This window comes from Peromyscus californicus, unplaced genomic scaffold, assembly GCF_007827085.1.
Source record: "Peromyscus californicus insignis strain IS unplaced genomic scaffold, ASM782708v3 Scaffold_20__1_contigs__length_68692818, whole genome shotgun sequence".
NCBI lineage: Eukaryota > Metazoa > Chordata > Mammalia > Rodentia > Cricetidae > Peromyscus > Peromyscus californicus.
This window is the reverse complement of record NW_026294503.1, coordinates 45,569,048-45,823,618: the sequence shown is the minus strand read 5'-3', so window position 1 is coordinate 45,823,618 and position 254,571 is coordinate 45,569,048. Positions and strand designations below refer to the sequence as shown.

The 254,571-nt window shown below is 42.1% G+C and overlaps 1 protein-coding gene across 1 annotated transcript; it reads right to left on the bottom strand.

Annotated features, from left to right (window-relative positions):
• Positions 1 to 18,808: 18,808 nt before the first annotated feature.
• Tnrc6b (trinucleotide repeat containing adaptor 6B) lies at positions 18,809 to 251,627 on the bottom strand. Its single transcript, XM_052748388.1, is given in 27 exon segments — positions 18,809 to 19,689; positions 21,537 to 21,676; positions 24,443 to 24,513; positions 24,956 to 25,180; positions 28,205 to 28,300; positions 28,535 to 28,681; positions 30,059 to 30,235; positions 34,110 to 34,247; positions 39,717 to 39,921; positions 40,051 to 40,146; positions 40,385 to 40,516; positions 49,368 to 49,493; positions 53,834 to 54,004; positions 55,102 to 55,238; positions 56,645 to 56,690; positions 57,466 to 57,540; positions 59,648 to 59,823; positions 63,386 to 63,544; positions 65,661 to 65,976; positions 65,978 to 68,001; positions 70,267 to 70,611; positions 78,871 to 78,892; positions 87,546 to 87,633; positions 169,158 to 169,225; positions 192,241 to 192,329; positions 204,625 to 204,699; positions 251,032 to 251,627. Coding segments are annotated over 25 exon segments (5,613 nt in total). The 5' UTR covers positions 192,286 to 192,329; positions 204,625 to 204,699; positions 251,032 to 251,627; the 3' UTR covers positions 18,809 to 19,301.
• Positions 251,628 to 254,571: the final 2,944 nt, after the last annotated feature.

Genomic DNA, 254,571 nt, shown 5'->3' with positions numbered 1-254,571 from the left:
TTCAATTAGAGGCGTGCGCCACTACCGCCTGCCAATTGGCAGCAATCTTGACAGAGCGGTGGTTCTCAACTTTCCCAATGCTGTGACCATTTAATACAGTCCCTCATGTTGTGGTGACCCCCAACCCTAAAACCCACAGATTGAGAACCACTGTGATGGAGACAGAGATCCCATCTGTCTGCTTTGGTCACCTCTACTCAGCACCACAGCTAGCATAGAGTACATACTCATTAAATAATTGAACAAATACCCACCCAGAGAAGCATAGTTCAGCAACAGAGATAGGCATGGTACATAAGATCTGAACACTGCTCCCTCTGTCCAAGCCTGCCTCACAGCTACCTCCTCTAGGCAGCTTTCCATGGTTCCTTTAGCGTCTCCTTCTAATTGATTTCTCCCAGAATACCTCGTCCACCAAACAAAACTGTCAGACACCTGGTCCCAAGGTCCTTGAGCAGCAGAAGGCTGGATTGGGGTTCCTGGGACAGCGCACTCTGGATTGGTTCAGGGGTATAGTTGCTTTCATATACTGTAGTGGTTCACTGTTCTCTTTCTGCAGAGATCCCTTGTGAAGTCAACTATTCTCCTGCCTCTGCTTCACTTAGCCTCCTGTTACTTTTCCTCATCTAACTATAGTTTTAGCCTACAGTTTTCTACTTGGTCTTACTTCCTTCTCTGACTTGACTTTTGAGACAGAGTGTCGCTTTGTAGCCTTAACTGGCCTGGGACTCACCATGTAGATCAGGCTGACCTTGAATGAATTGTAGCGATCCACCTGCTTCTGACTTCTGAGTACCCAATTAAAGGCATGGGTCACCAAGCCAGGCGATAGTGGAGCACGCCTTTAATCCCAGCACTCGGGAGGCAGAGCCAGGCGGATCTCTGTGAGTTTACAGAGCAAGATCCAGGACAGGCACCAAAACTACACAGACAAAACCCAGTCTTGAAAAAACCAAAAAAAAAAAAAAAAAAAAAAAAAAAAAAAAAAAAAAAAAAAGGCACGGGTCACCATGACCAGCTGTTTGGGTTTTGTTTTTTAATGCATGGAATTATTCTGTTAAACATCACCAGGTGCCTCAGGGGCAGTTGAGTGTGGAGTCCCCTGCTTTTTGACTATCTCCTCACTAACCATTCCCAGCATTCCCATAGTTTTTGGTCCTGTCCTTTGGGCGAGTTTTGGCACTTAGGATTCTTGCCTGAAAATATGGCTGATGCTCCCCGGGCACAGTGAGGAGAGAAGCCAAGTGACGGTGGCTCTCTGCCTGGGACAACGGGCTCAACCAATTGGTCCTTCTCTTCTGCTTTCCTAGCACTGCACTGTAACTTCTGTCCCTTCCTCTTCCTACCCCGCCCCTCCCGCCACCGCCGCCGCCCCTTCCTTCTCGCCTCTTTCGCCTCTTTTGTTTGTTTTTTTTGAGACACAGTTTCTCTGTTGTAGCCCTGGCTGTCCTGGAACTCTCTAGACCAGGCTGGCCTGGAACTCACAGAGATCCTCCTGCCTCTGCCACACGAGTGCTGGGATTAAAGGCGTGAGCCACCACCGCCCACACTCTCATTTTTTTTTGTTATCTTTCTGAAAAGGCTACGTTCTATGATATATGTTTGTCTGTATTTGCACAAAGCATAATAAGGTGTGGAGGGGGTGCAGGGACTGGAATAGACAGGGCTAGGTCTGTAAAAAATCTCCAACGCACATCTGTTATGTTCTTTTGATTTTTGTGCCCAGTGGTTTTCCTTTCTCTTTTTTCCTTTTTCCTGTACTCATTCGCCCCTCCAGGCTGGCACAACTGTTCAGCACCTTCTCTCCTTCCTGCACCTCTCTTCCCTTCCCTCAGTCTACCACTCACACACTACATCAGGAACAGTGTGATAGGGGCTGCCCAAGACTCAAGCCACGCTTCCTCCCTACTTCCATTAAAAGGCTTACCTTTGAGTCCTCGAGACCTCCAAAGTGCTGTGTGGGATTGGTGCCTAGATATGTCCATTTGGCTGTCACTGTTACCTGGAGCAGCATCTCTCAGTTTTGACTTTTTATTTTTATTTTGTGTGTATGGGTCTTACATGCCTGCATGTATGTCTGTGCACCACATGTATGCAGTACTCAAGGGAGCCAGAAGAGGGTGTGAGCCACCAGCAGGTGCTGGGGATAGAACCCAGGCCCTCTGGAAGAGCAGCCAATGTTCTTAATTGTTGAGCCATCTCTTCAGGCCAGCACATGCTCCCCGAGGGCCCCCCCCCCCGCCCCCACTTCCTGTGGCCTAATTCAAAGAACAAGTCTTCAAAAAAAAAAATTTTTTTTTTTCGAGACAGGGTTTCTCTGTGTAGCTTTGTGCCTTTCCTGGAACTGGCTTGGTAGCCCAGGCTGGCCTCGAACTCACAGAGATCCGCCTGGCTCTGCCTCCCGAGTGCTGGGATTAAAGGCGTGCGCCACCACCGCCCAGCTAGTCTTCAAAATTTTTAAAATTAGATTTATTCATTTTATGTGTGTTTTACTTGCATGTATGTATGTGCATCACCTGCATGCCTGATGCCTACAGAGGTCAGAAGAGGGCATTGTAGCCCCTGGAACTGGAGTTAGGGATGGTTGTGAACCACCATGTGGGTGCTGGAAATTGAACCTAGGACCTCTGCAAAAGCAGCCAGTGCTCCTAATCCTGAGCCATCTCTCTGATCCCTTTTTATTCCTGTGTTTTCATTGAGACTTTTTTTTTTTTTTTTTTTGGTTTTTCGAGACAGGGTTTCTCTGTGTAGCTTTGCGCCTTTCCTGGAACTCACTTGGTAGCCCAGGCTGGCCTCAAACTCACAGAGACTTTTTTTTTTTTTTTTTTTTTTGAGACAGGGTTTTTCTGTGTAGCTTTGCTCCTTTCCTGGAACTCACTCTGTAGACCAGGCTAGCCTCGAACTCACAGAGATCCACCAGACTCTCCCTCCTGAGTGCTGCGATTAAAGGCGTGCACCACCACTGCCCGGCGAGACAGGGTCTCTTGTAGCCTAGTCTGGCCTCAAACACCTTACTTTTATCCTCCTGTCTCCACGTCCCCAGTGCTACGATCACAAGGGTGAATCGTTACCATTGCTACCTTTGTGCATGCTAAGTGCCTACATCTCCAGTTTTGTTTACAACTGTCTCCTTCCCGGACACTAGACCTCAACCTAGGTTCTGGATGTGCTAGGCAGGAGCCTAACCCCTGCTCTGCACCTCTAGCTTGTATTTTTCCCATTTAAGGTCCTTGTTTTTTTAGCCTGGTTCTCACAAAACAAGCCAACAAAAAAAATAAATAAATAAAAACCTTGGGCCAGAGAGATGGCTCAGTGGCTGAAGGGGCTTCCTGATAACTTGAGTTCGATTTCCAGAGCCTATGTGGTGGAGAGAACAGAGTTCTGAAAATCATCCTTGGATACCCCCAACCCAAATACATTAAAAATGTCAATAAATTTTTTTTGTATGTTTGAGATAGGTTCTTACCCTGTAGTCCAGGCTGGCCTGGAGTCTGAGGGAATCCTGCCTTTCAGCCTCAGCCATCTCTTTTTAGTGTGGTGGGATTACAAGTGTGGCTCACTAATGTTTTTTTTTACTATAACATCCTATTACCCACGAGGATCGTCCATCTTCCATACACGAAGTGGAGGCCGTGCAACTCAACAGTGAGATGTAATTAGGCTGGAGTGTGGATAACACAAACAATATTAGGTCCAGCCTGTATTGCTTGCTCCCAGGGTCTGCGGAAGAGTCTAACAACCAGCTGAGGATTCTAACCTGAGGGATAGTCAATGAATCTAAGCACACTGAGTTCTTTAGTCCATTTACTTTATTCTTCTACGGTGACTCCATCTACACAGTTTCTTTGCTGCTCTCTTACTTAGCTCCTCTTGGTCCCTCCTGCTCTCGGTCCCTCCTGCTCTCGGTCCCTCCTGCTGTCAGTCCCTCCTGCTGTTCTCTCATCGTTCTACCTAGTTCTTTCCATCTCCGTCCTCATCTTTGTTCTTTTCCATCAATCCTATCCAAGTGCTCTCAGAGAACCAGTATATATACCCACACAGTAATTCTTTGGTAAAGCAATACGAGGCTTGAAGTTTTCAGGGTCGCAGAGAGAGGCGATAAGGACCCACACATAAAGCAATTAATTGTCAGCTTCCGACTACAACCCAAAAGGGGAGTGACTAAAGGGGAGTTCTCTGGTAGGGTCAACTAAAGGCTAAGACCAATTAGGGAATTTATGTGCTCCAACTATAATCTAGAAATGGCTAGGTAGACTGTTAGGGGTCAGTAAGTCACCAGAAAGTAAACTGTCTTTGGCGCCGCTTTTCCCGCTATTCCCGGCTGCAGCTGCTTTCTGATAGGGAGGGGGATGTATGTTAGGTGGCTAAGCAACCTATGTCAGAGCTTGTAGTATTCGGTTAGTAAAAGCACTTTCACTCGGAGTAATTGCTGAGGAGAAAATCTAGGAATAGCACCTGGCTGAGGAGGAATAAAAACTTAATTTGCACAAGAAAGAAGCTTGGTACCCATCACCTGCCTGGCCTTGTAGGCAATCTCCTGGGGTCAGTGGGAAGTAACTGCCTTAACTCAGTATCTAGCAAATGGCTAAAACTTCATCCCAGGAATGTGAGCAGTAAATCTCTTAAATTAGGGTCTTATGTAAATAACCTGGGGTGAAGGTAAGGGGTTGAGGATCTAATTGTTAGTAGTTCTTTTCTCTATCTGTGAGTGAGATGAACTAATGTTTATCTATGTGCAGTTTTGTCCTTGGAAAAATGTATCTTTGCTGAAATACTTTTGTCTGGAGAATGGCTCTGGCCAAATATATGTTAATGAAAGATAAACACAGCTGGGGACAGTTGTCCAATTACCCCAAATGTATAGGGAAAGTTGTGCCCAAGATTGAGATGCAATCGTGAGAGTACATGTACACATAAGATGGAGATGCACAGTAAATGGGGAGAATCATAGCTGGTATTGCACAAGAAATTTACAAGAGACAGCCAGTTCATTCAAAAGGCAGTAATCCCATAACGCTTTGTGTGATGGTCTCCTCTAACAGAACCCTTAGTTCTGATAGGTTGACCTTCTGAACTCTAGTTGTCACTGCTGTATACTCTCATGGACTTTCACTACCAGTGGCTCTCAATATGTGGAGAGGACAGGTAGTGAGTCTGGGGCCAGGGCTACAGGTACATGGAAGCCATGTGAAAACCTTGTTAGAAATAAGGAGTGCTGAGGTGTTATTCTAATGGGATGTCACTAAAGGTTGGAACATGACTGTACCAGATTTGTACTGTGAAACATATCCTATTACGTATAAACTAGAAGGGGGACAGGTGATTGGACATGAGAAATCAGTTGGGCTAATGCAGTGGTAAAACCAGGTTTGGTGGTTTATCCCTGTAATCCCTGCCCTTGAGAGGCTGAGACAGGAGGACTGGTGTGTTTGCGGCTAGCCTGGGCTACATAAGGCATTTTAGGCTAGCCTGGCTGCAGAGTAAGGCCTTGTCTTAAAAAAGGAAAAAACAAAAACAAAAACAAAAACAAAAACAAAAACAAAACAAAGAGAGGGAGATACTCTTGTTGTGTTGCCCAAGCTAGTGTCCATCTCCTGGGCTCAAGAAATTCTCCTGCCTCAAAATCCTGAGTAGATGGGATTTAGCAAAGATCAATAATTGGGAAGGCACTGGCAAAATGAGCAGATCAGAGAAACGCAGGCAGCTGAGCAGTGTCCAGGTCTTGTGGCAGGGAGTTAAGTGTACATTTACAGCTTCCATATTTGCCCCCCTTTTGCACCAGAAAATGCTTGAAGTGTCAGGAACAGAGGAGCAGTGGAGCGCACAGACATTAAACATTACAGAATGTAACTTCTGCAAAGCACACCATCAAAGAACAGGAACCAGATGGGAGGACAGGAAGTCATGGCATGTTCAAAGTGCACATCTGGGATCCTGAGAGCAAGTTTCCAGAGTATAGCTGGGAGGCAGGAGGAAGGAGTGGAGGGGCCCTGACATGGATTTTCTTTGTGGACATGGAAGAAAAGAGGGTGTTTGAGCCAGAGTCTCACATAGCCTAGGCTGGCTCAAACTTGCTATCTAGTCAAGAAAGACTGGGAACAACTCATCCTTCTGTCTCCACTTCCTGAGGGCAGGGATTACAATCTGCACATCCACCCTGCTGGTTGAAATTTAAAGCCTTTGGTAATGAAGGTTTTCATAGGTTTGTTTTTTTTTTTGATCTCTATTTGTCAGATGTAGGCTTGGCATAGGCAGGCCCTCCAGATGTGTAGTTCATCCTGAATCCCCCAGTGTTTTTTTGCATTTTCTTCTGTTCTGAAAGTAGGGATTCAAGTCAAGATCTAAGGCACTCTATTACTGAGCTACATCCACAGTCCACCTCCCCACCCCCGCCCTCCTTTGGTTTCACTGAAGTTCCAGGCTGGCTTTGAACTTTCAGCACTGCTTGAGATTAAGGTGTGAGCTACAATACCTGGCCAATGTTTACAATCTTTATGAAGAACAAACTGGATGGTAGGTAAGAGGATTCCAGGTGTTTCTCAGCCCAGGTATTTCCAAGCAGCTTTTTTGTGGTGCTGGGTTTTGAACTCTGCCTTGTCCATGCCAAGCACATACTTTACCACTGAGTGGATCCCACCCCACTCAGGTGCTTGCATGACTTGACCCCCATCTGAGTTGCTAGTATGATTTTACGTAGCAGAGGTGAGCGTTCATTAAACGGGTGCACGTATGTGGCCTGCTCGGAACAGTGCACAACTTGATTGGGCTACATGCAATGTCCACCCATGGTCAGCTAACTGGACTAGGTCAAGCATGGCTTTTCTCAAGAGTTTGCTGCTGTCTGTGAAAGAGTTTAGTCTCTTTTCTAGCTGTTAACAGCAGCAGAGGGGCATCTTCTCTCCTTTCTACCCCAGTGTTCGGGCAAACATAAACAAGAACCAAACAAGATACCAGGCAATAGCAAAAGATGACCCTCAGTGCTCCACGGCAGGTGACAGCTCTGGAACAGGCAGCAAGTGGCAGAAATGGACTGACTGGCCTAGTGTGGAAGAAGGATCAAATTCAAATGTAGAATGTCTGACATGCTTTTGTGTGGACTAGAGGGGATGGGAGAGGAAAAATGGGAGAAAAAAAAAAAAAGGAATACAGAAGAAGCCAGCAGATTAAACAAACTGTCAGAATAAAGCCAGAAACCACAACAGTAAATGCTTAGCAGCCAAACACATTTATTAGTCTTTTTTCTTTTTTTTTTTTTTCCAGGAACTCAAAAATATTTTGTAGTTATAATGTAAGCAACTGAGTTGCACATAATACAATCATATCTTTCCAAAATAAAATAAAATAAAAACTAAACAAAAATAAAATAAGCTGTTTAAAAGCCCAAAAAAACCCTTCAGAAAACTTTTATATATGCGTTACATCATCTCTCAGTTTTAATGAAATGACTACGACTTTATTCCTTATTACTCAACCTGTCACAATCCGATAAAACACCACCCTTCAGTTTTGTTTGTTTATATATATATATATTTGTTTTTGTATATATATATATATTTTGAAATCCAGCATGAGAAATACAGTACCTGCTATGGCAAAAAATACACATAAAATGCAACTTTTCAGCTTATTTGTACATTAGTAGAGTTTAACATTTTGTTTTTTTTTTATTTTTTTTAAGTGAACCAGTGATTTTAAGTACCACTATACTAAAAAAGTAAAATAAAATATAGAAAGGGGGCCGGCCTGCCGTGCAAGTGAACCACCAAAGTGCCTAGTTTCTGTGTCCACGTTAAACCAGTAAGATGAGCAACTTTACCATATGGGAGTCTGACTGAACCTCTATGTTAAAAAAAGACAATGCCACATCCTTTTCTCCCCTCAAATATCCTTAAAACTTGTCATCTGCATTTTCTATTGTCCATCAGAAGAGAGAAAAGAAAGTCACCAAAATAATATCGTAAAAGCGATTTCAAGTATAAGAAAACAAAACACTTATAGGTAACTTGCAGAGAGCATCAACGTGTGCAGCGATTTAGTCCTTTTGACAGGTTGTTTCTGCTGAGTGTTTCAGATGAGAGGATTTTCGCGGTACCTTCCGTTTGTGTGCAAAGTTGGAAAGCTGCCTCTTAAAGCTCCAGCCTCCTGGTGCCTTTCTCTGAACCTTTTTGATTAAAGGGCAAAGAGAACCGCTGAGAGCAGAGAGGAGGGAGTGAACTGGGGGTCACAATGAGTTAAATAGGATCTCTCTCCTCCTCTGCCACATCCCCAGGTCCTCTCACCTCTGGTTCACCCTCAGTGACCTCTTACTGAAGGGTCTCCCACTCACTGTTTCCTGATTTGGTAGAATGAATTTCACTATGTAAACATAGCCCCTAGGATTACAGAACCCAAAGCAGCATGTGTATCTCCATCGAAAGGGAGAAAGATAAAACAGTCCTCTCCTCAGGTTGCTTTTTGTTGTTGGTTTTGGTTGTGCAGAGCAGGGTTGGGGCTGGGGTGGATGCAGAATGAGAAGTTGTAAGCAGATGGTGGGGAGTCAGGGAGTGGGCATGGTTGAGCGGGTAGATCTGCTTTATTTTCCCTCCCAGAAGAGTTTATTTTTTAAAACCTGTTAAAAATGTTCCTGCACCTTAAGTCGTGCTGAAATTAAGGCCAAGGGTGCAGAATCTTGTGCACATGTCTGTGAGCACACTAGAGGTGCGTGCACCATTTTGATGTCTTGTGTTGAGACCACTGCATACACTTTGGTCACTGGTGCGTGCAAAGGGTGTGGTAAGGGGACGTCCCAGGAAAGAAGTGCAGACATCAGCGAAGCCCTTTGGGAACATCAGAGAGAAAAACAAGGGCAGGCAGAACCCAGCAATGAGAGGAAGCGCACTGATAGGCAAGGGTCTCCAGACAAACTACAGAAGTAAAATCCAAGTGGACAGTGCCAGTCAGAAAATGGGCGGGGGATGCCCATGTACTTTCATCAAGATTCTTCCCTCAAAGGAAGTCGTCATTGAAAAAGACCAGGGAGAGCACTTAAAAAGCTTGACAGATACAGGTTTGAGTTCAAGTGGGCTAAAAGAGGGAGTCTTCTAACCTTGTCTCACGGGAGCCCAAGTCTAGGAGGGTAGCAGCCCTCACAAGCAGCATGTGTCAACACGTTTCCTCTAAGAATGTCAGCTTTAAGGGCATGGAGGAAGATCTGAGGATACACAGGGCTTTCAGCGTTGTCTGCATGACTCCTCAGCTGAGTTCCCTTCTAAGTAAGAAATACATTTCCAGAGCACTGCTGAAAGAGCCACAGGACAGACTGTAATGCCAAGGACTAAACTCCACCGGGGAACTAAAGAACCACACTAAAGGGAAAGAAGTGTGTGCATGTGAACAACAACAACAACAAAAAAGGGCAGAGAACTCAAGGTCTTGGGTATGAAACCTTCTGAAGCCCCTGGAGGGGATGAACATACAAAGAGAGAAATTCAGACATTCCCTACCCTGGGACCTTGGCGCTGGAATAGATGGCACCTAGTTAGAGCATGCATAACTCGTGGTCTGCTGTTCTGTGCTGTGGGGAGAGGACCACCAGGAGAAAACAGCCATACCACAAACCCAAAGCTACCCCACTGACCTGTTTTGTTTTTTCTTCTTCAACAAGAAAAGAATCCAGATCTGAAACTTCTGATGGCTTAAAATGCAAATATCATATTTCAGGGTTATTTTCACAGCAAAGAAAATGTTTCAAAGACTTATCCGGTTATTTACACATCCTTATTTTATAAAGAATAGCTCACTGATGTCAAGAAAGGAGAGAGGAGTGAAGGGTTTACATTGCTGGGGAAATATACCTTGAGGTATCATTTTGTGTCAGACACTTGAAACATCAGGATTTTCTTGTTGTTTTGCTTTTGTTTAAAGGCAATCGAGCAGATTTGGAACCCTGATAAGATCATGCCTGCGCAGCCTTGCACAGACACAAAGAGACTGTGATCAAGTCTGTCACTCATTACAGTACTGTGAACATAACAAAGATTGCTGTGTGGAAAACACTGGATACAGGCTGAACGGCTCTCGCTTCTGATACTGTGTGTTGTAATAATGCCTAGACCAGGGCAATGCAGGTGCCATGATTTATCACAGTCCGAAGTCCACAAAAGAATTGTTAGAACAAAGAAGAGGAGGTACAAAGGCCTTCCAGTGCCCGACACCTCACTGCACCACCACCAGTACAGGTGAGGGAAGCAGAGATCAGGGATAGAGGACAGGGAAGGGAAGCCTTGTTTTGCCTGTCAATCAACAGCAGGTAACAGCCCTCTTTCTCAGCTCATAATTAGGAATGGTTCCCTTCACAATGATTGACAACAAAGACATGTAAAAGAGAAGAGGAGTTTCCAAAATGATGTAAAGATGAACTCTCAGGTCAGCAGAGTGCGGCATGGTTTCCTGAGCTTGAAAGGGTTCTGAGTTCAGAGAATACTGGAGCCTGTAAGCTTCCATGGCTGCCCTGGGTTAACACTGCATGGCCACTATCAAGAATCCTGCACCATAATGGTGGACAGGCATGGCAGACCCCCAGAATTTGCTTCACAATCAGCCCTGCCAGAGGGCGGGGCCTGGGAGGTCCCTTTTGCCCTCACTATGCTGACCCGGCCAGCCTCTCCTCTTCTCTTCTCAGACGTGAGGATACCATGGACACAGAAACTGGAAAACATAAAGATGCAAATCCACTTCTTTCCCCTCTTCCCTGCCTTCCCCCTTTTCAGAAAATGCATAGTTACATATTCAGGTTACAAAATGGAGCAAGGATGACCACATCTGGACCTTTTTTGTTGTTGTTGAAACAAACAAATAAAATAAAAAAACCCACCCACACACACACACACACAAACCCAAACAAACAAAAAAACCTGATTCCAACAACCTCTTGTTAAATTCACATTTGCATAATAATACATCCCAAGGCAACCAGGAGTGAGTGAAGCCTCCCTTTGTCTTCCTGAATGAAGCTGAAGGAACCTAGAAGAGTGCTTTCCTTGGTGGGGGCGCTCTGAGGATGGTGGACAGGGCCCTTGGCATCCACTGGATCTTTCTTTAGAAGATAGGGAGAGGCGGAGTCGTTGAAAACATGAAACATATGGATCTCTAGGTTTAACTACAACAATTCTCAAGAACTACAATATGATTTCAGAGTTTTTTCTTTTTTAAACACTGGTCTCAATTCTTTCAAAACTTTTCTCTTTGCGTGCAATAAATACCCTGTTCACATAAATAGCAACATTGCTGTGACTTGCATTTGAGAAAACCATGGCCTCCTAAGGCAGAGAGGGTGAAATATGCACCTTCTACAACACAAAACCAGAAATGCCGCCTTCTTCTTCTTCTTTTTTTTTTTTTTGGTTTTTTGAGACAGGATTTCTCTGTGTAGTTTTGGTGCCTTTCCTGGAACTCACTCTGTAGACCAGGCTGGCCTCGAACTCACAGAGAACCGCCTGGCTCTGCCTCCCAAGTGCTGGGATTAAAGGCTTGAGCCACCATCGCCTGGCCAGAAATGCCTTCTTTACATGCGTGAATGGGTCACCAAAATCACTGCATCCTGATTGCTCCAGTGCTTACAGAAACACACACACACAAACACCCCCCCCCCCCCGCGCCCCCAAAACTAGGGAATGCAGATGTAGACAGCTGACCTGCACTGGACTAACCTGGGCCTTGCTCATAACCTCTCAGCCCAAGATGCACAACCACACTATGCAAAATGGGCACTCATGAAAATCCAACAGCTGTCCCTGGGCTGCCAGGAGACTCTCTGACAGACCACAGTTGGTCTCTGGATTGACAAAGGCACATTCAGAAGTACTACACTTGAGAGATTCCTTGGAAAGAATTAAAGGGGGTAGTGTTTTAAACACAATTATTATAACTTAACCCCAAACTTCTGGCAAAAAGAAGTTTCAAGCTAAAACTATCACTTGGTGAGTGACCATTTTACCTTTACAAGGTATGTGAGCTCTTGAAGGATTCCCAAGGGTTTGTTTTGTTTTGCATAAAGAGCCCCTTTTGTTTTTGGCATACACATTCAGCATCTACTACCCTTTCCTGCCTTAAGGCCAGTCATGAAAGTAAGGCTACTCCACCTGCCTCCAGTCCCTTTACAACCCCCAGGAGTGGGGTACCCTTTCAGTGGCCCAAGAAGAACTGAATGACCCACCAGAAGGTCCAAGAAGCCAGGGAGAAGAGAGAGAAATGTAGGATGGAAGGATTTCCCTTTTTGAAGTCATCCCAATTTGATACTGGTTGGACACGGGTCAATTGTAATTGGGGTTTATTTCCACAGCACTGACTACTCATAGTGTGAAAACTAAGCTGAGGCACGTAGCGCTCCAGGAAAACACTATTTCTTTTTTATTTAAAATAGAACACTTCTTATCTAGGAAAGTGTACCCAGCCTGTCCTCTCCCCTGGAAAGGTAAATCTGTCACCATGAGGAACAATGCTCAGCTCTGCAGAGCCTCTGGTCCTTTTCGAGGCAAGGGCCATTTTTGCTGAAAACAAATCCATGCACACCTGACCAGAAAGAGCTATTTAAATTTGAAAAGGCAAACAGCAGTTTCTGTCTCTTTGCTACTATCTTAAAAAACATTCAATTGATCGAAATACTTTCCGACTGTTCAGGACCCAGTCAGGATGACCACACACTGGGGCAGAATGGATGCTGAGCTGGCAGGAGCTAGCTCTCCTCTGACTGGTATCTCTCTTTCACGATCCTGTACCTTGCTCATGTCCTCCTTTGGCAGTGTGGACTGGGGGAGATGTTGTCGGCAGTTTAGTGAGGACTGGTATTTAGTTTTTGCTTTATAAGACAGAGTCTCTCTGAAATTTGCTACATAGACCAAGCTGGCCTTGAACTCACAGAGATCCACTTGCCTCTGCCTCTCAAGTGCTAAGATTAAACATGTGTGCCACCAAGCCCAGACCACCATTCAGTTTTTTTAACTATATTTTTAGATTCTTGGAGTTGATAACTTCAAATATAAAGAATGTGGTATGGCTACCCCCTTTGTCAAATTTAAGATTGAGAATAAAAACACTATTGTTGACGAGTGGAAGCATCTCTGATGACAGACAGCACAGCTTTGGCACTGGCATTATTACAGGGAGTACACAAACTCTGGGGACATTCTGTTTTTGCACAGACTGATGATGTCTTCAGTAGCCCTGTCCTTGTAGATGAAGAGCAAAGGGGCTCTGCATGGCTATCGGAATCTAAAGACGGAGTCACTTGCACACAGGCTAGAATAACCCTAGTTGCACTCACAGAAGACAGTCGTGACATTAAGAAGTGTATGTCGTTAATGCACTGACATGGACTGTGACAAAGCTTGGCAAAAACACTGGAGAATAAAATTTCTTAACAAACAAACAAAATAACAATCCAAAACCAACCACAGCTAAGAATGTGTCTCTGCTCCTAGTTGAAGACCTTATATATACTTAGAGTAAAAAAAAAAAGTTAATCCAAAACAACAAATGGCAGGGCTATATATGCTGAATTTTAACTCATGGGACCTTCTCTACACAAAGACTCAATTGTGCCTCAATCTTAGAGATGGCTATCGTAGCCAGGACTTCTGAAAATGTCCTATGGACACTGGACAGGAAAGTAGGCTTGGCGTACACATTTTGCTCAACACAGAGACACTACAAGTCAAAATGGCAGAGTATGAGAAAATAATTTAAAAAGCACACAGCATCTGAGGTCGAAGTAGAATCTGGCTATCAACCCTACCAAAACCACATCCCTTCTAAGGAAAGGATGACAGTGATAGTGTAGGGCTGGAGGAATTGTGTGGCTGAGGCATAGAACGTGCTTGCCTAGCATAGGCAAAGTCCGGGCTTTTATCCCCAGCACCACCAACTGCAAGAAGGGAGCGAAGTATTTGCAGTAAGTTAATGTTCAGCTTCTGGTTGGTACACTAGTAAAGCCCTTTCAAATTCTTAGCAGGGATTCTTCTCCCTTTCTTTCTCCCCCTCGAGTCTTATCTTCCACATCATACTTAATTTTGAACAAGCTACACTCACAACCAAAGCAGGAAAATTCTTAGAACACAAGCCACTGCGATAGCAACCCCTGTTGGCTGTGACTACTGAATGGCAATACGCAGGCGACGCTTCACCAAGGACACTTAGGGGAGAACACAGTCTGGAGTCTGCTGTTTTAGGACCAGCACTGCTGTACTGCTAAGGTCATTCCTATTAATGCTGGAAATGGAAAGTAAGTTTAAGGATTAAGGGCTGAGAGCAAGAGATGCTACATGGACTATTCTTTTTTTTTTTTTTTTTTTTTAAGACAGGGTGTCAGAGACCTGAGTGTTTCTTAACCCTTAAACGGGGTCATGGCACTGGGTCTCATCGGCAGCAGAGGTTCTCCCAGGGATGGAAGACAACTCTTTCCCCCACTTGTGCTTTTCTTTTGGCTACTCATATGGTAGACAGAAACAAGTTTGTGATGCTCATGAGACATATATACCTCTACCTACCACTAATCAAGAATTCAAAAAAAAAAAAAAAAAAAAAGCCGGCCGGTGGATTTCTGTGAGTTTGAGGCCAGCCTGGTCTACAGAGCAAGATCCAGGACAGCCAGAGCTACACAGAGAACCCCTGTCTCAAACAACAACAAAGAGTTGTTTAAAACAAAACAAAACAAAAACCACAAAAAATCACCTACTATAAAACAGAAGCTTACACTTACATGCTTATAATATGCACAAAACAAAACTATATAGTGGTGACTAGCAAGCCTCTGTATATATGCCAGAACGTGCTGTAAGGGTATGCTCACTGAATTTTTCCATGTATAATGAAAATGTCTTGGTAGACAGGGTTCTTGCTAAAGAATACCATGGGAAGGGAAGGGCTTTCCACCTTTCAGACACCCTCACCACAGCCTCTTCTCAGGTCATTGCCAATCACTAACAAGAGCTTCCAGAAAGATGACAGATGGAAGAAGGGCATGGGCAGGGAGAAGACAGGAAAACACAAGTTGAGAAGCAGGAGCCTTCTTCCACTGGCCCGGCATAAAAAGACTTTCCCCATCACTGTAACTGTCATCCTTCTACACACGGAAAAGTCAGCACCTATGGAGGGCACACAACAGACGAAAGAACTTGGCATCCCACATTTTCAGACAAAAAAACATAACTCAACTTCCTCAATTTTTGTTTATTTTGATTTAGCCCACTGCCTTTGGGGCCTGTCCAGAACCACTCCCATTTCCTTTCCAGGCAAGCGTCTTACTAAGTGTGGAGTGACTGGAGCACGTGCACATACACACTCATCTCCTGCTGAGGATGTCTGGGTGTATGTACGAAGGCACTAAAGCGGTTAGAGAATGCAGGCGGCAACCCCACCCACTCACTCGACCTGTGGAGCTGGAGTCTCTTTCCCACTGGGGAGCCTCAAGTTTGAAAGAAGCTGTGGCCATGACCTCTGGCCCCAGGAGGGAATACAAAAGGAGAATTCAATATCACCAAAATCGAAAGGAAACACTCCACATCTCCACCACCTGGGATGGGGATAGTAAGCAGCAGATCTTCAAAACAGCATTTAAAACAAGCACAACAGTAGCTGGGAGCTAAAACAAAGTAAAACCACTTGTTCCTTATTAGATTCTTCTGTTTTCTCCTGTAACAGATGGAGGTGAAACAGACATTCTTCACAAACAGAACAGTCCATAGGTAATTTTCCTTTAGTAATGCTTATATTTAAGATTTGTTTAAAATATTTCCTAACTCTTTACATAGATTCTCAGCAATCCAACAACCGCACTACTTTACAGTTTAGAGCCAATTCTTTTTTCTTTAAGCTGATGTTTCTTTCTTTTTTCCTTTCTTTTCTTGCTGGGGTTGGAGACAGGGAGAAGGGCTGCACTGGAGAACATGAACCTGACTGTGGAGATGTCAGTCCAGCCTTATACAGAAGAACAGTATGGCCGCAATCCTACTCATGTACAGACACGCCCCCATTCAGTTAGACACAATCTCAAGTGAGGCTGTGACGGCGCTCACAAAACCTGATCCTTCTCCCACAGTCGTTAAGATAATGAATTTACCTGTTGCTGCTAAATTGGTAATTTTTAAAAAATATTTCTATGTATCTTAAAATGTGTGATTCCCCTGTATGATAATAACATTTGGAGACTTCTTTTTTTTTTTTACATTTTTGTAAGTAAAAATCATTTAAACTTTTTGAAGTTTCAGGAACTTGTAAAAGTTTACTAACGGGAAAGAAACGGCTGTCTAGCTAGGATAAGATACGGTTAAATAAACCATCTTCAAAAAACTGGCTGCCTACCCTAGAATTCCTGAGAATGCTTGCAAATTTTAAAGCAGGAAAATAAATGTTAAAAACAAAAACACTGTTAAATGCTCCCAGAGTTAGTCTTCATCTAAAATATATATTTATATGTGTGTGTATATATATGTATATATGTATATATACATATATATACACACACTTTTTGGTCTTTTTTTTTTAAGTTTTTAGTTTTTTTTCCCTTTAAGCTTATGATGGAAGAACATTTTAGCTTCTCGTGTTTATTTTTACATATTTCAAATCCCTCATTATGTCTTGTAAACAAGAGGGGCTCTAGCACCCGGCTTTCACCGTAGTATCGTAAGGAACTCAACTAAGCCATAGTGCAGGTCAAGGACCCAACAGGCAGAAAGAGGAGGAGGGGGAAGAGGAGGAGAGGGCAGGCAGGGCCATGAACCAAGAGCGGCAGTGGACAGTCCCCATAGGCCCCTGGGAGTCTGGGGATGCTAAGATTTAGCCTTCAGTTTGCAGATATCTGAATATAAGCTGAGCTTCACTTGGACATCTCCACCCATGACAGAGCTCTGCTCCAACACTGAGAGTCAGTGGGGCTGGAAGGAGACATTTTGTAGGGGCAGAGGTGGGAGGGGGATGGTGATGATGGAAACCAGAGAGCAGGAGGAAGGCAGAGTCCATGTGAACAAGGTGCTGCAAGAACAAACCAGACTGCAAACTCGTTTGCCCGCCCACCTGCCAAGGGCTTCCAGACGGGCAAGCACAAGTGCTCACAGGGACGAAGCCTGTCAATCTCTTCTGAAGCCAGATTTATATTCAACAGGGGAAGCCAAGAAGACCACAGAATTTCCCACTCATTGTCTCACAAAGCCACTTACATGCAATTTTGGTTTTATGTTTGTTTGTTTTTGTTGTTTTTCATTTTCCTATCCACACCCCCCTACCCACCTACACAAAGACACAAGCTGAAAGTCCAGTACATTAGGCATTGTTGTATCCTTCACTGAAGATGCTAAAGAAAGAAAAACTCCCTTGTCCTCAATAGCAGCAAGTCACAGAGGACAGCAGAGGTCTGCTCCCACCAGGGGTTGGAATGGGCAGGTAATTGCTGGTACAGAATGTCGGCACTTCATGTTGAACAAACAGTACGATGCAGACTGGGATATCCACACAAGTGCTAGCATGTTACCCGCACACATCCCCCCTCCCCCCTCCCCCCCCTCCCCCCACCATCTATTTTGTATGTAAGGATTCCCCTTCAGGTTATCTTCCACTCTCTTCACAATAAGCAGTTTGATATATTTTGATTCCAACATAGTACATACATGTTGTTGATTAACTGTGGATTAAACATTGCCTCCTGTTCGGCCCAGAGAACTACTACATTGATGCTTTTTTAAAAAAGTCTTTAAATACCAAAATTTAAAAAAAAAAAAAAAACCAAAAAACAACCAACATTACAAGAAAAAAAAAAAAGAGGTCAAAACCAAAACAAGGTGCAATACTTAAGTCTTTGCTAAGTTATTTCTGCCTAAGCAAAACCACATACACAGGAAACACAACACAGAGAAACAAAGGGAGAAGGCTGAAGTACGCACTGGTTTAAGAACATTCGTTAAGTAAACGTTTCTGTCAGTGATGGCCTGGTGCTGTAACACGCCCCGGCCTGGCACAGGTAACGCTCGGCGAGAGAGGAGCAGGGGAGGAACTGCGAGGCTTCCAGGAGGCTGCTCACAACTTGCTGTTTCCCTCAAATGATATTGAGAACCAATAGGAATATAGATTTGCATTACCTGATTCCGTTTAAAAAAAATTCTCACACCTGATCACATAGGAAAGTGGGAACACAGTTTTTCTGCTTTTAAAACATCACGTGATTTAAAAATTACTGAATCTTCTGTTCCCATTCAAAGTAGCAAAAAGGCCTGCTTGGGACTTAAACTCCCATGTGCTCAGTGGCCGCTCATTTCACAGCACAGAGGTGAGCAACAGGTGCTCGAGAGGTACCTCCCCCAACTGCTGGACTTGGCAGCGCTTTGCTCTGCTGCTGGGTCAGGAGAAGGTTGGGGACCTCACGTTCTGGCTACTGCTCTCATCACTGAAAAGCACCCTTCGCCTCAACGTAGCCCGAAGAAGTAGCTTGAGTTGCAGCAGCTCCCTGTGCTCCTGTGTCCTCGTAGTTAAAAAAAATAAAAAGCAGATGGCCGGCCAGCCAGCCTGCGGACTGTCAGCAACGCAGCTTTCTGAGAAATCAGGGTGGGTGAGATGAGGGGCAGGACGCAGGCACACACACAGAGACGGAGAGGAGGATGCACACAAATGCACATGAACACACGTGCACACACATACCAGAACGAGCATGCCTGGGCAGTTACATGTGCCAGAACACACTGGTGTTTATCAACCAGCCAATCACAAAATTTTTCCTTTTTTTTTTTTTTTTAGGTTTTTTTGTTTTTGTTTTTAAAGTGAGGCTCCGTCAAGTCTTCCCTCCCCCCTCCCCCAACAATTCTTTTGAATTTCCCTCCCACCCAAACATGGTAGACCTAAGGACGGAAACACACCCAGTGCAAACAAAGTTAAAAAGCTATTTTTTTTCAGTATATATGTTTCTTAGCAACAACTTCCATATAACATGAAAAAAGTGAAAAACTAGAAACTAATTTTTTTAATTTTTTTTGTGTTTAAATTTAAATGGTATGTGTACTTGCTTCACATTGTCTTTCTAGGTTGGCGTTCATGATTCAAGTATTTCAAGAGTGATATGTTCTCTTTTTGGATTCATATTCCAAACGAAAAAACTGAAGTTTTAAGGGAGGCAACTATGTGCTCAGACAGTCTGTCAATGACCCACCTTTTTTCTCTCTCCGTTTTCTTTTTTCCTTTTAAAAATGTATTTATTGCAAGTTGAAAAAAAAAACGAAAAGGTCAAGTTAGTGCTGCTGCTGTTCCAAAAAAAGGTCACGAGGTCAGAGTTGAAAGTTCTAAGTTCAGATTGAATCCGACCCTCCTCCCAGAAGGTCACCAGGTAGTAAAGGAGCAGGGCTGCCCATCCTATGGGGATCTTCCACCGTCGGGACTCCCCACAAGCTAGAAGAATAGTTTGGGGGGCCCCACAAGGAAGTGCCAGCAAGGTCGGCCCCACCGCTGCTGCCAGCACTGCTGCTCCACTGCCCGAGCCCGGTGGACCCACCAAAAAGGTTCAGCGCAGGGCCAACGGGGTCTGCCTGGTTCTGGCTGGTCTCCAGTGACTGCCATCCTGTGGCAGGTGCGCTTGGGGTTGCTGCAGGTGTAGGGGGCTGAGCTTGAGCCAGAAAGCGGCTGACTTCATCCTCAGTGGCAAACTCGGCCAAGATGGTAGTGTTTCCCAACACACACCTGGAGAAAGGAGGAAGGGAGCAGTGTGACCTACGAGATCACAAGCACACGAGGGGTCACTGCTGTCAGCCCTCTGCCACTGTGTGGTCTACATACTTGCTTATTGATTGATTGAGATGGGGGGTCTCACACGGCCCAGGCTGGCCTTCTGCCTCTACCTCCGAGTGCTGAGATTACAGGGGTTTGGTTTATGCAGTATTGGAGACTGAACCTAGGGGTTTACACATGCTAAACAAGAACAACTGAGCTACATCTCCAGTCCACCTGTGTGTGTGTGTGTGTGTGTGTGTGTGTGTGTGTGTGTGTGTGTGAGAGAGAGTGTGAGAGAGAGACAGAGACAGAGGGACACAGAGAGAGAGAGAGACAGAGATAAGAGACACAGAGAAAATATAGAACACAGAGGATATTTTGGGCAACGGCACTACTCTGAGTGATACAATGTTATGATGTTGGATATATCAGCATGTATTTGTTCAAACCAACCACCAACAGTGACCCAGAAAGTAAACTTAACCCTAATGCAAACTTTGGTGGATTGAGTACCAATGAATGTTCATAAACTGCAACAAATGGGCCATTCTAATGAGTGGTGTTGATAATGGGGAGAGGTAACACTGAGGGAGCGGTCACGATTATTATGGGAAGTTGCTGTTCCATCCTCTCAGTTTTGCTGTGAATCTAAAGTATTTTCAAAAAATTTCAAGTCTTACAAAAGCAAGAAAAGCGCCAGTTATTTATTTATTTATTTATTTTTTAGCTCCACGTGAGGTAAGTAGAGAACGACAGCCATTAACACCAGGCCAGCCAGTGCCAACAGCAGAGCACCGTTACATCTTCGAGGATAAACTGGCTGCTGGGGCCTGGTTGTCATTTGTCTGTGCTCTCTGGATTTTTGTCATGGTGTCTGTGGCTCAAGGGAGTCAACACTTTCCTGTCCACCAGGGAAAGAGAACGGTCTGACCCTGATCAACTTCTGTCCACTTCATGCAAAAACCCTGCTACATACAATTCCTTCTTAGGGCTGGGTGTGGTGGCGCACACCTTTAACCCCAGCACTTGGGAGCCAGAGGCAGGCGAATCTCTATGAGTCTAAGGCCAGTCTGGTTTCCACAGTGAGGTTAAGAATAGGCAGGGCTACACAGAGAAATCCTGTCTCAAGAAGTCAAACACGACCAGGTAGTTCAAGTATTGATGGCACATGCCTCTAATCCCAGCACTCGGAGGCAGAGGCAGGTGGATCTCTGAGTTCAAGGCCAGCTTGGTCTACAAAGCAAGTTCCAGTATAGTCAGGGATACACAGAGAAAACCTGTCTTGAAAAACCAAAAAGTACCAAATAGACAAAATTTCTTTTTTTTGTTTTTCAAGACAGGGTTTCTCTGTGTAGCTTTGCGCCTTTCCTGGAACTCACTTGGTAGTCCAGGCTGGCCAGAACTCACAGAGATCCACCTGGCTCTGCCTCCCGAGTGCTGGGATTAAAGGCATGCGCCACCACCGCCCGGCTAGACAAAATTTCTTAATTACATGCTACAACAGTAAGCAGCTAGATTCTAGCATGAAAAATTAGAGCATTTGGAATGTTTTGCATGTTTACAAACACTGGCTTTGTTTGTGGTGTAATTACTCACTGTACAAATTATTTACATTGAAATTCTGATTATGAACCTGTGACATACACTAAACAATGCAAACAAAGTCAGGTAGAAAGACTGCCCCTCGGCATCTGCAGGTGTACACACGACCGAGATTCTTGGGTGCATGCTTATGTCACTGTTTTGTTAAGCAGGGCCAGAACACTCCTGTGTGCATCACGTGTGCTGTCTGGATGTCTGCAGGGTGCGGTACTCACATGTGCAGTGCAGTCTGGGCCTTGGCTGCCTCTTGTTTGGTGCTGTACCGGATCAGGGCAGTGCCCTGGGTTAGATTCAGATGGAATGTCAGCAGTGGGCCATGCTGCATGCAGATCGTTCTCAAGGTTGACCCATCAATCTAAGAGGTAACAACACGCATGAGCTAAGATGTAGAGGAGGCATGGGAAAGGTAAATTCTAAAACATTTAAAGAAAGACACTGAGACCCATTATTCTTATTTTGTAAATAAGATGTTTCTGTATAAAAATAAAAATGTAAGAGCCGTAAAACCTAAGCCTGTCTTTTCTGTTTGTTTGTTTGTTTATTTGTTTTTCGAGACAGGATTTCTCTGTGTAGCTTTGGAGCCTGTCCTGTAGACCAGGCTGACCTCGAACTCACAGAGATCCGTCTGCCTCTGCTAGAATTAAAGGCATGTGTCACCACTGCCCAGCATTAAGCCTGCTTTTTAAAGAGATCAACAAACAAGTATGTGCTTATTTGTAGAGCTCAAAAGGGCAGAAATAAGAATTAAAGTTATCATGCAAAATTATCAACATCATTACTAACATTTTATTTTTTCTGCCTCTCCAATAAATAATCTCACAGAGACAGACAGGTAATACAAGACAAGCACTGACAGTTAAAACTGGCCCAGTCCAAAAACAATTCACTCCAACTCTCTCACATTCCTCTGACACATAAAGAGGGGACTACTTCCACCTCCTTTCTAAGTCCATTTGACCAGAGGCTGTAGGGATTATGGGTAATTTCCCCAACTAAGGAGTTATATGAACAGAGCTATTAACTCTATGGATTAATTTTGCAACAAGAGCTTAAATATATTTAATTAAGCCTCAATTCCAATATTTCACTTCACTTCATTAGAAAAGGAATGTTACAATTGGGAATGCTTTAAAAAGCTGTGTAATGTGGTAGAAAAACAGCCTAACATACATAAGGCCCTAGGTTCCATTTTTAGCACCAGTGGTAAGCCTGAAGAATAAAACTCAGCAATTCATGTTAGCTCCTCACAGAAAACAATTTTGAGTATGTCAGTATATGGCACAAACTGCTTTTCAGGAGACAGATGTCCTTTAAACACATTTTTGGTGATGAAAAGTCAACTTCCCCATGCATCAACTTTGCTCTACTAACAATTTAAACTAGGAGTGACATTAGTCTATTTACTAGGCAGCTCTAATATTTAAAGAAATCAATTCTTTCTGATATAAACATAGCCAATATCACATTGTTTTATATACAATGGAAATGATGTATACTTACTATTTCTTAGTGGATAGAAGGAGTGAATGATGAGCTAGCATGCCCAAGCTCTTTTCAAAACTGAGTACCTCTTATTGCCTCTCTCATCCTATCCATATTATAACCACCACAAAGTGTGACAACTCTTATAAACTCTTTTTTTGTTTGTTTTTTGTTTTCCAAGACAGGGTTTCTCTGTGTAGCCCTGGTTGTCCTAAAACTCACTCTGTAGATCAGGCTGTCCTTGAACTCACAGAGATCCGCCTGCCTCTGCCTCCCAAGTGTTAGGATTAAAGGCATGTGCCACCACTGCCAGGCATAAACTCTTAAAAAAAAAAGTAAGGCATACATAGTTTGAGCATCATGTTTGATTTTTCATATTGGGGCTGTAGTTAGAGTACCTGCTCTCTGTGTGTGAGGTCCCGGATTTGATCCTCAGTATTAGTATCCCCCTATTCCTCCCTACCAACATTCTTTATAGTTTAGTCAACTATTAGATAAGGGAATAAACTGAGACTTTTATTTATTTATTTTTGATAGACTAGGTAGCCCTGGTTGACCTAGAATTCCCTATGTAGACCGGGGGGCCTCAAACTCAAGAGATCTGCCTGCCTCTGTCTCCTAGATGGCATGTACCACTATGCTTGGCCTTAAATTGTGACTCCTGAGTTGATTAGACATCATGGTAAAGAATGCCTTTCTCAAATGTAACTAGAAATAGGAGTCTTGTGATTTACTTGCCACAAATAGGTTCACTGGGCAAATAAGTTTACAGTGAAATGTATTTCCCCATAGAGAATCCTAATAGACATTAGCATGTTAAAGGGTCTAAAAAATCTCAGTGGAACTTTATCAACTGAGCCATTTTCCAAGCCCCTTCTGGTAACATGCTTTTATATGTGGTTACAACACATCATCTCATTTGATTCCAGATTCTTTTTGTTTTGTTTTTTCTTTCCGAGACAGGGTTTCTCTGTGTAGCTTTGGAGCCTGTCCTGGCACTCACTATGTAGCCCAGGCTGGCCTCGCACTCACAGAGATCCACCTGCCTCTGCCTCCGAGTGCTGGTATTAAGGGAGTGCACCACCTGGCTGGTTCTAGATTCTAACTGGCTTATCTACACACGTTTCCTTACCAGTAGGTCATGCAACCTCACTCTCACTGCTTTATAGTCTGCTCATTTCTAGCACATGAGGGTGAGGCCTAGTAGCCAGCATCCCATCCTATCAATAGGACCTCTGCAGTGGCCATGGAATAAATGTGCTTTCTTTATAGGCTAGAAGAGAGCATCACTCCAATATCTGGAGTTACAGGCACTTGATGTGGGTGCTGGGAACCAAACTTGGGTGCTCTGTATAAGCAGCAAGCTTTCTTAACTGCCGAGCCAGTTCTCTAGTCCCATAAAGGAGCTTTCATATCTGCCAACCTCCTCCACTGTTTCTTACCCTTTTTTTTTTGATATAACAGTCCCATGTACCCCTAGAACTTACTATGCAGACCAGGCTGGTCTTGAACTCACAGATATCTACCTGACTCTGCCACCCAAGTGCTAGGGACTAAAGGTGTATGCCACTATGCCCAGCTCCTCTCTCTGTAAATAAAATTAAGCCCTATCTAGAAAACCACAAGAAATTAAGGTTACCTGTGGAGTGAGATTGTGAAGAACCAGCCAGTAACTAGGACGGACAGAGCCACCATCACTCCAAGTAGAGGCTGCAAACAATAGAAAAAAGATAAAGAGTGAGAAAAACAAAACAAAAACCACCCAAACCACCAATATTCTCAGGGAACCATGAAGGGGGACATTTTCATGTAGATCATATGTCTTGTCTCTTCTCTTTCCTCCCCTCTCTTTCTCCCTCCCCACCCCTCTCCCTCTCTCTCCTAACCCTGACCTTTATGGTCTCTTGTAGTCCTTGACTCCAGTGAATTCATTTGCTTTTTGGTGAGATAGTATTCCCTCCCACTGTGCTCCCTCTACAGTTGCTCATTTGTATTTCATGTGCCCTGGAGAGGCCCTGGTCCCTTCATCTGTACCGAGTGCAACTTTTCAATCCAAAGATGCTTTTTCTTCTACCAGACAACTATGCTCTCCTCCATGTTCAGCCCTCCCCATGGTGTAAATAGCCATTTCTGCGTGGCAGATCCTTCTCACCCGAGGCAATTCGAGAGTCCTGTGTCCCCCACCCCCTGACTGATCTGGGTGCTGTGCTGCTCCAGGGAGATGCCGGTTTGGGGTTGGTCAGGCCAGGAGGTGGGCGGGGCAGCGGTGTAGTGTTCCTGGAGGAGATGTGGTTTTTCCACATCTTGTTGGAGAGATGAGTGGGGTTGTGTCCTATGGGATCTGGGGACCACGTGGATTTGTAATCAGGGAACTTTGCTGTGAGAAGAGAAAAGTCAGGAAGCAAACAGGTTAGATGGGCATCTAGAAATAGACACAGATTTCTTTTGGTTGTCTTTTTTTTTTTTTTTTTGGTGACACAAATTTTTATCTGCACACAAATACAGGTATATTTATATTCTATAACTATGGAACTCTTGTTTCAAAACATCGAAAAGTAGCAGGAAGCATACATTTTAAGAGCAGCAGTAAGAGTCGGGCAGTGGTGGTGCACACCTTTAATCTCAGCACTCGGGAGGCAGAGGCAGGGAGATCTCTGAGTTTGAAGCCAGCCTGGTCTACAGAGCGAGTTCCAGGACAGCCAGGGCTACACAAAGAGACCTTGTCTCAGGTAAAAAAAAAAGGGAGTGGAGTGGGAAAAACAGTATGAAAGCAATTGTTCTTTGCATGTGCTGAATATGAAATTTTAAAATGATTCTAAACTGACAAATTCTTAACAAGATAATGAATCTACTACTTTCTGGGGTAAACACAACTTGAAAGGGAAGACAAACTCATAGAGAAAGTATTCCTAAAGAGGTAAAGCTAACAGACAGTTAGACTAGTAACACAAACAGAACCGGAGTGCTCACTCAATGCTCACCAATACCATGAAAAATAAAACAAAACAAAACAAAGCCAGAAAATCATGCATTGCTTGTGCTTTGGTCCATGTTAGACACCAACACTGATTTTAAAAATAGTGAGTGAGGTTGGAGCAAAGGCTCAGTGGTTTGAATTACTTTTTGTTCTCGAAAAGAATCTGGGTTCACTTTCCATCATGGTGGCTCACAACCATTACAATTCCAGGAGATCCCACGCTCTCTTTTGACATCTGTGGGCACTAGGCACATACATGGTGCACATACATGCAGGCAAACACTCATATACATACAATAAAATAAATAAATCTAAAAGAAAGTTATCAAATAACCAGCACTGCTTACTATGCTTAAGGTACTGGACAGTACTGTGGGTAACACAATTATCTTGCAGAGCCTCTGGTTTAGACGGGAGACAGAACAACAGAACTGGTATCCTTGGCAACAGCACATATGTTCAATACACAGAAGACAAAAAGCATTAGGCTGCCAGCAGAGGCTCTGCAAAGATAGATCTGAAGGGTTTACAATCAAGGGATGGGCTCAGGAAAGCAGGAAAAGGAACATCTAGGTTCAGTGTAAGTCCTTTCCAGTTTTCACGGGGGCAGAGAGATAAGAGGCCACAGGCTCAGTGTGGCTAAGTAAGCTGCAGTAGAGTTTTCCTAAGACTCGGCACAAACTAGGGAGGGACTAGACTGGAGCAAGAGGGGTGGAGATGAGAGACAGGCTGGGGTCCAGGGGTCGAGGGAGAGGAAAGACAGTTCTCAGGACAGGTAAGCTCACTCAGGGAAGTCTGAGGTCAATGTCCAACTGCAAGAAGGTAATTCCTGAGATATGGGCTTTTATAGGAATGAGGGAACTAGATGAGTGCCAGAGAAGATAGCCATGGGGCCTGTGTGGCCAAGCTGCTGTGGAGAATGAGGCAGAGGACTGCTTCAGCCCAAGGAAACAGAGTCCAACCTAGGTAACCAAAATCTCACACAACTTTGTAGCCAGTGTGGCACATTCCTACAGTAAGAGCATGTGAGAGATGAAGGCAGGAGGAGTGAAGTGAATGTGAGGCTAGCCTGAGCTACACGAGACCCTGTAGCAAAAGAAAAACCAAAAACATTCTCTAATCAAATAAAATAGTTAGACAAAAGTTTAATTTATTTTGTGATCAGATTGGTGTACATGTACAGGTGAGAACGTGGTTGTAGGTGTGCACACCATGATGCATGTGTGGAGGTTCTCGTCAGGCTTGTGTAAGAAGTACTTTTACCCGCTGTGCCAGCTTGTGCAAGTTTTAAAAGTAAATGAAGTCCTGCCAAGTATAGTATGGGGAAGGTGTTAGGAACACAGACCACTGAGGTGCTTCTTTTCACATTTAGGCTCAGTTCTGAGATCTTGTCCTTGTCCCCTAGCACTGGGATTAGTTATATGCACCATACCTTTTTCTTTTGAAACAGGGTTTTACTATGTATGGCTGTCTTGGAACTTGCTAAGTAGACCAGGCTAGCCCCAAACTCATGGAGCTACCTACACCTGTCTCCTCCTCCTGAGTGCTGGGATTAAAGGTGTGCCGAATTGTGCCTGCTTTTTTTTTTTTTTTAATTTATGTGCATTATGTTCTGCCTGCACGTATGTCTGTGAAGGTGCCAGATCCCCTGGAACTGGAGCTACAGAGAGTTGTGAGATGTCATGTGGGTGTTGGGAATTGAACCCAGGTCCTCTGGAAGAGGAGTCAGTGTTCTCAACCAGTGAGCCATCTCTCCAGCCCTGCTTGATTTTTTTTTTTTTTTAAATGTGGGTGCAGGGGACTGAACTCAAGCTTCCATACTTGTACAATCAGCGTTTTACCCATTGAACCATCTCTCAAGATGCTGTTAGCTTTTCTATTCCTCATGAAGTCTCAGTAAACAAATAAATGACAAAATCCAACCAGCCTCTCGCCCGCAAATAATGAGGAACTCAACAAGCATTACTGGCAAATTAATCAAGGTTCTCTTTTTGACTCTGGCTATCTATTTTTCATTATGTCTCTAAGTCAGATTTTGGGGAAGAGCAAGCTATCACTGGTTGCCTCAATGTTAATCTGGATTAAACTGGCTCTTCCTATGGCCTTTGATTTCTTGGCAGGCTGGTTAACAGAAGCATTTGGTCATCAGGTCATGAGCTCTGCCCTCTGAATACCTCCAGCTGTATGACATTCTATTCCCATTGGCTTCAACTGATGTAACCCTATATTAGACCGGCCCTATCTCTGTGAGACTAGGAGCTCCCTGAGTGGACAGTGAATGCAAAGGAAGGTTGTGCCCCCATCTGTGCTGACCTATGTATGCTCTTCACTCCCTTTACAAGCACTCCTTAGGAAGTAAATGCCCGAGATAAAGAGGAACCGCACAGTCAACTGCTGAGCAAGAGGGGAAAAGCCACCGAGTACCTGAAGTGCTATGAACGTTGGTAAAGGAGTTGTCAGAGGCACTGTAGGGCCAGGCACCAGGTGAAGGCAGCGAGGTGTTGAGGGAAGAATTAGACCCTTGAAGTGACAAATGAAGAAGAAAATATTGGAGACAAATGTCAGTATACAGGGAAACCTTATAGCATTTTATTTAAACTTAAATAGAAGGGAAAACAAAATGCAACCAACATAAAGATGTAAGACACAATTTTCTGTTGAAATGATCAGGTACTACAAGAAGAAACAAGGCCATGGGTTGACAACGATGAAAATGCTGGTGGGAATCCATACAGCAGTGCAGCACTCACTTACCTGGGGTGTTATCCCGCAGCAGTTGGTGGTCAGTATCTACAATGGGAGATGTGGCTGTACCCCCCAGCACACTTCCTGGGGTCACGTAGGGGTCAGATTCAGGGTCAATATTTTGGATACCTTTCCATGGCACTCCTGGTTGGAATTCTGAGACATGAAGAGATTGTTAAAAAAAAAAAAAAAAAAGTTTAACTTAAACATTTCCTATTTTATTTATTATTATTATTATTATTATTATTATTATTATTATTATTATTATTATTATTTCGAGAAAAGGTCTTACTATGTAACTCTGGCTGTCCTGGAACTCACTCTGTAGACCAGGCTGTCCTGGAACTCACAGAGATCCACCTGCCCCTGCCTTCCAAGTGCTGTGATTCAAGTATAGGGCATTATACCCAGCTTTTATTTATTATTATTATTATTATTATTATGCTAAAATAACTATTTAGTAGAAAAAACATGATCCTGTGAAAAGCCTAAACAATGAATCTATGTACATCAGATTTTCATCATGAAGTAAAAAATTTACCCTCAACAAATGCTCTTGCCAGTAGCAAGTCTTTTAGTATACTGTCTATCCATTCTGGGAGTGCACTGGATCATGCTCATAAAGGCCTGGCTCCATACATGATTCTCCAGCTACAAGAGCAAGGCAGGTCCTAAGGGAAAGTAGAAACCCATGCCTAAGGAAATGAGGCCAAGAACTGGGAGAAAACCTGAGCTTGAGAACAGTGACCTTTCACATTTTTCTTATTAGGTACTGGCCAAAATGCACATAATAAAATGAAATATAAGTGACCACTGCTTCACAGACTGTTCAGGGATAGTTGGGAATAATTTAACTGACGGTGAAAAAAACTAGACTATATATGAAAGCTTATCATGTTTTTATTGATCCATTGAAGCTGTTGTATTTAAAGCTACATGATAGCATTAAGAAATTGATATTTCCCTGTGTTGAGAAGAGCAATATGTATATGAACAAGAGGCATTATTTCACTTCACTATAATAAAATGTAATTACATACATTCATGTCTGAATTACATATGGACGGAAGGACAATTACTAATTTGTACTTTTGCTTTACTAAATTTTCTAGAATAAAAACAGTATAGAGAGACAAAAGGGAGGAGAGGGAGGAAGGAGGGGGCAAGAGAGAGATATGAAACTTACTGAACCGTGTCCCAAGGGCATATAAAGGACATTATCTGACTAATGAATATGTCAATAGATTCAACGCGCACTTTAAAAGAGCTCATGTTATAAGGCATCCTACACACAAGATAAGTGCCAAGTCCCAGCGGCAAGGCCACTTATTAGCCTCAGCTCCCATTTCTTGTAGATCTTTCATTTTCCCATGGCACAGATTTCAGGGTGTATGCCTTGCCTTTATCAGACAATAATTACTAATGCAGAAAAGGAAGCATGGGGCTTCCTCAGTAAAGCAAGCAGCACAGGCTTGTTCAGAACCTAAACTTAACAGAAGCACTATTCTAGACAAAACATTTTATGAACAATACCTGGAGGCCAACTGGCATTGCTGGATTTACTTCCGATTTTATTAGTCGGTGGAGATTTGGCAGGTAACCAGCTATCACCAGCAGGACCCGTATGGCCACCCAGCGTGTCACCTGGGATTATATCAAACTGGTTGTATGGTGACCCTCCTCGGGTCTTACCAGGGGCCACTATAGCGCCTGAGAAAAGAGAGAAATAATCAACTGTTTAAGAAAGAGCTCTAGCTAGGCGGTGGTGGTGCACACCTTTAATCCCAGCACTCGGGAGGCAGAGCCAGGTGGATCTCTGTGAGTTCGAGGCCAGCCTAGTCTACCGAGTGAGATTCAGAACACAGAGAAATCATCTCAGAAAAAAAAAAAAAAAAAGAAAAGAAAAAGAAAAAAGAAAGACAGAAAGAAAGAGCTCTAGGGAGCTGGAGAGATGGCTCAGAGATTAAGACCACTGGCTGTTCTTCAGAGGGCCCAGGTTTGATTCCCAGCACCTACAGTGCAGCTTAAAACTGTCTGTAACTCCACTTCCAGGCAATCCAATGCCTTCTTATGACATCTGTGGGGAACAGGCATGCACATGGTGCACATACATACAAGCAGACCAAACATACACACATAAAACAATAAAAAATTTTAAAAACATTAAAAAAAAAAAAAAAAAAAGAGATCTCTAAAGCTGAGTGGCGATGGTGGCGCACGCCTTTAAACCCAGCACTCGGGAGGCAGAGGCCAGCCTGGTCTACAAGAGTGACTTCCAGGACAGCCAGGGCTACACAGAAAAACCCTATCTCAAAGAAACCAAAAAGATTTTTAATGAACAGAACTTTCAACCTGGCCCTCCTCCCGCATTTTTTTTTTTTTTTTTTTTAAAAGGAACTCAAAGACAGGTACTTAGAGTGCACGGAATAAAGAACTTTGGGCTACCACTAATAGCACATGACCATAATGACTCATCTCAATTCCCGGAGTCTCTCCAGCTCTCACCTAAGCCCACAGGAGTGTTCTTATTCTAGAACAGTCCTTTCAATCTGAAAACCCCATGGTGTTACGAAGTCAGTGAATCATACACACTATGAAGCACAGTATCTACATGGGCGTGACACTAATCCCTCAAAAGTAAGGAATAGGAAACACTCTGAACAAACATAGCACCTTGGAGAATTTTACATGATCTGTCTATTGATGCTTTCTATCCCTGCTCTTAAGGGTTGGTTAAGCTTAGGTAATCTGGAATCTGCAATATGCAGAGTCCACTGGAGAAAAAGCCATCTGCAATTGCTTTAAATTTCAAGGCAATGAGGTGGAATTCCCGCCAGCAATGACCTCTACATTTCTTTCTTTCTTTTTTTTTTTTTTTTTTCGAGACAGGGTTTCTCTGTGTAGCTTTGCGCCTTTCCTGGAACTCACTTGGTAGCCCAGGCTGGCCTCGAACTCACAGAGATCCGCCTGGCTCTGCCTCCCGAGTACTGGGATTAAAGGCGTGCGCCACCACTGCCCGGCGACCTCTACATTTCTGAGCCCAGGGCCGCCTCACATACAGAGAACAGCAAATCTTTTGTCACTGTATTCCCAAGGGTATTCTTGTGGCTTTGTTAGTGCTCCCTTTAAGCATTTTTATACAGGAAAAGTGGAAAGCTTAAAATTCCCTAAGTTAACAACAATAACAATAAATTTTTCCTTTAACTAAAAATTCAGGAGCCTATAGTAGACTATTTCCTTATTTCCCAAATGAAGTTCTCATAGAGTCTGTCACTCATTTGACATAGTCTTAGAGTGGGGATCATGAACACATAAAAACATTTGCAGGATAATGTATTAAAATGCTTGTATAAATATTGAATAAAGCAATCTGTTTGGTTTGGACTAAAAGGAATATTAGAAAAATTGTCTCCACTCTCTGCTAAGAGGACATTTACTTTTCTGAGGACAGTGACAGAAATCTGGTTCAGAGGCACAGTGCAGTGAGGTAGTGGAAAATGAAAAGCTCAGTTATCTTGAGGATTGCTAAGGAAATGGGGAAAACACCATATTCTCTGATGAGGAGAGAGGACACTGTATGTCTGAGATATCTTCTCACATGCCATTTTGTATTTATTATCCAGACCTGGTAAATCACTAGCCAAAGGGAGCTGTGAAAGTGCCCAGAGCTATGGATGACACAGGACTAGGGTTACTCAGTCCATAAAACTGATTTCATAATTTCAATAAATTATTCTTGATTTTGATCATGTTTAGAAGGGTAGGCAGAGAGCTCTGGGTGGCTCCTTCCCCAGTCTCTGGATGGGATTACTAAAGAGGTTTTATAATGGGCTTATTAAGGAGGGTTTATAATGGAAACCTGGAAGGCTGCAGGCCGAATGAACTGGCTGGGCTAAGCCTGCCAGGGCTCTGCTGCAAGAACAACCAGACACTTGTTTACATTGACTCTCATGGGGACAACTCTGAGTCCAAGTGAAATATTGACAAAGGAAACAAACAATGCACTGAAGGCTGACAGAAGGTCCAGACCTCTTATCTTTCTTCTAGGGAAATGGAGAAACCCTTAAAAGAAAATTATGGACAGGCAAGGCTAATCCTCACTCAAAATACAACTCCAATGCTGTCCAGGCAGGACACTAATTCACAAAGAACAAGGGGCCCAGGAAAAACCCCACTTCTTATGAATTCTCTTCTGCTAGGTATCTTTTGGAGATTAGGGACATTTCTTCTTTTTCTAAGACAGGGTTTTACTATGTATCCCAGTATAGGCTTCAACTATGTAGCTCAAGCTGGTCTTTAATTTGTATGCACAACTATACCCAGTTTAGGGCAGGAGTTTTTAAAAAATCTGATACCGATCTCCAATCTCTCAAAAAACACAGAGCATGAACTACAAATTCTTAGCAAGACCCTGTCTCAGAAAACAACCAAACCAAACCAAACCAAAACAACAAACCAAAACCTCAACAAGAGGATTCCGTTCTCTCAGCTACTTTAATAGGGTTTTAATCTTATGGGTGCCTAAGTTCATAACTATTATCTCAATCCCATGATAAGTGGGACATTATGCCATCAAAAGTAATTAGAACCTTTTAAATACCGTGTAATATGATTTGCAGACCTAATCTTTCTCTGATAGGTGATCATAAACTTTGGAAAAATATCAAGAGACTGATGAGCAAAAGCTAAAGTTCTGTGCTTCAAAAAGCTACAAAAGGGGGGCTTAGAGAGATGGCTCAGTAGTTAAGAGAACTGGCTGCTCTTCTATAGGGCATGGTTTGACTCCCAGCACCTTGTACGGTAGCTTACAGCCATGTCCCCCACCCCCATCCCAAGACAGGGTTTCTCTGTGTAGTTTTGGTGCCTGTCCTGGATATCGCTCTGTAGACCAGGCTGGCCTCGAACTCAGAGATCCGCCTGCCTCTGCCTCCGGGAGTGCTGGGATTAAAGGCATGTGCCACCACTGCCTGGAGGCTCACAACCATCTTAACTCCAGGCCCCAGCAATCTAAAACCCTCTCTTGGCCTCTGAGGGCACTGCATACATGTGGTGCACAGATATACATGCAGCCACAATATGCAGATACAACAGAGTTTAAAAAAACCACAAAGGAAGGCATGGTGGTATACACTGGTAACCTCAGTACATAGGAGACTAAGGCAGCAGGACTTTTTTGAGTTTAAGGCCAGAATGAGCTACAAGAAAAACCCGCAATTATTCATTTATTTAACTAAAGAATTTTTTTGAGACAAGGTCTTATGTAACTCCAGTCGGCCTGGTACTTGCTTGACTAGAACTCACCGAGATCCACCTGCTTCTGCCTCCTGAGTGGTAGGATTACATACCAAGCCTCCCTGAGATACTACCTTAAAGTGTGGTGGGACATGCCTTTAATGTCAGCATTGTGGAGGCTGAGGCAGGCGGATTTCTGGGAGTTTCAGGTCAGCCTGGGAAACAAAGAAAGACCCAGTCTTAAAAAGAAAACACAAATACACATACAAAGCCAACAAAACATGCAGGATATTTGTTCAAGGCCTGAGTAGGGATCAGAAGATCCTGCTGGTAACAGGGGCTGCTCTCTCACCGTTTTTGTGCATGGTGGCTTCTTGTGTGGCCACAGAAGGCAGCCCTTCCATCATGGAGGTCCACTGTTTGAAGCGAGACTCAGTCCCAGCCTCCTTGCCACCAACCATGCCATAGTCCATGCCACCAGAGCTGAAGCCTGGAAAGAGATCACAATTATGTCTGTATGTTTCTTAAATCAGAAACCCAGTACCCAAGGCCAGGGGTGGTGGCACACAATTTTAATCCAAGCACTTGGGAGGCAGAGGCAGGTGGATCTCTGAGTTCAAGGCTAGTGGGTCTACAAAGCGAGTTCTAGGACAGCCAGGACTGTTAGAGAAACCCTGTCTAGAAAACACCCCACCTCAGTCAATAGGCTTTGGGTTTCCAGCCAGGCTAGAGCTGGAAACCCAGGGCTTATTGTAGCGTCTGGCTTGGTTTTATGAATGCATAAACCAGGGGAGGGGGACCTGACACCTTCTTGTCCTTCACCTAAGATGTTGCTTATTTCTATAATAACCCTGTTTCTCCACACATTTATAATGTAGCCCAACTGCTTGCTTGGAGGGTGAGGGTGGTGAGTAGTGTTGAACTTTAAAAAAGATTTTATTTCTAACTATGTGTATCTGTGTGTGGGTATGAATGCCTTCGGGAGGCCAGAAAAAGGGTGTCAGAGCTGGAGCTCAAGTTACAGGCAGTTGTGGGTGCTGGGACCTGATCTAAGGTACTCTGCAAGAGCAATACACACTCTGAACCATCTTTCCAGCCTGGAGATTATAAAAACAAACCACCTTATCTTCTACAATGGAAATAAAACAGGACTGGAGAACAGGGGCACGGGCAGGAAGAGGGCTGTCTGTGAGTCCGTGGGGCCTAAGCATGTTGCTCCTTGCACACTGCACTTCTGCCTTTGAAAGGAAAGCACAAGGTGCTGCAGCTTCAGGCTGCTTTTGGCAAAGATGACGAGGAGGGGAGGAGGCTGTCCTCACACAATCATTTTCTCAGAAGTTGCTCTAAAACGTCTTTCAAACTCAGAAAATTCATGCTATTGAACTTAAGCTGTTGAGTTTTCTGTGATGTATCAGTGTAGAGAACAAAGAGTTATAAATCTTAGAAGAGGGAAGAACAGAGCAGATCCTACTGAAGCTTAACGAGGGCATTTGCTTCAGTGGAAATGTGGGGACTGAGTGCCAACACAGTGACATCACAGAGTCAATCTATAACCCAAAACTGTAAGAGGAAAATTAGAGAAGACTCGAATGTGGAAGACTGCATGGAGCCCATACACATGCTCAGGCACGCCTCTGACGGGTAAAGACTCTTCTTGCTGTCATATAGTACCTAGTATGGCCCCAGGATGTGGGCCATGCCCTGCTGGCTGCACTAAGGGACGCTCACTGGTGACCTCTATCTACTTGTGAACTCTCGTCATAAGCAGGTTGTCAGGCTTGGTGGCAGCACTTCTACTCAATGAGCTGTCTTGCTGGTCCATTATATATACTGGTATACTGTGTAGATATTATAAATAATGTTTAATATTAATAAAACATTAAATATTTAAATAAAATTAGATAAATCTAGCCAGGTGTTGTGGCTAGATTTAATCTGAGCACTTTGAAAGCAGAGGCAGGTGCATCTCTGTGAGTTCCAGGCCAGCCAGGGCTACACAGAGAAACCCTGCCCTGAAAAACCACAAAATAAAGGACTGAAGAGAGGGCTTAGCGGTTATACTAAAGATGAACCAGAGCTTGAGCATGCAAACCTTCTACCACTAAGCTACATCCTGGCCTGATGGATTCTTTACTCATGTATGTAAAAGCATCAGGATCACTGAGCTATACTGCTCTGGCTGTGGAAGTCAGTTTTCTTCCCAAGTAATGGCATGTACTTGGGTGAGTATGGACAAGTAGTGAGAACAAAGTACATTGAAACATAAAAAAGCCACCTTTGACTTCCAAATGCTTGTCCCTCAGACAGACTGGCTCTTACCTAGAGACCTATTATAGCTATTTTTTCCCCTGTGGTTCTGGGGATCCAACTCATGGCCTTGCACATTGTGAGACAGCATTCTACCACTGAGCTACATACTCAACACTATTGTCCTTTTTGACAAAGAAGTAAGAAGACAAGTTTAGCTTCACAGACTACTCTAGTCAGGACTTCAGCTAAGTTCTGCACTGTCCCATTCCACAGAGACTGGACAACAAATGATACAGCTAGCTCTCCCAGGACTGGACCATTATCTCTATTTTCTCAGGGTCCCCTAAAGATGCTGTTGCTCTCCCCGACAGCAGGAAGTAATTTTAAGAATATGACACTCACATTCCCAAGACGTGGAATGGGTAGTTTCTGGTCATTTTGGGGGTTATGGATGTTTATTATTATTTAGGGGGTTGGTTGCAAATTGTCACTGGTCATGGTAAGGGAGGAAACTAAGCGAGGGAGGTTGGATTCAAGGATCTCTTTCTGAAAAGAAAAATGGAGGATACAGGAATGATAGGATAAAAACAGATTACTAAATCTACTTTTAAACTTAAAAAAACTATTACTCTCAAATATTTTACATTGGTATGGATTTTTGTATATTGGTACAAATTTAAGGTTATTTTTTGGTTAGGAACATGCTGTATATATGTTTCTACTCTTATTTAAGGTACTGTACCTATGCAGCTCATTTAAAAATGTAATGTATAGTTCTAGTCCTTGAAAGCTACTGTTATAGACTCTTTAGGATAATTAAAAAAATGCAGGTTAGCAGTTAGTTATCTATAATAATCAAACTTGTAGTCATGTTACATATGTTTTCAAGGTTAAACATATCTAAGATAAATAGGTGTTCTTCAAACACTTCAGAGACCTACAAAATATGGCATTTAAGATATTTTAATAACATAAGGCTTTTCATGACAGTGAGATAGGTATGCTCCTGGTAGCACCAATCTACTTGAAAAAACAAAAACAAAAAAACAAAGAAGAATGATGGGCATCAAAGAATCTCCATAAGGAGTTTGCTTTCAATGTGGCAAAGCTGGTCACTGGGCAAGAAACTGACTTTGCCTCGACTGTTGACAGTATACTGTCCAAATTGAATAAGCAGGACACAAAAGAAGGTGACTACCAAACTTTGCCAAGACAAGGTAGAATAGTCCTTCAAAATTTCTGCTTCACTGAAAAGTCTGCCAGATATTCTAGGCCTGTAGGCCGAAGATGGATGCCCCAATGCTGTAGAGGAACCTTGGGTGACTACACATACAGGCAGCCAGTCGTCTCTGTCATTTCTATAGCTTCGGAAGTTGCTTGCTCTGCACTTCCTGTTTATTCAGGTAATAGTATATGCTTCTTGGGTCTCTGATGGGGTTGAAGAATAGACAGTTATAGTTTTTCTTGTTACCAAATTCACAAAAGAAACTTACATAAGAGATGTAAAGTTTAAAAGGTTGAGAAATATAAAAGCTTAAGTTGTTTATCTAAGAAGATGTTTTTTTTTTTTTTTTTTAAATTTATTTATTTATTATGTATGCAGAGTTCCGGCATGTATGCCTACACACCAGAAGAGGGCACCAGATCTCATCCTAGATGGTTGTGAGCCACCATGTGGTTGCTGGGAATTGAACTCAGGACCTCTGGAACAGCAGCCTGTGCTCTTAACCTTTGAGCCATCTCTCCAGCCCCTAAGAAGATGTTTTAAGGTCTAAAAAAATATTTTTAGGATGGTAATATAAGTTATGATAGAAAGTGGTATAGGTATAAACTTTAGACTAAGACAGGATAGATAATATAGTACTTTCTCTGAATTTGCCAAATACATATGGACTAGACATTGTGAATGTAATTCTTACCTGATAATTGTCCTTATTGTATATAGTTTTACTGTTAGAGTAAAAAAACTTTTCCTTTTTATTTAGACAATACCTGATAATTGTTCTTATTGTATATAGTTTTACTATGTTAGAGTTAAAACTTTTCCTTTTTATTTAGACAAAAAGGGGGAAATGCTGTGAGATAATCTTTTTTGTACACTATGACTTTGCCATGTGTCTTTGCCAAGGTACTTTCTGATTGGTTTAATAAAGAGCTGAATAGCCAACAGCTAGTCAAGAGAGGATAGGTGGGATTTCCAGGGAAACAGAGGAAGAGGAGAAATAATATAGGTGCATGGAGACACTAGTGAGACATGGAGCAAGTTGGACATATGGAATAGAGGAGAGGTAACTGAGCCACATAGTAAAATTGTAGATTAATAAAAGCAGATTAATTAAGTTATAAGAGCACCTCCACATCTACAGTAACCAGCCTCTTCCCTCAAGCTCACCTTTTACAAAAAACAAAGTCACCACTGTACTTTCCTAAGTCATTAAGAGAGGCTCCCTCGACTGGCCACATTGACCTTCCACAGCCCAGAGAAGACGGCAAGTGAAGGAGAGGGCCTGTCCTATGTCAAGTGGAAAAAAGGTTATTTTCCCTCCCAGCATGGAGAACAGAAGCCAGGCTTTATGCTTATTAAGTATTCGCTCCAGAGAGGCTATTCTGAGTATAAGTCAGTTCTCACATCACCTGTAAGAAGACAGCTGGCGAAAGCTGAGACTGCCAGGGTAAAAGACACTCACTCTAGTCTTTACTACTTCTTAGCTCTAGCTGGAATTTCTAGGTCAGGGCAGAAGCACCCATCTGTCCAATCAGGGGTTGGTCCAGGAACAGAGATTGCAGATCTCCTCACTCTTTTTTTTTCTTTTTTCGGACTGGTATCTTCTTTACCAACATAAATTCTAAATGCCATTACAGAAACAATTAAATAAACGAAAACTCAGCATCTTGCCATGTAGCTCAGGTTGGCCTTGAACTTGCAATACTTGTGGCTTAGTTCCCCAAGTGTTGAGATAACAGGCATGTGCCACTATACATAGCCACTAATTTAAAAAAAATTGCCTTAAAATTTTAGTTTACATTTTGAGAAGGCAGCTTTATCAGTGAAGTGAACCACTTAAACGTGTACATACTTTCATAGATAAAACCTCAGCCATGTGCAGCATTCAGAGGATATATAAATACTTAATTGGCTTGTATGTATATGTTTGTGCATTCCATGAATGATTATATGGATGTTCATGTGTATGCTAACAAGTGTGTATGTGGGGGTCAGGGGTCAACCTTTGGTATGTTCCTCAGGAGATACCCACCTTTTTTCAAATGACAGACAGGGTCTTTCCTGGGCTCAGAGTTCAGATTATGCTAAACTAGGTGACCAGTGAGTACCAAGAACTGTCTTCATTTCTCAGTGCTGGAATTACAGACATGTACCACATACCATTACCTACTGTAAAAACATAGAGGGGAGTTGGAGAGATAGCTTAGCAGTCAATAGTCCTGACTACTCTACCAGAGGACCAGAGTTTGATTCCCACCATCTGTAACTCAGTTCCAAGGGATCCAACACCCTTTCCTGTCTCCTGAGTGCTGAGGTTAAAGGTATGCACTGCCACCACCACCTGTCTTCAAAAAAAAAAGTTTTTGAAAGAAAATAAATAACATTAAAAGGAAAAAGCAAAGGAGGATAATGTAAAGCCAACCCCTACCACAGGATTGGCTAAGCAGATGTTATACTAAGTACTTGCCACAACACAGAACATACCAGAACCATATCCAGGGATTGGCCCTTTGGTCTGAAGGTCTGGGAGTCCCACATTCAGCGCGTTGGGTACCATGTTGTCCAAATGTGGCTTAGGCCCAACAGGATGAGATGGCGAATGCTTCATGCTAGGCTGCCGCTGTTGTTGTTGCTGTTGCTGCTGCTGTTGCTGCTGCTGTTGCTGCAGAGCACTCATCATCCTTGCCAGCTGCAGGTCAGCATCCATTAAGGAAAGACCCAAGAGAAATGGACAGATGATAAGCCAGTACCCCAAAACAGCCGTTAAGCCAAAGCCGTTCCTCACCCAGAGCACTAGGGCACCTCCCCACCCACACACCTGTTGTTCTTGCTGCTGGCGCACTGCTTGAGAAATCTTTCTCTGGTTCTGTAGCAACTGCTGCTGTTGCTGCTGCTGCAGGAGAAGCTGACATGCCTACAAAACAATGAGGGAACTGCAGCTTCCTGAGACGGACAGGAGAGTCTGCATGTAGAGCACCATAACCAAGTTCCTAGTCTATAGTTAGGGCCAAACTGATATATCAATTTTAAATCATAATTAATCATCTGTATAAAAGTTTGAACACAAAGTGACAAAGAGAAGGAAATGAATGCAAAGGAAGAAAGAGAAGCAAATAACCTTTTTAGCAACAGGAGCAAAACATGCTACTTACCAACTGAAACTGGGGAATCTGTGGAAGCTGGCTCAGCATGGCAATTTGTTGAGGAGATAACTGAGGCCCCACATTAAAGAGACCTGGATTCAGGCCACTGTTGGGGAACTGCTTGAGCATTGAGGCAGAAACCTAACCAGAAGACAGAGGGAAAATCCTTAGAATTTATCAAAATAATGCCCCCCCTTTTTTTGCTCCTGTGAAAGAGACTTGCTAGCTCTAAAGCGTGCACTGTCAGCTTCTTGAGAACTATCTGCAACAGTGCTCACAGTGGTTATCTATCTCTGGGCTAGGAAGCTCTTAAGACCCTTTTAATTCTCCCCTAAGACTTTCTAATTTCCTGCAGTAAAAAATGATGAAATTTTAAGTCAGGACAAAAATCTTTAAGAAAAAAATCTAATGACAATATGGCTTTTCTCTAATTGAAAAATTAGTATTGGAAACATGCCATACAGCGAAACACAATAAACTGCTTAGAGCTAATAAATGCTTACCAGAAGCTGTGAGTGGTGGCACATGCCTTTAAACCCAGCACTCTGGAGGCAGAGGCAGGCAGATCTCTGTGGCCTGGTCTACAGAGCAAGTTCCAGAACAGTCAGGGCTACTTCAGAGAAACCCTGTCTTAACAGCCCCCCAAACAAAACAAAACAAAACAAAACAAAAAAACTGCTTACCAGAAAGCACTTACTATACAAATAAGAATATGTATGTATGTATGTATGTATGTATGTATGTATGTATGTATGTATGTATTTTTGGCAGGGGAGACAGGGTCTTATTACTATGTTGCCTTGGCTGACCTCAACCTCATTGGGGTTTGCCCTCTCTACTTCCTGAATGCTGGGATTAAAGGTCTGTCTGCCTGTACTTTTATCTTGGTACCACTGTCAGTAGGGCCATAGAGAACAACCCTAAAGCCTCCACACAGATTAGGGGTTAAGAACTTACTTAGAGTTAATGGGGCAAGGCAGTATATGTCTTTTTGTCACAACTCCTTGAGAAGCAGATGTATCTCCTGAGCCCTGGAATTCTGGGCCACTCTGACAATGTATAGAGACCCCCATTAAAAATAATAAAAAAGCCAGGTGGTGGTGGTACATGCCTTTAATCCCAGCTCTTGGGAGGCAAAGGCAGGTAAATCTCAGTGAGTTCCAGGCTAGCCTGGTCTACAAAGTGAGTTCCAAGACAGCCAGGACTGTTCCACAGAGAAACCCTATCTCGAAAAACAAAAAACAAAACAAAGAAATAAATAAATAAAAATAAAAAAGCCAGACGGTGGTGGCACACACCTTTAATCCTAGCACTCAGGAGGCGGAGGCAGAGGCACGGGGATCTCTGAATTTGAGGCCAGCCTGGTGTACCGAGCTAATTCCAGGACAACCACAGCTACACAGAGAAATCTTGTCTCAAAAAACCAAAATAAATAAGTAAGTAAAAAATAAATAAAAAATAAAACTGATATTAGGGCTTGAGACAGACTGACTAGGCATGTACCCCAGTGTCTATTATTTCTAAGCTGTGTGACTCAGAACACGTACCTTATTTAACCTTTTTGAATTTTATTTGCCTATCCCCAAAACAGGAATAGAAAGTAATTAACCAACTAAACTAGCCAATAAAAACCTCAATGTTTTGTTTGAGACATCTGAGTTAATCTATCCCAAAGACTTAGAAATGTACTTCAGAAATATCCATTCTTATGTCACAGGATGGTTCTTCAGGAGACAAGACCAGAATTCCCCAGTCCCTCACCTTCAAGCTAACACACCTGTTTCTTTCACCTCTGTTTCTCAATGCAGAACCAACAACAGAAAGTAATTTTCTAGGTACAGTCTCGAGTAGGTGCAGCCAACCCTAAGCACTTTGCTTAAAGTCAGACATTTTCTTTTTTTTTTTTTTTCTTTTGAGACAGGGTTTCTCTGTGTAGGTTTGGTGCCTGTCCTGGAATGCTTTGTAGACCAGGCTGGTCTTGAACTCACAGAGATCTGCCTACCTCTGCCTCCCAAGTGCTGGTATTAAAGGTGCGCCACCACTGCCCAGCCAGACATTTTCTAACAAAGCCTCAGGTCTGTTTCTCTAGTGATCACATTTTAACTCTCTATTCAACCAAGAGCTCAGTACCAATCAGAACCAGCAGTATTTTACATGTTTTGCTTCCCTGAGTTCTCTTTACGTTTGCAGTGATGAAGAACGAACCCAAGGCCTGGATCAGTGACAGGCAAGTGCTCTATTACTGAGCCACAACCCTAGTTCCACCCACAATGTAATACTGAACCCATGCAAATGGGTCTCTAATTTTATTTATTACATTTATCTTCATGCAGATACTCTATAAATGCTTATTAAATGAACACATTGTCATTATTATTCTAACTTAAGAATCATTTACCAAGTTATTTTCAAATAATTTTTGTCTACTTATTGCCACTTTGCTGGCCCATGGGACCATGGAAGGAAATGCAGAACTTGCTAGGTAGCTCGGAGGATAATCTAGGAGGATGCAACTAAAACTTTGGCCCAGCCTGAAACTCATCAGCCAAACAAATGTCTTAACATTTAACTTTCTTTTTATAAATTCATTCTCTGCTCTAAGATTTAATTTGTTATAAGCCCCTGATTTTTAGTTGTCGTCCTACCCTGCCTTGGTAGTAAGGATGAAACACTCTATCACTGAACTCCAACTTCTCCTCCTTCTCATTCTTCCTTTTTTTTTTTTTTTTTTTTCTTGTTTTTAAAGCAAGGTCTCACTGCATAGTCCTGACTGGCCTGGAACGCTTTGTAGACCAGGATGGGCTGCGGTGATATATTGCGTTAACATTCAAACAACAATGGCTTTTTTTGTTTTTAAATAAAGAAGGCTCTTTGAGCTGAGCCTGGTAGTGCAGGCCTTTAATTCTAACATGTGGGAGACTACTTTTTATGTATGTGTGTGCACCTAAACACTTGTATGTGTACCATGTGCGTGCAGGAGCCCAAGGAGGTTTGAAGAAGGTGGCAGATCCTATGACCACCATGAGTGCAGTGCTGCTGAGCAATCTTTCCAGCCCCACCCCCACCCCCACCTTACTTAAGACAAAGCAATAGAAGCATTCCTTGGTCACCACCAGTAGGTGCTACACACTAGTATAAGAAAGAACTAAGTCATGGCTGAGTGGTCTACAAAGGAGTTCAGGATGGCCTGAGCTACACAGACTGAGCTACACAGAGAAACCCTGTCTCAAAAAAAAAAAAAAAAAAAAAAAAAAAAAAAAAAGGAAGGGGGAATTAAGTCACACACAGAAACAAATTCTAAAGGCCCTTCTCATGTCTGCCTTAGTCTGTGCTCTAATCTCCGCGTCTCTCTTCATTTCACCTCCCATCTGTACCCCATTCGCTGCTTTCCCATCAGGTATTCTGATCTTACCTTTCTTTAGCACCTCGATCGAAGTCAAAGGGCTCAGTCCTCTATTAATTTTTTTGTTTTGTTTTGAGACAGGATTTCTCCTCACAGCCCTGGCTGTCCTGGAACTCACCATGTAGACCAGGTTGGAGATCCGCCTGTCTCTGCCTCCTGAGTGATGGGATTAAAGGCATGGGCTACCACATCTGGCAGTCCTCTATTAATTTCAAGTCACCACCTCTGAACATCCTCAAGAATGAACAACTATTTTTTAAAAAAACACTTTGTAGTCTAGAAATATCTGGTCAAGTTCAGACTTGCTATATTTTTGGCCCATCAACTCATTTTTTCCATGATCTCAGTCCTATCTGTTTACCCAACCAACTCTACTGTGAGGTTGGTTGCTTCCTCTCCATCCTCTTAAGAGACACTGGTGATGCTGAGTGTTACCAACCAACTTAAAAATTTATTTGATCTCTCTTTGAACTGCTGAATTCATAGCACAGTATGAGCATACCACACCTGTGGGATTTGGCTCCCATCCCAGTATATGACAAGTATGTGGAACACACCTTTTACAATTTTCCTATATACTACATACAGTATATACTCTTTCATTTTCCCCAAGAGAGGGTTTGTGTAGCCCTGGCTATCCTGGAATTCAATCTGCAGACCAGGCTGGCCTCAGTGCTGGGATTAAAGCATGTGCCACCACCATCTGGCTTTGTATATTCTTTCCTATACACTATATGGTTTCATTGTCTAAAATAAGAAAAGGCAAAATTAATAACACACTAAAGATGGCCAGATATAGAAAAGCACACCAACATAAGACATTCTTATATCTACATTGCACCACTGCACATGCTCCTTAAATTGAAAGTTTTACTTTAAGAGTTATACTTAGGGTGGTGGTGGTGCACACCTTTAATCCTAGCACTCAGGAGGCGGATTTCTCTGAGTTCAAGGACAGCCTGGTCTACAGAGTGAGTTCTAGGACAGTCAGGGTTGTTATAGAGAAACTCTGTCTGGAAAAGCCAAAAAAAAAAAAAAAAAAAAAAAGTTATACTCTTTCTATTTACCCTTGCCTCTGCAGACACTGCAGATATAGTGTCTCCTTCCATGAATTACAAAAGGACCAGAAAGCATCACCACTATGCTCTTAGCAAATAGCTGTTCAAATCTAGAATACAGAGTAATTAAAGTGCAGGTTTGTTTATTCCCATTGAGGGGAGTTAATTATGCTGGCTTAAAAGCCTCGTCTCCAGCTGAGCTGGAGAAAGTGAAGACCTTGCTGCAATCAATATGGCTTTAACAAAACATTGCAGGTGCAAAATGGCGGAAATGTAAAGGCACAACAAAAGCCACCAGAATTACTTTCTGAATACCCCAATGATGGAGGGAAAGGCAACTGTAGAAACAAAGGCTGTAACAATCAATCCATCCATCCTTCCGTCCTTCCTTCCTTCCTTCCTCCCTCCCTCCCTCCCTCCCTCCCTCCCTCCCTCCCTCCCTCCCTTCTTTCCTGTTCTGGGAAGAGAACCTAGGGCCTCACACACTCTGAGTAAACTTTCTACCACTGAACAACATTTCCAGCCTTGTAAGTGTTAAATGTTAAGTCTCATTGTCTATGTTTAATTAAAAACAAAACAAACAAAAAATCCACCCACAAACAAACAAACAAATAACCTCAAAAACTACATTCTGAAGCCGAGCTGTGGTGGCGCATGCCTTTAATCCCAGCACTCAGGAGGCAGAGCCAGGTGGATCTCTGTGAGTTCGAGGCCAACCTGGTCTACAGAGTGAGATCCAGGACAGGCACCAACACTAAACAAAGAAACCCTGTCTCGAAAAAGCAAACAACAACAACAAAAAACAACTGCATTCTGGACAACTAAGTTTAGAAATAATGTAGACCCATGCCTGTGATCCTAGCACTAGAGAGGGTAAGGCAGGAGGATCATGAGTTCAAGACCAGACTGCACTACACAGAAAGTAACTAATATGGATGAAGGGTTTTTGTATAAAAATTTTTCTGAAGATTACTTATAATAGTAAAAAATCAGAAACAAATCAATATTCAATAAAAGGGGAAGAGTGTTAAGTAAATTAAGGTAAATGTATCTAATGAAACATTCATTAATAGTGATTAACATTGCCAAGGTGTGGTGGCACATGCCTTTAATTCCAGCACTGGGGAGGCAGAGGCAGGAGGATCTCTATGATTTTAAAGCCAGTCAGGGTTATAGTGAGACCCTGTCTCAAAAAACCAAAACCAAAACCAAACCCTAAAATAAAAGAACAACAACAACAACAAAACAAAAAACAAAAACAAAGAATGAGCTGGGCGTGGTGGTGCATATCTTTAATTCCAGCACTCTTTAATCCCAGCACTTGGGAGACAGAGGCAGGTGGATCTCTGTGAGTTTGCCAGGGCTGTAACACAGAGAAAACCTGTCTCAAAAAACCAACCAACCAACCAACCGACCGACCGACCGACCAACCGAAGAAAAAACAAAGAATGATCAATATGGGCTGAGGTATAGCTCAGTTGTATGTTATTTACTCAGCATGCCTTGGGTTCCATCCCAAGAACAGAAAGAGAGAGGGTGAGTGGGGAACCAACACGAAGATTATTTGGCAACAGGAGAAAACACTAAGACATCATGTTAACTACGGCAGGTTATAGCAGCAACCTGCAGTACAGGAGTACATATATGAACAGCATGCCTGCTCACGCACAAAGTCAATGGGCTACAACACAACTGTTGCAATTCCTGCCACTGTGAAGCTTGACTCAAGAAGCAGAGGCAAAAAGACAAGGACAGAGGAAACCTCTGGAGGGTAAGGAAACAAGAGTAGTCGGGAGGTACTGTAAAGGTTCAGAGCTGAGCTTGAGAAAGCATCTTGGATAAGGTGCTTTCAAGTAGAGAGGTAAGGAAGTGAAGACTGAGCTGACTGGCGACCTGAGACAAGAGTGTTCTAAAAGGGTGACTGGTGTTTTGGGGTCACTTGGCTGGAGAGACATGAGTAAACAATAGATATAGGTTGGGTGAGGTCACCAAGAACCTTAAAGATGGCAGTAAATACTGCGTTCTAGGTGAGTGAGCAAGCCAGGAGAGGATCTGCAGTCAAGGGACAGCATGATGTACCCTATGTTGTACATCAGGACCACACAGAGCTTTCTGTAATGCTGAAACAGACACAAGCTGGGGGCAGCTACTTAAACTTAATAATGATGAAGTAATAGTCACATTTCAAGTGCTCCCTTGCTAATAACTACCAGAGTGGACAATGTGACTGTAGAAGTGGACTAGTGTGACTCTGACTATAGACAGCAACAACTGAATGAAGCAGAATGGGACAGACAGGCAAGAAGGCCCTAGACTATCTATGATGGCATCCTGCTAGGGACTGCATTAGTAGAGATGATAAACAGTCAGAACCTGGATTAAGGTGGTTGTTTCTTTGTAAACATTTTGTGTGTGTGCTTGTGCATGTGCACATGCAGATGTGTGGCTCTGTGTTTTCATGAAGGTCAAAGAGGGCACTGGGATTCTTGTAGCTAGAGTTGTAGGACACCGAACTCCTTATGTAGTGCTAGCATCTGAACCTTGATCCTCAATGATATGCAAGAAGCCATCTCTAGATCAAAGTTTTTGGTTTGTTTAAATTTGAAACTGGGCTTCTCTGTGTAGCCCTGGCTTGTCCTGAAACTTTCTCTGTAGACCAGGATGTCCTCAAACTCAGAGATCCACTTGCCTCTGCTGCCCAAGTGCTGAGATTAAAGGTGTGCACCACCACTGCACAGCTTGGGTCAAGGTTTAAAGGGAGAATTTACCGAATGAAATGTGGACTGTGATGTGGGAAAGGATCATAGTTTAGCTTGTGGATCTTTGACATAAGCAACCTCAGGATAGGAGCACATCTAGCTGGAAGAGGGGATTTTTTTTTTTTTAAACACTACTTTGGGCATATCTAGCAGTTTGTGGAGCTGAAAAAAAATGTTGACAGCAGGCACAATTTTGGAACTCAGTATTAAGGTTGGTCACTGGAATAGATGAAGTCACCTAATGGTAGTTGTATGCTATGAGAAGCTTGAGAACCGAGCACCAGGACAGTATGATGATGCAGTGTTGGGAGGTGGGAGGGGACAGAGAACCATGGTTAAGGTGCTTGAGAGCAAGTGAGCTCTGTTTCAGGAGGAGGAAGGGATGGGCCACACAGAGATGGGTGGGTCTGGCCCCCACTGTCACTTTGCTTGTGCCCTTGTGCCAGCTCTGCTCCCCGCAGCTCCAGTAACTCCACCATGCAAACACAGCCTGTCATCTTACTGCCATCATCTCCCAGAACATGCACTTCCCTATCATCACTGGAAAACCTTAATGTTCCAGTGTCTACAACAGCCACCACACAAAAACTACCCAGCCAAGTAGAGGAGGGAAGAGAGGACAGGCAGACACGGACACATACACCTGGGGTTTGGTTCCCAGCACAAAGGTGGTGCTAACTGTCTGTAACTCAAGATCCAGAGGATCTAATGCCCTCTTCTGGCCTCCATGGACACTGCATGTGCACACACGCAAAAACCTGTGTATTTTGTTATTTTATTAACTTACATATAGTGTATACATATTAAAAGAAAAACAAAACAAGAAAACTACCTAGGTTTGAGCAGGCCCCAAATCCCAAGAATCCTATCTTAATAGAGTGAATGAGGGAGACCTTTAAGTAGCAGCCCAGATCATGGTTATAAACAAGTTGACAAAGATTGGCCTACAGGGCAAGATCCAAACTCCTAAGCAATGCATAGTTTTGCCACAGTCTGCCCCTAATTCCTTGTCTAATTTCTTCCCATCCCACTGAGGAATGCATGCACCTCTATCAACCTGTTCACACTAATCATTCACACAAACTCCCTTTCCTCAACACATTAACTGCCAGCTGTTACTGCACTGGCACAAGGCTTCCGTGGCTTGGAAGGTTTCGTTAATGTGGCTATACCTAAACTTTTGAATTTATTCTTCAAGGTTCAGTTTAAATGTCACTGCTAGTGATGCTAGTAACATTTAATCAGGTGAAGCATCACCCTGGTCCCCAAACTTTTCTGACCATCTATGACATTTATCATACTAACTGCTGACTCTGCACAGTCCCATCAGACTGGCCTCTTCACCAGCTCTAGGCTCTCTAAGTAGGAAGTCAGTATTTTAGCATACAGCTCCTTAGAGTTCTATAGAAAAATGAAAAATCTCATGATTCTGTTTATCTTCAGGCAAATCCCCGAGGGCAACCTGTTTCTGAACACTGTCACCTTAGAATTTATAAACAGTTTTCAATTAGGAACAAAAAGACAAAAACCAAACCAAACCAAACCAATACAGTATTGGCGATTAGTAGTTACAAAGTATCTACTTTGAATGTGTGATGCAATTTAAAAAGGGGGCTGACATTCTGTTCTAACAGTCTTGCACTTGGCGTCTGGATTTGCCCAATGTCCAGCTGTAACCACTCCTCCTTTCATGGGCATCAACCAGGCAGGAACAACGGGCCCCAACCGGAATGCTCTCTAACTCCCAAAGGTAGGAACACAGAACTTCTTACCTGGGGGGAGATAAACTGGGGAGGCACTTGCGCCCGGAGACCAGGAGAAGGACTCAGTGGCTGCACTGGAGTGTGCAGGCCTCTCGATTGTGCTGTGCTGTTTCCAAACAAACCGTGACTGCCGCCCTGCAGGGGGAACAGCATCCATCAGAACTTTTTGTCAATTCAAGAAAACAGTCAAGCAGCAGTTCTAGTAGTTCTAGTTTCTATTCCTAAGAAGAATCAAGATCCCTCGTCCATGGAATGACAGCATTCATTTTAGAACTTAGGGCTCTTCATGTTGGGATGTTGGGGGACAGTTACTCAAACTGAGTCACGGGCATATCATTTGCTACAGGTGATCAGATAAATTCTACAAACTGAAAGGGTTAAATTTAGTCACATTTAGAAGTAGCACTACATTCTTTGTGGCTGAAAGGAACAGGCTGTGCAAAACTTCAAGACTGCCTTTTTGAGACAGGGTCTCACTCTGTAGTCAGCCTAGGCTCAATGTTGAGGTGAGCATCCTAAGTGTTGGGATTACAGGTATGTGCCACCACAAAAATCTGGGTTTACCAAATTTAATTCTCAAACTTTAAAATCTGAGATCCATCTTAAAAGGCACCTGGGTAAAAATATAAACTATAATCAAACTATCAGTTGTAAAGTAGCACTCTGGTATCACTTCCTTCAATCAGTTGGCTTAACCAATCACAGCCATCACAGGGACCCCACTCTAGCTCTGAATACACTTCCATGTCCTGAATCTGTTGGCTTTCTTTGCTACATGCTAAATGCTCATCAATCTTACATTAAGATTAAGAAGAAAAAGATATATTAAATGTCATTCTAGGTCATGGAAATAAACATTACTCACCTGTAACTTCTCATTCAAAACGATAAATATCAGCCTAGTTTTTTTTAAAGAAGCACAGTTCCATGATTCCCCATGAACCACTTCACTGAGCCCCTCTCTAATCCTCCAGCCAGAACAGGGGAGCTGGGCTCCTGGGGCCCAGACCTTCTCATTTGTTTCTAGCTAAGGAAAGTCCTTAGGAAAGAAACTGCATTTGATGACTTGCCACTGTTTCCTCTGTCTGAGGATTGCCCCCCCCCCCCCCCCCCCCCCCCCCCCCCCAACAGTGTTTCACTAAGTAGCTCAGGCTGGCCTTGAAATGCTTCTGTCTCCAAAGTGCTACAATTGAGGCATGCACTGTCCCTCACACCTGGCTTCCTGAGATCCTCTACACCATGCACTCTTGGCCTGTCCAAGGCCTGAGTTAAAGGGCCCATTAAGGGTATCTTCCCCAAAGCCTCCTTCCTCATTACATGAACAAAGTAACTGAATTTCCCTCTGTGCTGAGAAAACACTGGAACTCTCCAATGATGTTCACTAAAACCACAATACTGTCATTTTCTTTTTTTTTTTTTTTCTGTACCAGTTTAATCCTTCCTTTTGGTATTCTCAGAACTTCATAAAGCCTTGGTCAACAGGATGCACACATCATTTGCAAATGTCCATGATCCACCAATCATTCATTTGAAAACACCCCACTGAACATCTTAGAAAAGACAGCTAATAACACATTTGTAAACTGAGGCCACTACTTTCAGTTTAACACAGGGTAAGACAATCGTAAAGAATTTAAATAGCACCATTAAGTTCCAGAACACTAAAGATACTGTGATGGCTTTAATGAGTCAAAATTAGATTAAGAGACTGCTACAGGCAAATAAATGAACTTAAAAAGCACTAAAACTAAAAATGATTACAAACATAAAGTAGAAATGGCATTTAAAATCTGTATATATCATAAAAGGTCAAAGATCTACCACAAATTTTATTTACCCAAGGGCGGTTTAACTCACATCACTGCACCCAGCTTAGAGTAATTTTATTTTTGTTTTGTTTTGTTTTTGGCTTTTTGAGACAGGGTTTCTTCATGTAGCCCTGGCTGTCCTGGAACTCATTCTGTATACTAGGCTGGCCTCAAAGTCATAGGTCCGCTTGCCTCTGCCTCTCAAGTGCTGGGATTAAAGGGGAGAGTCACCATGCTAGAGTCGTTTTAAATTTCAGTCTTTCCTTTTAGAAGAAGATTCTCAGCTTCCTGCCAAAATTGAAGGGTGTCTGAAGCCACACACAACATTCTGATGTTTTTGAAGTGGGTACAAGCAAGCCAATAGTAGTCTATAAACATGCTTTCCTGCTATCTTTTTTTAAAATCTTTCAATTTATTTTATTTATTATGTATACAGTGTTCTGCCTGCATGTTTGCTTGCAGGCCAGAAGAGGGCGCAAGATCTCAATGTAGATGGTGGTGAGCCACCATGTGGTTGCTGGGAATTGTACTCATGACCTCTTAACCACTATACCATCTCTCCAGTCCTCCTGCTATCTTAATATGGCACTTCAGCTCATTTTTTTTTGGCTCAGATTTGCTGATTTTCAGGGATTTGCTAAGGACAAACAAATGTGTGGCCTTCAAAAACATTACATCTAGGAATTAAGAAGACAGTTATTCAAAGGCTGTATACATGCAATGGTGGTTTATCTGACTACTGTTCCAGCTTTTCTGGTATATGTGGAAGTTCTAAGATGACCTATGTCTTTGTCCTCCTAATTATTGAGGTTATTTGCCTTAACCCAGGGTTTAATTCAGAAAGGTATATAAATTTAAAATAAATCTAGCAAACTGAGTGGAAATATTCTGTGATTTAGGCACATACTATTATTTATTATCATTAGAGACAGAATCTTACACTGTAGCCCAAGCTGGCTTCAAACTCCTGCCTCCTGGTCCTCCTGTCTTGGCCTCCCAAGTACTGGGATTAAAAATGTGCTACCATGACTGGCTGAAGTAAATTTAGTAAATTCCATATGACAGCGGTTTGAAACAGAACTACATTTGGGTAGGACATAGGCACCAACCTGATGGACTGATGGACTTTGCAGTAATCCACTCAAGATGAGGAATTACCTTTTTTAAAAGTTCAATGCTAAGCTGGTAGCTGTTCTATTAAACTTGACTTTACCTACTAATAGAATTAGGTATTTATGTGAGACTGGAACCACACTGTATTTTATATTTTCTACTATCTAAATGTAAAATAAGTATCCTCAAAATACTGTTTTTCTCTGTTCATGTAAGCAATATATAGCCATCCCCTTTAGGAAACTAAAAAACAAACAGACAGATAAAACACTGAAATTAGAGGAAGAAAACAGAAAAACAGTCTATGATTCCCTCTAATCCAGAGATAACTAATCTGAATATGTGGACACAGCACAGTCTACTTTATATCTGCACATGACAGGCTGTGCACAACTTGACTATGGTATGAGGTCCTGCTTTACCTTAGCCTTTAGTGTTCATGTAAAAGTCATGACACGAAAGAATGGATTGAACCACACATTGTATAATTCATGTCCTTGTGCTCATCTTGAGGTGAAAGGCACAGTGGCAAGTGTGGAGTCACAGAACTACAGTTAGGGAAACATTACTCTTAGGGATTCTTGCTGTTAACAGCATGGGGAGCCCCAGATTCCTGGTTTTCTCCATAAACCTACCACAGACCCTGGCAGCCTTGCTGAATCCCCTCAGGCCTATGAGAGTGAGTACGCATCATCACCTGATGGGCCCTGCCTGTTCTGATGCTACTGTGTGGCCCTTGCTTGGAGAACTAATTTTGACAACTGCCAATGCTTGAGCAATAGCCACTCTTCAACGCTTCACTATTAAGGTTCTCCTTCTCCATATAAGTACTGTGGTTTAATTCTAAAGACAATAGATAGCCAAATCCCCAGTTCCAAAAAGCTAGATTTTTTTAAGATCCTGTAACCCTCAAATATTTAATCTTACTAGTTTTGCTACTAATTTTTGTTTAGCAGATATACTAAAGAGACCCCAGGAATCCTACTTATTCTATATTCTAATGGCTTTTAAAATATTTATTTTTATTCAGGTATGTGAGTATTTTGCCTGCATGTATGTCATCTGTGCATCCTGTGTATGCCTGGTGACGGCAGAAGCTAGAAGAGGGTGTCTGATCCCCGGGGACAGGAGTTATAGGAGACTGTGAGCTGCCATATGGGTGCTGGGAACAAAACCCAGGTCCTCTACAAGAACAGCAAGTGCTCTTAACTGATGTGCCACCTCTCCAGCCAAATATATAATCTAATATTAAAAAGTGACAAATGTATCACTAGATTATATCAGGTACCTAGAGAATCTCATTCATAGTTTCCTAAATCAGTTATAACCAAAAATGAAAAGATAAAAAAAAGGATTTAAAGTAAAATTCATGTTGAGAAACATGAAGAGAGATGGGTTCTATGGGCTGAAAGATGTAAAACCTACGTTTAGTATCATTCTGTGCATTCAGTAATCAACAAGTTTCCCAAGACAGACAAATGATGCAATAAACTGAAGACCAGGGCCACGGTGAGGCCACAGCCAAGCAATTACAAATCTGAGAGGCCTCCTTACTTGTCTAGCAGCGAAGTTTTGGGGGTTGAGCCCTGTGCCGATTGCTCCAAGGCTGACGTTGGGTAGTGTGGAACCAGAGGGAGACAGCTTGTAGCTGGGAGAAGGGGAGAAGGGAGAGCAGGGAGCCTCATCCCCAAGGCACCCATCTTGATTGGAGAAAGGCAAAGTCAGCTGAAAGGTAGTAGGAGTTAGCCAATCACAATGAGTGTTGGTTAGTGAAGCAACAGAATGCAAGAAGGGAAAGAGAGACACACTAGGAATAAACAAAGTAAGAGTGGATTAGCAATAACCCAGGATGAAATTTGCCCAACAGACATCATCTGTCATCTTCCTCTGAGGAGACTTCCTCTTAAGTTAGTAACCCAGTTGGTCCACTGTACCAGGACAAGGGTTGCCAGACACTGTTTTTACAAGTCTAATACTGATTATTCTGGTGGTATGGCTCCTGAAGCAGAAGCTAGGCAATCCTCCTGTGAATATGGTGTCACCTAGACAGTCAACAATGCTATGGGCCCAGATCTCCATGTTTTGGTTTTAAATGTCTTATGGGGACCAGGAGCACTATAAAACAATATTCTGAATCAAGGAATAATTTCATTAGAAATGCTAAAAATCAGAACAAGTGAGTAAAACTTACTTGCTTCAATCAGGAGTGAGAATTTGAAGAATATACCATTTACCTAAATATAAGCCACTAGGGAAGTAGGAAAGATGGAGAGCCTTTCCCGCCCCAACTCCAAGCTCGCAGGAGACACGAGTTTGCACAAAGCTCAGATTTTGCCTGTAGCTGGCACAGCAGCAGGAACAAGAGTGCAGAGTAAGCTCATCTCTAAGTGCCCAGGACCCCCTCCAAACCTTCATGAGTATCTCAACACTCAGAGCTTCATCACAAACAGTGTGCAGAGTAAGCTCATCTCTAAGTGCCCAGGACCCCCTCCAAACCTTCATGAGTATCTCAACACTCAGAGCTTCATCACAGACAGTGTGCAGAGTAAGCTCATCTCTAAGTGCCCATGACCCCCTCCAAACCTTCATGAGTATCTATCTCAACACTCAGAGCTTCATCACAAACAGTAAGGACAGATGGCTCTCGTTCCTGCCCAATCATCTGTCGACACCATCTATTTTCATGTCTCCACATTAATGCAGGTGATACTCATGTTCTACCTGTTGAGTTCAGTAAGTTTATGCTTTCTCTAGAATTAGCTATTAGAAGACAAATAAGAACACAGTGATTCTCATCCACTTAAACAAAGCATGCAACTCACCTTCTCAAAGTAAGGCCCACTGTCTGCGGTTCCCAAGTCTTTGGAATTAGGTGGACGGAAGCCAGGTCGATCCTTCCTCATGATATCATTAAAATCCCCGAGATTCATTGTTCGCTTGTCCACATCAAATTTCTTATCTGAAAGAACATAAATAAAAACTTCAAGATTTAATATTGCCCTCAAGAGCCACATGAGACCTGGTCCACATACTCTCTGGGGTCCTGGCAACAAATCCTCTCTACTCTTTGGAATGAGACCAGCAGAGTTCTCACTGGTTCAGGGTTTGTTCTGTCCCTGGTGTACATATGGGCCCGCTTTTAGAAATTAAATATATACCTGCTACAGCTTGTCTACCATGGAAGACTGAAGGAGAGCCTTGAGGCAAAAACTGACTAAACAGTATTTAGATCACAATTGATATGCTGGATGAATACATCTTATTCATGAAGTCAAATGTTCTCAGTGAGAGAAGTTGCCTGTTTTCCTTATTAGCACCTGCTAGATACATGGCTGGAGTTTTAAAGTAGTTATGGGGAATAGAAAGATCATAGAGGCACACCTGTTGCCCTAAAATTCAAAGCTTAAGAATTTAACAGTCCATCCTGTCAAGAGTGCCTACTCAGCCAGGTCTGCATTACAATGGCTGTTTCCTCCTCTCTTTCTGAGCCCAACAAATCTTTGCTTGATAACAACAATGGGTCACAGCTCAAACACTGTTTACCACTGCTATCCAGGACTGTTTTCTCTTACACTCAGTTTGATTCTTTTTGTGTTCCCTGGGGTGAGCAAGAGCATTACTGAGAAAATCCCCACAGATGAAGGCTGTCCCTATCTGCTTTAGTCACAGTGGAGCAGTATGTCAATGATGAACCATCCTGGGGTAGTCAACTTAAGGGTCTAGTCTAGCAGTACCACAGACACATTAAAATAATCTGAATTTAGCTTTTAGTACTTAAAAAAAAACAAAAACAAAAACAAAACAAAAAAACCACCTGAGCCAGGCGGTGGTAGCCCACACACCTTTAATCCCAGCACTCAGGAGGCAAAGGCAGGTGGATCTCTATGAGTTCGAGGCCAGCCTGGTCTACAGAGCAAGTAACAGGACAGCCAGGGCTACACAGAGAAACCCTGTCTCAGAAAAAACAAAAAAATCAAAAAACCAAAAAACCAAAACAAATAAACAAAACCAAAGACAGAGGGGAAAAAGAAATCTGGATGCTGATAAGGCATGGTCCAGTCAAGCTTGTGTTTTTCATGCAACAACTGCCTCAGGCAGAGCAAGGCCGGCTCCTGAGGTAGACACGCCTTTTTCACAGTTAACCAGTTCACCCAGAACGCAACATTCCTTTACATTCTTTCCTGGCTCTCCAGTCATTTGAAATTTCAACCTCTATACTGTGTCTGGCATGAAATCTTATATAGAGCAAAATGTTCAGTAAATGTCTATCAATTTGACTGCCTCAACTCAAGCAGGGCAGGAGATCCCAAGGGCCTGTCATGTCCATGGATACACCCCAAATCCTATTTGTGGACTGATACACACCTACAGACAAATCCATTTTGCTGCTTGGGTTATCTTCTGTTTGACTCTGAACGAAACAAAGCAAACACAAGTGAGAAACAATTACACACATTTTTAATCATAGAAGAGGTGCCATTTTGCATGTGAAAGCCACATCTTACCACAAGCACCCCACAAGACCCTCTGCAGTGAACTTTAAACTGAAGTGAATACTGTAACATTTTTGCTATCACAATTTGATGGCCATCTATCATTCAATTCCACATGTAATCAACCGCAGTAGAGCTATGGACAGAGGACTAGTTCAACAGCTGCCTGGAGAAATAAAGTCATCCTTAAGTGCGCTGGACCGAATCCCACAAGTGGTAGCCAAATAATGACAACTTCTTCTTGTGACTTGTCAAGTCATCAAATCTTGAACTGTGCAGCCAAGCTAAATCGTTTGTCTTTTGGCAACCAGGACAGGGTGTCCCCACAGTGTTCCCAAGAGATAAGGAAATTAGAGATTCTGCATGAATTATTCTCTAGATAATGAATCCCATCATAGTTTTTCTGGTTGCTTTCTTTTTAAAAACAATGATGCAAACACTGGTACAAATGTCATTTAAGTGTCTCTTTTGTCCCCACCTTTCCAAGGAAAAGGACACAAAGACAATTCACTTTTAATGTTGGTGCATATCCCTTAATAAAATAGAAAATAATAATGCTTACCTCTAAGGGCCAAGAACATTGCTTCACCCATATTTAAATCTGTAATTTTGTACTGTACATGGCAGTAGTCCTTAAATTTGTACTAAGTCTGAAATTTGGGATAGTTTACACATGAGAAAAATAAAACTTACCAGCAATCCCATATTTGAAAACTGTTTGGCAAGAGGATTCATCCACGAATCATTGTTTCCTCCTTTTAGTGAGCACTACAGAAATGAAACATAGAATCTCAGTCACAGACCTTATCACAGCCTTCCAAGCCAAAGGTTAACCTTTCTGAACCTAATAGCTTGTCATTTTGATATTTCACCTGTTACTTTAATGGCTAATAAGCCCTAAGTCCAGCCATTTTACTTTTTAGTTCAGCTTTTACTCCTACTCATCACAGTGAACTGGGAAAGATTTACTTTTTACATGGAAAGAAGTCAGTATCAGGTTGTTTAAAACGTTAACTTCTCCATGCTACCTCAGCCACCTCTAGTAAGATGCTCTCCTGTGACCCCCGCAGGATTCTGTTAGGGAAAGAACTGCTACTGGTGAGTGTTGTTTGGAAAGGAGCCTGTTTCAGCTGGACACCACTCTCTGTGTGGGAACAATGTGGAATGCATCCAAGGAGCCTTCATCTGGTTCACAGCATAAGGGTCACTGGTTCTCAGTGGGAAAGAGGCCTGGACAAAGATACTATCCTTGAGCTCCAGGGACAATCGAAGGAGGGTAGGTCTGTGACTCTTAGGATGCTCTGGTTTCTCCATTTGCTCCATTCCCACTCCTGTGAAGGCAGGATTTGGGGGATGGGGTTGCTGGGATGGGGTTTGGGCTTTGTGTAGCTGTGCATTCTCTAGGTAAAAACTCCATGTGATATGTATGATATATCATAATTGTTATTATTGTTGCTATTTGAGATAGGATGTCCTCAAACTCACTATGTAACCTAAGATAACCCTAAACTCTTGATCCTCCAGAATCTGTCTTCAAGGGCTCTGATTATAGATGTGCACCACCTCATCTGGCTCAAGATATGTATTTTTAAAGTAATGGGATATTTATATTCAGTTAAGATATTTTTAAAAAATCCCCATGAAGGAAGCAGAGACAGGGAATTTACTAGTGTAGAGCCTTTAGCTTTAAGAAGAAAACAACTCTGTGTGAAAATACTTAATCCCACTGAACTGCATATTTAAAAATGGTTAAGGTGACAATTTTTACATTATGTGTATTTTAACACATTAAAAAAACCATCCTTAGTATTGAAGGTCAGAATCATTGTCATCAGATTTGAAACATTCAACTCCCAATTAAGTACATCTTGGTTACCACCTGAGTGGGAGGATTCAATTAGGATCTTTCACTCAATCTGGATCCACTGCTAATTTGCAAAAGGTCAAAAGACTGCTAAAGCAGACCAGACAACATGAGAGTCCAAAGATGCTGAGCAGTATAGTGCAATTTCTTTAGTGACTAGAGAAAGGAAAGTCAAGTCCTTAGGGAAGGGAAACCCAGGAAGAATCACCTCAAGCAATGACTCTAACAAAAACCAACTGCTCCATATTACAGAAGAAAGTTAGGGTATTGAAACCTACAGCTTCAGTTCAAGGGATGAAGGCTACCTGAAGGTCTCGTGAGATAGTATGGGAATCTGAAGCCCAGGAGGAGATCGGCTAGGAAGCATTTCACAGGGCAGCAGGGGTTTCAGGGTGAAATTGAGCACATGGGTGTTGGTTACTTATTTCTCCTGTGTCTCTGTCTCTGTCTCTATCTCTCTCTCTCTCTGGGGAAGGTGAGTTGGAAGGCACAGCCTGGCACAGGATGTGAGGAAAGCATTTAGTTATGGCAGTGCAAAAACTGGGGCTGGCTTTCATTTTACTGGAAGAAGGGTTCTGGACCTTGGGATGAATCAGGTAAAATTAAGACTCACTGATCACTACTGGAAAGCCAGTATTATCTTCCTTTGGTGTCTTTTCTACATTTTCATGGAGATTTACCCATAGGACTTCTTTGTCTTTAAATGCAAAAGCACAAAGCATTTTTAAAGCAGGCCTCAAGAACTTAAAATAAATTATAACGTGGAAATCAAAACTCAATTACCTCCACCTTACAAATTTTATTTTATCCACAGTGCCACTTCAAAATTTCAAAGTCATGGGACAGGAAGATGAGGGGGTACAAGGGAAGTAGTTATTAATTGATAAGGAAATACTTCCCCCTTTACTTAGAATCTCAATGACTCCAGCTGCCTCATTCCCTCCGTGAACAAACTCTCAGTTCTGTCTTCTAGGAATAAATAAGCAAGCTAAAGCATTTCTGAAGCACTACCTTCATCTGTTTCTTCCCTCCTTGTCCCCAGCTTGCTGAGTTGTGGGAGGAAGTGCTTCCCTGAGAGCCGGTGGTGTTCCAGACTCCTCCATCATCCTCCTCTTCCCAGCTAGGATGGCGAGTTCCTGTGACCGGCCCGTCACTCTCCCCCCAGCCGTCTTGCATAGATTTGGAATCTTTAAGGAAAGAGTGAATCAATTCTTTGCAGTAAGTCCATGAAACAAAATTAGAGACATTCCTTGCAAATGCAGCATTTTAGTATATTTGCAGTTTTGTCTGCTCTAGCTACATGGTAAGGCAAATGCATTATTCTTAAAGAGAACAGACAACAGACCTTAAAATCAAGATCTTTTGACTGCTTCCATGGTTCTTCCTGGAACCAAGGAGATTGTAATTTCAAAACTTAAAAGAATTCATCACTACTATAAGAAATTTCAGAACTGGGTGGTGGTGCATACTTGCAATTCCACCACTTGGAAGCTGAGGCAGGAGAATTACCAGGAGTTTGAGGCCAGCATGGACTACTACAGACACTATCCCAACAAACCAGCAAAAAGAGTGTGCTTGTGGGATAGTGAATATGAATACGAATGAATATGAATTTCACATTTCATTGAGAAGAAACTGGTTCTCTTAATGAGCAGGGCTGCTGAAGTAAAGTCTTTGTTTTATACTACCAAATGTAGGCATTTCAAATAGGTGTGGCCAAAAAACCAGCGGTCTACCTTGTTTGGGATGAGACTGAAGTAAGAATGGGAATAAAAAACACAAGGCCATGGAAACTTGAAGCTTATTAGGTCCATAAACATATCTAAAATGTATTAGCTGAGGAGGGTCCTAGACGTGGCTTCAGTAAGAAAAGATAAAATGTAGAGGACAGAATGGAAGAAGGAAAGAAAGATGGAACAGCCAGAGAGGAGGGAACTGGACACCAGTCTCCAGTCTGTTCTACTACCATACCCTTTAAACAAATATTGTTAATATGAACAGAACTGGGTTTGTCTTCTTCAAGTGAAGTGGGGGCTGGGAAAATGGATCTTCCCTGTACGACTTCCAGGGACAGCTGCTGTCCTTGAGACCAGGCCTATGAAAGCCAAATAAGTCTCCACTTGCAAAGCACAGGGCGGCTGCCTCTTCTAACTGTGGCATCCCACGCTATAGCAGGTCCAAGTGACGCCATAACTCTCCCATGGAGTTCATCCTAACCATGTGAAGGGACTTTCTGGTGGAAGAGCAATAGGAAGGACTGTTACTCAAAGTACTGACAGCCAGATGGTACAAGAGGTTACAATTTTATATAACCTGCATTATACTGTATAAGCTTAGGATTTATATCACCTACTGATAAGCAATAGGAATTTAAAACCAAATATACATAGCATACTGATCTCTTTATAAAAATGGGGTGAGAGAGATGGCACTGACTGCTATTTCAGATGATCCGGGTTCAATTCCTAGCACCCACACGGCAGTTCATAACTGTCTGTAACTCCAGTCCCAGGGAATCCAAAGCCTCTGAGGGCACTGAGGGCATGTGATGCACAGACATACATGCAGGCAAAATACTCTTAAACATAAAATAAATAATACTAAAAGTTTAAAAAAATGTGAAGCTAAGCAATTGATACTTCCTTTCAGAGAAGAACTGAACTTTCAACAAACGTTTTCCCAAAAAAAGAGATTAGGAGGTAAGGCTCACATCACACTTTTAATCCCAGCATTTGGGGGCTCTGAGTTCCAGGCCATGCTGAGCTACATAGTGAGACCTTGTACAAAAAAAACCAAAAACTTAAAAAAATAAAAAGTGGGGTCAGTGGGTAAAGACGCTTGCCACCAAGCCTGACGACCTGACTGGTTTCGTTCCCTGTAATCTGAATGTTTTAAAAGTGAGAATCAACTCCACAAAACTGTCCTCTGACCTCCAACTAACCTACACACACAAGCCCACACACTTGTACACACACACACACACACACACACACACACACACTTTTGTAAGAGTGGGTCTCAGGCTATAGCTCAGTGGTAGGGCACTTGCCTAGCTCTAGGCCCTGAATTAATACTCAACAGAAAAGCACCTGATTTTGTTGTTGTTTCGAGACAGGGTTTCTCTGTGTAGCCTTGGCTGTCCTGGAACTCACTTTGTAGACCAGGTTCACTTGGAACTCATAGAGATCCACTTGCCTCTGCCTCCCGAGTACTGGGATTAAAGGCATGCACCACCATCATCTGGCTAAGCATCTGATTTTTAATCATAAGACTTAGTATCAAATGTAAGGCATTTTTGGCTGTGGAAGAGCATACCTCACCAGTATCAGCTGAATGATTTACTCTTTCCTCTGAGCATTAGACATTCAAAGCATCCAGAGAAAGGACATGAGCTACAATTACAAATGACACTGACCAACAGAACATATTACAGAATATGGAAGGAAAAATGATGGATTTGTGGTAGAGGAGAGGTGATTCTGAAGCTGGTAAAGGCCATAAAAATCCTACAGTCCTGCTAAACAATCTGTGTCAGGCCTCATAAGCAATCTGGATCTACTTCAAGTTAACAAGATCCTATTTCCCATGATAACACAACTGACTTCACAATGGAAATCATGAGAATGAGATCTTCAGATTTTTCCAGAAGTCTATGAAGTGGAATGGATCAAGACTTTTAAAAGACAATAGAGCCCCATAGGCATGGTTGTGAACTCTAGATTAAATCTAATATATTCCTCACAGAGTTCTGAGTTTCATGGGATATACTTAATCTTTTTTCTTATCTAAAGTTTTGAGCATTCCTTAAAATTTCATTATTTAACCAAAAACCTTAACCCTTAAGTCTGCTAAACAGTAGAAAAGAGATGTTGCAACATGTTTATGAAAGTTACAGTCAAGCAGAAATGTGCACCTGATACTAAATTCTCATTTTAATCAAATAACAGTTTGCAGATTATAGTGACTACAAATTGCCAGTTACATCAAGTGTAGCTTATTCTTCATTTAAAAACTTGATGACATCTCTGTCAGATAAAAAAAACCCAAACAAACCAACCAACCAAAAAAACCAAACAAACAACCCCTCACCTAAAATTCTCTTATATGAGTAGATGACTGAGAAATCATGTCTTAATTATATGAAGGGAAAAAAAGGAGAAATCAAGTAGCTACAATGAACATATTTATATTTCTGGGTAAAAATGCACAATATTCAGACTACAGTTCTAGATACTAAATCTAGTTTGTTTCTTTTTCCTAACATTCACTTAGGGTTTGTGGGTCATGTGCACGTATGCTGTCAAAGAACAACTTGCTCAAGTTGGTTTCTTCTTCTACAATGTGAGTTTGGGCTTGAGGAGCCTGCATTTTTGTCTGTTTGTTGTTGCTGTTGTTATATTTTATTTTTTGAGACAAGGTCTCAGCATGAACCCTGGCTGTGCTGGGACTCACTATGTAGACCAGGCTGGCCTTGAATTCACTCACAGAAACCAACCTGCCTGCTTCTGCCTTCTGAGTGTGCCACCATGCCTGGACATTCATTTGCTTTTAAATCAACAATATAAATGACTTTTAGCTCACTGTAAACATCTGAACACATGCCAGCAACGTTCACTACCATTGCTGCTATTTAATGTTTCAGGTTATGAATTGCATCAACTCAGCATTTTAAATAAAACAGCCCTCACCAGAGTGCCTTGTTTCCTAGTTAACAAGAAACTCCTCAAATTCAAAACCAAGTCTACTTACTGGGCTTCATGGCATTGGGAGCGCTGGCAGGTGTGTTTCCCCAGCCTGTGGTCGATGCTCCTGCATCATCCATTTCACCCCACCCAGGACTGCTTTCATTTGGCTCACCCCAGGCTGAAGTCCCGTTGTCTGGAGCTGGTGGTGTGCTTTTGCTCCAGACTGTAAGAAAGAAATGTGTGTCTCTAAGGATCCAGTGAATACTTAACATCCAGTGGAGGTGAAGTGGGGAAAACACAGTTATATTATCTTGGCAGAAACAAACTCAACCTTCATGGAAGGCATCTGGCAAAGTCACTTTTCAAAGGCCCAATGTAGATAACTTCTGACCCAGTAACTCCACTGCCAGGAAACTGAACCCTAGATATACGTACTACAGTGATAAAATTCTGTGTACAACGATGCTGACTATATCGACTCTAGAAAAACTGGGAGCAATTTAAACATCAGAAGGACATAGGTTATATCAAGTGTGGGTAAAGTACAACTTAAATATCTACCAGAGGGGACAGGTTAGACAAATAGTGGGCCCATCAAGTGAAAACTACATGTGAAACAATTAGGAGAAAGAACTGTATGTGCTACAAAAAGCTTAAACATAGGACACAACTACAGGAATACTGCCTGCCTACCAGGGAAAGGCCCTGGGATCCAGTCTCAGGATTCCTGCCTCTTCCCCACAAAAAGTCCACAAAAAAGCAAGTTGAACACTGCAGAAATATAATCCCTTCCCTGTTAAAAAAAATTAAGGCTTAAGTATATTTGTGATAAGAGCAAGATTTATGAATGAAAACAAATTCTAAGAGATTTCAGTAAGAAACCCAAGAGGCTAAGATTCTCTCATTTACTATCTTTTACTTTTCTGTATAGTTTGAACAGGTTTTCTATGTGAACAGAAAAATTTAAACCATTAGCAAGTGTGATTCTAGATAAGATGTTAAAGAGTAATCTTTTTATTTCTGCCCTCATTTTTAAAAATTTTTTTATTAATTTTTTATGTGCATTGGTGTTTTGCCTACATGTATCTCTGTGTGAGGATGTCAGATCCCCTGGAACTGGAGTTAAAGACAGTTGTGAGTTACCATATTGGTACTGGGAATAGAAGCCGGATTCTTTGGAAGAGCAGCCAGTGCTCTTACTAGCTAAGCCATCTCTCCAAGATTCTTTTTTTTTTTAATTCTTAAAAAAAGAGCTAGTTAAAAACAGTCACTCTGAATGATAATTAGTGTTACTAATTACATTTACTTAAAAACTAGGTTTACTTTGAATACTGGGAAACTTAACGTTATGATTAATTTTTAACTAAAAACAAAAACAAACAACCCTGAAAGGTGGATTTTCTAAATTGGTGAATCTTTTACAGGGACATTCAGGCCAAACTGAGAATAGAATTAAGAGTTGTTGGAACAGTTTAGTATCTGAGATCATCTTTTAAGTATGCTCCTTTCTACAGCCAACCATTAAGTCACTTGGAAGGAAGTGGGAATGTAGCTTAGGGTACAGTGCTTGCTTAGCATGTACAAATCTCGGGGTTTAAGCCCCAGCACCAAAAAATTAATACATTTGGAGACCTCAACTGTTCAGATGCCAGCTGTGACACAGCACTGTGATAGCTTCTGGAAGAGCATCACAGGATACTCTCCTTTGCTGGGGGAAAGAAGCACAGAGGGGGGGTTCATAGGTAGAGTCAGGAAGTAAAGAGAGTAGGTTGCCGCTTTCTTCTTTAGTTCTTTATTTTTAAACTTAGAGTAGTTTTTTTTTCCAAAAGAAATAAGATGTTTGGTGGTGGTTGTTGTTTTTAAATCATGCAGACCAATATAACTTCAGAAAAATAATTATGGGGACCTAGCCAGGTGGTGGCGGTGGTGGCATATGCTTTAATTCAGCACTCGGGAGGCAGAGGCAGGCGGATCTGTGAGTTCAAGGCCAACCTGGTCTACAGAGTGAGTTCCAGGACAGCCAAGGCTACACAGAAACTCTGTCTTGAAAAACTAATAATAATAATAATAATAATGATAATGATAATGATAATGATAATGATAATGATAATAATAATAGGGACCCAGAGTGTCATTATCTTTTCCTTGTACCAAGAAAGACCACTGTAACATACTGGAGCAGATGTCATCTCTAGTGCCCTTCAGGAAGAGGTTCTTAGAGCAACGAAGCTGGAACTGGAGAAACAATCCCCAGAGTAAGTTCAACGATGCATCTTCACAGATACAGCTTGGACTAGGATTTCTTTTCTTAAACCTATGAGAAAAGAGCAGGTGCCTACCTGATGCTGACTTTCCGGTCATCGGGGTAGGCAGGTTTGGTTCACGAGGCGGTGGGCCCCCTTGGGAATTCTTATCCCATAGGTTCACATTCTTGTAGTTATAACTGTTAGGGTCTCCCCAAGCTGAAGTGCCATCATCGATGTCCATTTTTCGGCTAATTGACTGCGGGGATGGCTCCTCCCAACCACTGGGTTCATCATCCTTAGGGGCTGCAGGCTGGGGCCCACTGCTCCAGTTGGAATTGGAAGGTCGAACACTGCCTGGAGGTGGTGGGGGTGGGCCTCCCCATGAACCAGAAGCCTCTGGCTGTGGCGGGTGGCGGCTGCTGCTGCTGTTGGTGTTGTTTATTCCAGGAACTGGGCTGTCTCCCCGTCTCAGTCCAAGCAGGGGATCTTTTGCAATCTTCCCAGCCACCTTTTGAAGCTAGGTTTGCATTCCCACCGTTACCCCAAGTTCCAATTTCATTCTGCCCTCCTTCACCCCATCCAGATACAGGCTTATTTGCAGAACTTTCCCAATTGTTATTTTTCACTTGATCAACCTCCTCGCCCCAACCATTCTTCCCAGAAGTCCATCCTGGGTTGGGCTGGCGCCCACCTCCCCACCCCTGATCCTTGCAGGAACTCTCATTCCAAGAGGAAGGGGTCTTTTCATCTGCTCGTCCTCCTCCCCAGTTAGAAGAGTTGTTGTTCTTATAGTCATTCCAGCCTCCTGTGCTCTTGGGGTCCTTCCACTCGGTCGAGGCTGAGAGCTCCCCCCATCCAGACTTCATTTGATTGCTTTGGCTGGGTGCATCTCCCCAGCCCCCTGAGTTCTTGGTCTGTGTGGCAGCGCTCTCCCACCCCTCAGTTCCTTTGTCAGATTTCCCCTCAGGCCTTGGCACCTCTTCAATATCCCACACTGTGTCCTGCTTAATTTGAGTTTGACCCCAGCCAGTGTTTGAGAGCACCCTGGGATCCAAATCAGTTCGGCTCAAAAGAGTCTGCAAGACGGCCTGGCAATCAGGATGTGTGGGCCTGTACGACCGACGGCCAGAATTATGACTGTCGCTACTTCCTGCTTTGTGGTTGCTTCCAGTGCTTTGACCTCCAACTTCACTTCCTGCGGAGCTGGAAGACCGTCCCCAACAGGGAGCCTGGGCATTGCCGTGGTTTTCAGGGAGGGGGTGGCCCTTCTGATTGTCCCATGCTCCAGTGCTAGAATTTGGTTGGTTTGGACCACTCCATTCTCCAATTTTCAACTCATCAGACCCAGTCGGCTGTTTCCATTCTCCCTGAGAGACCCCAGATGTCATTTTGTTCCCTTCACCCCATTTGTTGTCATTAGAGTCCTGAGGGCCAAAGTTCCAGGACCCACCCGTAGACCTGTTATTGTTGTCCCAAGAGTCAGTTTTTGACCCAGTTGATTTTGGAACAGAAGCTCCTTTCCAGGAGTCCTCTCTGTCTTTTCCATTGTTCCCATTATTTCCAGAATTGCTTTGTCCAGAGACTGTGTCAGTTCCAGAAGGCCCCCTAGCTGCACCCCAAGACCCAACACTCCCAGTCTTTCGATCTCCAGTGCTTTGTGAAGGGGCATCAGTGCTCCTGGAGGTGTTCCCCAAGCCCATCCCAAAGGGCATTCCCTTATTTTCCATGGGGTTTGGTGAACTTAAGTTCAAGGAGTTAGTGTTTCCATTTTTTGGTCCATCAGTGTTATGAATTTGAGCCTGTTCTCTGCCAGAGACAACAAAATTAACACCCGCATTTTCCATCTTTGACTGCTGTTCCCTGGATGCCTGACCTACTGTGCTCACTTGTGCACCGGAATTGCTATTTTCTGTTTCCAACGCCCCTTTCCTAGAAGTTCCTTCTTGGACCAACGCCGGCCAGGCAGATGGGTTGCTATTTGGGTTAAAGTTGCTGAAGCCAGAGCCAGGTCCAATTCGATCTTGACCACTCACATTCCTCCAATTTCCTAGTCCATTGTTGCTGTCTGAAGTAGAGTTGGAAGATTGAACAGATTTAGCCTTAGGGTCAGACTTCCAGACCCCAAGATTACATTCGTTCCCGGAACTTGCAGACTGGCACTGGCTCCCTTTGCCTTTGTTACTAGTGGTGCTTCCTGGCAGAGTGCTCTTCTCAGAGCCAGGGTTCGAGGCACTGTTGTTATCGGTGGTATTTTCGGAAGAAGACTCAGTGTCTTTGCTGGCAATACAAGGCCACTCTTCCATGTCAGACCCGTCTACAATCACCTTGTCCCAGATGTGAATTGGGTTGGGGGAGGCGCCGTTGTTGGAGGAGGCTCCCGGGCCCCAAGTGGAATTTGCATAATTTGAAGCAGCAGCACCTCCAAGGGTTGACTCTGGGAAAGAGATCATCTGTCAGCCATAGCTGCATACATCATTATCAATACCTGAAGTTCTGACTACCCCAGGAGAGCTCACTGCATCTCTCCTAGACTGGCTTGTCTACCTGGTCGATCTTCCTGTGTGATTTAACACAGCATCTAGAGTCACCTCTTTATGTAGGTGTGTGTGCTTATGTGAGCATGCCATGGTGCCAGTGTGGAGGTCCGAGGATAAATTAGCTGGGATTGTTTTTCTCTTTCTACAATGTGGGTCCTAGGGACTGAACTCAGGTTATCAGGTCTTTATATGCTGAGCTATGAGAACATGCTGGAGTTTCCTCGTCATTGGCTACTGCTGTATGTACTAAGTCCATACCAGCTCTCAAAGTTACCTACTTGCTACTCCTGCTGACACAGAAGGACCTTCTTGTATCCTGAGAAAATACAACAGACCTTAAGCATGCTGTGTTTCTTCAATCTATTCTAACACTTGTGGCTGGAGTGGTTTTTCTAAAACACCCCTTTGGTTCTATCATTGCTCTCTGAGAGCTTTCAACAATTCCTTAATGCACAGAAAAGTAAAACCCCTTGGTGGGCCTTATGAAGATGCTCTAAGGCCGACCAGTCTTCCCAGTTGCATCCTTTACAACTTTCCACAAAGATGCCTACAGCCCATGAACATACCCTCTGACCCTGGCACCACTCTAGGCTGGGACCTACTGGTTTTTCCTCCCAAACCCACACAGTGAGATGTATTCATCTTTACGAACATACTTCAAGTGCCACTCCATCTATGGAGCCGCTTCCGAGCTTGTCATCTGAAAAATCATCTTTCTCCAGCAAGAGCCATTTTCCTCGGTGTGGTAACCCTGTTTACATCCTTCCTTTCCCACAATCGTCTTCTCATGAGAGCCTATCTTGCTAACGTGTGAATTCCACACAGCAGCCTGTGCATTCTGCTCTATAAGCCTCTGCTGAATGATGACTGTCCCTGAGCTAGTTGTTGAGATACAGGACTATGGATCAGCTAGGTTCAGACTCCCAAGTATATTAATCTGATAAATCAGCACTGCTCAGCACATAATTCAGTAGAAGTACCGTATCTAGTAGGGTGGGGGAAAATAACGTTTTAATAAATTTTTTCTCAACTAATTTCTACATTAACCAAGTAATTTTCAATTAATATGAATTAAAAAGAATATTACATAAAATATATTAGCTGGGTGGTTGTGATTTATGCCTTCGATCCCAGCACTTGGGAGGCAGAGGCAGGTGGATCTCTGAGTTTGAGGCTGGCCTGGTCTACAAAGTGAATTCCAGGACAGCCAGAGTTACAGAGAAAACTTGTCACAAATATACATATACATCTATACACATTAAAATGAGGAAGCACAGAATCTTAACACCTTCAGACTGTGCTTAATGATATTCAAAGTCTAGGTTTTTTTTTTCTTCAAAATTTGTTTTTAAAAGTGCCTCTGTTTACTTATTTGTATGTGTGCTATGATGCACATATGGAGGTCAGAGGACAACTGTGGGGAGTTTGTTCTTTCTTTCCACTATGTGGGTGGGACCTGAAGATGGAACTCAGGCCATCGAGCTTGGTGGCAACCATCTTTACCTGCTGAGCTCTCTCCCTCTAGCTCAAGCTCTAAATTTTAATATAACCTAAAAAGGCACATTCATTTTTTTTAAAAGGGACTGGAAACTCTTTGTTATTACTGATGTAATACTTATTTAAAAACTCTTGGTGGCACATGCTCTCATAAAGCTGAGGCAGGAGGGTCATGAGTCTGACACCAACCTGAGCTATATCAGAGATCCTGTTTCAAAAGACAGACTTCTAATGCAACTCTTCAGGGAAAGATCTCTCATGTCTATATTACAGTGTCTTAAAGCTCAAAATCCAGGGTTCTAAAACTAAACACTGATTTAAAAGAAAAAAAGAAAACAAAATAAAACCCTAGTTAAAAACTAGAGAATGATATTATCTGGTCATTCCGGAAGATTTAGAAAAAGCCCCATGTAAGTCTCACTTCCTGAACACAGCTGAGGGACTACAGAACCTAGGAGGTAAAGCATGGTATTGTTATCCTTTCATGCCAAAACACCACACAACCCAGCTTCAGAGAACTGCTTGTGCACATTTTATGCTGGGATCCTTTCCCCTCTTCTGTATAACCCTAACTCTCTAGACTAACAATGGTTTCTGTGGAACTGCTATCAGGAGGTCAACAAAGGAAGTGCTCTCTCTCCCCTGGAGCTGGCACTGTGTCTCACCTGGTGCAGTCCCACTCTCGCTCTGCAGCAGCGCTCCTGTCACTTGTGCGTTGTTGTTTGGGTTTGCTCCAGGTGCTGTGCAGGGAGGAGGCCCTGCCCCACCCCCGAGGAGCATGCAGGACGGTGGAGGGGGCTGCCCACGTTTTAGTAACACTTTGTGGTCCTGCTGGCAACGGAATCGCGGTGGCACCTCCCGAGGCATGTAGCGGGCGGCGCTTGGCGGTTGTCCGTTCGGCACTGCCACCCTTTTGGCATTGTTGCCACCATTGACTGGTGGCGATGGAGAGCTGCCAATTGGGCTGGCGGCCGTTGGTTGGCTTAAACTTGGTTTCGTCACTTCGGGCACTGAAAGAGAGGAGTTGGGAAAGTCTTTGAAATTAAATGTATTTTTCTAAAGTCTTTTTTTAAGAAAACTCACATGAGACCATTCTAGTAAGGCAAATCTTTCGCTCTGTTCTCAAGGGACAGCCCTTTCAAATTCCTGCCAGGATGGTCACTTTACTAAGGTAGGAGTGGTGGCAGCAGGTGACAGGAACAAAGAATCAAAAACAGCACATTCTATCAATTAAGTGGGGAATGAAGCAACCACCACTCACTTCACCAAATCCTGGGAGGCAGAAATGGTTGTGCCAGTCCTCAGTAGCCAAGGGACCTTCCCTTCCTCCAATTTCTTAAGGAAAAAAAAATATTATTTAATTTACTTATTCTCTATGTACACATGCTATGGTAAGCATGTGGAACCCAAAGGAAAACTTGAGGGAGATGGGTCTTTCTTTCTATCATGTGGGTCCTGGGGCTGGCGTGGCAGCAACTCCCAGAGCTACCTTATAGACAATCACCCCACTTCTTTGAAGACCTGAAGACCTCTGTGAACTTTTCTAACGGCCCTGGCTAGGCAAGTGGAGCACGCTTTACCCATGTTCCTCCAACATAGTGAATTACATTTGAAGTTGCTACTTATAGACTGCTCTCTCACTGGCCGTAAGTCTCTCAAGAACAGAATCCATCATTCATTTTCCTCCCTGTGAGACAGGTACCTACAGAGGACTACAGACCTAGAGAGTCTCAAAATTCCACCTGGCTTTGGTTCCTACAGGCACTTGGATTATTGGTGACTGTTTATGTAACAGAAACATTAGAAATCTTTTAGCTTTCATTTTAATTTGAGCTTTTTCGTTGATACAAACTGTCAAACAGCATAGAAATGTGCACAGCAACCATGAAATTACTACACCCTGCTGGACCTGCTGGCTCCTACCTCAACCTTGCCTACAGAGGTTCCGAGCTCTGCACCTCCTGTCTTTATCCTAGCAAAAGACCATAACTCTGTATTATTTCTTCTTCTTCTTCTTCTTTTTAAAAATACATATATATATATAAACTCAGTACTTATTCTTGAACAATAGTTTTAAATACTTTCCTGAAAAAGAGATCATCCTCTTCTCCCAAGAAAATCTGCCCAGCACACAGAGTCTGGCAGAGGTACAGAAATAACCTGAGGCCCAAATCCCTGCCAACCAGCTCTGGTAGCAGGACTGCTTTGACTGCTGAAATGATGCTGGGCCAGCATGTTGCCATTTAGCTGGCTCCTTTATGAGGAGAGAGATACATCATCAGAAAACAGGGGCCCAGACTAGCCACCACTGGACATTACTGAATACTGTGAATGACAGGAGAAAAGAATAGTTGGCTGAAGTAAGTTCTAGGCAACTCATATGTCTATTCTTAGCCAATCACAAGATAGTACTGGCCTCCCAGTAAAAAGGTGGTGGCTGTAATGTGATGAGCAGAATAAAAACTTAAACCAGTCATTGTCTAATATTAACATAGTGCCCTCTGCAGAACCTACAGCAAATGATGGACAAATAACTGTTAAATGAAATATTTGTTTCTGGAATATTCCACATGCCATATTAAGCTTCATTTCTCTTATGAGAATAAAGCTAGGTGGATTCTTCCCAGCTGGTTTGTGAGGCTGCTCTTCTACAAATAGGTCAGGATCTCTATTCTAGTTAACTAGGTTGCCCACATATCTTAACTCGTTAAACAAGACAATGACAGAGCGGCCTCAGGTGAGAAGGGTCTGACTAACATTACAGCATACACAGCTGCTTGAACCCAAAACCCTGGTACCATTGTACAACACCCTTGTGGCACTTCCCCCCAGTCATATCAAAGACAGGCCAGATGTGATAATGAGAACACAGCTCCATCACTTTTCCTCTGACCTGGTGCTGTCTCTGGAGCCCAGTTGCTGAAAATTCCAGGACTTAGAAAAGCTAACTATGCTGACGGGCATGGCCAGATTTTTCTTCCTTTTGCAAGACACAGTTTCTCTGTGTAACAGTCCTGGCTGTCCCGGAACTCACTTTGTAGACCAGTCTGACCTCGAACTCACAGAGATCAGCCTGCCTCTGCTTCCTGAGTGCTGAAATTAAAGGCATGTGCCACCACAGCTTGGCTGATTTTTTTTTATTATACTTCTTTATGAACTTTAAACAAACAAGGGACATCAAGATGGCTTAGTGGGTAGGGGTGCTTGCAACCAAGCCTAAAATGCCTGGAACCCAAATGCTGGAATGAAAGACATGACCCTGCAAATTGTCCTCTGACCGCACATACACACACAGTAAATAAATTAAGTGTGAAACATTTTAAAGGCAAGCAGAACCCTTGACATCTACTGGTGGAACTGTTAGACAGGAGCAGAAACATTTTTACAGATTCTCCAAGTTCAAAGCTAAGACATTAGAATTAGTGTGCCTCTGGAGTGTCAGGTATCAGACAGAGAGTACCAAGTCTGAGTGGTTGCCTGTCAGGTTTTTCTTCTCAATGTCAATGATTTGTAGGCTGAAGCATAAACAGTTCTAAAATGAGCTATTCTTGCCACTGAACCAGGTTTATTTGGTGCTGGGGTTCAAATGCCTCAAGGTCTCAGTTTCTTTGCCAGAGAAAGGCTTTAGGGGCTGAGGTGGCTACCTAGCTCTACTCTGGTTCAATTCCACCCAAACAACAACCAAACCAAAGTCTATGCTTCAAATAAACAGTCTCTGTCTCATAGGAAATAAAACACCATAGAATAGTGTGTTCTATTTTCTAATTTCTACTCATGTACTTTAACATCTATATACTCTATTGACTGAATCATCCCCTTCCTACTCGCTTAACTTACACCATTCTCTTATTTTGCAGTTTCAGCTTCTAATTGTCCTCATTTCTAAAAGCATCAGCAAGGTGCCATGTTTGAACTTGGCAAGCTTCTAATTGTATATTTGCAAAACAGATCCAACAAGTACACAGAACCAATACAAGCTACCACTTCCTTCATCTTAATGGGACCAAACACACACACAAACCTCATCTAGAAATGTTTGTAAAAGGTCGAGGGATGTAGTTCTGTGGTGAGCAAGAGACTCTAGATTGAATCTCCAGCAAAACAAAACCAAAATTAAAACTAAACTAACAAGAACAGTTAAAGCCATAGAAAATATACTATTTTAGGTTAACAATTTAAAATCTCAAAGACTGACCCATGCACAGGTGACTAACCCACCCCATGGGATTCTCAGTGACCTCCATCACTCTCTATGTCTTCACTTTCCACTCACACACACTGGCTTCTGCACCCAACATCTTCCTCCAGTCACCAGTCTCTTCACTGCCAGTCTAGAGGGCACTGGGCACTTGTCGTCATGCCTGCAGCTCCTGACTACTGGTGCTTTTGAATTTACTCTGGGTAGCTCTTCAATTCTTCCTCATTTTCCTGTGGAATCCTCCATACTGTGGAGCAAGGGTTAAACAGTAGATATTTAGCCTTAACAGGGCATGGGGTTTTCGCTTTAGCAACTCAAGTGTGTACTAGAAGAGAGGAGCAGCCATAGACTGTGGCTGTGCTTCAATAAGAAGACTTCATTCAAGGACAGAGAGCCAGGAACTGTATATTCTCACAGAAACTGTTCTTTGAAACAACCGAAGACTATAAAGAACTCTTTTTACTTATAGGCAGTATAAAAATAAGCAGCAGGTCAGATTTGGCTTGTAGGACACAGTAGCAGCCCCTTTTAATTATAATTTAATTATAATTCCAAAATGACAGCTAGTTTGGCCATTAGCTATGTGTGCATGTATAGACACACACTCACTCACTTTGAAATTTTGAAACAGGGCTTTATTCTGCAGCTCTATTCAGACCAGCCTCCAGTTCATGATGATCTTCCTGCCTCAGGCTCTCAAGTCTGGGTGGATAACAGGTACAAGTCACCACGCCAAGCACTGAGTTTACATCTATAAGGGTTTTTCTTTTTTTTTAAATTACACATATTTATTAGTGTGTGTGTGTATGGGGGGGCACATTCAGGTCACTGTGTGAGTGACCTGAGGACACTTGCAGTAAGTAGTCAATTGTCTCCATCTACCCATAACGAACAGGTCGGTACTTCTCACACTGAGCTGTTGGAGAACAAATTCTTCCACTGAGGCTTAATTATCACTGTGTAATTGTTTCCTAAACCATTATCTCCAACTTAGGTCTCTTTTATCCTCTCTGCTCCCCTCAAACTTGCTCCCCAGCCCTAAGCTCCATTATCTCCTAGCACAGTGATGTAGTCACCAAACTTGCGCTCCAGCTTAGAGGTGTTTTAAGACCCCATCTGTCCTCATCCAATACACACACCATTCCGTAGGAACCCAAAGCTGAACTCTACTTCATTCCTCTTTATCACCACTGCTTCATCCAGACACTGTCCATCCTCGTTCCCTCCCACATGAGAATTTGGCGCTCACTTATCCAAGTTCATGTTTTTTTTTTTTTAAAGTGTTACATTTATTTTACAATTTATTTATTTATTATGTATACAGCATGTATGACTACAGGCCAGAAGAGGGCACCAGATCTCATTACAGATGGTTGTGAGCCACCATGTGGTTGCTGGGAATTGAACTCAGGACCTCTGGAAGAGCAGTCAGTGCTCTTAACCTCTGAGCCATCTCTCCAGCCCGCGAGTTCATGTTTTTTTTTTTTTTAAATTTATGTATTTATTTATGTATTATGTATACAGTGTTCTGGCTGCATGTATACCTGCAGGCCAGAAGAGGCATCAGATCTCATTACAGATGGTTGTGAGCCACCATGTGGTTGCTGGGAATTGAACTCAGGACCTCTGGAAGAACAGGCAGTGTTCTTAACCTCTGAGCCATCTCTCCAGCCCCGAGTTCATGTTTTTTAACAGCTCATATTCACTCATCTTAGAAACAGCTAATTCCCCCCTATCTATCTATCTATCTATCTATCTATCTATCTATCTATCTATCTATCTATCTATCTATCTATCTATCTATCTGTGTGTGCATAATATCTATCTATCTATCTATCTATCTATCTATCTATCTATCTATCTATCTATCTATCTATCTATCTGTGTGTGCATAATATTTATGTGTGAGAGATAATGCAGGTGTGTAATGATACAAAACATATGTAGAGGTCAGAGGACAATTTCTGAGAGTTTGTTTTCTTCTTCCATCATGGACCTAGGGATTGAACCCTGATCATCAGGCTTGAATGGCAAACACTTTTACCCAATGATTCATCTCACTGGCCCTCGTTCTATTTCTAACCAAATGCTCCCACCTATTAGAACACATAAGTGCCTCTCCGGTGTGGGGGCCTTGCAGAGAGGCTATCTGAGCAATTGCCATACACTTACTATACTATGCTTCCTGGAATAAACTCAGAAGCCAGTGTAGTAATGACCCACAACCCCAGTTATCACTATGGGAAATACTTCCTTCAGATGTGTGCCAATGGGGGACGGGGCAAAATTATGATTTGACTCACCCTTGGTACTTCTGGGGTCAAAATAAGCTTTACTGGGTGGGGGGGGGGGGAGGAGGTATTTACTGTAGACATGTTCAATTCTAGCCACCAGAGCCCTACCTGAGGGTCCTCAGTTAGAAAGACATGGGAGCTAAACAACCCCACATATTGAAATCTGCCTGAAGTGATAAATCCCTTGGCCAATCTGACCCAAACTTTGCATGGTCCATGGAGGCTTTCTTCCACACTGATGTCTACAGACCTGCAATTCCCACTTTGAATACTTTCTAGCAGCTAAAGGTCATGCTAGTTTTTAGCAACCAGTCATTTCATTCCATACTGATAGCTCTCATTAAGGCAATCATCATCCTACAGGAGCACCCTTTAATAAGGCTACATTGTTATGGCCAAATTCTGCCATGATGTCGTTTGTGTAACTGGGCTTTTAACCCTAGCCTTACCCTTTTCCCTGTTAAATGTTACCTAGTTAAATCTGACCTAGTGCCTGATTTGAGAAACTGTTTTGCTTCTGTCTACTATCCACAAAAGAGAATCTAAATTTTTGCCTAAGTGCTTTTTCTTCTTTTTAGCTGAGTGGGCACAGCTAGCCCATGTCCTCAGAGAACGAAGTGAAATCTCTGTCCTACTCTCCTCTCTGGGATTCTCACCACACTGTCTTTAATGGTGGGAGATAAAGGAAGAACATACAGCCAACCCACTGGTTTTCTGAAATACAGAAAAGTCTTACTTCAGTCCTTGTACAACCCAAGCCTTGGCACCAACACAGTCTTTTCTTTTTTCTCTGCTGGGGAAAGAGTAGATTCAGAGTTAAGGGCAGATCGCTTAAGAAGATAGCCGTCATTGGGGAGAGGAACAGGAACCAGAAATGTCAGCTCAGGGAAAAGAATGAGGTGGAGAGTGCCCAACAAAGAAAGACTTGATCATAAAATGGAACAAACCTAGCAAAGCTGGTGAGTCTGATACACCTCAAATAGAAATAGAAATATATGTATGTACATATGTATATGCCTTTTTTAAACTTCCTGTCTTCTCCCTGGTTCTAACAATTAAATCCCTTGGATACCCAAGCTAGGCTCTCACCTCCCTTTAGGATTACCTGACTTGATTTTCTGACTGACGGAGTAAGAAGATTAACTAGACAGGGAAGTATGTTTCATCTACAGTTAGGTATGAAAAAAGACCCAAGTAGAAGGAAGTGCATAGGAAGAAAAGCTCCATCTTTAAGACTTTGGCAGAAGAGAGAACAATGTGTGTGTGAACAGACCTAGCACTGTTATTACCATTTGGAGAAAGAATGCCTAGTGGACTTTGTTTTCTATAGAATAGAAGCAGAAGCTGGCTTAAGTGGCCAGGCTTAGGAACCCAAGTTCTACCGTATTCTTTATGTTCTACCAACATAGCCTGGCTTGTGAAGAAAATACCAACTTTCTCACCTGATGTCCACTGTAAAGTCCTTTAATAGGCCAGCAGCACATGCCTGTAATCCCAGCACTCTGGAGGCAGAGGCAGGAGGATCATTGCAAGGTCAAGGCCAGCTTGGTCAACACCATGAGGTCCAGATTAGCTGTAGCTATATAGCGAGATTCTCACCTCTGATAAATATTTAGTTTCCCCAAGTCCATTCACAAAGTATACTTCTAAATAGACTTAGAAAAAAATGTATATTTGATCGATTTTTCTAGAAGAAAGCCTACTTGTATGTTGGGAACTAGCTGAACTGGATAAGGCGGAGAACACTATCCTTACCAATTAAGAATTTATTATTCATAATTATGTTTCCTAAGAAAGCTATCTTTAGGTAAAACATCTATGAAGACTGAACACCTTTATGGGTCTTCCATTATTGAATGACATGCTTTGGCCTGTTGGTCACCAAACTGACCAAATCAAACCAAACTGAATCCAAACTACTTCATCATTAAAAGGACTCTTATTAAATCCAAGTCTCCATTACCCTTATCTGATTATCTTTAAAATAACAATAATAAAAAAAAATCCAGGGCAATGGTTTTCACGTTCTGAGGCTTCAGGGACACTTCAAAGTACATCTACAAGGGCTCCAGCTTAGATATGCCTCGGTCTGGCCACAGTCTGGGTGCATCTATTGACAACCATGTAAACTATTCTAATGCACACCTATTCGAGACCCACATGCTTAAGTGCTCAAAAATAAGCATTATCTCTCCCAATCTTAAGGCCTGCCAATCCACAGTGACCATTATCAAACAGAACTATGTAATTTCAGAACCAGGAAAGCAGAAAGAACCACAGTAAAGGACAGTATTAGACTGAGAATGACCTAAGGGTTACTTGTTTCTGTTTGTGACACATCAGTTTTTTCAAGCAGTGTTAACTTATTCCAAATTTGGTATTTTAAAAATCACAGTCTAGGCTCTAGTTCAGAAGGCTGTTGAACATTCTAGATGTGACATTCCAGTTTTAGACTTGATGCAGTCCATGTATCAAGATGAGTACATCTGAAACTAGGAGCTGATAGCTTGTTACTGTTCTACTCAAAGTTCTGAAAGAGTTCAGTTCAAAATCATGATTCACACACTTTTAAAGCAAAGTATTTACTCTTTTGCTTCTTAAAAATGTAAGGCCAACTAGAAACACAATTCTAAATGCTTTTCATTTGTCACTCCTGCTCTTCAGTGGCTGCAAACAACCCACCTTAATTACTGTGCGCCCACTCTCTGTTGAGTGGATTGCAGGCTGAGTCAGCAGCACTATGAAATCTAAACACAAAAAGAGGATAAAAATCTTACCTTTGGTTTTTTGTTCCGTGATCTGCAAAATAAATAAGAGATATAAGTAAATAAAACTCATCTTTTAAATTCAGTACTGTATTATTGTAAGATCATTTTAATTCTATTAACTCAGGCAATTCAAGTTGTCAGGATACAGAGTACCCAGGCTTAGCTGAAATCCAAAACAGCTGTAAGTCAATTTGGACATCTTTCTACAAGTTATGTACCTATGTCTAGCCATAGTCACACAAATCAAACCAAAGATTAGGGGGAAATCTAAATTTAAAACAAACAAACAAAACAAAACAAAAACCAATAAACAAGTTTTTAAAAAACATTCTACTTGCTAAATGATGTAGTCCCTGTATTGGGAATAGTTAGACATTTTGATTGCTCTAATTTCAGAAAATCAAATAGCTGTGGCCAGAAACCAAATTCAACATTAACACAAAAAGATTCCTTCCTGAGTATGGTCTCAAAAAATTTGGAGCTCAAACTTAAAAAAGCATGAGGGGTTCATCCTGAAACCAGGAATCATGGTTGCAAAGGAAGATTTGAAAGTAAGTCTGTGTGATCTCAATTACCCATTTGCCTGGTGTGATACAGTCATTTCCTCTAGCAGAGTTTTGCTAAGGGTTATGTTCAATTGATATCTGATGTCATCATCAAAGTTATAAAGCAGAACATAAGACTGAACTGTGCAAATTTTGAACAAAATTTTATGAGTACTTTGTTAAAAGTACTTCAATTAATAAGTAAGATTCTATGAAAAGGCCTAAAATGATGGGGAGCTAAATATAGTAACGGGCTTGGGGGTGGTGGAAACTTTAGAAGACAGTTGGAAACTGCTTCTGATATTACTACAGGGCAGTGTAAGTGTGTGTGTGTGGGGGGGTATGCAATGACACAGGGACATTCATCATTTACTCCCAGTAATAAAAAAGCAAAACCACAAAAGAAAAACATCACAAAGCAAGTAAACCAGTGTTGTGGGATGATCTTTCTGTACACTGTGAATGTGTGCTGCTACCATTGGTTAATAAAGAAGCTGCTATGGCCTATGGCAAGGTAGAATAGAGTCAGGTGGGAAATCTAAGCAGAGAGACAATGGTCAAAAAATAATTACAGATACATAATAAAGACAAATTCAGATGGAAAAAACTCTAAATGGGTCACAATATGTTTCAAAAATGTACATAAATCTGGGAGAAAAAAGAAAAAGGTTATAGATAGTCATAAAAATAAAGTCTAAAAAATATATAAATATATTAAAAAATAAGCCATATAAAGATGAATAATGCACAAAGAATCTGTATTGTGTATATTATTATGTTTTCTTTGAAAGTTTTGACTGTTAATAAACTAACTGCAGAGAGACATTTGATTGTGGGGGCTACTAAGTTAAACCAACATATATACTTTAAAGGTATCTTGACTTCAAAATTTGGGTCTAAGGATATGTTGCTTTGGAAAAGAGGTTTTGCTTTTGTTTCCACAGGAAGCAAGAGGCTGTGGATTTGTTCCAGGTTAAGATGGATCAGATTTGATCAAGCGAGAACTCCTGAACCTTGACAGATGGTATCTATCAACAAAAGTTATAGCTGGTCTTTCCAGGACTTGACCATTATCTCAAATTTTCTCAGGATCCCAGGTTACCAGCACCCCCAATCAGCAAGAAGTAGTACAGAAAACTATTCCCAAACTCCCAAAATATTGTTTATGAATGTTTGTTTTCATTTAAAGGAGGTTGGTTATAAATGGTTAATGGTCATAGTCAATCTCTTTTTCTAAAGAAAAAAGGGGGATATGACATAGAAATGATGAAAAAATGGTAGACTATTAGGTCTACTTTAATCCAAAAACAACTGTTGGTCTCAAAATACTTTACATTGATGTGGACTTTGGTTTATTAAAACAGGTTTAGTGTCAATTTTGTTATACTATATGTATATTTCTGCTCTTGTTTGGGTATTATGTTTATACAGCTCACTTGAGATTGTAGTGTATAATTAAAAGCACAGATTAATAGTCATCTTTGATAATCAAACTTATAGTCATGTTAGTTATATTTTCTAGATATACAAAGATATAGTTCAGATAGAAAGGCAATCTTCAAACACTTCCAAGATCTACAGAACATGGCATTTAAAATGTTTTGAGAACTTAGACTTTTCTGGACAATGAGACACATATGCTCCTGGCAGCACCAATTACTTCAAATAGGATGATGGGCATCAAAGAAACTTGTTATGGAGTTTGCTTTCAATATGGCAAAGGCTAGCCATTTGGGCAAGAAATTGCTCTTGCCTGGACTGCTTGACAATATGTGGTATAAACTGGACATGAAGAACCCATAGGTAAGTGACCACTGAACTTTGCCAAAACAAGGCAAGATGGTCCTTCAGGTTCCTACTTCACAGAAGAAACTGCCAGACATTCTGCAGGACACAGAGGATAGTGACTGATGAACTTTGCCTAAACAGGCGAGACAGTTCTTCAAATTTCCTGCTTCACTGAAAAGTCTGCCAGATACTCTAGGCCTGTAGGCTGAAGATGGATACCCCAAAGTTACAAAAGAATTTTGGATGACTGTCTAGGAAGCCAGATTTCTCTTTTCATTTCTAGAGTTTTGGAAGTTGCTTGCAATGCACTTCCTGTTTACTCAGGTAATATTATATCCTTTGGGGGTCTTTGACGGAATTGAAAAGTAGATAGTTATAATTCTCTTTAGTTATGATAAAAGATAAATATAAAACTTTAGATTCACCAAGATAGACAATTACATGTTTTCTCTAATTTTGTCAAATACAAATAGACTAGACATAACTGTAATTCTTGCTTAATAACTTTTGTTATATGTAATTTTACTATATTAAAATGAAAACCTTCTTTTTTTTTTTTTTTTTTTTTTCCAGACAGGGTTTCTCTGTGTAGCTTTGCGCCTTTCCTGGAACTCACTTGGTAGCCCAGGCTGGCCTCGAACTCACAGAGATCCGCCTGACTCTGCCTCCCGAGTGCCGGGATAAAAGGTGTGCGCCACCACCGCCCGGCGAAAACCTCCATTTTTGATTAGACAGAAAAGGACAAGTGCTGCAGGATGGTCTTTCTGTACACTGTAAATATGTGTTGCTACCATATTTAATGGTAATAAAGAAGCTGTTATGGCCTATGGCAAGGCAAAATAGAGCCAGGTGGGGAATCCAAGGAGAGAGACAAGGAGATCAAAGGCAGGATCAGGGCAGAAGCTGTGAGCTACCACCAGGAGAAACAAGATATGAGAGAACACGTAATGCCATGAGGCCACATGGCAAAACATAGATTAATAGGAATGGGTTGAGTTAAGTTGTAAGATCTAGCTAGTTAGAGGCCTGAGCCATAGGCTATACACTTTGTAATTAATATTAGCCTCTGTGTGTTTACTTGAGATCAAGTGGCTGCGGGACCAGGCAGGACACAGAGAAACTTCTGTCTACAGCCATGGATATATTACACTAAGATCATATTTGACCCACTTTTCCAAACTGTCAATCTGCAAGTACTTTTACACTGACTATCTGACTTTGTATGAAGAGTTTATGAATGCTATGGCCCAAGGCTCAGGGACCACAGAGGAAGAGGGGACAGAAGAACAATAAGATGGGAGGACCAAAACAGTTCTGGCCCTGACAGAACCACTGCACTCATGGATTCACAGCGGTTAGAAAAGATCTACACAAAATCAACCCAGTTCACAATCCAGCACAAAGCGGGAAGAGTCTAAAGTCCCACCTCTAGCTGGGGACCTACTGACAGTTGATGGCTTCTGAGGCAGAGCAAGCTTTCTTTAAGGTATGGCTTTACTGGGCATAGTAGATGGCCCCAAACCCTTGACTATATGAGCAGCACAAATTACAATCAGTAGGCTATAAAAGAAAAATGAAGAAGACAGGATATTAGGAGTTGGTGGTAGGGTGGATCTGGGAGGAGTTGGGGGAAGAATGGGAGGAGTAAATATAGTCAAAATACATATTGTATATATGTATGAAATTCTCAAAAACAATAAAAACATATTAAACAAAAACATGGTGAGAGATAAACTCATATATAAAAGTATATTTTTATTTAGGCACTGTTTTATATATTTTCAATATATTATCCAAAATGTAATTAAATGAATGGTTAATTTAAAAATGAATGCTACAATCTTCTTTAAAAGAAATGTGTGACTGGTAATCATTCTGGATTATGACTATTCATGAAAACATGGTCATCTTTAGAGTGCATGTCCTGTAGCTAACTATCCCTCAAAACAGATCCTAGCACACTTAGACTCTGAATCTGACCTAAACAATCTATTCTTAAGACTCCCTAGAGTGCTTCTTACATTTTGCATTAAAGGACAGGCTAATTGCACTGTACTGAAATCTGTGGAAAAGTGTCTTTTATTTTTGGTTTTTTCAAGACAAGGTTTCTCTGTGTAGTTTTGGTGTCTGTCCTGGATCTTGCTTTGTAGACCAGGTTGGCCTCAAACTCACAGAGATCTTCCTGGCTCTGCCTCCCAAGCGCTGGGATTAAAGGTGTGCACCACCACCGCCTGGCGGTAAAGTGTCGTAAAACGAACCTGCTCCCCACTACTAATTGCTCAGGCTCAATTATATTGAAAAGCCCTTGTACATTTTTCAATAATCCATAATTATCCAAGAATGAATGGGTTTGATCCATATACCAATTCCTGATGGTAATTTAGGTTTTATACCACTGTAACTATTTCTTGGAATGCCACTTTGAAGATCAGTCGTATAGAAGTTAATACTTTCCCCAGTTGTAAGGAACAAATCTAAATCATGTTGAATTATGTCTTATAATGTGGGTGCTGTTACAACAGCCAATTCTTAGATGGTGAAAAGCTGGACAGTCAGAATCCACATCCTGCTAACATTACACAATGCTCCTTTCGCAGTGTCAGCCTAATGAATGAATGGAGTCCTTTTTTACACCTCTCTCGTGAATGAGAATTCAACATGGTTTACTCAGGGATGGCTCTGGAAAGAGCAAACAGCCATTGAACATGGTGGAAAGAGGTTCATGTTTAATTTCTGTGTGGAAGAAATTTAATTTTAGCCCTAAATGAAAGTCAATGCTTTAATAAAATGACACTGGCGTCATTCATTCTTTCTCTCCCTCCAGTGCTGAGGACTGAACCCAGAGCACTCTTCCACCAAGTCACACTGTCAGCCCACCACCACCCATTCTTGAGCACTCACTCAACAAACATTCTGAGCAGCTACTGGGTCTCAGATACATGGATGCTGTTGATAAAAATATGACTTCAGGAAGTTTATACCCAGTTTAAAGGGAAGACAGACACATGGATGCTGTTGATATACCCAATTTAAAGGGGAGACAGACACATGGATGCTGTTGATATACCCAGTTTAAAGGGGAGACAGACACAAAGAGTTGGTTACAAAACAATGTGGAAAACAAGAAGGATGTGGCTAACAAGTGCAGAACAGAACTGGCACATTCTCTAAATTCTCTCTACCAGAGCACATTTTATGCCTTCTAGCTGTCGTTACAATAATGTTGGGACCACTGAGACAGTCATATGGTAAGCTTTGTGCTCTTTCCTTAAAACTGTTAAATTGGAATTTAATTCTAAAATTATACAGTAGTTCACATAACAAAATGTTGTCAAAGACAAAGTGCCAGCTGGTGTCAGCCTAGACTCTGTTAGTCGATCTAGAATGTTTTTGAACAGAAAAAAAAAAAAAATTTTTTTTCCAGTCCTGGCTGACCTTGAACTTCCTTCCAAGCCTCTTGCCTAAACCCAAGAATTGGGATTATAGGCAAGCACCATCATGATCAACAAAATGGCTGAATTTTTACATTAGTCATAATTAATCCCTTGAAAACTTAAGGTTTTCGTTCTGTTTGTCATTATTTCCTTTTTTTAAATTTATTTATTTTTATTTTTATGTACATTGGTGTTCTGCCTGTAGGTATGTCTGTATGAGGGCATTGGATCCCCTGGAACTGGAGTTCCAGACAGTTGTGAGCTGCCATGTGGGTGCTGGGAATTGAACCCAGTTCCTCTGGAAGAGCAGCAGTGCTCCTAACCACTGAGCTATCTTTCCAGCCCGTCAGTATTTAATTGTTCAATGCAGATGCATGCACTTGGGGAAGATTATCTACCTGTATAAACTACATACTTTGCATAAATAATCCCAATTAACTTTCCAATGCAGTCAGATTCTCCTTTATTTCCTATTTGTAGAATACATAATAAAAGTCTACAGATGCATATTTGACTTATAAACATGAGATGTTAATATTTTCAATGCAACTAACAGTTGTCTATGTTAAGGATGAAGATGGAATACATACTGTCTGAAACAATCACTTTCTACTTGTCAACTAGTCAATAGCCCCTGCTCAGATTCTTGATGTCCAGCCTATTAACTCCATTCCCACTGTGAAAGCTGTGGACCAGTTTAGTAGATGAAATGTGCGAGTACCTGAAGGGGAAAAAGTTCTCTCTAAGTTCAACCTCTCATTATTCCACTTGTTTTTTGGTCATGGTGGTGGTGGTGGTGGTGGTGGTGGTGATGGTGTATCAGCAAGGCACAGGGCAGGAGCTCAAAGACCACAGAGCAACAGAATCAATATGCCAACACCAGTGCACCTGCACATCTCAGCCTGACAGGGAAGGTGGCTATGTATTCAAGATGCTCTCTCCCTCTTTTGTGAGACAGTTTTATGTAGCCCCCTTGGCACAGAACTCATTATGTAGCTGAGAAATACCTTCAATGTCTAATCATTTTGCCTCCACCTTCCAAATGGAGGGGCGGGTTATAGGTCTACATCACTACACCAGGCTCATTATCTGCTTTTTTTTTTTTTTTTTTGTTTTTTTGTTTTTTTGTTTTGTTTTGTTTTGTTTTTCGAGACAGGGTTTCTCTGTGTAGCTTTGCGCCTGTCCTGGAACTCACTTGGTAGCCCAAGCTGGCCTCGAACTCACAGAGATCCGCCTGGCTCTGCCTCCCGAGTGCTGGGATTAAAGGCGTGCGCCACCACCGCCCGGCTTCATTATCTGCTTTTTTAATTCATACTCTTTATTCTAGAATTGCAGGCAATTCTGATAGGCTAAGATTGGCAGCAAGTACTCTGACAGCATGAAGACATGATAAAAGATGCACCACTATCAACATTATAGAAATACCATTAGAAGCAGACAAAAATTTAAATAACACAGCAGTCTGATGCAACACTAAATAATAACTGACTGTTCCTATTAACTAAGTCATAAAGAATAAATTACATTCATACACTTGAGTTATCTGCAACCCAATTCAGAAAGTATTTCCAAGATTTTTCAAATGCTGGTCTTCACGAATATCTATTTAAATATTACTTCAAATAATGAAATTTTAGGGCATGCATATTTGGTGATTCTGGGAAAGCCTGTGGCATGGCCCTTCTGCTTCACATTAGGTCTGATGGCATTTACTGTTCTATGTGAAGAGTTCTCTCTGAACCTCCAGCAGTTTATACCTCCATAAACTTAAAACCAGTGCCACAGCAGGGACCCTCATGGTGACTGATGGCAATGAGGCCCTACTTCCCAAATCTCCACATAACCATACAAGACCTGACCAGCAAATCTTGTCTGCAGAAAAAGCATCACGGCAACCCTGCAGAACCAGAGCCCACATTATATGTTACTACAGGAATAGTGAAGCAGGGAAAAGCCTGGCCAGGCAAGTGGCCCAGTCTTTTGTGCTGGGGTGAGAGCAACGCTCTGAGTAAAAGGCTGCGGCTGTCAGGGCATTCTAACTACTCTCTGCTTCCAACAGTTCCATCAGACAAACATTTTTTAATAGAGAACTGACAGCTGTCAGCTCTGTCTTTTCATTTAGTACTTCTTTTTTCTCCAAGCACATTGCTCATAGCTATGTAATGCTCTATCCCCCAAGGCACTGTACAAGCTACCATTTGTTTCAGCATTTTTGAGACAGGGTCACACTATGCAGCTCAGGCTGGTCTGGAACTTGCTATGTAGCCCAGGATAACCTCAAACTGAGCAACTACCTGCCTCCCAAGTGACAGGATTACAGACATGTGTCCCCATGCCTGGCCTACTAGAACCTGCCTAAGGGGCAGTTTATTGATGGGATCATTATAAAGCAAAATTTCCTAAACTACAGTGCAAAAACAAACAAACAAACAAACAAATAAATAATAAATTGGGCATGCTCAAGCAAGCTTTAAAAGTTTGTCTAGCTGGGCGGTGGTGGCACGTGCCTTTAGTCCCAGCACTCGGGAAGCAGAGGCAGGCAGATTTCTGTGAGTTCAAGGCCAGCCTGGTCTATAGAGAGAGTTCTAGGACATGCTCCAAAGCTATACAGAGAAACCCTGTCTCCAAAATAAAAAAGGTTGTCTATAAACTTGAAGAGAAGATGGATACTAAATTATGATTCAACTAGTGAAACACAACAAGTTGACACTTTAATATTGTTTCCTAATATTTTCATAAAATAAGCTGCAATGCTATTTATCATTCACTGTATAAACTTCAAACATTTTTCTACTTTCAAATAAACTAATGTCTTGGGCAGCATTATGGTATCCGGTATTCAAGTAATGTCAGGTATTCAAGTCACTAATTATGGATGGCTGGCAAATATAAAGACAGACCTAATTGCTCAACTCACCTTCTGAGTGGCTTCTTTTTTCTTTTTATCCTCTTTCTTCCTTTTCTTGTCTTCCATTAACTGTTCTTCCCTTTCTTGCTCCTTCTCTCTGTAAAAGAAGTAACACACCAGAAAGGTTATACCCCTACATCCACACTCCACCTTCTGTAGCAAAGATCACAGTACTAATACCTTACTTAAACCAAAAGGACACATAACACTCACTCCCTTTAGGTATCCTCACATCATGGCCTGCTATCCCTTTCACAGAACATTCATTACATTAGGCTCGGTTTCAGAGATGCCTATAAGCATTTCTATACTATCTGTATACATCCATACTCAGAGGATTAATGCACTTTTTACTCAGTAATGGGTTTGTTTTGAATGTAATATATAGATGGCTTCTAATAGACCTTGGGTTGCTTCCTCCATCACTGTACCTTTTCTTTTTTAAAAATTTCATTTTATTTTAGAGGTATAGTGTTTTGTCTGTATTATATGTGTGCCTGGTGCCTGAGGAGGCCAGAAGAGGGTGTCAGATCTCAAGAACAGGAGTTACAGATGGCTATGAGCCATCACTGAGTGCTAGGAATTGACTTGGGACCTCTGGAAGAGCAGCAAGGACTCTTAACCACTGAGCCCTTCCACCTCAAATTTTTTTCTTTTCTTTTTTTTGAGACCGAACCTAGAGCTTATTGTTTCTAGTAGACTGGGTGGTTGACAAGCCCCAGGGATCTACCTGCCTCTGATCCCTAACCTCCTGCCCTAGAGCTGGGACTACAGGTGTGTGTACCACTCACCTGGCTTTTTTTTTTTTCTTCTTTAACAAAAACATAAGTGAGGTAGGTGGTTGTGGCAGTGGTACACGCCTTTAATCCCAGCAGTTGGGAGGTAGGCAGATCCCTGTGAGTTTGAGGCCAGCCTGGTCTACAGAGTAAGTTCCAGGACAGCCAGGGCTATACAAGGAAACCCTAGCTTACCGCCCCCCACCCCCAACAAAAGAAACTATAAGTGCCGGGGATCTGAACTTCCCAGCCATCTCCTCAACCCCACTATATGTGTTTTTAAGGAAGGTACTAAGAGTTCTATAGAAATCAAAGTGTTCTCTATTGGGTGGGTTCATAACTGTATCTTTTTCCTACAAACACAAATCAGGTCAATAAATCTGCTCCACTCAATAGAAAAAAACAATACACACTAATAGACCTCCAGTTGAGGAATTGTGTTAAATCTTAAGATTATACAATTTATATTGCAAATCCAAAGTAAGTTTGAAATGTAACATTTATTCTAATGCCCAACAACTTTCATTGTATGTTCCCCACAGCAAGAAAGAGACACAGCCTATGGCAGTTAGGATTTTACATAATTAACACATCAACTCAGGGCTTTACAGACATCATCTAGAATATGACCAAGATAAAAAAGATTAACGAAACAATTAAGGAACTAACAGGTTTGCAAATGGCAAACCCACAAAAATGGTTCCAGAGGGACTTGAGTCTAGGGAAGAAGGCGGATCTATCTAGTCAAATACACTCAACTACACAAAGCAAAGGCAATCAGTATTTTACCCATACAAAACAAGAATTTTCTACACCAGACATGGCAGTGGGCAATCCCAGAATGTGAGACCCTTTGGGAAGTGGAGTGAGGAGGATTGTGGAGTTATAAACTACCATTGGCTACACAGTGACACTTTGTCAAAAACAAACAAAAAACCCACAAAAAACCCCACAATATTAAAAAAAAATTATTTACTTTCCTGTTAAACTGTCACTGAATCCACAGAGACAAATATCAGACGTTTTCTCCTACATTCCTGGGCAGAAATACAAAAAAGTTTTTGTTGTTGTTTGTTTTTTGAGACAGGGTTTCTCCCTGTAGTTTTGGTGCCTGTCTTGGATCTCACTCTGTAGACCAGGCTGGCCTCGAACTCACAGAGATCCACCTGGCTCTGTCTCCCAAGTGCTGGGATTAAAGGCATTCGCCACCACTGCCCGGCACGAAAGTTTTATATGCAAAACTCAAACTCCAAATGTAACTTTCTCATGAAAATACAATGAAAGGCAAACTTCTCTTGAACTCCCTTAGGTCTGGGATTGTGTGAACCATGTATGTGAGTCTGTAGCAGTATAATTTGGTCAGGGCTAGAGAGAGGGTTCAGGGGTTAAGAGCACTAGCTGCTTTTCGCAGAGGACATGAGTTCCATTCCCAGCACCCATAAGACAGCTCACAATCAATGCCCTTTTCTGGCATTCGTGGGCACCAGGTACTACTCATATAATACACAGACATATACACAGTCAAGACATCTATATGCATCAAATTATAATAAACTCTTTAAAGGAAAAAGAGACCGAGGCAGATGGGTGTTGGCCATCTACAGGGGTTGGCCAAAGGCCCTGTTACAGTCGGCTTTAGGGATGCCGGCTTCCTCTCATCACGTAGAAGAGGGAGGGTAAGGTTCCCTGATTATCACAACTCAGTTCCCACACTTTATAGTGGAACTCGTTACAGAAGAGGAACAGTCAGTCTGAACATCTCCTGCTTAAATATTTGGTGCTTTGAAAAAAGCAAGTTGTCTTATTTTTCCTAAATCTAAAATTTTCAAAATTAAATTTTATTCAAAATGCCACACTAAAAATAAGTTTTTAATGAGCTACATTCTTAAAAAAGAAACACACCTTTTCAAATTCTTTCCTATAAACAGGTAATTCAGGGAAGAGAATGAAATTTGTGCACAAACAGAAGGATATTTCTTTCCAAAGCAAACACTTTTCAAAGCTTTCTAGCAGACAAGCTTTGCTTTCTCCCTGTTTTTCTTTTCTTTTTGATTTTCAATAGCATCTTGGTAGAATTTAAGTCTTCTCCTTACCTTTCACATTCTTAGGGAATTTTTACTTTGCCAAACTGTATTTAAAAGCCCACCACTGACTTGTTTGAACCAGTGTGGGACTTGCCTCTTTTTTTTTTTTTAATTTATTTTTTATTTTTTTTATTTTGCAATACAATTCAGTTCTACATATCAGCCACGGATTCCCTTGTTCTCCCCCCTCCCGGCCCCCTCACCTTCCTCTCAGCCCACTCCCCATTCCCACCTCCTCCAGGGCAAAGCCTCCCCAGCGGACTGAGATCAACCTGGTAGACTCAGTCCAGGCAGGTCCAGTCCCCTCTTCCCAGGCCGAGCCAAGCAACCCTGCATAGGCCCCAGGTTTCAAACAGCCAACTCATGCAATGAGCACAGGACCCGGTCCCACTGCCTGGATGCCTCCCAAACAGATCAAGCCAATCAACTGTCTCACCCATTCAGAGGGCCTGATCCAGTTGGGGACCCCTCAGCCATTGGTTCATAGTTCATGTGTTTCCATTCGTTTGGCTATTTGTCCCTGTGCTTTATCCAACCTTGGTCTCAACAATTCTTGCTCATATAAACCCTCCTCATTCTCGATAATTGGACTCCCAGAGCTCCACCCGGGGCCTAGCCATGGATCACTGCATCCAGATCCCTCAGTCGTTGGACTGCTGGCAATGGTCGAGAGACAGCCCGAACTGACCTACTCTGGTGATGGGATGGCCAAACACCCTAATTGTCGTGCTGGAAACCCCATCCAACGACTGAGGGACTTGCCTCTTAATTCAGGTGTTCCCTATCTATCTAAGCTGCAGAAATATCATTTGGGGAGCTCTACAAGATCCCTGTGCTGACTCAGAGCCCAAGCAGAGCAAGGACACTACTCTAGCTGCAATGGAAAGGCACTTGCATGCAGAAGGGTGACAATAAAGAAGGGCAGGAAGACAGCAGCAGCCAGGCTTCTCAAGCCTCAAAACAAAAAACAAACAAAAAACAAAACATATGGAGTTGGATCTAAACTGGTTATCAGCAAGTATTCATTGTTTTTGATAAACACAAACATAACATATACATGTAACTGCCTATGTACCTATTCTCTCCCTTCCCACACCCTCTCTCCTTACATCTATAACTATGAGGTTATAAAACAAGGAATACTCAAAGAGTAATGAGCCTATTTAGCACACAGACTTGCAGCTTTTAATTACCATTCTTTACTAAAAGAACTGGAGTTATTCTGGGGGGAAACCAAAATGCTAATTCAGGGGTTTGGTCCAGGAAAGTTTAATATGAAATCAGACTGCCACAAAGCAGGAGTCCTTAAATTAGAAGACAGTCTGAAGGGGATTCTACTATCTGGGATGACATAAGCATTGCTAGAAGAGGTTATAAACCATTATATGAATTAGTAAAGGACAAAGGAGAAATAAATGAATAAATTATGAGTACCCTCTCTCATAATTGGAACATTCAAAGAGTTTTCAAACACCTACCCACAAAATACTTTTCAATTTTGAAGGGGAAGAGTAACAGCAGGCTGGCAGACACCACCTCAATCAAGTAATCTATCACCGGTTATCATCATGGGGACTTTCTGGGGACCTATCAGACAACTGCACCGTGAGAGAGGAAGCAAACGACAAAATAAATGGTTTGAAAGCCTCCCAGGTCAAAGTCAAGGAAAGCTTGAAAACCTGTTGTGAGTAGAGGAACTAAGGAGATGGGACCAAAACCATCAGGCAGTCCTTTTGCTACAAAGGCTGAGGCAAGAATGAGAGGGATATGCCTTCAATGCGGGCTGGAGAGTCAATGGCAGTAAGAACCAATATTGACTTTGCATTTTGTTTTGGTTTATTTTGAGGTAGGGTCTTACTGTAGCAGCCCAGGCTGTCTTGGACTCACTGTATAGTCCAGTCGGGCCTCAAATTTGACATAATTCTCCTGCCTCCACCTCGGGAGAACTGCAATTACAGGTGTGAACCACTGTGCAGGGTTAGATCTTTGCTTCCGGCGGTCATACTGCAGGAGTATAGGAGAATGTTCTGTCTGCCAGAAAACACCACAGCATTGGTGAAAGAGCTGCATGTGCCTGGGCACCAGGTCAGTGGCTCATTCTCAAAACAACTCAGGAAAGAAGCAAAAAAGGGACTTTTAAAAACTATACAGATCTGAACTCTAAATTCAAGACTGTTTCCCTAAACAACAAATACAAAATTATTATTGCCCAGGCAGCATTCCAGTTCAGTGACATAGAATCACCAGGGATTTTTTAAACCACCCCCTCCCAAGTGTTCTAACATGTAGCTAGGCCTGAAAACTGCTGATACAAATGTACTTATTAAAATTTACATATTAAAACTTTACCAAATGTTGGGGCTAGAGAGATGGCTCAGCAGTTAAGAGCACTGGTTGAAGACTAGGGTTCAATTCCCAGCACCTATACAGCAGCTCACTACTGTCTGTAACTCTAGTTCCAGGGGATCTGACACTCTGACACAGACATACATGCAGGCAAAACGCCAATGCACATTAAAAAAAAAATAGTAATAAAAACTTTACCAAATGTGCAAAAATAAATAAATGTAAATGCCAGGTAAGGAGGTGAGTCTCCCTTAACCATCTAACAGTTTCTAGGTATGAAGGGGAGGTGGATTTGTTTCTCTTGTATCTACCTCTCCCCTTCCAAACTGCTGAATCAATTCAGCACATACAGTAAGTATTTAGTAGAGTTCCTACTACTTACCAGGCAATATTGTTCCCAGGCCCAAATATGTATGGAATTGAGGGCCCCTCACATCCCTTACAGCCCCCATGGACTTCTGGCTAGAAATCGGGTTCCCAGGACACTTCATCTGTTTACCCCAATGTTCTGCACACATCTCTTTCATGTGGGTCTGAATTAAAAGGTGAAGGGGCATTGTCTAGGAGCTGGGTTTACTACCAGGTACTAGCACTTGCCCTGTAGGAGGCAAATCTGTGTCATTTCTGCTTTCATTTGTTAGTACTGGAAGAACTGAAGCATATGTAGGCAAACAGAAGATTTAACAGGGACAGACATTACAATCTAGAATAAATCAAGAAAGGTAAGAAGTCAAACTATAGTCCCACTGGCCCTTTTCATCACGCTGAGCATAGAACCCAAGGACTCCTGCATGCTAAGCACAGGCTCTACACTGAGTTACAACTACAGTCCCAAACTACGAAGAGCCCCAAAGGGAAAACCAGCATTTGCTCATCGTTTCTGTAATAGTTATCAGTCGAAAGGAAACTTCTGAGAAAGGCAATTCTGGCCGGCAGGATGCTATAGTGTGTAACAGGCACAGCCGTAAATGTGACAAGCAGAGCTCGATCCCTGGGAGCACGTGGTCAAAGGACAGACCCATCCTTGCAAGCTGTCCTCTAACCTACACACTTTTGCCCACAAACACAGAAAATAAAATGTATCATTTGTTTAAGAACCACAAACAAGGCTGGGTTTAATCCCAGCACTCAGGAGGCTGAGGCAAGAGGATCTCTGTGAGCTCGAGGCCAGCCTGGTCTACAAAGTGAGCTCCAGGACAGCCAGGGTTACACAGAGAAACTGTGTGGTGGTGGTGGTGGTGGTGGTGGTGGTGGTGGTGGTGGTGGTGGTGGTGGTGGTGGTGGTGGTGATGATGATGATGATGAAGAAGAAGGAGGAGGATGGGGGAGGAGGAGAAAGAAGGAGAAGGAGAGGAAGAGGAAGAAGAAGAAAAGGAAGAGGAAGAAGAAAAGGAAGAGGAAGAAGAAAGGCTGAGTGTGGTAACATGTACTTCAACTCACATGTATATTCCTGGGGCTGGCTAGAGACAGCCTAGCCTAATTGGCAAGCTCAAGGTTTCAAAGGGAGACCGTCTCAAAACCAAATTAGATGGCTCCTGAGGAATGAATGACTCTTGAGGCTGACCTCTGGCTTCTAGATACATGCACACGAGCATGCACACTAGCATACACACACACACACACACACACACACACACACACACACACACACACACACTCACACACACTCACACATGAAAGTCAGTAACTGAATATAAATGAAAACATCCAATAATGCCTGAGCTGTGTGGCACAAGAAGAACCCTGCTCTGCATGCAAGTTCACAATACTGAAGAGCAATGCAGCAGTTGTTCCTGAAAACCTGCCCAAAGGCTCCTGCAGCCTGACACCAAGCAGATGACACCTAAGAGCAGTTGATCTGGACTACAATTCCCCAGTGCAAACTCAACCTACTCATCCGTTCTGCACACCTACCACCACCACCAAAACATCCCTTTTATTGTCCACTGTTAAATTCTAGCTCTCATACCGGCTTGCTTCAATGACATCTTCCTTACCAACTCAAATTCCAAAGAAATTTGCCCTCTTCTGTACACAACACAACTGTTTCCCTGCAGGTGTTAAGGCAGACACCATGCCATCAATTAGCCTCAGAGCCACTAAAATGGCTTCTGTAGTGTACGTGGTCTTGTTAGGGATGTCACTTAGGGATACCTCTCCATGTTTTATACAACCCTCTCTTTCTACCAGGAGGCCTGGAAATAGATCTTGTTCTTTAACAAACACTAGGTGTCTAACATGAGCCAGGTACTTTCCCAAGCACTGGGACAAGGCAGAAACAAAGCCACACTTCAGCTTGCTGAAGGAACAGGGAATAAACAGGGCACACAACAAAATATGTACGTAAAATACACACTTCAGGTGTTGACAGGGCAGAACTGATGGAACTGATAGAGAATGGCAGAAGAGGGCACTGCCTTACCTGACATGGCTGGGAAAGGCCTCTGATAAGGTGGCCTAGGAATGGAGATCATTGGGGCAAGGCATTCATTGGGCCCTGTGGATAGCAAGAGAGCATTCTACACAGGGAATGATAAGTATCAAGGGGCAAGATAAGAGAGGAATGTATGGTGATATTTTATTTACACTGAAATGTGATTTTATTTGTATGTTAATAAATAAAATTGCCTGGGGATCAGAGCTAAGAGCAAGCCATAGCAGAAGCTGGGTGGTGGTAACGTACACCTTTAATCCTGATCACATGACAGGCAGATCTCTGTGTGTTCAAGGACATAGCCAGCATGGAGACACACGCCTTTAATCTCAATACCAACCATAGAAGACCTGGAGGTCTGTATAGACAGGCAGTGACAAGGAGGTCACGTGGTTGGGTTTACAACCAATGAGTAGGCAGAATAGAAAGTCAATAAAAAGACAGATACACAGGAAGTAGGTCTCTTTCTGAGGGGAAGGACGACAGTGGCAGTGAGGGGTAAGAAAGTTATTTTTGTTTGTTTTTTTAGTATCAGCTCTTAGCTACTGCTCTGACCTCTTGGGCTTTTAACTTTGCATTTGGCTCTGTGTTTCTTATTTTATAAGACTGTTACATCTACAGGAGTATTCTCAGAATAAAGGCATTTTTAATCAGTTGGCAGACATCTTCCTACACTGGACACAGAATCAGACTCATAAAACCCTGTAGTATCCCCACCTCCAACCAAAAGATAACCTCTCCCAGTAGATATCAATATTGAGATCTCCTATAGCAGGCCTTATCCAGAGCATCCTGCACACTTCCGTACATGGATGGGTATGGAGGTAGTATCAGTCTGGTTCTTCTTGTCACTTGCCTCACACAGGTACTGAGGACATGGGGCTCCATGTAAATACCTATCATTGAAAGAGTGAACAATGCAGGGTGTGTGTGTGTGTGTGTGTGTGTGTGTGTGTGTGTGTGTGTGTGTGTGTAGAGCACTTGCCTGGCACATGCAACCCTGGGTTCAAGCAGAATAAACAAAGAGTGAACAATGCTTTCTGTACTTTAGATGGGAGACATGTTTAAGAAAAGCCTCAAAGCCAATAATGGTAGCACATACTTTTAATCCCAGCACTCAGGGAGGCAGAGGTAGGTGGATCTCTGTGAGTTCCAGGCCAGCCTGTCTAGAGAACGAATTCCAGGACAGCCAGGGCTACACAGAAACCCTGTCTCAGGGGGGGAAAAGCCTCAAAAGTAATGGCTAAAATCTAATAAGCACACTTCACGACTGTGACGCACCAGTTACTGACCCATAACAGTAAGCAAAAGAGACAGTCCCTGTCTTCAGAGTGTTGACACCCTAGACAAAGAGACAGGAAACACAATGCCAGGAAATCATGACAAATACCATGAATAAAGCTGGGTAAAGGGACAAGCAATGTGAGACATTTGCTGCTATTGTTGAGATAGTGGCATCTGAATAGAGATCTAAATGGAGAAAATCCTATGGGAGGGCACAATGGTGTGATGGCAGTCCAGCCATTTGGGGAGTTGGGGCAGGAGCACATTGGAGTCTAGGAGTTTGAGGAGAGCCTGGGCAACATTGTGAGCTTCAGAGGGAGGGGAAAAGAAAAGAAGAGAAGGAAGAAAAGGAGAGGGGAGAAGAGGTGACAAGATAAGACTAGTAAAGAGCTTGGTGTTTGTTTAGGGAGGTGGAGAGCCACAGCCAGACTCCTATTGACACTCTCATACTTCCCTGCTTACAATGTGAAGACACTTCAAAACCCCAGACTGCTATTAAGAATACTTTCTTCTGCCTCATTCATTTATTCCTATGATACCTGCTTAATGTTGAGTACTATGCAGAGGCCAAGAGTTGAGCAGCAAAGAGGGCCTGTGCTTCCTGGAGCTCTTAACCAAACTTGGTAACCATAGAGGCAACATCTCCAATGCACTCCTGAGTACTCTGAGGAAGGCTTGCAGCGCCTTTGGTGTTTCAATGCATGAGCAGAAAGTACAACAACCACCTAGATAAGTTGCCAGGTAGTTATGCTGAGTGAGAAAGCCAATGCCAAAGGCTGTGTACTGTATGGTGGCACAATATGTAGACACACTGTGTTAATCCAGTTAGGAGATCATCCATGAAGGACAGGAGAGGAAGGTCTGTCAGTATCTTGGCTAGTACAGTAACTAGAGTAAAATGAACAGTCAGTTGTAAACTAACAGCCAAGGCTCAATTGGACAGGAAATGGCTGCAGATAGTCAGGAGAATGTTCCCTTTCTTAAAGGTCTGGATAATTGACCATCAGTAGCTTCCAAGACTACCCTGACACTACGGCTGTCTAAGTGGCACCTCTTCTAGTCCCAGAGTTTACAAACAACTGCATAGACTAGTGGACAGACCTGAACAGATACAGTCACATACCCAACATGGAAGACGGACCAGAGGCAAACTGCTATTAATGTGTATCCAGGAAATTCTGCCGAGTAAGAAAAGGCCAAATTATGCATTGTCTGATGGCAAATTTTGTAACATTTCTGAAAGGACAAGTGGTTAGCTGCCACAGGCTGTGGGTGAGGGCAAGGCAGATGAGGTTATAAAGGTGCTCTGTCTCCATAGTGATGGAAATGTGACAGAACTGTGTAGAACTACTTACATGCACACATACATAAATACAAGTAAAAGAAACTTTGTAAGATCCATGGTTGTATTAATGTTATAATTTTGGCTGTGATATTGTACTATAGTTTTACAAGCAGTTACCATTGGTGGAAACTGGGTTAAGGAGTAAAGGGAATTTCTTTGTACTGTTTCTTACAACTGCACATGAAATCTACAATTATCACCACAAAAAAATTCAATTAAAAAAAAAAAGAACTTCAAACACTGACTCATCTTTTAGTCTCCTAATTAACACATTACCAAGGACCTATACTTAAAAAAAAAAAATTTTTTTTAACTCACTTTCGTGTGTAGTGTTTTGCAAGCATGTATGTATGTGTACCATGGGTGTGCTTGGTGCCCGCAAAGATCCAAAGAGTGTATTGGATTCCAATGGAACTGGAGTTACAGATGGTTGTGAACTATCATATGGGTGCTGGGAATTGAACCCTGGTCCTCTGCATGAGGAACAAGTGCTCTTAACCACTGAGCCATCTCTCCAGCCCCAGGACCCATACTTTAAAACATTTTGAAACTAGCTATTTATAAAAGTTGCATCTGAGAACTTTAGAAAATTTTTAGTTGACAGTCCTAGACACTCAATTCCAAAAATATTCTATAATCTATACTTCACCCTGCCATGTTCCAGTCGTTACAGTTTTCTGCTAACCAAATGTCTCTTGTCTAAAGCACATTAGATGCCACAAGGTCATTCAGAATGGTTCTCTACCACACTGTTCACAGTAACTCTTTTAGTTGTTACTCCATTTTGTGGTGGTACATACCTCAGCTCTGTTGACACTAATGCCAATTCCAAGTTCCTTCTGGCGTATTTCCCAGACTTCCTTATGACCAAAGACAAAGTCATTTATGTTGCCATAAAGAGCACCTATGTGCAACTTCAATGGGGAACACACAAGGTTCACATCCTGTCAAGAGGGCAGTCAGGGATGATGTGGTCCTGAAGCCTACAAATGTCATAGCAGTTTCCTGACTGCAAGAGGAGGAAGAAGCTCCCCTGGAGCCTGGCTTTCAGATCCTCAAGGACCCCTGAGAAGACATTACCATTTAATTATCTCTGCCCATCAAAGGAGTGCATGTCACTCATTGTTTGCCCACCGAGAACTCTCCTCAACAGATTTAAATAGAATTTTTCAAAAGACATCTAATACCTGTGATTTGTCAAGTATGTATGTCCTTAAAAGACAAAAGGTAATCCTTGCAATTTATAAAACAGACTAGGCACAAACCATTACCAATCAAAACCAATTAAGGATTAATGATACCACATGAATATTTGGGAAGAGAAAAAGTAAGAAAAGGGTGCAGTGAGAAGAGTTAAACAGAGTGCTCCAAGTATTCATTGAAAGTGTTTTTAATTGTAAATGCATAAGAAAGGGAGCCTGCTGGAATACATCCATTTAGGCAGAGGAAATTATATAGTAGGGTACTCCAAATATCTGTGTTGGGTTTGTTCTTAACATTTTTTCATTTGTTGGATCTGACTGAGGGAATTTAATGGGATGCTAATGCAATTTGTACATGATATTAAATTAGAAGACACGGCCAAACACTGCTAAGAGAGAAATCATTCTGAGACTGAGTGGCTCACAGGAAGAAAACATAACAACTACAAAACTTCAGTAATGCATTTCTCTTTATTCCAGAAGGGTACAAACATTTCTCCTGCCTTCAGCTGTATCTTGTGACATGATAGGCGATATGTGACATACAACATCTTCAAGCTTCCTTTGGGAACTGTGTAAAATATGCACAATGATGCATGCATCAAAACATCAAACAGTAGCACTCCACTAATAATATACTCTGATCGTGCTTAGCATCGCAACTGGACTATCTCATAGTGGGACTATGGAATGATATGACCACTCTGCAAAGCAGTTTGGCGAGCTCTGAAAGAGTGAAACAGACATTTGCCTATGACCCAGACATTGCACTTGCAAAGAGTGTGCCTCCAACAAAGACTTTCAAATAAACATTCATGACAGCTTTCTTTGTAATTGCTGAAAACTAGAAATGCCCAAATATACTTCAAGAAGTGAATGGATAAATTAAGATACAGAATACAACAGTCTGCTACTCAGCAATAAAAGGGATGAAGTACTGATGTACCCAACACAAATAAACCTCAAAATAATGATGATGGGTTAAAAGAGGCGAGACTAGAGGAGCTGCTGAATTATCCCATTTGCCTAAAAGTATCAGGAAATGCAAACTACTCTATAGTGATAGAAGGTGGACAGACAGGCTGAGGTTTGGGGAAAGGCAGGAAAAGACAGGCAGGAGGGATGCCAAGTGGGCAAAAGGAGACTTTGGTGGTAAAGAACAAATTCATTATCTTTTGTATACAGATCAAGATGTATCGAAGTGTACAGTTTAAATACAAGCAGTTTAGTATATGCCAATTTTATCTTAAAGACAAGAAAAATAAAAGGTCTTTTAAAAAAGGTTCTAGGTGAAATTCCTAAATGGCTTCTGCCTTCATGACGGCACAATAACTCCTCTAGTCCTATGAACAAGTTCTCATTTTATCTTCAGTGTGTACACTATTTGCCAAGATCACAGATTTCTAACATGGAGTTTGTGCACCAGCAGCACCCCTCTGATGGGTATAAATTTTCATCTTTCAATGCAATGACCTCTTCTTTCTCCATCTTTACCTTCCTATCTCATTGCTTTAACCTCTATGGACTCTTAACTTGCATTCAATCAGCAATGCCTACATGAAGTATATCAAAGCTGTTTATTTTTCATTCTTGTGGATTTTGATTCTCTTAAAATACAAGGTTCTTCAAATTCAAAAGGTCCCTTATGACATGTGTGGTGGCACTCATGAGAGAGAGAGACAGGCAGATCTCTTGGAGTTCAAGGCCAGCCTGATCTACATAGTGACACAGCAAGTTCTGGGCTAGCCAGAAAAAGGGGTTGGGAGGGAGAAGATAAGGGAGGGATGGAGGGAGAGACAGAAACATGGAGAGGGACCTCACCTTAGGTTTTAAGGTAAACTTTGGTAAATGAAACTTTGCTAACATTACCTTCCATTTTATTGCTCAAAGTTCTTTCCCATACATAATGAATATGGCAGGCTCCTAAAGGCAGCCCAATACTGATACCCAAGCAAGCTAAGGAACAGCACTGTGGTAAGTGCTATACCACATACTCTAATATTTATAACCTGGAGCCACTAAGAACTATTTACAACTCAGGGACCAGAAAAACCCACAAAAAACCCCCACGATTCAGAAAAACACTCTACCCTCCACATTTGACAGCAAGAAACTGAAAAGGAAGCTTTGGGAAGAACTACTCACTACAAAAGTGATAACTATGTTCCTACCCAGGCAAGAAAATCAGCTTGTCACTTCAAACCCACAGGATCAAGGCACACAGACCTAGAAGAATCTGAACACATTAACAGTAGACGGGAGATGCAGTCACAACACTCAGGTGTAGACACTCTGTGTTATTTGTTGCCTCTGGGCACGGCCCGATGCACTTTTTATTTTATATTAAAAGAATAAACAGAGCTGGTGAGATGACTTGGCAGGTAATTAATCTACATTACAGTGAGAGGAAAGGCAGGCTCCCAAAAGCTGTCTTCTGACTTCCAAATCCACTCTGTGGCACCCACATATGCCCACAAACACAATAGTAACAAAATAATTAATTACAAAAAGATTAAATAGCTGGGTATCATGACTCATACTTGTAATCCCAGCACTTTGGAGGCTGACAAAGGAAGATTGCCCCAAGTTCAAAGACAGCCTGGGCCACAGAGTAAGATTCTGCTTCAAATAACATCAGCAGTAAAAACTGACTTTTGAAATACATTAAGACTGTCAGAAATTTCATTCATACCAAAATTAAGTTGAAACTCCACTCTGTGGTAACTGTCAAGCAATTCAAGAGTGGAGTCTGACTCAATTCATGGTATCCAACAGTGTCAGTGGCCAAGACCTGGAAAAAGGAGTGCTTTACAATGGCCACACACACCAGGGCCTCTTCTCTTCAGGTGCTGACTAGAAGCTAGGAGCTGAGCACACCCAAGGGGGAAAGAGGTCTGTGGTCCTAAGGTACTTCTTGCCAACAGCATCAGGAGCTTGGCCCTCTTCTACCATTAAGCTACCCCCTTTCCCAAGGGCTATACACTTGCACACAGAAGACATGAGGCTTAATGATGTCATACGATTCTTATAAAGAAACACTGAAGTTTATGGAATCCATGTGAAGACAATGAATCCAAACTCCTTTCTGAGCATAAGTTCTCAATCTAGCCCTGACAGGTACCATGGAACAGATACAAGGAGAATCAGAAGAGTCCAGTTATGTTTGCCCTTTAAGTAATTTACACATTCCTCTAGGTTTATGCCTTAAGGAGAAACAAACAAACATATGCTTTATGCCAATTGAACAGGAGAGGTTTAGACTTTATCTATGAAGGTTTACGGCAAGTGAGCCAGGCAGAAACACAACAGAGCACAAACTTCTTTGGTAACCCAGGAAAGTGTTTTGTGAATGATCTATCACAAAGTTACCCTAGTAACTTTCCAAAGCCAATCTCAGTCACAGCTCATTTCCTGGTGGGACTGCTCCATTCCCATTCAGTTTGTATTTGCTATTCTAATTCGGGAAATGCTACGAGAAAGGGTGCTATTTGTGACACTTATCTTGGTATGAAAAAAAAAATTAGCAAAGAAGAAAAGCAACCCTTAATTCAAGATTCCACAGGTGACAGTTGTACCCTACTTCTCAATGCTTCTAATTTGTACTCTATTTTCAGAATGGTAAAAATGGAAAGTCATGTTCTTGTGCGCCAGTAGTTGTTATGTAAATTTAGAAAGCTGAATAATTGAATTACTCCGAAGGAAATGTATATTTCTGAAAGTTAAGCATGCTTAATAGTAATAAGTAATGAACTACAGAATAAGGCTGACTTGTGAACTCATATGATCCAGTTCTTCAACTAAAACTACATACCTGGAAAATGACTTAAAATCTAAAATATGAGTTATATATAGCCTTTGTAACAGCCATAACAAACACTATCTGTGAGGTCAGATAAAGGATGCCTACCCCATTCAAAATGACACCCAAATCTCCACAAAGACACAGTGCAGCACCTAATTTCTACTTAGGTGACCTGACTATGTTTAAAATGAATGAGCAAACCTTGTTAACTGTCCACAATCTCAGTAACAGCTATGTGTAAACTTTATGTTTTTCTGAGAGATACTTTTATACCAATAAAAAGAACTCCCTCTTTTGAGGAAAGTATTCTTTCTATGAATATTAGTTACTTTTTTACTGCTATGATAAACACATGACGAAAAGCAGGAACTTAAGGCAGGAAGCTGGAGGCAGGAGCTGATGTAAAGACCATGGCGGAGTGATGCTTACTGGCTTGCTTCCCGTGGCTTGCTCAGCCTGTTATCTTGTACACTCTAGAACCACCTGGGTAGTACTGCCCATAGAGGGCTGGGACTTTCCACACCAATCATCAAAAAACAAACAAACAAAAAAACCCACCCCATATGCATTTTCTTAATTGAGATTCCTTCTTCTCAGATGACCCTCAACTGTGTCAAGCTGACATAAAAGTTAGCTGGCACACTATGTATTGCCTGAATCTAAAGATTCTATTAATGGCCGGGCGGTGGTGGTGCACGCCTTTAATCCCAGCACTCGGGAGGGAGAGGCAGGCGGATTTCTGTGAGTTCGAGGCCAGTATGGGCTACAGAGTGAGTTCCAAGACAGGCTCCAAAGCTACACAGAGAAACCCTGTCTCGAAAAACCAAAAACCAAAAACCAAAACCAAAACCAAAACCAAAACAAAACAAAAAGATTCTATTAATGAATGCACACAGTATTTCTTTAATTCTGACATGTTTTGGAACTCCAAGGATCTTCTAAGTTCTCTTGAATTTCTGTTTCATAACCCTATACCCAAACATAGCCAATCATGACAAGTATTTCCTCTCCCAGGTACCCTCCCCTCTTCTACACTGTAGTCAGAGATAAGGAAGAGAAACTCAGTTTAAGATCACATTGTAGGGGGCTGGAGAGATGGCGTAGTGGTTAACAGCACTTGTTCTTGCAGAGGACCTGGGTTTGATTCCCAGCACCCACATGGCTCACAGTCATCCATAATTCCAGCTCCAGGGAATCCAATTCCCTCTTCTGATTTCCTAGGGCACCAGGAATGCATGTGGCACACAGACATACATGTAAGCAAAACACGCACACATATAAATCTTAAAAAAAAAAAACCCACACACACTGTAGGTTAGGCAAGAGATGGCTCAGTGGGTGCTTATGCCAACCTGATGATCACCTGCATTTAACTTCCAGGACCCACATTGATGGAAAGGAGAACCAACTCCCGCAAGTTGTCCTATGACATGTATGCCATGACGCTGTACACACACACACACACACACACACACACACACACACACACACACACACACACACACACAAATAATAAGTGGATAAATAAATCAATAAAATGTGATATAAAAAGATTACATTGTATTTTGGACATTAATGGCAAGAATTCTGGCAAATAATCCAACTTTTCTATCAGTTTTGTATCTAAGAAGGGGGATATAAATACTGATTGTGAAAACAGCTGTGCTGATAAGCTGACACCACCCAGCACAGGAGCTGCTGTTACAGCCTCTCCCACATCATGCACTTACCTGCAGAAATCAAAGAGAAGCAGCTATTGGTACGAGACACTCCACTCCCAAGAAAGCCCCTTGTCTCTATACATCTCACTTTTTACACCAAAGAACAAACTCCAGATGGGTAAAGAGGGAAGAGGAAAAAAAAGGAAAGGGGGGGGGGGATAATCACACTAGGAAATAACTCATAATTTTAAAATGTAATTTGGGAATCGATAAACTTTCTAACTATGATACAAACTCGGAAGCCATAACAAATGACAACATATCTGACCATAGGAAAACTTTAACACAATAACCAGCTATAAAATTCTCTGTGAACAATGTCAGTATTGTGAGAAAACAACACCAGTACTTTATATTGCCAAGAGCTAGATTCCACATTACATGAGCTCCTACACATCAATGAGGAGATAAGCCAGTGGGGAAAGGAAGTGGACACCTGAGAATAGAAACATGGGAATAACGGTGCTGTCAACAGTGAAAGCAGGCATCCACAGACACCACTGTTGGCGAGAATGTAACCTGGTGAAATCTCTGTGCAAAACAACCTGGCAGTTATTTATCAAAATTAAAGTACAGTCTTTGACTCAGCTATCTTATTTTTTGGAATCTGTCACAGGAAAAGATTTACCCACGAGTACATGTGTGGGGACTTGTATATGTAAAGAATACTCACTGCAACAGTGTGTGTAATAGCAAAGATTAGAGGACTAGTTCAATAAATTATATCTTATCTACTCAGGGAATACCGTGCAATTGTATGAAGAAGCTCTTACTGCATTAACAAAGCTAAGTCTCCAAGACATATTGCTCAATTTAAAAGGCAAGATGCAAAACAGAGTTCGTGCTGTAGTATATCGAAGTGAAAGGGAGCTGATACATAATCTTTATACAGGGATGGATAACTCTGGAAGGAAACAAAACGACTGCTGAGACAGCTACTGCTACTAGTGTAGACAACTGCACGGCCTTAAAAAGCCTGTGTGAACGCTGAGGCATGTGCATGCCCTAGCATGTATGAGGGGGGTCAAAGGCCAAGTCTCCAGAGTCAGCTCTCTTCTGTCATCTAACGGGACCCAGGCCTCCAGCTCAGGTCATCAGGCCTGCATGAAAGTTCTTCTCCCAGGAGCCAAATTGCCAAGGCCAGTTTGTACAACCTTTTTATAATTGGTGTGCTTGATTTTTACTTTTAAAAATTATTTTTAAAAATATTTTTCTCAAAAAGAAAATATTTTTATTTTATTTTTATGTGCGCTTTGTCTGCATGTATACATGTGCATCACCTGTGTGCCTGGTACCTGAGGCCAGAAGAGGGTATTGGATCTCCTCGAAGTGTAGTTATAGGTGGGTGTAAGCCACCATGTGGGTGCTGGGAATTGAACCCAGGTCCTCTGTGAGAGCAGCCAGTGTTGTTACCTAGTCACTGAGCCATCTCTCCAGCCCCCTAAATATTAACTATCAGAGGACAGAGGACAGAGGGCAGAGGGCAGAGGGCAGAGGGCAGAGGGCAGCTTGCAGAGCTCCTGTTCTCTCCTTCCACCATGCAGGCCCTGTAGACTGAACTCAGGTTGTCAGGCTTGGCAGCAGAACTTTTATTACGGAGCCATCTTGCCAGCCCAAGTTCAAGTTTTAAAAAGAGAAATTAAAAGAAGGCACCACTAGAGACACTGGGTTAAAAGGTACATAAGATTCTTACCACTGCATGCAAGCATACAATTCTCTCAAACTAAAAATGTAGACAAAGGTAATTATTTTATTCAAGTTAAATTAACACAAAAGCTGAGAGGAAGTCAAAGGAGTGGTCAGGATAGAAACTCCATGTTCATAAGACCCCTGAGGTTTTAACCACAGAAGACTTAAGGTTCCTGAGGAGACAGGTCTATATCCTATTCAATCCCCATACCTCTTGAACTCTCTTGGCTCATGTAGACGCCTTTATTCTCATCAGTCAAAGTATCAAATAACTAAGAAGGTTCCCATTCATCTACCCACAGCTCAGCACTATGTCCAGTGAGTGATTCACAGGGTAAATCAGAGTGCTTCAAACATGAAAACGCAGACTGTTCACTCAATCAGCCATAGAGAATTAAGTCCTCTTCTGCAACAAGCTGCCAATAGAACACATTAAGAGGTTCCAGTGACTCCCTAAGTCACCTCCAGGAGGGGCTACGAGGAAGTGTGAGAATGGACCACCACACACAGAGGCAGACAGAGGTAGAAGGCATCTCTTAAGAGCAAGACTCTGCTGCTGTCTCTACTCTTCCCCGGGCAAAAAGTGCCTCTATTCCTAGGTATGAATCACTGGCCTCCTGAATATACCTTAAAATGGAAAGAGCTGGCTGGGCCAGGACACCTTCACATCAGGATACCATTAAGATCCTTCAATTAAAGCAGCTCATAAAAGGCCATCCTGCTCACCAGGCAACATCTAATTCTCAAACACGGTACACCTGGACTAAGGACAGACACAAGCAGAATGCCCAGTGGGAGTCTGAGCGGACGAAAGCAGGAAGGCAGAGAAAGGGGGAGGGTCGGGTCGGGAGGGAGGTAAAGAGAGTGTAAATAAGGCAGCCACCTCTTTTCCTTCCTTTAGCCAGCTGAACCAGCTTCAAGAAAGAATTCTGAACAAGTAAGTCTGCATATGCCTGCCTTCTTAGCGCTCTGCTGAGCTGAAACACCAGCTGGACCCTCACAGTGGACACTTGAGGTTTATCTTAGGAGGGAGACTAGGTGTACACTAAAGAAGTGAACAGGGTCTCTGTCAGAAAGGAAAACTTTTGACATGTTGCACCACAGAAAACAACAAAAGAACTAGCATCTTCCATGTGTTAGCCTGGTCTGAGTTCTGGTAGAATGGGGAGTGGGAGGGTCCAGGCCCTTGGAGGTTGCTCATCAGGAAACCTAGGGCCTTTCACTGGAGGCCCATAAGAAAGGCTGAATATCCAGGGCTTTGCTTCCTCCCCAGCATGCCTGCTTCACCTCTATCTTTTCTATTCATTCCATTTGCAGTTCTAGGCTCTTAGACTAACAAGTCTTGTCATGAAGAGCCAACAATTGCTCTCCAAATACACCAATTTCTTTTTTCCTAAAACAAAGGCTTTAAAAGGGAAGGGAAAGCGAAGAAAGAAGGTGTGTTCGGCCTACCAATTCTGGTCAACTTAGCGTTTCCACAATATTGCTCTCCACTTCTGTGCGTGCATTTTTTTTTCTATTTATAAAAATTAAAAAATTTTAAAAACAGAAGGGAAACAAGAAATTTGGCACAAAGCACTAAAACTAAGCCATAAAGAGAGAGCCAAAAAGGCTAAGCAATTTCTAAGATGAAGAGTGTAGAGAGTTCACACACTCCTATGACTGCCTCCAGCTGAGCAGTCCTCCTCCCAGCCCTCACCAGCCTTCCCACTTCCAAGCTGACATGACAAAGGCTTCTCACTGAGGGTAGGAGGTGGAGAGAGCATAAGAACACAATGTCCCTCACCCCAAAGTAGAAACTGCATCTGATATACTCAATGGTGTGCCTTCAACCCTGGCTCCAGGTCACACTGTTATTTTGGACCATGGTTCAGACTGGCAACCTGTATGTAGCCACCAACAATGGTGATCCTTCAGTGAGCATCCCTACTAGAAACCTCATGACCTCACAATCAGAAAGCTCAGGGGTTAGGTGGCCAGTTAGGACAGAAATTCTTAAAACCCTTTCCATTTGTGGTATCTTTTTGCCTGAGACATATACCAGGCAACCCTGGGTATATAAACATACAAAATAGGCATACAAACCAAACATTTACCAGTCATAATCACAGTAAAATGTACTTAAAAGCAATTCTTTGGACTTTTTCAAACATTTACTATATATTGGGGATAGGGACACAAATACCATGGTGAGTGTGTGGTGGTCAGAGGACAGCTTGGAGAACTCTGTTATCTTCCTCTACTATTTGAGTTCCAGGGATCAAACTCAAGTTGTCAGGCTTGGTGGCATGCACCTTTATCCAAAGAACAATCTCTCTGTCTCTTTGTAGTATTTTTTAAATACAAAGCAAAACTGCATACTTATGAGATGTATGTGCATATTTATTTTTACAAAATGAGTTAAATCTTGGCAGAACATAGAGCATCTTCAATGTTTTTCAGCCCTGACTGACATCTTGACTTTACAACCAGTAATGCTGAGAATGATCCTTTGCATACATACATACATACTCAAAATGGCAGAGGTATACTTAGGGTCATTTTAGAAATTGTAGGAGGCTGTCTTAGTCACAAGACAAAATTCACTTAGCAACTCAATTTGTGTATATGACGTATGTGCACATGTGTGGGTATGCATGTTCACATATACACTCAAGAGGTCAGATGAGCACATCAGGTGTCCTGCTCTGTCATTCTCCACCTTCTTCCACTGAGGCATGATCTGTCACTGAACCTGGAGCTAAGCTGTCAGGCCAGCAAGCTATAGCAATTCTGACTGTCCTCAGCATTCTTAAGTACGCATGTCTATGTCCTCCATTTTACATGGATGCCAGGGATTCAAACAAGTCCTCATGCTTACACAGAAAGTACTCTTACCACTGAGCCATCTTCCCAGACTCTCATTTAACCAGTTCTTATAAAACCCAGATTAGAGACTAAAACTAATTTGGGGGAGGGGAGGGATTGAAACAGGGCTTACTCTGTATCCCAGGTTGGCCCAGAACTCATGGCAATCCTCTTGCCTTAGCCTTCTGAGTGATGGGATTACAGCTGTAAACTATACCTCCCAGCTTTAAAACAGCAATTTTTAAAATCAAATATTCTGAGACTCTGTTAGCTCTGACTGGACCAAGAGAGCCTTCATCTAGTAACTGATGGAAGCAGATGCAGAGATCCACAGTCAAGCACCACGCTGGGCTCCAGGAGTGGTGAGAGAAGACAGAATCTATGAGCAAGGGTTGTTATCAAGATCATGATGGGGAAATCTAGAGAGACAACTGAACCAAGCTCATAGGAACTCACGACTTTAGACTGACAGCTGTGGAACCTGCATGGGACTGGACTAGGCCCTCTGCATTAAAGAAGACAGTTGTGTAGCTGGGTCTGTTTGAGGCTTCCCTGGCAGTGTGATCAGGATCTATCCCTGGGTGCATGAGCTGGCTTTCTAGATCTCATTACCTATGGTTGGACACCTTGCTCACCCTTGATGCAGGGGGGAGAGGCTTGGTCCTGTCTCAACTGTATGTATCAGGCTTAGCTGTACCCGCATGGGAGAACTTACCCTTTGGGAGGAGGTGATGTGAGGGGTGGACTGGTGGGGAGGGTGCGGGGAGAGCAGGTGGAGGGATGAGAGGGGGAATCTGTAGTTGGTATGTAAAATGAACAAAAAAATTTAAAAATCAAATATTCTAAAACACTGCAATTCAAAGATATACTAATTTGTCATTTACTGAGAGATGATGGTAAGGAAAATATTAAAAGTCTTTGTTTTCTGTAATTAAACCATTATGCTTCTGTAAGAGCAGGAAACTGTCTATATAGTAAAAATACTGTAATTCATAACATAAACAGTCTTAAATCGGAGCTGAGGTGTTTTAGGCAGCATCTGAAGGTGTAATGGCATGTCCAGTGTAAAGTGCACATGTTGTGTGTTCAGAACCAAGGCTGCAGTCTGAAGCCAAGTTGTATAAATGCAACATTGGTGAACACTGTTAGAAACACTTGAAATATGTTATATGTTTGATTTTGAGCTAATTTTTGGTCACTGCATCTTCAGAAACCTTACTTGTTGCCAAATTTTTCACAACACCCACATTCAGTCACATGAACTCTATATGGGGTCATGACCCACAGTTTAGAAGACCCCTTGCCTGCTACAGCAGTCCTCAAGGACATCAGTTGTGAACATGATCTTAATCTGTTGCTCAGAAGGTTCCTCAAGTTTGCAAAGTGCTTAAAACAAAGGTAGTAACTGTCTAGTCACCACCCCCCACCCTGACACTCTCAGGCCTCCTATAGCTTACAGGCCACAACTTGTACATAGAGTAGAACATGACAGAAACTGGACTTCCATTCCAGAAAAAGAAAACAGGCAAACCTGATGGTTTCAGCAGGCATCAGCACTATGGGGAAACACACCAGGGTTAGCTAGCAAGGCAGAATGTACGCAGGACAGCAATCTTTTTAGGTAAGCAGTAAGGAGGGCTTCGGTGGAGGCCCATAGGAGAGTAGAAGACAAGGGCAGTCCGCTGGGGAAAGACAGCATAGCAAGAAGGAAGAATCAGCCCAAGGGCACAGAGAACAGGTCTGGGTGGCTGTTGGTGACATCAGCTTTCCCAGCCAAAGTCTGCAGAGTAGACAGTTGCTGTTTAGAGAAATTAGTGGTGTGGGAGGTCACAGTCATGCCTACACAGTACCAAGGGTAAAAGTAAGCTCCTGTCATCACTTTGAGGACTGTTACTTTCCTTGAGCAACAGTGGAAGAAGTCTCTGGCCTCCTGTTGGATCACTCCATCCTCATTCCCAGCCCTCTTTACTGGAGTTCCTCTCACCCAAACCTGCCTTTCTTCAAAACGTGTACCCAAGGACCAGAGTGCTCACTCCTCTTCTAAGACAATATTCAATGCCTACCTACTAAATGCCAGATGTTGTCCAAGGTCTGGGGATAGAGAGGTGAACCAGACACAGCCTGTCTTGAAGAGGCTCAGCCTGGTCTCCTCAGAAGGACAGGTAACCAAACACATCTCTACATCTGGTGACATAACAGCATAAGTGCACCGATTTTTCATAAGATAATTGCCTTTGACAGCAACTTCACTCCAGCATGATGTCACCTGCCCAAACCAGCCTGAAGACTCAAAAGGCAGGCTGGGCTTCTTCCGAGAAAGCCTTCAAAGATGAGATTTATGCCTGTGGCTCCTCCAAACATGTAGGGGTAAACAGTAATGTTGTCTTCCCTATCAAACCAAGCCTTCCCTCCCAACCCCAGCTCCTGAAAGCCCGTCATTCATGTGGCTTCTAACTTACACCCCCATCTCTCTACCATGTCTCCCCGAACAGACCTTCAACTACGATTATCAAAACCCAACTATACTTCCCTACTCTCTTCTAGTCACAATCTCAAGTTTGGGCCAAGAAGGGTACTTAATAAATATCTTTGCTTCTTAAAGCAAAGGGAAAAAGGGCACTGTCCATCCAGGTGTACTCAGGATGTAAGGCTCTCACCTACAGTGCTGTGCCAGCAATGCTTCCTCTCTACATCACTACTACTTAGAATCAATAAGGTGCTATATTACAGGAGCTAAAAATTATCTCTAGGCTTGCGGTGGATCTCAATGGTGAAATACCTGCCTAACATGCACATGGTCCCAAGTTTGATTCACAGAGCAGATGGTGGTGATGGTAGTGGTGGTTCTAGGGTGTTAAGTCACTGTCTAGGAATATTACAAGCAGCCTCAAAACAGCTATATTCTATAAACTAAAGTATATAGAAATAACTCTAGTAAAATATGCAACAGGCAACAATTTGGGTAAAACTTGCAGACATAATGCTAAGTGAAATAAGCTCAACACAGAAGAACACACGGCATGACCCCAGTGTCATAGGCAAATCCATGCCAACCACCAAAGTGAGGAACTGGGGTGGGAGCGCAAGGTGAGCTAAGTTCTAGAGATCTGTTAACTGCACTGCATACTAGACTCTGGCTGAGAGTAGACTCCTGTTAGGTGTTAATACTACAGTAACTACAGCAGAATTTACTGAGACGAGTTTGGTTTCTTCCTGTTAGCTGTCTTGCAAACTTATTCCTATAACATTTTCCTGGCTCATTCCCTGGCAACCCTCTTAGACTACACGGTGCTAGGACAGCTTTTTTAGTAATCTGGAAGGGGGGCAAGTTCTAGAACTCAGATCTAGAAAGAAATTAATTTACATAGTCACACATGATGGGTTTGTGGTCTTTATAATCACCAAAAACACAAGGCAGGTGTTGCCATCTCTGGCTCTGCTTGGACACCTCCACAGGACCCAGACAAGCCATTCACTGGCTCTGGACCTTCCAAGTTTTCTCCAAGGTAACTAAGATATATGCTATCTCCACTTAGAGGAAAGGGAACAGAGCTCTTGGCCACAACATGAGAGCTTGAGAGGACTTTGAGGAAGGGAAGGGAAGCTGCAGCTGCTCCAGGCACCGTACTACAACAGGAGTAAGTTTTAGAGGAACAAGTAGCTGTACACTGTGTTCGTGCTGCAGTGAAATGTCGCATTTGGGACTAATGGCAACTCCCAAGAAGCAAGCTGGGTGACTTTGTGTCCGTTATTTAAAGAAGGTGGTAATACAGCTTCAGCGGGTGTGTAGAGTTTTATAGTTCTTTTCACTTAATTATTACAGAAGGGAGCAAGTTGACATATCATGACTTCCTTAATAAGTGGTCTCTTTCTCATGGTTTCATTCCCAGCCAACTATGAGATGAGACACGTCCAGTAGATCTAGCAGATGGGGCGGGACAATCATGGCTCTGTGGGCCTCATTAAGAATGCTCTTTTACTGTCAGCACAGGAGCCTACTGATGGTTAAGTGGGTGAATCTCACGTTTACATTTCAAAAGGTCACTGGCAGCAGGGAACAGAGTACCTGTGAGAGATGTGCAGATGTAGGGCATGTTCAAACTGGTGGGCCCATGGAGTAGCTATCAGTCAAGGTCCACCCAGGAGACAGAAACCACACTCATTATTTTAGCAGAGAAATTTTAACATAGGGGTAACATAAAGAATTTATAACTAGTATAAAGTTATTAACTAGTCACTGACGGGTGGAGAGAGAGAAGTCAGAACTTCCCAGGGTGCACGGAGTTGGGGGTTGGGAGTGGGAGGGGGCACACACACATGAGGAAAGGCCATGCACCTTTGAGCAGGGGACTTTGGTGCTTAGTGCCATCACCGCAGAGGGTGCCACGGTACTGATCCTGTAAGCAGGAAGAAACTGCTGCTGGTGGAGCAAAGAAATGTTGCCCAACTGCCCCTCATGGGCTCAGGAAACAGCAAGGGCCTTTTTCCTTCTCTAGTCATGCCCCTTCTCAGCACTGCACAGCCAAGAGCCGGTGACAAACTGGGCAGGAGCCCAGTTGCAGCATCACCTGAAGGAGTAGAGAGAGTGGGTCTGGAGCTGAGAAGTCAACTCCTGGTAACTGGCAAACCAGAAAGCATTGCCTAACACACTTTTTGCCATCTACTCTTCTTTTCCAATGGAACCAACAACTCACTAACCAAATGTATCACAGCAAGATCATCATCAAGTCTGGGAAACCAAAGATTCTGAGACCTCAGTATTTTACACATCGAGAGAAAAAAAAAAATGACACCAATCACACTGACTTGATGCTATGTCTCCATGAACTCATATCCCTATTCCAAAAATGCTAAAAGGTTAAAGGGCTAAACAGCCACACATTCTGCAACAAAATAGCAAACAAAAAATAATTTCTGGAGCTGGGGATGTAGCTGTCAGTAGAGAGAATGCTTAGCATACATACAGCCTGGGTTGGATACCCAGTACCTCGTAAACTTCAGCTGAAGGACAGAAGACCAGGGGTTCAAGGTCATCCTCAGCTACCTAGTGGGTTCAAAGGCCAGCTCATGGTATATGAGACCCTTCTTAAAACTAACAAATATCCAAATAAATAAAACCCAACACACTGTGTATGTAAAATTCTATTAAAGAAAACAGGTGGGAGAAAAATATCTGAAACGAGTGTATCACTCAAAGGTATTAACATGTGCTAATTAATTAGCATGTGTGAGGTTCAAATCCCAGCAGAAAAGAAAAAACCAAAAGGAGGAAAATATTTAAAAATAGGAGCTCCAAATAAAATTCTTTTGTTTAACTCTTTATTTTGAGAAAACTGGTATACATGTGCAATTTAAGAAACACCAGGAACCAAGCGCCTGAATGACTTTGCCTAGTCTCTCCCAAAGGTTACATCTTAGAGTACAGCATCACAGCCAGAATACCAGAGTTGATCAAAATCCAGCAGTGTTCAGATTTCATATGTACACACACTCCTTGGTGTGCTGTCCTTTTGTACTGCTTTCTGCACAAGCTCTTTTGTTTACACTCACATACGCAGTCTCCCCAAACAGTTTCATCACATGATGCTGTTCATACCATAGTCACCTCTTTCCAAGACTTGCCCACTGTTTTCCCCCCAGGTAAAGAGTTTATTTACTCTGCCATTATTTGTCGCATGGATCCCAGTATCCTTCTCAATATAAAGAGTGATTAATGACTAAGGTATCTCACTCAGCTTTGGGGATAACTATTAATGCAATGGGAAGATTTCTCCAAATGAAGAAATCTCTCTGAGCCCCATATTTCCTAACGACCGCAGCAGCTCTTATTATCACTGTGACTTATTAGCCTGTCTGTCTGTCCTGTTCCAGAGAAGCCATCGCAGATTTTCCATAGAGTAGCCAGTGACCTTTATAAAATGAAGTAATGTGCTTACTTAAGATCCCTTGTGGCCTTTCCTAGCTTTCCCAACCAGTCTCCTACATCTGGCCTGCAACAGCAGGGCCTTCACGGCCTGGCACTTTCATGCCTTCTCTCGGGTCCCCTCAGGCCCACCCTAGGAAGTTAAGCACTACCTATTTTCCGGGGTGTTTGCGAATTACTACCAGACTCAGGATACTGCCTCCTCCGATAAAGCCTCCCTGATGGCCTCTCACCACAGGTTTTGTTCCCTCACCGTATGTACACATTCCCATGGTGACAAAATTTAAGACAAAAACTTTGTCAGTGGATACTTCAAAGCCATCAAGAGTTGTTTCTTTCAGGCTGAATTTGAACCTTATCTTAGGTAGGAAACACAGAGAATCTACTAAAAAATGTTAATTACACAATCCAACTTACACTTTAGAAAGTGAAGAAAAGCTATGTGTCAAAAGAGGAAACTCAAAAGGAAAGAGACGGCAATGGAAAGAATTTAGACTTTGGAGTCAGCATCTACTCCATTCATCCTAACATAACCTGGGCACAGGCTCCCCCTCCAAGAGCCTTAGTTCCCTGCCATGTAAAATGACCACACATTTCTGCTGGTGATCAAAGACTGAGCAGGCAAACTCTCCTGCTGTCCCTTTCTAGGATGAAGGGCTGGTAAGGAAAAGCAGGCTTGGAGCAAACCACACTGAACACAACCTACAAATATGGTATAGGAAGGAGTTCAGGCACCTTCTGCTAAGTAACCTTTCAACAGGCTGTTGGCTTGGCCTGAGTTCTGTACTCAGCCCACTTGACCAATGCAACATCAAGTCAGTTTTGCCACAGTTCAAAACCCTAATTAAGTCCATTTTTGTACCTGAGAAGCCAAAGAGTAAGAGGTTAGTAGCCAAATCTCCAAATAGGCTAGTACTGGCTGCCATGATAAGAGATTTCCTCTACTTTTTTTTTTTTTTTTGGAGACAAGCCTCACTGTTGCTCAGGCTGGCCTGGGACTCTGTATAGATCAGGCTGTCCTCTTAACACCCAGCAATCCTCATGCCTCAGCCTCCTGCCCTTCTAATTTAACCTTTCTAGAGAAAGGAACTCTGAAACAATCAATATGCCTTTTGCTCTACTTCTGCCTTCAGATTATGAACCAACCTCTTCACAGCTCATCAGACATTCTATTTGGTGAAACAAGTGAGGTATTGCTGATTCTAGAATCACACATAAAAGCTAACCAATATCTTTAAATTTGATGCGATTACTCTTTCTCCTCTCTTCTGATTAGGGTCTTGCTATGTAGTACCCAGGCTAGTCTCAAAATCATTCTCCTTCTGCTTCAGCTTTCCAAGTGCTGGAATTATAGGTGCTCAGCCACCACCATCATCTCCATCATCAAAGCTTAATCTTGTCTTTTGATAGTTCTGGTGACTGACAAGGAGACAGAAAGGACAATGTTAATGACTCCCCAAGCTCCTTAAGGACCACAAGGGGGTGGTGGTGCTCTGACTTAGCCCATCTCATGGAGTCCTAAGAGGAGAAAAGCCTCTCACTTTCTCTTTTTGGCTTTGAAATGCAGAATTAGTTTGACCTTGAAGAAGGCACAGAGCAACTGTGCAGAGATGGGACTTGAAGGAATGTAATATTGACACTACCTTTGAAAGGGTATTCTTTAGGGTTAGCCATGCAGGGTGTCTATCTTCGCTGTTTCTTTTTCTTGCCTGCTTAGGTAAGAGAAGCCTTGGATATATGGCTCAGAGAACCTGAGATATTTTTGATCAAAGGAATTTCAGAGTGAAAAGTATAACTTGAGGATGGGCAGTTTAAGCATGTAGTTATGAGAGTGCTCACCACTAAAAATACATAACTGAACACAAATAATTAAGGCTTGGTGTTAGGACAAGCTTGGTCATAAAATGTGCTAGTTTACATCATGCCATCGAGCAGCCATAAAGAAGTGTTCATGTAACAGATATGCTGTGAAAGCATGTCACCACCCAGTCCCTTTGCATCTGATCCCTAGGTTCCAATCTGAGAGGGACCCTTTAAATTTCTAAGAACTATGCTCCATCTTTCTGGCCATGTCTGCTCCCTACCCCTTCTTTAAAATGTGTAAACACGGTAGGCCTCCAACGCTACAAGTACTTACAAAGAGACAAAAATCTTACTGTAGATCACTTAGAATTACAAGTATTATTATTATGTATTCTAAATCAACAGCTCTAAATCAATTCTTTCTCTTATATAGACTGATGCTGCTTTCCTGTTTGTCCTGCTTTTTTTTTTTGTTCTGAGAACTCTGACTGTCTGCTGAGGGCAAACAGCTTATCAGGCCTTCTTGTGTAGGTTGGCTAATCAAAAGATTGGGGACTCAAGAACATGGCTAGGTGGAAATGGACAATTGTACTGGTGGTTAGTTGGACTGTCTAGAATCACATGGGTCCGTGGGCATGCTTGTGAGGGGTTTCTTATCTAAGTTAACTGAGGTGGGAAGGATCATCCTACTGTGGTACCATTTCATGGGCTGGTCCCTAGATTTTGGTGAAGAGGAGAGAGAGAGCAAGCCAGGGCCCAAGCATCATTCTCACTCTGTTCTTGACTGTAGATATGATTTAGCTGCTTCCCATTTCCGCTGCACTGGCTTCCCTCCCCACAATGATGAACTGTAACCTGGAGTTGTGAACTAAAATAGACCCTTTCTCCCTTAAGTTGCTTTGGTCAGGGTATTTTATCATACCCAACAGGTAATGAAAATTAGTACCTCATTTGTGGCTAGTGCAACATGGCTGGCCAAAATGTACATTTTAAACTTTTTTCTTTTCTTTTCTAAGATTTATTTGTTTTATTTTATGTGTATCAGTGTTTTGCTTTCATGTGTATCTGGGTGCCTGGTGCCCACAGAAGTCAGAAAAAGGTAATGGATCCCCTGGTACCTGAACTACAGACAGTTGTGAGTAGCCATGTGAATACTGGGAGTCGGACCTGGGTCCTGTACAAGAGCAACAAGTGCTCTTAAACACTGAACCATCTTTCTGGTCCCTGATAGTACCTTTTTTTTTTTTTTAAATCACACCAGCTCTTTTTTTTCTGGGGTGTAGAAGACAGTGTCTCATGCATTCCAGGATGGCCTCTAACTTTCTACATGGAGGACCCTGAACTTCTTCTGATCCTCTTGCTTCCATTTCTCAACACACACACACACACACACACACACACACACACACACACACACACACACACACACACACACACACCCGCCCCCCAAAGGTTTCTCTGTGTAACAGCCCTGGCTGTCCTGGAATTCACTTTTTGGATCAGGCTGGCCAAAGATCCACATGCCTCTGCCTCCTGAGTGCTGGGATTAAAGGCGTGTGCCAACACCAGCTGGCTTGCCTCCATTTCTTAATTGCTAGGATTACAGGTTTCATGTCCAGTTCATACAGTGAAAGGGACTGAACCCAGGGCTCCATGCCTGTTACACAAGCACTCTATCAACTGAGCTACATCTCAGTCCTACCATCAACCCCTACCAGGTCTCAAAATGCTTTTTCTCTTACTTGTCTTTGGAAGTGTTTCTGGGTCATTGAAAGGCTGGCATGAATTGGCTCGAACCACCCTCACTCTTGGTCATTTTATTGTAACTAGGATTCACAGTGAATTTTCCAGGCTATTTTCTGTGATAAAGGTTTGGGGTTTTTCAGCTATGAACTAGATGAATACCATGGTCAGAGAGGCTGGGATGAAACAAAAGCTGGTTTTATTTATTTCAATCTTTCTATTAACTATTCGACTCTAATAGAAATGGGCAAGTATAAGGTATCATTAAGAGAATTTCATGGGAAAGTCAATGTTTTAAAGCAAGGCTGCCCTGAGAATGGCCTATAATCAACTTTGACTAGAATAAATTGGAATTTTAGTCAACTATTCACATTTTTGGAAGTCTTAAATTAAAAGGCTGACATGTTGCAAGAGAATCTAATGTTGGACCATTTTCCATCTGGTTCAAATACTTAAGATGCCAAGGAAACATAAAATGAACAGGAGATAGGCATATTGTTGCTCTGATGAAAATGTGAATAAGCTTTGAATTCAGCTAAAATCCCTGCACCTGGCTTTTGGGACATTGTCAGGTCTACAGTGGCAGAAGCTACCTACTTTAATGCCAAAGTATGGGACAAACTGTGATCACGAGACCTTTCTCCTTCCTGTTTTGTTTCTGTCATCTATAGAGAATTTAAAACGTATTTTAAATTAAGTATTCAACACTTAGATTACTTTTGGATTGACATTGGCATTTCTGTTATTCTTCTATTCTTGAAAACAATTTCCAAATATTTTTGTTATTAAGTATTTAATATATACAAAAGAAATTTGTGCAACTCCCACTCATCTTAATGAACAGAACGATTCCAGTATATAGAAGCCCCTGTATAATCTTTTCATGTCCTACCCAAGTTGCATTCTCTTTGATTTACCATATATTTTGTATCCTAATATTTTCATTTTATAAATGGAATTATATCACTTTATTCTTCTACAATTTGCTCTTCTCAATCAGCTCTAGCTCATCCATGTAAACGTCACAATAAGGATACCATAGTGAAGATGAGCGTGGAGATGTATATCTGAGATCAGATCAGAAGTATCAAATGTTCAAGGTCATTCTTGGTACATAACTAGTTCAAGGCCTACATGCACTACATTACAACATGAGACCCCGCCTGTCTCATTCCCTTGATGGGCATCTAGGTTTTCAGTTTTTACCACTTCTAGCCATGTTGTCATGAACAACTTAGTACATGCCCTTTGTATACATGTGCAGGGGAGTTTATCTCCTGGGGTACAGGTACATGCCCACAACTGAAAATGCTGGACCCAAGGTACCCACGCTGTCCAACTTCACTTACTATATATACATCCTACACCATTTTCCAAAGTGGTTATGATTTATACTCTCGCAGAGTTTTCAGTGCTTCACAGGCTCAAACAAAACTTGTTATTTTAACACTTTTCAATTTCTGCCAGATTAGTGGGTATAACGGCATTCACTGCGGTTTAACTTTTCAATTCTTTGATTACTAATTAGGTTGACTTCCTCTAACCCCCAGTTTGTTTGGCCATTTGGAGTTGTTCTACTGTGAAATTACTATTTGTTTAACTCTGTCTGCGCTTCCTATTAGCTCTTTTTAACCATTAATTTGGAGTTCTTTACTGTATATAGATACACAGATACAAATCCTCTGCTGACCATATGTGCTGAAAATATTTTCTAATTTCTCTATCACTTTCATGGGTGTCATTTAGCGACTATAAGTCTTAATTATAATGAACATAAATGGATCACTTTTTTCACTGTTTGCTTGTTATTGTATTTAAATTATCCCTGTTCCAAATTATAAATATTCCTCCCATATTCATTTCCTAGGACTAACAAAAATTTTCATATTTACCTCCATCTAGTTGGTATTTATTTTGTATATGGTGCCCGACTTGATCCATACAGAGAGGAAGACATTCCTGTCAATGGCGGCAGAAATGGAAGTGATGCAGTTATACACCAAGGACACCAGAAGCACCAGGCAAAGACTAGATGCCAGGAAGAGAAGAGGACCCATTCCTTTTCCTGGACTTCATAGAGAGCAGAATTTTAGACTGCTAGCCTGAAAAACTGTTGGAGTGTAAACTCTGGATGCTTTAAGCCACCCAGTTTGTGATATGTTGTATGACAGCCCTGAGGGACTCATGCAACCCACTTGCAGAATTTCCACCATTTATGGGAAAGTCTGTTGTTCCTTTGCTCCCTAATCTTTGTTGTCAACTGTCACCTTTCCCTGGGGAACAGCAGGGGTAGTTCTGTCATGGAGCAAGAGTCCACACACACACAAGGGTCCAGAGTCTACACTGATCCATCACTGCCTTCTTCACTAGAGTTTTTAACACACAGTGAACTCAGCCCTCCTACCTCATTCCTTCCCTTTCTCTCTTCCATATAAATTTTAAATCATCTTATCAAGTTTCAAAAAAGTTACTGGAATTACCACTGAAATGGGTTTGAGTTTATGGACCATCTCAAGGAAAAGTGACCTCTTTAAATCATTGATTCTTCTTTATTCATGAGCTGATAGAGTTCTATTACTATTTAGGTCTAAATTTAGTACTTTCTAATCTCTACACATTCTCCATTGATGTTCTATTACGTTTAATCCCAAATGTATTTCTCAGATTCCTCGGAATAGTATTCTGTTGGTTTTTATTCATTACTGCATCTGCGCAGCTATGCACATGCCATGGCATGTGTGTATGCCTGTAGGTGGGGTGTCAGGACAACTCACACTGCAAGTTCTAGGCATCCAACTCAGGGGTTCGTCAGGCTTGTATGGCAAGTGCTCTTACCTGCTAAGCGATCTCACTGACACATAAAAACTGCATACTTAAATGGGGAGTTGTTTAAATAAAAAAGATGAATTTGCCAACCTTTAGAAATAGCTCATGGTCAGTACGTTCCTGAGTGTGCAACTTATACGGCTTATATGGCAGTTTTTTGTGGTTTTTTGTTTGTTTGTTTGTTTGTTTGTTTTGTTTTGTTTTGAGATGAGGGCTCACTATTTATCAGGCTGGCCTCAAGCTTCTGATCCTCCCATCTCTATCACTTAAGTTCTGGGACTGTAAGTTGTACCAGCATGCTGAGCCTTTAAAAGTCAAACTTAAAAAAAGGATTTTTATTTATATGTGTGTGCATTTGTATACAAATACAAGGGGGCATCAGATCCCCTGGAGCTTGCCTTCCAGGCAGTTGTGATCCACCCAATGGGTGCTGGCATCTGAACTCTGAATGAACAGTAAGTACTTCTAATCACAGATTCTTGACATGGGCGCTAGGAATTGACCTCCAGAGGGACTGCTGAGATATCTCTCCAGTTCCAATAATTACATTAAAAAAAAAAGATAATAAAGTAAATGGAGACTGTCTCAAGACTATTATTTCTGAACTGGAGGTATAGTTCCACCCATGGTAGAGTATGTACCTATATGTACCACAAAACAAAAAACATTTATTTGTTTCTAACAATGATTGTTTTTCAAGTCATCTACAATTAATTTTTAAAAATTATTCAATGCTTGTGGAGCAGTGGTAGTATATGCCTTTAATCCATGCACTCAAGAGGCAGAGGCAGGCAGATCTCTAGTTCAAGGCCAGCCTAGTCTACAGAGTGAGTTCCAGGACAGCCAGGGCTACACAGAGAAACCCTGTCTCGACAAACAACAAAACAAAATCCCAATGCTTAGCTGTTAATTTTTGGACTAATGATTCTCCACCAGAGCTCACTAAGTCCCAAGCTCCCAGGCTAATGATGTCGCTTCTTTTATAAGGAACTATCATTTGACTGTGCTTGTGATCATTCAGCGATTATATTACTGTACCTTGATTCTTTGTAATGCAAGTCAGAATCAGCACTCAGGACTACCAGCAACTGCCTTTCAATCAGTATCAAGTGTTTGCTTTATACTCTTCCATATTTGGTACAAACTGGTACAAAACTGTGGACCAGTCACAGACACATTTGTTTGCTTGCTATAACATTATAAACCCTACACTACTATTAAGGACATGGGACACATGAATGAACAAGACAGTTAAATTCTAACAATGTGTCCTACAACAAAATGCCAAGCAATGGAGAAAATAGGGACCCAGTGGTCAGAACAGCCAGTCTATTTGAGGAGGACACCTGAAATTAATGTCACTGTTAAAACATACAAAGAGGGGGCCGGAGAGATGGCTCAGAGGTTAAGAGCACTGACTGCTCTTCCAAAGGTCCTGAGTTCAATTCCCAGCAACCACATGGTGGCTCACAACCATCTGTAATGAGATCTGGTGCCCTCTTCTGGCCTGCAGGCATACATGCTGTATACATAATAAATAAATAAATCTTTAAAAAAAAAAAAAACAAAAAAAAAAAAAACAAAAAACATACAAAGAGGGCTGGGGAGCTGCTTGGTTGGTAAAGTGCTTGCCATGTAAGCATGAAGACCCACATGTAAAAGCCGGGAACAGGGGCACATGCCTGTAATCCCAATGCTGGAGAAGCAAGAGAAGGGCAGCTTCCTAGAGCTTGCTGGCCAGCCAGCCCAGTCAAACAAATGAGCTCCAGCTTCAGTGAGACACTGACACAAGAAAAAAAAAGGCAAGAGCAACTATGTACAACATCCAATACCAACCTCAGGCCTCTAGACATGCACACATGTGCACACACATGACAACCCATGCTCACCTACATGAGCATGTGTATGCACACACACAAGATTGTATGCCAAGCTCTTAACTACACATTTTCAAGAGCCTTTCCAAGATGAAAATGGAACTGGAGATCATGTGAAATAAAATAAGCAAGACAAAATTTTCTCTCATAGACTTAAATACGAATACACTTACAGATATACACACATACATGTGACATGAAAGTAAAATGGAGACTGAGTGGAGAAGTGCTGGTCTAAAAGGAAAGAAAAAGCAAAAGAAGGAAAGGGGAAACATAAAATACTGGACGTTCGTGGCGCACGCCTTTAATCTCAGCACTTAGGAAGCAGAGCCAAGTGGATCTCTGTGAGTTTGAGGCTAGCCTGGTCTACAGAGTGAGATCCAGGACAGGAATCAAAACTACACAGAGAAACCCTGTCTCGAAAAAAAAAAAAAACCCAAAAACCCAAATTAAAAAATAAATAAATAAATAAATACTGGACATTCTGTCTCACGTATGGAATCTAGGTTTGACTATATATAGACAAACAAACAGACATAAATATTGTATATATACATATATACTTCACATATACACATGAAAGCAGAAAGGGGACTTTTGGGAGGTGGAGAGGACAGAGAAGGGAAGTAAGAGTAAAGTGTATGACGTATATTTGAAAATGTCATAATGAAACCCAATAATTTGGGACTGGAGAGATGGCTCAGTGGTTAAGAAAGAGCACTGGCTGCTCTTCCAGAGGTCCTGAGTTCAATTCCCAGCAATCACATGGTAGCTTATAACCATCTGTAATGGGGTCCGATGCCCACTTCTGGCATGAAAGCATACATGCAGATAGAGCACCCATAAATTAAATACATAAGTAAGTAACACTTTAAAAAAAAAGAAACCCCATTAATCTGTATGCTAACTAAAAATTTTTAAACTGTGCTGAAAGTGAAAAGAATGCAGTAAATCCAATACTGCTGGTCAGTGAGATAAAAATGCATTGTATTTTCAAAATAACAATTGTTGAGAATCTTTTCTGTTCATTGCACTAGTAAATAAGAACAAAGGTTAGGAACCAATTATGCTTTTCCTGTGCTTTTCCAGTGAACCACTTGCATCACTATAGGAATCAAATTGGCAAAACGGAAAAAGCAGCAGCAGCCACCAATGACTGGGAACAATAGCAGGCGGCATCAGTGTGGCTTAGCTTGACAGCTGCAGGCAACTCTGCAGTCACCAAAGTCAAATATTCTCACAGAAGAGTATCAAGGAGGCCCTGCAGCCCTAGCCACCAGCCCTCCCCACCCGCTACCCCTGCCATTCCACATCGAGAGGAGTGTTTCTCAACATGTGGGTCGCAACCCCTTTAGGGATCAAATGACCCTTTCACAGGGGTAACCTAAGACCACTGGAAAACAGATATTTACATTATGATTCATAACAGCAAAATTACAGTTATGAAGTAGCAACAAAAATAATTTTTGGTTGGGAGTCACCACCACATGAGGAAGTGTATTAAAGGGTTGTAGTATTAGGAGGGTTGAAAACCACTGCTCTACAGAGACGAGCATTTATAAACACTATTGCAAACATTAAAACCCAAGTTCCACAAACCGCTCTGTGTCGTGGAATACTAATTTAAGATGTGGAATATTTGTTTAATGATGCAAAAATGTGTTGCACTTTGTGAAGCTGTGTTACTGTGCCTGCCTAAAACACCTGACTGGTCTAATAAAGAGCTGAATGGCCAATACCTAGGCAGAGAGAATTAATAAGAGGAGAAATCTAGGCTCAAGAGAAGAGTGAGGAGCAAGAAAAGGAGGATAGGAGGATGCCAGAGGCCAGACACCCAGACACACAGCCAGACACATAGTAAGAAAGAAAGAAAAATATATAGAATAAAGAAAGGTAAAAAGCCCAGAAGCAAAACATAGTTAAAGAGAAACAGGATAATTTAAGTTAAAAAAGCTGGCTAGAAACAAGCCAAGGTAAGGCCGGGCATTCATAGGTAAGAATAGGTCTCCGTGTATTTATGTGGGAGCTGGGTGGCAGGGCCCCAAAGAGTGAAAAGAACCAACTGCAGCACAGAAAATCCACTCTAGCAGTCACTTCTCAGCACCTCTTGCATCCAGCAAGGTGCAGGAATCAAAACACCAGGCTGAGCCAGGAAAAGGCACTGCTTGGGCTCTGCTAATCTCTGGACAGTAATGTGGCTGTGGAATGACTGGCTTGGCTACTGGCCACAACATTCTCATGTGTGCATGTGTGTGTGTGTGTGTGGGGGGGGTAATGCCTAGTGATCCATGAATAAATAGTAGATGGCAACATTTCATAAGATTGACTGGATTTGCAAGTAAACCTTGCATATAAAATTTCCTGTCCCTTTATCTACTTCTCATGATTAAAAAACAAAGCCACCACAGTCAATGGCTTATGAAATATGAGAGAAAATATTAAAGAATTCTGAGACTTTAAAAAAGATGTGGCAACAAAAGACAGTTAATGTACCAGGGAAATAGCTCTACTGGGTAAGTGCTTTCCATGTAAGCATAAAGACCAGCAATGACTGCATGCCTGTAATCGAAGTGCTGTGGATCTCTGGGGTGTTCTGCAAACCAGTCTAGCTGGAATCAGTGAGCTCTGGCTTCAGTGAGAGACCTTGTCTCAAAAAACATCAGGTGGAGAGTGAGGAGGACACCTGGAGTCAATCTCTGGTCTCCACATGCACAGGCAAGTGCTCTCAAAACCCAAACCAAAACAAAACAAAAAAAACAACAATAAAAAAACCAGTTAGGTTAAACCTGAGAGGCTGAGTCAGGAGGATAGTGAACTCAAGGTCCTGGGCCTGGGCTACATAACACAGCAAGACCTTGTCTCAGGCTGGAGAGACAGCACCACACAATGATGCAAGCCTAATAACTGAGTTGATACCCAGAACCCACATAAAGGTGGAAGACCAACTCCATCCTCTACATGGGTGTGCACATACAGATCACACACAAAATTAATTTTCCAAAGACCTTGTCTCAAAGTATTCTGCTCAAAGCATTACATGATAAAATGTCTCTTCTGCTAGGTGTGGCTGTGCTCCCCTGTTTTATACTAGCACTTGGGAGGCTGAGGTAGGAGGACCTTGAGTTTAAGGCCAGCCAGAAATATATAGCAAGGTTCCATCTCCAAAAGTAAATGGAGTTTAGTCTCTCTTTTCTGTTATTTCCTTTCTTTTTTCTTTAGATTCTCCTTTATAGAGCGGCAAATAGAGGTGAGAGGCAGAAGGCTAAAGACGACGACGACGACGAGGTTAGAGACAAGAACTCCAGATGGAAAGCTGGAAAGAAGCAAGCCTGATGAAGGAAGAGAAAAACGAGATGCACAAAGAGCAGTACAAGAAAAGCTTGGGGCTGAAGGTGATGTAGCCCCTATCCTCCCACCCTGTGACCAATGGCCCTTCTGGATTCCAGATCACTGAACCCACACAAAGACAGACGAGGCTGGAATTTTCAGCAATTTCTAACGGTACTTCTCAGCTGCTCCTGCCACATGGAAAAAAAAAAAATCAAAACAAAACATCAGCAGAAGACCTCATACCATAAGCTGATCTGCTGACTGAAACTAAGGCTGAAAAACGAAGATACTGAGTCTCAAAATTTCTTAAATACGAATTCATGTAACTGAAGGCCAGGGGTGTGGCACAGCAATTTGCCTAGCATGTTTCAGCCAGGTCCGTTCTTAACTCCCAGAACTAAGAAAAACAAAAATGAAAAGCCAAGGAAAAACCAAAGGACTGATAGAGCTGTAAGGGGTGCCATAAGTGGCATTTGTCAAAGTAATCGAAGACTGTCTTCCCATTCTATTTCTGTCTGCGTTTCCATGACATACCTGGAAGGGCAAATGGTAAGACATGGGTGAAGCAGAGAGGAAGATGGGTCACATAGCCAGAGGACCCTGGTGGGAATCCATGAAGGGGGCAAGTCAGCCATAGGGTAGGTGAGAGACCTGGCATGCTGTGTGACATGTAAGCTCTTTGTGATGTACTAGAGTGCCTGGGCACCAGGCTCAAGAGAAGAGCATCAGTAACTCAGGACTGAACATGTGTTTTATTTTGAGCTACTTGTCAATTCAGTTTGGATTAGAGAAAAAATTGTTTTTACACTCATTTATTTATTGTGTGAGAAATGTGTGCATGTAGAGGTCAGAGGATTATTTGTGAAACTCAATCCCTTCTTCTACCAAATGAACCCTAGGGACTGAACTAAGATGGTTAAGCTTGGTGGCAAATGCTATTAACTAGCAAAACATCTCACTGGCCCTTCTGTTTATTTTTGAAACGTGCTTTCATTTATCCTAGACTGTCCTTCAACTTGATATACAACCAAAGATGATCTTGAAAATCTGATCCTCCTGCCTCTACCTCCCTGACTGCTATAGCAGGCATGAACCAACATGCCTCATTTATACAATTCTAGGAATCAAACCTAGAGCTTCATTCATGCTGGGCAAGCAATCTACCACACCTGAGCTTTAGCCTCAGCCTAGCGGAACATATTTTAACATGTTATAAGTCAGTGGCAGCCTCAAAGCTGAAGTCCATTCAGCATATAACCTGGCCTCACCACAGTCTCAGTCCTTCTCACCAAAAGACTACCTCAGTGGGAACGGTGGACAGAAGCTTGTTACAGGCTGTGATTTTTGAGACACACAGTAGATTCTCAGACCAGTGATTAGAAGGCCAAGGATCCCATACACCTACAATTACCCTGTCCATTCAGGCCTCTTGCCCCTACTTTAGCACTCATTGAATAGAAGAAGGACCACGTTAGTGTCTTTAAGGGTTAGGGGTCGTATGAGCCAAGGATATGAAGGAAACATTTTGGTTTTTACAAAGCTACAAGATAAAAAGTTGGTCATTTGCAATTTTGAGACAGGGCCTCATGTAGCTCAGGCTAGCCTGTACTTCTTATGGTTTAACTTTTAGTTACTTTGGGGGTTGGATGTACTGGTACACACTGTTAGTTCCAGTAATCAGAAGTCAAAATTCTGGATGAACCAATGCTACATAATGAGATCCTCTCTCTCTAAAATAAAAAAATAAAAATAAAAAAAAGCTAGTTTAAAAATTCTTTTAAAGTTCTGTAATAATCACAAATTTATATAAAAGTTGCAAGAACAGTACCAAAAACTAACAAAAACTTTTGCAGACTGCTATGGTAAGTTGTTAGTTTGATGCCTTTTCATTCCAAATATTTTAGTAGATGTTTTCCACTGTCCTATATAACTACAATACATCTATCAGGCTCAGAATTAACATACATTTCTACCATTTATTCTTTAAGCCCCATTCAATTCTTGCTACTTTTTCCTCATACTAAAGCCCTGGGTCAGACTCCTGTGCTACATTTCATTATCTCTTTAGTTCAGAACAGTTCCCCAGACTCGCTTTGACGTTTACAGTCTAGAAATAGTTGTGACTTTTATACTCGGTTATTGCACAATAACCCTCAAACTAGGGTTTCTGCATGATTTGATTCAGGTCCTGCACCTCTGCAGAAATATCACAGAAGTAGTATTGCTTGTCTTTGTGTCCTAGCAGGAGACACAGTTCCAGCCTGTGCCCTGCTGGGGATGTGGCTTCTCCCAGATGTGTCTCCACAGTAGAGATTCTTCTCCCTTGGTGATCAAGAGATACTCAGTAGAAAGGTACTTTGAATTTGAAGTCTATTCCTCAAATTGAGTTTATTTCTGAGTTCACACATACGATTTCTTACAAATGTACAGTGACATTGTATGAGAACTCTTAGTTTTCTCTTATTCCACAGGTTTTAATTCATAACTGTCATTTCTTAAATTTTGAAAATCAAGTTATATCAAAGTTGACTATTAGGAGTACCTTCAAACTGGATCCCACCTTCTCCTGCCATGTTCCTATTACTTTTCATAAAGATGTCCTTGCTCTAGTATAGGATGTCCCAGATTCACTTTAAACATAACCACGAACCCATAATGAATCATTTCTCCAAGATGCCAAGATTCTTTTAGGTAGAAGTGGTATACAGAAGCTAAGATTCTCACTGCTACTAGGGGACTGCTGTTTTTAGGAAGTATTCCTACCCTCTGATGACAGGGCCAGGGCACAGACGCAGGTGTATGTATGCACACACACAAATACTTACCACAGAGATTCATGTACACACTGATACTATTCTGTCTTGATTGATGCTTATTAAAAACCATGGACCCACATCAGTTTTTTTTTTCCTCATTACTAAGGATCAGAACCTAGGGCCTTGTGCATGAAAGGCAAATGCTTTACCTCCGAGTTACATCCCCATCCTCCATACAAGCATTTCTGATTGCTATTTAACACTGTAGGATCCATTTGAGTTGTCTGTGTAATACCCTTCTCCAAGTGAGAGCTGCTGGCTCATGTTAACTTCCATTTAACCAGTCTTTCACTGCTGCCACCAGCACAGCCTCCTCCTCTCTTGGGTTCTGATATGCCACACCACATTCTTCCATGTGAAGGCCTCCTCAGTCTACCTGAGCTCTGACTCGGTCTCCTACACCTTACTCTTCTTTCTTACCAGCATTTAGGACTGAACTACTGGGGGGAGAGGAAGGAAGAGAAGAACACTTTTAGAATTAAAAGAAAAACTCACTAATAATGCAAAAGAAAAAAATTAAAGGACACTCATTAAACTTAAACTTGTGATTGTTTAGAGAGCCAAGCTGAAGTTCACCTTCACATCATCTATGAAGAACAGGTTTGCTAAGTAAATTAACAGTATAAACAAGCTTGTAACCCAGATGTTTAACCTACTTAAGGAAACTAATTGTTTTTCAAGCACTTTAAAAATCACTGGGCATGTACTAGCCTTTAATTATTGTCTAATTACAAATAATTTATATTTTCTTCATTAAAGCTTTGATAAACCCTATTTGATTACATTTTAAGAGTGGTAACTTAAACCCAATACTGCTAAGATTCTTTTAAAAAACGTTCATTAATCAGCTTGGTTTTATAATTAATCCTCTAAAATCAAGTTTTGTTTTTTACCCACCAGTGACATGTAGCAAACAACAAAAAAAGGAAAGAAATGTCTTTCAATGACCACACAGGACTGCACTTGAGACCTCTTACATGCCAGCAGCACAAGCCTCCTCCTCCCCCCAATGCTCACATAGTGAAGAGGGCACCCATAAAGCATCAGTACCCAAAAGGCTTATTGGTTCCTACCATTGCATCCTTATTTTATCTAAGATGTTCCATTTTACAAAGCAGGATTTTCTCCAATCAATTAATATATTCTTGACTAAGACAGGCTTGGAAGAAGTGCAATTCTTGGAGTCACAGCACCCAGTTTCCCCATTTCCTTGTCTGTAGGGCCTCAGCCTGATTACTAGGCTTCAGCACTCCATTTTCCTTAGGAAGACAGTATTTCCCTGAAAGGTTGTCAGGAGGACTGACAGGTGAGGGAAAGTACCTGCTCTATGAATACAGAGTTAACATTACTCCATGTCCTTTCTCCAACCGAGCTTCATGAAAACAGCATGATTCAGAAACAGAGAAATAGCTCCTAACTACCAGCATTACTCCTCATCACAGATGAAGGCAAGGAGAGACATAGAAAGTGTCCACAGCTGGGCGGTGGTGGCGCACGCCTTTAATCCCAGCACTCGGGAGGCAGAGCCAGGAGGATCTCTGTGAGTCTGAGGCCAGCCTGGGCTACAGAGTGAGTTCCAGGAAAGGCACAGAGAAACCCTATCTCGAAAAATCAAAGAAAGAAAGAAAGTGCCCATAAAGGCTGCATGACCTAAAATGACTTAAGAGAACAGAATCAGTACTGTGGGTGAGGGAAAAATGAGCAATAAAGAGATTACATTGTCTGCCTTGACTTTCACATGGAGATACAAACTAAACCCAGAGACCCAATGAATTCCAGCCCATGAGTCTCCAGACCACCTGATGTAATCTCAGGGATGGTGATCTGGGTTTTTAACCCAGTGACTCTTCAACTTCTAGTGAAAAAAATACTAAAATTTTTTTCATCTGGCAGAGATCACATTTTTAAAACCCACCAAAAGGCAAGCAATTTAAAAACCAAAGGTATTAAGAATGTAATGCACCACAGACCATTCGAGAGCCATCAAACATGGAGGCTCATGACTATAATCTTAGCACTTGGGCAACAGGCAGTATGACTACTACAAGTCTGAGGCCAGCATGGGCTACACAGTAAGTTTGGGGCCAGCTTGAGCTATAGAGTGATAACCTGTCTCAAAAAAAACAAAAATAACTGATTAAAAAAAATAAAAACAGCCAGGCAGTGGTGGCACTTGCCTTTAATCTCAGCACTCAGGAGGCAGACGCAGGTGTATCTCTCTGAGTTTGAGGCCAGCCTGGTCTACAGCATGAGTTCCAGGACAGCCATGGCTACACAGAGAAAACTTGTCTTGAAAAACAAAACAACAACAACAACAACAACAAAAAACCACGAAGCAGGACAAGGACAGCCCAAGCAGTTATTTCAAGCACATGATCTCAATAGGAAACACTAGAATCTGGAGTATATCTAAAAACTGTTATGCAAATAATGCTACATGATCTGTTTGCTCTATATTTTCAATATTTAAAGTTTCTTGGAAAGAGTAAGAGATTATATAGTTTCTATTTGTTGTTGTTTCTTTTAAAGTCATGTAGTCAGGCATGGTGGTTCATGCCTGCAATCTCTAGGAAGCAGAGACAGGAAGAGAATTCCAAGTTCAAGGATAGTGTGGTCTACAAGAGAAGTTCTGGGCCAGCCAATGCTACATAGCAATAGAAGACCCTGTCCCCAGAAAAGGGAACAACACATATGTAAAATTTCCATGTTGAAAAGATAGAAGAGTGACATTCCTTCAAAACTGTCACAAGAGTAAGCTCAAGTATTAAAAGAATGCAAACAGCCAGGCAGTGGTGGCTCACACCTTTAATCCTAGCACTCTGGGAGGCAGTGCCAGAGCTTTTACACAGAGAAACCCTGTGTGTTTGTTTGTGTGTGTGTGTGTGTGTGTGTGTGTGTGTGTGTGTGTGTGTGTGTGTGTGTTGGGGGTGGGGCACAGATGATGGGGGAGGACAACAGCAAGAAAGAACGCAAACAAAATACAGAGGTACCAAGAATATCCATTGTTGGCTATTGGTATTTGTAGGGATTGGTTCCTGTGCCAAAATCCTAGGACACTCAAACTCGAAAACGGTGTAGTACTTGCACATAACCTATGCTCAGTACATCTTCCTAACATGCTTCAAGTAATCTCTAGATTATTTACAATACCTGACACAATGTAACTACTATAGAAACTGAGAATAGTTGTTACAACATATTGTTTAGGAAATAATGATAAAGAACAAAAAGTTCTGCACATGTTCAATACAGCTGTTAATTTATTTTCCATGGCTAAGTAGGGCCACATATGCACTGTTGTCTAAAGTGCAGATGCTGAGCCCGGAGTGGTGGCACAGGTCTTTGATCCTAGTACTCCTGAGGCAGAGGCTGGCATATCTCTGAGTTTGAGGCCAACCTGGTCTATATAGTGAGCTCCAAGGTAGCCAAGGCTACACACCAAAGACTGTCTCCAAATTAAAAAAAAAAAGGTATTGATGCATATTTTAAAATACAGAGGGGACAGCCTATGGTCCCTTTCCACATCCTTCTAAATATTTCTTTTAGAAGAAAAGCTGGCCCAGAAATTTTAAGAAGCCACTGAAAAGTTACTCGGTCTGGGATGGTCCCCTCCAACTGCCTTCCTCTGTCACAGAGTATCAACACTTAAGCACCCAAACTCACCATCTAAGGCTGCTGGGGTTGTTTCCTACCTAACCACTTAGAAGTGCAGGTCACCACACTTCAGGAAGAGCACAGGAATTACGGCACATAAAGGCCTGTTAGAAACAGCTTGCCTGGTTCACAGAGCAATCCGAGGGAAGCTCTGGAGCTTATCCTCCCAGTCCACAAAGTTCCACCTCCTGCAGCCCAGCCTTCTTTCCTAGTCCTTCAGGTTAGTGCCTACTCCTGGTTTCCAGTTTATTCCAAACTTGGCCTAAACACCATGAGTACACCCACACATCCCAGTTGCCTATGTTACCTTTCCAAGCAGATCTTCATTTTTCACCCTGACACATCAGCAGAGAACAACCCTACATATCCCCAGCAATTACCAGTAGAGCCTCCCTCTCCTCACTGGGGCTCTGGAGCTGGCATATAGTTCTCACTGTAGTCTTTTTCTTGGCAGGGACAGGGGCTGCTCCAAATGTCATCTTCCCTCTGCCTCCCTTTCCCATTGAACACCTCATCCCCTATTTAACAGACAGCTAAGTGAATGCCCCCTGGGGGAACTCCCCTGAGTAATCTTTCCCTGGTTCCAAATTTACATTTTTCTCAAGGGCTAACTGGTCCCATGTCTAGGTCTCTCCTCTGACTCAGTCTCCCTCCTACAAACAGGTTAATAACTTTACTTTCATTTTTTATGTGAACATGTGTGTGTGTGTGTGTGTGTGTGTGTGTGTGATTACATGCAGAATCCAGAAGGTGTGTGTGTGCGTGTGTGTGTGTGTGTGTGTGTGTGTGTGTGTGTGTGTGTGTGTGTGAATACATGCAGGATCCAGAAGAAGGCATCAGATCTGCTGGAGCTGGAGTTACAGGTGGTTGTTAACCACCCAACATGAGTGATGGGAACCGAACTCATGTCCCCTGGAACAGTAACAAGCCTTCTTAATTGCTGGGTCATCTCTTCAGCTCCAGATTAGTAACTGTAATAATGCCTTTTGGGGTGCAGGCTCAGTCCATGGATGAACACTGATATCTCTGGTGCCTTCAGACTTTCTTTTGGTGCCTGTCTACTTTCTTTCTGACAGCTTCCCCATTCTTAAGAAAGAAAGACCTACAGGACAGGGAGTTTTGTTTGTTTGTTTGTTTTTTGAGACAGGGTTTCTCTGTGTAGCCATGGCTGTCCCAGAACTCACTCTGTAGACCAGGCTGCCCTTGAACTTACAGAGATCTGCCTGCCTCCTAAGTGCTGGGATTAAAGGTGTGCACCACCCTGCACGGCTTGGGAAGGGATTTTTTTTTTTTTTTTTTTTTGGTTTTTCTAGACAGGGTTTCTCTGTGTAATTTTGGTGCCTGTCCTGGATCTCGCTCTGTAGACCAGGCTGACCTCGAACTCACCAAGATCCGCCTGGCTCTGTCTCCCAAATGCTGGGACTAAAGGCATGTGCCACCACCTGGCTGGGAAGGGATTTTTATTTTTGCCCACTGCTTTATCCCTAGATACTAACATAGCACCTGACATGCATGTACCACTCAATAAACATGGATGAGTTTAAGTCCTCCCTGATTTTCTTACCAACACTGAGAAGTCACGGGGTGGATGAGGCTGCGTAGGTGCTAGGTTAACAGAACAAGTTCTGGTTCTGAACTTGCTCAAAGTAATGGCAGGGAAGAGATCAGACAACAGCACGCATGATGAGCAATGTGCATGGACTGTGGGTCCCAGGACTCTCAGAGGTTACCCTGGCTTACTCCTAGGCACTGGCCTTGATGCTATCTATCCTTTACTTCTTTAACCCCCTTCCTGTCCGGGCTTCTCTTATACCAGTCTTTTTCCCGTTCCCATCTACCTGTCTCACCTGATCTGAGCTCCCAAACTTGCTCCAGCCCCTTCCTTAGTCCCCCTACGTTATATTAGCCATCTAGCAAATGCAAAACAAGTACAAAGAGCAACGTACACCTCGTTCCCCAGATCACAACTTGGTTCCTTCCTTGGCCTGGCACCTACCCGCTCGCCCCACCCTTGTTCCTACTCTACCCGGCAGACTACACTTCACAGGCACCTCTAGAACCTGGTCTTTCCATCTTTCTGGCTGCTGTCCAGTCACTCCTCTAGCTTTCTCACTTGTCTTTCCAGAATCTCTCCCCTGTCAGATTCTCAACATTCACATCAGTTTAGGCAAGCTAATTAAAAAAATATAATAATAAGAAGAAAATCCGCTTTTTAAAAAAATCTAGTTTTTTTTTTTTTTTTAATGATAAAACACATCAAGACACAATGCTAGCTGGATGGGGAGGTGTATACTTGTAATCTCAGCACTCAGGAAAGTCACTCACAGGTTTCAGCTTGGGCTCCAGTGTGTTCTAGGGCAGCCTGAGCCATAGTGTTAGGATCCTGTCTCAAACCAGGGGCAGGGGAGAGAAACAACTCTAAACTACTCTGCCAGTCCTCCAGATAGCCAACGCTATCCCACAAAGCTTACTGCTCCCCACTCACCTCCTTAACTCCTTTCCTTGATAGCACTTTTTCTGCCTGAAATGCTAACAATAAACAGAAAGTGAGAGCCAACAATGTGCTAAACACTTTAAAACAAACTCTATGTAACCCCTGGAGCAACTTCTTGAGGACGGTATTTCTGCCCCAGTACCTTAAGAAAGCTGAGATGGGCAGTGGCTGGCACACTCAGCAGCCCTGATTTCAGAACTCATTTCTGCTCATCTACTGGAAAGGCTGAGGCAGGAGGATTATAAGTTTAAGGTCTTGCTGAAAGGCAACTCCCTACAGCCCCCCAAACGGCTGACAGTGTCAGCATGGCAGGGCAGGCCAGCCACCTGCTGGCTAGGACCTCGGTTACTGGAATGAAGTACATGTAAGAGACATTTTATCCTTCAAGGGGATAGATACAGTGACAATTGATGTGGAATTGTCTGAATTAAGGTCTTTGTCATTTAAAATGCAACAGTGGAGGATGAAAATTAAAATGTAAAATATTAGAAACTCTGCCGTGCCGTTATCCATACCCATTCAGAGCTGACAAGCTGGCTAGCTAAACCGTACATAAGTACAGTCTTTCATGCTAGCACTTAGGAAGCTGAGGCATGAGCAAACTGGGAGACCAGCCTCGGAGACAGAGTGAGACCCTGTCTCAAAAATAAAAAACCTCAGTCGGTGAAAAGGCTGGGCAGTTAAAGGTACTTGCTGTCAAGCCTCACCAACTGAGCTGGATTGCCAGAACCAACAAGGTGGAAGATGAGAACTGACTCCTGCAAGTTGTCCTCTGACCACACATGCACGCCATGGCCAGCATATGTTTGCCTGTGTGTACATACACAAACAAAATACAGGAAAACATGTAACTGGGGCTAGCTTACAGTTTCAGAAGTTTAGTCCCTTATCATCATGGCCAAAAGCATGGCAGGGTACAGGCAGACATGGTGCTGGAGAAGGAGTTGAGAGGTCTACATCTTTATCTGCAGGTAGGAGAAGTGAAGACTGAACCCCACACTGAGCATAGCTTGAGCATATGACACCTCAAAGCCAGCCACCACAGTGACACACTTCCTCCAACAAGGTCACACCTCCTAATTGTGCCTCTCCCTATGGGCCAGGCAATCAAACCACAACAAACTGTCTCAAAACCAAAAAAATAAAAAATAATAAAAAGAAGGAAGGTAGTCCTAGAACTTGAAAAAAGATTTATTCCTATGAGTAAGGCTAATAAAACCATCAAGCACATAGTTAACTGTGATACATTTTGCGATCATCTGTGACTAAGACGCAGTTTCCAAATACTGAACTTTATAGCACCTGTGCTGATCAATAGAGGGAAAGGAAAAAAAAGAAAATGCAAAAAATTCTTTACATTGCTATATCACAAAGCTATATTCAATTTAATGGTATGCCTCTTAGTCTGAGATTATCCATACTTTTTTGTTACGATTATTATTTACTTTCAGATGATGGTAATAGTGGTTTTACTTGGAAAATTTAATACCAGTGACTCATGCTGGAGTTTAGCATAGCCTTCCCCCCTTTTTCTTCGTTTTGAGACAAGGTCTTATTCTTGCAGTGATACTCTTGCCTCAGCCTCTGGAGTGGTAGACAAGCATGAGCCACCCACCACTCAAGGCTCCAAAATTGCCTTATTTAAAATGCCAATCCAAGGTCAGGCAGTGGTGGCACACACCTTTAATATCAGCACTCAGCAGGCAGAGGCAGATAGATCTCTGAGTTGGAGGTCAGCCTGGTCTACAGAGTGGGTTCCAGGACATCCAGGGCTATACAGAGAAACCTTGCCTAGAAAAACCAAACAAAACCACAACAAAATTCCAGTTCAAGGGCATGAAAAGCTGGGGAGTATCATATTAAAATATTTAGGGTGACTCAGGAACTACCAAACCCAGCTTGCTTCAGAACTAATTTTAGAAAAGAATACTAGAAATGGAATGCTTGGGGCTGGAGAAGGCTCAGTGGTTAAGAGCACTGCTGCTCTTGCAGAGGACCTGACTTTGGTTCCTAGCACCAACAAGGCAGCTTACTGCTTCAGCTTACTTAACTTCAGTTCCAAGGGATCTGATGCCTTTTTCTGGCCTCCAAGAGCTCCTGCATACTTGTGGTGCACATATACTCATGAAGAGTCACACATATACACATAAATTTAAATAAAATTTAATAGAATGTTGTCACATCTTTTTCCAACTAAGCCCCGCCCCAAAGAACAAAAAATGTGAGCACTTTAAAAACCACTTCACTTACACATTGTCCATACTCTATCATTTTAAACATGGAGAACCTGCAGCAACCACAGGCTAGTTTAACTCATCTTCGCTGAGAGCCCCCCTCCTTGGGGAAGGCACAGCATGCTGTGGGATGTTCTGTATGGCAAATGTGTTGCTGATTAGTCAATAAATAAAACACTGATTGGCCATTGGCTAGGCAGGAAGTGTAGGCGGGACAAGGAGGAGAATAAAGCTGGGAAGTGGAAGGCTGAGTCAGAGACACTGCCAGCCGCCATGATGACAAACAGCATGTGAAGATGCCGGTAAGCCACGATCCATATGGCAAGGTATAGATTAATGGAAATGGATTAATTTAAGCTGTAAGAACAGTTAGCAAGAAGCCTTGCCACGGCCATACAGTTTGTAACCAATATAAGTCTCTGTGTTTACTTGGTTGGGTTTGAGCGGCTGTGGGACTGGCAGGTGAGAGAGATTTGTCCTGACTGTGGGCCAGGCAGGAAAACTCCAGCTACAACAGCACATCTATTAGTGGCAATGACAACAAAAATCAACTAGTGGAGAAAACTGCAGAGCAATCCTGAATGTATCTGAAGACAAAACGCCTTCTGAGAGAGGTGTTCTCAGGAAGTCTGGGGAAGGGAGCAACGGTGTCTTCTCTCTTCCCAAAACCATGCAGTGCTTTCTGTGAAGTTTGCCAAGAAAACACACTAGTAGGGATTTAAGAAGTGTTTCCTACCTAAATTTCTTTACAAATACAGCTGCGAGATACAGGATCCCTCTCAGCTACCAAAAATCCATAGATGCTCACTTGTAACTCATACAAAATGATGTATTTCCTTCATACATGCCTACACATTCTGTAAATCACCTCTAAATTACAAACTGGCTTAAATGAAATTTCTTTAAAAAAAATTATCTTTGATGCACAGATTACTGAATCCAAAGGTATGGAGTCCACAGCTCCAGAGGATTATCTTTCTTTCTTTTTTTTTTTTTTGGTTTTTCAAGACAGGGTTTCTCTGTGTAGTTTTGGTGCCTGTCCTGGATCTCACTCTGTAGACCAGGCTGGCCTCAGACTCACAGAGATCCGCCTGGCTCTGCCTCCCGAGTGCTGGGATTAAAGGCCTGTGCCACCACCGCCCAGAGGGTTATCTAGGTGTGTTTTCATGTCTTAGTGAGTGTGTGTAACTGGCCTGCCTGACAAGAATGACGATATTCTAAAGAGACACTTGTGACCTTCCCTTCAACTATCCCTTCAGACTATTAAAAACAAGGCACTCTAAGGAACTGAGTTTTCCACCAGAAACCTCATGTTGAGAGGAGAAAGCTAAAGTCTGGTGTCTGTCAGATGAGGAACTTATCTCTAGAACAGGATTTCACACAACACCGTCAGACAACCTCACAGTAGACACTGAGATGATGGGTGTGGTTAAGGCCTGGCCAGGGCTGCTTAGCAATATATGCCCCTGGCCCTCTACCTAGACCTAAACTTCATGCCAGGCCCCAGAAGAGGAGCTGAGGATGGGAGAGGTTACTGGATCTCTTTGTCCCTCTTTTCAATGTGTGCACACTGAATGTATCTACTTTTTTGGTTTTCAGTATAAATTTGGCTCTTTCAAGTGACTTACTGAGGACAGGTAACCAAACGTGGCTTGTGAGGGCCACTAGAGCTCTAACCTTACTCCATTAACATGTATGTGTGACCATCCATCTCAACATAGGGAAAAACAATTATTTGATGTTCCTGACCTAGACACAAAAGACAACATTCTGATCATCAAATATATCCATCTCCCACAAGTTGAGGTAAAAAATTAACATCTTTAAAAAAGTTACTTATGAATTTGGTTGGCGTGCTGACTGAGTGGACTAATAAATCTGATTCCCTAGAATAGCAAACTGAGGGATGCCACCCCAGAAGATGGTAACCTAAGAATGGTTCCTGCAAAAACTTTTTCAAACTGCAGTGAGTCAACCCTCAATAGATGATTAATTATTAAGTCAATTTGATAGGAAGGGGTTTCTGGGTTTTGCAAACTGTACTTGTATAATATATCTAAGTACATTATATATTATACATTATATTTAAGAGTAAATACCTCCTGTGGTCTTGGAGGGGGGTGTTTTTCAGACAGGGTCTTTCTGTTTTTCGAGACAGAGTTTCTCTGTCTAACCCCAGCTACTCTGAAACTCACTCTGTAGATCAGGCTGGCCTTGAACTCAGAGATCCACACACCTCTGTTCCCAAGTGCTGGTATTAAAGGTATGCTCAACTATGACCAGCCAGACAGGGTCTTTCCATGTGGCCTAGGCTGGCCAGGAACTCACTAAGTGAACTAGGTTGGCCTTGAACTTGTAGCAATCTTCCCATCTCTCCTGGGATTTCAGATCTGTGTCACCAGGCATAAGAGAACAACTGCTTTTGTGTCAATATATGTATTCATTTCTAGGGTCTCAATGCAAATTGTGTCGTCTTACAATGCATCCAATCAAAAAGTTTAAAAGCCACTATTCTAAGCTACCCAATTACCTAACTTCAACTTATAAATAGGCACACCATGGCATAAAAAGAACAGCAATTATTTCTGTAAGCAAAACAGCAGAAGGAACAATGACATGGAGAGGAAGCTACTAAGTGTAAGTCCACTGCTCTGGACTCCTAGAAGGTAGCAATCATGTGCTACCTCTCCAGCCTTATGACAGGAGAAGGCTTTATTTAAGCCGACCACTATACAATCTTAACAAAGGCATAAATGGATGGCTGGGCATAGGCGCTCTTGCCTGTAATTCAGGTATCTAAAGGCTAAGGTGACAGGGTAACTTATGCTCAGGAGTTCAAGGCCAACATGGACAACAGGAGAAGATTCTGTCTTTTAAGAAAAAAATTAAAATAAAATAAACCAGTATTTAACAGCTAATACCTCAAACTCTTATAGTGTACTTGGTAGAAAAATAAGCTCTTTTGTGTCAACTGATAAGTAAATTCTGCAGAGCTAGGCGGGTTGGTACATGTCTTTAATCCCAGCACTCAGGAGACAGAGGCTGGTGAACCTCTTTTGAGTTCAAGGCTGGCCAGGTAGGTCTACATGGTGAGTTCCAGGACATCTAGGGCTACACAGAGAGACACCCCTCTCCTCGTATCTCAAATAAACAAACAAAAATAACAACACACACACACACACACACACACACACACACACACACACACACACACACACACACACACACAAATTGTGAAGAGTAACCAAAGAGCAATAACTTTCCAGTGTGAACAAGATTCGGTTCCAAGCAGAATTCACGGCTCTTTCTGTCCTTACTGATCATTATTTAAAAGCTCTCCATAGGTAATAGCTACAAAGTAGCCTAAGCCCACAGACAATGAACTTGGTCTCTGAACCTGCTTTTTATAAACTCTTAAGAACCACCGTCTCCAGTAAATATTAGATCTACTGATGCAGGTGGGCAAAGAACACAAAACACAATCTGCATGTTACTCCAGGGAAGAGAGGCACAAGTACAAATTAACCCTGCAGCACCTCCCTCTCTCATACATAAGAGTCCAAAGAGAAGGAGGGAGGGAGGGGGAGGGGGGGGAGAGAAGGAGAGAGGGAGGAAGGGGGGAGAGAGGGAGAGAGAGGGAGAGAGGGAGAGAGAGACAGAGAGAGAGAGAGAGAGAGAGAGAGAGAGAGAGAGAGAGAGAGAGAGAGAGAGAGAGAACGAGAACACACGCACATGCTCACATAAACTGCTCACAGCTTTGAAGAACACTGGATCATGCATGCCTCTTTCCCCACATGCAGCCACCATCTCAACTAAGTTCAAAGGAAGCTTACAGAAAGGGGCTGTTTCCACCCTTCCCTGAGTTTGTTTCAAAATGTAGGCCTCGACATGGGCATTTCAGAACTATCACACAAACTGGTGTGTTTAGGTACCCTCTACCAATGTAACTGTTGACCTTAACTAAAACAGCATTTTAAAATGTGAAATTTGTGTATTCTGGTAAAAAGTTTACCTTTTCACATGCAAAATTAAAAGATTGGGCCCTTCCATTCTAAGTCACCTGATAGGTTAAGCCAACAAGTGTTCAGGGTAGTGCTTACCCTGTGAAAGGCTGTGCCAGGTGAAGCCATTTTGGATATTTTCAAAGTGCACATTGCCACAAACAACCTGGTTTTACTTTGCATAACCCTGAAGTAACTACTATGGTGTCCATGGCACTAGTAACATGTGGCTAGTGCCACTCAAACTTCATTTAGTATAAACACTGACAGTTATCTACATTACTGGAAAAACTTCGTATGTTTGGAAAAGACTTGGGCATGTGAGTTTACTTTTTCATGGGAAAAGTAGTAAATTTTACAGAATCTAAATACAGACCAAATATTTCCAATGAAAATGTTAGGTTCAAACTGCAATGCCTTCTAACTGTAAAACATACACCAGATTTCAGACTCATTATGAAAGAAAGTAAAATATTCCACTAGCTTTAGATCAATTACACATTAAACTGATAATATTTTACACATAGTGGGTTAAATAAAACACTGTTCAAATTAATGTCACTCTTAGATGGTTTGTTTTCTATTCCCTTGAACTGTGCTGCCATTATCTAATGATTCCTCAACTGTTCCTGCTGGAGCACCTCTCAACACCAGCATGGGAACAGTGCCATGACCAGATAGATACCTTCTTTCCGATCCAGCATCTGAAACTGTTGGTCACACCTGCAGTGAATTGAAAAGTCCTTCCTTCATCCTTGGTGCCTGTGACTGACTGTCTACCTTTCAATTCTTCCCAGGTCCTCTTTCACTTCCTGTCCCCATTCTCATTTTCTTTTCTATTGTTTAGACTCCCAGGGTGACCTCATCCACTCCTAGGCATCCACTATCACTTCAACAGGAAGCTATCCAACTCATCTCCATTCCGACCTCATTCCCAGGCTGCAGCTCCACAGGGCCAGTTTTCTGCTCAACCATTCTACCTGAAGTCCCACTTGTTCAACTCTGTATGTCTGAGGGGGAATTCACTGTACAGAGGACTCCATCACTCACTTGGAAAACCTGAGTCTGCCTTTTTGTAGTCCCAAGGTCGGTCTCACTCAGAGCAAGGAGGTCTTTTCACCAGAGTCTCCCCCGCCTGCTGCCAGGACAGGTTTCTCTGTGTAGCCCTGGCCCTGGAACTCGCTCTGTAGCCCAGGCTGGCCTGGAACTCAGAGATCTGCCTGCCTCTGCCTCATGAGTGCTGAGAGTAAAGGCTTGAGCCACCAGCACCACCACTGCCCAGCTCACCAAAACTCTTCTAATTGGCCTGCTGGACTCCAAATTCTCTCCCACCATCTCCCTTATACTCAGCACTGCCCTCTTATGCCTCCTGCTGTTTTACCAACGCCCAAATACCACAGTGCTAATGTTGTCACCAGGCTTAGGATCTCTATTCATGAACTAACATGGTGATCTGAACTACTCAGCAGGCACCTAGTTCCTCCTCACCTCATCAACCTTTAATCAATCTCCCTGGGCAGTCCTTCCAGTTCCAGCTACCTCAAGCTAGAATGGCCTGCCTTCAGTTCCTTGAGCTCAATTCTGCCAGATAAAGGCTCTGCTCATATGCAAAGTCCTCACAGAATGCTCCCTGATCCATCCAACTGAAACCAGTGTTTCTCCCTCAAATGCCCTTGGGTGTTGGACGTGGTGCATGTCTTTGATCCCAGCACTAGGAGGCAGAGGAAGGCAGATTTCTGAGTTCAAGGCCAGTCTGCTCTACAAAATGAGTTCCAGAGCAGTCAAGGGATACACAAAGAAACCCAGTCTTGAAAAACCAAACCAAACAAACAAAAAACTTGGTATTACTATTACCACTGTAATGGTAAGGAAACTATATGACTTTCCTCCTCCTCTTCTTCATTTTGGTTTTTCAAGACAGGGTTTCTCTGTGTAGCCCTGGCTTTCCTAGAATTTGCTCTTTAGACTACGTTGGCCTTGAACTCACAAAGACCCACCTGCTTCTGACTCCTGAGTGCTGGGATTAAAGGTGTGCACCACCACAGCCCAGCTGGCTTTTTATCTTCTATATAGAACAATGTCTCCTATCACCACTGTCCTTACACTACATATTATGGCCATGCCATCTTTGGATAGCTTACCATTGGAAACCAATTTAAGAAGGAGAAATCTGAAAACTTGAAACTACAAAGGATTCTTAAATTTTTATCTCAGACTGGATCTCTAACTTCGGCAGATCTTTATTTAAAACTTGCAAAGTTCAATAACTCTAAAACTAAACTAATGACCTCAACCCACATCTGCCTGTCATCTAGATCATGCATGCAGGGCCTTTGTACAAGCTTACTTCCATCTGAGTTGGGTGATCTTCCTTTGTAATCAAGCAACATCCTGAACCTGCCAGCCTCCTCACATTTTTATTCTTTTTAATTCAGCAACAGTGCCTAGAAAGAAATTTTATATTACTTTCTTTTTTATTGTTTTCTTTTTATTAGCACGTACTATTATATTAACTAATGGGTTTCATAATGACATTTCCATACATGTTCATAATGTATCATTCATATTCACCACCCCTCATCTTGCTCCCACACTCCAGACGGAATTTCCTTCTTCTTCCCAACCATCTCTCCATCTACTCACATGGGTTGTTCTACTTTGAGACTCACTGGATTTGATTTGGATTGCTCACAAGAGCAAGTGTGAGGGTTTACAGGCATATGGGCAGCTTACCAGTGGCTACACCCCCACATGCATACACACACTTGCACTGGTAAATCCACACACACACACTGAATATATATGTTTGTGCACACAAGTCTTCAGGGAGGGGTGGGGCCTCCAAAAGCCTCTCGACAGTCCATGTCAGGATGTCCTCAGATCCAATCTTGTGCAGGTAAGCATATGTTCACATACTCTGTGAGTGTAACAGGCAGCCAGCCATATCATGCCCAGAAGCCAGCATTCCACACCCTCTCTGTTTCCTCTCACACTCTTTTTGCCCCCTTTTCCAAGATGCTCCCTACACTTTAGAAGGGGAGATATAGCTGTCCCATTTATGTATGTCTCTGCATTCAACAGTCATTTCTTCTCAGGACTCTGACCCGTTATGAGTCTCTGCAGTCACTACAGACCACTGTACAAAAGCAGCTTCCCCTACCAAAGCTGACAGCAGCACTCATCTATGAGAATAAGCACCGTTAGTAGAAGGCAGTTTGATAGGCATACCATGTCCATTTAGCAAACCACAGTAGTGGCCATGACCTCCTCAACCACATTCTTTTGACCAAGTTTACAGAATCAGATATGAATTCCTCCCCTATGGACCAGAGCAGGCATCCTATCAATCAGAAAGCAACGTATGGGTCACCCCATACGTTCTATGATTCTAATATTTAATACTTGGCATGTATTCACTAATTTGCTGTATTATTGCTGTATTTGCTGTATTAATAATTAAAACAGACAATAATATTCTCATGTTTAAAAAAATCCAAGATCAAAGAGTGAAAGCCATTTCTATGTCATTTGTATAAATTCAACAGTATTTTGTATAGTGGACAACTGGCCTCTATTTAACACATTTAATACTTGGCATGTATTCACTAATTTGCTGTATTATTGCTGTATTTGTTGTATTAATAATTAAAACAGACAATAATATTCTCATGTTTAAAAAAATCCAAGATCAAAGAGTGAAAGCCATTTCTATGTCATTTGTATAAATTCAACAGTATTTTGTATAGTGGACAACTGGCCTCTATTTAACACATCTTTTAATACATCCCGAGTTTAAAAAAAGTAATAATTATAATAATTTGATTAAACATAATTTATTATGTATGGGCTCAGAACATTAAAAATGAGAGGAAATACTGTATTCTAAATTCTCTTTTGTCTTGTCAACTCTAATAATAATTCATGTAAAATTACCTAGGAACTTTTGATACAAAACAGATGAAAAGCAGCCAAGAAAATATTTATGGGCCAGAGCAGGAAGAAAACAAGTATGGAGACTGCATCAGCCAGGTATAGTGGCACACACCTGTAATCCCAGCAATCATGAAGAGGAAGGCAGATCTCTTGAGTTCAAGGCCAGATTGGTCTCCATATCAAGTTCCAGATCAGCCAGAGGTACATAGTGCAACCCTGTCTCTAAATATATAACTGCAACCAATCAATAAAATATAAATAACAGATTACCTTAAGAAAAAAGAGGGAAAAAAACATCAAAACATGAGACTGTGGTGACTTTATTAAAAAGAAAAGGCTCCAGTCCATTCTTGACCTTGTCCACACCCTGAACAAGTGCAATGACCCTCGTGGCCACAAGAAATAGAAGTCTTCAGCAGGCCGTAAGAGCCTTCTTGGTTTGTTTGGAGGCATGGTGTTTCACACCTGTAATCCCACACTGTGGAGGCCATGGCAGGAAGATAGCCACAAGTTCCAGGCCAGCCTGGGCCACAGACTGTGACCCTGTCTTATAAAAAAGCCTCTCTAGTTTCTCAACCAAGTCAGATTCTGTGAAGGTGAAAGAAACAGACTTGATATCTGCTGTCACACAGCATTTTCCTGTATGTCACAACCACCTCTGCTCCCTATTTCCATCTAGGAGGAGGCGCACTAGGGTAACAGATTGAATTCAAATAATTACAACAACAAACAAACGCAATAGAAAAACACAAACCAAACCAGAGTCTACCTAAGAAACTACAGCTGCCTTTAAAAGTTTAATCCTCCTGCCTTACCCCTGGGGTGCTAAAATCATAAACATGTGCCACTATGCCCTACACTCAAATGTGTTTAATCATGAGTACTTCCTCTTGGTCTAGGCTCCGGGAACAGAATAGTAAGCAGGTAATGTCTCTACTTACTGTTCTGGAAAAGGTTATTTTGTGTAGAGAGTGTTCCATACACAAGTAGTATACATTTCAGTGTAGATTAAGGGGGATTAAAAAAGTAAAAGGGGCCGGGCGGTGGTGGCGCACGCCTTTAATCCCAGCACTCGGGAGGCAGAGCCAGGCGGATCTCTATGAGTTCGAGGCCAGCCTGGTCTCCAAAGCGAGTTCCAGGAAAGGCGCAAAGCTACACAGAGAAACCCTGTCTCGAAAAACCAAAAAAAAAAAAAAGAAAAAAGAAAAAAAAAAAAAGTAAAAGGGATGTTACAGAGTAACTAGGAAGGCAACTGAGGTCAGAGGTTCTCAGGTTCTCAAAACCTAAGTCTGAAGAGCTTTTGCAGAGCTATAGAAAACAAAGTGGAAAGACTACCATGACAACCTCAAATTCAAATTGCTACAACAGTGGTTCTCAACTTGTGGGTTGCAACCCCTTGGGGGGGGGGGGGGGGAGTGTCAAATGACCCTTTCACAGGGGTCACCTAAGACCATCAGAAAATACAGATATTTACATTATGACTCACAACAGTAGCAAAAATATAGTTATGAAATAGGAACAAAAATACTTTTATGGTTGGAAGTCATCACAACTTGAAGAATTATATTAAAGGTTAGAAGCGTTAGCAAGGTTCTAATTAGAAAACCACTGCTATAGAACTACCAGAAACAAAAAATACCATTCATTCCCAGATTATCAGTAAAGGAAATTAAAGAATTTTATCCTACATACAACCCAAGGTTATTAGTCACTACAATCGCTTCATACTGAGTATTTCCACAGGAACTAAGAGGATGGCTGTTCTGGGTGAATGGCAGGTTGAAATTCATAGATTCTCTTAGCATGTACATCAGGATATAATGAATGATTGCTGGAGAAATATATAAAGGAAGGAAAAGCATATTTAACTCTCATGGGTTAAATCCTTCTTTAGGCCAAGTGACTTCAATTCACTCCAGCCACTCTGTGGTCTTAATCGTAAGAAGTAGGTGAGAGAGACAAGGGGGATTAGGGTAAATCCAGGAACAATACTATATCAGGAAACAATTAGCATATGGTGTTACCTCTTCAGCCAATGCTCAAAGACCCCGTCTTGAAACAACAAATTCCACTTAGTCTAATATCTAAATGATGACTGAAAATTAACAAAGGGACGATTATTAGTCTCCAAATAAGGGCTTTCAGTGAAAATACTCGGGATACTTCTGTTGTCAAGTACTTGTTCTGAATGCTGCACACACACAACCAAGCTGAGAAGATGTGTTTAATAACCTTACTGGTGGAGACGGATCAAGTATATTCTATAGTCACCCATGTCACTTAACCAGAACATATTAGACCCTTAGTAAAAATAAATTTCCCTCAACTTTTCAGTCATGTTACTGTTCAGCCGGCTCTGTAAGCCCTGAGCGGCTCACGTTTCAGTCTGGTAAGTCCAAGAGTTGGAGAAGTCTCTGCTTCAATTTTCAGAAGTTTCTTTTTCAAGGACTCTCCTAGCAGTGACAGTAAACAGCAAAAGGCTCCTCAGAGCTGAACAGCAGCATTCCATTTGTACTATCTATCAAAGATGCCAATGCTTTGTGCAGCCCAGATGGAAGGCCAGAGAAACTTCTGATAAACATTATCAAATGCTGTGATGGTTCAGTGGTGAGCCCAAGACACCTCTTTCTGAGAGAGAGTGGTGCTGAGAACAATGACTTAACAGCTACAAGCCACAAGTAGCATAAGGAAAAAGAAACGGGGGTTGCGGCTTAAGGATTATGTTTACTCTCTCCAGCAAGACACTTCCTCTGCATACACTGTGTCATTTTAAAACATAAAACCACAACATTCGAGTTCTAATACGGCTGGGTTTTACTCCTTGTAGCACCAACCACATCTTTAGAGTTTTTAACCCAACAATTTATACTACAAGCAGAAAACCTTAAACACGACATAGTTAAATACTATTCATCGGTACACTGGATGTGCTACTCATTTTCATTTGCTCTGAATCATCATACTTCGGTGAGAATAAGAATTGGCTCTACAGGAACTTAGACCCAAAATGGCAGCTGAGCTTCAAAAACTCAGCAGAGCCATCATGCTTACCATTCCTGAAACCGGGTCTTGTTCATCTCACCCTCCACCGTTTCTGGGAAAGAGTACTTCTAAAAACATGCCAGTGACTCTGATGGCATTCTGCTAATGTGTTGAAGGACCATTCTCCTCTCTGCCCAGGAGATCGGGCACTGCTCTGGTTCCTCTCTGCACTCGGAATAAACCTGCCATTCATATGTTTACAGTCCACAAAAACAAGCTGGAGGCAAAACATGGAAAGCAGAGTATCTTCTCTCTCTAGTCTTCAGCCACAACTTAGGAAACAGGAGTAAAATGAATCACCCAACAAGTGAAGCTCCAAATAACTGCTTTCATTTTCAGAGAAAACAACAACAAAAACCAGTTCTAATTCTCTTCAGACCCAGGACAATGCAACCAGTCCTATCATTGAAGTAATTTCTACTAATCTAAACTGTAAAGATAATTCAGAGTCAAATGTAATGTTTCCAATTCCTCTCACACAAAAGCTGGATTTATATCACCATAAAATTCACATGGAAGCCCTCCTTCAGCACTTCAGGCACTTCTCTGCTTAGAACCATTACTAATACAGCAACAACATTACTTTAAAAAATAATAAAATAATGGCTCTTCTGAGACAGAAGACTAATTATCCTTACGTATTCAAATGGAAAGTCTTTTTGTTAAATTAGCGTGAAAAGTCCCTTCATCTACACACAATTGGCCCAAAGAAACAGGCCATTTTCAGCACGAGAGGCCAACCCATTTTAACAGTGAATAAAAAGCTTTTGAAAGCACTACACACCCTCTTCCACACTGTCAAATTTTCAAAATGGTCCAGCAGTTTCCCCATTTTATTTTTTAATACTTTAAGGCCCAGCTGGTTAGCATCTCATAATTAGATTAATTAAAAAGGAAACAACAAAAAAAAAAACCCAAAAAACCCTGCTCCCTTCTGATTAAAATTATTCCATTTATGCGTAATTAATTACCTTTAATCCAAGTCTACATATTAAGTGATGGGATATGACAATTCAATCATTTGTATATTTTAAATGTCTTTTCTAAACTATGTAGCAGATTTAGAAGAACGGTATCTTTCTCTTGCCAATATGCCACAGCACAAATCAAGAGGCCACAAATGAGGAGGAAAGAGGTGAGAAACAAGGCTTCTCAGAGCCAAGGATGTGCTGGGGGAGGAGGGAGGGATTTTTGTCAGGGGTGGAGGTAATTTACCCGCCACATCACAAACTACAGCCCTTTCAGCACACCAGACCGAGAGGCATTACATCACACTCTCACAATGATAGGGGGAGGTGGCCCTGAGAAAGCAAGTTTTCGGCTTTCTTTCCAGCCTGCTCAGGCTTCTAGAATCCTGCATTAGGAGTAATGGAATTTAACTTGAGGCACCGCACTTTCAGGGTTACTAACAAACTCAGACACTCGTTTATACGATCCTAAATGACCACTTTACAACAAATACATGTCCAAAAAGACACACATCACACACACTCAATTGGCGTTGAAAAATCTAACATTAAACAAAATATTTTATTTCATGTGAAATGGAGACCAATATACACTGAGAACTAGTAAAGAAACAATTTCTAAACGGAATAAAGAGCCATTTATATCTTTAAAAGAATCATGTTTACAAGATAGTCCCACCATTTGGTTGAAGCCAGGATCAAAATAAAAGCGCATCTGGCTGCACATTTGAGAACACACACTGGGACCCAGTGCAAAGGAGCGCGCGCAGAGGAGAGGATGAGCTACATTTTGCTTGCATTTCAAGCAGGGGGAATCTATAACCCCAAATCTGGTGTATTCGGTCACCCCCTGGACCTAGTTTAAAATGTTTCTGGTCTCACTTTAGGCTCTACACATCTCCAGGAAGCATACCCCGGTCTGAGAGAGAGAGAGAGAGAAAAAAAAGAAAATGCTTTCCCATTCGAGGGCTAGTCCTCCCGGATCCTTTGTCGGCCTTAGCAGCCGAAAGAATGCAAACCCATTTATATTTATGCAAATTTTTGCAGCAGATTTAAGGGGGGAGGAAGAGGTTTGTGTTTTTTAAAAAAACCTCTTCCTAAATATCAAATTCCAATTACTCACAGCTTCGTTTATTTGCATGATAGAAATGATGAAAAGCTACATATAAACTAAAAGTGCAATTAAATCTCTTCAAAATTTAAATATTTTACCAAGTCTTTTCCATTTCTAAAATGCTGAACCAAAAGTACATCGCGGGTCTGATTTACAGATTCGCGAAATGTCTGAAGCCAGTCTCCATGCTAGAGAAATGTCGATTTGCAACACCACTAGTGAAAACGGTTAGACACGATCCATAGAAATCAATTGGTTTTTAAAAATTGAAAATATTTACCAACCTCATAAAGTGCAGCAGTGCTTAAATCCAGCAAATTGAGGCATACAAGGTAGAAATGGAAATGAAAAAAGATCCAAAAAATGAATTCTTTTTGTCTATCTGTATTTTGTATTTTAAATATTCAGAAACCAGCAGAGACTCTGTCGGCCATTTTGGCTTGAACTAACTCTCTCACTCACTCTCCCTCCTGCTCTCTCTCTCCCCCTCTGTCTCTAAAGGAAGCAGCTTTTTGTGACCTTCAAATAGAGGCGGATCACGTGACTTCGGGTAGGTTTGTCAATCAGGAAAGGGGAGGGAGCTGGAGTTGAAGCTGCCTTAAAGTGAAAGCAGCCTTTTTCCACCGGCTTTCATTTGTGCAATGCTGTTATCTTATACTCCCGCCTACAGATTCTGCATGTGAAAGTGGCAACACCATAAGGGTAACAGATGAACAAAATAGAAAAACCTTTATTGGTTTATAGAAATATGCTCAGTTGCTAACGATGCTTGCAGATCCTGGATCTGATCTTGGCTCCCTTGCTAGTGATTCTCTAGATGTTTGGGCAAGAACAGACTGGCAAACTGCTCTTTCAAAGGGGGCTTAAACAAAGCTTTACCTAAACAAAAAGAGAATTTAGTTTTCAGATTAAGATGAAACACAGGACACAACTGATTTCTAGCTACCTCTGAAATACACAAAAAAGACGGAAAGTTACTGTAACCACTTGTAAACTGAGTGGCAATTCAGGGAGGTTAAGCAGCACTCCAAATCACACAGCTCAACAGGGGCAGAACATGGGCTGCTTTCTGCCCTCTGAACTTGGTGCCTATTGTGTGAGTACAGCACTCAGTAGCCTCTCCCCCAAACCTAAGTGAAAACTAAGCTAGGGCTTCATAAACAACAGTACTGAGTCATCTTTATCTCCTCCCACCCCAGGAAGTAGCTCTTGAGTCTAGGCACTCAATTAAAGCCCACTTAGCTTCCCTGCAGCCCCAGTCCCTCCTGGAAAACCCACCCTAGGCTAAAAGTAGAAGTCCATCCCTTGCCTCCTCCCTAGGTGTTTGGGCAGGTGTGGTGTGGAGATTGGAAGTGATGGTACCTTGATGTCTGTCTGTCTGTCTCTCTCCCCCTCCTCCTTTTTGATTTATTTTTATTTTATGTGCATTTATATTTTTTTGGTGTTTTGCCTGCATGTATGTCTGAGTGGGGGTATCGGATCCCCTGGAACTAGAGTTACAAACAGTTGTAAGCTGACATGTTGTGCTGGTAATTCAACCAGGTCCTCTGCAAAAGTAGCCAGTGCTCATAACTACTGAGCTATCTTTCCCACCCCTGGTTTCTTTCTCTTACTGGCTCTATTCACTTATCCTGGTCAAGTTAGTCACAGACCAGGAGTGGTGGTGCATGTAGCTAATCCCAGTGCAGAAGCAAGTGGATGGATCCTGCTCTACATAGCAGGTTCCAAGTCAGTCAGAGATGCAGTGTGACCTGTCTCAAAAAAAACCAGTCACTACCCAAAGCAAGCATGTTGAACATCATAGTCCAATCTAGGCACTCCTAGGACACAACTGCCTACTTCAAAGTTGTTTAGTTTTATAACAGAAACTGCTTAATGTTAGTCTTTCCTAGCTATAACTGTCGATTGTCTGTGGGCAAACACCACCATCTTCCTCATCTTCGGTGAGGTGTCACACTGAACTCCAAACAGCAGCTGAATGAATGAATCAATCTATCAACCAAATCACCTGGAGCTCTATGCCGACAGACTGGGCTAAACAGAAGGTTACAAACAAATATAAGTAATTTAGGGGAATGGCTGTCACAGATCTCCAGAAACCCCCATCCATTCTATCTATTTTAAGGATTCTTTTTGTTTGTTTGTTTTTTGAGAAAGGATTTCACTGTGTAGCACTGGCTATATTTTAAGGATTCTTTAAGGACATAAAAAAAACAGAAACAGTAGGCTGGCCATGGTGCTTTTCCCAAATGAACTAGGCTGACTGGCCAGTCAGCGAGAATCGAAGACTCTGAAGCTTCTTTATGAAGAACCTGTGAATTCAGGCTAACCCTACACGTTGGTCTTTCTGGCTTTTTACACTGTCTCCCTCCGATTTTCCACTTAGAAAGGGACAGGCAAGGAGCTGCTTCCGGGCAGCAGAAGTCACTGCCCAGTCAACGTGGCTGCTCCCATACTCTGGTGTAAAGTGCTTCCATTGCACTGCACCAGGAGAATGGCCAAACCCTGAACTGACAACTGAAACGTAGGCAAAAGCAGGAAGCTCCTAGGCTGGAAATTCTGAACATTAATCTATTTTTGTCCTTCCAATACCTTCCAGATGAGTTACAGAAAGCTCATGTGGAGTACACTCCATATGTAGAAATATGTGGAGACTGAATACACAGCCATCGTGTTTCAATTCGTGATGATGGTCGAAAATTTTTACTCTGCTGTCTCTATTCTCCAGGTACAGTGTTACTGTACAGATGTTTAAATCTATTTCCTGTTTTATTCGAGACGACACAGAGCTTCTTATACTTTCTCCTCTTATAACCTTTCTTCACATGACCAATTTTTATACAACCCAGGTCTATAGATATATAGTCATATAAAACTCGGTGGTGGTGATCACCTATAATTCCAACATTCCAGAGTTCAAGGCCAGTCTCAGGCAACAAGGTGAATTTGAGGCCAGCCTGAGTTACATGAGACTCTATCTCAAAAAATCAAAAAGGGCTGTGAAGAGAGCTCTGCCAGTAAAACATCTGCCAAGCCAGCCTAAGGAAGTGAGTTCAGTCACCCATGGGGAAAAAAGCACCTGAGCACCAGAGGCTGACCTCTGCCCTCACACATACGTGATGACACACACAAGAAACAAAATAGGTATGCAAATAAAATATTTACTGATAATAAATCATGAAGAATATTTAAAAATAACTCTGGTATATTTGTAATATTACCATTTATTAAAGACAAAAACATTCACACTTATTTTATTTTTACATGAATTAAATCTTGGTCGAATATTTGATGCTGCAGGGCATGGAGAATCATTAACATTTTCAGAGCTGATCAATATTTTGATTTTATAATCATCAACTCTGAGAACATCACTTCATGTAAATACATAGTTCAAAGTGGCAGGAATATACTTGGGGCCATTTCAGGAATTCTTAGAATTCTCTCCTAATCCTAAGTCAAAATTCATCCAAAGAGATATATTATCAACAGCAATTTAAATAGTGATCTTTAAAGATCTAACATTCTAACACAGTACAATCCAGAGATACACCAATTTATACTTAATGCTGAAGAACAACAATAGGAAAATATATTAAGTCTTTGTTTCCCATAATTAAACTATTATGTTCCTATAAGAGTAGAACAGTTTGTATAAAATGAAAAACCCTGCAACTAGAACATACAATAGTCTTGAGTCTGAACTAAGGTATTACAGGCAGCATCTGCTCGCACTGCACTGTGTGAAAGTATGTGCAGTTCAAAGTGCATGGACTGTGTGTTCAGAGCAAGGCTACAGTGAAGTTCCACAATGCAACATGGGGGAGTGCTGCTGCAAACACTTCAGACTATGCATTTGATTTTTGAATTAATTTTTAGTCACTGTGCATTTAGAAATGTTTTACTGCTGCCCAATATTTTTGCAACCCCTGCATTTAGTTATACAATCCCATATGGGCTCACAACCCACAGTTCCAAGGATCTAAGGTTTGGGACTGAAGAAATGACTCTGCAGATAGAGCAGTTGCTGTTTTTCCAGAGCACTTAGGTTTGATTCCTAGCGCCCAAATGACAGCTCACAATCATTTGTAATTCCAGTTCCAGATGCCTCCACAACCTCTTCTGGCTTCCCTAGGTACCAGACATTCATGCGGTACACTGATGTACATGGAAGCAAAACACCCACACACATAAAAAGTAACATCATTAAAATTTTAAAAAAACTAGGGCCTACCATACATAAGACCCTGGGTTCAATAACCATTACTTATGGAACAAACCTGCAGCAGAAAGAAATAAAAATGTATCTATGATCATTAAAGTCAGGCCAGCCAGCCAGCCCATTCAAAACTAGGACTCCTAGGCTGGGTACACAGTTCACTGGCAAAGCATTTGCTTAACATGCTTGAGATCCTGTGTTATAGAATATTATTTTAAGGTGTGTTACATTTGTTTATGCTGTGGAACGTCTGTTTAATTATGCAAAGATGTGTTGTATTCTTTTATGTTGCATTTGTTTAACTCTGTGAAGCTGTGTTACTCTGCCTGTCTAAAACATCTGATGGTCTATAAAGAACTGAACGGCCAATAGTGAGGCAGGAGAAAGAATAGGTGGGGCTGGCAGGCAGACAGAATACATAGGAGAAATCTGGGAGGACAAGAAGGAGGAGCAGAAGAACAAGGAGAGGAGAATGCTAGGGGCCAGCCACACAGCCACCAGTCAGAGACAGGGTAAGAGTCAAAGTAAGATATACAGAAGTGAGAAAAGGAAAAAGCCCAGAGGCAAATGGTAGATGGGATAATTTAAAGTTAAGAAAAGCTGGCAAGAAACAAACCAAGCTAAGGTCGGGCATTTATAATTAATAATAAGCTTCCGTGTGTGATTTATTTGGGAGCTGGGTGGCGGTCCCCCAAAAGAGCAGAAACAATCACCAACACTCCTGGGATCAATCTTCCCAGTGTCAAATCTTTAGATTTGCATGTCTACCCTGGAGTACCTGTAGAGGCCAAGGAACTAGACAGGGACCACTGAGGGGAGGAGAAGAAAGCTCTTAAGGGAGAAGGGACAGCAGAGCACATATGAAAGAGAATGGTGAGAGGAAGGGTTAAGTGAGGGAGGGGTGAGAAGGTGGTAAGGCAGAGGAAGGGATAACTAACACTAGGTGTATCTGAAAAAGCCAGGGCCTGAAGATATTCAGTGGTTAAGAGCACTGGCTGCTCTGGCAGAAGACCTGGGTTCAGTTTCCAGCATCTATATGGTGGCTCACAACTGTCTGTAACTCCGGTTCAAGGGGATCTGACACTCTTTCCTGGCCTCTGAAGGGACTAGATACATGCATGGTGCATATACATACATGCAGGCAAATGCTCATATATATAAAATAAAAATAAATCTAAAACAAGGAAAGAAAACCTACTGCTTCATAAGTGGGCAGGTGTGTGTGTGTGTGTGTGTGTGTGTGTGTGTGTGTGTGTGTGTAATTGGAATTACCCTACAGAGAGGATAATGCTCTTCCCAGAAGCTATAGACTGCCAAATAAAAAGTCTAGTGCTGACATTGATACATACATACACACACACACACACACACACACACACACACACACACACACATATATATATATATATATATAAAGATTTATTTATTTATTATTTATACAGTGCTCTGCCTGTATGCCTGCCTACTGACCTGAAGAGGGCACCAGATCTCATTACGGATGGTTGTGAGCCACCACATGGTTGCTGGAAATTGAACTTATGACCTCTGCAAGAGCAGCCAGTGCTCTTAACTGCTGAGCCATCTCTCCAGCCCCCTATTGGTACATATCTTTAAACCCAGCCCTCAGGAGGCAGAGGCAGGCAAACCTCTGAACCTCTGAGTTCAAGGCCAGTCTGGTCTACAGAGCAAATTCCAGGAAAGCCAGGGCTACACAGAGAAACCCTGTCTCAAAAAAGAAATAAACAAAAAACGTCTAGTGCTAAGTAAAATATCTGTCCCTTTAGGTGCTGGTCAGGGATGTCCTGGGGAACCCCAAAGCAATAAAGGCTATTGGCATTGCTCTTCATTGCCACCAGGTCTTGATGGTAAGACCCTATTGCTCAAGACACCACACACTTTGGTCACAGGACATGAAGAAATCAAGTTGATACTAACAGGGAAGCTTCCTCTCTTGCTGGCTAGCTTTCACAGCACTGGATGATGCTATGTAAGGGTGCTGGCAAGGAAAGTCATCAATAGTCTTATCCAGCTATAGCCAGCTAATCCTGCAAGCTACAATAAGGACCAGACTGGCAAGATATGCCAATTGGTGCAATATTGAAGTAACCAACTGTTGTCTGATTGGATTTAAGGCCTGGAACTGCATGAGAGGAAACATATACCTGGTACTATAAACCGATCAAGAACCCATGGCTGAGGAGACCATATGGTCTATGAGGTTAACCTACTACTAAACTGCTAAACTGACATGGTATCAAATCGCTCTCTAAAGACCTGTATCTTTACTCATAGATTAGTGTAGTTCTTAGTCCTCATCAAGGAAGCTTATTTGCAGTAGACAGCATTTAATGTGAAAACTTATACCTGGTCAAAGTGCAAAGAATATGTGTCTGTAGAGTTTTCAGCCATAAATGGGATGTTTATACAACACAGCCTTCCCCTGAAGCTCAGAGAAAATCTTGGGAGAGGTAGTAGGAAGATTTCAAGAGGCAGAAAAATTGGGAAGGATCAGGGGAAAACAGTGTCTCCTGGACATGACAATATTAATGTACCCTTGAACTTCTATCAGCTACAGTATCCTACTCAAAATCAAGTCAGTCAACATTATAGCATGGAAGACAAAGAGGTTCATAAGCCCCCATCCTTAGCCAAGGAGCTACTGATAGCTGATGGTACAGGGAAGGGAGAGAATCAGTTTTCTTTGGTGGTGTGACCCCCTCATAGGTCAACCCTGCTCCAGTGGATTTCCACCATCCATGCATTTATGGGTAGCACAAATAGGACATAAGGTTGGGGACAGATGGTAGGATTGATCTAGGAGGAGTTAGGGGAAGGATAAGGAATGAATATGATCAAAGCACACTGTATCAGCTGGGCATGGTGCTGCATGCCTTTAATCCCAGGAGTAGGGAGGTAGGGGCAGACAGAGTGAGTTCCAGTCCAGCCGGGGTGACACAGTGAGACTGTCTCAAACAAACAAGTAAACAAAATAGAGTGTAAACAAAATAGAGTGTGCATGGAAATCCTCAGAGAATTAACAAAAAATATTATACTAACAAAAGAAAATTGCTCAATTTAAACTCAATGCCTTGTGTTTTATAGTGGGATATCTCCCAATTGCAGAATTAAGCTTAAGTCCATAAACCATATTTGAGAAATGTTGCATGTGTGTGAGATATGGATTAAAGCTCATACTTTTCATATAGATATTCCATTTTCTCATTATTTTTGGAAAAGCCTTATACTTTTATTCTTGCACATTTGTCAAAATCTATTCCCCATATACATGAGGGCTTATTCCTGGACTCTCATTTTTTGTTCCACTGATTTATAATCTCTGTTTTTGTTTGTTTTGTTTTGTTTTGAGATAGGTTTTGTCTGCATAGCCTTGGCTGTCCTGGAACTCACTATGTAGACCTGGCTGGAGAGCAACCTTCCTCTGCCTTTCAAGTTCCACGTGCTGGGATCAAAGGTGTATGCCGCCACCACCAGGCCTAGTCTCCGTTTTGATAATGATAAATCATTACCTTGATTACAATGATTATATCTGATATTGTTCTTTTTTAGAAAAAAATGTTTTCACTATTTTATTTTACATTACATTTATTTTCTTCTGTTACACAAAACATAAAAATTACACATTTATAGTACAGCATATGTTTCACTGCATGTATATACTGTATAATATAAAAAAATGTAAACGTATCTACCCCACCCCACCACACACACATAAAGCTAAAACTATAAGAAAGGCAGGCTCTGGGCTCTGGACTAAATAGTCACTGTCTGAACTGAGTCTTCCTTTTCTCTCTTTCTTTCCCCTCCTTCCTCTGTTTTTCTCCTTTACTCTCTACTCTCTTTCTTTTTCATCCCAGGCCTAGTCAAACTGACTGTGGCTGAGCATGAGCTTCCTGTCTCCTGAGTGCTGGAGTTAGAGGCAAGCCACCAAGCTCAGTTTAACTAGGTGCTGGGGATGGAACCTGGGGCTCTGCACACAGTAGGCAGACATTCTTTCAATTTAGCTATGACTCCAGTCCCTTAAACTGAGTCCTAAAGGAAGAGGTTTGCCATTTCGCCAGGTAGAGAAACTGAAGCAAAGACTGTTCTAAATCTTACTAACTTCGATACTACCAAACAATGCAACTAAGGATGAGGAAAATCTAACTGTGAGTTTTGTTTCTATGGTCTTACTATCAACATAGTCAAAAGGCAGAAATAGTACCCCAAACTACCCAGGAATCCCGAATATAACCTGGATCCAATAATCTCCAGATTATTGTTAGAAATTAGAATGCTACTATTATACTCTATTATATTTATGAATTAGAATTTTAAAGAGGTTTATTTTATTGCCCCACCCCCTTTCTTTCTTTGAGAAAGGATCTCTGTATAGCTCTGGCTGTCCTGTAACTTAGTATGCAAATCAGGTTGGCCTCAAACCCAGAGAGATTATTTTCCTGTCTCTACCTCCCAAGTGCTGGGATTAAACCATGCACCACCATGTCCAGTTTTATCATTATTTTGTGTGTCTGTACACACATTTGTATGGGTGTCCAAAGAGGCCCAAAGTGGGCACTGGATCCCCTAGAGTGGAGTTACAGGCATAAGCAACAGTTAAAAGTTGCCCAAAATGGGTACTAAACTTAAGTCTACAAGAGCAACAAGTGTTCTTAACCAGAGTCATCTCTCCAGTCCCAGCCCTTCTAAATTAGAGTGTTAGTAAACCAAGCTCACAGGCTAGAGAGATGGCTCAGCGGCTAAGAGCACTGGCTACTTATTCTTACAGAAGACCCGGGGTTCAATTCCCAGCACCTACATGGAGCTCACAAGTGTCTGTAACTCCAGTTCTATGGGATCTGATACCCTCTCATAGACCTACATGTAGGCAAAACACCAATGCATATAAATAAATAATAAACAAATCATTAAAAATAATAAACCAAGCTCACATCATCTCATCTGGCAGCAAAAACTTTTTACCCACTCCCCTCCATTCTGCAACTGCAAATGCATCTCAGCAATGGAGTGCTCTCCTACCATGGCCCTGAGCTCATCCTAGCACGACAAAATCAAAGAAAACAAGAATCAAATTCCTTATGTGTGTGTTCCTGTGTACACATGCACATATGTGCACATGTGTGGGAACTCAGAAGACAATCCCAGATGTCATTCTGCAGATATTGTATACCTTTTTGTTTGTTTGTTTTTGAGACAGGGTCTCTTTTTGGCCTAGAATTCACCACAGAGGCTAGTCTGGCTAGCCAGTGAGCCCAGGGGTCCACCTGCTCGACTTCAACAGTGCTAAGATTACAAGTACACACCACCAAGACCAGCTTTTTCTGCATAGATTCTTAACTCAGATCCCCAAGCACTTTACTGGCTAAGCTATCTCCCCAGCCCACATGTTAATTAAAAAAAAAATCTGTGTGCAGTTTTTTAAAAAATTTTATGTGTATGGGTATTTTTCTTACATGTATGTCTGTGTACCACAGGGCCTTGCACATGCCAACAAGTTCTCTACCACTGAGTACTCCCAGCTCTTGGTTTTTAGAAACACTCACTCCCCACTCACTATTTCAAGACAGGGTTTCTCTGTCTTTAACAGCCATGTATGTTTTGGAACTCTCTCTCTCTCTGTAGACCAGGCTAAGTTCAAACTCAAGAGATCCTCCTGCCTTTGCCTTCCAAGTGCTGGGATCAAAGGCATGTACCACCATGCAGGTGACTTTGAACTTTTGATCCTCCTGTTTCAGTCTCTAGAGTGCTGGTATTATAGGCATATATCATGTCCAGTTGTACTTCATGTTTCAAATATCTACAAGAAAGGATATTTAATGGTATCATAACAACAACAATAATAAAGAAATGTTTAAGGAGGTAAGTATGTTAATTACCATGATTTGATCATTACACAATGTATACATATATCAAAACATCACATTGTACCCATAAATATACCAATTTTAAAGTAAGCATTTAACTTTTGAACCCAATTATTTATTTGAAACTAATTATCTTTTTCTTAAAGAGCATCTTTATAAAACCTAACTTATTATTGGCAAGAAAGCATTGTATTTTGCCTGAACAGAGGCATTGGGAGGTGGACCAGCTGTGCAAGGGGCAGCACAGGTCCTTAAAGAGCAGTGCAGATCTGTGGGCAGGCTAGAAGTGTCTGAAAGAGGCCATTAGAAACCAAGAAATAAGGAAATAATCCCTCAAAAAAAGAAAAAAAGGCAGCTAAGAGGCTAGAAAGACATTTTCTGCAAAATAAACAATAAGCAACGATGGGCTTACCAGTAGGAACACTTGAAAAGAGCAGTACTCAGCTAATCTATCTGTTGGAATAGTCAAGAAGCTCTGGATATCAAAATCAAGGTGGTGGTGGTGGTACACACCTTTGACCCTGGCACTTGGGAGGTAGAGGCAGGCAGATCTCTGAGTTAGAGGCCATCTAGTCTGCAGAGTTTGTTCTAGGACAGCCAGGGCTTCAGAGAGAAACATCATCTTGAAAACCAAACCAGGGAACCAAACAAAACAGGGAAGCAAACTCTGGATATCAAGTCAAACAACATGTTATCAGCCTCTTTTCTTTTGCTATTAAAAAATAACATCTTAGAATTTTGGGGTTCTTGACAACTTCCCACCTCAGATTTTCAAAATGGGTGTGTGGAACAGGGGTGGGAACTTAGGGCCACCTTCATCCATTCAGGATGTATTTATTGGTGCTTTTTGTGTGGTAGGTACTTCTTGGGTAGAGACCAAGGCAACCAAAATCTCCATCCTTGCTTGCAGAGCTGGGAGTCTTGTATAAAGCCTCACTGAACCGGGCCTTTCGGCTGTGTATCCTCAGGCTATACATACCTTCCCTGCATCCCTGCATCATCTACAGATTCCTGGTGGGGAGAGGAATCCAAGAGAAGTGCTGAGGGCAGAAGTGGGTATCCACTCCATGTAGGATCAAAAATATGCACCACCTGGCTGAGTGCACTTCTTTAATCCTGGCGCTCAAGAGGCAGAAGCAGGAGGATCTGTCTCTATGGTAGAGGCCAGCCTGATCTACACAAGCAGTTTAAGGCTATCCCTGACTATATAGTGAGACCCTGTCTCAAAAAAGCAAAATGAAGTAAGACTTCTGCTAGATTAATCACAATTCTCTGTAAGCTATGTGACCCACCCTATTTATTGTTGGTTAACATTACTACCTCATTCTACAAGAGGAGACCAATTTCACAGGTATCCAAGGAGAAACTTACAAAACAAAATCCAGAGCTTATTCATTATTAAGAGACATTTGAGGGACAAAAACACAGTTTTCCGAGAAGTAATTCTTTTAAGCAACTTCAATGCAAATTAGAAAATTTATTAGCATCAGAAAGTTTCCCACAGCTAATATACAAATATTGATGGCTTCACTCAAATTTTTAAAAGCAAAACTTCCATGAGTTTTCCATCTATTAAACAACTATGGTACTTAAAAATATCAATTACCTTGAAAATAAAATTCATGGTTTCTCTTTCCCACAATCTGAAAAGATTCTATAGAAAAGCACATTACTCTCCTGCTGTCCAGCTTCCTGGGTGATTACCCAGTCTGCAAAAAGTTCAACTGAGTATTTCTTAACATATTTATTTCAACATTCGCATGTTCTAATGGCTCAAAGAGGGGGTAAGAGTGAGGGAGAGGAGGTAGAGACAGAGGCATAAGCAACAATTTGTGAAAACCTGGTCATACAATACACAAAATAGGCCTGGCTTGGTGGCTCACCTTTAATCTCATCACTTGGGAGGCAGAGACAGGCAGATCTCTCTGAGTTGAAGGCCAGGCTAGTCTACATAGTTCCAGGTCAGCCAGGGCTACACAGTGAGACCCTGTCTCAAGCAATCAAGCAATCAAGCAGGCAAACAAACACAAAATGAAAAAAAAAACCTAAAAAACAAAAAAACCACCCTATGGGGGCTGGAGAGTTGGCTCAGCAGTTAAGAGCACTTGTTGCTGGAGAATTTGGGTTCAGTTCCCAGCACCCACAGTGGTTTACAAGTCCTGTAACTCCAGTTTTGAGGGGATTTGATGATCTCTTTTGTCCTCTGCAGGCACCAGGCACACACATGATGCATATGCATACATGATTGTTCTGCAAGCAAACATGCATACATATGAGAATAAATAAAAAATTTTAAAAAGCTGTCTGTTAACAACATACACCTTTAACCTCAGCAGAGGCAGATGGATCTCTGTGAGCTCCAGGCCAGCCAGGGTTACATAGTATGACCCTGTCACCAAAACAAACAACCAAAAACAAACATACAAACACATAAATAAAAAAGCAGAAGAAAAGAATTCCCTATGGCCAACTAACAAGTTTAGCATCTAAAGATGAGTTAACTGTAACTTGTGATTTGGGAATATTTTCATTGTTGCTGTATTTAGGAGATGCCACAGAGCTGTTCAAGGCTTTTAAACAACCACCAGAACAGTGCTTCTAAAAAACAGTGTTGCTGGGTCTGCACAGAGTTGTGACTGAAGCTACTCCAGAGACTGAGGCAGGAGGATCATAAATTTAAGGCCATCCTGGGATACACAGTGAGTTCTCAAGACAGGCCCATGCAATTTAGTAAGTCCTTGCCTCAATATTTAAAAAGTAAAAAGACAACTGCAGAAACAGATTTGGTGACAGAGGGCATGGCTAGAACATGGAGGCCCTAGGCTCAATCCCTAGTACTGTAGGTTAAAAAGAAAGAAAGAAAGAAAGAAAGAAAGAAAGAAAGGAAGGAAGGAAGGAAGGAAGGAAGGAAGGAAGGAAGAAAAAAGAAAGAAAAAAGAAAGAAAGAAAGAAAGAAAGAAAGAAAGAAAGAAAGAAAGAAAGAAAGAAAGAAAGAAAGAAAGAAAGAAAGAAAACAAAAAGGCAAAGTGTTAAATGGAGTGGCCAAATATAAAGCAAGGAATACCATAGCCAAAGAAATCTTTTTCTCCCTTTGCCATGCTTGAGACTGAGCTGAAGACCACGTGTGTGCTACGCAAGTGCTCTACTAGTGTGCTCATGGGTAGCCAAGGGATCTTTAGTCTGATCTAGGGTAAACTTTTAAATTTTTATCTATTTATTAAAATGTGTATGACATGTGAGTGAATGTGGGTGTGCACATGACACAACTCATGTGGAGGTTAGAAGACAGTACTTGGGAGGCCATTCCTTCCTCTCACCTCTACATGGGTTTCAGGGATCATACTCAGGTTACGGGAATTGTCTGGCAAGTGCTTTTACCTATAAGCTCCCTAGCAGGACCAATAAATATATTTTTATGAGTTGTTCTGTGTTATAAGATAAATCCATTCATAAGCTGATAGATAGATATTTTTTTGTTGTTGGAGACAGGATCTTCTGTATCCCAGAATGGCTGTGAATTCACTATATACTTAAAGATGAACTTGAACTTCAGATCCTTTGCCTCCATCTTTGAGTGCTGGGATTCAGGTATGATGAATTACCATACCCAGTTTATGCTATGTAATACTGAAAAAGGAAAAGGGAAGGGCAGAAAGAAAGAGGCCAAACTCATCATCACATTAAAAACCAGCATCCAGCTTGAAAATCACTTATAATAAATCTTCTTTCCATGGGTATCAAAGAAAATAGTATCAAGCCGGGCGGTGGTGGTGAACGACTTTAAATCCCAGCTGAGGAGGCAGAGGCAGGTGGATCTCTGAGTTTGAAGACAGCCTGGTCTACAGAGCAAGTTCTAGGACAGCCAGGACTACACAGAGAAACCCTATCTCAAACAACAACAACAGAACTCTGCCCCCCCCCAAAAAAGTACCAAAACTAAATTAAAAGCCCTTCTGAATGAAACATTTTATCTGAAATGAGCTCTCCAAAAACATGGTATGATGAAGCTTCATCGACTTGACTGGGTTTATCATTACCTAGGAGACACACTTCTGGGTGTAGTGAAGGTGTTTCCAGAGATGTTTAACTGAGGGAAAAGCCACGCTGAATGTAGGTGGCCTTATCCTATAGGCTAGGGTCTTACACCAAATGAAAAGGAAAACGGTGACAGCAGGAGCACTGGCATTCATCTTTCTGCTTCCTAAGTATGACAGCATGTGACCAGCTGCCTCACACTCTCCCACCACACCCCATGATGGACTCCCTCAAACTATGGGCCTAAACAGACCCTTCCTTCTGCTTTTGCCAGGTACTTGGTCACAGCAGTAGGAGAAGTAACTACTACACATAGTACAGCACAATATACAAACAACTATCTGCTCATGCTGTTCTGAAAAATTATCATGCAAGGCATGGTGGTGCATGCCTTTGATCCCATCCAAACCAAACATCATGGCTTTTATTTATTAGTTTTTAAATTTAGTTTATGTATATGAGTGCTCTATCTGCATGTACAACTTTATGCCAGAAGAGGGCATCAGATCCCACTATAGATGGTTATGAACCACCACCATGTGGTTGCTGGGAATTGAACTCAGGACCTCTGGAAGAGGAGCCAGTGCTCTTAACCACTGAGCCATCTCTCCAGCCCCCATGGCTTTTTTACTCACCCATTAAATACATTATGTAATTAAAGTTGTATAATTTAAATGTAGTAATTAAGGCAATAAACTTGGCTTATCTGATTTGCTATAGTAACTTTCTTAAAGTGAATATCCTCAAAAAACAAAAAAAAGATTGTACTAGACATACTAATAACAAAACTCCACTGAAAAGGGATGGAAAGAGATGGCTCAGTGGGTAAGAACACTTACTGCTTTTCTAAAGGATTTGAGCTCAATTCCTAGCACCTACCAGGTAGCTCATAACCACCTCTAACTCTGGCTCCAGGCAATCTGATATTCTCTTTTGGCTTTTAGATATCCACAGACATGTGGCATACAAACATGCAGACACACACATAAATAAAAGTCAAACAAATCTTTATAACAGCAGTATTAGAATAATATATGTGTTTATTAATCTACATATTTATAAAACTATAAATATTTAACAAACTAAAAATTTATAAATATTTAATAATAAACTAATATTAATAGTTTAGCACAGAAATTTCTCAATATCAGAAATCTTTTGTTTTTGTTTGTTTGCAGGTGTTTGGAATGGTTTTGTTTTGTTTTGAGACAAGATTTCAAGTAACCCAGGCTAGCTTCGACTTCACAATGTAGCTGAAGGTCCCTGAATGATTCTCCTGCCTCCATCTCCTAAGTGCTGGGATTATAGGCATGAATTAAACTTAAAGTCCTTTTTTTTTTTCTTTCTGGCAGCCATGGAGAACTCAAACCCAGGGCCTTGCACACAATAGGCAAAGTGACCTACCACTAAGCTACAATCGCAGCACCAGAGTCCATTACTCTTAACAGAATGTACAGAAACCTAAGTCTTCTTGTTAATAAAACTTAGTTGTACTGAAATAAGCATCCAGAATATAATGTTGTGCTGAGTAATTGTTGTGGTCAATAAATTAAATGGGAAACAAAGAAGGAATAGACCAGCTAATAAAATAAGTTTAGTCTTTATCCTTACAAGAATTTTCTCTGTGATCTTGAGTAAATTTTATAACTTTTGTGCTCCATCTGCCCTCCTTCCATAATTAATAAAGGGAATTTATATAGCCTGTCATACCAATAAATGAGCAATTTTGGGGGCAATTTCCAAACAAATTTGGAAAAACATTAAGTTAGAGTCTGTCTGGGAGCTGAGTATAGACCACAATGGCAGAGTATTTCTCTGGGTCCAATCACCAGTATCACTGGGGTGGGGGTGGGGGGCATGGTGGATAGAAACCACAAAACAGGACAAATGAAAATTTTATTTGCTCCTGACTCGCACAGAGGGTACATTTCTGCTTAATTACTTCAATACAGGGTAACAGAGCAGACCCAGAATGAATGAATCAACGAATGAATGAATGAATGAATGAATGAACAGAAACCAACAAATGAGGGCTGGGACTACACTTTAGTGCTTACCTAGTAAGTTGCAAGACCCTTGATTCCATCCTTAGTGCCAAACCAAACCACAACAATAAAACATCAGCGTTTAGGGGGCTTCTAGAGAATGGTTAAGATATCACACAAGATACTCAAATTTACAAAACCCTCTAAAAGCAGAATACATATGTGTGCAGAATCCCCTCCCCCCTCCCCCCCAGGATTCCTGAGCTCTGGAAGAAGTCAACTCAGGGCAGGTGTTACCAGAGAAGGCCTCTGAAGGTAAAGAAGGTTTGTTTAGGAAACGGGCACCCTCTAAAGAGCAGAACTTTCATCGGTGTCTAGGAAATACTCTTAAAGCCCTTTCATTGTTTTCCCCAACTTCCTATTTCTCACGAGACTTTGACCTTGACTTCTGTTACTGTGTAAACCACAATCCGTTTCAGGAGCACTGCTCAGGGATAGCAAAAGAACTCACAGAATAATACTATAAGCACCTTAAAGCCAGCATGATCTGTGATCAAGTCTTAAACTCTACTTTGAGTTATACTGACATAGCTGATCTCTGAGTAAAATGGAGACAATATGCTACAAGTGGAAATGGCACTGGTGATGAAGAGATGGCTCAGTGGTAAAGTCCTCTAACCGCTCTTCCAGAGGACCAAGGTTTGATTAGCAGCATTCACAAAACAGCTCACAACCATCTGTAACTCCAGTTCCAAGGGAGTGATGCCTTCTTCTGGCAGCCACGGGAATCAGGCATGCATGTGGTGCCCAGATATACATGCAGGCAAAACATTCATACACATAAAATAAAAATAAGTAAATCTTAAAAACAACCCAGTAACCTAGGTGTGTACCTACCTTGAATACAGAAAGCCCTTGACAAACGGAACTGTGATTTTTATAGGACAAGATTGTGGGGTAGGAGAGTGGGTGGGGGCCATCAAGAAAATTTCCTGAATTACTTCTGCCTTTTCACTGAGACCAAATAGATGTCTGGCATTCTAATTCCCTAAAGAGGAATGGATGCCATCAACCCATCTAAAATGAAAGTGCATTAGACAGATCAGAGCAAAGTTAGGATTTATATTGTGAGCTATTTTTAAAACTGCCAGCTTAGCAAATTAAATGGCTGTGAAGATCTCCTGGTTTCCATTCACAACAAATACACAACAGGGCACTCTCCTTCAATGAGTTCTCCTGGTTTCCATTCACAACAAACACAAGACAAGGCACTCTCCTTCAATGAGTCTGGCCTGCTGGCAGCACAGTCTATTCTGCATAATTCATTCCTAAGGGGTTAGAAAACATCATTTTCTTAAGATACACCAAAATAAGTGATTTTCTAGGGAAAAAAAAGAGGGAAAAATACGAAGAAGAGGAGTTTTTCTTTACAGATTTTTGGTAAATCCTATGAATCACCATCCCATTCAATTTAGGAAACTACTGTCTAAATAAAACTCAGTTATGCCAGTGCTTTAAGCCCGTCTTAAGTGTTTTTCCTTTTTTTAAAAGGGCATATGAAAAACTGGTCTGCTTTGAAACACAATTTTCTAAATCCTATGACAGATGAGGGAAAATAAAATCTATTCAGCACCACTAAAAAGCCACACCAACGGTGACACTTTGAAGTTTAAAACCATTCACCTCTTCAGAAGTTGGAGGAGATAAATCCTGAACTACTGAGAATGTTGGCTAAGTTATGGTATTCACAGCCCCTATTCCATCAGATCAAAACTTTGCTATTTACATAGTGATCCAAAGTGTCAATTATCGCTGGAATTGAATTTCAGGAAGTACTATGCACACACTTGGGGTGTGTAGATAGCCCTTAATTGAGCCTCCTTCATGAAGACATTGCTAAGGGAAGGAAGCCCCATTTCATACTTTCTTTGGAAAACACCCAAACTTAATTAGTTCAATTTGGAACATCCTGAGCCTTAAAGCCGTTGCTTAAGCATAACATAAATTCTGATTAGCCAAGTGTGAAAACCAACAAAGCCAACTTTCTTGTCCCTCTAGTTAGTCTATAAATAGAAGTACTGCATCAACAAAGCAACTGGTGTGCTCTCCTGTATCTCCGACGTATACACAGTCCAGCAAACTTGCTCTCAGCACACTGAACCAAGTGCTTCTGAGGCTCTGTAAAGTACCCTTTTAATAAACTGTGACTCACTGTTTGCTTTCTTCTCCAGGAGGTGGAGTCTTGCCATGCCCTTCCATTACAAAATCCTCCTGTTCCACCTGCAAAGGCAAGCACCACAGGTCAGCAGCAGTCAGAACTGTGATGTGACTTTCTCCAGTGCCAGGCCCTGCTCTGTGCACACCCACAGGGCCATGTCACTACAGTGTCTAAAACAGAAGTGAGGGCCTGAGACTTTCATTCTCATGGTTTGCTCACAGCATTTCTCTTTGGGTGAATAGATTTGCAGGACAAAAAAGGAGGAGTGTTGATCAGCAACTCATGCAACTCTGACAAAGGATTATTAGCATCTGGAACATAAAAGACTATCTAAGAGTCAATGAGAAAATACCAGCCCACAAAAAACCTGCAAACTACTGGTGGGAGTTTCACTGAAGAGAACACATACATGGTCCCTAAACATGCGAAAAGCTGCTTAAGTTCATGTCAGTCAGGAAAATACAAATTAAAACCACAAAGAGATACCATTTCACAACCACCAGACTGGGTAAATGACAAAGCCCAGCATCATGGAGTGTTAGCAGAGGTGAGGAGTATGGCAACTCTCCACTCCTAGTGGGAGGAAAAACTAGCACAACGACTTTGAGAAAGTTTGCCCTTACTTGGTATGTTTGAACACACACTCACCATACAAACTTCAAATACATTTATTTCTAGGTATGTGCTCTGAAGAATCTTTTACACATATATGAAAGTATCTATTTGATATTATATTCTCTGCCCCCTCATCCCTCAATCAGTCTCCCACCTCCCCACCCTCCCACCCCCAGCTCTAAGACAGGGTTTTCTCTCTGTAGACCAGACTGGCTTTGAACTCCAAAAAAAACCACATGCCTCTGCCTCCCAAGTGTTGGAATTAAAAGCATGCCCAGCAGGCAGTAACATTTTTAATAGAAGAAAAAGCAGAAATAAATATTCACTAACAATAAAATAGGTTAGGACATTTTTAGCTACATACTCAACACAACTAAGTTACAAAAATTTAACCTTTGCTGAGAGAAGCAAATCATAAAAGAGTACCTCCATCCCTTTGTATTCAGAGGACTGGCTCCAGGATTCTCAAGGATACCAAAATCCAAGGAGGCTTAGGACAAAGTGGTACAGAATCTGCATACAACCTAAGCTAACACAATATATACCACTTGGCCCAGAAAGATTTTCATTTTAAAATTTTATTATTTGTGTATGTATGCACATACATACATATGTGGGAAGGTCAGAGGACAACCTGTGGGGGAGTTGGTTATCTCCTTCTACCATGTGGGGCCTGGGGATTAGACTCAGTGGTCAGGCTTGGCAACAAGAGTTTTTACCCACTGAGTCTTCTCACCAGACCAATATATTCTTTTTTGTTTACAACAGGATTTCATGTAGTCCTGGCTGGAATCGAACTTGCTATCGACCTGAGACTGGCCTTGAACTTCTGATTCTCCTGCCTCTAACTAATCACAAGTGCTGGGAAAACAAGATGCAATCATCATGCTCAGCTCTAGAGCTCTTTTAACACCTAATACAAAATGAATGCTATATGAATAGCTGTCATAGTTATTGTTTACAAAACAACAAAACACCTGTACATTCTCAGTGTAAGTACAATCTTTTCTCATACATATGTGTGTGTTTGTTTGTGTGTGTGTGTGTGTGTGTGTGTGTGTGTGTGTATTAGTACAGAGAGTAGAACCTAGTGCCTCATGCATGGTTGGCAAGAATTCTATGACTGAGCTAGAGCCCCTACCTATTTCCCCTGTCCCCAAGTATTTTCTAACTTAACTAGCTGAGTGTTTTGAATAAGGAACTCATACAGGGAGAATGGTCTATACAAATATGGTATGACTATTTATGAATATGTACAAACATGCATACACACACACACACACACACACACACACACACACACACACACAAACTCTTGTTATATATAGCCCAGGCTGGCTTCAAACTCATAATCTTCCTTCTTCAGTCTATATACAATTATTTATTTAAAGATGTCTTTATATTTTATGTGTATGGGTGTTGTGCCTACATTTATGTCTGTGCACCACATATGTACCTAGTGCCCATGGAGACCAGAGTCATTGGATCCTCTGGAATTAGAGTTACAGATGGTTGGAAGTTGCCATGTGGGTGTTTGGAATCAAACCTGGGTCTTCTGGAAGAGCCGCCAGTGAGCTTAACCTCTAAGACATTTCCCCAGCACTGTTATATACAGTTTTAGACACTGAAAGCTTGAGCATTCCCAATCTGAAAATTTTGTTATGTTGAAACTTGAAGTTTCAGTGTTGAAAGCATTTCAGATTTCTAGATTAGGGATGCATGATCTGTAAATGCTATACACATATCTCAAAACCCAAAAGCTCAAAATCTGAGATACTTCCGGTCCTGAGCATTTAAAGATAAAGGAAATTCAACCTGTATATATGTACATATATCTACATAAATAAAGAGTTGACTATTAAGAAAGGTAATGATTACTATGAAATCTAGGGTAGTGGTTATTTTAGCAAGGGAGAGAATATGATGAGGGAGGGGATTCATTCAGGGAGGATGCATGGGGCTATCTAGGATATGATTATCTTCTATTTCTTGGTTTAACTCAGGAATCAGAGTCAAGTGAATCTGAGTTTGAGGCCAGCCAGAGCTACATGGGGGGGGGGTTCTTCATAATTATTCTTTTAATTATATATGTATATATACTTAATATATAGTTTATATAAATTTCAAAGAAATTTTTACTTCCAGTAAACATCTGGAACAGGCATTTTTACTGCTCCATACATTTATAACAGAGAAAGTGACAAAGATAGAGATAATGGGCTTATCAGTCCTGTGAAAACTACCTCCCAAAGGCATAATTTAAAAACAACAGAAACAAAACAAGACTAAGGGAAGGGGTGATGGCTCAGTGGTTAAGAGCACTTGCTGTTTCTGTAGAGGACCTGGGTTTGTTCCCAAGTACCCATACAGTGGCTCACAATCATTCCAGGGTATCTGATACTCTCTTCTGTGCTTGCAGATACACTCTGCAAGCACAAGGAACTCACATGGTGCACATGGAGACAGACATTCGGGCCAAACATTCATATATAAAATAAAAATTAATAAATCTTTAAAAACAAACAGACATGTCCAGAGATGGGATCACTCTCAATTTAGAAAAAAAAAATCCATTTCTTTCTTTCTTTCTTTCTTTCTTTCTTTCTTTTTTTTTTGGTTTTTCGAGACAGAGTCTCTCTGTAGCATTGGAGCCTGTCCTGGACTAGCTCTGTAGACCAGGCTGGCCTCGAACTCACAGAGATCCGCCTGCCTCTGCCTCCCGAGTGCTGGGATTAAAGGCATGCGCCACCACCACCCGGCAAAAAAAATCCATTTCTTATGGGACCTAGTGATGTGGAAGACAGACAAGTATTATGGGGTAGTCATGGTTAGGCACTCGCCACCAAGCCTGACAATGAGTTTGATCCTTGGAACCCACACAGTGCAAGGAGAGAACTGACTTCAGCAAGTTGTCCTCTGATTTTCACACATACAATGTGGCATGCATGTAACCACATCACACACTACATAAAAACAAAATAAACACAAGTGCTTTTCAAAGTCACTAGCCAGGTGTGGTGGCTCCTGATGTGATCACGACACAAATACAGGGGTAGCACTGCACATTTGAGGCTAGCTTGGTCTGTACAATGAGTTCCAGACAGCCATGGCTATGTAGCAAAAAGCAAACAAAAAGCACTGAGCTGTGTATTTTGTGCATTTAACCATACAAATGTCATCTTTTAATCACATAGAAAAAGGTGTTTTACTGCTAATCAGTACTATAATACCACAATGATGCTAAGTAGCAATAAGGGAAAATCTCACCAAACCCTCTGTATCAGCTCCAGAGCTTCACCTCCAGCCCTCATGTTCAAGCTGGCTGGCCCAAGAGATCCATGAATGAAACACTACCTTAGTTCCTAAATTTCTTCTCCTATTTATACCCTCTAGTTTTTCCATTGTCTATTTTTGCACGCATTCATGTGTATGGTGTGCACACAAGTGCGACATTTGCATGTGTGGGTACACCTGCAGTGTTGTACATTCATGTGAAGGCCCAAGGTCAATGTCAGGAATCATCCTTGGCTGCTCTTCCACCTTAAGCACTGAGGCAGGGTTTCTCTCAATCAAACCCACAATCTGTTGATATGATTAGTCTCACTAGCAAGCTTTCTATAAGGATCCCATCTCTACCTTCCAAGGCTGGAATTACGAAAGGGCTGCCATACCCACCTGGCATTCATGTGTTTCTGGGAACCCAAACTCCTATGCTCATGCTTGTGTAGCATGCACTCTAACCATTGAACCCTCTCCCTAGCCTCCTAGATCTCCTGATTCTTATGTGAATAGTACCACATGTACTAAGATCCCTTAACAAGAAACCTACAATTATACGGCAGTCTTAATTTCTCTTCCTTAATCTCACATTCAATGGGACTCCAAGACTTACCCGTCCCTGCGGCATTGAGCAGGTATTCAGCATTGTTAAAGCACTCTTAAAAACTGTTAAAATCACGATTAGTGTTGGTAAGTTCTTCAAGTTCTTCTCATAAGCACTCCATCTGAAGTTCATTTTCTTGTACATAAGCAAATATTGGGGGTGGGGTGTTGTTGTGTTGACTCACTATTGTTGAGCTATTGTAATCTCCCTTGCCGCCCTGTCTTCCTTAAGCGGAAGGACTGTCAGTCCAACAGTCAGATGCCTGCTCTTACTCTAGCACCAGCTGTTTTAAACACTCCTCTGACACATTCAGGAAAACACATGATGATCCAGCTGCTTGCTTTGGCTCCTATAAGTACAAGGCCCAACAAAGGACTGTTTCAAACAGATGTTTGGCTATCAGAAACCTCAGAGAACCGGAGGTGACTCTGCAGCCAGAGAAGGTGCACTTTCCCTAGTGGCCTACTAGAGGGAATTCTGTGATTGGCAGGAGAGGGACACTGCTGACTAGTGCAAACACAAACCCTCATTTGCACAAGAGGTTTGCTATGATGGGTACAAATATCCCTTCTCTGGCTATATAAGTAAGCAGACTTGGTTACTTATATTCTATACTCATAAGAGGCTTTTCTCAAGCAGTTTTTCTTTGCCCTTTCAGGCTCAGCTGGAAATGAGAAAACAACAGTGAAGCAGTGACAGGCAGTAGAGAGGCAGCAATAGTAGAACAGCTGGAATGCAGAGCTGAGAGGCCACAAGTCGCCAGATGCCTGAAGCTGAACAGAAGGCAGAGCTGAGCAGTGGGTAGGCTGAGCTGTACACACAGAAACACATGCACATGCATACACCACACACATGCACAAAACAACAAAAAAAAAAGTAGTTGTCATCTGAAGAATGACAGCTGAAGTTACTCCTTTGGTCTTCATATGTACCCACACACATGTACCTGCACACACAAAAACAAGACACTGCAATTCATAACACAACAGTTTCCATCTCAGGTAAGGTGTTTCAGTCAGCAACCGCTGGTGTTGCGTGATGTGACGGCATCTGCAATGCAAAGCACGCACGGTGTGTGTCAGAATCAAGGCTGCACTGGAGCTGGCCAATCCAACGTGGCAAGCACTGCCCCAAACACCTTGTGTCCAGCATACATTGGATTTTGCATTAATTTTGTTTGATACATGTCCAGAAATCTTTTATTGTAGTCAAATTTTCACAACCCTCACATTCTCGACCGGTCTCAAACAGGTGGTCTATCTTTTACTTCAGCTAGGAAACAGGCAGACTGGGCTCTGGGTCTCACCAACAATCTGTATTGCTTCACCCCAACATTCACTCTGAAAATGAAAAATCCTAAAATTGGACTTTGCCCACAAAAATTCCCCTACTCCTCCCTTCTGCTGAAATCTACAAGAAGTCTTCATAACTTGTTTTCAGGGTGCTCTTTTCCAAAGTCCCTTTGGATCATAACACACAGGAACACAGAATATTTCTGCTGTGGGATGTTCTGTATGGCAAATGTGTTGCTCTGATTGGTCAATAAATAAAACACTGATTGACCATTGACTAGGCAGGAAGTGTAGGTGGGACAAGGAGGAGAATAAAGCTGAGAAGTGAAAGGCTGAGTCAGAGACACTGCCAGCCACCACCATGACAAACAGCCTGTGAAGGTGCCGGTAAGCCGCGAGCCATGTGGCAAGGTATAGATTAATGGAAATGGATTAATTTAAGCTGTAAGAACAGTTAGCAAGAAGCCTGCCACGGCCATACAGTTTGTAACCAATATAAGTCTCTGTGTTTACTTGGTCGGGTCTGAGCGGCTGTGGGACTGGCAGGTGAGAGAGATTTGTCCTGACTGTGGGCCAGGCAGCAAAACTCTAGCTACAAATTTCCTTCTCAATATCCCAAATTTGCTCCTCAGCTGACTTGCTCTTAGGACGTTCCTGTCTTGCCAATCCCGTTTCATCTGCAACATCTGCCCCTGGGTTGCAGAGCACTGCTGTAGAAAGTGACAAAGTTAGTCTTCCTTCCACTGCTGCGCTGCCTGGAAGGCCGCTAGCCTCTCTGGAGCCTACTGTCTGTCATTTTTATTTTCTAAGAAGTGGCTGCTGACATCTAGCACTTCCTTCTCTGTCCTCCACCTGCTCCTCCACCTCTACCCTGCAGAGCCTCCTAAAATGCCTTCTATGACCCTTTGTTCTATTTTCCCTTGGGGTGAGCTTGGGATAGACAGAAACAATGTAATCTTTGTGGACCGAATACAGTCTTCCAACATGGGCATTCATTCATTCAATACACTTTCCAAAGCCCTTTTTCCAAAAGGTAGACACTAGGTTGAAGGAATGAATGAATGTCCCATCTACACAACCACATCTCTCCTACACAGTTGGTACTTTTTCTACAATTCCCACCCACAAGGCCTAAGACTTTCTTGAGAACTTATTCCACACAAAGCCTCTCTTTTATTCCTCTGAACTTAACTACAAACCTGTGTCTTTTACTCATCCCCCTGGCCCTCCTCTACTGCTCTGCCAGGCCAACGTCATTCTCTATATCCTAATCTTGATCTAAACTAACTTCTCTGCTTTCTCTGGGTCTTCCTTCTATCTAAGGTACTCTTCTTTCTCTTGCACCCATTCCCCATCGTCAGTAAGCCTGTCTCTTCAATAGACACATAGCTTGCAATCTCTCTTAATCTAAAAATTTATTTTTGGCTTTGTGGTGCCTCAAATTATCCCCTATTAATTTTTTTTTTTTAAAAAACCTATCCTATCTTTTACCACCTGCAACTCAAAATCTTCTAGCCTCCCAAGTGCTAGGATTACAGGCATGTGTCACCCCAGACAGTTCTTCCTCCTCCTCTTCCTTCTTCCTCCCTTTTTTTGTTTAAAAAAAAAAAAAGATTTATTTATTTTAGCCAGTCATGGTGGCACACACCTTAAATCTCAGCACTTGAGAAGTAGAGGCAGGTGGATCTCTGTGAGTTTGAGGCCAGCCTGGTCTACAAAGTAAATTCCAGGACAGCCAGCGCTGTTACACAGAGAAACCCTGTCTCGAAAAAAAAAAAATTTATTTTTATGTGTATGACTGTTTGCCCACATGTAAGTATACCAGATGCACGCAATTCCTGCAGAAGCCAGAAGAGGGAGCCTCTGGAACTGGAGTTAGTCACCTGTGAGGTGCCATAGTGCTGGGAACCAAATGCTACTCCTCTGCAACTGCTGAGCCATCTCTCTAGGCTCATGCCTGCTTTTAACTGCCCAAATCTGTATGAGCAAACTATAGTCAGTATTTCTATTTCTTACTAGTAGCTGATTTTAATTATTTAAATTAGCAATGAAGATTGCTTGACTGCCTGATTAACTGATTTCTACAAAGCTAGGCAAGTGCTCTACCCCAACTCTTATATATATGTTTTAAAATATCAAATAATAACTCCTCACCAATCCTTTTCTCCCTTTCTTTTCTATCCTCCCAATGTAAGTCGTGATTTTTCTTTAAATCAGTATTCACATCAAACATTGCTACTAGTAAGTAAATAACACATACAGCTGAGTCACATGGATTGATATAACTCAATTATCTTTCTGTACAAGCCTCCCTCCCCTAGAAGCAGCAGAGAGAGCTTGCATGCTCCCATAGTTGCTACCCAGAAGTTACAAGGCATTCTAAATTCTGTTTGGGGTACCCTGTTGTTTTTCTAAAACCTTCTGTAATTTTCTATTATGCTCAGTTTTCTTAAAATGCAAACCACTAAGTATAGCTCTCTTCACTGACTGAACTTGTACTGGACAGGTACTGCAATCTAGTGCCTAGCTCCTTCAGGTGCAGGACATTTCCTCTACTTAGTGACAATTTCCTCCCCTCCACTTTCTGTTCTCTCCTCTTAGAAATCCTGTTATTTAATGTTCAGTTCTGGGGTTGATCCACTTTCTTTTCACTTCTCCATGTATATCTGACCAATAGTTTTCAACTTTCTTTCTGAGGAATTCTCCCAACTTTATCTTCCAACACATAGTATACATGCGTATTTTGTATGTGGTACTGGAGAAGGAACCCAGAATCTGATACATGCTCGATAGGTACTCTAGTACTGTAGTAGTACACTCTTAGCCCTCATACCCATTAACTGTACAACTGACTGGCATTAAGCATATTCACATTGCTGTGTAATGACTACTCTCCATCACCAGAACTTAAAAACAATGTTTCTCATCTGAAATTCAGCATTATTTAACAACACCTGGTCTCTAGGAGCTGCCTCCACTGTACTTTGTGTTTCTATGAATATGACAACTCCAGGTTAAGTGGGATGATGCATGTGTCTTTTTGTAACTGCTTATTTCACTTAGCATAGTATCACCTATGGTGCAAGCATGTGTTGGGGATTTTTTTCCTTTTTGAGGATAAATTGTGTTCCATATGTATATACCACATTTTTATCCATTCACCCATTAAAAAACATTTCGATTGCTTTCCATTTTTTGGACTTTGTGAATGACACTGTTACAAACACAGGTGAGCAAATATTTGTTTGCATCCCTTTTTTCAATTCCCAATAAATGTTATGATTATGATTATTTGTGTGTGTGTGTGTGTGTGTGTGTGTGTGTGTGTGTGTGTGTGTGTGTGTGTGACCATGGTGTGTATGTACAGGTCAGAGACTACCCTGTGGAGTCAGTTCTCTGTTTCTGCCTTTATGTGGCTTACCAGACATGGTGGAAGCACCTCTATCCACTGATCCAACTTGCTGGCTCCCCACTGAATTTTTATTACTCCTATTATTTCCTGACCTCTCCTAACACTTAATAAAGGAGCCACTATCCTTTTGAAATTTTTTCTGCCTTGTACTCCCATATAGACTTCCATTATATTTCCCTTTCTGTCCCTCACCCAATATTGGGGCCTGTGGAATGATTACTTAGACAAGGAAAGCACTTTCCCCAATACGGTTACATGAAAGCTTTCTTTCCATTATTTAGACATCTGCTCCTGTGCCACTCTCTTTGACTGCAGCTGAAGCACCTTCCATACTCAGTCACTCTCTTGAGTAACACAGATCACTCAGAAGGACCTCTTGCTTGTTCATGTGTTTTGCTGTCTGGCTCTGCATCAATCAACAATGCAAATTCCTGAGTCAGACACTCTGAATGTCTTCTTCATTGTAAGCCTGGCGCAAATACAGTATCTGATAAAGCTATGCTGACTGAATTCTAGTTCTTGTTTCCCTATTCCCTAAGCATGCATTTCTCCCAGCATCTGTCCTTGAACATTTCTCCCCACATTCTGCCACAGCAATTTAATCTAATCTCACATGTTCAACTATTACATCTGGGTGATTCCCAATTCTGTCTTGCATCCTCAACCATCCTATCTTTCAGTCATGTATCTTTATCTGGAGGGCAGATTCAGCAATAAGGATAGTATACTGTGTGGGAAACAGCATTCCTTCTCTTCATTTCCAAACTTGATTTTCTCATGGGTCTTGTCACTGAAGGGGTTAGGATCAGAGCTGGAGCCTTGACAGCCCTAGTAAGTGAGGCTCTGCTACCAGTCCTCAATAAGCCAATCAAACAGGTAAGTAATGGGGAAAAGCAGAGAAAGGCAATTTAGAGAATGTAGCCATGATGGAAACAGAAGCAAAGAGCTTTAGTGACCCGATCCACCCAGCTCCAGTGCATCTTTGGGGTCCTGACATGAGGCGTGTGTTTAAACAGAAGGTCTCAAAGTTCTACCTCTGCTTCCCAAATGCTGGAATTAGAGGCATATGCTACCATGAAAGTTGAAAAATGAATGAAATTCAATTTAACAACTGTCCTGCTGCTTTTTACATCCTACTGAGAAATTTTCACAACCTCACAGGGCCATGAAGTTCCATGTGTCTTCCAAAGGCTTTATACTTTTGGCTCCACACTCAGATCTATGGATCACCTCAAATTGGGTTTTATGTATGGTAGGTAACATAGAGGTCCATGCATTCACATATGGTTACCTAGTTATTCTAGCATTCTTCCCTCTCCTGTTTTGTTTTTGTTGAGAAATGGTTTTACTATGTAGCTCAGGCCAACTTCAAACTCACCACCCTCCTGCCTCAGCTTCTTGAGTTCTGGGATTATAGTTATGACCCACTACATTTTGCTTTCTTCTCTTATTGAATTACATTAAGTCTTTGGACATTTTTTTTTTCATTTTGAGGTCTTATACTTCAGCAGTTCAATGAATCAATAGTACAACTACCAGGGAGACAAGGCCAGTATAAAAGCAGTGTGGTGGACAATGGGACTAACTTCTTAGACCAAGAAGCATTACTGTGGTGGTTTGAATGAGAACAGCCCCCACAGGCTCATATATTTGAATGCATAGTCACCTGGGAGTGGAAATTTTGAAAGGATTAGGAGGATTAGGAGGTGTGGTCTTGTTGGAGGAAGCCACTGGGGATGGGCTTGAGGTTTCAAAAGCCCATTCCAGGCCCAGTGTCTGTCTCTCCCCCCTGTCTCCGTCTGTTTCTGTCTCTCTCTCCCCTCCCATTCTCTCTCTCTCTCTCTCTCTCTCTCTCTCTCTCTCTCTCTCTCTCTCTCTCTCTCTCTCTCTCTCATCAGGATGTGAAGTTCTCAGATACTTCTTCAGCGTCATGTGTGCCACCATGTTTCCTACCATGATAATGGAATAACCTCTGAAACTGTAGCAAGCCCGAGTTAATTAAATGCTTTTTTTTTTGTATGAGTTGCCTTTCTCCTGGTGTCTTTTCACAGCAACAGAACACTGACTAAGACAATTACTTTTTGTGTTTCTCAGTGCTGGGAATAAACCCAGGGGGTCTTATAAATGCTTAGCTTATGTTCTAGCCTCAAGCTCTACCCTATCTCAAGAAGCAAATTTAGACAAACAACAAATTTCAGTGAAATAGCCATTTAAGATCAATTTGACATTTCTTCTTAGAGAAAGGAGAGAAGCTTCTAATACTTCAGAAGTAAAGGAAATTAACCCCGAGCTTCTCAGGAAGCTCCTGGCATGTACAATATCCATAAGGCCATTCCCCAAGATATAATAACTGCTGGAAAAGAAGATACTCTTACATAGAAGCTACCTGTAAGTTGCCAAGGGGACTCCAGGGATGGAGGTTTCATGAGCTGTCACCCAGGCTTGGCTTTTTGGTGATGCAGGGACTAGCGAGTCACCCATGCTCTTGTAAACAACCCTGACAAACTAATGGAATACTAATAATGTGCCACAAAATGAAGGACTATGAAAACATTATACTAAGTGGAAGAAGTTCCACACAAGAGAATAAAAAACATGATTTTATGTATATAAAATATCCAGCCAGGTGGTGGCGGTGAATGCCTTTAATCCCAGCACTTAGGAGGGAGAGGCAGGTGGATCTCTATGAGTTCGAGGCCAGCCTGGTCTACAGAGTGAGTTCCAGGACAGCTAGGGCTACACAAAGAAATCCTGTCTTGGAAAAAAAAATATCCAGAACACACAATTCCATCTAGGCAGGGAGTTGATTAATAGTTGCCTTAGGCCAGAGGAAATGAATGGTGAGTGATGGCTATAGACCTAGAATTTTCTTTTGGGAGTAATAAAACTGTCCTAAAATGGTAGTAGTTATTTGTCTTAGTTTTTTTTTTCTTTTAAAAATTTATTATTTAATTTCCTGGTTAATTTTTACTGTCAACTTCATACACTCTATTATCACCTGGGAAGAGAATCTTAACTGAGGAAATGCCTATATCAGATTTGTCTCTGAGTATTTCTGTGGCAGACTGTCTTCATTGTTAATTGATGCCCACTGTGGGCAGCAGTATTCACTAGGCAGGAAGTCCTGAACTGTGTAAGATAACTAGCTGAGCATAAATCTGCCTGCCAGACAGCAAGCAGCATCCTCCATTTTCCCTGCCTTGTTTCTTTAGCTTTGAAGTGGGTTCTTTGGTCAGAAACATTAATACATGAAATAGCAAGCAGTCCTACTTTCAGGATCCTGCCTTGATTTCCCTCAGTGATGACAGTGAATTAGATTTGTAAGTCAGAATGTTTTATCACAGCAAGAGAAATGAAACTAGAAAGTGGCTGTCTAATTCTGTGAACATAGTTAAAAACTACTAAACTAATACTTTAAAATGGGTGAAGTTTATATGTGTCTGTACATAGGTATGCAATGAGAACTGAACTCAGGGCTTTCTTTACAGATGCTAAATATGTGCTTTACCACTGAACTAGAGCCCCAACCAAGTGGGTAAACTTAGTGGCTTATGAAATAGACTTCAATAAAGCTGCTTGAAAAAGTAAAGAAAGACACCCGAGATAATTCTTGCCCATGCCAGAGTTCGACACAGTCTGAAACAGTTGCTATAGTTCTACACTCAGAGCCTGGACTCCTCTGTTCCTATAGGCTGCAAATGCCCAGTACACCACACATAGTTGCCCTCCTTCCCTCCTTTGCTCTGTCTGTTTCTATCTCTGTCTCTATCTCTACTGAAGCCCCAAATGCCTACCAAATATTTTCTCTGGGGTGCCTGGAGGCACCCCAATACTTCAAACTCGGAACCCACCCATACACAGTTTTAAAAAAACCAACAGGACAGTACTACAGCTCAGCAGCAGCCACTTGACTAGCACGCAGGCCTGGGATCAACCCCAGAATCACAAAAAGAAAAAAACAAACCAACCGAAAGCACAGTAATAACAAGAGTAACAACAGCTACAACACAGTCCTCCTCTTCTCCATTACTTCTTACCAGCCACGTCATCCTTTCCATATTGTCTCAGCTGCTCCCATCCTACTCCTAAACATGCTTCTGTGAGTCCCCCACTCTTCAGACCCACCATTATCACCTGATTTCAAGACCCATGAAACCTTAAATAATTTGCTAAGCAGACTCAGTCTAACGCAGAGACACCCAAACTTATAAAAAGCAAAAGGTATCTGAACTTTTTAAAAGATAATATAAATATTAATGTGTATTTATGTCCAAATCATCTTGCTTAATTGTCATTAGTGAAAAGTAAATCAACAGATCACTGTATTCAGTGTAGAAAAAGACTAAATTTACTTTGGAACACTATGTAGACCAGGCTAGCCTTGAACTCATAGAGATACACCTGCCTTTGCCTCTCAAATGCTGGGATTAAAGGTTTAAGTCACCACACATGGGATTAAATGCTTTTATTTGTAGTGAATAGTGAGATGCATGGCTACTTAAATCTACAGTTGTAACTTTTAGCTTTATTTTCTTTTTTATAATAAATGTTTAAACAAAAAAATATGGAGATACTATCAAAAACATAACTACCCAGTGCTATGGTGATTTTTACTATACTCACTTTAGATTTCATTCAAAGAAACCAACATTCCAAACTACAGATACACTTTCCATAACTACTAAGCTAACACCAACTCATTTCGAATATCAACCTAAATTACACTAAACTTAAAGAAGAAATGGCGGTCGGGCCTGGTGGCACAGGCCTGTGACAATGCACTTGAGAGGCTGAAGGAAGAGAATTACTGAGGCAGGAGGATTACAAAGTCAAGGCCTGCTTGGGTAACTATGAGACTATGTCTCAAAATAAAAAGTAAGAAGAGGTCTGAGGACATAACTTAGTGGTAGCGTGTCTGGCATGCATGAGGCCCAAGCTTCTAATCCCTAGTATGAGAGATGAAGAAAAATATGACTTAGAAAAAAAAAGAAATAGCCATGGAGTTGAAAATTGTGGGGGGCCATCCCACCCCCACTTTTCCCCAGAGTACTCTTGAGTAGGAGCAGCAGGAAATATTAGATAGAAGTAAAGAGGGGAGAGAAACAGAAAATACAGGATAGCCTTAGGAAGGCCTGGATCCTAATCCATTGGGCCTCAACTGTCTCTGCCAAAGGGTTTTTAAAGGAATGCCAAGGGGTGGAGCAAAAGACCTCCCCGACAGCACAGCCAAGTGCAGACCGTCTCAGACACCTGGTATTCAGGCCCGTGGTCCAATCATCCTCTTTATGCAGACCTGCTGGGTAAAGTCACTAGGAAGCCTAAATGGGCTTCAACAGAAAATGATCATCATAGTCCGTTCTTCATAAGCAACATGAAGGAGGAGCCAGGCATGGTAGTACACACCTTTAATCCCAGCACTCAGGAAACAGAGGCAGGTGTTCAAGGCCAAGCTGGTCCACATAGTGAGTTCCAGACCAGCCAAAACTATATAGTGAGGCCTTTTCTCAAACACAAAAAAGTAAATGGAAGAGCACAGTGACATGCACATGTAGTACCAGTTACTCAGGAGGCTGAAACAGGAACTTTACTTGAGCTTAGGAGTTCCAGGCCAGCCCGTGCAGTATATCAACACTTCTACTCTAAACAAAAAAGGCCAGGTATGGTAACACACACCTTTAATCCTAGCACTCAAGAGGCAGAGGCAGGTGGATCTCTAATTTCAGGCCAGCCTGGACTAGAGAGAGTCCCAGGACAGCCAGAGCTACACAGGGAAACCTTGTGTCAAAAAACCTCGGGGGCGGGAGGGACATAGGGCTGGTGAGATGGTTCAATTAGTAAAGGCATTTGCAACCTAGCCTGATGACCTGAGTTCTATCCTTGGAACATGGATGGCTGAAAGAGAGAAATGGCTGGCAAGGTGTCCTCTGACCTCCACAAGCATGCTATGGGGCATACACACAGACACACATACCAGGAGATTACCCCACACACACACACAGACACACAGACATATATACAAAAACACACACACAGACAGAGACACACACACCAGGAGACTACCCTAGACACACACACACAGACACACACACACAGACACACACAGACACACACACACACACACACACACACACACACACACACACGAGACTACCCCCAGAAAGGTGGTAGTTGCTTCCTAATCATGTGCACCCTCCTCATACCTCACATTAGGACCTACTTTGAAAGCTTAAGACCCAAAGGAACTCGGCATGCAAGCTGGGTTGGGTCAATTATTCTCTTACTCCCTGTTTTTCTAAAACAGAGTCTTACTGTGTTGCCCAGGTTGACCATCAATTTATAATTCTCCTGTCTCAGCCTGAGTGTTGGAATTATGGTTAGGTGCTACCATGTAGGGCTCAGATTCTCTTTATTTGGAAACCTCAAGGTCAAGATACAAATATTTTAGTCTATCTCCTCCATCAACACTAGTCAAAGTAAACTGTAAAGTAAAATGAGGATTTCATTTTCTTTTCCAAATCAGCTGCCTATTCTGGAAACTCTGCAGTCTAAAGTCATCCAGTCTCTTGTCACCCCTCTTCTTCAATCTGGCATCTAGCACTCTGATCACCGTGTGGTAAATTAAAGACAGCCTTGAGTATTTTGTCAATCTTCTCACTGAGAGGCAGTAATGTTGCCCTTGCCCTTTAAATCTGGAGCCGTTCTGTGACTTGCTTTAATTTGACAGAACATGGAGGACTTCTGAGGCTGGGCCTTAAGGTATCTGTGGCTTCTGCATTCTTGGAACATACCCTGGTGGATCCCAGCCACCCTAAGGCAAGTAGAGAGGTCACATGGAGATGCTCCTCAAAGTTTAGTCAACAGCTTCAAGCTGAGCTTCCAACTGGCAGCTTACACTGGCTGCCAGCCCTGGGTTGAGTTGTTCTGGACATTTCTGGACAACTGGGCATCCAGTTGACATAAGAGCCAGCCAATAATACAACATTGGAGCAGAAGAACTGCCCTGCTCAGCTCAGTCAACCACCAAGTCTTAAAAACAGCACAAGGCTTCTGTGCTAGAGTTTTAAAATATGTAAAGAGACTTCATTTTTTAGAGCCAATTAAGTTACAAGAAAATTGTAAAGACAGAGCATTCCTATATATACCCTAACCTAGTCTATGCTCATTATTACCCTGGTCCTAACCTGGTCCATTTGTCACAGTTAAAAGTACCACAACGACACATTATCATTTACTGAAGTGCATATTCCACTGAGATCTTATTAGTATTTACACACATCCCTGGATCCCACTTAGGATAACACACTGCATATAGTCATTGTGTCTCCTTAGGCTCCTCTTGGCTTTTCTTAGACATTTTCATTTTCCTTGATAACTGCAGTCAGGTATTTTGTAGAACACCCTTACAATGGGATCTTTTTTTTTTTTTTTTTTTTGAGTAGAGTAGGGCAATGGGTTTAAAGGAAGAAGTGCTACTTCTCACTCCTTCAAGAGTGGAAACATGACGTCACTGATGATGATGAACTTGATCCTCTGGCTGAAGGGTGTTTGCCAGGTGTCGCCACTATGTGAAGCCACATTAAAGGAGTGGGAAGTTACTATCCACACCCTTCAGAGTGGAGTATCTACATAATCATTTCAGATTCTTGTGTTCTGGGGACTGAATTGATTTAATAAGTTCTGGTGTAGATTCAACACATAATAGGATATCTGAAACACACTCAAATTATTTAGCACTTTCTGCCATATTTTATTAGATATGTGCCACAGTTCTGTCTACTTATAACACTGTTCCACCTCTACCCACCTACACACAAACCAGTAAAACAAAATCCTTTTATTCTTCCTCGAAAGCCAAGACCATGTGTTCCTTCTTCACTGTGGAGTTTCCTTCCAGGAAGAATTCAATGTTTTCAGGTAGATATACATTTAATAACAGTATCACAGCCCATGTATGACTCTCAAGTAGACTAAAAGTTCTCAGCATGCAAACACCATGTCTAACATAACCCAGAGCACCTATAGCTAGGATACAGCAAATAGTTAGGTATCCATTAAATGCTTTGAAACTTAATCAACTAGATGCCTATAAAAGTTCGTTATTTTTGGCGGGCGGTGGTGGAGCACCTTTAATCCCAGCACTGGGGAAGCAGAGCCAGGTAGATCTCTGTGAGTTTGAGGCCAGCCTGGCCTACAGAACCAGTTCCAGGACAGGCTCCAAAGCTATACAGAGAAACCCTGTCTCAAAAAAAAACAAAAAACAAAAGTTCATCATTTTTTATAATATCTCAATAAAAGGAAGGATAACACCAAACAAGTAAGGTCCAAGATATGTCAGCAAATCTACAATAGAGCTAAATCTCTGTTAATACACAGTTCCACTCTGTTGTAGCTAGACAAGGCACCAGAGAAAAGATCATTCCATGAGTGAGAGCCACATATGACAGATAAAATACATTTCAGGTCAATAAGCATATAAATGTCAAATGAAGTAGGTCAAACGCACCTCTAAGGGAATAGGGAATCAAATACATAACTCCTACCTTTACGTTTTCTGATGTGCTGTTAAAGACTTTACAGAACATAATTCTCATACTTAACCTCTGCAAGTGTGGAACAAAAGACTGACTCATGCTGTTAACTGTATTCAGTATTCTGTCTTGTATACAACAGGGAAATTCACTAAGAAGCAGTCCTTGGGGAAAACATAAGGAATAGTCACTGTGCCTCTGAAAGAAATATTAAGGGCTTCTAGAGTTCTACTATGACAACTCTGTTGATGTGTATGCTTTTAGTATTTATAATAGACACTTTCACTAAAAAAATCATAATTCCAAGACTGTTGTTGGCCATATAAAATTGCATACCAGTGACCATTCAGGGTAAAGATAGGCAATAGTCATAAACTAATGTGAAACTAATATTCTTCTTGTTTTCACTTAAAACAATAGCGCATCAATCACTAAAAATCAAATCATGCCAGGCAGTGGTGGTGAAGCCTTTAATCTCAGCACTTGGGAGGCAGAGGCAGGCGGATCTCTGTGAGTTCAAGGCCAGCCTGGTCTACAGAGCTAGTTCCAAGACAGCTAGGGCTACACAGAGAAACCCTGCCTCGAAACACCAAAAATAAACAGATAAATATATATCACTATTTATATGGACAACTCCGTGTGTCAGCACCCAGGACAGTTCCTGGCACACAACAAGTGGTCAGTAAATATTTGCTGAATTAGTAAGAGACAGAGAGAGGAGGAGCAAGAAAAAGAGGTAAAAGTAAAAATAAGCAATGAGACAGGTGTGGCACGTGCCTATAATTCTATCATTTGGAGGCTGAGGAATGAGAACTGAGTTTGAGGCCAGACTGGACTGCACAGAGAGTTTAAAATAGCCTGCCTACAATAGATAGTACCTGAAGAAAAAAAAAAAAAAAAGGTAATAATAGGGTAGGTGAGAGAGATCAGCAGGTAAATGTGCTTTTTGTGTAAACTTGGTGACCTGACTTCAAGTCCCAGGAACCCATAAAAATGTGGACTCCAACCAGGCAGTGGTGGTGCACGCCTCTTTAATTCCAGCACTAGGGAGGCAGAGCCAGGTGGATCTCTGTGAGTTCGAGGCCAGCCTGGTCTACAGAGTTGAGATCTAGGACAGGCACCAAAACTACACAGAGAAACCCTGTCTCAAAAAACCGGAAAAAAAAAAAAAAAAAAAAAGGTGGCCTCCGTAAAGTTGTGCTCTGACCTCCACAAATGTACTATGGAATATGTGTCCACATACACATCCTGTGATAAGAAGATAATAAATTTTTAAAAATTCTAAAATAATACAACAAGCAATAATGGAAAGAACACATTTCCATAATTTAGGAATTATCTATGATTTACCTACTGAGGGCTTTTAAAGCTACTGCCTGCTTATCTCTTTTTGGCAGAAAAAAAAGAATCTTCCTAAACTCAAGCAATTAAAATCTAGAGTTCCCAACTCTGGACAAATATATAATCTCTGAATGTAAGCATCTCTCTCCAAGAAAAAAGCCTGGAAAATACTGCACAGTTCTAGAGACCCTCTTCATGAGGAACTTATGCTCCAAGAAGCTGTCCTTTCCTAGGCCCACCCTAGCACATTCTCTTGGTATCTTGTAAATTTATTTGGCCAGCATACTCATATATAACTTTTCTTAATATCTGCTCCATAATTTCAGTAACTCCAAACCTTTCCCCTCAAGAAATCTTGTCATTTCAAGTTTTCAATTACATATTCCACTCTCTAGATCAGTGATTCTATTTCCAAGGCAATACAAAGAAAAGCTAAACTCTCTTTCCTCTCAATATCTGCACCCCACCCCACCCCATCAAGTAGGAGCAGGATCTGACCTGAGCTCAGATACGACAGCACATTGATTCCTAGCTTCCATCAAGCTTGCAAATCTGACAGCCCTTTTATATTTCCACTGTTCCTTCCACTCATTCTTTTCCTCTTTTTTCAAGCAAAGCACAGCCTTCTCCAGTCTTAAAAAAAATTTTTTTGAGCTGGGAGTGGTGGCACACACCTTTCACCCCAGCAATCTGAGGCAGAGGCAGATGGATCTCTGAGTCTGAGACCAGCCTGGTCTATACAGCAAGTTCCAGGACAACCAGGCCTACATAGAGAGAACCTATCTGAAGAAACAAAAAACAGCTGGTTGGTGGTGGCCCACAACTGTAATCCCAGTGCTTGGGAAGCAGAGATAGGTGGATCACAGGGTTTGAGGCCAGTATCTACACAGTGAGTTTCAAGACAGCCAGAGCTTACACAGAGAAACTCCGTCTCAAAAAAACAAAACAAAACAAAACAAAAAAACCCAACCCCCCCCCCCCAAAAAAAAACCAAAAAGACAAGAAAGAAAGAAAAGAAACAAAAACAAAAAAAAACTTTTCAAAGTTTTAAAACTTTTATTACAGGAGTTTTTATTTACATATAAGGTAAATGTGAATGAACCTCTACATAGCCATCCTCAAGCTTCAACAGCTGTCCATAGTCTACTATACTTTTCTCATCTATACCTCAACTCATCTGTCACCATATTTAATGACTACTTGGGGGGGGGGGTTGTGTTGTTTTGTTTTGTTTTCAAGACAAGGTTTCTCTGTGTGTTGCTCTGGCTGTCCTGGACTCACTCTGTAGACCATGCTGGTCTTAAACTCAGAGATCCACCTGCCTCTCTCTCCCGAGTGCTGGGATTAAAGATGTGCACCACCGCCTGGCTTCAATGACTATTACTTTATAATTTTATTGGGTAAAATTGATCTATCATATTTGTAATTTTTATTAACATTGCAAATTACACCATCCTATCAAACACAGAGCATCTCCATCAACTCTCATAGGTTTTCTCATGTCTTTTCCCTTTAATAAGTCTTTTACTGTTGTTTTAATAGATGGGTTCTTCTGGACTCAAGTAATCAGACTCTTCAGTGCTAGGATTACAGGCTGAGACTACAGGCATCTTCCACAGTGATGAGCCCTATCACTATTTTTGTCTTTCTTCTGAGACAAGGTCTTGCTATGTAGGGATTGACAAGGAACTTTAATGTAGTCCAGGCTGGCCTCAAACTCACAATCCTACCTCAACCTCCCAAGTGCTGGGATTACAGGTGTAAACCATCATACTAGCTTTCATTACTTCTTAAAAAAATATCTAGAACTGGAGAGTAGCTCAATTTGTAGAGTGCTTGCCTAGCATGAAGGAAGCTCTGGGTTTTATCTCTAGTACCACAGAAATCAAATGTGCCTATAATCCCAGCACTTAAAAAAAAAAGGTTTGGAGACAGGAGAATCATGGCTCTCCAGCAGTCTCCAGGTAATTACACTGATATCTCAAATACTCATTGTATCTTGCTCCTCCCAGAGGGAACAATTGCTTAAGGCTGCCAAGTTCAGAGAATAGGTCCGCATGTGGCCTTTGAGGAATAGTCTCTACACCCTTTTCTAATCACACTGGGCCACCTGAGCATCTGATAGTTCCTGGAAAAGGCTGGGGACCTCCGTAGCCTTTTCTTCTGTCTAGAACACTGTTCTCCTCACTTTTCACGTAGCTGGCCTCCTGGTCCTTTGGCTAACATCTTGTCTCAGAGGCCTTGCTCGATAGTCTAAGCTCCTCTTCCTAGTCCCCTTTTAATCTATGCTTTATTTTCCATTCTTCACAGTACTTATAGTGGTTATAATTACTATCTTTATATTTATTTGTCTCTCTTTAGAACGTGGGCACCTTGAGAATAACTACTCCCTGTTATATCACCTTTTAACATATAATTAAAAATTATTTATTGAGGGCTAGAGAGATGGTTAAGTGGTTAAGAGCACTCACTACTCTTTCAGAGAACTCAAGATTGGTTCCTAGCACCCACATGGTGGTTCATAACCAGTTCCAAGAGGTCCTACACCCTCTTCTGACCTGCTTATGTACCAGGCACTCTATGGGTGCACATACATGCATGCAGACAAAACATTAAAAATATAATAATTGAAAAAAGAAATAGAAGCTGGGTGGTGGTAGTGCATACCTTTAATCTCAGCACTCGGGAAGCAGAGGCAGGCAGATCTTTGTGAGTTTGAGGTCCGCCAGGTCTACAGAGCAAGTTCCAGGACAGCCAGGGCTACACAGAGAAACCCTGTCTCAGAGAGGGGGAAAAAAGAGCCAGGCGGTGGTGGCACACGCCTTTAATCCCAGCACTTGGGAGGCAGAGGCAGGTGGATCTCTGTGAGTTCGAGGCCAGCCTGGGCGACAGAGTGAGTTCCGGGAAAGGTGCAAAGCTACACAGAGAAACCCTGTCTCGAAAAACCAAAAACAAAGAAAGAAATAGATTTAGCTCAAACCACATTTTATAGAAAATGCTCCACTTATCCTCAGAACCTGCTTTCTATTCACAGATATCTATAAATTAACATAGTATTATGATAAAGTCCTACATTAACAAAAAATCATTACAAATATAAGATTTTATATTAAAAAAGCAAGACAGGGAGATAAAATCATTTTAGTTAAAAAGACTGATGAAGATTAAGTTAAAATCCAGTTTCTTTTTTTTTGTTTGTTTGAGGCAAGGATTTGCTATGTAGGCCTGGATGGCTTGCTATTCACTTGATAGCCCAGACTGGCCTCAAATTCAAGCCAATCCTCCTGTCTCAGCATCCCAAGGATATTACAAGCATATGTCTCCAGACCCAACTTTGTTCTCTTATTTTTAGTCCAACTGATTTTGAATTAATACACAATTAAGTAACTAAAAACCAAGAAAGCCAATCTTTCCTTCCATCCTACAAAACAAAACTTGTCTCATGTATTTCTGGTTTGTTTCAAAATTCCCAAGTATATACAACTTTCATAACAGAATTTACAATAAAATACTAGTATTCTAAGAATGAATCACAATCATTACCCAGCCTTGTAGGAGGCTGAGGCTTTAGAATCAAAAATTTAAGGCTTGTCTAGACTGCCAAGTAAGTCCAAGGTCAGCCTAGGTGACTTTGCCAGACACTGTCTCAAAATAAAAATTTAAAAAGGGATAGGAGTATAGCTCAGAGGCAGAGTAGTTGCCTAACATGAGCCAGGCCTTGGGTTTAATCCATAGTAACACACACACACACACACACACACACACACACACACACACACACACACACAGGCCTGCGCACACAAACACGCGTGCAATCAATCAATCAGGTAAAATCTTGTTTTTAAATTGTCATGTAGCATAATGAAGAAGTATACTGAGAAGAAAGATATCATCAATCTAATTTCTAAATTCACCCACAACAAAACACCCACTCAGTCCATCCACAGCCACTCACTACCTGTTTAATTACTCCTCCAGCTGTTCCTCTGCTGGGTGATGTACTGACCTTGGAACTGTTTTCTTCCTCTACTTCTCCCTCATTGGTTTGCATGGGAACAGACTCTGTGCAAAACTCTGCAGAAACACAGACACTGCCTGAAAGGTAAAAAGAGAAAAACACATGTAAAGACTTCAAGGCACAAGTTTGCTTTTTCTAATATTTATAGACGAAAATCTGTCCCGGCGATCCTGGACGCTAGGAAGCAATGACTTTAATCAGGTATACCTCTCAGTGTGCATATGTGTACGGCAAGGCATCTGAGAGAAAAAAGAGGGAGAGGTGGAGTGGGAATCTTCTCCATCTTGAAGGACAGTGGAAAAGGTATTACTAGCTTTACATTTCTTGACCTATTTGTTAGGCTTCTGGAGAAGGTGAGATAGAAATCTTCAATGATGCCAATGAGCAAAGAGGTGATACCACACTGGGTCTCACTTCCTGGGCTATGCTACTGGAATTGACTGCCTGTCTTGGGTTTATAGCTATGCTGAGGCTTTTGTAACTGATGTACTCATCACTCAGTATATCTTTTAAAGAAAATATGCCCCAAACTAAATGTCAGCTCATTTATTTTTACACAAATTGGCTATCTATAGAATAATACAATAAAAGTAGTTTCCTCTAATAGTAAGAGCTAAGGCCTGTGACATGAACTGTCACACATGTCCTGGGAACAGAACCTGGGTCCCTGTAAGAGCGGTAAGCATAATGGCTGAGTCACCGCTCAAGCCCTGAAAGTTAACTTTTAAAGCTTCCTTTTGACACTTCGTGTTTTTGCAATTTTCCTCAAAACTGCCATTCATCCTGGCCCCATTCTCTTCCTCCTCATCTTCTTTTTCTGAGACATGGTTTAACAGCCCTGGCTGTCCAGTAACTCACCCTGTAGACTAGGCTGGCCTCAAACTCACAGAGATTCACCTGCCTCTACTAAGACATACGCTACCACTGCCCAGCTTAGTCTTTTTTTTTTAACCTTAGATTTTCCATATGAAAGAATATATACAATATTTATCTTAAAATCTGGCTTATAATTTAAAGAATTAAAATATGTAATTCTTAAGAAATAATTAGTCAAACTAACCGAAAGGAACCACTATGACTGACCATTACAATAGACACTACAAGTGACCACCACACTGACCACAACAGTGGCCACTACAACCGACAATCACAACAAACACTACAATTGATCATCACAGTGACCATGGCAATGACCAATATGGCCACATCAGTGATAACCACAGTAACCACTACAACTAACCAACCATCACAGTGAGCACTAAGATAACCATCACAGTGAAAAATAAAAGTGACCCCCACAGTGATGACAGTGACCACCACAGTGACCACTCCAATTGACCATTACAGGAGACACTATAACTGACCACCACAGTGACCATGACAGTTATCATCATGGCTGATCATCACAGAGAACACTACAAGTGACCACCCCAGTGACCACTATGACTGACCCTCAGAGTGAACTCTACAACTGACCACCACAGTGACTAAGGCAGTGACCACATCAATGACCATCAGTGTCCACTATGACTAGCCATCACAGTGGACACTATCACTGACCACCACAATGACTACTATGACTGACTACCACAGTGAACACTACAATTGACCACCAAAGTGCCCACAACCATTACCATTATGGCTGACTATCAGAGTGGACATAACTGATCAGCATAGCGACCACCTTGTAACAGCTAAAAAAAAAAAAAAAAAAAAAAAAAAAAAAAAAAAAGATGCTCATAATGCATGCTTCTGTGCAGAGAAACTCTTTGGGTATGTACCCAGTCCTAGATATCTGCCATGGTACAGGCCTCTCTACAGCTAAGTCCTAAGACCTGAGGCCATTTCCACATTGGTTATGTGGCAAAGGGGTATCAAAATATCTATTGTGCTCACTAATAAAGTTTTTAAGGAACAACTGTATATTTATGTAATGAGAAATATAAAACTGACATAGTAGTAGCTGTCACTCAACCTCTATTCACTCAGGTCCAGATGAACCAACATTGTTCATGCCTCTGTGCTCACAAGTGAAAAAAGCTTCTTAGAGTTGATCATGTCCTTCACTTTTTATGGCAATTATGCATAAATAGGATAGTTCTTTCTATGAAAATTAAGTTGGTGGAGCTGGAGATTCAGCTCAGTTGGTACAGTGCTTGCCTAGCATTTTTGAGGCCCTGAGTTGGATCCCTAGAACCCTATAAAATTAGATGTGGTGTGCACATCTAATCCTATAAAATCCAAACACTTGAAAGACTGAACAGGAGGATGCTTTAACTTGAGAGACAGTGAGGTCCTACCTCAAAAGCAAGAGAAAGAGGAAGAGAAGAAAAAGCTGACACCACTGGAAAAATTGAATAACCTATGCAGAAGATGTGGCACACACACAGTGCTTCACAACTGTGTCCCTCTTGGTTAAAGTAAAGATCACAGTCATAGGCCATGTGTCATCATCATACTCAGCCCTTGGTCCTGCTCCCAGGCCTCTGTGGCTCCCAGAAAATGCTGTTTCTCCCCAACAGCCTCTAGATCCCTGCTCCCTCAGCAAGGGGCTCTATCCTTGGCCTTTCTTTTAAAAAACATTTTACATGTATGTCTGGCTCTTCACCTGTTTTTTTAAAAAAGATTATTTTATTTTACTTTATGTGTATAAATGTTTTGCCTGAATGTATGTATATGCACCACATGTGTGCCTGCTGTAGCCCCTGGCCATGGGGTTATAGATGGTTATGAGCCACCATGTGGGTCCTCTGCAGTGCTCTTAACCACTGAGCCATCTCTCTAGCCCCTCCCTGGCCCCTCTTATCTGCTGGCCACTGACTAGGCTAATGTGATGCTCGATGACAGAAGACAGAGAGACTGGCAATGGCTGAGCAGCTTTTCTATGACAGGCCATCATTCTTACCAGGTGAACTTCAGTTACAGCTTTACTTTCCTCACCCTTTGGATCTACCAACCTGGTCTTTATTTATTTATTTATTTTAACATCTGTTCTAGCCTGACTTGCTTAACTCTCTCTGTCCCTCACTCTGTCAGTCACTGCTCTTCCCCTTCAATGACTCCTCTTCCCCGTCCCCAGAAATGAACACTCATCTGTCTTCCGCCCTTCCTATTACTCTCTACCTTCCAGGCCTAAACCCTGACTTTTGCCCCTATACTCACTTCTCAATCATTATCTCTTCACAGGCTCTTGCCCATTCATCACGGCCCAGTTGGGTCCGGCCTGCTCTATCCCAGCCCTCCATTTGCTAAAGGGTACTGAACTAGCCAGCAGCTGGCGACAGCAGACAACCTTACCGCTACTAAGCATGAAGGGGTGAGGAGCAGTGACAAACAAGTAAAGCCAGCTGTAGCTATAACCAGACCCAAACACTAAGACTTATTTATGTGTGGCCTTGAGAAAATGACTGCTTGTCTCAGGCTTGGTGTCCCTAAGGAAACTTGGGAGGAATCATTTTTCTGAGGATCAGTGGTCATACATTTGCACTTGGTACACAATACTGATGGCCATTCAGGAAGCCCTCTCTCTGAATTCCCACTTCCCTATAGACGCACACTCTCAGTTACCTCTTGGTCCTTTCCCTGTGACTGTGCACCTGGAGAGGAAGGCTTCCTCATCTTTCTGCACTCCTTCAATTCTAGCTGCTCTCTGCCCCAGAGCAGATATAGCAGCTTGCCTGAGAGCTCAGAAAAACAAGATATGTGGCCCTCCACCCTTTTTCAAGTAGCAGCTGCCCAGGAAGCAGGCCTTCTTCCTCATAAATGTGGGACACCTCCACAATTCCCCACAGAAGGTAAAGTCAGCTATTTCTTTTTTAAACTATGTAGCTGAGGGTAGTCTTGAACTCCTGATCCTCTTGCCTTCATCTCCTAAAAGTGCTGGGACTATAGGCACACACCAACACACCTACCAAGTTTGTTGAGTTCTGTGGTTCAGTGCCAAGAAACTCACTGCTCTGTACATAGGCTTATTAACAGAAGCATCACCATGGCCCCTTGGATGACATCGTCTATTATCTCTTTTTCCATCAGGAGATGGAAAGTGCCATTTCTGTGCCTCTAACCCTAACCTCTGGGGTATTGAACTGAAATTTACTTTTATTTTTATTGTTTGTCTGGTGTCCTCAGAGGTCAGGAGAGGGCATCAGATCCCCTGAGACTGGAGTTATAGATGGTTATAAATTACCATGTGAATACTGAGAGTCAAACCTGGGTCCTCTGCAAGAACAACAAATGTTCCTAACTACTGAGCCAACTTCCCAGCCCTGAGACTAAAACCTTGGTAAAAGACACAAATTAAAATTTTAGGGCATTTTATATGTGGGATTTTTGAGGTTTCTGTCAAGCTAGGCTTTAGGGAGGGACAAAGTGTTTTCTTGTACATTAGGCCAAGTGAATGTTTATAGCTGTACACTAGCTTTTAGCTACTGACTCTTATAAACTATAGGCCACCCAGCATTTTGACCTCAGCAGTGACTGTAGTTATGGCAACTTTGTCGTTAGGTAAGTGGCTGTTTCTATAGAGACAAGGCTGCATGCATTAGGCTCAGAGCCTTAGCAAAAGCTTAGGGGTTTGCAGGTCTCACCAAGAATAAGCCACAGCTTGTCACAGTGGTTGATGGCACTGAAAGCTCCTGTAAACGGAATGTCAGCTGTGCAGGTAGCCTCAGCACACACTGACCACTCTGGCCTAGCAAGCAAATGCCAGCTGTGCTAGCCTCAGCAAAGAAGACAGGGCATTAGGAGGCCTGGGTAGATTCAGTGTACAGAGACTGCTGCCTGACCTTGAATTATGCCTGCCCAGCTTTTCCTAAGCCAGCATGGCTGAGGCAAAGATTAGACAGTGGACAGGAGACTTCCTTCACACACACCTTTTAGACATCAGAGAGTGAGACAATTATTAGCTGACTATAAGCTAAAAGGCAGCTGAACTTCAATCAGCACAGGCATTACAAAGCCAGCGAAGTTCTCTATTTAAATTGTTTGTGCTAGACATACGGAGGTGTTTCACAGAGGAAATGGAAATGAAGAGGTTTCTGACTGTAACTCATGTGAGAAAGGAAAGAAGGGTCTGGGCATACCCTGGCAGACCCAGACCTACTGGTTAAGACCAGCACACTGAGAGACAAAAGAACATGCTAGAGAAAGGAAGCCCCTCCCCCACACTCAATACTTTCTTCCTCACGACAACACAGTATCGATGTTTTAATATTAGGGATGTAAATCCCAAACTCATGCTGTCAGGGTGAAGTGCTTATCTGATTAGTGTGTCCAGAAGAAACTCAGCCTGGACTTGCACAGTCCAGCTCCTCTGCTGCACCTTTCCCTCACAGATACCCATTCTGCTCTGTTCCACACTCTTCTAAGAGGCAGGCTTACCTCAGACTAGGGCTGCCATCTCAACATACCTGTGAGGTCCTAGAGTTCAGGATTAGAGGCCCACTTGCCCTCAGATAGAAGTCAGCTCTCAAAAGCCAACTGTACCCATAATGGAAGGAAATTTTCATCCCTACTCGTCTCACTCCTTTGTATGCCTGTTAGTTCAGGACTTGGTAGGGAATATTATTTACTGGGTCCTCTTCTGTCCCAACTTAGGTAAAACTTATTTTCCAAATTAAGTTCACTATTCTGTATCAGCCTTCCCTTCCCAGCATTCCCATTCTATAGTACTAGTAGCAAACCTTTCCTTCCCATACTCCTCACTAACCTTGTTTCTTCCCATACATACCTTTTTCTGCATGTGACCCAGGCAAATTTCCCTATTCTCTCCACATAACACACTGTCTCTCTGTTCATCCCCAGGTCATACTTCACATGCCCCCCAAGGGTCTATGTATTAAGAGCCTGGTTCTCAGCGACGGACCTGGACCGTGCTTGGGTCTAGAAATCTTTGGGTCTTAGAAAACATGCTCTTGGAGTGGAATAGGGTGCCGGTCTCTGCCTTCTTTTGTTAACACAAAGCCCACAGCTTTGTTCTGACATGAGATATTGCCACAACATACTGCCTGACTCAGAAGTCATGGGCTAAAAACCTCAAAAACCCTGCATCAGAACCAATCTGTTTTCTGTATATGTTAATTACCTTGTGTCTTTGTATGGTGACAGAAAGCTAACAATACCCCATTAGAAATCCCGTGTGTTTACCCACATCCTTTCCTTCTAACATCCATTTAAGTTTTATTTCTAAAACTCCTCCCTGATTTTTCCATTAGTGTGCCTACTTACTGTACCTCATCTATAACCTGTTTTCCTCTTTGCCCTTTATTTTCATTCAACTTTTGCTGTTCCTTTGGAATTATTCTTATAGTTTTAAATGTGTTTCCTTTAGTCAGATGTGGTGTTCAGGAGGCAGAGGCACACCAATTTTTATGAGTTCCAGGCCAGCCTGGTCTACAGAGCTAGTTCCAGAGCACCTAGCACTATATGATGAGAACCTGCCTCAAAAAACAAAACCAAACAAAAAAATGTGTTTCCTTTTAAGTCTTGACAGGCTAGGGGTACAGCTCCAAAGTAAAGGGTGTGCCCCTAAAAGACCCACACACTGAGCTGGAGAGATGGCTCAGTGGTTAAGAGTGTATACTTCTGCAGAGAACTTGAACTTGACTCCCAGCACCGGAACTGGGTGGCTCACAACCACCTATAACTCCAGCTGCAGGCAATCCTACACCTCTACACTTCTCGCTTCTGTACTCACACGCACGTACCCATACACAGGCACACACACATATTCATTATTAAAAAGAAAAATAAATATTTAGAAAAAATCTACTTGTAAACTTTGATGACATTCTTGCTTCAAAATGTGTCTTACAGTCATTTTTAAGAGCCAGGTGGTGGTGGCACACGCCTTTAATCCCAGTGCTCGGGAGGCAGAGGCAGGTGGATCTCTGTGAGTTCAAGGGCCAGCCTGGTCTACAGAGTGAGTTCCAGGACAGGCACCAACACTACACAGAGAAACCCTGTCTCAAAAAACATAAACAAAAACAAAACAAAACAAAACAAAACAAGAATCAGTCAGTTTTACCGTCATTTTGACCAAAGAGAAGAATAAAATAGGCAATACTTAAGCACATAGTGAACCTGGGTGACACTTGGGGACTACTGACGGCTGTATAAAGTGTCGGTGCTAGAAAAGTGTTGAAAGTCAATATAAAAATTCACTGGAAGGGGTAAGCAGAGGCAGCAAAGCTGTCCCAAGAAGTGTGGTGTTTGTCCGACTTGTTCCAGCAGCACACTCCGTCACTTCACATTTAAATGACGGGCAGTCTTGACCTGGCATTGTGCTCGCACTCACACTACAGCAACTTAGTGACAGTTAATCACCATGTGAGTCATGTCATACACAGTCTGCTGGAGTCTTTAAAGCCCTCGAGGCTCCAGCCTCCGCTCTCTCCAGTCTTACCTGCTTGCTTTGTTCCAGGCATAGTGATCTACTTCCTGCTTCACCAATATGCCAGATGGGGTTAGGCTTCCATATTTCTGTCCATATTCTTTCCTCTGTCTCTCTCCCCCATGGTGTCACCAAGGAACATAACTTAAGGTCAGCTGTGTAAAGTTGTTTTTTTTTTTTTTTTTTTTTTTTTACTGACTCATCTCCAGGTGGAAGGGACTGTTTCCTTAGTGGGGTCTGTCTAAATTCTACTATGAACCTTTAGCACCTTTCTGGATTTATTTGCTCACAGAGATTCTTTATGTTAAGAGGGATGTTCCTGAACCCTTGGTATCAAATATCAGATCTTGTTAATCTCTGTATTCAGTCTACTTAAAACTGTGCACCTGCTGCTGGACAAAGTGGCCAACATCTTTAATTCCAGCACTTGGGAAGCAGAGGCAGGCGGTTCTCTGAGTTCAAGGCCAGCCTGGTCTACAGAGTGAGTTCCAGTCAGGGCTACACAGAGAAACTCTGTCTCAAAAAACAAACAAACAAAACAAAACACCAAACCAACAGTAAACAAAACTGTTCATCTGATAGGTGTTCAATGAGTTTCTATGTAGGAATAAATGAATGAACCAACTGTAGTGCTTTTTATTAAAAACGTAATATATGGGGCTAAAGACAGGGCCCAATAGTTAAGAGCACCCATGTGGCTACTCACAACCAGCTACATCTAGTTCCAGAGGATGCAATGCCCTCTTCTGGGCTCTGTGGACATAAGACACATGCATGACATATTTGCAAGCAAGACACTCATACACAAAGAATAAAAATTAAGTTTTAAAATGTTATTTCCTAGCTCTGGTGTGCTATTGTGCAGCAAGCAGGGTAATTGCAGATGATGACAATACACTGTGTATTTTAAAAAGCTGGATGGGGGCTGCAGAGATGGCTCAGAAGTTAAGAGTGCACACTGTTCTTGCAGAAGACAAGAATTAAGTTCCCATCTCCCACATGTGGCTCATGAGCACTTGTAACTCCAGTACTGACCTCTAAGAGTACCTGCACTTACCAGACACACACTCCACTCATAATTAAAAATAAAAACAAATCTAAAAAGAAAAAGCTAAAGAGAAAGATTTCCAATGTTTTCACCATAAAGATGAGAACTATGTGAGCAGGCAGGTTTATCCTGACTTAAACATCATACTATATATATACACACACACACATATATATATGTATGTATGTATCAAAACAGCATGCGTACCCCTTAAGCATGTATGATTTTTCTATTTTTACATATCTGTTAAAAAACCTCCAAAGTTTTTAAGAAGTTGATAGACAAGACTGCAAATGCTGAATAACATCAATGTAAACAATGGATGACTACTAGTACAATAACAGCGGGCTTTTTCAACTCAGATGAGAAAGACCCTGCAGAGAAACCAGGAGAAAGGACAGCAGGAGAAGTAAAGCAGCTGTGTCTCCTTCCTCTTTTAAATGCTGAAAGAAAAAAAAAAGCAGCAACCAATGCAGTAAAATATTTTAAGGTGTGTTACTTTTGTTCATGTTGCATTTGTTTAACTCCGTGAAGCTTTGTTACTGTGCCTGTGTAAAGCACCTGACAGTCTAATAAAGAACTGGCCAATAGCAAGGCAGGAGAAAGGACAGGCGGGGCTGGCAGGCAGAGAGTATACATGGAAGGAGAAATCTGGGGGGACAGCTAAGATCTAGCAGCCAGAGGAGGAAGATGACTCCAGGGGCCAGCCACCCAGCTATACAGCAAGAGTAGTAAGAGTAAGATTTACATAAGTTAGAGAAAGGAAAAGCCCAGAGGAAAAAGGTAGTTGGGATAAGTTAAGTTAAGGAAAGCTGGCTAGAAACTAAGCCAAGCTAAGGCTGGGCATTCATAATAAAGAATAAGCCGCCTCCATGTGTGATTTATTTGGGAACTGGGTGGCGGGCCTCCCAAAGGACCTAAGACCAACTAACAACGATAAATGGGCATACCAACGTGGGGCTCAAATATCCATCTATAGCCTGAGAAAGCTTAACAACAAAAAAAAGACGGCTTCTTTAAGAGGCGCGGAAAAAAAAAAAAAAAAAAAAAAAAAACTAAAACTAAAACAAAAACAAACAAACAAAAAAAACCCGGCAAGCTAAGTAAAAACCGCCTGTGGCAACACAGGTAAGGGTTTCCATAGCTAGGAAGATTTAAGAGAGTTTTTGGTCTCCTACCTCCGACCTGGACGAGGGTTTTAGGCTTGGCTTTCATGTGAAGTGGGCGGATTATCCAGGTGTACCTGAGCAGTTTAAAAGTTTGTTCATGCTGTCAAAAAAGACTAAAGAATATTGATACAAATTTAAAGTTATTTTTGTTACACTGTATATATGTTTCTACTCTTGTTTAAAGGATTTTTGTATATTGATAAAAATTTACGGTTATTTTTGCTACAACATATTTATATATATTTCTATTCTTGTTTAAGGTATTGTACTTATGCAGTTTATTTAAAAATGGAGGGTGAAACTCTAGTTTTTGAAAACTATTATTATAAACTATATAGGACAATCAAGAAACATAGGTTAGTGGTTAATCATTTATAATAATCCAATTTGTAGATATGTTAGGGATGCTTTCCAGATAATATAGAGATAAACTCTAGATAGATAGATGGTCTTCAAACCTTTCAAAGACCTACAGAATATGGCATTTAAAATGTTTTGCTAGCATAAAGTTTTTCATGACAATGAGACATATCTGTTCCTGGCAGCACTAATTTACTTCAGAGACGATGGGCATTGAAGAAACTCCTTACGGAGTTTGCTTTCATTGTGGCAATGTTAGCCCCTGGGCAAAGAAACTGTTCTTGCCTTTGACTGCTGACAATGTGCTGTGCAGACTGGACATGTAGGACACACAGGAAAAAAAAACTGCTGAACTTTGCCAAAACAAGGCAGGACAGTCCAAAATTCTTGCTTCATAGAAAAGCCTGCCAGATACTCTAGGCCTGGAGGCTGAAGATGGATGCCCCAACATTGCAGAGGAACTTTGGGTGACTGTCCAAGCAGCCAAATGTCTCTGTTGTTAGATAATATTATATCCTTCTGGGTCACTGATGGAGTTGAAGACTAAATAGTTATAGTTCCAGTTTTTCTTAGTTATGATAGAGAGTGAATCTAAAGTTTTATACCTAATTTACTAAGATAGGATAAATAATGCATTATTTTCTTTGAATAAGCTAACTACAAATGAAGTGAATATTATAAATTAATTTTTACTTGATAACAGCTTTTGTTGTATGTAGTTATACTAAATTAAAGTTAAAAATCTTTATTTTTATTTAGACAAAAAGGGGGAAATGTAGTAGAATATTTTAAGGTATGTTACTTTTGTTCATATTGAATTTGTTTAATTCTGTGAAGCTTTGTTACTGTGCCTGTGTAAAACACCTGACAGTCTAATAAAGAACTGGCCAATAGCAAGGCAGGAGAAAAGACAGGCGGGGCTGGCAGGCAGAGAGTATACACAGAAGGAGAAATCTGGGGGGACAGCTAAGATCTAGCAGCCAGAAGAGGAGGATGACTCCAGGGGCCAGCCACCCAGCTACACAGCAAGAGTAGTAAGAGTAAGACTTACATAAGTTAGAGAAAGGAAAAGCCCAGAGGAAAAAGGTAGTCGGGATAAGTTAAGTTAAGGAAAGCTGGCTAGAAACTAAGCCAAGCTAAGGCTGGGCATTCATAATAAGGAATAAGCCTCTGTGTGTGATATATTTGGGAACTGGATGGTGGGCCCCCCAAAGAACCAAAGACCAACCAACAACAATAAACCAAGACACAAAACCACAAAAACCACTGTTTATCTAGGAAACAAAAAAACATTCTTATAGTAGAACAGGGGCAAAGTTGGTGGTACAGAGTTTGCCTAGTATGTGCAAAGCCTTGGGTTTGATGCCAGCACCACCAAATAAGACAACTCAGGACAAGACTTACAGACAGCGATTCTATATTAAATGATGCAGACTCAAAGGCTGAAATTAAGGTTTGAAGGGGTCTATAGGCCCCATTTGCCACAGGAGTAGATTCAGCAAAGTGATTTGTTAAATCTCTTTTAGAAAGCAAATCCCCAGTCTCAATACCAGTGTATTCCAAAAGAAATAACTAAAACAAGAATGCAAAAAGCTGATACTGTGGACATATTTTGCCTTTTTAAAAGGATGCAGAAAATTTGGGGCTGGAGAGATGGCTCAGTAGTTAACAGCATTTGTAGCTCTTACAGAGGACATAGGTTTGGTTTTCAGAACCTACGTGGCAGCTAATAGTCATCTGTAACTCTGGGTCCAGAGGATGATACAGCCTTCATGGGCACTACATACATGGGCATAGACATATATGCAGGTAAAACACCCATATACATGAAATTAAAATAAACTGTCAGGCATGGTAGTACACATCTTTAATCTGAGCATTTGGGAGGCAGAGCTAGACAAATCTTTGTGAGTTCAAGGACAGCCTAGTCTACATAGTGAGTTCCAGGACAGCCAGGGTTATGTAGAGAGACTCCTGTCTCAAATAATAAATAAATAAATAAAAATAAAACCCACAAAACATAAATGTCTTTTTTCAAAAGAAATGAAATCCAAAATTATACAATTTATTTTTTAAATTATCTGTCTGTATGAGTGTTTGTCTACATGTTCATCTCTGTACCACATGTGTGCCTGGTGCCAGAAGAGACCAGAAGAGGGCATTAGGTCTCCTGGAACGAGAGTTACAGACAGTTGTGAGCCACATTGTGGGTATGAGAAATTGAAGCAAGGTCCTTTGGAAGAGCAGCCAGTGCTCTTAAACGCCGAACCATCTCTCCAGCCCCTAAATAAATCTTTTTTTTTTAAGAATTTGAGAAAGAAGCCTTCCCATATATTTTCCTTCTTTTTAAAATGAAGACCCCTGATTTACTGAAGATGATTTAAAAAACAAAACAAAACACTTACTTTTGACAGTATCCTGGGGCAACACAAGCCTGAGACGATCAGTCTAGGTTACATTCAGTGCAAAAAGCCAAAACCCTGAAAAGAAAAAAATAACAATGAACCATACAATGTAAGCTGCCCAGAGAAGCAGCAGAGCAGGCAATTCATCTGAATCCACACTTTCGTTTAGAGTTTGTTGGCAGTGGCCAACTCTGCAAACATCTTCCTCAAGTGTTCTTTCGAAGTTAAGTGAAAAAGAGTAAAATGTATGTGTAACACAAGGTGCCCAACACCCATTCAATAAAGGACAAGTTGTAATTAAAAATGTAAAGGCTAGGGATGAATCTCCCTGGTGCAGCACTTGCCCAAAGTGTGAGGCTCTGGGTTCCATCCTATCAACACAGAAAAGCAACAGTTTCTGAAGTGAAAATAAAATCTATGTTCAATCTTTACTACTTTCTTTTTAAACAAATTGATTTTTGATTATTATTGTATGCATTATGTGTTTGTGTGAATGAGAAAAAGCATGCAACAGTGTTCATGTGGAGGTAAGAGGACAATTTTCAGAAGACAGTTTCTCATTCCACCTTGATGTAGGTTCCAGATTAAACTCAGGTTGTTAGACAAGCACTTTTATGTGCTGAGCATCTCTGGTTTTTGTTTGTTTAGTGATAGTATCTCCCCATATGAACCACAACATGACCAGCACAGCATGATAACCCTAAGGGTTCAATAGTGGCATGCATACTTTGGCAGTAACCAATAGCCCTTTAACTGATCTTAAGGCCTGCTCAACAAAAGGAGAAGTCATGCCTGGTACTGGAAACTAGCCAACTATCTGGAGCTAGTATAGTCATGGATCTTGCGGGAGAACCTTCAACTGCCACTTTACTAAAAAAGCATAATCCCTAACTACATTCTAAATATTTATCCTATAGCCACAGGTAAGTGTACCACTCACTCCTCATCAAAGAAACTTTTCTTTGTAACTGATGGAGACCATTATTTAAAAAAAAAAAAAAGCCACAACTAATCAAAACGCAGAGAACAAGACATTATGTGATGCCCATTACCAACTGAAACAGCTATAATACAATGAGGCTCAGGGCTCATTTCAGAAGAGAGGCTGGAAAGATTATAAGAGCCAGAGGAACAGGAAGTTTGCTTTGAGATTGTTTCTCCCAGAAATGTCAGAAAGGCTACATCCCTTAAGTCTCACCAACGTGAATGCCTAAACCAGATCTGCACAATGATGACACCAATGGTCATCCTAACAGGGGGTGGGGGAAGCTCTCAGAGCCTCTACCTAGACATGGGCAACTAGGGAATGCTGAGAGTAGAAGAAATGACGTTCCCTGGGAGGAGCTCCATATAATACCAAGTGGACCACCCTGAGATCATATACATATCCAGCTACTATTATAGGTACTGAGCAGGTTGTATTGATGTATTTAGGAATACACATACACACATAACAATAATTTAAGACAAAGAAGCCATAAATTTGAGAGAGGGGGAGCATGCATAGAAGAGATTGAGGGAGAAAAAGAGGTGGGAAATGATGGAATTATGTAATAATTTCAAAGAATAAAAAATTTTTAAAAAGATAGTGTCTCCCTATGTAGCCCAGGCTGGCCAAGAACAATCCTCCTGCTTCAGTCTCCCTAGTGCTAAGATTACAGTATGCCACAATGCACAAACAAATCTTCACTATTTCTTATTTTATTTGTTCTATCTACCTCAAAAATACCAAACTGCCCTTTCAATGTCTCTATCTGGATGTCTCATAATCACCAGACTCAACTTAACCCAAACTCTACCTTCACCCTGACTTGACTACTCTCTGTCTTCACTGTCTTTACCAAGGCCCAGATCAGAATCTAAGCTCACTCACGTAATCCCACATTCCCCAGCCCTTCATACAAGCTCATCAATAAGTTCTAGCATTTATGCTTTCAAATTTTGCACCTCAGATCCACACACAATTCCTCACTTTCACTGTCATTATCTCTTTTCCCAAAGGCTCTGTTCCACTCTTGCTCCTTCCCAATCCAATGTCAAATAATGGTTGGCACGATCTCTTCAATCTAGTTCACTACCAGCAGCTAGTAAATGCAGGGCTGACTCTATTTTCTGATGACAAGTCTCTCTCCTGCTCAGAATGTATCTCCTGTGTGTGTGGAGATCAGCAAAACAAGGGTCAGTCCAGGCTGTCAGAAAACTGTCTCCACCTGGAAGTTGTCTACTTTGTTTCACAACCAACCTAGTACTCTGTCTATGAGAGGACATGCCATTCCCCACAGTTATACACTATAAGGGATAGTTTTAGGTCCCCAGTATGTCACAATGGTTGAAGTGGTACTTTACTGAATGACCATATCTACCATCACCTCTGTTTACTGTACTTAACACTGTTTGAATCAATACACCAATGGTATTACACACAGAATTAGGACTATCTTACTTACTCTCGCATGCTCCTGCTACACACACTGTTGTTACAACAATCTCAAAAGCAAATTGACCTTTGTGTATGCTGTGCCTTAAAATGAGTCAGTATCCCCACATTCCCCAAGAGTGAGTAGAAAATTTCTTAATAAAGAAAAATGAAAAAAAGTAAAAAAAAAAAAAAAAAAGGCACTAATCCTCTCCTTAGAGATTAAAAAAAAAAAATGAGCCAGTAAGTATCCATTACCTTTAGTGCAGTTTTTTTAAAAAAGAACTCACCAGACCCATCTCTGCACTGTGCATTCCACCTTGCATCTGGTCTTCTTGTCCATCACTCATGAACTAATTGCTGCTGAAGGCCGTTTGCTGATTCCCTTCCTCTCCTTTGCCACTGGTGTCCCCTCCAGGACTTTCCCAGACCCTCCTCTGAGATAAACTCTGTTATATTGGTAACATACATGAGTCTGTCTTCTTTTCCCAACATGAGCTCCCTGACAGCAAGACTGTTTTACACATCTTTTAATTAAGTGAGCAGATGTCCAACAAGCATGTGCTGAAGTGAACCCCAACTGCATCCCAGGAATTTAATGTTGGCATAATATTGGCAGTTCCCCATCAAATGGCACTGAAGAAAGTCAAGAGAGATGGCTGCACCTCCCCAACATATTTGGTCCTCCTGGAAGACTCAGGGTTATATAGTTACATGTGACCCTTGGCACTTCAGAGAAGGAACAGATTCTTAAATTGGTGGTCAGCCTCTGACTATCAAGAGAACAACATTGCCTCATTTTAGCTCTCTATTTTGATTAAAGTTTCTTCCCAGACTGATCCATGCATGACTTCTCTTTCGATCAGTCTAAACTCTACACCAATGTCACAATGGTATAGCTCATTATTACATATGCTCTCGATAGACAACTTTAGGTGGAGACTGTAACCAACAAGGTCCTTTGCCTGTTTCACTGTCATCTTGGACACTCACTGACACTTAGCTAGGACAAAAAAGACACTGTGACCAAGAACAGACAAGCAAGGAAAACTAGGTAATTTTCCAGGTGCTTTTTTTTTTTTCCTTAGAAGGAACAGGGCATCTCTGCACTCCTGGGCTCAAGTGACTGTGCCACCTTGGCCCCCAAGTAGCTGAGGTTACCTGTGTACTCTACCATGCCTGGCTTCTAAGTATTCTCCAACTGTGTTTCTCAAAAAAGCCTCTTTACTTGATCTGTGTCAAGTACATACATACTGAAGACAAGCATAAACTGACTCTAAAACCAACAGCTTAAGTTATCTACAGTAGTATTTCCCTTCTAAGAGATGAATACCAGGAAAACTCCTTCAAACGACGATTCTGAAATGCTCAGAAGTAATCTAACCCTACCACCTGGTCATGCATTGTCATGGTAGTAAGCTACCAACTACTGCAGTTTCTTCTACTCTCTTAAGGAGCAACCAGAGGAATCTTGGAACTTACAATGAGAACCTGCAGACCTCGGACTCATCCATCCCCAGGTCTTGCTAAACTGAAATAGACTACAGTCAAGTATTTAACTAAACTCACATGATATAATTACAGCTAAGTGTTTCCTAGAGAATATGGCAAGGTGAAAGACATATATATTCAACAAATGACACTTACTTTTCTAGTATCACCTCTGATTTGACAGGGTTTTAATTTTCAAACTCAACTATTCAGTGTGATTCAATTTAATTCTCATTTAAAAACTCCACAGCACAGAAAAAGCTCTTCATCACTCAGTTTCTCCCTCACCAGCCTTCTCAGTTCTCACTGCTGTCACCAGCAGGTATCTAGTATAGTCTTGAAATGTAGACTGTCAAGGAATACACTATACTCCAGCACTGTAAAAATAAAGCAAATAAAAAGCACGCAAACAAAAACACCCCGAAACAACAAAAGAAAACACTACACCTTTTGTTACTGTGTATTTTACTGGTTTATTTTCTGAGACAGGGTCTCACATAGCCCAGGCTGGCCCCACCTCCCTCTATCAGGGAGAACGCCATGAATTTCTGATCCTCCTGTTTCTACCTCTGAGGTGCTATGGACTGAACCCAAGACTTCGTTGTTTTGTTGTTGTTGTTGTTTTCCAAAATAGTGTTTCTCTGTGTAGCCCTGGCTATCCTGGAACTCACTCTGTAGACCAGGCTGGCCTTGAACTCAGAGATCCCTGCCTCTGCCTCTACCTCTGCCTCTCAAATACTGGAATTAAAGGTGTGCACCACCACCGCTGCCTGACTGAATCCAGGACTTTGTGCAAACTAGGCAAGGACTCTACATGGTGAGCTATATCTAAAACACCTTATTTTTGTGGGGTGATTTTTTTTTGTTGTTGTTTTCTTTTTCTTTTCTTTTTTCTTTTTCTTTTTTTTCTTTTTTTCTTTTTTTTTTTTTCTTCAGGGGTAGCGGTGTGAGAGAAAGAGTCTTCCTATGTAGCTCAGGCTAACCTCAAATAACCCTGCTTCATCCTCCCAATTACCAGGATTACAGGCCTGCAAAACCAAACACTTTAACTGAGATACAAATGAGCACTGAAAACCATGACTGCTACGCTGATGGCAAAAGGCTATCAAGCTGTCCAGGGGTGGACTGTGGCTTTGAAGGCCTTTAATCCCAGCATCAGGAGGCAATGGCTTGATCTAGTGCAGGTCTAATACAGGCAGCCACAGCTGCTATAGATTTATGAGTGCAGTGCTCTGTCATGTCCAGAGACATTATTTAGCTCTAGTCTCTGAAAATTTACCAACTTGCTGGGTGGTGGTGGTGGTGGTGGTGGTGGTGGTGGTGGTGGTGGTGGTGGCGGTGGCGGTAGTGGCGGTGGTGGCGGTGGTGGCGGTAGTGGCGGTGGTGGTGGTGGTGGTGGCGGCGGTGGCGGTGGTGGTGGCAGGTGGCAGGCCCTCATAAGAGTAAAGAGCAAAGACTAAAACAAACAACAAACACCCGACTATACATAACCCTTTGATCCTAAACTCTGTGCTGGTGTCTCTTTTTCTCTGCTATTCATAGTTGCTGAAAAAAGTTTTTCCCTTTAACTTGAGTGAGAGTCCCACTATATAATCTAGGCTGTCCTTGAACTTGTGATCCTCCTCCCTCAATTTCCTGATGCAAGGGTGCACCACTAAGTCCAGCTCTGAAAACCCAGCTTGTGCTTGTAGTTCCAACGTCCTTCTCTCTTTTCAGAAATGTAACCACCAACTGTGTGCTGACTTTCTTACCAGCCTCTAGAACCGGATACATTACTGCCTACTGCCAATAGACATCTCTACTTCCTGTGCTCAAGTCCCTAAAACTCAACACAACTGCAACTCAAACAGCACGTGCCCCACATGTGTTCTCCCTCTGCCTCATCTGAAATGCAGTCATCCCACTCAAATCAGAACTCTGGCAACATCATCAGCTCCTTCCTAGCACCAAATTCTACTAATTCTAATCTCTAACATTCCAGTGGTTTTTTTCTTACCTGTGCCTATTTCATCTGTTTTTACTAATTTTACTCCTTTTTAAAAATTTATTTTCTTATCCTCAATACCCACCTACCTTCAACATCAGAATGACATTTAGAAAGTACAAAATCTTGACTAATATAATTCCACTCCATGCTATACCAGGTCCAGTCCCTGCTGACCTCTCTGGCTTCATCTTACAAAGCTACATTGTATTCCGTTTCCCTAGAGCACCCATGGTTTCATGAGCCTCTGTTAAGCTATTTCCTCTTAAAAGCACCCAGAGGCCAAACTTCTCAACTTGCAGATAGATGCAGTCTTAGGCAATCTTTTCTGTGAAATCTTTGACACCATCTCATCTCACAGGCAATCTGGATGTGCCCTTCCTCTTTTAGTAACTGTACAGGCAATACTCCCTAAGCTTGCTTATATGTGGACTACAGGGATAAGCATCTATGTGGTGCTTGAATAAGAATGGCCCATGGCTCATATATTTGAATGCTTAGTCACAGGGAGTGGTACTATTTGAGAAGGATTAGGAAGTGTGGCTTTGTTGGAGTAGGTGTGGCCTTTTAAGTGTGTCACTGGGGATGGGCTTTGAGGTTTCAAAGGCACAAGCCAGGACTAGTGTAGCTCTCTCCTGCTGCCTGCAAACCACCACGTCTGCCTGTGTACCACCATGCTCCCTGCCATGATGATAAAGGAGTAAACCTCTGAAACTGTAAGCAAGCCCCAGTGTAGAATATTCCTTTACACTGTGTGAATATATGTCATTGTGATTGGTTTAGTCAAGAAGCTGACTGGCCAATAGCTGAACAGGATAAGGTTAGGGGGAGAGCCAAACAAGAGAATGCTGGAAAGAAGAAGGGCGGAGCCAGGAGTCACGAGCAGATGCAGAGAGAAGCAAGATGGGCATGCCATTCTGAAGAAAGGTACTAAGCCACATGGCAAAGCATAGGTTTTTTTAAAAAATGGGTTAATTCAAAATGTAAGAGTTAACTAATAACAAGCCTGAGCTATTGGCCGAGCATTTATAATTTATATTGTCTCTGAATGGTTATTTGGGAAGTAGCTGCTGAGACACAGGAAAACTCTGCCTACAAATGGCACCCAACATGGGGCCAGAATTTCCACGTGGAACCTGACAAGACTTGAGGGAAGGTTCTAAAAACACACAGGAATGGAGACAAATGCAGCTTCCTAGTCTCATATCTCTGTTGCCGGCTGCAGTACAGAGATGCTGGCTAATGCCTGTGAGCTTGAGCTGCCATCATGAGCCATGCCAGCAGGCCAAGAGCTAAGCTATGTGGTGGGTTTCCGCAGTCTCTCACATGGGCCACAGTACAGAGAGGCATCTCCTAGCAGCTGCCTGCGGTAAGAACGAGCTGCCATGCACTAAGCTAAGCTGCACCGGCAGCAGCTAAAATAGCAATTTAAGATTCATCTCATGGGATCACAAAAACAATACAGAGGCTCAGTAAAAACAGATCCAGACCCCCCCCCAAAAAACCTTCTGAATGGGTTATAGTGTGTTTAGGGTATTATGTTTACACAGCTCACTTAGAAATATATATAATTAAGAAATACAGATTAATAGTCAAACTTATGATCATGTTAAGTATGTTTTCAAGCTCATAAACAGACATATTTAAATAGATAGATGGTCTTCAAACACTTCAAAGACCTACAGAATATGGCATTTAATATGTTAATAACTTTAGGCTTTTCATGACAATCAGACACGTCCACTCCTGGCACTACCAATCTACTTCAGAGAAGATGATGGGCACTGAAGAAACTCCGTATGGAGTTCGTTTTCTTTATGGCAAAAGCGAGCCATTTAGGGGAAAAAAAAAACAGCCTTTGTCTTAATTTGCTGTCAGATACACTAGGCCTGTAGGCCAAAGTTGGATGCCCCAATGTTACAGAAGAACCTAGGGTGACTGTCCAGGCAGCCAGATGTCTCTGTCATTAGGTAACATCTCACCCTTCTGGGGTCTTTGATGGAATTGAAGACTAGATAGTGTGAGAGGCCAGCTCTCACCTTTTATAAGGGTTCCTATGAGGAGGAGAGAGGGATAAGAAAATATTAGATAAAAAGATAGTGAAGAGGAGAAAGAAGGAAACACAGGATAGCTTTGGGAGGACCTGGGTCAAAACCCAACGGCCCCTTCTGCCTCTTCAAAAGGGCTTTTTATAACAATGCCAAGGGGCGGGGCAAAAGACCTCCCCCTTGCTAGATCTACACACTGCAAGCCAAGTGTAGACCCTTCCAAACACCTGGTAACTATACCCGTGGTCAAATCATCCCCTTATGCAGTCCTGCTGGGTAAAGCAACCTCAGATTCTTGAACTCTGAGTAAGATCTCACTAGGAAACCTCTGTGGGTTTCTACAAGATAGTCATAGTTAAAGTTAAGTTAAAACTAAGTTTTCCTTAGTTATGATAAAAGGTAAATTAGATATAAAACTTTAGAGTCACAAAGATAAATAATAGAGTATTTTCTCTAAATTTGCCAAATACAAATGGACTGGATATTGTAACTGTAATTCTTACTTAATAACTGTTTTTTATTTGTTTGTTTGTTTTTTCAAGATAGGGTTTCTTTGTGTAGCTTTGGAGCCTGTCCTGGAACTCACTCTGTAGACCAGGCTGGCCTCAAACTCACAGAGATCTGCCTGCCTCTGCCTCCCGAGTGCTAGGATTAAAGGCATGCACCACCACACAGCTTAATAACTGTTTTGTTATATATAAATTTACTATGCTAAAGTTAAAACCTTCCTTTTTAATTAGATAAAAAGGAGGAAATGTGGACTATTCCTTTACACTGTATGAATATATGTCATTGTGATTGGTTTAATAAAGAAGCTGACTGGTCAATAGCTGGACAAGATAAGGTTAGGGGGAGAGCCAGACAGAGAATGCTGGGAAGAAGAAGGGCGGAGCCAGGAGTCACAAGCAGATGCAGAGAGAAGCAAGATGGGCATGCCATTCTGAGGAAAAGTACCAAGCCATGTGGTAAAGCGTAGATAAGAAATATAGTTTAATTTAAAATGTAAGAGTTAGCTATTAACAAGCCTGAGCTACTGGCCTATCATTTATATTTTATATTAAGTCTCTGAATGGTTATTTGGGTAGTGGCTGCTAAGACACAGGAAAACTCCACCTACACCCCAGTCAAATGCTTTGTTTTATAAGAGTTGTCCTGGTCATGGTGTCTCTTCACAGAAGCTGTACACTAAGACAGTATGCATCAGAGGGGTCACTTAACACTTCATCAGTATCATTAAATACAATGCCAGCCCAAGTGGCATTCTCAATCAACCCTTTTGCGGGATAAGCACATATTTTCAGGAAAAAATAAAGTCAACTCAATACAATGTTATGAGCTTACTCATAAGGATTCTACTCACTCACATCTTTAAAAAAAAAAGCATCTTACAGCAGAGCAGCATGCCATTCCCCCATGGTACTTGAAGCAGTGGAGGAATCTTTGGCCCTGGTTTGGCAGAAACCTAGAACTTACTACATAGATCAAGCTGTCCTAGACTCACAGACATTCAACTGCTGCCTCCCACACCTGGCTGTAAAATTTTAACTTTAAAGTGTCAAATTTACTCTTCTATCTGGGAAATCAGGGAAGGCTGCCTGGTATAGGAGGGCAGTCTAAACTAGGAATGATGAGAAAGACAGGTATCCACCTTGGGCTACTAAGCCAGTTTGTTCAATTGTTAGGTCCTCCAGCCTGCCTCTAGGACAAGTGGTCAATTCTTTAACAAAAGGGCTTGAGAAAATAAGGTTGCCTTCTGAAAACCTAAACACAAGTCACTCTAAGTCTCTTGGAAGCAGGGGCAGTATTGGTGGGGGATATAAGTACTACACATAAAGAACAGTAGTAATTTAACTCAATCAGCTTTTCAGAATGCTTGTGAAGTACAGCATACTGTGCTCATCAAGCTTTCCGAGAAAGAGACAGAAGTCAGGTTTCATTGTAACTGCTGGTCACATAAGAATGTTTTATTTCATTTATTTGCCATGCCTGTTTTGAGGGAGTGTATGTATGTATGTATGTATGTGTACTGCGTGCGTGTATATTTGTGTGTGTGTGTGTGTGTGTGTGTGTGTGTGTGTGTGTGTGTGTGTGTGTAGGTCAGAAGACAACCTTAAGTGTTATCTTAAGGGTCACTGTCTACTTCCTTTGAGACAGGGGCCTTCATTGCCTGGAGCTCACCAGTTAGCCTAGACTAGCTAGATAGTGAACTTCTGGGACCTTCGGTCTTCTATTCCCTACTGCTGGAATTACAAGCACACATCACCATATCCAGCCTTAGGCTCTAGGGACTGAATTTAGGTCTTCTTGCAAGAACTTTAGTGACTGAGCCATCCCTCTAGTTCTGACATTTTTATGTTTTGTTTTTTGTTTAGAGGAACAGAGTCTCACTATATACCCTAACCTCTCACCTCACACTGTGTAGCCCAGGCTGGCCTAGAACTAGCAATCCTCTTGCCTTAGTTTCCCAAGTGCTGATTACAGGTGTCTACACCCATATCTGGCTCAGTAGAATGTTTTTGTAACCCATTTATAATGAGTAAAGAAAAGTCTTTATTCTTCTTCCACACTGCACATTTTAATTCTGTTTACTTGCGTTCCTTAAGGCAAGGTTTGATATGTGAACCAGGATGACCTTCAAGGTCACAGTATTCTCTTACGGTTGCTTTCCAATGCTGAGATTATGGCATGAGCCATCACACCAGGCCATTTTTTGGGGGGACAGGATATGGAACCTAGGGCTTTGTTCATGAAAGGTAAGCACTCTACCAACTGGGCTACATCCTGATCCCTTTCTTTTTTGGGAGGCAGGTCTCACACAGCCCAGGATAGCCTCTAACTCATGGTGATCCTCCTGCCTCAGTCTCCAGAGTACTTGGATTGTAGGTATATGCCACCATGACCAACTGTTGCCAAGTTTTTAAATGTACACTGTTTCTTAGATAAACCAGTGAGTTGGACATTGATATGGATGATAACAATGATGAAAATAATTATGAACAACGGTTTATACTACACTGGGCACAGGATACCTTGAAAGTCTTTAAGAAATTTCACCTAATACATAGCCTGTTACTTACATCATATGTAAAACAAAACAAAATAAAACAAAATACAACTAAGCATTAACCTGTGTAACACAGAAGTTTACAAAATGCTCAGAAAGTGGAGGGGTGTCTTAGGGTTTCTATTGCTATGAAGAGACACCATGACCACAGCAACTCTTATAAGGAAAAACATTAATTGGGGATGGCTTACAGTTTCAGAGTTTTAGTTCATTATCATCATGGAGGGGAACATGGTACCATGCAGGCAGACATGGTGCTGGAGAAGGAGCTGAGAGTTTTACATCTTGATCTGCAGAGAGCAGAAGGAGGCTGAGTGCCACACTGGGCATAGCTTGAGCATATGAGACCTCAACACCCACCCCTATAGTGACACACTTCCTCCAACAAGGCCACACCTACTCCAACAAGGCTACACCTCCTAATAGTGCCACTCCCTATGGGTCAAGCATTCAAACATTTGAGTCTATGGAGGTCATACCTATTCAAACCATCACAAGTGGGAATCTATGCCTCCTGCAGGAAGAGAAACTGTGATTCCAACTGAAGTTGTTAGAAATTAAAACAATGGTCCTCAAACCTATTCATCTCAGGATCTCATTTCACCCAAAAAAATTACAAAGGACTCCAAAGTGGTTTTATGTTATTACAATTATCAATATATACCACACTAAACAGCTAAAAGTCTGAAGCATTTATATATTTGTTTATTAAAAGCTACCAACAACAAGGCCAGCAACATAGTCCACATCTTTAATTCCAGCACTTAGGAGGCAGAGGCAGGCAAACATCTGTGAATTCCAGATCGGCCTGGTCTATAGTGAGTTCTTGTCCAGCCAGGGCTACATTTTTTTTATAATTTATTTAAGTTTATCTTATGTGCATTGGTGTGAAAATGTCAAATTCCCTGGAATCTGAGTTACAGACAGTTGTGAGCTGCCATGTGGGTGCTGGGAATTGAACTCAGGTCCTCTAGATGAGCAGCCAGTGCTCTTAACCTCTGAGCCATCTCTCCAGCTCCAGGGCTACATTTTGAGATTCTTGTCTCAAAAAGAGAAGGAAAGAAAAAGAAAGCTACCAACAATAAGCCATAACATTTTCAAAATTCAAATTATCTTTCAAGATATTAATAATATGAGGAAGAACCAGTGTCTTATGTTTTGGCAAGGTTCTTTTAAGTCTGGCTTAAAGAGACGACTGCTGAACACTAATGTGTGCTTTTACTCTTGGTATGGGCAGTAGTGAATGTACTGGATCCTCTGGAAAATTCTATCATGCTCCCAGGAAAGAACAACTCAAAAAGGCACACTGCAGCCCAGTAGAAAATAAACTAGTTGAGACCTGGAGAACCCCTTGAAAAACTCTGATGTTAAGTATGCTGGCTAGTTTTATGTTAACTTGATATAAGCCAGAGTCATTTGGGAAGAGGGAATGTCAAATGAGAAAATGCCCCTACTAGATTAGGCCGAGGGCAAGCCAGTGGTCTATTTACTTAGTGATTGGTATTGTAGGATGTGCCACCCCTGGGCAGATGGTACTAGGGTGTAAAAGAAAGCAGGTTGAGAAAACCCTGAGGAGCAGGCAAATAACAGCACCCCTCCATGGCCTCTGCTTCAGTTCCTGCCTGAGTCATCAGTCCTCTGGATGATGGACTACAAGCTATAAAATGAGATAAACTCCTTCCTCTCAAGGTTGTTTTTGGTCATGGTATTTACCACAGTAACAGGAACCCATACTGAGACAGTGAGCAAGGGGATATCCCTGGGCCACACGTTAAGAATCATGTAAAAGGTAATGAGTATAATCTAAGCAGCTGAGCAAGAAGGAAGTGTGTGGCCAGTGGTACAGCCTAACATCTAAGGGCAGCTCAACATCCACAAAGCTAACTCAGTCCCTGGTAAATCTCACAGTCCAAGAATGCCAGGGCAAGGCAGGGTCACACTGATAGCACCATGGGCCAGCAAGAAAGTCTCTGGCATGGCAGCCTCTCTGCCTTCACTGCCTTGAGCAGCATTCCCTGAAGGCCATGTCAGGTTTTCCTCTCTGGAGTCTCTCTGTTCTGCTGCTTGAAGCTGCAAATGGCTTACCAGCAAACTGCCTTGCCACAGCTTCCTGCTGCTGTTTACTAACTGCAAAATCCTCTCCCTGCTGCAGCCTCAGAGTCTTCAGACATTTCTTGATCTAACTGCCTTCAAAAGCAAATTTAACATCAGCCACATAGCCAGTTTTTCTTTGCCAATGGATCATGTGAGTTTGCTATTCTGTCCCCATGCATCTTGAATGCTGTAAAAACCGTTCCTGAAGCATCGTATGTCACTGATCTAGTTGCCATCAACTGAAAAAATTTTCTTCATATTTTGTGGTACAAGCTAAAATCATTCTGGATGTGGTTTGCATACAGTCCATCTTTGGCCAAACAAAGATTTAAATTCCAGATAAACAGAGAAAGGGGGGTGACCACTCTGGCCACCGAGAGGTTAAACTGCTGTACTAGCAAGTCCGTGTTTGGGAGTATGTATTTCAATTTCCATCATGATTAGAGTTCTGAAATTATTCTACCACAAATACAGTCCTGTTCAAGTTAACAGAATTTCTCCGCTAACAGAATTTTAAACCCAGGAGAAGTTCTAAAGAAACAGAAGCCTCTTTGGGTCTTTTAAATGAAAAAAGTAATACACAAAAATAGGAACTGGCATCAATCTATAAAATACAGTTTTTCGGGCCTTTACAATTTTTTTAGTAAATATATTCAGTGAGGCTCCTTAACAAGACAGAGTAGATTTTTGTTTTGTTTTTGTTGTTGTTTTCTGTATATGCTTCAGAGTGAGCCCAGGGCCTTGCACAAGAACAGATCATTTTTAAGTCAAAATGAAACCAAAACTTCAAAAGATATGTCTGATACTGGGAATGTAAACTAGATGATTCAGACCAACTGCCCTGCTAAGGACAGCCAGAAAATCTGGAAAAAACATAAAATAAAAGCCCTGAAATTAGAGAAGCACTAATAAATCAGTCAAGAATTACCAAATATAGAAGCCAGTTCCAGGAGCTGGAGATGGTTCAGTCATTAAGAGCACACTCTGCTCTTGCAGAGAACCTGAGTTAGGTTCCCAGCACCCACATCAGGCCGCTCACAACAGTCTGTAACTCCAGCTCCAGGGGATCCAACACTTTCTTCTAGACTCCATAGGCATCTGCATTCATGGCACATGCTCACACACAGATGCACACATATACATGTAATTTAAAAGTAGTAACAAAAAGAAATCTTTTAAAAAACCAAATTCTAGATAAGCTACTTACTCAAATATGAAATATAAATAATGTTTTCAGAAAGTATTATGGAATAATGCTTTTTAAATTTAGATAACAAAGGAATTTTCAATACAAAATAAAAGCTACTGATTATTAAAAACAGATACGGACTAGAAATACAAATCAGTTGTACTGGGGGTGGAACTTACCTAGCATGCATGAAGCTCTGGGCTACATTCTCAGCATCAAAGAGAAATTAAAAAGGCAAAATACAATAAAGTTTATTATTATCTTTGTATTAAATTGATGTGATTTTTGTCCTTTGACACTCTCAGCTGTGGCTATCCCAAATATTCCCAACAGCAGAACAGTAAAAACACTGTGGAGTGTTCACACAATGGACAATCACACAAGCTTAGACATAAAGCGAAGGCCACAAAACATTAGTGTATCTTGAAAGTACAGTGACTAGATAAAAGGAATGCATAGCATATGGCTTCAAATGTATTCAAATCAGAAGTGTTTGTAAAGTAGAAAGGAAAATAAAACAGAAGAAAATAGCTAACCTGTGGGGAGGGGCAGAGATTATGATTGACAAAGGTTACAAAGGAGCTGCTGGGTAACCACAATGTCAAAAGAAGTGATTATTTTAAAACAATTCACTAAAATTTACATTTGCATTTTACACACTTTGGGTGGAGGGTGCTAGAAATTTAACCCGGTGCCTCCTGCATGTCATGAAAGCCTTCTACCACGGAGCCACACCCCATGCCCTTTTGTGATTTCTAATTGTGTGATATACTTTACACTAAAAAAGATTCAAAGCAAAACAAAAACAAAACTTACTTCTTGAAGCCTGGGGCAGATGGATGACAAGTTTAAGGACTGCCTGGGCAATTTGGTGAGACTCTGCCTCAAAGCAGAAACAAATAAATGTAGGGTAAGTGGGATGTGTGGTAAAACTCTACAAATTAAATCACAGAACCCCAATTCTCCAACAGCTGGCTGAGCTCTTCCTTCAGGTGCCCAGACCTTTGCCACTCAGCTCTTTCACAACTAGTGTGCCACACTCACTCCCACCCATGTGCTCCTTCACTTTCAGTCACAACAGAAAACCATGTCGGCCTAGCAATCATGCTCTAGCCAGGGTCTTTCCTACTGGAAATCTTTCCAGGAGGAACTGAGTCAGACTGCCTTGTCCAAATTCCAGATCTGCCATTTTTCTAGCTGTGTGGCTGTCGTAAAGGGCACAGAAGTGAACACCTTTAGTCCCAACACTCAGAAGGAAGAAGTAGGCAGATCTCTGAGTTCAAGGCCAGCCTGGTCTACAGATCAAGTTCCAGAACAAGCAGGGGCTACACAGAGAAATGCTGAGGTCTCAAAAACAAACAAACAAACAAAACAAAGAAAGGAAGAAAAGCAAAGGAAAGGAGATAAAAGCATTACCCGTCTCAAGGAGTAGTACTGAAGGCTAAACAAGTCAACATAAGTCAAGTCCTTGAACTGCACCTCGGTCAGAGGACGCACTTGGGTATAGTGGAACACTATCCTCCAAGCATAACGGCCACTGCCATCTTAATCAGAGCAGCTGGGGTCACCTACAAGAGACCCTCAGCAGAGATTCCAGCCACCAGTTCCTGTGCCCTGATCCCAACTGTACGTAAATCTACCCCAGCTGTACCTGGTCTAGGGAGGTGCTAGGGTAGAGTGGGTTGAATGTGAGCAACGGTGGGGAAGTTGTCATCCTCGTTGGGGTGAGACTTTTGGTGATGCAGCTGTTCTGGAAAGCTATCCATGCTCTTATAAGCAAGTCCAATAAACGAGCTTGTTGACTAAGTAGACTTAGGTAGACTATTTTGTTTTTATTTTTATTTATTTTGAGACAGGGTCTCACTCTATGGCTCACAACTGTCTGTAACTCCAGTTTCAGAGATTCTGACACCCTCTTCTGGCCTCTGGGGCACTGCATGAACGAGGTGTACAGACATACATGCAGGCAAAACACCCATAATACATAGCATAAAAATAAATAAAATCTCAAAAAAAATTTAAAAAGAATATAATCTAAAATTTCTATCTGATGTAGTCTAAGATAAGACACTCAATTTTGGTTAAAAAATGTTATACCATGAAAATTTCTCATTTTTACTTTTAGACATTTCTCATTTGGCTAACTAGTGAATTGCATTATGTTAAGCAAATCCTTATATATACATTAAAGTGCATGGCAATATTATTCATATTTAAGGGTGTAACTAGTGAAAGGACAAATGCTGAGCAGGAAGCAAGCTACTACTGACACAAACTCCCACATACTTTTGAGGCTAAACTTCAAAAATATGCTGAGTAAAGGAAGTAGGCTTGAAATATTACATATTATATAGTTCCACTGATGTGATTATAGAATCAGAACATGATAGAAGTTTCTTGGGGCAGGGAGTAGGAACTAAGACAACACTAGAACAAAAGAGGTCATTGGGGGCAAATGGAAATGTTCTGAAGTTGCATTGTGATGATTATACAGCGTGTCAACTTACTAAAAACCAAGGTGGGGTTTTTCTTCATTTGTGTTCTTTTGACAGAGTTTTGCTATGAGGTTATGGCTGGCTTGGTACTATGTAACTGCAGCTGCCTTGAACTCTGGCAGTTCTATCTCTGCCTCCTTTGTGCTAGGATCATAGGTTTGTACCATGATATCCAGCCCTTAAATTTTTATTTTGTGTGTGGGGGGGTGTTCATGTGTGAGGGTGTGCATGTGTGGAAGCCAGAGGTCAACCTTGAGTGTCATTCCTCAGGAGGTTTGACCTTGTATTTTTGGAGACAGGGTCTCTAATTGGAAGGTGGGGGCTCATTGATTAAGCTAGGCTTGCTGGTCCAGGAGCCCCTTGTTTCCAAGTGGGCCTTCCCAGCTCTGGGCTTACAAATGGTGGGCCACACCTAGCTATTTTACTTTTATCCCTCTGAGCATCACACTCACTCAGTTCTTCATGCTTTACTAGGAAGCACTTTACCAACCAAGCTTTCTAAACTGTAGCCCAGGCTGTCCTCAAACTCACAGAGATCCACTTGCCTCTGCCTCCCGAGTGCTGGGATTAAAGGCATGCGCCACCGCCACCCCCCACCCCAACCCCTCACCCCCCCCACCCCTGGCAGAATTCAGCTTTTAAGGTAAGTTAAAATGGCATATATTAAATACCGAACAACCCCAAACTTCAGCTGAGTGTGAAACTCAATGGTGAAGCATATGCCCTGACGGTGCAAGTTCCAGCACCAAAAAAAAGAAAGTGAAAATGAATAACCCCCAAACCGGAACTTCCTTTCTCCCAGCCATTTTCCAACCGGGGAGCGGTAACAATGAGGTTGAGAAACAGGCTTTCACTGTCATTTCTCCATCCCACCTGTACAAACACACACTCTAGCTTCATCTTTAGTTGTAACTACAAATGCAAGAGTGGAAAAAGAGCTTAAAGGTCTGGTTTCAAACTGATGCCACATAATGCCCCCCTCTCTGGGGTTTTTCTCAGACAGCAAGCATAAAAAAAAGGTAAATAATGCAGGGCTGAAGAGATGCCTCAGCAGTTAAGAACTCTGGCTGTTCTTTGTACAGGTTTTGGGTTCAATTCCCAGCACCCACATGGAGAATATCAGGGGATCTGAGGCCTTCTGGCCTCTGTGGGCACCATGAACACACATGGTATACAGACATGCATACATGCAAGCAAAACACTTATATACATAAAATAAAGATTTTAATAAAAAAGAAAAAGGTAAATACAGAAAGCATAATATGTAACAAGATAAAAGAACAATGACAAACACACCATAAGGAGGATTTTTAAATAGGACTCAACCCTTAGAAAGTGTCTTTTACAGAAGGCAGTGGTGGCACACACCTTTAATCCCAGCACTCGGGAGGCAGAGCCAGGTGGATCTCAGTGAGTTCGAGGCCAGCCTGATCTACAGAGCGAGATCCAGGACAGGCACCAAAAAAACTGTACACAGAGAAACCCTGTCTCGAAACAAACAAACAAACAAAAAAAGTGTCTTTTACACCAACAGTTTTCAACCTGTGGGTCAGGACTTCTTTGATGGACAAATAACCCTTTCACAGCGGTCACCTTAGACCATCAGAAAACACAGATATTTTATAACAGTAGCAAAATTATAGTTATGAAGTAGCAATGAAAACAGTTTTATGGTTGGGGGGTCACCACAACATGAGGAACTGCATTAAAGGGTTGCAGCATTAGGAAGGTTGAGAACCACTGCTTTACAAAAATATACTATAGTACTTCAGTTAAATTCTACAAGTTCTATAATACCATCCAATTAGTCACTGAACTGGAATTGCCAAACTAGATACTGCTTAAAGTAGGTCACCTGCCAAGCAATCAAAGTATTTGGTAATGCAGAGATGGTCTTGAAAGTTATCTGTCCTTCTGAAGTTTGACTTGGACAAAACAAGTGACACTACACTGGTTGGTGTCAACTGTCAGTTATATTTTATTCACACAAATCTCATTTTAGATTTATTTCAGATTCCTCAAAGCAGAAACAGCATAAAAGAAGTGTAATCTCACTTCTTATATGTTTAGAAAACACGTGGCCTTTGGACTGCTCATCTACTGTTGAGTTGTCAAAAGCCCCCTAGTATTCATTCTCCGTCTTGTCTTGTCTGTCTGTCTGTCTCTCTCTCTCTCCCGTCCTCTCTCTCTCTCACACATGTGCATGCGTATGTGCATGTGTGCGTGTGTATGTGTGTGTATGCGTGTGTATGTGTGTGTGTGTGTGTATGTGTGTGTGTGTGTGTGTTATAAGCAGAAGCCAGAAGAGGGCTCCTATAGCTGGAGTTACAGGCAGTAGTGATCTACCTGACATGGGTGCTTGGAACTGAATTTGTATCCTCTGCAAGAGTAATAAGTGCTCTTTAACTGCTGAGTCATCTCCAGCACTGACATTTTTTTTTGACAGGTATCTTTAGAATTGGGTTACAACTTAGGTGATACAGTGGAAGGAATTCTCAGCAGGCCCCCAAATTCTCTCATCTTGGTGCATGTCTTCTTCTACTGTTTCCTAGAGCACTTAAATTATGATAACATCTACCAAAAGTACACATTTAGTCTTGGGGCTGAAGATAATTCAGTGGTTAAGAAGACTAACTGGTCTTCCAGAGGGCCTGGTTTCAATTCCCAGCACCTACATGCTGGCTCAGAGCTGTCTGTAACTCTAGTTTCATGGTACCTGATGCCCTCTTCTGGCCTCCTCAGGCACTAGGTACACACATGGTACTGGTGATACATGGAGACAAAAAACTCATACACATAAAATAAAAATTAGATTAAAAACTTTTAAAGTAGTCTGGTCATGTTTATATTTTTCTAAGACAAGTCAACTCATTAAAGTATAAATACTTTTGGTTTGACATGAGAAGGGTACAAGGGGGCTGCCATGTATGGAAGGCCTTGGCTAGAGTTACCTAGTGATGACAAGGATGAGCCCCTGTAATCATCAATGGCATCTGGCTGGTACATGAGGGTTAGTTCTTGCAACCTTTGTTATTGTGTGGGGGTGGGTTTTGTTGTTTATTTGTTTGGAACTCACAGAGAATCACTGTAGAGCCTAGGTGGGCCTTGAATCTGCTATGTAGCCCAGACAGCCTTAAATATGCAATCCTCCTGTCTCAGTCTCCCAAGTGCTGGCAGTACAGGTGTGTGTCACCAAATCCAGTTTGTTATCTTTGTTTTCTTTTTCATTTCCCCATCAAGTGGGGATGTCTGGTACTCACAGAAGGTACTCTGTAAATGTCTGCTAAAAAAAGGAAGTGTGTGTGTGCACACGATAAACAGGTACAAGGGAAACTGACTGCACTCGCAGATCCCTCCTACTGGAATCCAGACTTGGTTAAGGGCAACTCTGTGCTCAGTCAGAACCTTTCACATTTCACAACCTTTCTTATGAATAGGTATGGCCACAAGACAGAGCTTTGGCCAATGAGATGCACATTTGACAAGGCACACTGAGAAGGTGGAGTGGTACTGAGGGTGAAGAAGAGAAATGGCCTTACCACCATCAAGAGACCTACACCTAAGGATGGATTAAAGGTACCACCATCAAGAGACGTACACCTAAAGATGAATTAAAGGAACAGGCAGCAACAAGCTGTGGAGTTTCTGCATTTGCCTTTCCTTTACTACTTATTTCTCAGTTTTCTGATGTGCAAGAGAAAATAAATCTCAATTAGTCTAAAGCAAAGTTATACTTTTCATTATAAATTGTCTAATTTATTCCTTCTTGGTAAAAGCACATGCAAGTGGGGGAAAAAAAAGGTTTGAGGCTGCTGTAATAAGCCAAAGAACATTTCTTTTTCACTAACAACACGGTGATCACCTGCTTTTGTGGTAGTGTAAGTGGTAAGGACGGACTCCGGAGTATATGATATCATTAACTGACAACACTCTAGCTAGCAGCTCGGAAATGATTTCAGATGTTCTAACCAAATCAAAATGTTTGGAAAGAGTGTTTATGCTTAAATACTCCAACACATATTTCATTATCATCAGCAATAAAACCAACTAAAACAGATCAACATCCATGCTCACATAAAGTTAGCAAAAATGTCTTAACTACATGGAAGTGGTAATCAAAACTGAGTGAGGAGGAAAATGGGGACATTTCAGAAGGCACCTGCAGAAGGCAGCTATTCAGACTGCATTTTAAACTCCCATCTTGTCAACTGTGTTCCACGGTCACCATCTGGCTTTGCATGAGCTGCTTTATGATGTGATGTTTGGGATTTTATTTTTCATTTTTTCATGTTATATGTATGGATGCAAGTGGGTGGAAGCTGGAGGTCCACTGGGTGTCTTTCCTCTATCATTCTCCACCATATTTTTGAGACAACATCTGTCACTGATCCTGAAGCTCACTGACTTAGCCAGACTGACTGGACATCGAGCCTCTCCAGAACCCACCTGTCTCTCCCATGTACCTTAACACTGAAGTTACAGATGTACATGGCCACATCTGGCTTTTATATGGGTACTGGGGACCTGAACTTGGGTCCTTAAGCCTGTGTAACAAGCACTTCACCCCCAGCCCCTATTAATGTGATGTTGTAAAGAACGACATTTTAAGGAACAGTGGCTGGGAAATTTTAACTCAATAAAGGGAAGTTCAGTTGTAGTTTACATTCACTACAAAGGAATGAAAGTGAAGTTGTTGTTTAATCTCCCTTTTTACCTCCAAACATAGTCTGCTGTTCCTAGCTTACTTACTCAAGTGCCCCTTGAAAACAACTTTGTAATTGCCATGACACTGGCTATTCCTTGGCCTCATTTTCTCTCCCTTCACTTAACTTTTTTCTTAAACTTATATTTCACAGTTAAATCAAATAACCATTCCCATGAAGAAACTCTCAATTCTCTTCCAAGGTTCTTCCTCTCAAATACCACAATTCTGGACTCAGCAAGGTAGGGTTATTTTTTTTCTTTTCTGTCTCAATACTGAGCTCAAACCAGAGCCTCAAACATGTTAGCAAGTACTCTGCTCTGCTCAACCCCCAGCCCCACGACCCTGGACTCAGAAAACTGCTCTCTCCATGCCAAGGGCAGTGATGAGCACTCAATTCAGCAAGGTTACTATATAGTTTACTGCATAATTCAGTGTTTACTATATACTCAAGGTTACTAAAAGGACACTCAATCTTAATCTGTAGTCTTACCAGATTTCTCTAGCAGGACAGCTTTCCAATTCCTCATTCTCCCAGAAAGCTATTCCCCCTTCCAGCACCACACCACTCTCCTTGGCCTTTCAGCTAATACTGATCCTTCACCGAGAACTAAAAAGCCATAGAAAAACTAGTGGCGCGTCTTCTACTCCTGACCAGTTCTGAAAACCTGACCAAATATGTACCCTTCTTCCCTTTTTATCCTCCTCCTTCTGAAGAACATGGAGACTCCTGGCCCTCTCCTCACGAACTTCAATCTTGCAATCAACCATCACTTACTCTGTCTTAGAACATTCTCTTCTGCAACTCTGAAGCTCAAGAATGTCTCCTCTAGGCCGGCATGGTATCACATACCTGTAATCCAAGCAGTTAGGGAGGCAGAAACAGGATTGAGAGCTTGAGGTCAGTCTGGGCTACAAAGTTAGATCCTGTCAAGAAAAAGAAGTGGGGAGAGCGGGGGGGGGGGGGGGGGGGGGGGGGAGCGGGAGGAGCGCGGGAGGAGCGCGGGAGGAGCTATCTATAAGAGAGGGTGAACATGAATTAATGAGAGTGTGCACTTGGGGAAAACTTCTTTTGCCCTATACCACCTTCAGCTAAAACTCTTGCTCGCTCCCTTCACATCAAACGGCCACGTTAGAAGTCTGCTGCTATCTGCACTCTCTTGCCCCCCATGCACACCCTGTTCAATGCATTCTAGCTAAAATTCTGCCTCCATCTCTAGCAACACACAGGCTTTCCATCCAATGAATAGCTCATGCCCTCATCTAGTAGCATTACATTCCGTGAATTGTTCCCTTTTGTTTAAATGATCACTCTTTAATTCATTCAATCAAATAGTACTAACAGCAGTCCTGGTCAGGCACTGCTCCAGGCACTGGCTGGAAATGCAGTGGCTTCTATGATCCTTCATCCTCCTGATTTTCCATCATGTTTTTTTATTTCTCTTCTCTGATTTTCCATCATGTTTTTTATTTCTCTTCTCTCTTTCACTCTCCTCTGACCTCATCCCTAAACTTTAACAATAATTCAGAACTCAGTACCAAGACCCTTCGTACTTACTTTCTCATTCAATGGCATCATCCACTCCTGTGGTTTAATTATTGTGCTTTTTTTCACAGTGAAAACTTTCACATCTGTATCTGTAGCTGGGAATTTTGGAACTCATTCTCTGACGCTCAGTTACTTATTTGACATTTTCACCAGGTGCCTCAGAGCATCTCAGACTTAACATGATCAAATTTTAACTCTGATTTCTCCCCAAACAGACTACCCACTTTACCAATCTCAGTAAATAATACAATATACAGCTTTTCAAGCCAGAAATCTTGATGATTTATTTGTGGATTTGAAGCAGAGTCTTCTATAGCACAGACTGGACTTGAATCCACTATGTAATCAAGGATGACCTTGAAATCCTGATAACCTTGCCTTCACCTGTGATTATGGGCACACACCACCACACAAGAACTCCAAGCAAGATACTTTATTACTATCCTTTCTTCTCTTACTTTCAATCTGTCAGAAAGTCTCACTGAGTCTATTCCCAAAATGGATCTCAAATGTGTTTATCTCTCTCGATATTATCTTATTACTCTAGTTTCTCACTGGCCACTCAATTTCCACCTTTGTATCCCTCCAGTCTTTTGGATTCATACTTTTTAAAAATATAGACTGGATTACTCTCTACTTAAAATTCTTCAACAGAACTGGGGTACAGTTCTGTGGTACACCAAGCTCTCAACATGCTCAGGGACCTAGGTTCCATTCCCAAGACCAAAAGGAAGAAGAAGAACTCTTCCAGCATCCTGGAACTGACTCACCCTGTCAGCCTTTTCTCTTGTCTTCCAGGGATGGGTGGCACAGATGCCGCTTACCTGTTCTTCAGCACCAATTCTCCATCCTGCCTCGCTTCTAGAGTCACACAACACTGCAGTTTCTAGACTCCGCCAGGGCTCTCTCCCATGGCATGGTACTTGCTACTCCCTCTGTCAGAAACACCCTCTCCTCTGGCTGCTGCTTCTCAATTTCCAGTCTCAGCTTAAAGGTAGGTAAACTCCCAGGGTTTCCCTGACCACTCCGATGTGACTCTCTGATAGCTCCAAACACAGGCTTTGTTTACTTTCTTCACAACATACAATATTTTCTAAGTATTTACTTAAAGATTATTTTGAAAACTTACAAATATACATACAAGTAGAACCAGGTGTATTCTCATTTTCTTTTTAAATGATTTTCCCTGTTCTACTGCAAGCTCCAGTGGGTAGAGAATATATGTTTCTCTTTATAGAGTTAGGGCCTTGCACAGTGCCTGGTTCATGATAAAGAGTAAATTTTTGTTTTGAATAAGAAGGAAAGTCAAGGATGACACTGAAGAGAAGGATGGTGCCACCAAAAAAGTGAAACAGGAAGGGGAGAGTTTTGAGGACAACTGGTAATTTATTCATCAGTCTACTCCCTGCCAGACTCTGGGTGAAGGATTAAGTTTCAGCGATAAATAAAAGCAAGTCTTATACAAAGTCTAATGGTGACAGATATAATATGCAGTACTTATTGAGGGCCCCCTGTGTGTTGAAAGAGGGCTAAACATTTCAGAGGTCCTGTCTCATTTAGTTTTCACAATAACCTTATAAAGACAGAATCACAATTATGATCCCCATTTTGTACCCATGGAAACTGAGGCTTAGAAATGTTAAATAATGGTTGCAGGTCACGAAGTGTAATGAAATAAAGCCAGGTTGAGCATTCAGGTAATGTAATTTGAACGCCAAGTCATAAGGCATCTGTACCTCCAGATGTACACTGTACTGCAGACCACTATGAAGAATGCACTAACATGAGCACACACACAAGGGAAAGAGGCAGGGAGGTCTAATGAGGAGACAAGGAAGGAAGGCTCCTCCACAGGGCACTCGTGAGCTGAGCCTCAGAAGTTAATGCAGGGAAACAGAATGTGCAAAACAGCATGTAGGCATTGAGGGAGGATCAGGTACCCAGTCACTTGGAACTATCCCAGCCTAATTTATTTTAGTTTATTATTTTATGTATATGGGTGTTTGCTTACATGTACATCTGTGTACCGTGTGCATGCCTGATACCTGTGGAGGCCAGAAGAAGGCACCAGATCCCCTGAAACTGGAGTTACAGACAGTTGTGAGCCACCATGTGGGTGCTGGGAATGAACCTGGTTGGTTGTCTGGAAGAGAAGAACTGCTGAACCATCTTTCTTGACTTTCAGCCTAAATTTTAAAAAGTGAGCGTGGTTGCATACTGCTGTAATCCCAGTACTGGAAAGCCTGAGGCAGTATTGATGTGGGTTCCAGGCCAACCTGAGCTACATCATAGGACCCTGCCTCAACCCTCTAGTTCCCAAAACTGAGTGATGATTAACACCATGTCAAGAGCTGGACACAAGAGAAAAGATGAAAAGATACCATGGGGAAATTATGCATGAGGCTCTCCAAGGCACAAAGCGTGTGTGTGTGTGTGTGTGTGTGTGTGTGTGTGTGTGTGTGTGTGTGTGTGTGTGTGTGTGTGTTCTGAGAAGGCCTCAAAGAAAAGCTGAGTCTAAACTGGATTCTAAGGGAAAAACTGACCACATTAGAAGCAGCAGCGTACAAAGGGATAATTAACATAAAGGGAAGGAACACCTAGGGAATTACAAGTTTTAGAATTTGGTACTGCTGACTCTTAAAGGCATCTTTGCATTTCATTCAGCTCTTCTAGACATGGAGGGATGAATTGTAGAAAATGGCAAGAAATGAGGCTAGCATCTGGGTACAGATATGATCTTCAATGTCTTGAGATTAAATAACATGTTATTTTAATAATTTAGATTTAATGTTGAAAGTGTTTACACTGGAAAAGGGCATAATATGACTAGATATTCCTTAACAAATACATATCAAAGCTACAACATTAAAATAGTGTGGGCCAGCTGGGTGGTAGTGGCGCATACCTTTAATCCCAGCACTTGGGAGGCAGAGGCAGGTGATCTATGAGTTCTAGGATAGCCTGGTCTACAGAATAAGTTACAGGACAGCCAGGGCTACACAGAGAAACCCTATGTCAATAAAACAAACAAAAAAATAGTATGGGCCCTCACTCAGCCAAACAGAATGCAAACAATTTCTAAGAATATTCCTACATATTGAAAATTTGTATATAATAAGCTGGCTTTAGCTAGAAGTGGTAGGTAGAATATGGCTGTAATCCCAGCACTCAGGAGACAGAGGCAGGACAATCAGGGCAAATTCCAGGCCAAATGGTCTACATACTGAGCTCCAGGCCAGCCAGGACTACATAGCAAGACCCTGCCTCAAAAGAATGGCAACAGGACATTACCTTTAATTCCAGCACTTGAGAGGCAGAGACAGGTGGATCTCTGTGAGTTCAAGGCTGGTCTGGTCTACAGAGCAAGTTCTAGGACAGGGCTACATAGAAAGAACTTATAAAAAAAGAAGAGAGAGAGAGAGAGAGAGAGAGAGAGAGAGAGAGAGAGAGAGAGAGAAAAGAAAAAATAACAACAGTTGTAGAATATTATTTTAAGGTGTGTTACTTTTGTTTATGTTACATTTGTTTAACTCTGTGAAGTTGTGTTACTGTGCCTGTCTAAAACACCTGATGGTCTAATAAAAACTTGAACGGCCAATAGCAAGGCAGGAGAAAGGATAGGCAGGGCTAGCAGGCAGAGAGAATCTATAGAAGGAGAAATCTGGGAGGAGAGAAGTAGCAGCCAGAGAAGGAGGAGGACTCCAGGGGCCAGCCACCCAGCTACACAGCAAGCCACGGAGTAAGAGTGAAAGTAAGATTTACAGAAGTAAGAGAACGGGAAAAGCCCAGAGGCAAAAGGTAGATGGGATAATTTAAGTTAAGGAAAGCTGGCAAGAAAGAAGCCAAGTTAAGGCTGGGCATTCATAATTAAGAATACGTCTCTGTGTATGATTTATTTGGGAGCTGGGTAGAGGGCCCCGAAAAGACCAAAGACCAACTAACAACAAACAGTAATACACACAGACACACACACACACACACACACACACACACACACACACACACACACACACACACACACACCACATACATATATATGAACAATCACCAAAATCTTAACCATGGTTATGTCAGCAGAGCAGGAATAGTCATGGGCAACATGCCAATGATAAAAATATATATAACGTCTACAAATGAAGTGTTTTTAGTATTCAATTCCTATCGTATAAAATAAAAATAACAAAAACTTCTGGTAGTCCAACAATGTAGTTGTAAATGTAACATACTGTAGTCCAAAATGTAACATACTGAATCACAGTTCCTGTTGGCTAAAAATAAAAATGTTAAATTACAGTTACCTTTAGCATGCTCCACAAATAATAATAATAATAAAGTGTAATTTTTAAAATTTTAAGAGGTAGACTTAGTGGGAGGTCCTTATTGGCTCTTCTCACCTCTCTGGCCTTCAGTTTCACCATGTTTCCTCTCCCCAACATGTTCTGGCAGTCTTGGGTTTTCAGCCCCTAAAACAGTGAGCTCATTTTTTCAAGGGAAGTCTCACGTAGCTCAGACGAGCCTGGAACTCTACCCAAGTGTGCAGAGAGTGCAGCTGAGCACTATGCTTGCCTCTTCTTTTCCAGGAACTAGCCTTGGGTATGTTATGGAACAGGAGAAAGGAAACAAATACACTGCTTTTATGTTAGTCTCAATTCATAGTTTTATTTCTCCTAAATTAGTTTTAGCTGAGGGAGCATATGTTTAGCATGTAATAAGGTCCTGGGTTCTACAGCACCCAAAATAAAAAACTTAGCCGGGTGGTAGTGGTGCATGCCTGTAATCCCAGCACTCGAGAGGCAGAGACAGGGAGATTTCTGAGTTCGAGGCCAGCCTAGTCTACAGAGCAAGTTTCAGGACAGCCAGGGCTACACAGAGAAACCCTGTCTCAATAAAAAAAGAAAGAGAGAAAGAAGGCAGGGAGGGAGGGAGGGAAGGAAGGAAGGAAGGAAGGAAGGAAGGAAGGAAGGAAGGAAGGAAGGAAGGAAGTCAGAAAGAAAACAAAAGGATTATGGTCAAGTTTTGCATGATCAACAAGGTAGAAATTTTTTTGTTCTGTTTGTTTCTGGTATTGGAAAAGGTCATCTCCATAGTTTAAACTACAGAGTGAACACAAAGTCAATCTAGAGGATTAGATCCCAAACTAGACTACCTTGGGTTGGTAAGAAGGCTCAGCAGGTAAAAGCACTTGCTGCTAAGAATGAGGACCCTTGGGCTGGAGAGATGGCTCAGAGGTTAAGAGCACTGACTGCTCTTCCAGAGGTCCTGAGTTCAATTCCCAGCACCCACATGGTGGCTCACAACCATCTGTAATGAGATCTGGTGCCCTCATCTGGCCTGCAGTCATACATGCTGTATACATAATAAATAAATAAATTTAAAAAAAAAAAAAAAGAAATTATAAAAAAAAAAAAAAAAAAGAATGAGGACCCAAGTTCAATCCACAGGATCCACACAGTACAAAAGGAGAACTGACACCCTCAAGTTGTCCTCTGACCTCTACATGTACACTGTGGCATCTGTGTGTTCTCTCTCTCTCTCTCTCTCTCTTTCTCTCTCTCTCTCTCTCACTCACACACACACACACACAACAAATTAATTAATTAATTAATTAATTAATTAATTAATTTTCTTGGGCCTGGTGGTGGTGCACACCTTTAATCTCAGCACTTGGGAGGCAGAGACAGTCAGAACTCTGAGTTCAAGGCCAGCCTGGTCTACAGAGCGAATTCCAGGACAGCTAGGGCTGTTACATAGAGAAACCCTGTCTCAAGAAAACAAAAAAGCAAAACTTTCTTGGGGGCTGGAGAACTGGCCAGCAATTAGGACATTTATTGCTCATGCAGTGGACCCAGGTTTGGTTCCCAGCACCAACATGGTGGCCAACAATCATCTGTAACTACAGTTCCAGATCTTACATACTCTTCTGACCTTCACAGGCACTAGGCACACACACCGTACACATACATGCATACATGCAGGCAAAAGTTATACACATAAGATAATAAATCTTAAAAATGTTTTCCCTCTCAAACTGTCCCATACAAAGTCTGAACAAAAGAAGGAAAAATTGGTTTAAAAAGGATCAAAACTGCTACAAAACAAGTAGTCAAAACATAGCCAGGCCTCATGGTACAACCTGTAATCCCAGCTACTTCAGAAGTTATGGTGGGAGATCACAAGTTCAAGGCCTGCCTGGGTTATGGAACAAGTTCAAGATCAAAGGCCTTGGCAACTTATTGAGACCAGGACTTGAAATAAAAAGTAAATAGCACTGGAGATACAGCCCAGTGGCACAGCACTTGCCTAACACTGAATGGAGCCCTAGGTTCCATGTCTGGTACCTCATTTTATTTTATTATCACTATCATTTTACTTATGTTTTTTAGAAACAGGGTATCTCTGTGTAGCCCTGGTCCTGGAACTCACTCTGTAGACTGGCCTCGAACCCAGAGATCCACATGCCTCTATCTCCCGAGGGCTGGGATTAAAATCGTGCATCACTATGTCCTGCTCCCTAGTATCCATCTCATTTTCAAGAGAAGCAACACACTGAGGGTTTAGTCCAGTGGCAGAGCACTTTCTTACCATGTAGAGGCTATGAATTTGGACTTCTGGGGAAAATATCAGACTTGATAATGTAAGAACTGAATACACAATTAAATTTCTTTTAATTGAGACAGGATCTTGACCAGCGGTGGTGAGCACTCGGGAGGCAGAGGCAGAATTCTGTGAGTTAGAGGCCAGCCTGGTCTACAAAGTGAATTACTCCAGGATAGCCAGAGCTGTTGCACAGAGAAATTCTGTCTTGGGGAAAAAAAACTCCCCCCCCCAAGAAAAAAACAAACAAAAAATCAATAGTAGGAAAATATGTAGAAACAGCCATATAGTCTCAAAATCAAACAACTTTCCAGGGAGAAAAAGATTAGGAAGTATTTTAAACTAATGAAAATCAAAACTCATTAAAATTTTGGGAATGTAGCTAAAGCAAAATTTAAGGGTGATATACAGCACACCCAATGTGAGTTCTCAATTAAGTTCAGTGTCTACCCAGAAAAATGAGAGACAAAACCCAACCCAATCACAAAAAGGAAGATATTATATATCAGAATGGAAATTAATAAAATAGAACATGGAAAAATATAGGAAAAACTTAACCAAGTTCTCAGTCCACCAATCTGATGCCATGTGTAACCAAGTCACGCTGCTGAGTTAAATACTCATGGTTCAGAAGTTCACAATGTAGCTGGCCTGGCTTCACAGGTGTACAATTCCAAGCTACTTGGGAGGCCTATGCAAATTTAAGGCCTGCCTACTAAAGGAGTTAAAGGATATGCCAGATAACTTAATGAGACCTTCTCAAAATAAAAAATTAAAAAGAAGGGGCTGAACATATGGCTCAGGGATTAAGAGCACTTGCTGCTTCTCCAAAGGCTAAGTTCGGATCCCAGAACCCACATCACCGGGTGGCTCATAACCACCTTAACTCCAGCTTCAGAGCACAGGACACTCTATTCTGGCCTTCCTGGGCACCTGCACACACTGTATTCACTCACAAAGACACAGATAGACACACACTAATAAAAACTCTTAATAAAATAAAAAAGGCTGGAAACCTAACTTAGAGTACTTGCCAAGCATGCACAGCTCTAGGTTCAATCCCCAGTGTAAATAAAAACAAGTGATGACAAAAAAAATGATCATTGAAACTAAATAGTGGAGGACATGTTCAATAAATATTGCAGAGATGTGTTCTTATGAAATCTTCGTGTGACTGCATGGAGATGACAGCTATGGGCAACAGAACACTACTGGAATGGAATGAGGAAATAGTAGCACATTGGAACTTGGAATGAGAAGAGAAATGACTATATTCAGCAGAAAAATCAATTGCTTCCACATGTCCTCTTTCCAGTACATCTGTTTTACTACGATATAAAACTCATGTCATGTACATTTTCATATTAAACCTTTGGTCAAATAAAAAATTTAACCCAGTGTGGTGGTGCACCCCCAGAGGTAGAGGCAGGAGAATGCTGAGTTCAAGGCTCATCTGGACTATATAGTAAGAATACGTTTCACAAAACCAAAACTAACTAACTAAACATTTAATAAATTAAATCAATGAAAACAAAATCTGGTTCTTTGTGAAGAGCAATAAAAATAATGCACATCCAGTTAAACAAAGACAAAAATACAGAAATGTAAATTACCAAATTAAAAATAAAGGGTACCAGGCCTATACAAATTGTACTGACATATTAAAACCTAGTGAGGAGGTCTGGAGAGATGGCTCTGCAGTTAAGAGTGCACACTGTGCTTGCAGAGGACCCGAGTTCAGTTTCTAGCACTCAAGTTGGGTGGCTCATAACTGCCTATAACTCTAGTTCCAAGGGACCTGATTTTCTCTTCCAGCCTCTGTGAATACCTGCACTCAAGTGCACAAAACCACACACAATTATAAATAAAATAAACCTCAAAGGAAAAAAAAGACTGGTAAGAGAATATTATAAAGCGTGCCATACCAACAAACTTGACAACTTAAGTAAAACAGCGAAATACCAAGGCTCATTGAAGATGGAGAACCTGAACACTACTATAACTGCTAGATAATCTAAAACATTCCCACAAAGAAACTACCATGTCAAGATGGTCTTAAAGGGGAATCTCCCAAAAACCTAAGAAAGAAAAACAGAGAAAGAGTAAAAGAACATTAGAGAAAGAGGCAGGAGAGAATGACTCGAGGAGGGAGGGGTTAATTAATTCTCTGGGGCATAGGGGTCAGTGCCTAGCAGTCAGGCAGTGGTGGCATCGGGATCAAGTCCAGCCCTGGCTACACAGTGGGTCCAAGGCCGGCCTGATTCTTTCTCAAAAATGAATTCTTTCAAATTTCTCAAAAAAGATTCTTTCTCAAAAATGAATGAATAAATAAGCTGTGAACTGATAAAGGATTTAGTAGTACAAGACTAAATGCTCTTCACCAAAGACTGAGGAAGAATGTGCAATCTCACTACTTCTGCTCAACATAATACCTGAAGTCTAAGCTAGTGTTAATAAAAAAATGGAATCAGACTTGAAGAATGGAAAGGAAAATCATTTTCCTTTGTAAATGATATATTTATGTTTAAATTTTTTTTATTACATTTATTATATTGAGTACCCGTGTGGAGGGCAAATTATGGGATTCAATCTTCTCCTTCTACCATGTGGGACTCAGAGATTGCTTGATATCATCAGGCTTGATGGGTGACCTTACCTACCATCTTGCTGGCCCAATATTTATATTTATAAATATAAAATCTGTAGGGGCTGGGGAGATAGCTTCATGATTAAAAGCACGGATTGCTCTCCCAGCACCCACATGGTGCAGCTCACAACCATCTGTAACCCTGTATGTGGCACACAGACATACATGCAGGCACCCACAAATACACATAAAATATATCCTTTAAATATATATTATATAAAACTGTCACTAGAATCAATGAATGAAATTAAGTTTGCCTAGTTCATTATACTCATTATACCAATTAAAAAACAAGCAAACAAAAAAAAAGCTGGAATAATGGCTCAGCACTTAACAGCCCATAATACTCTTGCAAAGAACCAAGTTTGGTTTTAGGTACTCACCTTAAAACCAAGGGGCAGTCTTCTGATCTCTACCAGGCACTGCATTACATGTGTACACACACACACACACACACACACACAGTCTTTTAAAAAGCTTCTGGATACAGCTTAGCACCGAGTCCTTGCTGTGGTAAACCTTGGATTCAATCCTCAGTACCACAGGAAAGAATAAAAATTTAAACCCTCAATTCTGAGCAAAACTATGCTTGCCACATGCTCATTTCTTTTTTCACTATTCTGTGGAGTGCCTAAACTCTATTCTCATCTTGACATCAAACAAGCTCTTCATATTGACCTAATGTGACCTATAATAGTGACCTGAACATGTAATATCTATCACTTTGTATTCTTATAAAACTGTATTTTTTCTTTTGCACATATATGTAATAATAAACTGCACCTATTATTTTGCCAAAAAAAAGTGCCTCTGGATGCAAAATGAAGAAGGCCTTTGGTTAAGAAATATTTCAAAACTGGGCAGTGGTGGTGCATGCCTTTAATCCTAGCACTCGGGAGGCAGAGCCAGGTGGATCTCTGAGTTTGAGGCCAGCCTGGTCTACAGAGCGAGATCCAGCACAGGCACCAAAACTACACAGAGAAACCCTGTCTCGAAAAAAAAAAAAAAATTTTTTTCAAATCAGGAGGTAGTGAGTGGCACATGCCTTTAATCCCAGCACTCAGGAGGTAGAGGCAGGCAGATCTCTGATTTCAAGATCAGCCTGGTCTACAGAGTAAGTTCCAGTACAGCCAGGACTACACAGAGAAACCCCTCAAAAAACCAAAGAAATATTTCCTTTTTTTTAAATATAAAAACAGGTTATAACTCAAAAGTCCAGAGTTATTTTAAACAGTAAAATATTTTCTCTGTAGAAAATAGTAAAAATGATTATTTGTACTAAAGGAATTTTTACTAATGATTATTTTTACCAAAGAAATATTTCAAGGAAGACAAATTTTACAGAAAACTTTGTGTATGTGTGTGTATGTTTACACGGGCCCATATTTGCACATGTAGAGGCCAGAGATTGATACTTGATATCTTCCTCCATTGCTCTCCACTGTCCTTTTTGAACATAGAATTTGCTGTTTCTGCTAGACTGGTTGGCTCGTTTGCCCCAGGACCTGTGCCTGCCTCTGACAGCTCAGTCCTGCAGTTACAGACATGGGCCCCACGTCTGCACTCAGGGCCCTCCCGCCTGCACAGCAAGCGCTTTACCCGGTGAGCCAGCATCTCTCCAGTCCAGGAAAACGTGGGAGTAAGAGAAAAAGAGACTGGTGGCCAGATGCAGAGAGAATGTTTTACATAGATCAAGCCTTCAAAAGAGAGCTGCAAGGGGGGATGGGGGGGTCATATGGAAAATGGAGCGAAGACTGTACCAGAGATGTCAGGGATGGAAAACTAGGGAACGAGAGTTGGTATATTTGGAAAAGTAAAGGCATGTGGCTCAGATAGGTGTTGATTTCCTAGAGTGAGAAAGTGCAGTTTTCAATGGAGAAAAGAAAACAGTGGGTAGGAAATGTTTTCTGAGCAAAAACAACAGGCAGACAGCTACCTGAATTATCTAGACACAGCCTGAGGATGATGGCTTAAAAACAGAACCCAGAGGTCCACACCAAAGCTGTGCACACATGGAATCTTAGCCACCTCTGAGGCCGAGGCAGGAAGACCTCAAGTACAAAGCCAACCTTGGCAACACAGTGAAACCCAGTCTCAAAAAAACAAGCAAAACCAACACAAAAACAGCCCAAAGCCACAGGAAAAAGAACTAAAGGACAGGACACCATTTCAAGACCAGTATCACCAGACTTCAGGGTTGTGATACTGAGAAGATTGGTGACCAATAAGGGGACCTAAGAGAGTCAACAATGTGCAAGAAAGTAAGCAGAGGATGCACTCTAGCCTCTGGAGTTTCCTTCTGAGAAGCATCCTGAATGAGTCTTCAGACCCAAGGATGGGAAAAAGGTTAAAGGCAAACAGAGTGCTATACACATTCCTCAGTGAAGTAAATAAGCTGAGCGCATCAGCTTCCAAAGCAAACATCAGTGCAGGCCCTGGCACAAAGTGCTGAGGCAGAGTCACAAGCCATGCAGGGAGCATAGGGTCCCCTGTTCAAACATTTCAAACCAGCCCTCACTGGCTTGAAATGTGATGTCTTCCACATTTTCATTCTTGTTTTATTTTTGTTAGCCCTACAAAGAGTCTTTCACTGTGTTTTAGGGAGAGAGAGAGAAAGAGAGAAAGGAAAGAGGAGTGGTTGGTGTTGTGTGTGTGTGTGTGTGTGTGTGTGTGTGTGTGTGTGTGTGTGTGTGTGTGTGTTTTACAAGTAGCATTACCCCTTGGCCAGTCAGTCAGCCATGTATTAGGAGCACAGAATACACACAGACCTCCTCTCTGTAGCGACTTGTGGCTCCCAGCTCCCCACACTGTTCAAGTGTAATAATGAATGTACTGTTTTTTTAAGGGAACTGAGTCAAAATGCAAATAAACATCATAAATGTTAAACATATTGCTGTAAAAATACAAAACTTTTGGAGTGAAACACGAAAGTGGAGGTAGTGAACGAGTATTTTAAAGTGTGTAGTCCACAGTTCATCTAACCAGAGACTATATTTAGAAATTCGACAGAGGCATACCCCTGGGCAAAACATCTCATGAAAAGGATATCACTGAACCTGATGCACCATCAGCAGGATTTGTACAGGAGGAGAGAGGCAGTTCTTTCAGAACAGCAGTCCCGTTTCTTACTTGGATTTCTTCCTCCAGATCAGAACCCTGTCCCTAGCAGCTACTTTATACATTTCTCCTGATCTACTGTGAATGTTAGATAGTCAGGATCACTTTCTACTTTGTACACTAGTGGTGCATGGATGTGTGTGCACATGTGAGAGGTACATGTGTATGTGGAGGCCAAAGGTCAACTATGGGTATCCTCCTCTATCACACTCCACCTTACTTTTGGATAAAGCCTCTCACTTTTTTGTTCACTCTTTGGGTTAGATTGGCTGGCAGTGAGCCCCTGGACCCTCCTGTTTCCTCCTCCCAGTTCCAGCTTAAAGGAGCATGCTGTCAGGCATGCTCTTACATGGGTGCTGGTGATCTGAACTCAGGTCCTCATGGTTGTACAGAAATCACTTTACCTACTGAGCCATCTCTTTAGCCCCACTTCTAAGTTTTAAGTTCCCGGGTTACATATTTTTTTAAATAAAGATACTCCAGAACAGTGTTGCAGAATAAACTACCCTCATTGTTAATATTCTCCCTACCTAATATCTCTTCAGTCCTTTTCAATCTGGGTCAGTAAGTGAGCACACAGACGACACAGACACTGACATTAATGGCAGCCAACTAGCTAGCATCTCTGAGTGTAATCAGCACACCAGTGCTTAGTCACCTGCCATTCTGAAAATAACTGTTATCCCACAATGCTGAGGTTACACATGTGTGCACCACAGCCAACACCACGGTTGTTCCTTTAAAAAAAAATGAGTGATTACAGAATGAAAGAAGCAATAGATGGTGTGGTCAGGGAGGGAGCGGTACTTAAGCCCAGCAGGAGAGGAAGGCAGTCTAAAGGTACTGCAGATTGGAGTTGTTGAGGGCTAGCCCTAACCCACAACACTATTCATAGGTGTGGAAGTAAGTTAGATCCTGGAAATGCTCCCTGAAAGAGCACACTGTGGTCCTGCCCCTCGTCTTCCTCTACTTCCTGCTCTCAGCCCTCACCTGGTGAAGGCTTCTTCTACCATATGCTCCCTTCATAATGTGCAGCTTTGCCTCAGGCCAAAAGCATCAAGCCAACTGATCATGGACCCAAACCACCCAAACTATGAGACTTGAGATAAAATAAACGTTTTGTTTCCCTTCAGTACTATATATCTAACCCAGGACTTTACACATCCTAGGTAAGTGTCCCCCAGTCCAAACCTTTCCTTTTTTTTTTTTTTAAGTTGATTTATCTCCAATCTTTGGATCTTGTTGAGGTAATCTGTTATAGTAATTTAAAGCTGACTAACAAAGAAGAGGACCAGAAGAAAGAGCTGTTGAAATTAAAGAGGAGTACTTGAAGGAAAACGAGCTAACTTTCTAGTATTATCCCCCTTTCTTCCACTCTGCTTGGGAATCAAGTCAGACTAACACAGCTTGGGAGATTTAGGAGATATGCAAAGACCTTCAAGCTGTAGGAAACATCTTCTCCAAGACATGTGCCCAGAGGCTCTTCTGGGTAGCCCTTCCTGTTCGGCTTTTCACCGTTTCACTGTTCGGTGTCTGGCCCTTCAGAGATGGCATCAGCACTCACACAGGTGACCCAGAGGTTACTTCTGTTGCACAGTTCCTACAGATAGGCTGATATGAGTCACCACTTTCTAATTCCACCTGACAGCCTGCATGCTTTACAGGTACTCTACTCAAACAAGTGCATTAACCGGAAGAGACAAGCACCATTCTGACTTGTGATGATTATCTTCCCTGAAGAGGACTTCAGAATGTCTTTAGGAATTCTAATATGGGGAAGGGGGCTAAAGAGATGGATCAGCAGTTAGTGACTCACAATTGCCTATAACTCCAGCTCCAAGGGATCTAACACCCTTCTGGCCTCCATGGGCACCCACATTCACATGCACATACATAACTAAAAATTACACACACACACACACACACACACACACACACACACACACACACACACACACGCACGCAGTTTTTTTTTGAGACAGGGTTTCTGGTGTGTAGCTCTAGGTGTTCTGGATCTCACTCTGTAGACCAGGTTGGCCTCTCAAAGATCCACCTGCTTCTGCCTCTTGAGTGCTGGGATTAAAGGTGTGAGCCACCACTGGCTGGCCAAATATTTTTTTAAGGTAAAAGCTGGTTAGGGGTAGAGCTTAGTGGTAGGTGCTTGCTTTGCAGATATAACATGCGGGTTTGATCCCAGCATTAAAGAAGTAATAAAGAGACTGGTTCAGTGATTAAGAGCACTTGTTGCTTTTGCGAAGGACTTAGGCTCAGTTCCCATCACTCACATGGTGACTCTATAATTTCAGTTCCAAGAGGTCTGATACCTTCAGCTGTCCTCCGTGAGCACCAGGAACACACATGGCACACAAACATACATGTAGGCAAAACATTCATATACATAAGTAAATCTTTAAAATTTATTTTGAAAGTAATAATAATAACAGAACCTGGGGCCTGGGTGTGGTGGCACAAGCCCATAATGCCAGCATTTGGAAGGCAAAAGCAGGAAGGTTACCAGTTTGAAGCTGGCCTGGGCTATGTAGTCACACTCTGCTCACAAACAAAGAGAAGTTGGAGATGGCTCAACAGGTCAAGGCCCTTGCCACCAAACCTCACAACCTGAGTTCCATCGCCAGGACCCACATGGTGGAAGAAGAGAAACCAACTCCTCCAGGTTGTCTTCTGACTTCCACATGTATCAATACCAAAAAGGTATAAATGTAACTAATTAAAATATAAGAAAGAGAGAGAGAGAGGGAGGGAGGGAGAGAGGGAGAGAGGGAGAGAGGAAAGAGAAAAGAGGAGGGGAGGGGAGGGGGGAGGGAAGAGGAGGGAGGGGAGGGGAGGAGAAGAGAGGAGAAGAGACGAGACAGACGAGAAGGAAGAGGAGAGGCGGAGAGAGGGGAGGGGAGGGGAGAGGGGAGGGGAGAGGGGAGGGGAGGGAAGGAAGAGAAGAGAAGCCAACCAACATGGAAGCCCCAGTTGCCTGGAAGCAGCAGAAAGCAGCTGAGCTGCCTGGAGGAGGTGGACCAGAGTCACTCAGAAAGGACACTGCCTGCAGGCTGGGCAGTGTGCTCCAGCTTTCCAGCTTTCGTGAGCTGTCGCCCATGCTGGGGTGAGTCTTTGTGATGCAGCTGTCTTTGGGTCATTTCTGCTCCTACAAACCCAGTAAAACTCACTGGTCACCAAGCTGGACTTGGGTAGTATCCAGACTTCGGTCTGTGGTGGACTCCTTCTCTGGGGTGACAGGCTGTGTGCTGCATTTCTCCAGGAGAGTTCTGTCATCCAAGCATGCACTTCTCCTCCTGACTCTACTTGTTTCTCTAAGTAAATGTGTTCTCTTGAGGTAAATCACAGACAGAATAGAGCTGGACTTTTAAAGGATTATTCTCACTACAACTGCCTAGTTCTCACAGGCACAAAATTCTCTAGACGGTGCAAAAAAAAAAAAAATGAGAGCACCATAAAACTAAGTAACTTGGTTATTGTTTTTGTTTTTGAAATAGGGTCTCCATGTTTCTTAGGCTAATCTTAAACTTACTACATAGCTGAGGATGACCTTAAACTTCTAATCTTTCTGCCTCCACCTCTGAGTGCTGGGGTTACAAGCATAAACCACCACACATGGCTTTTAATTTTTTTTAATATGTCTGTGTGGGTTGTACATATGTATGTTTTGCCTGGAGAGGCAAGATGGCCATGTTTGATCCTATGAAACTGGAGTTACACACAGCTGTGAGCCACCATGTTGATGCTGGAAATTGAACTCAGATCCTTTAGAAGAGCAACCAGTGCTCTTAATCACTGTGCCATCTCTCCAGTCCCCACACCTGGTTCAAGGAAGTGCTAAGAATCAAACTCAGGGTTTTGTGCATGCTAAGCAAGCACCCTACCAACTAAGATACATCCGGCCCCAAAACTAAGTAATTTGTTTGGGGCATTCACTAAATCTCTGAATGCATATAATATGGCAGGCACAGTGCAATGAGGACTTGGAAACGTAGGGATAAATAGTCTTGGTCTTCAGAAGCTTACACTCTGGGCTGGCATGATGGGTCAGTGGGTAAAAGTGCTTATTGCACAAGTCTGGACAACCTGAGTTCAACCTCTGGAACCCACATAAAGGTAGAAGGAAAGAACCTACTCTACAAAGTTGTCCTCTGGCCTCCACTGGAATACTATGGCAAAGGCACACCCATAAACACACACTAAGCTTTTTGTTTTTTAATTTAAAGCTTACAATCTAGTAGAACAGACAGACCTAGAAACATGGTATGATATACCCTAAGTATGAATGAGTAAAGAAATTAAAAGGAACAATGAGAAATGAAATCTCCCTAGGAAGAATGTATCACTTTACCTCTGTGTGAAAAGCGCTTTTAAAAGACTTTGCAAACTTTCTTCACTCTCGTTTTTTGAATTCTCAGTCATTTCTGTGCCCGGAACACAGCTGGCACTCAAGCAAGTATCAGCAACACAAACAAACCCAGGACTTCTGACTTCTAGTTTAGACTTTGCATCTTGGCTGTGGCTCTGGATGGGCATGTGCACGGATGCCAATACTCATGGAACAACTCTGGAGCTCTGCCTCTGAAGCTGCTTTCACAGCCAGTTTACAAACCACAAGGGAACTAAGTCTCATGAAAGTTAAACAACGTTTTTTGTTGGGGGGAGTTGAGACAAGGCCTCATTATATAGCCAGAGCAACTTGTAACCCTCCTGCCTCTACCTCAGAGTGCTGGGTTTTCAAATATAGACCACCATGCCAGGATGCAAACAGCAACTTCTACTACTACTACTTTATCATTCATTCATTCATTGATTTTGAGACAGGGTCTCATTATGTTGCTCTGGCTGGACTGGAACTTGCTAGGTAAACCAAGCTGGCCTAGAACTCAGAGATCCTCCTGCCTCACAAGTGCTGAGATTAAAGACACACCACATCCAGTTGCAAACTTTATTTCTTTATTTCAACCTGAAAACTGTAACATATAAACAGTTATTTATTTGTGTTTTCTCTTTTATTTTGTGTGAGGGAACTGTCATGTGGTATATATATATAGTATGTGCAAGTCTACATCAATGTGTGTGTGTGTACGTGTGTGTGTGTGTGTGTGTGTGTGTGTGTGTGTGTGTGTGTGTGTGTGTGTAAGCCTAAGGCCAATGGCAGGCACCTTTCCTCTCCTGCCCTCCACTTTTATTTCTTCTGACAGGGTCTCTACTGAACCTGAAGCTCACTGATTCAATTAACCTGGCTGGCTGGCCAATGAGCTTCAGGGATCTCTCTTCTCAACTCCCCTCCAAGGCTGGCGTTAAAGGCATGCACAGCCAAGCCCAATTTTTTACATGAGTTCTGGGGATCCAAACTCAGATCCTTATGCTTGTAAAGCAGGCATCTTACTAAATGAGCCCTACACAGGTTTTTGTCTTTGGGTTTCTTATTTTTGTTTGGTTTGGTTTGGTTAGTTGGCTTTTGGTTTTTCAAGACAAGGTTTCTCTGTGTAACCCTGAACTCAGAGATCTGCCTGCCTCTGCCTCCCAAGTACTAGAATTAAAGGCATGAGTCACTATGCTTGGCTGAGTTATTTTTAAATTTTTTTTTTGAGACAAGGTCTCACTGTATATCCCAGATGTCCTAGAACTCACTATGTAGACCAGGTTGGCCTCAAACTCATAGATCTGTTTGCCTCCGTCTCCTGAGTGCTGGGATTAAAGGCATCCATCACCATGCCCAATATGAACAGTTACTTTTTTTTAAAGAAGCAAATCTACTTCAAATATATCAAGTTTCATACATTAAATATCCTAGCTTTCTGAATGTCAGTAATAGCTCAATAAGGGGGGGGGGCACAAATGTACACTTAAAAAAGGAGAAATATAAAAATATGGCAGAGAGCTGGCGATTTAGCTCAATGGTAGAATGCCAGTGCTCAGCATTTATAAAGCCCCAGCACTGCCCCCCCAAATCCATATTATCTGTTACAATTCATGATCTGTTGTCTTCAAAGGACACAGTATTCACTACTATCTAACTAGAAAGATTCAAAAAGTACGAGTAGACCAGGCATAGTGGTGCACACCTGTAATTCCAGCACTCAGGGAAGGTGAAGCAGTTGGATCTCTGTGAGTCTGAGGCCAGCCTGGTCTACACAAAGAGTTCCGGGATAGCCATATCTATGCAAAGAGACCCTGTCTTAAAAAAAAGAATAAATTAATAAGGTGGCATTTGTTCATTTATTCAAAATATATATATTTCCTTAGCACAGGCCAGGTCATGAGCAAAAATGAGGAAGGCAAAGCTGGGTTCTCAAGACACACAAGGGGGAAAATGTCAACACACACAGTCCAGCACAATCAGGCTGTTACTCAGCAGGCACAGAGGATGAGAACAGGGGGGCTATGCACTGGCTATAATTCAACAGGTAATCATGAGTCAGTGCTTGTGCATCATCACCTGTGATTATAACACAAATTGATTGTAAACAGTTACGTTATGAAAAATAATATGAAAAGAAATGACATTCAATCAGATATTGTGGAGTGTTACCTGTAGTCCTAGCTACTCAGCAGGCTGAGAGGAGGATCCCTTGAGCCCAGGTGTTCCAGGCCAGCCTGGACAACAAAGGAGACCTCATCTCAAAAAAGAAAAACAATAATGTTAAAATTTTCCATAGAAGGGGCTGGAGAGATGGCTAAGAGATTAAGAGCACTTATAGCCTTCCCAGAGAACCCAGCACCCACGTGGACGGTTCACAACCACCTAGGTCTAGCCCCCAGGGCTCCAATGCTCTCTTCTGGCCTCTGTGGGCACATACTACATACATACACATCTGTACACATACACAGTTCCAGAGATGCTAAGAATTAAATATTAGAGTTCTCAGGTTCCCTGTGTTTCTCAGCAAGGAAATTTAGCATGTTTGGATAATGAAGCTGTTTCTAGGTGAGGGGAACTGAGTTATGAAAAGGACAGTGGCTAGAATTACTTAAGTCTGGTCCTTCCACTATGCTGAAGACATAGTTTAGATCTGTTCTGTCCAATAAGGTAGCCACTAACAACACATGGCTATAGAGCATCTGAAATGTGATTAGTGTAAATTGAGATGTAATAAGTGAAAAATATAGCCGGGCGGTGGTGGCTTACGCCTTTAATCCCAGCACTCGGGAGGCAGAGCCAGGCAGATCTCTGTGAGTTCGAGGCCAGCCTGGTCTACAGTGCTAGATCCAGGACAGGCACCAAAACTACACAGAGAAACCCTGTCACGAAAAACTAAAAGAAAAAAAAAGTGAAAAATACATTCTAGATTTCAAACATTAAAAAAAAAAGTTAAAATATCCCAGTACTAGTTTTTGTTTGTTTTTTTTCCCTTTCTTTTTTGTAATTACATATTTAAATACTATGATTTTGGATATTTTGAAATGAATAAAATGTTACAAAAATCAATTTCACCCTTTCTTTTTACTTTTTAGTGTGGCTACTAGAAAAATTTAAATTACATATGTGGTCTACGTTTGTGGCTTGCTTTCTATTTCTATTGGACAGTATTAGTCCAAAGATCTGTAAATAACAGGCTAAAGCACTTAAACCCTTTAGGCAATCAAACACCATTGAGGATTTCCAACATAAGTGTTTGTGGTAGATTTGGGAAGGAGCAGAAACATAAAGCAATCTTTCAGGAAGATTAGTGTGGGGGCAATGCGTAGGGGTGAGACACTAGAGGCAGTTGTCAATGTCAAAGGCAGCAAATGTCAAAGGGCAAGCAGGCTGGTCGGCTGGAGCCTATACAAGGTCTCTAGAAGCAACATGCTGCAGAGAGAATAAAGAAATCAAGAGCAGCTTAGACAAGGGAAGAGTAACAGGTGCAATGCTGACCCAGCCTGAATAACCAGGATGCAATGCTCATTCAACGCAGCAAGCTCAACACAGTAATTTCAGATCTATCTGTATGTGGCAAGCTCTCTTAAGAGTGGCATCAAGCTGGGCAGTGGTGACGCACACCTTTAATCCCAGTAGATTAATCAGTAGAGTCAGGCGGATCTCTGAGTTCGAGGCCAGCATGGTCTACAGAGCGAGTTCCAGGACAGCCAGGGCTACAGAGAGAAACCCTGTCAAAACAAGACAAAAAAAAAAAAGAGTGGTATCAAACCCAGACACTACCAGGCAGAGGTGGGCAAGCAAAGCTACAAGAAATCAAAAAATAACAATAAACAGTAAGAGTAAAAGTCAAATTCATAACATAACCAAGAAATATTTTCCGGAATTCTGCTGTATGCCTGACACTTGGATGGGCTCTGGCCATGTGGCAAACAAAACAGACATGGCCCTGAATCACAAGTTGATAACTACAAAAATGAACCGGAGTTGTAAGAGACCTGAACAGGAACAAGGAATCAGTGGGCAGAGACGGAAAGAAAAGGTCTTCAGAAGCTGGGCATGGTTGGTTATACCTATAATCCCAGCATTCAGGAGGCTAAGGCAGGACCATTGGCCAAGAGTTCAAGACAAGACCAGCCTGGGCAAAACAGTGAACTCCAGGGCATCCTGGGTTAGAGAGAGAGATGTTGGAAAAAAACACAAACAAAAAACACCAACACCACACAAAAAGGGAGAGGGAGATGGATTGACTCTTGAGGCATGGTGGCAAAGGTCTGTAATTCTTGCACTGGGGAAGTTGAGGCAGGAGGAGCATGAGTCTGAGGTCCATAAGCAAGACCTAAGGAAAAAATAAATTAAAAAAAATAAAAAACAGCCGGGCGGTGGTGGCGCATGCCTTTAATCCCAGCACTCGGGAGGCAGAGGCAGGCGGATCTCTGTGAGTTCGAGGCCAGCCTGGTCTCCAAAGCGAGTACCAGGAAAGGCGCAAAGCTACACAGAGAAACCCTGTCTCGAAAAACCAAAAAAAATAAAAAATAAAAAATAAAAAAATTAAAAAAATAAAAATAAAAAACAGAGCTTCGAAGTACTACGTATAATGAATACGTCAATTAAAAACAAAGGTTGGATGTATTTCTGGGGTTTTGTTTTTTTTTTGAAGATGCTTAATTCTAAAACAAGAATAGTCTCAATTTAACATTAAATTCTTAAGCCAGGTACAGGTACAATATTACCAGTGGATTCTCCTTTCCTACCTCTCTCTGCTTCTCAGTGTTCCTTTTGCCTTTCTCCCTCTGGTTAATATAGGAGGCAAAAATAAAACAAGCAAAAGGATAAGAAACCAAATAGACCAAAGATTAAACCTAGCTAAAGGCTCTTGGGAACCCTTGTCCTCATCCCTATAACAATGAGAGTTTCTGCCCTATAGGCTTGAGGTAAGGATTTTAAAAGTAACACATAGAGCCTGGCACATTGTAAGCACGCAACAAACATTAGCCAATACTGACATTCAAACAAAAATATTGTTCTGATTTTAAACATTTAAGAGCTTCTATTTGAGGGGGAAGATTTCAAGGGTACGATGGGTTAACAGACCTGCAGCAGGGACCTTACCTTACTCCTTTAAGTCCCATCAGAAACTACACTGCTCAAATAATCAAGTTTATGACATCCCTTAAGAACAGTCAAGAACTACACCGGGCCTCTTTCACTCAGCACTCGGCGGCAGAAGCAGGAGGATCTCCGAGTTCCAGGCCAGTCATAGCAGTTCCTGGCCAACCAAGGCTACACAGTGAAACCTTGTCTCAAGAAACCAAACAAAACAAGAAAACACAGGCAGGCATCATAACCCTCATCACTGCATCCCAAGTGGGACCGAACAGTCTGATCTGTATTCTGGATACTGGTTAATGTGCCTACCTGTAGGGACAACTCTACTGATACCCCTCCCACTTACTACAGCGATGTCTCAGGGCAAGACAACGTCAACTGTCCACATCCACGCTCTTTAAGAAGCGTTTACAACCCACTGTAAACACAGTTTTAAGTCAAGAATTGAAATCTCCCACAAACGAAGAGAAACACAGTATTAAAGCCTTCACAAAAGGCTAGGAGGTGTGATTTTTGCTTACTGCTATGTTTAACTGTTAAGGGCGTAAAATGATGTCTTATTCACTGAGTTTTAGCTGGTACTCTTTATTCACTGAGTCAAAAGAGTAAAACACGCCAAAAGACACACGAGAAAGCATGGAGCTAAAAGTCCCAAATGGGTGACCTGTGCCCAAGACTAAGGCTGCTGTGACTGGGTGTCGTTAGCCACTGTAGTGAATTTCCCTGGATCAGATATTTAGCCATTATGGACTAAGAAATCCGTTAGTTTGAAATTAGAGGGCGCCGGACCGGCGGAAGGTGGCAAACCCTTCCCTAGGGCTGTTTCCAACCCTGTCATCCCTCGGCCCCTCGTTTGTGTCCTCGTCCAAAGTGAGCATCGCAGCCTCTCCCCGCAGCTCTCCCGCGATGGCCGTGGGACCCCGCCATCAGGTCCCGCACACACAAGCCTGCGCGCCCGCCGCGCGGGGGGGACACCGGATGCTCGCGCCCCACCGCCAGGCAGACTCAGCTCCGATGGCCTCGCAGTCCCGAGGGCCCCCAAAGCAACGCGAAGCGCCCGGACCGCCGCTGGCCCACCCGGAAGCCCTCCCTCGGCTCACACCTGCCGGCGCGTGACGCCGGTCTGTCCCTGCCCCACGGACTCGGGACGCCCGGGCTCCCCGCGACCGACGTGACCGCGCGTCCCTCACACACCCCTCCCCCGCCTCACGTCGACACATCGCGATCCCACAGCGCGCCCCGGGCGGGCGAGCGAGCGCCCTGGCCCGCCGCGGCCCACCCCGGCCCGGCGCGCTCCCGCCCCACCTCCCCTCCACCACCACCACGTCCCCCGGCCCCCCCCCCCCCATTCCGAACACCTCCCGGCTCGCTCCCGTGGCGCGCGCGCGCGCGAGGACACGCACACGCTGCGCCTCAGCGGGCCGCGCCGCGCGCTCCCGAGGGCGCCCTCAGTCGCCCACCCTGGGGCGCCCCGCCGGGCCCGGCGGCTGGCGAGGCAGAGGGAGGCCCGCGCGGCCCACCGTCCTCACTCACCGCTGAGCCGCGCCGGCTCCGAGTGCGCGTCGTTCCGCTGTGGAGCCCAGCGGTGACCGCGGTCCCCGCTTCTCCGCCAGCGGTGGAGGCGACGTCGCGGCGAGGCTGAAAGGCGAGGGGTGTCACGGTCGCTCGCTTCACCTTCCCGAAGCTCGGGGACCCCAGAAACTAAAAACAAAATAAACAAACTTTCCCCTCCGCCTCCCTCCCCCAAAACCACAACACAAACACTCGGGGGCCCGCCCACAGCCCCGCTTCATTGGCCGCAGGCAGGATGCCTCTAGCTTTCACTGGCTAGCTTTCGTGCCCGTCAAACTGCTGTTCCGCCTCTCTTAAGTCCTCGCCGCTGCCGTCGCCCCTCATTGGCTAAGTGCTTCCCGTTTGCCGAGCTGGGGTTGGCTGAGCGGCCTGCGCCAATCATGAGGGGACACACCCCCTCAGCATCCCAGAGGCCGCTTCCTCGGTCGCGGACCCAGAAAGACGAAGGGGAAACTAGAGCATGATGGCGGCCGAGCTCGCCCAGCGCAAGCATCATCTTTTCCCTTTTTTTTAGCTCATGAGTGCCCCTCTCAGGCGCTGTGTCTCGCAAGCTCCTTTCTCCATTCGAGACTGCACTAATAACGGAATCTATACGTGCCGGCTCCTTGATTTATCCCCTCCGAAGAGCTGAGTGTGGGTTGGTTGTGCGTCATTGGACTGTCAGGATGTCGCTCCCAAGTCACATCCTTAAACTATTGGTGGAACAGCCAGAAAGCGGCCAACAACAAGGGCCTGTGCCATTGGTTTGATTCCACTGTTTGTTGTTTTTTTTTTTTCCTGGCATCTTATTGGGCACTTCGGTGTTGTCCGTCAGATCCGGATTCGCCGCACTACAGTTTAGCTGAGGAGGGGGGTGTCTTTGGTCCTCGGTAATTGACAGTAATAACTACTATCATTTATTGTGGGTGTATTTTATACCAAAAACGGCGCTGAATTCTTTACAGAAACTATCTGATTAAACCCAAATTTTTACAGAAAGGCCAAAAGAGGTTAAGAAACTTACCCAAGGTCACCCATTTAGAAAGGAGTTGTTGGGGCATACATTGATTCCTAGGCCTGTCTGACTCAATCGTCTTCACTCGTTTAGCTATGCATTAGTGCCCCTGAATAGTACCTGTTAGTCCTCCCAACACCATAAAACGTTTCTTTCAGAAACCCAGTTCCTTATTCAGTTTCTGGCAATAACATTATGGGAAACTAACAATGGAATGATTGTCATAAACTTTATTGGAGACTAACTTTGGAGAGATTGTCATTTTCTCCATTTCATCTTCCCCCTCCTAGGATCCATTCTTCCCCCATTCTATGTTAAAAAATAAATATTTCCCGACAGGAAGCACATATGAATCTATTTTCAGTTTCTTCGGCTTTGTAAATGACTGTTTTTACCATCCTTATGTGCCAGAGCAATCCTCACACCCATCGCTGACCATCTTCCGTGCGTTCCTTTGGAAGGATATCCAAGAGTTGGAAATGATGAGAAATTAAGTCGAGTGAGATAAAGAATAAATCCCTTTAGAAATAATTGATTGCATGCAAATGGAACAATCCTCTGGCTCCTGGAAAGCCTCCAGAGTTGCTGATGTCGAGCAAGCCGTGTGTGTACTCCTGGCTTCTGGCCACTGGATTCTTTTCTCTGTGACAGCTTTTATGGAAGTGAATCCACATTTCAACCAGGGGAGGGCCGGATGCTTAGGACCCACTACCAGAGTGCCAGCCCCAAGCCTCTGAGACTGAAATGATCTCCAGGAGCACACTGCTGGACTCTAGCCCACATTTCTTCTTGGGTAATTAACATTTTACCATCCCAAATCCCTGTCCCTCGTAGCTGAAGGAGGATCATAGCCCTTGTTTCCCTTCTCTATCCAAGCTGTTGTGTAATCTCATTGGCACTGTTTAACAATAAAACAGGCTTTGTAACACAGTCATAAGCTCAACACTTACAACCTTTCAGCAGAGGAAGACAAGGTATTTCACAAACATCAATTAAGAGTAAATGGCAGGTATTCCTAAGATAATTCGAGGACAGGAAGGAAATCATGAGTCAAATTCTAATAAAGGACCTGAAGACATGAAACCTGATAGCTCCATGCACATAGCTCATATTAGCACTCAAAATGGGGATTAGGAACCAGAAAACACAGGGAGAAATGTAAGGGTTCAGAACCTTCCCAGCCCTCAAAGTTTATTGTTTTTATATCACTTAAAAATATTTGCTTCTAGGGGCTGGAGAGATAGCTCGGTGGTTGTGATCACTGACTGCTCTTCCGGAGGACCCAGGTTCAAATCTCAGCACCCATCTGGAAGCTCATAACTGTCTGTAACTCATGCATGTGGGGCACAGATATATGCAGCCAAAACACTAATATATATAAATGCAAATATTTACTTATATTAACTTACATATATGTACATCTATATCTGTGTATGAGAGTATGTTATTCATGTGTGCATTGCCCATAGATGCCAGAAGAGGACTCCAGGGTCCCTGCTACTGGAGTTAGAGGTCACTATGAGCTGCCCCCAACATTGGTGCTGGGAATCAAAATCAGGTCCTCTGGAAAAGCTGCAAATCTTTTTAAACCACTGAGTCACTGTCTCCATCCCCTGATAACTCTGTCTTAACCTTCAAGATAATGCTTGGTTTGATATGAATTATTGGGCAAATCCCAGTTATAAGTTCTTTGAAATAGTTTCCTTTTTCATCTTTGTGTCCCTTATATTGACTTGTCTATAAAAGATCCCCCAAGAAATTATTATTCAGTAATTACTTAATGAGCTTGTTAAGAACTTTCCTAAGGCCAAAAGGTTGTTCTACGGATTAAAAACACCTTCCTTGCTGTCAAGGACCTCAGTGTTTTGGGTTGATAACTGGGAACCAGAGTGTAGTGCTGTGATACAGTGCCCTGAAAGAATCCTGGAGGGACTGGGGACCCCACCTTGGAAGGATAGGGCTCCTGACTTCCAAGTAGAAGTGACATCTATAAGAACTACAGGACAAATGTGGTTAGCCAGGAAGAGAATGGTGACCTGCTCTATCCACTTGGGGAGGAAGGGTAAAGAGAACTACAGGAACATCCAGGAGTGGTCCAAGTCTGTTCTTCCTGCAATCTTTGTCTTTGCCATTTCCAAATAAGGTTTTTTTTTCTGATTATAGAATTAATGTTGAAAAGCTGAGTATAAGGGCACAGACCTGTAATCCCAGCATTTGGGAGGCTGAGGCGGGAAGGTAGAGAGTTCAAGGATAGCCTAGGCTGCATAGTAAGACTCTTGTCTCAAATAAAAATTCTAAAAAGCAGCATTTGCTCAGTACAACAATACAACATGTTTTAAAGTTAAAAAAAAAACAAAACACTTCCCATAATCCTATCCTATAGCCACCCACCCACAGAGGAGCATGCCTTCCCGTGGCCTTTCAGGAACAGAGGCACACATAGGTTTCATCTTGGAGCAAACAGTGCGATATGATGCAGTCTTGTCTGGGTGCTGAGATCCCTCATT